The sequence below is a fragment of the Ursus arctos genome, unplaced genomic scaffold (assembly GCF_023065955.2).
Source record: "Ursus arctos isolate Adak ecotype North America unplaced genomic scaffold, UrsArc2.0 scaffold_16, whole genome shotgun sequence".
Lineage (NCBI taxonomy): Eukaryota > Metazoa > Chordata > Mammalia > Carnivora > Ursidae > Ursus > Ursus arctos.
In genome coordinates, this window is record NW_026622830.1 from 48,457,443 (window position 1) to 48,742,688 (window position 285,246).

The following is a 285,246-nucleotide window of genomic DNA, read 5'->3' on the forward strand; positions in this document are numbered from 1 at the left end:
GCTGGTCTGCCTGCTCCCAGTGTGCCCCTGAGCTGCTCACACAAAGGACAACTACCAGAACCATCTAGATGGAATCTCAGAAGTCCTTTGCACATGGGGAAACTGCCTGCTTTGCATTTCCTTTCGTCAACCCAGAAGGGCCACCGGCCTGTGAGGGTTGCACTTGAGAGCTTCTTGACCGGAGAGAGAGAACTATTAAGCAAGAAGATGCCCAGCACGTCCAGGAGCCCTTTCTACAGAGCCAAGCACCAGAGTAGCCCGTGCCATGTTTCCTCCCATGATTTCCTACAGTAACTGTATGAGGTTCATCCTCTTAACCACCCCACTTTTCAGAAGAGGAAAGGGAAGGTCAGAGAGGGGTAGGGCCATTCCCGAGATGTACACCCAGTAGATGGGAGGCTCACCCTGTGCTGTGCACGGGGTGGGCACTCACCGATTGAACTGCTGGCCCAGGACCTGTGTGGCTGAAGTGAACATCTCGTACATGCAGAAGATCGTTGAGGTGGTTGAGATGCTCCCATCTGGGAAGGATGGCACCAGGGACTGTACGAAACGCTCCATTGTGCCTTCTCGGAGCCTCAGCATCGTCTGGGCCTCATCCAGGGACAGGGATGATTCCTTTTCCCACCAGGTAGAGAAGGGGGGTGTGGGGGGCAATGGAGTCAGCTTCAACACCACGAACCACCAGGATGATCAGGGTCTGGTGCTCAGACCAGAGAGTCCCATCCCTTCGGGAACTTGTGCAAGAAAAGGGACTTGAGGGCCCACCCAGAAAAAGGCTCTAGGCTTGAAAGTACAATTGCCTTTAGGGGTGAAATGAGAAAGCATTGGTCACTTCAACACATCTTGTTAGCTGAGCCACCACAGCCTTTCTCTCTCTGAATAGGCTTTATTAAGAACTGTATGCCTTTGAGTCATCAGTCAACATCCCTACTGCAGACAGGAGAAAGCAGAGGCTTAGCATCTCCAACGCTGCTCGAGATCATAGACGTTGGGCCTGAGAACTGTCCAGAGCATGGAATGCATGGCATTTCCCTAGGCTGCTGCGGCCTGCTCTGTTCCTAAGGTGGGGAGAAAGGTTCAGGGGAAATCCACCTTCCTCGGCAGGCCCCAGGGGAGCCGGTTGTTTCTAGTGTGGGTTCTGGCCTTGCCGTGATCATCTGTGGGTCCTGAGATTGGACATCAATCTGGACCTGTTCTCACCCCAGACCAGCATTGGATGCTGTTGTGGGCCGAGGCACCTGCTGCTTGTCAAGGGAGATGGAGTAGCTGAGCCCTTGGAGCAAGCAGCTCCTCAAAGATTGCCTGGATTGAACTCTGAAAAGACAGAGTCCACTACCTGGGCCAGGAGGCATCAGAGGCCTTGCACCCAATCCGTGCTTGAAAGGCTGAATCACGGTGGCAGACAACCTCCCATACGGAGGTCCAAAAAGACATATGAGGACACAGCTTGTGACCCGGGGGACATACAATGAGTCGATGTGTTCTGAGAGGTGATACGTTACAGAGGAACATATAGAATGGCTCCATCCCACCGTTCCTTTTATGTTCAATCACCCTGTGTGGGGTGAGGATTCATAAGGCCTTGGACACGTTCTCCAAGGACAGTGGAGCTGGGTTCTACACAGGATGGCTGGGGTGAGTCAAGAAAATACTCAAAACAGTAGCAAAATGCAAAGACACTCATGGCTGTGGGAAAAGTCACACAAAACAGAATGAAACAGAATAACCCACGCCCCAAACTGCAAAAAACATGAACACTATTCTCTACCATTCCCACCTATGTGAAGAGTGTCTTCCTACCTTCTCCCACAGCTGGTGGTGGAGGTGTGGATACTGGGATGACTTTGTGGTTGGGCCTGCGGGGCACTCATATAGAAACACCATGGGAGGGCCCCAGGTTTGTCCCCATATTTGTGTGGGGGCCCTGGGTGCGTGGAACCCTCTTCCCATTCTCACCTCAGAGCGGCACTGATCCTGGGTGGCCTGGTGTACCTGCCACTTGTCTAGGGCGTTGTAGTTGAAGTCCCAGACCAGCTCTTCGATGACCTCCTGGGTGCAGCTCTGAAAATGCAGTGCCCCATACACATGGGGTCAAGAGACATTAGTGTCCTCCCGGGACATTGCCACAAGGGGCCACCCGCATTAGAAATCCTGCTCTCCAGTTGAGGCAAAGAGGGGCAGCTGAAAAGACATCGAGCAAGGACGTAGCCGGATGAAACTCTAGAGCTCGTGATTAACATCGAGGTAGTTGAGCTTGGTCCCCAGTGCTCAGCTTCTCATCCCGCCTGCTATGACCTGGGGTGTGAACATGAAAGATGGGCCAGGCTTCCAACACCTGGCAGCTTCCTTCTGCCCAGGAAGGGTGTGTCCCACATCCTCTGTCCCCTTCTCTACACATAGACAACCAGCCCCCCACCCCAACACACACACAGGGACACACATAATGAGGGGCAAGAGGTGTGGGCCTGCTGAGGTGACATCACAGTTGTTGCCTGCTCTCCAGTGGGCTGCCCTGAGCTGCCTCGTGTTACCTGTTGGTGTCTCCTGCCACATGTCCAGAGGGCTCGGAAAAGCGGGCTGAGCCGACGTCTACAATTATTTGAAAGTCTCTTTCTCTGGGCTTGCCTGGGCCCAGAGACCCTGAAGGGAGGAAGGCAGCAAGAGAACATCCTGTTCTCTCGAACGTCTCCACTCAAGTGAGCTGGAGAGCAGGTTGTCTTTTGAATCTGGGTGCCCGGTTACCAGAGTTCTAAGTTCAGTTGGGGCCTATCACAGAGGAAGTGAGGTCACTCTTTCAAGATTCTAATCCCTGGGACCATGTGTTCAGTCAGACCTATCCAGAGCCCCTTCTTGGAAGTTGACTCCTTAGCTTTCTCCCCCATGTCATCTCCTGAACTGGACACAATGAGCCAAAAAGGCCATAGCCACCACTCTCTGGAAATGGAACTAGGGTCCGAAGCTTCAGGAGGCAGAGCTGAATTCAGACCTTACGTTCTGTGTTTCTTTGCGCACTTGTGTGTCCTATGTCATTGTGTCTCTCGCGTAGTCCACACTTTCCCAGCCTGCAGTGTGGGGATCAGGCTAGAATCTACTTCCTTGGGACATCCTCTGGTGTCTGTGGATAAGAGTATTTATTACATGTGTGGGGTGGTCCCCTGTGTATCTGAGGCACAATTTTCAAGATGGAAGAATTACAAGAAGGGGTGGGACTTGGCATGGAGGGCCACTCAGAAGAGGCCTGGGTTCCAGCCATGTAATACTGCAACTGTCACTTTCCCTCTTGGCCTCATTTTAAGGTGGGCACCATGATGGTCTGGAAAAGCAAGAAGATGCAGGCATTGTCATCCTCTGTAGTAAAACCATGCAATTGTTTCCCGTTATATGAAGAACGAGACCCCGTTACCTCGTTTGGGTCTATGAGGGGAGCGGCTTTCACCATGGCTCCCAGGGATCCTGACCTGTGGTATAGGCATCAGACTGTAACCGCTAAGTGGTCAGTGACTGGCTTTTGAACCACAGGACATATTCAACGTGATGAAGTACCATGCCTAGAGCTTCTCTACATGTCATGCAAAGAGTTTCTCACTCCCTAGTTACTTTCCATCATGTTCCACTACTCACTCCTTCCCTTTCCCTTCTTCTTCTCTCTCTCTGAAGCAGAACCAAGCACCGATGTTTTGAGCTGCCATCTACAGAGGCTCACAGGATAGAGAACGGAGGCAGTGCCAAGGCCAAAAGACACACAGGAACTCAGCTTCTGAGTCCAGATGGCATCCCAAGTCACGTGAGCCAACTTATGACAAAATCCTCTTCCAGTATGGCCCTGGTCACAGCCGCAGCCACTGACACACCTTGAGCCTTGGGAACCATGCTAATTTGGGCCCGCATTCTTCACCCACAAATACTGTTAGAAATTAAAGCGATGCACCTGCACATGCAGGGTATCAGGGCAATGCAGTCCTGGGGCAACTCTAGATAAGTAACAGTCTCCCAGGCCTCAGCATCTGTCCCTGCCTTCCTCCCTCCCCTCTGCTCTCCTCCTAGTGTCCCTGCAGCCACCTTGGCTGCCTTTTTCACTCCTCTGGCCAAACTAGCTTCTGTTATTGAGTGTCTGCAGCACAAGTCACTTCTTCCTGAAACGCTGCTCCCTGACGTGTGCAGGTCTAGCTCCCTTTGGTCAATCTGTTCTCAGCAACCTCAGCCTCAGTGAGGCCTTTCATATCTTTCCATGCAATGACTCCCCAGCCTTCCTCCGTAGCACACTTCATTCCTAGTACAGAGCGCTTGCTCTTTTCTTTCACGTGCGTTCTCTTTGGAGCTTTGGTCCATGTGTAGACTGGGAGCTCCTAAAGCAAAGGAGCCCTAGGTAATTTCATCTCCACGCACGGGCCCAGCAAGATACCTGGCATAGGGCAGTGCTCAGTGTGTAGTTACTGAATGAATAATTGAGAAGATCTTGGAGCCCACCTCCCCTCTTAAGCACCTAGACTGCAGAATGCTACTAAAACTTTCAAGCTGTTTCTGGGCAGGGGCGACAACCACAATGGCCTCTGCCTGACTCTTCCTGTTCCAGTTCCTCCAGCAGAACTCACCAGGTACCATGGACAAGGAAGCGCCCTGCACCCAGTTCTCCAGCTCTGGTGGCACAGCCCCACGCAGGCACACCAGCAAAAAAAGCCATGCCTTTTCTCGGGGGTCCTCAACGCAGTGCCTTTGCAGAGTCACAGAGCAAAGGAGCAGGATCTCTATTTTTCCCTTCACTGTGGAATCTGAGACAAAGAAGAGAAAAGGAGGAAGACTAACTCAGAACAAGAGATCAGATAGAAGTAACCGGAAGCAGAGGGCAGAGGGGGTGCAGGAATTGAGTGAATGGTGAAAAGGTACAAATTCCAGTTTCAGATCAATAAGGAATAGGGATTTACAGTACACCCCAGGACTACAGTTCATTACTGCTCTATGGTGTATTTGAGAAGTGTGAAAAGAGCAAGTTCTGAGAGTTCTCATCACAAAGAAAAACCTCTCTTTCTTTTCTTTTTACTTCATTTTTGTATCTCTAGAGATGATGATGGCGGCGGACTAAATTTATTCTGGCGATCGTTTCACAGTATACGAAAGGAACATCATTACGCCAGGTATCTTAAACATACACAGTTCTGTATGTCAAATGTATCAAAACAACTGGAGCAAAAAAATATTTTAATATTCATAGAGAGCATCAGGAAATTGGACATGGTAAAAAGAACGTCACGTAAACAAAACTGAAAACAGCAGAACCGAAAGCCAGTAGGTTATCCTAGGGGTTAAAAACTTCAAGCCATTGGCATAGAAAGTCGATTCTGAAATTAAAAATCAGTGAATTAAAATTAAAGCAGATGAAATAGAATTTTAAAATTTTGTTCCATTTAACAATTTGTCAAAGAATAGAAAGTCTTAATAAGTGACCTCAGATAGTAACTTTTGAAAAAACTGTTCATGTTTTGGAAAATTCTGATTGTAAGCTTCCAAGTGGGCACAGAATGAGAACATTTTGTTTGATCAAAGTCGCCTCATGGAAAATGGCTGAAGCAAAATGTCTGAGATGGGACCTAAACAAAAGGATATAAATGGCTAGACGAAATTGTCCTGAGTTCGTTTCTCCGTATTTGCAGTTTACATTTATTTTCATGTCGTTAAGTCCATTAAGTTCATGGAGTACATTCTAAGTGTGTTCCATGCATTAATATGTTTGAACAACCTCCCTGTAACCCAGCTTCACATCTCATTGTATCTTGTAAAATTCAAACTCTATACCATGAATCAGAAACTTCCGATGACCGCCTACTTCCAGCCCTTGGCAACACCATTCTACTGTCTTTGGCAATTTACTCTAGGTAGGTCCTAAGAGTGAAGTCAAAGTGTGTATTTTCATGAATACTCATCTACTTAGCATAATATCCTCAAGGTTCACCCATGTTGTGGCAAATGTCAATGTCTTCTTCCACTTTGAAGAATGAATGCTATTCCAATATGTGTACATACAACATCTGTTCCTCCCTCGACAGATACTTGGATTGCTTTCATGGTATAGCTATTATGAATAATGATGCCATGAAAATGTGTGTTCAGATATGTCTTCAAGACCATGCTGTCAATTAATTTGGGTATACACCCCAGAAGTGGAGTTACTGGAACACATAGTAAGTCTAATTTTAATTTTTTTTGAAACTACCATACTGATTTCACAACTATGCTGTTAAACATTCCTACCACACACACTGAATAAGGCTTCCATCTTCTCCACATCTTGGCCAACACTTGCTCTTTTTTTCCCTTCTGATTGCTTTTTTTTTTTTTTTTTTTTTTTGGAAGAGTCATCTTAAAGGATGTAAAATGGTATCTCATTGCTTTTTATAATTTGCATTTCCCTTAACATTAGTGATGTATCTTTTCAAATTTCTTTTCACGTGCACATCTTTGAGGATATGCCTATTCCCAATTTGCACATTCACGCATTGCATTCATTTTGTTGTCTGTTGTTGAGTTCATGTGATCTCTATTCATTCTGGATATTGAGCCCCTGCCAGATAGACAGTTTGCAAATATGGTCTCCCATCTTGTGGATTGTGTTTTTACTTCATTGCTAATGTCTTTAACGTCACAAAGATTGTAAGTATTCTGAATGTCCTGTACGTGAATTTATTTTTCTTTTCTATCCTGTGCCTTGCAGGTCATATCCATTAAAGCATGGCCAAATCCTATTTTGTGAAGCTATGAAAATGAATATTATTGGACTGCACTTCCGAGATGAAAAAGGTTCATTAGTGGAGTAAGAGAGCAGCATGAACTGGAGAAGCACGGGCATGATGATGGGGTCATGACGCTATGTGATCGCAAGAGGATAGGAATATGTATGATGGGCCAGCATGAGCTGTGTACTGGAAATGGGACCTTGTCCATTTTGTGCAGCACCTACGTGGATGATGGGAGCAGTGAGACATATGACTGGACGGATCCCCGAGCTCAGCCCTTCTTCCAAGTTAGACTTTCATTGCACTCTGATCCATTAACGTTTGAAGAGTTTCTTAATCAGATGAGGGACATAGTCTTACATGCTAGAAGGTGATGAACGTGGTGTGTGGGCGTGTCTGCAAGGAACTCCGTATCCCTCCCGTCTTGGTGAGCCACTGTCTGGAGTCCATGGCAAAGAAGGTTAGAGTACTAAATTACACTGGGGTCAAACCAAAGGGGAACAGTATGTCCCTCCTATGCTGAGCTGAAGTCAGGCAAGACCTTTATATGTTTGCTCTGTGTTCCCAGTTCATGGTCCCTAAGTTCTGCAGGTTCCTCTCTGGGAGAGAGGAGATGGACATGTTTGAGGGGGAGCTGGAGAGCTGTATCACCACCAGGAATGAGACCGAGAGCCGACTCCCAGTCATCGTGCAAGTGAAAAAATGGGATCAATGTCATCAAAGAGAAAACCATCAGCCACCAGTATTCATGCCGCCTGTGAGGAAATCTTGTCGAGAGGCACTTGTAAGTGATGGAGGGTGCACACCTGTAGTAACTCTGTGGCAAGTACAGATGTTACCTGCTTGAGGTGACCCACCTTGAAGAAACAAAGTTTTTGCCACCCTGTCAAGGGTGCTCGGAATGGACTCGAAGGGCAAGAGGCCTGGAACTGAAAGCATGTTTGAAAGTCTCTTTAGGGCTGAAATGAAAAAGGCAGCATGCCCTGAAAACTGCCTCACCTTGAATAGGCTAGCTCCCTTCATTGCTTGTGGGAAGAAAAGAAATCATCCGGTATTTTTCGTATTGAAAACAAGAAAACACAGAACCTTGGATTTCCGTTGTTTTTTTATTGAAATTCGATTAGCCGACATACAGCCCATCCTTATTTCAGATGTAGTGTTGAATAACTCATCAGTTGCATATACCACTCAGTGCTCATCACATCACGTGCCCTCCTTTATGCTCCTCACCCAATTGCCCCATCCCCCCACCCAGCTCCCCTCCAGCCACCCTCAGTTGTTCTCTGTGCTTAAGAGCCCCTCATGGTTTTGCTCCGTCTCTGATGGCTTCCCGGTCAGTTTTCCCTCCTTTCCCCTATGATTATCATCAGTTTTCACTCATATGTGGAACGTAAGAAACAGTGTAGAGGATCATAGTGGATTTTCTTTAAAAGGATGTTATTTTCTGTCTTTCCATGTTTGACTGCATTTCACTTTTCTTTAAAAATGACACGTTCAAATGATATGTCCATTGACCCTGGAGGGTTGGGCGTTCTTCACACTTCCTCAATGAGTTAGGACCCTGAACCAGGTGTCAGGAGAACCTCCTCTGTGTTATTGTTCCCCGGGTGCCCTTGTTGGGCTTCAGCTTCCTTATCTGTAATACGATGAGAGATACGAATGCTAAATATTTTCCGAAAGTTGTTCCCGCTACAAACGTTCGATGGCTACCGATAGTCGAATATTGCTTCATCCACGAGACAAAGGTTAGGAATCGTTATTTCAATTACTTCGTGAAGACACACAACCAAGTAGAATGAGAACACCAGAGGAGCATCGCTCCAATAGGACTCGAGTGAAACTCTGCTCCAACTGCCAGTAGCATAGGACGTTACCTTTTACGTGAACACAGAGGTGGGCCCTGGCCTTTCCATAGAAACAGACTGTCCTTTTGTCTTTGGACATTTTCATTTACCTTTCATGTGGATTGACGTTCAGCCCGATGAGACCTCATGAGGAAACTCTGCGTATTCTAAGCTTAGATCTCATAGGACCGATTTTTCTTAAGTTTTGAAACTACACTATAATTGAAAGACAGTGTTATATTCCTTTCAGGTGAACAGCAGGGACTCAATAGTTCTGTACATTACACAGTGCTCAGCACCATAAGTGTACTCTTAATCCCCATGACCTATTTCACCCATCCCCCCACCTGGCCATCCCCAGTCTGTGCTCTACATTTGAGACTGGTTTTTTGTTTGTTTTCTCTTTGTTCTTTCTTTTTGTCTCTTAAGTGCCACACAGGAGTCAAACCCATGTTAACATAACACACATCGACTTTAAAGCTTACCTCCGTTTCATGGTCTGGATGAAATGTGCTGACTATACCACCACGTTGACTCCACAGTGGCTCCCAGGGATCCCCACCCGTGCTATATACCTCCCTGTCTATCCACTGCCTGGTTGCTAATAGGTTTCTGACCAAGAGAATATGACAGAACATTGTCACTTTCCTGTTACTCTCTTCTGTTCCCTTCCTTTCTTTCCTGTATCCCTGCACTGGGGAAGCAAGCACTGGTGTTTAGAACTGCCCTACATAAAGGCCCACAGAGGAAGGAACCTAGGGAGTGCCCAGGCTAATAGGCAGAAAAGAACTCAAATTCAGGATTTCGCTTAAACCCACTTTGTTGAGTCTGAGCTAAATCCTGACATTAGTCACATCAGTGACTTGGGAGCAAATCTTACCACAGTTGGGCCTCGGGTGAGGCGCAGATTGCATCACACAGAGACCTGGGGGCAGAAACACCCAGTCTCAACTGTGCAGAGATTCCAGGCCCCCCCGAATTGGGAGCTAGGAAATATCACGCTTCAGAAGTGCTAAGCTTTCTAGTAGTGTTCTCAGAGACAAACAGATAGCTAACTCAGTCGACCAGGCTTCGGCACCTGGCCCTCCCATCCACTGCCATCTCTTGTTCTCACCTCCCAGCCTCCACCAGCCACTCTGGCCACTTTCCGAATCTTCTTTCGTCAAACTAGTTTCTGTCTGAGAGATTTGGCCCCAGCGGTGCCCTCTCCCTGACACACTGTTCCCAGAGGTGTGCAGCTCTTGCTCCCTCTTGTCAATCTGCTACCAGCAGATGTCACCATGTGGAGGCCTTCCAGACCCTCCTCTCCTGTGACTCCCTAGCCCTCCCTACTACACTGTGCTGGTAACTGGAGTATAATATCTGCTCTGTTCTTTCACACGTCTTGCTTTCAAGGTGTTCTCCATCAGAACAGCAGAAACAACTTGGCCATTTGCAGACTGCACTGGGGCCCACCAACTCACCTGGCACAGGCTGAGTGCTCAGAGCATAGTTGCTGAAAGAAGAAATGGGAAGGTCTTGGGGCCCTGCCTTCCATCCTTGTCACCATGTCCATTCCTGAGCCCGTTATGCTAGCACTGGGATGGGCAATGTGAGAGGCTAGAATGGATATCAAGTGGCCAAGATGTACTCGGCTGCTTAGTGCCTTTTCCAGGTTGAATGCGCTTGGGCGGATGTCAATGTGTGATGCAAAGATCATCATACCTGGTGCCCACTCCCATGGGTCCACCTACATGTCTGTTCCCCAGGACTAATTGTCATAAATCTTCTTCCTCCCAGTCCCTGACCAACGAGCCAAATCATCTACCACTGCCACGAGCCAATGTATATTCTTTCCTCAGGCTGCTTTTCTTTCCATACCACCTGAAAGAATTGAAAGAATTTTGAAATGCTTGAAAGAATTTCCCGTCGCTGCATTCTATCAAGACTACCCTGAACGGGGCTGTAGTATATCTGCAGCCACTTTCCATCCTGCAGCCACATCCAAGCCCATTCAGCCATGAACCAACCTGTCTTTTCCCTCCTCTGTCGCATGGAGCAATATTGGGTCTTCTGCTCGTCCTCTCTGAAGCTCCTCTGGCCCGTTCATGGGGACTTGCGAGGGAGCCCGTGCACCACACACAGAGTGGCCCCTAGCACCTGCCTCTGCCCACGTGCCAGGGCTGACTCAGGAGCTCAGGCTCCCACCTTACCCCCTTTCAGCCTCGGCCATCCCTCTTGGAAGGACTTTGTGCTCTGCACACATTGCAGAGATACAGGAGGGCACAGGAAAGAAAACCCACTGACCTAAAGAAGCTCCTAAACTATTGACCTCCTTCCATCCTGCCTCCATATTCCCTGGAAGAGAAGAAGAGGAGAGGCCTGCAGGTGTGGACAAAGCCCTGCCCTGGCTGTTTATCTTCCCGGCAATAAAAAGGCCTCCTCGCTGCGGCCAAACTGTTGCTGAAAATTCTGTTTTCAGTGGTGAAACAGATAACTTTGGTCAAATGGCCTGCTGGCGCCGTTTGTCAGGGTGGTCCGTGGACAAGTGGCCTCAGCATCCGCGGAGAGCGTGTTGGAAATGCAGAGTCTCAGGTCCCTCCCAGTGTTACTGAATCAGAATCTGTATTTTCACGAGATCCCCAGGGGATCCAGGCCTAAGACGATGTCTCAAAAACCACTGTTGAATGTTCCCCAAAGAGAAAGCTAATCGGCACCTTGATATACCAAATGGGGAAGGCACGGTTGTTTCCTGGGCCTTTTTGGCAGTTTCTAGCATTCTAGAATTCCATAAAGGGTTGATTCCCCAGTGGACATGGTGGGAGTTGTTGTGCAGGAAAGGAAAGAACACCATACCTGCTGGGAAATGGAGCAAGGACGGAAGCTATGCATGGGCCCAACAGCAAGAGCTCCAACGCGCCAAGGCTGATCCCCTGCTCTAGAGCTCTCTGCTGTTCTTATGCTAGATCCCTTTGTGTCAGGTGATGGGATGGGAGATTGTTCTTGCTTTTGGAGCTGGCCTGTCTTGCTGTAACCGGTCCTCTAAGATTCACTTTTGTTGTATCCCAAAGTTTTGGGACGCTTGTCTTGTCATTGTTTTTGGATTCCATGTAATTTTTTTTCCTATTTTGAATTCCTGGTTGACCCACTCATTTCTCGGGAGCGTGTTCTTTCACCTCCTTGTGTTCATGGTCTTTCCAGGTTTTTCTCTTGTGGTTGATTTCTAGTCCATACCATTGTGGTCAGAAAAGATGTATGCCATGACTTCCATCTTTTTGAATTAGTAGAGACTTGTTCGGTAGCCTAATATGTGATCTGCTCTGGAGGACGTTCCATGTGCAATCGAAAGGAATGAGTATGTGCTGTTGGAGGATGGAATGTTCTGCATGCGTCTGTTAAAACCAGTGCATCACCCAAAGCCACTGTTTCCTTGTTGATTTTCAGTTTGGATCATGTGTCCATTAATAGAAGGGGGGTGTTAGATCCCCTACTGTATTGTATTACAGTCAATTAGTTGCCTGCTTTTTGTTATTAACTGTTTTATGTATTTGGGTCCTCCTATGATGGGTGTCTAAAAATTTAAAATTGTTCTATCTTCTTGTTGCATTGTCTCCATGATTGGGACACAGTGTCCTTCTTTGTGAGTCACTACTCTTTTTTTTTTTATATTCTGTTTTGTCTGATAGAAGTATTCATACCCCTGCTTTGTTTTGGCAACCAGTTGCATGCGAGATGCTTCTCATCTGCTCACTTTCAATGTGCAGGGGACCCAGTAGGTCTGGGGGCTCAGGCTGAGTACCTAATTTCGGACAAGTCAGTGTAAGTGTGCAAACTGAGACTGAGTGTGTAAACTGTTGAATATTAGTGACAATGGAATATTACTCAGCCATCAAAAAGAACGATTTCTCAACATTTGCTGCAATATAGACGGGACTGGAGGAGATAATGCTAAGTCAAGTCAAACAGAGAAGGAAAATTATCATATGGTTTCACTCATTTATGGAACATAAGAAGTAGGAAGATCAGTAGGAGAAGAAAGGGAAGAAGAAAGGGGGGGTAAACAGAAGGGGGAATGAACCACAAGAGACTATGGACACTGGGAAACAAACTGAGGGCTTCAGAGAGGAGGGGAGTGGGGGATTGGGATAGGCTGGTGTTGGGTATTAAGGAGGGCACCTATTGCATGGTACACTGGGTGTTAGACGCAAGTAATGAGTCATGGAACTTTACATCAAAAACTAGGGAAGTACTGTATGCTGACTAACATAATAAAAAAAAATATTATAAAAGAAATAGAGATGATGGACTTCAGAAAACATGGACCTAAAAGTCACGACGGACAGCAAGGAGAGTGTGGGGTTTCTCTGGTCAAGGATATGGCCCATTATCCTGGCAAGAAAGAGCCCATCCCTGATCCATCAGATGCCAGCCAGGGAACAGTAGCTATTGTGCATCTGACGCAGAGCCTGGGGCCTGGAGGGAACTGCTGCTTCAGAAGAACCGCATAAGGAGATGCACGAAGGCTGGAAATCCTGGCTCCTAGGTCAGCATAGATGTTCATGGAACCAGGCTCAGGTGTGCCCTTTAAGGTACCCCTCCCATCTTTTCCCAACACACAAAACAAGCAGGAAAGGGAATCCAGAGATCACTGACAAGAATCCCAGAAAGATTACAAACTTGGTAAATGGCCAACGGGGAGACTGAGGCTGGAAAGTCCTGCCTGCCCTGAGTCCATCTGCAAATTATCTTCCTCTGGCTTTGTCCCCTTCACACGCAGGATTTGATCTCCTTCCGTGTTTTTCCCCACTAGGTGCTGATGCAGTTCCAGAGATTGAACTACAATACGACAAGTTCCAAATACAGGGGCAATACAAAACCAAACACAAAACCAAAAAAGCATCTCAACGGAAGAAGCAGGACACAGTCTTCCTGGCCTTAGAGCGGAGAAAGGCAACCCCAGTCCTGGGGCAGGAAGGAGTTCTGGGGCGTACAAGTCTTAAAGACTCCCACTTTCAGTGGTTGTTGCTATTCCTGGGAAAGTCCCTGCAACCTCTAAATCTCAGGAGTTCTGAGGGGCTGTCTCTGCTGTTTGCCCAAATTCATTGACTGAAATGGACCCGTGCTCTGAGTAAGGGGGATTTGGGGGTGCCCTCCAGTGGCTAGGGAGAAGGGCTGGCACTTCTCCTTCCTCCCACATACAGTAGCTGATGACTCTGGAAGATTTCCTAGGTCAGGAACGAATATGAGAGTCTGTGCAAGTTTTCCATTACTGTAGGAAATAAAAGACCCAAACCACACACATGGGCTCTAAAACAAAAAAAGGGCTTTAATCTCCTAACATGCAAATCTATCACGGTACTATTTAAAACAACTAAATGGTGCCCCTACATAAGGAAATAGATGGGGGGAAGGGGTGTGGAGAAAATGGGCACAAGGATGCAGCTGCTGAGGAATCCCTGCAGGGCCACTGGACACTTGCTCAGCCCTGAGGTTGACTGCGGCCAGTTCTTCTCCTTCTTGAGTGCTGCTGACCAGCTAGGACCGGGGCTCCAGCTGGCAGGACAGGGTGTAGCTAAGGACAGAGGGACACCTGTGAGTTGCCCAGGAGCTTCCATTCAAGAGTCCCTGCCAGTGTTTGCCCACAGCTGGAGTCTGGCGCCCCGGCAACAAGGCCTGAGGCTGCCCAGGGAAGGAGGATCCCAGGAGTGGCCAGCAGAAAGAGTCCACCCCGAACCTCACCGACCCAGCTCCTGATGGGCCTCACCTCTCAGCCTCGCTGAGCGGCTCCATAGCCTGGAACCAGGCCCAAAAAGGATCCTCGGGCTCTAGGGTGTAATTCTCGGCAGCCACCTGGAGCAGCATGATGTCCGTAATGACTTGGTATTCCTGAACAGACAGAGAAGCACAGGATGTATAGGGAGCCTGGGGGGGGGGGGCGGGGAGCTGCAGGGTCTGGTGAGGGTTGAGCACCGGGACCGGGCACCCATCCCAGGTCCTGGCACACATGGCCATCCTCCTCCCTGCAGATTCATCCGGTCTCCACCTGTTCTCAGAGGTATCAGTAGCCCCTCCTCCGGGAAGTTCTCCTGGATGCCATGCTCTGTCCCCATCTCCTAACGGGATGGGACTTGCACTGCTTTCTTCTCAAGGGGTCCCAGGAAATGTGAGGTGGAGGGCATGGAGCCAAGCAATGTTCTTCCCAGGGACATCTCTGAGGCCCACTCCCTACCCTTCCCTGCGGGAAGCGCCACATATGCTCACCTTATTTCTTTTATGGTGGTTGATCTCATTCCCCTGGAAAGCAGACAAAGTCCATCAGAATGAGGCCCCTGGTTCTTAGGAGCACTTGATTCCCATCCCTTCTCATGCTGCACCATGGCCAGGACCCGTGAGGGGGCCGTGCATACACAGATAGCGGGCCTGGGATCTAGGCCAGGCTCTGGGGTCCAGAGAAAGGAGGACATGGGGCAGATGGACTGGCTACAGGTCGGGACCCTGTAGCACCACCCTCTCGGAAGACAGTAGGGGAGGCCGAAGCCTCAGGCAGGAAGGGGCTGCTGCGGCTACTGAGGTGCTTGCTGACGTGGAGGGTCCTGACTTCATTCTCCCCCCACGGGCAAACTCACCGGGGGAGGCTGAGGTCCACTCAGACAGACCTCACGCAGCTTTGCCTTCAGGAAGCTCTGCTGCTTCACCAGTCTTCGGCACCGGGAGCCGTGGCCTAACTGCAGCCTCACCTCGCTCATCCCTGAGATGGGCAACAGCCCCCAGGCTCACAGGGTAGCCGTGAGGCTGTCATGACGGGAGGTTTGCCGAGTCCTGAGAGCTCAGGGCTCAGTACAGGGGCGTTCTGCTCCCAAACCTCCGGATTCTGGTCCCTCCCCCACAATCCTCAGGCTCACCCACCTCCAGATAGTCCTCCATGGCGGTATCTAACATCACCAGCTCGGTGAGGAAAGTGCCAAGGAAAGGCACGACACCCTGTGTCATGAGGGGGAGGGTTGGGATGAGTCCCTGCTCGCTGGTGTCCACAGGGACCCTCCACTGAAACGCTCCAGCCTCCTGGCCCACCCCATGGGTTCACGTGGAGCAGCCTAGGACCCTTAGCAGCCTCCCCCCCACGGGTTCCCTTTCCCCTCCCCCTCCCAGAACATCAGACTCCTCCTCATCACCTTCAGGGCCTGCTTTTCAAAAATGCCAGGGAATGGAGCACTAGGTCGGTCCCTCCCCACCCGCAAAACCCATTCTCTATGGACCTTTCTAGACCCTCCTCCTGGTCCTTTCGAATTAAGAATTGTAGAAGCCGTGTCCCCAGGAGCCGCAGCTGGAGTGGGAAGGTCCCCCTCTTCCTGATCTTTCCTTTTTGGGAGGCCTCCAGCCCTCAGGGAGGAGCCCTCCTCCTCCTCTGACTTTGGAGGCCCTGGGCCTCAGGCACACTCACCTTCTTCTGCATCCTCTTCTGGGCTCCCCGGAGGGCCATCACCAGGGTGGCAAATCTATTGGACGGTCGCTCCTGCAGGACCAAGGACAAGTTCCTTGAGACCATCATACCCTCAGGCCACTTGCCCCCACCATCTTGGACGTCAGAACCTAGACATCTGACCTAACTCATACTGATCCTGAGGCCCCATTATCCAGAAGCAGGCCGTGAGTGATTCCAGAACAATCTCACTGCAACATTCACTCCATGTGTGACCTTGAGCTTGCAGCCTGGCCTCCCCAAGCCTGTTTTCTCATCGGGAAACGTGACAACTCCACCTATCTCCCATGGTCTCCTGAGGACTCAGGATCCTATTACTCTCATCATTGTTGTGGCCCTCAACCCAGCCCAACCCCATCACTGAGCACAGGTCTGTCCTCTGGGCTCTCCAGGTTTGTAGAGGCCCCCACCTGGACCAGCTGTCGACACAGAGAGAGAGGGTGTGTAGGCTAGGGAGTCTGCTTGGACACCACCTGCTTGCCCCCTCGCCACCAACGGCATCCTCACCTAGGCTGTCGCCACATTCATGCCAAAGGCTTCCCCTCCCCAAGGAATGCTTCAGACCATTCCCGACTTCATCCTCGCAGGACCCTGTTCCCTCCCACCCCTCCTCTCTTTCCAGACCTGCACCTTCCAGGCTACCTTGATGAGCAGGTTCCTGCCCTGTGCGGTGTCCTTGCTGCACAGCTTTTGAAAGATCCTCAATGGCTTCCTGAAGAGAGGCAAGGGAGGCACGATCAATGGACGAATAATGTGGCAGGGTTGAGTGCGAGTGCCTTTTCTTTGAGAACCCCAGAGTGTCAACCTGCCTGGTTGAGGGTTTCTTCTGGGATCCTCTGAGCACTAAGGTCTTTGTAGGACATGGGAGGGAGCTCTCATGTGCTCGTCCTGGGCCTCCCTTCCCATATTCATTGAGAAACGCTGTTTGGGTCAATTTGGGGTTCAAATGGGCAGAGAGCTTAGTGGCTGTCAAGGAAACACGTGAAGAGACTTAATGCAGCTCAGCCCCATGTGGGAGATTTGGCAAAACTGATTTCTAAAGCGGGAGGCATGGTGGCCTCCTCACCAGGGAGGCTGAGAGACCCACCCACCAGCCCAGGTCCTGTGGTCGGGGTTTGCCGCCTCCCAGAAGGTCCAAGCTGCCTGACGGTGAAGAGGACAAGCCTCTGGGAGCTCCCTCGTCCATCCTGGTCCCTCCATGGAGAGAGGCCTACTCACCTGGAAACCTTCCCCCACGTGTTCTCGAGGCGGTGAATGGAGACACTCTGCAGAGCCGAGAGGATGGCACGTAAGGACGAGTAGTTCCTCAGGGTTTGACAGGCCTGGGGAGGGAAGAGAATGGGCTGTCACTTGGGGAGCCGGCACCTGATTGGCTCTCAAGCTTCAGTCCCCCTCAGGGGAAAGTGCTCCTGCTGGAGGAAGCCGCTGTCCAGGGACCTGCCGAAGGGCACACGTGAGGCCCAGAGGAGGAGGAAGATTTTACTCACTCCAAGGAAGGAGCCAGGCAGAAACGGAGCATCCCAGCATGGGGCCATGCAAGGCGAGGTCAGCATGCCCCTGGACGGAAGAGCCTAGGGACTGCACAGTCCCTAGGGCAAAGACCAGGGCCTTCCACCCTGAGACCTGATCAAGGGAAGAGCAGTGCCCGAGACTCAGGAGAGCACCTCGGCTGGGCTTCCCGTTGCATACCTTGGCCACCTTGATCCAGTGCTCCACCACCATGGCCCTGTCCCGGGCTGTCATGCTTGGGTTGCCAAGGCAGGTGGTGATGACACACTTGGCCACACCGTTGAACTGGGCGACAGTGGCCCGGACTGTGGGTGCCAGGTGCTCATTGCCAGGCTTGTTGCGCTTGGACCAGACGGAGCCCAGGCACTGATGGGGCAGCAGCTTCTTGAACAGCTCCTAGAGAACAGGCGGACCTTGGTTCACCCAGCCATTTCCCATGCAAGACGCATGTCCTACGTAGGGGTCACAGGTCAGAGCTGGACCTCAGGGAGCTGAGAATCTGGCCTGAGCCTGGTTGGAGACCGTGGATTTCATTCCATTGTTTTTCCCTGAGGGAACCCAGTACACAATGACCCAGGAGCAAACAGAGCAAGGGAAGGAAGGAGGGCATTGGCACCCTGATCATGCTCAGGAACTCCCAGCTCCTGGTGGCACTGCAAGGTGGTCCAACCCAAGGGGGCTTCTTCCCCTCCCCTCCAACTGGCCATCCCCCTGGTCCTTCCCCCCTTTCAGATGCACATTCTCACACGGGAGCTGCAACCACACGTTCTTCCGTCTGCCCTGTCCTCATGGACACATCAGATGCCTAATCAATGCTGAGGGTACTCATCCTCCAAGGCACATGAGTGGGTGACCCATGGACTTGACTGAACACAGGGAGCTGCCCTCCTCCACCCACGGGACCAGGGCCTGCCCATTGGTCTCTCCATTCTGGCTCATTTCTTCTCCCTAGTACCTCCGTATCAGTGCTTATCAGGGTCTCTCGCTACAGTCCGCAGCTGGACAGTGAAAGCTTGGGGCTAAGCGCCTTGATGGGTTGACAGGGTTGGGAAGTGGTGGAGCTGAGATTTGGTCCCAGACCATAGGAGTCCACATCAGGGAAAGGCAGGTGTGGGGCAGGTGAGAGCAGAAGGAAGGCCTGCCCCTGGCCCACCCTGAGAGCCCAGCTGCTCACCGCATCCATATACGTGAGCTGCTCTGCCACCAGCCTGGGAGGGAAGTCCAGGAGGTCGGGCTTCTCCTCACCCAGCTGGTTCTTTGGGGTGACACAGCGGTGGCAGGAAGCCTCTGGGGCCGCGGTGGGCTCTGTGGCTGTTGCCTGAGTGAAACTTTCTAGCAAAAAGGGTGGTCCAGCTGACTGCTGCTCAGCACCCGGCACACATGCAGAAGATGGGAGCACGGGTTGCAGTTCTGGAACAGCTGACGGAGGGGAGGCTGGCTCTGACACCGCAGGTGACAGTTGACACAGAGCCGGGGTCGCCTCTAGCTCTATAGGAGGCCCTGTTCCTGGCTCTGCCGCTGGAAGGAGCCCTGGAGCTGGCACTGGGGCAGGAGACAGAGAAAGGTTCATCCACATCACTGACTTTCCGTATGCCTTTGCAAAACCAGGACAGACCCCATGGCCTTGAAAGGAATACCCAGCCCATGAACCGCATCCCAGTTAGCCTTCCCAGCTTGCCATCCCCCTTACCCTCCACCTCTGCCTCAGTGAGCGCCAGAAGTTCCCGCTGCATCAGGAGAAGGGGGACATGGTTTGTCAGGTCCCAGGCATGCCACTTCAGAACCATGGCCCCATGCACATAGGCCACCTTGATCTCGACACGGTCACAGCCCAGGGACTGATAGATAGCCTGCAAATTCTGGTCAGGCCAGGTACCCAAGAAGGGAGACAGGGTGCTGGGAAGAGTCATATGTGGAGCAGAGTCAGAGGCCTGGCCTTGCATTGCACATGCTACTCCCACAGCACCGTTCTTTCTGTATGGGTCCCAGAGGATGGCCCCAGCCCCCTTCCAACCCCTCTCTAGCTGCCCTCGTAGTGGGAGGCCTGGTCCTCCAGAAAACCTGAATGAGTCTGGTTTTTCCACTTCTCCTCTCCTCTACCTGGCCATGGGCCTGGTCTACTCTATCCTCCATGCACACCAGTATCAAGGCTCAGGTTGGAGGCAGATTTGTGAGTGGTTGGCTCAGCACACCCTCGGTTCTTGGCCCCGGTTGGGGTGGTCAGCAGGGAGGGGCAGGCAGAGCAAGTTGGGACCGTCAAAGGGATGGGTGTTTCAGGCACCCACTGAGCCCAGACTGTGCTCTGCCGCCCAGAGGGCCCGGGACCCCCTCCACAGACTTCTTTGACTCATCTGCTTCTTCACATGAAGCCCCCCAGATGAAGCCCACCCACTGGAAATCAAGAGATCGGTGAGATCCCTGGTTTGGCAAATCCCTCCCCAGCCACCACCCCTGTAGTCCCCCACCCTGCTCTGTGGAGGCAGCCAGCCCTGCTTCTGGACCCAAACCCCTGTCCCAGTTTTACTTGATCATTTCATCTGTCCTATGATCCAGCTCTCGGTGGATCCTTTCAAAGCTAGAGGAGGCTACGAAGATATCACATCTAACAACCATTGGACATGCGTGCTTAGGGTGTGCAGAGTGCCTATCTGACCCTCTGACTAGAACTGAGACCCAGACACTGTATCTCCTCTCTCCATTCACATTCCTAGGTGCTTAATATACATTCTTGAATGACTACTTCCCAGCCCGCACTTTCCAAATCCTGAGTGGCCCGTGGGCTGGTCTGCCTGCTCCCAGTGTGCCCCTGAGCTGCTCACACAAAGGACAACTACCAGAACCATCTAGATGGAATCTCAGAAGTCCTTTGCACATGGGGAAACTGCCTGCTTTGCATTTCCTTTCGTCAACCCAGAAGGGCCACCGGCCTGTGAGGGTTGCACTTGAGAGCTTCTTGACCGGAGAGAGAGAACTATTAAGCAAGAAGATGCCCAGCACGTCCAGGAGCCCTTTCTACAGAGCCAAGCACCAGAGTAGCCCGTGCCATGTTTCCTCCCATGATTTCCTACAGTAACTGTATGAGGTTCATCCTCTTAACCACCCCACTTTTCAGAAGAGGAAAGGGAAGGTCAGAGAGGGGTAGGGCCATTCCCGAGATGTACACCCAGTAGATGGGAGGCTCACCCTGTGCTGTGCATGGGGTGGGCACTCACCTATTGAACTGCTGGCCCGGGACCTGTGTGGCTGAAGTGAACATCTCGTACATGCAGAAGATCGTTGAGGTGGTTGAGATGCTCCCATCTGGGAAGGATGGCACCAGGGACTGTACGAAATGCTCCATTGTGCCTTCTCGGAGCCTCAGCATCGTCTGGGCCTCATCCAGGGACAGGGATGATTCCTTTTCCCACCAGGTAGAGAAGGGGGGTGTGGGGGGCAATGGAGTCAGCTTCAACACCACGAACCACCAGGATGATCAGGGTCTGGTGCTCAGACCAGAGAGTCCCATCCCTTCGGGAACTTGTGCAAGAAAAGGGACTTGAGGGCCCACCCAGAAAAAGGCTCTAGGCTTGAAAGTACAATTGCCTTTAGGGGTGAAATGAGAAAGCATTGGTCACTTCAACACATCTTGTTAGCTGAGCCACCACAGCCTTTCTCTCTCTGAATAGGCTTTATTAAGAACTGTATGCCTTTGAGTCATCAGTCAACATCCCTACTGCAGACAGGAGAAAGCAGAGGCTTAGCATCTCCAACACTGCTCGAGATCATAGACGTTGGGCCTGAGAACTGTCCAGAGCATGGAATGCATGGCATTTCCCTAGGCTGCTGCGGCCTGCTCTGTTCCTAAGGTGGGGAGAAAGGTTCAGGGGAAATCCACCTTCCTCGGCAGGCCCCAGGGGAGCCGGTTGTTTCTAGTGTGGGTTCTGGCCTTGCCGTGATCATCTGTGGGTCCTGAGATTGGACATCAATCTGGACCTGTTCTCACCCCAGACCAGCATTGGATGCTGTTGTGGGCCGAGGCACCTGCTGCTTGTCAAGGGAGATGGAGTAGCTGAGCCCTTGGAGCAAGCAGCTCCTCAAAGATGGCCTGGATTGAACTCTGAAAAGACAGAGTCCACTACCTGGGCCAGGAGGCATCAGAGGCCTTGCACCCAATCCGTGCTTGAAAGGCTGAATCACGGTGGCAGACAACCTCCCATACGGAGGTCCAAAAAGACATATGAGGACACAGCTTGTGACCCGGGGGACATACAATGAGTTGATGTGTTCTGAGAGGTGATACGTTACAGAGGAACATATAGAATGGCTCCATCCCACCGTTCCTTTTATGTTCAATCACCCTGTGTGGGGTGAGGATTCATAAGGCCTTGGACACGTTCTCCAAGGACAGTGGAGCTGGGTTCTACACAGGATGGCTGGGGTGAGTCAAGAAAATACTCAAAACAGTAGCAAAATGCAAAGACACTCATGGCTGTGGGAAAAGTCACACAAAACAGAATGAAACAGAATAACCCACGCCCCAAACTGCAAAAAACATGACCACTATTCTCTACCATTCCCACCTATGGGAAGAGTGACTTCCTACCTTCTCCCATAGCTGGTGGTGGAGGTGTGGATACTGGGATGACTTTGTGGTTGGGCCTGCGGGGCACTCATATAGAAACACCATGGGAGGGCCCCAGGTTTGTCCCCATATTTGTGTGGGGGCCCTGGGTGTGTGGAACCCTCTTCCCATTCTCACCTCAGAGCGGCACTGATCCTGGGTGGCCTGGTGCACCTGCCACTTGTCTAGGGCGTTGTAGTTGAAGTCCCAGACCAGCTCTTCGATGACCTCCTGGGTGCAGCTCTGAAAATGTAGTGCCCCATAGACATGGGGTCAAGAGACATTAGTGTCCTCCCGGGACATTGCCACAAGGGGCCACCCGCATTAGAAATCCTGCTCTCCAGTTGAGGCAAAGAGGGACAGCTGAAAAGACATCGAGCAAGGACGTAGCCGGATGAAACTCTAGAGCTCGTGATTAACATCGAGGTAGTTGAGCTTGGTCCCCAGTGCTCAGCTTCTCATCCCGCCTGCTATGACCTGGGGTGTGAACATGAAAGATGGGCCAGGCTTCCAACACCTGGCAGCTTCCTTCTGCCCAGGAAGGGTGTGTCCCACATCCTCTGTCCCCTTCTCTACACATAGACAACCAGCCCCCCACCCCAACACACACACAGGGACACACATAATGAGGGGCAAGAGGTGTGGGCCTGCTGAGGTGACATCACAGTTGTTGCCTGCTCTCCAGTGGGCTGCCCTGAGCTGCCTCGTGTTACCTGTTGGTGTCTCCTGCCACATGTCCAGAGGGCTCGGAAAAGCGGGCTGAGCCGACGTCTACAATTATTTGAAAGTCTCTCTCTCTGGGCTTGCCTGGGCCCAGAGACCCTGAAGGGAGGAAGGCAGCAAGAGAACATCCTGTTCTCTCGAACGTCTCCACTCAAGTGAGCTGGAGAGCAGGTTGTCTTTTGAATCTGGGTGCCCGGTTACCAGAGTTCTAAGTTCAGTTGGGGCCTATCACAGAGGAAGTGAGGTCACTCTTTCAAGATTCTAATCCCTGGGACCATGTGTTCAGTCAGACCTATCCAGAGCCCCTTCTTGGAAGTTGACTCCTTAGCTTTCTCCCCCATGTCATCTCCTGAACTGGACACAATGAGCCAAAAAGGCCATAGCCACCACTCTCTGGAAATGGAACTAGGGTCCGAAGCTTCAGGAGGCAGAGCTGAATTCAGACCTTACGTTCTGTGTTTCTTTGCGCACTTGTGTGTCCTATGTCATTGCGTCTCTCACGTAGTCCCCACTTTCCCAGCCTGCAGTGTGGGGATCAGGCTAGAATCTACTTCCTTGGGACATCCTCTGGTGTCTGTGGATAAGAGTATTTATTACATGTGTGGGGTGGTCCCCTGTGTATCTGAGGCACAATTTTCAAGATGGAAGAATTACAAGAAGGGGTGGGACTTGGCATGGAGGGCCGCTCAGAAGAGGCCTGGGTTCCAGCCATGTAATACTGCAACTGTCACTTTCCCTCTTGGCCTCATTTTAAGGTGGGCACCATGATGGTCTGGAAAAGCAAGAAGATGCAGGCATTGTCAACCTCTGTAGTAAAACCATGCAATTGTTTCCCGTTATATGAAGAACGAGACCCCGTTACCTCGTTTGGGTCTATGAGGGGAGCGGCTTTCACCATGGCTCCCAGGGATCCTGACCTGTGGTATAGGCATCAGACTGTAACCGCTAAGTGGTCAGTGACTGGCTTTTGACCCACAGGACATATTCAACGTGATGAAGTACCATGCCTAGAGCTTCTCTACATGCCATGCAAAGAGTTTCTCACTCCCTAGTTACTTTCCATCATGTTCCACTACTCACTCCTTCCCTTTCCCTTCTTCTTCTCTCTCTCTGAAGCAGAACCAAGCACCGATGTTTTGAGCTGCCATCTACAGAGGCTCACAGGATAGAGAACGGAGGCAGTGCCAAGGCCAAAAGACACACAGGAACTCAGCTTCTGAGTCCAGATGGCATCCCGAGTCACGTGAGCCAAGTTATGACAAAATCCTCTTCCAGTATGGCCCTGGTCACAGCCGCAGCCACTGACACACCTTGAGCCTTGGGAACCATGCTAATTTGGGCCCACATTCTTCACCCACAAATACTGTTAGAAATTAAAGCGATGCACCTGCACATGCAGGGTATCAGGGCAATGCAGTCCCGGGGCAACTCTAGATAAGTAACAGTCTCCCAGGCCTCAGCATCTGTCCCTGCCTTCCTCCCTCCCCTCTGCTCTCCTCCTAGTGTCCCTGCAGCCACCTTGGCTGCCTTTTTCACTCCTCTGGCCAAACTGGCTTCTGTTATTGAGTGTCTGCAGCACAAGTCACTTCTTCCTGAAACGCTGCTCCCTGACGTGTGCAGGCCTAGCTCCCTTTGGTCAATCTGTTCTCAGCAACCTCAGCCTCAGTGAGGCCTTTCATATCTTTCCATGCAATGACTCCCCAGCCTTCCTCCGTAGCACACTTCATTCCTACTACAGAGCGCTTGCTCTTTTCTTTCACGTGCGTTCTCTTTGGAGCTTTGGTCCATGTGTAGACTGGGAGCTCCTAAAGCAAAGGAGCCCTAGGTAATTTCAGCTCCGCGCACGGGCCCAGCAAGATACCTGGCATAGGGCAGTGCTCAGTGTGTAGTTACTGAATGAATAATTGAGAAGATCTTGGAGCCCACCTCCCCTCTTAAGCACCTAGACTGCAGAATGCTACTAAAACTTTCAAGCTGTTTCTGGGCAGGGGCGACAACCACAATGGCCTCTGCCTGACTCTTCCTGCTCCAGTTCCTCCAGCAGAACTCACCAGGTACCATGGACAAGGAAGCGCCCTGCACCCAGTTCTCCAGCTCAGGTGGCACAGCCCCACGCAGGCACACCAGCAAAAAAAGCCATGCCTTTTCTCGGGGGTCCTCAACGCAGTGCCTTTGCAGAGTCACAGAGCAAAGGAGCAGGGTCTCTATTTTTCCCTTCTCTGTGGAATCTGAGACAAAGAAGAGAAAAGGAGGAAGACTAACTCAGAACAAGAGATCAGATAAAAGTAACCGGAAGCAGAGGGCGGAGGGGGTGCAGGAATTGAGTGAATGGTGAAAAGGTACAAATTCCAGTTTCAGATCAATAAGGAATAGGGATTTACAGTACACCCCAGGACTACAGTTCATTACTGCTCTATGGTGTATTTGAGAGGTGTGAAAAGAGCAAGTTCTGAGAGTTCTCATCACAAAGAAAAACCTCTCTTTCTTTTCTTTTTACTTCATTTTTGTATCTCTAGAGATGATGATGGCGGCGGACTAAATTTATTCTGGCGATCGTTTCACAGTATACGAAAGGAACATCATTACGCCAGGTATCTTAAACATACACAGTTCTGTATGTCAAATGTATCAAAACAACTGGAGCAAAAAAATATTTTAATATTCATAGAGAGCATCAGGAAATTGGACATGGTAAAAAGAACGTCACGTAAACAAAACTGAAAACAGCAGAACCGAAAGCCAGTAGGTTATCCTAGGGGTTAAAAACTTCAAGCCATTGGCATAGAAAGTCGATTCTGAAATTAAAAATCAGTGAATTAAAATTAAAGCAGATGAAATAGAATTTTAAAATTTTGTTCCATTTAACAATTTGTCAAAGAATAGAAAGTCTTAATAAGTGACCTCAGATAGTAACTTTTGAAAAAACTGTTCATGTTTTGGAAAATTCTGATTGTAAGCTTCCAAGTGGGCACAGAATGAGAACATTTTGTTTGATCAAAGTCGCCTCATGGAAAATGGCTGAAGCAAAATGTCTGAGATGGGACCTAAACGAAAGGATATAAATGGCTAGACGAAATTGTCCCGAGTTCGTTTCTCCGTATTTGCAGTTTACATTTATTTTCATGTCGTTAAGTCCATTAAGTTCATGGAGTACATTCTAAGTGTATTCCATGCATTAATATGTTTGAACAACCTCCCTGTAACCCAGCTTCACATCTCATTGTATCTTGTAAAACTCAAACTCTATACCGTGAATCAGAAACTTCCGATGACCGCCTACTTCCAGCCCTTGGCAACACCATTCTACTGTCTTTGGCAATTTACTCTAGGTAGGTCCTAAGAGTGAAGTCAAAGTGTGTATTTTCATGAATACTCATCTACTTAGCATAATATCCTCAAGGTTCACCCATGTTGTGGCAAATGTCAATGTCTTCTTCCACTTTGAAGAATCAATGCTATTCCAATATGTGTACATACAACATCTGTTCCTCCCTCGACAGATACTTGGATTGCTTTCATGGGTTAGCTATTATGAATAATGATGCCATGAAAATGTGTGTTCAGATATGTCTTCAAGACCATGCTGTCAATTAATTTGGGTATACACCCCAGAAGTGGAGTTACTGGAACACATAGTAAGTCTAATTTTAATTTTTTTTGAAACTACCATACTGATTTCACAACTGTGCTGTTAAACATTCCTACCACACACACTGAATAAGGCTTCCATCTTCTCCACATCTTGGCCAACACTTGCTCTTTTTTTCCCTTCTGATTGCTTTTTTTTTTTTTTTTTGGAAGAGTCATCTTAAAGGATGTAAAATGGTATCTCATTGCTTTTTATAATTTGCATTTCCCTTAACATTAGTGATGTATCTTTTCAAATTTCTTTTCACGTGCACATCTTTGAGGATATGCCTATTCCCAATTTGCACATTCACGCATTGCATTCATTTTGTTGTCTGTTGTTGAGTTCATGTGATCTCTATTCATTCTGGATATTGAGCCCCTGCCAGATAGACAGTTTGCAAATATGGTCTCCCATCTTGTGGATTGTGTTTTTACTTCATTGCTAATGTCTTTAACGTCACAAAGATTGTAAGTATTCTGAATGTCCTGTACGTGAATTTATTTTTCTTTTCTATCCTGTGCCTTGCAGGTCATATCCATTAAAGCATGGCCAAATCCTATTTTGTGAAGCTATGAAAATGAATATTATTGGACTGCACTTCCGAGATGAAAAAGGTTCATTAGTGGAGTAAGAGAGCAGCATGAACTGGAGAAGCACGGGCATGATGATGGGGTCATGACGCTATGTGATCGCAAGAGGATAGGAATATGTATGATGGGCCAGCATGAGCTGTGTACTGGAAATGGGACCTTGTCCATTTTGTGCAGCACCTACGTGGATGATGGGAGCAGTGAGACATATGACTGGACGGAATCCCGAGCTCAGCCCTTCTTCCAAGTTAGACTTTCATTGCACTCTGATCCATTAACGTTTGAAGAGTTTCTTAATCAGATGAGGGACATAGTCTTACATGCTAGAAGGTGATGAACGTGGTGTGTGGGCGTGTCTGCAAGGAACTCCGTATCCCTCCCATCTTGGTGAGCCACTGTCTGGAGTCCATGGCAAAGAAGGTTAGAGTACTAAATTACACTGGGGTCAAACCAAAGGGGAACAGTATGTCCCTCCTATGCTGAGCTGAAGTCAGGCAAGACCTTTATATGTTTGCTCTGTGTTCCCAGTTCATGGTCCCTAAGTTCTGCAGGTTCCTCTCTGGGAGAGAGGAGATGGACATGTTTGAGGGGGAGCTGGAGAGCTGTATCACCACCAGGAATGAGACCGAGAGCCGACTCCCAGTCATCGTGCAAGTGAAAAAATGGGATCAATGTCATCAAAGAGAAAACCATCAGCCACCAGTATTCATGCCGCCTGTGAGGAAATCTTGTCGAGAGGCACTTGTAAGTGATGGAGGGTGCACACCTGTAGTAACTCTGTGGCAAGTACAGATGTTACCTGCTTGAGGTGACCCACCTTGAAGAGACAAAGTTTTTGCCACCCTGTCAAGGGTGCTCGGAATGTACTCGAAGGGCAAGAGGCCTGGAACTGAAAGCATGTTTGAAAGTCTCTTTAGGGCTGAAATGAAAAAGGCAGCATGCCCTGAAAACTGCCTCACCTTGAATAGGCTAGCTCCCTTCATTGCTTGTGGGAAGAAAAGAAATCATCCGGTATTTTTCGTATTGAAAACAAGAAAACACAGAACCTTGGATTTCCGTTGTTTTTTTATTGAAATTCGATTAGCCGACATACAGCCCATCCTTATTTCAGATGTAGTGTTGAATAACTCATCAGTTGCATATACCACTCAGTGCTCATCACATCACGTGCCCTCCTTTATGCTCCTCACCCAATTGCCCCATCCCCCCACCCAGCTCCCCTCCAGCCACCCTCAGTTGTTCTCTGTGCTTAAGAGCCCCTCATGGTTTTGCTCCGTCTCTGATGGCTTCCCGGTCAGTTTTCCCTCCTTTCCCCTATGATTATCATCAGTTTTCACTCATATGTGGAACGTAAGAAACAGTGTAGAGGATCATAGTGGATTTTCTTTAAAAGGATGTTATTTTCTGTCTTTCCATGTTTGACTGCATTTCACTTTTCTTTAAAAATGACACGTTCAAATGATATGTCCATTGACCCTGGAGGGTTGGGCGTTCTTCACACTTCCTCAATGAGTTAGGACCCTGAACCAGGTGTCAGGAGAACCTCCTCTGTGTTATTGTTCCCCGGGTGCCCTTGTTGGGCTTCAGCTTCCTTATCTGTAATACGATGAGAGATACGAATGCTAAATATTTTCCGAAAGTTGTTCCCGCTACAAACGTTCGATGGCTACCGATAGTCGAATATTGCTTCATCCACGAGACAAAGGTTAGGAATCGTTATTTCAATTACTTCGTGAAGACACACAACCAAGTAGAATGAGAACACCAGAGGAGCATCGCTCCAATAGGACTCGAGTGAAACTCTGCTCCAACTGCCAGTAGCATAGGACGTTACCTTTTACGTGAACACAGAGGTGGGCCCTGGCCTTTCCATAGAAACAGACTGTCCTTTTGTCTTTGGACATTTTCATTTACCTTTCATGTGGATTGACGTTCAGCCCGATGAGACCTCATGAGGAAACTCTGCGTATTCTAAGCTTAGATCTCATAGGACCGATTTTTCTTAAGTTTTGAAACTACACTATAATTGAAAGACAGTGTTATATTCCTTTCAGGTGAACAGCAGGGACTCAATAGTTCTGTACATTACACAGTGCTCAGCACCATAAGTGTACTCTTAATCCCCATGACCTATTTCACCCATCCCCCCACCTGGCCATCCCCAGTCTGTGCTCTACATTTGAGACTGGTTTTTTGTTTGTTTTCTCTTTGTTCTTTCTTTTTGTCTCTTAAGTGCCACACAGGAGTCAAACCCATGTTAACATAACACACATCGACTTTAAAGCTTACCTCCGTTTCATGGTCTGGATGAAATGTGCTGACTATACCACCACGTTGACTCCACAGTGGCTCCCAGGGATCCCCACCCGTGCTATATACCTCCCTGTCTATCCACTGCCTGGTTGCTAATAGGTTTCTGACCAAGAGAATATGACAGAACATTGTCACTTTCCTGTTACTCTCTTCTGTTCCCTTCCTTTCTTTCCTGTATCCCTGCACTGGGGAAGCAAGCACTGGTGTTTAGAACTGCCCTACATAAAGGCCCACAGAGGAAGGAACCTAGGGAGTGCCCAGGCTAATAGGCAGAAAAGAACTCAAATTCAGGATTTCGCTTAAACCCACTTTGTTGAGTCTGAGCTAAATCCTGACATTAGTCACATCAGTGACTTGGGAGCAAATCTTACCACAGTTGGGCCTCGGGTGAGGCGCAGATTGCATCACACAGAGACCTGGGGGCAGAAACACCCAGTCTCAACTGTGCAGAGATTCCAGGCCCCCCCGAATTGGGAGCTAGGAAATATCACGCTTCAGAAGTGCTAAGCTTTCTAGTAGTGTTCTCAGAGACAAACAGATAGCTAACTCAGTCGACCAGGCTTCGGCACCTGGCCCTCCCATCCACTGCCATCTCTTGTTCTCACCTCCCAGCCTCCACCAGCCACTCTGGCCACTTTCCGAATCTTCTTTCGTCAAACTAGTTTCTGTCTGAGAGATTTGGCCCCAGCGGTGCCCTCTCCCTGACACACTGTTCCCAGAGGTGTGCAGCTCTTGCTCCCTCTTGTCAATCTGCTACCAGCAGATGTCACCATGTGGAGGCCTTCCAGACCCTCCTCTCCTGTGACTCCCTAGCCCTCCCTACTACACTGTGCTGGTAACTGGAGTATAATATCTGCTCTGTTCTTTCACACGTCTTGCTTTCAAGGTGTTCTCCATCAGAACAGCAGAAACAACTTGGCCATTTGCAGACTGCACTGGGGCCCACCAACTCACCTGGCACAGGCTGAGTGCTCAGAGCATAGTTGCTGAAAGAAGAAATGGGAAGGTCTTGGGGCCCTGCCTTCCATCCTTGTCACCATGTCCATTCCTGAGCCCGTTATGCTAGCACTGGGATGGGCAATGTGAGAGGCTAGAATGGATATCAAGTGGCCAAGATGTACTCGGCTGCTTAGTGCCTTTTCCAGGTTGAATGCGCTTGGGCGGATGTCAATGTGTGATGCAAAGATCATCATACCTGGTGCCCACTCCCATGGGTCCACCTACATGTCTGTTCCCCAGGACTAATTGTCATAAATCTTCTTCCTCCCAGTCCCTGACCAACGAGCCAAATCATCTACCACTGCCACGAGCCAATGTATATTCTTTCCTCAGGCTGCTTTTCTTTCCATACCACCTGAAAGAATTGAAAGAATTTTGAAATGCTTGAAAGAATTTCCCGTCGCTGCATTCTATCAAGACTACCCTGAACGGGGCTGTAGTATATCTGCAGCCACTTTCCATCCTGCAGCCACATCCAAGCCCATTCAGCCATGAACCAACCTGTCTTTTCCCTCCTCTGTCGCATGGAGCAATATTGGGTCTTCTGCTCGTCCTCTCTGAAGCTCCTCTGGCCCGTTCATGGGGACTTGCGAGGGAGCCCGTGCACCACACACAGAGTGGCCCCTAGCACCTGCCTCTGCCCACGTGCCAGGGCTGACTCAGGAGCTCAGGCTCCCACCTTACCCCCTTTCAGCCTCGGCCATCCCTCTTGGAAGGACTTTGTGCTCTGCACACATTGCAGAGATACAGGAGGGCACAGGAAAGAAAACCCACTGACCTAAAGAAGCTCCTAAACTATTGACCTCCTTCCATCCTGCCTCCATATTCCCTGGAAGAGAAGAAGAGGAGAGGCCTGCAGGTGTGGACAAAGCCCTGCCCTGGCTGTTTATCTTCCCGGCAATAAAAAGGCCTCCTCGCTGCGGCCAAACTGTTGCTGAAAATTCTGTTTTCAGTGGTGAAACAGATAACTTTGGTCAAATGGCCTGCTGGCGCCGTTTGTCAGGGTGGTCCGTGGACAAGTGGCCTCAGCATCCGCGGAGAGCGTGTTGGAAATGCAGAGTCTCAGGTCCCTCCCAGTGTTACTGAATCAGAATCTGTATTTTCACGAGATCCCCAGGGGATCCAGGCCTAAGACGATGTCTCAAAAACCACTGTTGAATGTTCCCCAAAGAGAAAGCTAATCGGCACCTTGATATACCAAATGGGGAAGGCACGGTTGTTTCCTGGGCCTTTTTGGCAGTTTCTAGCATTCTAGAATTCCATAAAGGGTTGATTCCCCAGTGGACATGGTGGGAGTTGTTGTGCAGGAAAGGAAAGAACACCATACCTGCTGGGAAATGGAGCAAGGACGGAAGCTATGCATGGGCCCAACAGCAAGAGCTCCAACGCGCCAAGGCTGATCCCCTGCTCTAGAGCTCTCTGCTGTTCTTATGCTAGATCCCTTTGTGTCAGGTGATGGGATGGGAGATTGTTCTTGCTTTTGGAGCTGGCCTGTCTTGCTGTAACCGGTCCTCTAAGATTCACTTTTGTTGTATCCCAAAGTTTTGGGACGCTTGTCTTGTCATTGTTTTTGGATTCCATGTAATTTTTTTTCCTATTTTGAATTCCTGGTTGACCCACTCATTTCTCGGGAGCGTGTTCTTTCACCTCCTTGTGTTCATGGTCTTTCCAGGTTTTTCTCTTGTGGTTGATTTCTAGTCCATACCATTGTGGTCAGAAAAGATGTATGCCATGACTTCCATCTTTTTGAATTAGTAGAGACTTGTTCGGTAGCCTAATATGTGATCTGCTCTGGAGGACGTTCCATGTGCAATCGAAAGGAATGAGTATGTGCTGTTGGAGGATGGAATGTTCTGCATGCGTCTGTTAAAACCAGTGCATCACCCAAAGCCACTGTTTCCTTGTTGATTTTCAGTTTGGATCATGTGTCCATTAATAGAAGGGGGGTGTTAGATCCCCTACTGTATTGTATTACAGTCAATTAGTTGCCTGCTTTTTGTTATTAACTGTTTTATGTATTTGGGTCCTCCTATGATGGGTGTCTAAAAATTTAAAATTGTTCTATCTTCTTGTTGCATTGTCTCCATGATTGGGACACAGTGTCCTTCTTTGTGAGTCACTACTCTTTTTTTTTTTATATTCTGTTTTGTCTGATAGAAGTATTCATACCCCTGCTTTGTTTTGGCAACCAGTTGCATGCGAGATGCTTCTCATCTGCTCACTTTCAATGTGCAGGGGACCCAGTAGGTCTGGGGGCTCAGGCTGAGTACCTAATTTCGGACAAGTCAGTGTAAGTGTGCAAACTGAGACTGAGTGTGTAAACTGTTGAATATTAGTGACAATGGAATATTACTCAGCCATCAAAAAGAACGATTTCTCAACATTTGCTGCAACATAGACGGGACTGGAGGAGATAATGCTAAGTCAAGTCAAACAGAGAAGGAAAATTATCATATGGTTTCACTCATTTATGGAACATAAGAAGTAGGAAGATCAGTAGGAGAAGAAAGGGAAGAAGAAAGGGGGGGTAAACAGAAGGGGGAATGAACCACAAGAGACTATGGACACTGGGAAACAAACTGAGGGCTTCAGAGAGGAGGGGAGTGGGGGATTGGGATAGGCTGGTGTTGGGTATTAAGGAGGGCACCTATTGCATGGTACACTGGGTGTTAGACGCAAGTAATGAGTCATGGAACTTTACATCAAAAACTAGGGAAGTACTGTATGCTGACTAACATAATAAAAAAAAATATTATAAAAGAAATAGAGATGATGGACTTCAGAAAACATGGACCTAAAAGTCACGACGGACAGCAAGGAGAGTGTGGGGTTTCTCTGGTCAAGGATATGGCCCATTATCCTGGCAAGAAAGAGCCCATCCCTGATCCATCAGATGCCAGCCAGGGAACAGTAGCTATTGTGCATCTGACGCAGAGCCTGGGGCCTGGAGGGAACTGCTGCTTCAGAAGAACCGCATAAGGAGATGCACGAAGGCTGGAAATCCTGGCTCCTAGGTCAGCATAGATGTTCATGGAACCAGGCTCAGGTGTGCCCTTTAAGGTACCCCTCCCATCTTTTCCCAACACACAAAACAAGCAGGAAAGGGAATCCAGAGATCACTGACAAGAATCCCAGAAAGATTACAAACTTGGTAAATGGCCAACGGGGAGACTGAGGCTGGAAAGTCCTGCCTGCCCTGAGTCCATCTGCAAATTATCTTCCTCTGGCTTTGTCCCCTTCACACGCAGGATTTGATCTCCTTCCGTGTTTTTCCCCACTAGGTGCTGATGCAGTTCCAGAGATTGAACTACAATACGACAAGTTCCAAATACAGGGGCAATACAAAACCAAACACAAAACCAAAAAAGCATCTCAACGGAAGAAGCAGGACACAGTCTTCCTGGCCTTAGAGCGGAGAAAGGCAACCCCAGTCCTGGGGCAGGAAGGAGTTCTGGGGCGTACAAGTCTTAAAGACTCCCACTTTCAGTGGTTGTTGCTATTCCTGGGAAAGTCCCTGCAACCTCTAAATCTCAGGAGTTCTGAGGGGCTGTCTCTGCTGTTTGCCCAAATTCATTGACTGAAATGGACCCGTGCTCTGAGTAAGGGGGATTTGGGGGTGCCCTCCAGTGGCTAGGGAGAAGGGCTGGCACTTCTCCTTCCTCCCACATACAGTAGCTGATGACTCTGGAAGATTTCCTAGGTCAGGAACGAATATGAGAGTCTGTGCAAGTTTTCCATTACTGTAGGAAATAAAAGACCCAAACCACACACATGGGCTCTAAAACAAAAAAAGGGCTTTAATCTCCTAACATGCAAATCTATCACGGTACTATTTAAAACAACTAAATGGTGCCCCCTACATAAGGAAATAGATGGGGGGAAGGGGTGTGGAGAAAATGGGCACAAGGATGCAGCTGCTGAGGAATCCCTGCAGGGCCACTGGACACTTGCTCAGCCCTGAGGTTGACTGCGGCCAGTTCTTCTCCTTCTTGAGTGCTGCTGACCAGCTAGGACCGGGGCTCCAGCTGGCAGGACAGGGTGTAGCTAAGGACAGAGGGACACCTGTGAGTTGCCCAGGAGCTTCCATTCAAGAGTCCCTGCCAGTGTTTGCCCACAGCTGGAGTCTGGCGCCCCGGCAACAAGGCCTGAGGCTGCCCAGGGAAGGAGGATCCCAGGAGTGGCCAGCAGAAAGAGTCCACCCCGAACCTCACCGACCCAGCTCCTGATGGGCCTCACCTCTCAGCCTCGCTGAGCGGCTCCATAGCCTGGAACCAGGCCCAAAAAGGATCCTCGGGCTCTAGGGTGTAATTCTCGGCAGCCACCTGGAGCAGCATGATGTCCGTAATGACTTGGTATTCCTGAACAGACAGAGAAGCACAGGATGTATAGGGAGCCTGGGGGGGGGGGGGCGGGGAGCTGCAGGGTCTGGTGAGGGTTGAGCACCGGGACCGGGCACCCATCCCAGGTCCTGGCACACATGGCCATCCTCCTCCCTGCAGATTCATCCGGTCTCCACCTGTTCTCAGAGGTATCAGTAGCCCCTCCTCCGGGAAGTTCTCCTGGATGCCATGCTCTGTCCCCATCTCCTAACGGGATGGGACTTGCACTGCTTTCTTCTCAAGGGGTCCCAGGAAATGTGAGGTGGAGGGCATGGAGCCAAGCAATGTTCTTCCCAGGGACATCTCTGAGGCCCACTCCCTACCCTTCCCTGCGGGAAGCGCCACATATGCTCACCTTATTTCTTTTATGGTGGTTGATCTCATTCCCCTGGAAAGCAGACAAAGTCCATCAGAATGAGGCCCCTGGTTCTTAGGAGCACTTGATTCCCATCCCTTCTCATGCTGCACCATGGCCAGGACCCGTGAGGGGGCCGTGCATACACAGATAGCGGGCCTGGGATCTAGGCCAGGCTCTGGGGTCCAGAGAAAGGAGGACATGGGGCAGATGGACTGGCTACAGGTCGGGACCCTGTAGCACCACCCTCTCGGAAGACAGTAGGGGAGGCCGAAGCCTCAGGCAGGAAGGGGCTGCTGCGGCTACTGAGGTGCTTGCTGACGTGGAGGGTCCTGACTTCATTCTCCCCCCACGGGCAAACTCACCGGGGGAGGCTGAGGTCCACTCAGACAGACCTCACGCAGCTTTGCCTTCAGGAAGCTCTGCTGCTTCACCAGTCTTCGGCACCGGGAGCCGTGGCCTAACTGCAGCCTCACCTCGCTCATCCCTGAGATGGGCAACAGCCCCCAGGCTCACAGGGTAGCCGTGAGGCTGTCATGACGGGAGGTTTGCCGAGTCCTGAGAGCTCAGGGCTCAGTACAGGGGCGTTCTGCTCCCAAACCTCCGGATTCTGGTCCCTCCCCCACAATCCTCAGGCTCACCCACCTCCAGATAGTCCTCCATGGCGGTATCTAACATCACCAGCTCGGTGAGGAAAGTGCCAAGGAAAGGCACGACACCCTGTGTCATGAGGGGGAGGGTTGGGATGAGTCCCTGCTCGCTGGTGTCCACAGGGACCCTCCACTGAAACGCTCCAGCCTCCTGGCCCACCCCATGGGTTCACGTGGAGCAGCCTAGGACCCTTAGCAGCCTCCCCCCCACGGGTTCCCTTTCCCCTCCCCCTCCCAGAACATCATACTCCTCCTCATCACCTTCAGGGCCTGCTTTTCAAAAATGCCAGGGAATGGAGCACTAGGTCGGTCCCTCCCCACCCGCAAAACCCATTCTCTATGGACCTTTCTAGACCCTCCTCCTGGTCCTTTCGAATTAAGAATTGTAGAAGCCGTGTCCCCAGGAGCCGCAGCTGGAGTGGGAAGGTCCCCCTCTTCCTGATCTTTCCTTTTTGGGAGGCCTCCAGCCCTCAGGGAGGAGCCCTCCTCCTCCTCTGACTTTGGAGGCCCTGGGCCTCAGGCACACTCACCTTCTTCTGCATCCTCTTCTGGGCTCCCCGGAGGGCCATCACCAGGGTGGCAAATCTATTGGACGGTCGCTCCTGCAGGACCAAGGACAAGTTCCTTGAGACCATCATACCCTCAGGCCACTTGCCCCCACCATCTTGGACGTCAGAACCTAGACATCTGACCTAACTCATACTGATCCTGAGGCCCCATTATCCAGAAGCAGGCCGTGAGTGATTCCAGAACAATCTCACTGCAACATTCACTCCATGTGTGACCTTGAGCTTGCAGCCTGGCCTCCCCAAGCCTGTTTTCTCATCGGGAAACGTGACAACTCCACCTATCTCCCATGGTCTCCTGAGGACTCAGGATCCTATTACTCTCATCATTGTTGTGGCCCTCAACCCAGCCCAACCCCATCACTGAGCACAGGTCTGTCCTCTGGGCTCTCCAGGTTTGTAGAGGCCCCCACCTGGACCAGCTGTCGACACAGAGAGAGAGGGTGTGTAGGCTAGGGAGTCTGCTTGGACACCACCTGCTTGCCCCCTCGCCACCAACGGCATCCTCACCTAGGCTGTCGCCACATTCATGCCAAAGGCTTCCCCTCCCCAAGGAATGCTTCAGACCATTCCCGACTTCATCCTCGCAGGACCCTGTTCCCTCCCACCCCTCCTCTCTTTCCAGACCTGCACCTTCCAGGCTACCTTGATGAGCAGGTTCCTGCCCTGTGCGGTGTCCTTGCTGCACAGCTTTTGAAAGATCCTCAATGGCTTCCTGAAGAGAGGCAAGGGAGGCACGATCAATGGACGAATAATGTGGCAGGGTTGAGTGCGAGTGCCTTTTCTTTGAGAACCCCAGAGTGTCAACCTGCCTGGTTGAGGGTTTCTTCTGGGATCCTCTGAGCACTAAGGTCTTTGTAGGACATGGGAGGGAGCTCTCATGTGCTCGTCCTGGGCCTCCCTTCCCATATTCATTGAGAAACGCTGTTTGGGTCAATTTGGGGTTCAAATGGGCAGAGAGCTTAGTGGCTGTCAAGGAAACACGTGAAGAGACTTAATGCAGCTCAGCCCCATGTGGGAGATTTGGCAAAACTGATTTCTAAAGCGGGAGGCATGGTGGCCTCCTCACCAGGGAGGCTGAGAGACCCACCCACCAGCCCAGGTCCTGTGGTCGGGGTTTGCCGCCTCCCAGAAGGTCCAAGCTGCCTGACGGTGAAGAGGACAAGCCTCTGGGAGCTCCCTCGTCCATCCTGGTCCCTCCATGGAGAGAGGCCTACTCACCTGGAAACCTTCCCCCACGTGTTCTCGAGGCGGTGAATGGAGACACTCTGCAGAGCCGAGAGGATGGCACGTAAGGACGAGTAGTTCCTCAGGGTTTGACAGGCCTGGGGAGGGAAGAGAATGGGCTGTCACTTGGGGAGCCGGCACCTGATTGGCTCTCAAGCTTCAGTCCCCCTCAGGGGAAAGTGCTCCTGCTGGAGGAAGCCGCTGTCCAGGGACCTGCCGAAGGGCACACGTGAGGCCCAGAGGAGGAGGAAGATTTTACTCACTCCAAGGAAGGAGCCAGGCAGAAACGGAGCATCCCAGCATGGGGCCATGCAAGGCGAGGTCAGCATGCCCCTGGACGGAAGAGCCTAGGGACTGCACAGTCCCTAGGGCAAAGACCAGGGCCTTCCACCCTGAGACCTGATCAAGGGAAGAGCAGTGCCCGAGACTCAGGAGAGCACCTCGGCTGGGCTTCCCGTTGCATACCTTGGCCACCTTGATCCAGTGCTCCACCACCATGGCCCTGTCCCGGGCTGTCATGCTTGGGTTGCCAAGGCAGGTGGTGATGACACACTTGGCCACACCGTTGAACTGGGCGACAGTGGCCCGGACTGTGGGTGCCAGGTGCTCATTGCCAGGCTTGTTGCGCTTGGACCAGACGGAGCCCAGGCACTGATGGGGCAGCAGCTTCTTGAACAGCTCCTAGAGAACAGGCGGACCTTGGTTCACCCAGCCATTTCCCATGCAAGACGCATGTCCTACGTAGGGGTCACAGGTCAGAGCTGGACCTCAGGGAGCTGAGAATCTGGCCTGAGCCTGGTTGGAGACCGTGGATTTCATTCCATTGTTTTTCCCTGAGGGAACCCAGTACACAATGACCCAGGAGCAAACAGAGCAAGGGAAGGAAGGAGGGCATTGGCACCCTGATCATGCTCAGGAACTCCCAGCTCCTGGTGGCACTGCAAGGTGGTCCAACCCAAGGGGGCTTCTTCCCCTCCCCTCCAACTGGCCATCCCCCTGGTCCTTCCCCCCTTTCAGATGCACATTCTCACACGGGAGCTGCAACCACACGTTCTTCCGTCTGCCCTGTCCTCATGGACACATCAGATGCCTAATCAATGCTGAGGGTACTCATCCTCCAAGGCACATGAGTGGGTGACCCATGGACTTGACTGAACACAGGGAGCTGCCCTCCTCCACCCACGGGACCAGGGCCTGCCCATTGGTCTCTCCATTCTGGCTCATTTCTTCTCCCTAGTACCTCCGTATCAGTGCTTATCAGGGTCTCTCGCTACAGTCCGCAGCTGGACAGTGAAAGCTTGGGGCTAAGCGCCTTGATGGGTTGACAGGGTTGGGAAGTGGTGGAGCTGAGATTTGGTCCCAGACCATAGGAGTCCACATCAGGGAAAGGCAGGTGTGGGGCAGGTGAGAGCAGAAGGAAGGCCTGCCCCTGGCCCACCCTGAGAGCCCAGCTGCTCACCGCATCCATATACGTGAGCTGCTCTGCCACCAGCCTGGGAGGGAAGTCCAGGAGGTCGGGCTTCTCCTCACCCAGCTGGTTCTTTGGGGTGACACAGCGGTGGCAGGAAGCCTCTGGGGCCGCGGTGGGCTCTGTGGCTGTTGCCTGAGTGAAACTTTCTAGCAAAAAGGGTGGTCCAGCTGACTGCTGCTCAGCACCCGGCACACATGCAGAAGATGGGAGCACGGGTTGCAGTTCTGGAACAGCTGACGGAGGGGAGGCTGGCTCTGACACCGCAGGTGACAGTTGACACAGAGCCGGGGTCGCCTCTAGCTCTATAGGAGGCCCTGTTCCTGGCTCTGCCGCTGGAAGGAGCCCTGGAGCTGGCACTGGGGCAGGAGACAGAGAAAGGTTCATCCACATCACTGACTTTCCGTATGCCTTTGCAAAACCAGGACAGACCCCATGGCCTTGAAAGGAATACCCAGCCCATGAACCGCATCCCAGTTAGCCTTCCCAGCTTGCCATCCCCCTTACCCTCCACCTCTGCCTCAGTGAGCGCCAGAAGTTCCCGCTGCATCAGGAGAAGGGGGACATGGTTTGTCAGGTCCCAGGCATGCCACTTCAGAACCATGGCCCCATGCACATAGTCCACCTTGATCTCGACACGGTCACAGCCCAGGGACTGATAGATAGCCTGCAAATTCTGGTCAGGCCAGGTACCCAAGAAGGGAGACAGGGTGCTGGGAAGAGTCATATGTGGAGCAGAGTCAGAGGCCTGGCCTTGCATTGCACATGCTACTCCCACAGCACCGTTCTTTCTGTATGGGTCCCAGAGGATGGCCCCAGCCCCCTTCCAACCCCTCTCTAGCTGCCCTCGTAGTGGGAGGCCTGGTCCTCCAGAAAACCTGAATGAGTCTGGTTTTTCCACTTCTCCTCTCCTCTACCTGGCCATGGGCCTGGTCTACTCTATCCTCCATGCACACCAGTATCAAGGCTCAGGTTGGAGGCAGATTTGTGAGTGGTTGGCTCAGCACACCCTCGGTTCTTGGCCCCGGTTGGGGTGGTCAGCAGGGAGGGGCAGGCAGAGCAAGTTGGGACCGTCAAAGGGATGGGTGTTTCAGGCACCCACTGAGCCCAGACTGTGCTCTGCCGCCCAGAGGGCCCGGGACCCCCTCCACAGACTTCTTTGACTCATCTGCTTCTTCACATGAAGCCCCCCAGATGAAGCCCACCCACTGGAAATCAAGAGATCGGTGAGATCCCTGGTTTGGCAAATCCCTCCCCAGCCACCACCCCTGTAGTCCCCCACCCTGCTCTGTGGAGGCAGCCAGCCCTGCTTCTGGACCCAAACCCCTGTCCCAGTTTTACTTGATCATTTCATCTGTCCTATGATCCAGCTCTCGGTGGATCCTTTCAAAGCTAGAGGAGGCTACGAAGATATCACATCTAACAACCATTGGACATGCGTGCTTAGGGTGTGCAGAGTGCCTATCTGACCCTCTGACTAGAACTGAGACCCAGACACTGTATCTCCTCTCTCCATTCACATTCCTAGGTGCTTAATATACATTCTTGAATGACTACTTCCCAGCCCGCACTTTCCAAATCCTGAGTGGCCCGTGGGCTGGTCTGCCTGCTCCCAGTGTGCCCCTGAGCTGCTCACACAAAGGACAACTACCAGAACCATCTAGATGGAATCTCAGAAGTCCTTTGCACATGGGGAAACTGCCTGCTTTGCATTTCCTTTCGTCAACCCAGAAGGGCCACCGGCCTGTGAGGGTTGCACTTGAGAGCTTCTTGACCGGAGAGAGAGAACTATTAAGCAAGAAGATGCCCAGCACGTCCAGGAGCCCTTTCTACAGAGCCAAGCACCAGAGTAGCCCGTGCCATGTTTCCTCCCATGATTTCCTACAGTAACTGTATGAGGTTCATCCTCTTAACCACCCCACTTTTCAGAAGAGGAAAGGGAAGGTCAGAGAGGGGTAGGGCCATTCCCGAGATGTACACCCAGTAGATGGGAGGCTCACCCTGTGCTGTGCATGGGGTGGGCACTCACCTATTGAACTGCTGGCCCGGGACCTGTGTGGCTGAAGTGAACATCTCGTACATGCAGAAGATCGTTGAGGTGGTTGAGATGCTCCCATCTGGGAAGGATGGCACCAGGGACTGTACGAAATGCTCCATTGTGCCTTCTCGGAGCCTCAGCATCGTCTGGGCCTCATCCAGGGACAGGGATGATTCCTTTTCCCACCAGGTAGAGAAGGGGGGTGTGGGGGGCAATGGAGTCAGCTTCAACACCACGAACCACCAGGATGATCAGGGTCTGGTGCTCAGACCAGAGAGTCCCATCCCTTCGGGAACTTGTGCAAGAAAAGGGACTTGAGGGCCCACCCAGAAAAAGGCTCTAGGCTTGAAAGTACAATTGCCTTTAGGGGTGAAATGAGAAAGCATTGGTCACTTCAACACATCTTGTTAGCTGAGCCACCACAGCCTTTCTCTCTCTGAATAGGCTTTATTAAGAACTGTATGCCTTTGAGTCATCAGTCAACATCCCTACTGCAGACAGGAGAAAGCAGAGGCTTAGCATCTCCAACACTGCTCGAGATCATAGACGTTGGGCCTGAGAACTGTCCAGAGCATGGAATGCATGGCATTTCCCTAGGCTGCTGCGGCCTGCTCTGTTCCTAAGGTGGGGAGAAAGGTTCAGGGGAAATCCACCTTCCTCGGCAGGCCCCAGGGGAGCCGGTTGTTTCTAGTGTGGGTTCTGGCCTTGCCGTGATCATCTGTGGGTCCTGAGATTGGACATCAATCTGGACCTGTTCTCACCCCAGACCAGCATTGGATGCTGTTGTGGGCCGAGGCACCTGCTGCTTGTCAAGGGAGATGGAGTAGCTGAGCCCTTGGAGCAAGCAGCTCCTCAAAGATGGCCTGGATTGAACTCTGAAAAGACAGAGTCCACTACCTGGGCCAGGAGGCATCAGAGGCCTTGCACCCAATCCGTGCTTGAAAGGCTGAATCACGGTGGCAGACAACCTCCCATACGGAGGTCCAAAAAGACATATGAGGACACAGCTTGTGACCCGGGGGACATACAATGAGTTGATGTGTTCTGAGAGGTGATACGTTACAGAGGAACATATAGAATGGCTCCATCCCACCGTTCCTTTTATGTTCAATCACCCTGTGTGGGGTGAGGATTCATAAGGCCTTGGACACGTTCTCCAAGGACAGTGGAGCTGGGTTCTACACAGGATGGCTGGGGTGAGTCAAGAAAATACTCAAAACAGTAGCAAAATGCAAAGACACTCATGGCTGTGGGAAAAGTCACACAAAACAGAATGAAACAGAATAACCCACGCCCCAAACTGCAAAAAACATGACCACTATTCTCTACCATTCCCACCTATGGGAAGAGTGACTTCCTACCTTCTCCCATAGCTGGTGGTGGAGGTGTGGATACTGGGATGACTTTGTGGTTGGGCCTGCGGGGCACTCATATAGAAACACCATGGGAGGGCCCCAGGTTTGTCCCCATATTTGTGTGGGGGCCCTGGGTGTGTGGAACCCTCTTCCCATTCTCACCTCAGAGCGGCACTGATCCTGGGTGGCCTGGTGCACCTGCCACTTGTCTAGGGCGTTGTAGTTGAAGTCCCAGACCAGCTCTTCGATGACCTCCTGGGTGCAGCTCTGAAAATGTAGTGCCCCATAGACATGGGGTCAAGAGACATTAGTGTCCTCCCGGGACATTGCCACAAGGGGCCACCCGCATTAGAAATCCTGCTCTCCAGTTGAGGCAAAGAGGGACAGCTGAAAAGACATCGAGCAAGGACGTAGCCGGATGAAACTCTAGAGCTCGTGATTAACATCGAGGTAGTTGAGCTTGGTCCCCAGTGCTCAGCTTCTCATCCCGCCTGCTATGACCTGGGGTGTGAACATGAAAGATGGGCCAGGCTTCCAACACCTGGCAGCTTCCTTCTGCCCAGGAAGGGTGTGTCCCACATCCTCTGTCCCCTTCTCTACACATAGACAACCAGCCCCCCACCCCAACACACACACAGGGACACACATAATGAGGGGCAAGAGGTGTGGGCCTGCTGAGGTGACATCACAGTTGTTGCCTGCTCTCCAGTGGGCTGCCCTGAGCTGCCTCGTGTTACCTGTTGGTGTCTCCTGCCACATGTCCAGAGGGCTCGGAAAAGCGGGCTGAGCCGACGTCTACAATTATTTGAAAGTCTCTCTCTCTGGGCTTGCCTGGGCCCAGAGACCCTGAAGGGAGGAAGGCAGCAAGAGAACATCCTGTTCTCTCGAACGTCTCCACTCAAGTGAGCTGGAGAGCAGGTTGTCTTTTGAATCTGGGTGCCCGGTTACCAGAGTTCTAAGTTCAGTTGGGGCCTATCACAGAGGAAGTGAGGTCACTCTTTCAAGATTCTAATCCCTGGGACCATGTGTTCAGTCAGACCTATCCAGAGCCCCTTCTTGGAAGTTGACTCCTTAGCTTTCTCCCCCATGTCATCTCCTGAACTGGACACAATGAGCCAAAAAGGCCATAGCCACCACTCTCTGGAAATGGAACTAGGGTCCGAAGCTTCAGGAGGCAGAGCTGAATTCAGACCTTACGTTCTGTGTTTCTTTGCGCACTTGTGTGTCCTATGTCATTGCGTCTCTCACGTAGTCCCCACTTTCCCAGCCTGCAGTGTGGGGATCAGGCTAGAATCTACTTCCTTGGGACATCCTCTGGTGTCTGTGGATAAGAGTATTTATTACATGTGTGGGGTGGTCCCCTGTGTATCTGAGGCACAATTTTCAAGATGGAAGAATTACAAGAAGGGGTGGGACTTGGCATGGAGGGCCGCTCAGAAGAGGCCTGGGTTCCAGCCATGTAATACTGCAACTGTCACTTTCCCTCTTGGCCTCATTTTAAGGTGGGCACCATGATGGTCTGGAAAAGCAAGAAGATGCAGGCATTGTCAACCTCTGTAGTAAAACCATGCAATTGTTTCCCGTTATATGAAGAACGAGACCCCGTTACCTCGTTTGGGTCTATGAGGGGAGCGGCTTTCACCATGGCTCCCAGGGATCCTGACCTGTGGTATAGGCATCAGACTGTAACCGCTAAGTGGTCAGTGACTGGCTTTTGACCCACAGGACATATTCAACGTGATGAAGTACCATGCCTAGAGCTTCTCTACATGCCATGCAAAGAGTTTCTCACTCCCTAGTTACTTTCCATCATGTTCCACTACTCACTCCTTCCCTTTCCCTTCTTCTTCTCTCTCTCTGAAGCAGAACCAAGCACCGATGTTTTGAGCTGCCATCTACAGAGGCTCACAGGATAGAGAACGGAGGCAGTGCCAAGGCCAAAAGACACACAGGAACTCAGCTTCTGAGTCCAGATGGCATCCCGAGTCACGTGAGCCAAGTTATGACAAAATCCTCTTCCAGTATGGCCCTGGTCACAGCCGCAGCCACTGACACACCTTGAGCCTTGGGAACCATGCTAATTTGGGCCCACATTCTTCACCCACAAATACTGTTAGAAATTAAAGCGATGCACCTGCACATGCAGGGTATCAGGGCAATGCAGTCCCGGGGCAACTCTAGATAAGTAACAGTCTCCCAGGCCTCAGCATCTGTCCCTGCCTTCCTCCCTCCCCTCTGCTCTCCTCCTAGTGTCCCTGCAGCCACCTTGGCTGCCTTTTTCACTCCTCTGGCCAAACTGGCTTCTGTTATTGAGTGTCTGCAGCACAAGTCACTTCTTCCTGAAACGCTGCTCCCTGACGTGTGCAGGCCTAGCTCCCTTTGGTCAATCTGTTCTCAGCAACCTCAGCCTCAGTGAGGCCTTTCATATCTTTCCATGCAATGACTCCCCAGCCTTCCTCCGTAGCACACTTCATTCCTACTACAGAGCGCTTGCTCTTTTCTTTCACGTGCGTTCTCTTTGGAGCTTTGGTCCATGTGTAGACTGGGAGCTCCTAAAGCAAAGGAGCCCTAGGTAATTTCAGCTCCGCGCACGGGCCCAGCAAGATACCTGGCATAGGGCAGTGCTCAGTGTGTAGTTACTGAATGAATAATTGAGAAGATCTTGGAGCCCACCTCCCCTCTTAAGCACCTAGACTGCAGAATGCTACTAAAACTTTCAAGCTGTTTCTGGGCAGGGGCGACAACCACAATGGCCTCTGCCTGACTCTTCCTGCTCCAGTTCCTCCAGCAGAACTCACCAGGTACCATGGACAAGGAAGCGCCCTGCACCCAGTTCTCCAGCTCAGGTGGCACAGCCCCACGCAGGCACACCAGCAAAAAAAGCCATGCCTTTTCTCGGGGGTCCTCAACGCAGTGCCTTTGCAGAGTCACAGAGCAAAGGAGCAGGGTCTCTATTTTTCCCTTCTCTGTGGAATCTGAGACAAAGAAGAGAAAAGGAGGAAGACTAACTCAGAACAAGAGATCAGATAAAAGTAACCGGAAGCAGAGGGCGGAGGGGGTGCAGGAATTGAGTGAATGGTGAAAAGGTACAAATTCCAGTTTCAGATCAATAAGGAATAGGGATTTACAGTACACCCCAGGACTACAGTTCATTACTGCTCTATGGTGTATTTGAGAGGTGTGAAAAGAGCAAGTTCTGAGAGTTCTCATCACAAAGAAAAACCTCTCTTTCTTTTCTTTTTACTTCATTTTTGTATCTCTAGAGATGATGATGGCGGCGGACTAAATTTATTCTGGCGATCGTTTCACAGTATACGAAAGGAACATCATTACGCCAGGTATCTTAAACATACACAGTTCTGTATGTCAAATGTATCAAAACAACTGGAGCAAAAAAATATTTTAATATTCATAGAGAGCATCAGGAAATTGGACATGGTAAAAAGAACGTCACGTAAACAAAACTGAAAACAGCAGAACCGAAAGCCAGTAGGTTATCCTAGGGGTTAAAAACTTCAAGCCATTGGCATAGAAAGTCGATTCTGAAATTAAAAATCAGTGAATTAAAATTAAAGCAGATGAAATAGAATTTTAAAATTTTGTTCCATTTAACAATTTGTCAAAGAATAGAAAGTCTTAATAAGTGACCTCAGATAGTAACTTTTGAAAAAACTGTTCATGTTTTGGAAAATTCTGATTGTAAGCTTCCAAGTGGGCACAGAATGAGAACATTTTGTTTGATCAAAGTCGCCTCATGGAAAATGGCTGAAGCAAAATGTCTGAGATGGGACCTAAACGAAAGGATATAAATGGCTAGACGAAATTGTCCCGAGTTCGTTTCTCCGTATTTGCAGTTTACATTTATTTTCATGTCGTTAAGTCCATTAAGTTCATGGAGTACATTCTAAGTGTATTCCATGCATTAATATGTTTGAACAACCTCCCTGTAACCCAGCTTCACATCTCATTGTATCTTGTAAAACTCAAACTCTATACCGTGAATCAGAAACTTCCGATGACCGCCTACTTCCAGCCCTTGGCAACACCATTCTACTGTCTTTGGCAATTTACTCTAGGTAGGTCCTAAGAGTGAAGTCAAAGTGTGTATTTTCATGAATACTCATCTACTTAGCATAATATCCTCAAGGTTCACCCATGTTGTGGCAAATGTCAATGTCTTCTTCCACTTTGAAGAATCAATGCTATTCCAATATGTGTACATACAACATCTGTTCCTCCCTCGACAGATACTTGGATTGCTTTCATGGGTTAGCTATTATGAATAATGATGCCATGAAAATGTGTGTTCAGATATGTCTTCAAGACCATGCTGTCAATTAATTTGGGTATACACCCCAGAAGTGGAGTTACTGGAACACATAGTAAGTCTAATTTTAATTTTTTTTGAAACTACCATACTGATTTCACAACTGTGCTGTTAAACATTCCTACCACACACACTGAATAAGGCTTCCATCTTCTCCACATCTTGGCCAACACTTGCTCTTTTTTTCCCTTCTGATTGCTTTTTTTTTTTTTTTTTGGAAGAGTCATCTTAAAGGATGTAAAATGGTATCTCATTGCTTTTTATAATTTGCATTTCCCTTAACATTAGTGATGTATCTTTTCAAATTTCTTTTCACGTGCACATCTTTGAGGATATGCCTATTCCCAATTTGCACATTCACGCATTGCATTCATTTTGTTGTCTGTTGTTGAGTTCATGTGATCTCTATTCATTCTGGATATTGAGCCCCTGCCAGATAGACAGTTTGCAAATATGGTCTCCCATCTTGTGGATTGTGTTTTTACTTCATTGCTAATGTCTTTAACGTCACAAAGATTGTAAGTATTCTGAATGTCCTGTACGTGAATTTATTTTTCTTTTCTATCCTGTGCCTTGCAGGTCATATCCATTAAAGCATGGCCAAATCCTATTTTGTGAAGCTATGAAAATGAATATTATTGGACTGCACTTCCGAGATGAAAAAGGTTCATTAGTGGAGTAAGAGAGCAGCATGAACTGGAGAAGCACGGGCATGATGATGGGGTCATGACGCTATGTGATCGCAAGAGGATAGGAATATGTATGATGGGCCAGCATGAGCTGTGTACTGGAAATGGGACCTTGTCCATTTTGTGCAGCACCTACGTGGATGATGGGAGCAGTGAGACATATGACTGGACGGAATCCCGAGCTCAGCCCTTCTTCCAAGTTAGACTTTCATTGCACTCTGATCCATTAACGTTTGAAGAGTTTCTTAATCAGATGAGGGACATAGTCTTACATGCTAGAAGGTGATGAACGTGGTGTGTGGGCGTGTCTGCAAGGAACTCCGTATCCCTCCCATCTTGGTGAGCCACTGTCTGGAGTCCATGGCAAAGAAGGTTAGAGTACTAAATTACACTGGGGTCAAACCAAAGGGGAACAGTATGTCCCTCCTATGCTGAGCTGAAGTCAGGCAAGACCTTTATATGTTTGCTCTGTGTTCCCAGTTCATGGTCCCTAAGTTCTGCAGGTTCCTCTCTGGGAGAGAGGAGATGGACATGTTTGAGGGGGAGCTGGAGAGCTGTATCACCACCAGGAATGAGACCGAGAGCCGACTCCCAGTCATCGTGCAAGTGAAAAAATGGGATCAATGTCATCAAAGAGAAAACCATCAGCCACCAGTATTCATGCCGCCTGTGAGGAAATCTTGTCGAGAGGCACTTGTAAGTGATGGAGGGTGCACACCTGTAGTAACTCTGTGGCAAGTACAGATGTTACCTGCTTGAGGTGACCCACCTTGAAGAGACAAAGTTTTTGCCACCCTGTCAAGGGTGCTCGGAATGTACTCGAAGGGCAAGAGGCCTGGAACTGAAAGCATGTTTGAAAGTCTCTTTAGGGCTGAAATGAAAAAGGCAGCATGCCCTGAAAACTGCCTCACCTTGAATAGGCTAGCTCCCTTCATTGCTTGTGGGAAGAAAAGAAATCATCCGGTATTTTTCGTATTGAAAACAAGAAAACACAGAACCTTGGATTTCCGTTGTTTTTTTATTGAAATTCGATTAGCCGACATACAGCCCATCCTTATTTCAGATGTAGTGTTGAATAACTCATCAGTTGCATATACCACTCAGTGCTCATCACATCACGTGCCCTCCTTTATGCTCCTCACCCAATTGCCCCATCCCCCCACCCAGCTCCCCTCCAGCCACCCTCAGTTGTTCTCTGTGCTTAAGAGCCCCTCATGGTTTTGCTCCGTCTCTGATGGCTTCCCGGTCAGTTTTCCCTCCTTTCCCCTATGATTATCATCAGTTTTCACTCATATGTGGAACGTAAGAAACAGTGTAGAGGATCATAGTGGATTTTCTTTAAAAGGATGTTATTTTCTGTCTTTCCATGTTTGACTGCATTTCACTTTTCTTTAAAAATGACACGTTCAAATGATATGTCCATTGACCCTGGAGGGTTGGGCGTTCTTCACACTTCCTCAATGAGTTAGGACCCTGAACCAGGTGTCAGGAGAACCTCCTCTGTGTTATTGTTCCCCGGGTGCCCTTGTTGGGCTTCAGCTTCCTTATCTGTAATACGATGAGAGATACGAATGCTAAATATTTTCCGAAAGTTGTTCCCGCTACAAACGTTCGATGGCTACCGATAGTCGAATATTGCTTCATCCACGAGACAAAGGTTAGGAATCGTTATTTCAATTACTTCGTGAAGACACACAACCAAGTAGAATGAGAACACCAGAGGAGCATCGCTCCAATAGGACTCGAGTGAAACTCTGCTCCAACTGCCAGTAGCATAGGACGTTACCTTTTACGTGAACACAGAGGTGGGCCCTGGCCTTTCCATAGAAACAGACTGTCCTTTTGTCTTTGGACATTTTCATTTACCTTTCATGTGGATTGACGTTCAGCCCGATGAGACCTCATGAGGAAACTCTGCGTATTCTAAGCTTAGATCTCATAGGACCGATTTTTCTTAAGTTTTGAAACTACACTATAATTGAAAGACAGTGTTATATTCCTTTCAGGTGAACAGCAGGGACTCAATAGTTCTGTACATTACACAGTGCTCAGCACCATAAGTGTACTCTTAATCCCCATGACCTATTTCACCCATCCCCCCACCTGGCCATCCCCAGTCTGTGCTCTACATTTGAGACTGGTTTTTTGTTTGTTTTCTCTTTGTTCTTTCTTTTTGTCTCTTAAGTGCCACACAGGAGTCAAACCCATGTTAACATAACACACATCGACTTTAAAGCTTACCTCCGTTTCATGGTCTGGATGAAATGTGCTGACTATACCACCACGTTGACTCCACAGTGGCTCCCAGGGATCCCCACCCGTGCTATATACCTCCCTGTCTATCCACTGCCTGGTTGCTAATAGGTTTCTGACCAAGAGAATATGACAGAACATTGTCACTTTCCTGTTACTCTCTTCTGTTCCCTTCCTTTCTTTCCTGTATCCCTGCACTGGGGAAGCAAGCACTGGTGTTTAGAACTGCCCTACATAAAGGCCCACAGAGGAAGGAACCTAGGGAGTGCCCAGGCTAATAGGCAGAAAAGAACTCAAATTCAGGATTTCGCTTAAACCCACTTTGTTGAGTCTGAGCTAAATCCTGACATTAGTCACATCAGTGACTTGGGAGCAAATCTTACCACAGTTGGGCCTCGGGTGAGGCGCAGATTGCATCACACAGAGACCTGGGGGCAGAAACACCCAGTCTCAACTGTGCAGAGATTCCAGGCCCCCCCGAATTGGGAGCTAGGAAATATCACGCTTCAGAAGTGCTAAGCTTTCTAGTAGTGTTCTCAGAGACAAACAGATAGCTAACTCAGTCGACCAGGCTTCGGCACCTGGCCCTCCCATCCACTGCCATCTCTTGTTCTCACCTCCCAGCCTCCACCAGCCACTCTGGCCACTTTCCGAATCTTCTTTCGTCAAACTAGTTTCTGTCTGAGAGATTTGGCCCCAGCGGTGCCCTCTCCCTGACACACTGTTCCCAGAGGTGTGCAGCTCTTGCTCCCTCTTGTCAATCTGCTACCAGCAGATGTCACCATGTGGAGGCCTTCCAGACCCTCCTCTCCTGTGACTCCCTAGCCCTCCCTACTACACTGTGCTGGTAACTGGAGTATAATATCTGCTCTGTTCTTTCACACGTCTTGCTTTCAAGGTGTTCTCCATCAGAACAGCAGAAACAACTTGGCCATTTGCAGACTGCACTGGGGCCCACCAACTCACCTGGCACAGGCTGAGTGCTCAGAGCATAGTTGCTGAAAGAAGAAATGGGAAGGTCTTGGGGCCCTGCCTTCCATCCTTGTCACCATGTCCATTCCTGAGCCCGTTATGCTAGCACTGGGATGGGCAATGTGAGAGGCTAGAATGGATATCAAGTGGCCAAGATGTACTCGGCTGCTTAGTGCCTTTTCCAGGTTGAATGCGCTTGGGCGGATGTCAATGTGTGATGCAAAGATCATCATACCTGGTGCCCACTCCCATGGGTCCACCTACATGTCTGTTCCCCAGGACTAATTGTCATAAATCTTCTTCCTCCCAGTCCCTGACCAACGAGCCAAATCATCTACCACTGCCACGAGCCAATGTATATTCTTTCCTCAGGCTGCTTTTCTTTCCATACCACCTGAAAGAATTGAAAGAATTTTGAAATGCTTGAAAGAATTTCCCGTCGCTGCATTCTATCAAGACTACCCTGAACGGGGCTGTAGTATATCTGCAGCCACTTTCCATCCTGCAGCCACATCCAAGCCCATTCAGCCATGAACCAACCTGTCTTTTCCCTCCTCTGTCGCATGGAGCAATATTGGGTCTTCTGCTCGTCCTCTCTGAAGCTCCTCTGGCCCGTTCATGGGGACTTGCGAGGGAGCCCGTGCACCACACACAGAGTGGCCCCTAGCACCTGCCTCTGCCCACGTGCCAGGGCTGACTCAGGAGCTCAGGCTCCCACCTTACCCCCTTTCAGCCTCGGCCATCCCTCTTGGAAGGACTTTGTGCTCTGCACACATTGCAGAGATACAGGAGGGCACAGGAAAGAAAACCCACTGACCTAAAGAAGCTCCTAAACTATTGACCTCCTTCCATCCTGCCTCCATATTCCCTGGAAGAGAAGAAGAGGAGAGGCCTGCAGGTGTGGACAAAGCCCTGCCCTGGCTGTTTATCTTCCCGGCAATAAAAAGGCCTCCTCGCTGCGGCCAAACTGTTGCTGAAAATTCTGTTTTCAGTGGTGAAACAGATAACTTTGGTCAAATGGCCTGCTGGCGCCGTTTGTCAGGGTGGTCCGTGGACAAGTGGCCTCAGCATCCGCGGAGAGCGTGTTGGAAATGCAGAGTCTCAGGTCCCTCCCAGTGTTACTGAATCAGAATCTGTATTTTCACGAGATCCCCAGGGGATCCAGGCCTAAGACGATGTCTCAAAAACCACTGTTGAATGTTCCCCAAAGAGAAAGCTAATCGGCACCTTGATATACCAAATGGGGAAGGCACGGTTGTTTCCTGGGCCTTTTTGGCAATTTCTAGCATTCTAGAATTCCATAAAGGGTTGATTCCCCAGTGGACATGGTGGGAGTTGTTGTGCAGGAAAGGAAAGAACACCATACCTGCTGGGAAATGGAGCAAGGACGGAAGCTATGCATGGGCCCAACAGCAAGAGCTCCAACGCGCCAAGGCTGATCCCCTGCTCTAGAGCTCTCTGCTGTTCTTATGCTAGATCCCTTTGTGTCAGGTGATGGGATGGGAGATTGTTCTTGCTTTTGGAGCTGGCCTGTCTTGCTGTAACCGGTCCTCTAAGATTCACTTTTGTTGTATCCCAAAGTTTTGGGACGCTTGTCTTGTCATTGTTTTTGGATTCCATGTAATTTTTTTTCCTATTTTGAATTCCTGGTTGACCCACTCATTTCTCGGGAGCGTGTTCTTTCACCTCCTTGTGTTCATGGTCTTTCCAGGTTTTTCTCTTGTGGTTGATTTCTAGTCCATACCATTGTGGTCAGAAAAGATGTATGCCATGACTTCCATCTTTTTGAATTAGTAGAGACTTGTTCGGTAGCCTAATATGTGATCTGCTCTGGAGGACGTTCCATGTGCAATCGAAAGGAATGAGTATGTGCTGTTGGAGGATGGAATGTTCTGCATGCGTCTGTTAAAACCAGTGCATCACCCAAAGCCACTGTTTCCTTGTTGATTTTCAGTTTGGATCATGTGTCCATTAATAGAAGGGGGGTGTTAGATCCCCTACTGTATTGTATTACAGTCAATTAGTTGCCTGCTTTTTGTTATTAACTGTTTTATGTATTTGGGTCCTCCTATGATGGGTGTCTAAAAATTTAAAATTGTTCTATCTTCTTGTTGCATTGTCTCCATGATTGGGACACAGTGTCCTTCTTTGTGAGTCACTACTCTTTTTTTTTTTATATTCTGTTTTGTCTGATAGAAGTATTCATACCCCTGCTTTGTTTTGGCAACCAGTTGCATGCGAGATGCTTCTCATCTGCTCACTTTCAATGTGCAGGGGACCCAGTAGGTCTGGGGGCTCAGGCTGAGTACCTAATTTCGGACAAGTCAGTGTAAGTGTGCAAACTGAGACTGAGTGTGTAAACTGTTGAATATTAGTGACAATGGAATATTACTCAGCCATCAAAAAGAACGATTTCTCAACATTTGCTGCAACATAGACGGGACTGGAGGAGATAATGCTAAGTCAAGTCAAACAGAGAAGGAAAATTATCATATGGTTTCACTCATTTATGGAACATAAGAAGTAGGAAGATCAGTAGGAGAAGAAAGGGAAGAAGAAAGGGGGGGTAAACAGAAGGGGGAATGAACCACAAGAGACTATGGACACTGGGAAACAAACTGAGGGCTTCAGAGAGGAGGGGAGTGGGGGATTGGGATAGGCTGGTGTTGGGTATTAAGGAGGGCACCTATTGCATGGTACACTGGGTGTTAGACGCAAGTAATGAGTCATGGAACTTTACATCAAAAACTAGGGAAGTACTGTATGCTGACTAACATAATAAAAAAAAATATTATAAAAGAAATAGAGATGATGGACTTCAGAAAACATGGACCTAAAAGTCACGACGGACAGCAAGGAGAGTGTGGGGTTTCTCTGGTCAAGGATATGGCCCATTATCCTGGCAAGAAAGAGCCCATCCCTGATCCATCAGATGCCAGCCAGGGAACAGTAGCTATTGTGCATCTGACGCAGAGCCTGGGGCCTGGAGGGAACTGCTGCTTCAGAAGAACCGCATAAGGAGATGCACGAAGGCTGGAAATCCTGGCTCCTAGGTCAGCATAGATGTTCATGGAACCAGGCTCAGGTGTGCCCTTTAAGGTACCCCTCCCATCTTTTCCCAACACACAAAACAAGCAGGAAAGGGAATCCAGAGATCACTGACAAGAATCCCAGAAAGATTACAAACTTGGTAAATGGCCAACGGGGAGACTGAGGCTGGAAAGTCCTGCCTGCCCTGAGTCCATCTGCAAATTATCTTCCTCTGGCTTTGTCCCCTTCACACGCAGGATTTGATCTCCTTCCGTGTTTTTCCCCACTAGGTGCTGATGCAGTTCCAGAGATTGAACTACAATACGACAAGTTCCAAATACAGGGGCAATACAAAACCAAACACAAAACCAAAAAAGCATCTCAACGGAAGAAGCAGGACACAGTCTTCCTGGCCTTAGAGCGGAGAAAGGCAACCCCAGTCCTGGGGCAGGAAGGAGTTCTGGGGCGTACAAGTCTTAAAGACTCCCACTTTCAGTGGTTGTTGCTATTCCTGGGAAAGTCCCTGCAACCTCTAAATCTCAGGAGTTCTGAGGGGCTGTCTCTGCTGTTTGCCCAAATTCATTGACTGAAATGGACCCGTGCTCTGAGTAAGGGGGATTTGGGGGTGCCCTCCAGTGGCTAGGGAGAAGGGCTGGCACTTCTCCTTCCTCCCACATACAGTAGCTGATGACTCTGGAAGATTTCCTAGGTCAGGAACGAATATGAGAGTCTGTGCAAGTTTTCCATTACTGTAGGAAATAAAAGACCCAAACCACACACATGGGCTCTAAAACAAAACAAGGGCTTTACTCTCCTAACATGCAAATCTATCACGGTACTATTTAAAACAACTAAATGGTGCCCCCTACATAAGGAAATAGATGGGGGGAAGGGGTGTGGAGAAAATGGGCACAAGGATGCAGCTGCTGAGGAATCCCTGCAGGGCCACTGGACACTTGCTCAGCCCTGAGGTTGACTGCGGCCAGTTCTTCTCCTTCTTGAGTGCTGCTGACCAGCTAGGACCGGGGCTCCAGCTGGCAGGACAGGGTGTAGCTAAGGACAGAGGGACACCTGTGAGTTGCCCAGGAGCTTCCATTCAAGAGTCCCTGCCAGTGTTTGCCCACAGCTGGAGTCTGGCGCCCCGGCAACAAGGCCTGAGGCTGCCCAGGGAAGGAGGATCCCAGGAGTGGCCAGCAGAAAGAGTCCACCCCGAACCTCACCGACCCAGCTCCTGATGGGCCTCACCTCTCAGCCTCGCTGAGCGGCTCCATAGCCTGGAACCAGGCCCAAAAAGGATCCTCGGGCTCTAGGGTGTAATTCTCGGCAGCCACCTGGAGCAGCATGATGTCCGTAATGACTTGGTATTCCTGAACAGACAGAGAAGCACAGGATGTATAGGGAGCCTGGGGGGGGGGGGGGGGCGGGGAGCTGCAGGGTCTGGTGAGGGTTGAGCACCGGGACCGGGCACCCATCCCAGGTCCTGGCACACATGGCCATCCTCCTCCCTGCAGATTCATCCGGTCTCCACCTGTTCTCAGAGGTATCAGTAGCCCCTCCTCCGGGAAGTTCTCCTGGATGCCATGCTCTGTCCCCATCTCCTAACGGGATGGGACTTGCACTGCTTTCTTCTCAAGGGGTCCCAGGAAATGTGAGGTGGAGGGCATGGAGCCAAGCAATGTTCTTCCCAGGGACATCTCTGAGGCCCACTCCCTACCCTTCCCTGCGGGAAGCGCCACATATGCTCACCTTATTTCTTTTATGGTGGTTGATCTCATTCCCCTGGAAAGCAGACAAAGTCCATCAGAATGAGGCCCCTGGTTCTTAGGAGCACTTGATTCCCATCCCTTCTCATGCTGCACCATGGCCAGGACCCGTGAGGGGGCCGTGCATACACAGATAGCGGGCCTGGGATCTAGGCCAGGCTCTGGGGTCCAGAGAAAGGAGGACATGGGGCAGATGGACTGGCTACAGGTCGGGACCCTGTAGCACCACCCTCTCGGAAGACAGTAGGGGAGGCCGAAGCCTCAGGCAGGAAGGGGCTGCTGCGGCTACTGAGGTGCTTGCTGACGTGGAGGGTCCTGACTTCATTCTCCCCCCACGGGCAAACTCACCGGGGGAGGCTGAGGTCCACTCAGACAGACCTCACGCAGCTTTGCCTTCAGGAAGCTCTGCTGCTTCACCAGTCTTCGGCACCGGGAGCCGTGGCCTAACTGCAGCCTCACCTCGCTCATCCCTGAGATGGGCAACAGCCCCCAGGCTTACAGGGTAGCCGTGAGGCTGTCATGACGGGAGGTTTGCCGAGTCCTGAGAGCTCAGGGCTCAGTACAGGGGCGTTCTGCTCCCAAACCTCCGGATTCTGGTCCCTCCCCCACAATCCTCAGGCTCACCCACCTCCAGATAGTCCTCCATGGCGGTATCTAACATCACCAGCTCGGTGAGGAAAGTGCCAAGGAAAGGCACGACACCCTGTGTCATGAGGGGGAGGGTTGGGATGAGTCCCTGCTCGCTGGTGTCCACAGGGACCCTCCACTGAAACGCTCCAGCCTCCTGGCCCACCCCATGGGTTCACGTGGAGCAGCCTAGGACCCTTAGCAGCCTCCCCCCCACGGGTTCCCTTTCCCCTCCCCCTCCCAGAACATCATACTCCTCCTCATCACCTTCAGGGCCTGCTTTTCAAAAATGCCAGGGAATGGAGCACTAGGTCGGTCCCTCCCCACCCGCAAAACCCATTCTCTATGGACCTTTCTAGACCCTCCTCCTGGTCCTTTCGAATTAAGAATTGTAGAAGCCGTGTCCCCAGGAGCCGCAGCTGGAGTGGGAAGGTCCCCCTCTTCCTGATCTTTCCTTTTTGGGAGGCCTCCAGCCCTCAGGGAGGAGCCCTCCTCCTCCTCTGACTTTGGAGGCCCTGGGCCTCAGGCACACTCACCTTCTTCTGCATCCTCTTCTGGGCTCCCCGGAGGGCCATCACCAGGGTGGCAAATCTATTGGACGGTCGCTCCTGCAGGACCAAGGACAAGTTCCTTGAGACCATCATACCCTCAGGCCACTTGCCCCCACCATCTTGGACGTCAGAACCTAGACATCTGACCTAACTCATACTGATCCTGAGGCCCCATTATCCAGAAGCAGGCCGTGAGTGATTCCAGAACAATCTCACTGCAACATTCACTCCATGTGTGACCTTGAGCTTGCAGCCTGGCCTCCCCAAGCCTGTTTTCTCATCGGGAAACGTGACAACTCCACCTATCTCCCATGGTCTCCTGAGGACTCAGGATCCTATTACTCTCATCATTGTTGTGGCCCTCAACCCAGCCCAACCCCATCACTGAGCACAGGTCTGTCCTCTGGGCTCTCCAGGTTTGTAGAGGCCCCCACCTGGACCAGCTGTCGACACAGAGAGAGAGGGTGTGTAGGCTAGGGAGTCTGCTTGGACACCACCTGCTTGCCCCCTCGCCACCAACGGCATCCTCACCTAGGCTGTCGCCACATTCATGCCAAAGGCTTCCCCTCCCCAAGGAATGCTTCAGACCATTCCCGACTTCATCCTCGCAGGACCCTGTTCCCTCCCACCCCTCCTCTCTTTCCAGACCTGCACCTTCCAGGCTACCTTGATGAGCAGGTTCCTGCCCTGTGCGGTGTCCTTGCTGCACAGCTTTTGAAAGATCCTCAATGGCTTCCTGAAGAGAGGCAAGGGAGGCACGATCAATGGACGAATAATGTGGCAGGGTTGAGTGCGAGTGCCTTTTCTTTGAGAACCCCAGAGTGTCAACCTGCCTGGTTGAGGGTTTCTTCTGGGATCCTCTGAGCACTAAGGTCTTTGTAGGACATGGGAGGGAGCTCTCATGTGCTCGTCCTGGGCCTCCCTTCCCATATTCATTGAGAAACGCTGTTTGGGTCAATTTGGGGTTCAAATGGGCAGAGAGCTTAGTGGCTGTCAAGGAAACACGTGAAGAGACTTAATGCAGCTCAGCCCCATGTGGGAGATTTGGCAAAACTGATTTCTAAAGCGGGAGGCATGGTGGCCTCCTCACCAGGGAGGCTGAGAGACCCACCCACCAGCCCAGGTCCTGTGGTCGGGGTTTGCCGCCTCCCAGAAGGTCCAAGCTGCCTGACGGTGAAGAGGACAAGCCTCTGGGAGCTCCCTCGTCCATCCTGGTCCCTCCATGGAGAGAGGCCTACTCACCTGGAAACCTTCCCCCACGTGTTCTCGAGGCGGTGAATGGAGACACTCTGCAGAGCCGAGAGGATGGCACGTAAGGACGAGTAGTTCCTCAGGGTTTGACAGGCCTGGGGAGGGAAGAGAATGGGCTGTCACTTGGGGAGCCGGCACCTGATTGGCTCTCAAGCTTCAGTCCCCCTCAGGGGAAAGTGCTCCTGCTGGAGGAAGCCGCTGTCCAGGGACCTGCCGAAGGGCACACGTGAGGCCCAGAGGAGGAGGAAGATTTTACTCACTCCAAGGAAGGAGCCAGGCAGAAACGGAGCATCCCAGCATGGGGCCATGCAAGGCGAGGTCAGCATGCCCCTGGACGGAAGAGCCTAGGGACTGCACAGTCCCTAGGGCAAAGACCAGGGCCTTCCACCCTGAGACCTGATCAAGGGAAGAGCAGTGCCCGAGACTCAGGAGAGCACCTCGGCTGGGCTTCCCGTTGCATACCTTGGCCACCTTGATCCAGTGCTCCACCACCATGGCCCTGTCCCGGGCTGTCATGCTTGGGTTGCCAAGGCAGGTGGTGATGACACACTTGGCCACACCGTTGAACTGGGCGACAGTGGCCCGGACTGTGGGTGCCAGGTGCTCATTGCCAGGCTTGTTGCGCTTGGACCAGACGGAGCCCAGGCACTGATGGGGCAGCAGCTTCTTGAACAGCTCCTAGAGAACAGGCGGACCTTGGTTCACCCAGCCATTTCCCATGCAAGACGCATGTCCTACGTAGGGGTCACAGGTCAGAGCTGGACCTCAGGGAGCTGAGAATCTGGCCTGAGCCTGGTTGGAGACCGTGGATTTCATTCCATTGTTTTTCCCTGAGGGAACCCAGTACACAATGACCCAGGAGCAAACAGAGCAAGGGAAGGAAGGAGGGCATTGGCACCCTGATCATGCTCAGGAACTCCCAGCTCCTGGTGGCACTGCAAGGTGGTCCAACCCAAGGGGGCTTCTTCCCCTCCCCTCCAACTGGCCATCCCCCTGGTCCTTCCCCCCTTTCAGATGCACATTCTCACACGGGAGCTGCAACCACACGTTCTTCCGTCTGCCCTGTCCTCATGGACACATCAGATGCCTAATCAATGCTGAGGGTACTCATCCTCCAAGGCACATGAGTGGGTGACCCATGGACTTGACTGAACACAGGGAGCTGCCCTCCTCCACCCACGGGACCAGGGCCTGCCCATTGGTCTCTCCATTCTGGCTCATTTCTTCTCCCTAGTACCTCCGTATCAGTGCTTATCAGGGTCTCTCGCTACAGTCCGCAGCTGGACAGTGAAAGCTTGGGGCTAAGCGCCTTGATGGGTTGACAGGGTTGGGAAGTGGTGGAGCTGAGATTTGGTCCCAGACCATAGGAGTCCACATCAGGGAAAGGCAGGTGTGGGGCAGGTGAGAGCAGAAGGAAGGCCTGCCCCTGGCCCACCCTGAGAGCCCAGCTGCTCACCGCATCCATATACGTGAGCTGCTCTGCCACCAGCCTGGGAGGGAAGTCCAGGAGGTCGGGCTTCTCCTCACCCAGCTGGTTCTTTGGGGTGACACAGCGGTGGCAGGAAGCCTCTGGGGCCGCGGTGGGCTCTGTGGCTGTTGCCTGAGTGAAACTTTCTAGCAAAAAGGGTGGTCCAGCTGACTGCTGCTCAGCACCCGGCACACATGCAGAAGATGGGAGCACGGGTTGCAGTTCTGGAACAGCTGACGGAGGGGAGGCTGGCTCTGACACCGCAGGTGACAGTTGACACAGAGCCGGGGTCGCCTCTAGCTCTATAGGAGGCCCTGTTCCTGGCTCTGCCGCTGGAAGGAGCCCTGGAGCTGGCACTGGGGCAGGAGACAGAGAAAGGTTCATCCACATCACTGACTTTCCGTATGCCTTTGCAAAACCAGGACAGACCCCATGGCCTTGAAAGGAATACCCAGCCCATGAACCGCATCCCAGTTAGCCTTCCCAGCTTGCCATCCCCCTTACCCTCCACCTCTGCCTCAGTGAGCGCCAGAAGTTCCCGCTGCATCAGGAGAAGGGGGACATGGTTTGTCACGTCCCAGGCATGCCACTTCAGAACCATGGCCCCATGCACATAGGCCACCTTGATCTCGACACGGTCACAGCCCAGGGACTGATAGATAGCCTGCAAATTCTGGTCAGGCCAGGTACCCAAGAAGGGAGACAGGGTGCTGGGAAGAGTCATATGTGGAGCAGAGTCAGAGGCCTGGCCTTGCATTGCACATGCTACTCCCACAGCACCGTTCTTTCTGTATGGGTCCCAGAGGATGGCCCCAGCCCCCTTCCAACCCCTCTCTAGCTGCCCTCGTAGTGGGAGGCCTGGTCCTCCAGAAAACCTGAATGAGTCTGGTTTTTCCACTTCTCCTCTCCTCTACCTGGCCATGGGCCTGGTCTACTCTATCCTCCATGCACACCAGTATCAAGGCTCAGGTTGGAGGCAGATTTGTGAGTGGTTGGCTCAGCACACCCTCGGTTCTTGGCCCCGGTTGGGGTGGTCAGCAGGGAGGGGCAGGCAGAGCAAGTTGGGACCGTCAAAGGGATGGGTGTTTCAGGCACCCACTGAGCCCAGACTGTGCTCTGCCGCCCAGAGGGCCCGGGACCCCCTCCACAGACTTCTTTGACTCATCTGCTTCTTCACATGAAGCCCCCCAGATGAAGCCCACCCACTGGAAATCAAGAGATCGGTGAGATCCCTGGTTTGGCAAATCCCTCCCCAGCCACCACCCCTGTAGTCCCCCACCCTGCTCTGTGGAGGCAGCCAGCCCTGCTTCTGGACCCAAACCCCTGTCCCAGTTTTACTTGATCATTTCATCTGTCCTATGATCCAGCTCTCGGTGGATCCTTTCAAAGCTAGAGGAGGCTACGAAGATATCACATCTAACAACCATTGGACATGCGTGCTTAGGGTGTGCAGAGTGCCTATCTGACCCTCTGACTAGAACTGAGACCCAGACACTGTATCTCCTCTCTCCATTCACATTCCTAGGTGCTTAATATACATTCTTGAATGACTACTTCCCAGCCCGCACTTTCCAAATCCTGAGTGGCCCGTGGGCTGGTCTGCCTGCTCCCAGTGTGCCCCTGAGCTGCTCACACAAAGGACAACTACCAGAACCATCTAGATGGAATCTCAGAAGTCCTTTGCACATGGGGAAACTGCCTGCTTTGCATTTCCTTTCGTCAACCCAGAAGGGCCACCGGCCTGTGAGGGTTGCACTTGAGAGCTTCTTGACCGGAGAGAGAGAACTATTAAGCAAGAAGATGCCCAGCACGTCCAGGAGCCCTTTCTACAGAGCCAAGCACCAGAGTAGCCCGTGCCATGTTTCCTCCCATGATTTCCTACAGTAACTGTATGAGGTTCATCCTCTTAACCACCCCACTTTTCAGAAGAGGAAAGGGAAGGTCAGAGAGGGGTAGGGCCATTCCCGAGATGTACACCCAGTAGATGGGAGGCTCACCCTGTGCTGTGCATGGGGTGGGCACTCACCTATTGAACTGCTGGCCCGGGACCTGTGTGGCTGAAGTGAACATCTCGTACATGCAGAAGATCGTTGAGGTGGTTGAGATGCTCCCATCTGGGAAGGATGGCACCAGGGACTGTACGAAATGCTCCATTGTGCCTTCTCGGAGCCTCAGCATCGTCTGGGCCTCATCCAGGGACAGGGATGATTCCTTTTCCCACCAGGTAGAGAAGGGGGGTGTGGGGGGCAATGGAGTCAGCTTCAACACCACGAACCACCAGGATGATCAGGGTCTGGTGCTCAGACCAGAGAGTCCCATCCCTTCGGGAACTTGTGCAAGAAAAGGGACTTGAGGGCCCACCCAGAAAAAGGCTCTAGGCTTGAAAGTACAATTGCCTTTAGGGGTGAAATGAGAAAGCATTGGTCACTTCAACACATCTTGTTAGCTGAGCCACCACAGCCTTTCTCTCTCTGAATAGGCTTTATTAAGAACTGTATGCCTTTGAGTCATCAGTCAACATCCCTACTGCAGACAGGAGAAAGCAGAGGCTTAGCATCTCCAACACTGCTCGAGATCATAGACGTTGGGCCTGAGAACTGTCCAGAGCATGGAATGCATGGCATTTCCCTAGGCTGCTGCGGCCTGCTCTGTTCCTAAGGTGGGGAGAAAGGTTCAGGGGAAATCCACCTTCCTCGGCAGGCCCCAGGGGAGCCGGTTGTTTCTAGTGTGGGTTCTGGCCTTGCCGTGATCATCTGTGGGTCCTGAGATTGGACATCAATCTGGACCTGTTCTCACCCCAGACCAGCATTGGATGCTGTTGTGGGCCGAGGCACCTGCTGCTTGTCAAGGGAGATGGAGTAGCTGAGCCCTTGGAGCAAGCAGCTCCTCAAAGATGGCCTGGATTGAACTCTGAAAAGACAGAGTCCACTACCTGGGCCAGGAGGCATCAGAGGCCTTGCACCCAATCCGTGCTTGAAAGGCTGAATCACGGTGGCAGACAACCTCCCATACGGAGGTCCAAAAAGACATATGAGGACACAGCTTGTGACCCGGGGGACATACAATGAGTTGATGTGTTCTGAGAGGTGATACGTTACAGAGGAACATATAGAATGGCTCCATCCCACCGTTCCTTTTATGTTCAATCACCCTGTGTGGGGTGAGGATTCATAAGGCCTTGGACACGTTCTCCAAGGACAGTGGAGCTGGGTTCTACACAGGATGGCTGGGGTGAGTCAAGAAAATACTCAAAACAGTAGCAAAATGCAAAGACACTCATGGCTGTGGGAAAAGTCACACAAAACAGAATGAAACAGAATAACCCACGCCCCAAACTGCAAAAAACATGACCACTATTCTCTACCATTCCCACCTATGGGAAGAGTGACTTCCTACCTTCTCCCATAGCTGGTGGTGGAGGTGTGGATACTGGGATGACTTTGTGGTTGGGCCTGCGGGGCACTCATATAGAAACACCATGGGAGGGCCCCAGGTTTGTCCCCATATTTGTGTGGGGGCCCTGGGTGTGTGGAACCCTCTTCCCATTCTCACCTCAGAGCGGCACTGATCCTGGGTGGCCTGGTGCACCTGCCACTTGTCTAGGGCGTTGTAGTTGAAGTCCCAGACCAGCTCTTCGATGACCTCCTGGGTGCAGCTCTGAAAATGTAGTGCCCCATAGACATGGGGTCAAGAGACATTAGTGTCCTCCCGGGACATTGCCACAAGGGGCCACCCGCATTAGAAATCCTGCTCTCCAGTTGAGGCAAAGAGGGACAGCTGAAAAGACATCGAGCAAGGACGTAGCCGGATGAAACTCTAGAGCTCGTGATTAACATCGAGGTAGTTGAGCTTGGTCCCCAGTGCTCAGCTTCTCATCCCGCCTGCTATGACCTGGGGTGTGAACATGAAAGATGGGCCAGGCTTCCAACACCTGGCAGCTTCCTTCTGCCCAGGAAGGGTGTGTCCCACATCCTCTGTCCCCTTCTCTACACATAGACAACCAGCCCCCCACCCCAACACACACACAGGGACACACATAATGAGGGGCAAGAGGTGTGGGCCTGCTGAGGTGACATCACAGTTGTTGCCTGCTCTCCAGTGGGCTGCCCTGAGCTGCCTCGTGTTACCTGTTGGTGTCTCCTGCCACATGTCCAGAGGGCTCGGAAAAGCGGGCTGAGCCGACGTCTACAATTATTTGAAAGTCTCTCTCTCTGGGCTTGCCTGGGCCCAGAGACCCTGAAGGGAGGAAGGCAGCAAGAGAACATCCTGTTCTCTCGAACGTCTCCACTCAAGTGAGCTGGAGAGCAGGTTGTCTTTTGAATCTGGGTGCCCGGTTACCAGAGTTCTAAGTTCAGTTGGGGCCTATCACAGAGGAAGTGAGGTCACTCTTTCAAGATTCTAATCCCTGGGACCATGTGTTCAGTCAGACCTATCCAGAGCCCCTTCTTGGAAGTTGACTCCTTAGCTTTCTCCCCCATGTCATCTCCTGAACTGGACACAATGAGCCAAAAAGGCCATAGCCACCACTCTCTGGAAATGGAACTAGGGTCCGAAGCTTCAGGAGGCAGAGCTGAATTCAGACCTTACGTTCTGTGTTTCTTTGCGCACTTGTGTGTCCTATGTCATTGCGTCTCTCACGTAGTCCCCACTTTCCCAGCCTGCAGTGTGGGGATCAGGCTAGAATCTACTTCCTTGGGACATCCTCTGGTGTCTGTGGATAAGAGTATTTATTACATGTGTGGGGTGGTCCCCTGTGTATCTGAGGCACAATTTTCAAGATGGAAGAATTACAAGAAGGGGTGGGACTTGGCATGGAGGGCCGCTCAGAAGAGGCCTGGGTTCCAGCCATGTAATACTGCAACTGTCACTTTCCCTCTTGGCCTCATTTTAAGGTGGGCACCATGATGGTCTGGAAAAGCAAGAAGATGCAGGCATTGTCAACCTCTGTAGTAAAACCATGCAATTGTTTCCCGTTATATGAAGAACGAGACCCCGTTACCTCGTTTGGGTCTATGAGGGGAGCGGCTTTCACCATGGCTCCCAGGGATCCTGACCTGTGGTATAGGCATCAGACTGTAACCGCTAAGTGGTCAGTGACTGGCTTTTGACCCACAGGACATATTCAACGTGATGAAGTACCATGCCTAGAGCTTCTCTACATGCCATGCAAAGAGTTTCTCACTCCCTAGTTACTTTCCATCATGTTCCACTACTCACTCCTTCCCTTTCCCTTCTTCTTCTCTCTCTCTGAAGCAGAACCAAGCACCGATGTTTTGAGCTGCCATCTACAGAGGCTCACAGGATAGAGAACGGAGGCAGTGCCAAGGCCAAAAGACACACAGGAACTCAGCTTCTGAGTCCAGATGGCATCCCGAGTCACGTGAGCCAAGTTATGACAAAATCCTCTTCCAGTATGGCCCTGGTCACAGCCGCAGCCACTGACACACCTTGAGCCTTGGGAACCATGCTAATTTGGGCCCACATTCTTCACCCACAAATACTGTTAGAAATTAAAGCGATGCACCTGCACATGCAGGGTATCAGGGCAATGCAGTCCCGGGGCAACTCTAGATAAGTAACAGTCTCCCAGGCCTCAGCATCTGTCCCTGCCTTCCTCCCTCCCCTCTGCTCTCCTCCTAGTGTCCCTGCAGCCACCTTGGCTGCCTTTTTCACTCCTCTGGCCAAACTGGCTTCTGTTATTGAGTGTCTGCAGCACAAGTCACTTCTTCCTGAAACGCTGCTCCCTGACGTGTGCAGGCCTAGCTCCCTTTGGTCAATCTGTTCTCAGCAACCTCAGCCTCAGTGAGGCCTTTCATATCTTTCCATGCAATGACTCCCCAGCCTTCCTCCGTAGCACACTTCATTCCTACTACAGAGCGCTTGCTCTTTTCTTTCACGTGCGTTCTCTTTGGAGCTTTGGTCCATGTGTAGACTGGGAGCTCCTAAAGCAAAGGAGCCCTAGGTAATTTCAGCTCCGCGCACGGGCCCAGCAAGATACCTGGCATAGGGCAGTGCTCAGTGTGTAGTTACTGAATGAATAATTGAGAAGATCTTGGAGCCCACCTCCCCTCTTAAGCACCTAGACTGCAGAATGCTACTAAAACTTTCAAGCTGTTTCTGGGCAGGGGCGACAACCACAATGGCCTCTGCCTGACTCTTCCTGCTCCAGTTCCTCCAGCAGAACTCACCAGGTACCATGGACAAGGAAGCGCCCTGCACCCAGTTCTCCAGCTCAGGTGGCACAGCCCCACGCAGGCACACCAGCAAAAAAAGCCATGCCTTTTCTCGGGGGTCCTCAACGCAGTGCCTTTGCAGAGTCACAGAGCAAAGGAGCAGGGTCTCTATTTTTCCCTTCTCTGTGGAATCTGAGACAAAGAAGAGAAAAGGAGGAAGACTAACTCAGAACAAGAGATCAGATAAAAGTAACCGGAAGCAGAGGGCGGAGGGGGTGCAGGAATTGAGTGAATGGTGAAAAGGTACAAATTCCAGTTTCAGATCAATAAGGAATAGGGATTTACAGTACACCCCAGGACTACAGTTCATTACTGCTCTATGGTGTATTTGAGAGGTGTGAAAAGAGCAAGTTCTGAGAGTTCTCATCACAAAGAAAAACCTCTCTTTCTTTTCTTTTTACTTCATTTTTGTATCTCTAGAGATGATGATGGCGGCGGACTAAATTTATTCTGGCGATCGTTTCACAGTATACGAAAGGAACATCATTACGCCAGGTATCTTAAACATACACAGTTCTGTATGTCAAATGTATCAAAACAACTGGAGCAAAAAAATATTTTAATATTCATAGAGAGCATCAGGAAATTGGACATGGTAAAAAGAACGTCACGTAAACAAAACTGAAAACAGCAGAACCGAAAGCCAGTAGGTTATCCTAGGGGTTAAAAACTTCAAGCCATTGGCATAGAAAGTCGATTCTGAAATTAAAAATCAGTGAATTAAAATTAAAGCAGATGAAATAGAATTTTAAAATTTTGTTCCATTTAACAATTTGTCAAAGAATAGAAAGTCTTAATAAGTGACCTCAGATAGTAACTTTTGAAAAAACTGTTCATGTTTTGGAAAATTCTGATTGTAAGCTTCCAAGTGGGCACAGAATGAGAACATTTTGTTTGATCAAAGTCGCCTCATGGAAAATGGCTGAAGCAAAATGTCTGAGATGGGACCTAAACGAAAGGATATAAATGGCTAGACGAAATTGTCCCGAGTTCGTTTCTCCGTATTTGCAGTTTACATTTATTTTCATGTCGTTAAGTCCATTAAGTTCATGGAGTACATTCTAAGTGTATTCCATGCATTAATATGTTTGAACAACCTCCCTGTAACCCAGCTTCACATCTCATTGTATCTTGTAAAACTCAAACTCTATACCGTGAATCAGAAACTTCCGATGACCGCCTACTTCCAGCCCTTGGCAACACCATTCTACTGTCTTTGGCAATTTACTCTAGGTAGGTCCTAAGAGTGAAGTCAAAGTGTGTATTTTCATGAATACTCATCTACTTAGCATAATATCCTCAAGGTTCACCCATGTTGTGGCAAATGTCAATGTCTTCTTCCACTTTGAAGAATCAATGCTATTCCAATATGTGTACATACAACATCTGTTCCTCCCTCGACAGATACTTGGATTGCTTTCATGGGTTAGCTATTATGAATAATGATGCCATGAAAATGTGTGTTCAGATATGTCTTCAAGACCATGCTGTCAATTAATTTGGGTATACACCCCAGAAGTGGAGTTACTGGAACACATAGTAAGTCTAATTTTAATTTTTTTTGAAACTACCATACTGATTTCACAACTGTGCTGTTAAACATTCCTACCACACACACTGAATAAGGCTTCCATCTTCTCCACATCTTGGCCAACACTTGCTCTTTTTTTCCCTTCTGATTGCTTTTTTTTTTTTTTTTTTGGAAGAGTCATCTTAAAGGATGTAAAATGGTATCTCATTGCTTTTTATAATTTGCATTTCCCTTAACATTAGTGATGTATCTTTTCAAATTTCTTTTCACGTGCACATCTTTGAGGATATGCCTATTCCCAATTTGCACATTCACGCATTGCATTCATTTTGTTGTCTGTTGTTGAGTTCATGTGATCTCTATTCATTCTGGATATTGAGCCCCTGCCAGATAGACAGTTTGCAAATATGGTCTCCCATCTTGTGGATTGTGTTTTTACTTCATTGCTAATGTCTTTAACGTCACAAAGATTGTAAGTATTCTGAATGTCCTGTACGTGAATTTATTTTTCTTTTCTATCCTGTGCCTTGCAGGTCATATCCATTAAAGCATGGCCAAATCCTATTTTGTGAAGCTATGAAAATGAATATTATTGGACTGCACTTCCGAGATGAAAAAGGTTCATTAGTGGAGTAAGAGAGCAGCATGAACTGGAGAAGCACGGGCATGATGATGGGGTCATGACGCTATGTGATCGCAAGAGGATAGGAATATGTATGATGGGCCAGCATGAGCTGTGTACTGGAAATGGGACCTTGTCCATTTTGTGCAGCACCTACGTGGATGATGGGAGCAGTGAGACATATGACTGGACGGAATCCCGAGCTCAGCCCTTCTTCCAAGTTAGACTTTCATTGCACTCTGATCCATTAACGTTTGAAGAGTTTCTTAATCAGATGAGGGACATAGTCTTACATGCTAGAAGGTGATGAACGTGGTGTGTGGGCGTGTCTGCAAGGAACTCCGTATCCCTCCCATCTTGGTGAGCCACTGTCTGGAGTCCATGGCAAAGAAGGTTAGAGTACTAAATTACACTGGGGTCAAACCAAAGGGGAACAGTATGTCCCTCCTATGCTGAGCTGAAGTCAGGCAAGACCTTTATATGTTTGCTCTGTGTTCCCAGTTCATGGTCCCTAAGTTCTGCAGGTTCCTCTCTGGGAGAGAGGAGATGGACATGTTTGAGGGGGAGCTGGAGAGCTGTATCACCACCAGGAATGAGACCGAGAGCCGACTCCCAGTCATCGTGCAAGTGAAAAAATGGGATCAATGTCATCAAAGAGAAAACCATCAGCCACCAGTATTCATGCCGCCTGTGAGGAAATCTTGTCGAGAGGCACTTGTAAGTGATGGAGGGTGCACACCTGTAGTAACTCTGTGGCAAGTACAGATGTTACCTGCTTGAGGTGACCCACCTTGAAGAGACAAAGTTTTTGCCACCCTGTCAAGGGTGCTCGGAATGTACTCGAAGGGCAAGAGGCCTGGAACTGAAAGCATGTTTGAAAGTCTCTTTAGGGCTGAAATGAAAAAGGCAGCATGCCCTGAAAACTGCCTCACCTTGAATAGGCTAGCTCCCTTCATTGCTTGTGGGAAGAAAAGAAATCATCCGGTATTTTTCGTATTGAAAACAAGAAAACACAGAACCTTGGATTTCCGTTGTTTTTTTATTGAAATTCGATTAGCCGACATACAGCCCATCCTTATTTCAGATGTAGTGTTGAATAACTCATCAGTTGCATATACCACTCAGTGCTCATCACATCACGTGCCCTCCTTTATGCTCCTCACCCAATTGCCCCATCCCCCCACCCAGCTCCCCTCCAGCCACCCTCAGTTGTTCTCTGTGCTTAAGAGCCCCTCATGGTTTTGCTCCGTCTCTGATGGCTTCCCGGTCAGTTTTCCCTCCTTTCCCCTATGATTATCATCAGTTTTCACTCATATGTGGAACGTAAGAAACAGTGTAGAGGATCATAGTGGATTTTCTTTAAAAGGATGTTATTTTCTGTCTTTCCATGTTTGACTGCATTTCACTTTTCTTTAAAAATGACACGTTCAAATGATATGTCCATTGACCCTGGAGGGTTGGGCGTTCTTCACACTTCCTCAATGAGTTAGGACCCTGAACCAGGTGTCAGGAGAACCTCCTCTGTGTTATTGTTCCCCGGGTGCCCTTGTTGGGCTTCAGCTTCCTTATCTGTAATACGATGAGAGATACGAATGCTAAATATTTTCCGAAAGTTGTTCCCGCTACAAACGTTCGATGGCTACCGATAGTCGAATATTGCTTCATCCACGAGACAAAGGTTAGGAATCGTTATTTCAATTACTTCGTGAAGACACACAACCAAGTAGAATGAGAACACCAGAGGAGCATCGCTCCAATAGGACTCGAGTGAAACTCTGCTCCAACTGCCAGTAGCATAGGACGTTACCTTTTACGTGAACACAGAGGTGGGCCCTGGCCTTTCCATAGAAACAGACTGTCCTTTTGTCTTTGGACATTTTCATTTACCTTTCATGTGGATTGACGTTCAGCCCGATGAGACCTCATGAGGAAACTCTGCGTATTCTAAGCTTAGATCTCATAGGACCGATTTTTCTTAAGTTTTGAAACTACACTATAATTGAAAGACAGTGTTATATTCCTTTCAGGTGAACAGCAGGGACTCAATAGTTCTGTACATTACACAGTGCTCAGCACCATAAGTGTACTCTTAATCCCCATGACCTATTTCACCCATCCCCCCACCTGGCCATCCCCAGTCTGTGCTCTACATTTGAGACTGGTTTTTTGTTTGTTTTCTCTTTGTTCTTTCTTTTTGTCTCTTAAGTGCCACACAGGAGTCAAACCCATGTTAACATAACACACATCGACTTTAAAGCTTACCTCCGTTTCATGGTCTGGATGAAATGTGCTGACTATACCACCACGTTGACTCCACAGTGGCTCCCAGGGATCCCCACCCGTGCTATATACCTCCCTGTCTATCCACTGCCTGGTTGCTAATAGGTTTCTGACCAAGAGAATATGACAGAACATTGTCACTTTCCTGTTACTCTCTTCTGTTCCCTTCCTTTCTTTCCTGTATCCCTGCACTGGGGAAGCAAGCACTGGTGTTTAGAACTGCCCTACATAAAGGCCCACAGAGGAAGGAACCTAGGGAGTGCCCAGGCTAATAGGCAGAAAAGAACTCAAATTCAGGATTTCGCTTAAACCCACTTTGTTGAGTCTGAGCTAAATCCTGACATTAGTCACATCAGTGACTTGGGAGCAAATCTTACCACAGTTGGGCCTCGGGTGAGGCGCAGATTGCATCACACAGAGACCTGGGGGCAGAAACACCCAGTCTCAACTGTGCAGAGATTCCAGGCCCCCCCGAATTGGGAGCTAGGAAATATCACGCTTCAGAAGTGCTAAGCTTTCTAGTAGTGTTCTCAGAGACAAACAGATAGCTAACTCAGTCGACCAGGCTTCGGCACCTGGCCCTCCCATCCACTGCCATCTCTTGTTCTCACCTCCCAGCCTCCACCAGCCACTCTGGCCACTTTCCGAATCTTCTTTCGTCAAACTAGTTTCTGTCTGAGAGATTTGGCCCCAGCGGTGCCCTCTCCCTGACACACTGTTCCCAGAGGTGTGCAGCTCTTGCTCCCTCTTGTCAATCTGCTACCAGCAGATGTCACCATGTGGAGGCCTTCCAGACCCTCCTCTCCTGTGACTCCCTAGCCCTCCCTACTACACTGTGCTGGTAACTGGAGTATAATATCTGCTCTGTTCTTTCACACGTCTTGCTTTCAAGGTGTTCTCCATCAGAACAGCAGAAACAACTTGGCCATTTGCAGACTGCACTGGGGCCCACCAACTCACCTGGCACAGGCTGAGTGCTCAGAGCATAGTTGCTGAAAGAAGAAATGGGAAGGTCTTGGGGCCCTGCCTTCCATCCTTGTCACCATGTCCATTCCTGAGCCCGTTATGCTAGCACTGGGATGGGCAATGTGAGAGGCTAGAATGGATATCAAGTGGCCAAGATGTACTCGGCTGCTTAGTGCCTTTTCCAGGTTGAATGCGCTTGGGCGGATGTCAATGTGTGATGCAAAGATCATCATACCTGGTGCCCACTCCCATGGGTCCACCTACATGTCTGTTCCCCAGGACTAATTGTCATAAATCTTCTTCCTCCCAGTCCCTGACCAACGAGCCAAATCATCTACCACTGCCACGAGCCAATGTATATTCTTTCCTCAGGCTGCTTTTCTTTCCATACCACCTGAAAGAATTGAAAGAATTTTGAAATGCTTGAAAGAATTTCCCGTCGCTGCATTCTATCAAGACTACCCTGAACGGGGCTGTAGTATATCTGCAGCCACTTTCCATCCTGCAGCCACATCCAAGCCCATTCAGCCATGAACCAACCTGTCTTTTCCCTCCTCTGTCGCATGGAGCAATATTGGGTCTTCTGCTCGTCCTCTCTGAAGCTCCTCTGGCCCGTTCATGGGGACTTGCGAGGGAGCCCGTGCACCACACACAGAGTGGCCCCTAGCACCTGCCTCTGCCCACGTGCCAGGGCTGACTCAGGAGCTCAGGCTCCCACCTTACCCCCTTTCAGCCTCGGCCATCCCTCTTGGAAGGACTTTGTGCTCTGCACACATTGCAGAGATACAGGAGGGCACAGGAAAGAAAACCCACTGACCTAAAGAAGCTCCTAAACTATTGACCTCCTTCCATCCTGCCTCCATATTCCCTGGAAGAGAAGAAGAGGAGAGGCCTGCAGGTGTGGACAAAGCCCTGCCCTGGCTGTTTATCTTCCCGGCAATAAAAAGGCCTCCTCGCTGCGGCCAAACTGTTGCTGAAAATTCTGTTTTCAGTGGTGAAACAGATAACTTTGGTCAAATGGCCTGCTGGCGCCGTTTGTCAGGGTGGTCCGTGGACAAGTGGCCTCAGCATCCGCGGAGAGCGTGTTGGAAATGCAGAGTCTCAGGTCCCTCCCAGTGTTACTGAATCAGAATCTGTATTTTCACGAGATCCCCAGGGGATCCAGGCCTAAGACGATGTCTCAAAAACCACTGTTGAATGTTCCCCAAAGAGAAAGCTAATCGGCACCTTGATATACCAAATGGGGAAGGCACGGTTGTTTCCTGGGCCTTTTTGGCAGTTTCTAGCATTCTAGAATTCCATAAAGGGTTGATTCCCCAGTGGACATGGTGGGAGTTGTTGTGCAGGAAAGGAAAGAACACCATACCTGCTGGGAAATGGAGCAAGGACGGAAGCTATGCATGGGCCCAACAGCAAGAGCTCCAACGCGCCAAGGCTGATCCCCTGCTCTAGAGCTCTCTGCTGTTCTTATGCTAGATCCCTTTGTGTCAGGTGATGGGATGGGAGATTGTTCTTGCTTTTGGAGCTGGCCTGTCTTGCTGTAACCGGTCCTCTAAGATTCACTTTTGTTGTATCCCAAAGTTTTGGGACGCTTGTCTTGTCATTGTTTTTGGATTCCATGTAATTTTTTTTCCTATTTTGAATTCCTGGTTGACCCACTCATTTCTCGGGAGCGTGTTCTTTCACCTCCTTGTGTTCATGGTCTTTCCAGGTTTTTCTCTTGTGGTTGATTTCTAGTCCATACCATTGTGGTCAGAAAAGATGTATGCCATGACTTCCATCTTTTTGAATTAGTAGAGACTTGTTCGGTAGCCTAATATGTGATCTGCTCTGGAGGACGTTCCATGTGCAATCGAAAGGAATGAGTATGTGCTGTTGGAGGATGGAATGTTCTGCATGCGTCTGTTAAAACCAGTGCATCACCCAAAGCCACTGTTTCCTTGTTGATTTTCAGTTTGGATCATGTGTCCATTAATAGAAGGGGGGTGTTAGATCCCCTACTGTATTGTATTACAGTCAATTAGTTGCCTGCTTTTTGTTATTAACTGTTTTATGTATTTGGGTCCTCCTATGATGGGTGTCTAAAAATTTAAAATTGTTCTATCTTCTTGTTGCATTGTCTCCATGATTGGGACACAGTGTCCTTCTTTGTGAGTCACTACTCTTTTTTTTTTTATATTCTGTTTTGTCTGATAGAAGTATTCATACCCCTGCTTTGTTTTGGCAACCAGTTGCATGCGAGATGCTTCTCATCTGCTCACTTTCAATGTGCAGGGGACCCAGTAGGTCTGGGGGCTCAGGCTGAGTACCTAATTTCGGACAAGTCAGTGTAAGTGTGCAAACTGAGACTGAGTGTGTAAACTGTTGAATATTAGTGACAATGGAATATTACTCAGCCATCAAAAAGAACGATTTCTCAACATTTGCTGCAACATAGACGGGACTGGAGGAGATAATGCTAAGTCAAGTCAAACAGAGAAGGAAAATTATCATATGGTTTCACTCATTTATGGAACATAAGAAGTAGGAAGATCAGTAGGAGAAGAAAGGGAAGAAGAAAGGGGGGGTAAACAGAAGGGGGAATGAACCACGAGAGACTATGGACACTGGGAAACAAACTGAGGGCTTCAGAGAGGAGGGGAGTGGGGGATTGGGATAGGCTGGTGTTGGGTATTAAGGAGGGCACCTATTGCATGGTGCACTGGGTGTTAGACGCACGTAATGAGTCATGGAACTTTACATCAAAAACTAGAGAAGTACTGTATGCTGACTAACATAATAAAAAAAAATATTATAAAAGAAATAGAGATGATGGACTTCAGAAAACATGTACCTAAAAGTCATGACGGACAGCAAGGAGAGTGTGGGGTTTCTCTGGTCAAGGATATGGCCCATTATCCTGGCAAGAAAGAGCCCATCCCTGATCCATCAGATGCCAGCCAGGGAACAGTAGCTATTGTGCATCTGACCCAGAGCCTGGGGCCTGGAGGGAACTGCTGCTTCAGAAGAACTGCATAAGGAGATGCACGAAGGCTGGATATCCTGGCTCCTAGGTCAGCATAGATGTTCATGGAACCAGGCTCAGGTGTGCCCTTTAAAGTACCCCTCCCCATCTTTTCCCAACACACAAAACAAGCAGGAAAGGGAATCCAGAGATCATTGACAAGAATCCCAAAAGATTCCAAACTTGGTAAACGGCCAACGGGGAGACTGAGGCTGGAAAGTCCTGCCTGCCCTGAGTCCATCTGCAAATTATCTTCCTCTGGCTTTGTCCCCTTCACACGCAGGATTTGATCTCCTTCCGTGTTTTTCCCCACTAGGTGCTGATGCAGTTCCAGAGATTGAACTACAATACGACAAGTTCCAAATACGGGGGCAATACAAAACCAAACACTAAACCAAAAAAGCATCTCAACGGAAGAAGCAGGACACAGTCTTCCTGGCCTTAGAGCGGAGAAAGGCAACCCCAGTCCTGGGGCAGGAAGGAGTTCTGGGGCGTACAAGTCTTAAAGACTCCCACTTTCAGTGGTTGTTGCTATTCCTGGGAAAGTCCCTGCAACCTCTAAATCTCAGGAGTTCTGAGGGGCTATCTCTGCTGTTTGCCCAAATTCATTGACTGAAATGGACCCGTGCTCAGAATAAGGGGGATTTCGGGGTGCCCTCCAGTGGCTAGGGAGAAAGGCTGGCACTTCTCCTTCCTCCCACATACAGTAGCTGATGACTCTGGGAGATTTCCTAGGTCAGGAACGAATATGAGAGTCTGTGCAAGTTTTCCATTACTGCAGGAAGTAAAAGACCCAAACCACACACCTGGGCTCTAAAACAAAACAAGGGCTTTACTCTCCTAACATGCAAATCTATCAGGGTACTATTTAAAACAACTAAATGGTGCCCCCTACATAAGGAAATAGATGGGCGGAAGGGGTGTGGAGAAAATAGGGCGCAAGGACCGCCCATAGGCAGCTGCTGAGGAATCCCTGCAGGGCCACTGGACACTTGCTCAGCCCTGAGGTTGACTGCGGCCAGTTCTTCTCCTTCTTGAGTGCTGCTGACCAGCTAGGACCGGGGCTCCAGCTGGCAGGACAGGGTGTAGCTAAGGACAGAGGGACACCTGTGAGTTGCCCAGGAGCTTCCATTCAAGAGTCCCTGCCAGTGTTTGCCCACAGCTGGAGTCTGGCGCCCCGGCAACAAGGCCTGAGGCTGCCCAGGGAAGGAGGATCCCAGGAGTGGAGAGCAGAAAGAGTCCACCCCGAACCTCACCGACCCAGCTCCTGATGGGCCTCACCTCTCAGCCTCGCTGAGCGGCTCCATAGCCTGGAACCAGGCCCAAAAAGGATCCTCGGGCTCTAGGGTGTAATTCTCGGCAGCCACCTGGAGCAGCATGATGTCCGTCATGACTTGATATTCCTGAGCAGAGAGAGAAGCACAGGATGCATAGGGAGCCTGGGGGGGGGGGGGCGGGGAGCTGCAGGGTCTGGTGAGGGTTGAGCAGCGGGACCAGGCACCCATCCCAGGTCCTGGCACACATGGCCATCCTCCTCCCTGCAGATTCATCCGGTCTCCACCTGTTCTCAGAGATGAGTATCAGTAGCCCCTCCTCCGGGAAGTCCTCCTGGATGCCATGCTCTGTCCCCATCTCCTAACGGGATGGGACTTGCACTGCTTTCTTCTCAAGGGATCCCAGGAAATGTGAGGTGGAGGGGATGGAGCCAAGCAATGTTCTTCCCAGGGACATCTCTGAAGCCCACTCCCTACCCTTCCCTGCGGGAAGCGCCACATATGCTCACCTTATTTCTTTTGTGGTGGTTGATCTCATTCCCCTGGAATGCAGACAAAGTCCATCAGAATGCAGCCCCTGGTTCTTAGGAGCACTTGATTCCCATCCCTTCTCATGCTGCACTATGGCCAGGACCCGTGAGGGGCCGTGCATACACAGATAGCGGGCCTGGGATCTAGGCCAGGCTCTGGGGTCCAGAGAAAGGAGGACATGGGGCAGATGGACTGGCTACAGGTCGGGACCCTGCAGCACCACCCTCTCGGAAGACAGTAGGGGAGGCCGAAGCCTCAGGCAGGAAGGGGCTGCTGCGGCTACTGAGGTGCTTGCTGACGTGGAGGGTCCTGACTTCATTCTCCCCCCACGGGCAAACTCACCGGGGGAGGCTGAGGTCCACTCAGACAGACCTCATGCAGCTTTGCCTTCAGGAAGCTCTGCTGCTTCACCAGTCTTGGGCACCGGGAGCCATGTCCTAACTGCAGTCTCGCCTCACTCATCGCTGAGATGGGCAAGAGACCCCGGCCTCACAGACGCAGCTCTGAGGCTGTCATGAGGGTAGTTTAGCCGAGTCCTGAGAGCTCAGGGCTCATTACAGGGGTGCTCTATTCCCAAAGGTCCAGATTCTGGTCCATCCCCCACAATCTTCAGGCTCACCCACCTCCAGATAGACCTCCAGTGCGGTTTCCAACATCAGCAACTTGGTGAGGAAAGTGCCAAGGAAGGGCACGACACCCTGTGTCCTAAGGGGGAGAGTGGGATGAGTCACTGTTCTCTGTTGCCTACAAGGACCCTCCCCTGAAAAAGCTCCAGCCTCCTGGCCCACCCCAGGTGACCACGTGGAGCAGCTGTCGACACTAAGAGAGAGGGTGTCAAGGCTAGGGAGTCTGCTTGGACACCACCTGCTTGCCCCCTCACCGCCAAAGGCATCCTCACCTAGGCTGTCGCCACATTCATGACAAAGGCTTCCCCTCCCCAAGGAATGCTTCAGACCATTCCCGACTTCATCCTCGCAGGACCCTGTTCCCTCCCACCCCTCCTCTCTTTCCAGACCTGCACCTTCCAGGCTACCTTGATGAGCAGGTTCCTGCCCTGTGCGGTGTCCTTGCTGCACAGCTTTTGAAAGATCCTCAATGGCTTCCTGAAGAGAGGCAAGGGAGGCAGGATCAATGGACGAATAATGTGGCAGGGTTGAGTGCGAGTGCCTTTTCTTTGAGAACCCCAAAGTGTCAACCTGCCTGGTTGAGGGTTTCTTCTGGGATCCTCTGAGCACTAAGGTCTTTGTAGGACATGGGAGGGAGCTCTCATGTGGCTCGTCCTGGGCCTCCCTTCCCATATTCATTGAGAAACGCTGTTTGGGTCAATTTGGGGTTCAAATGGGCAGAGAGCTTAGTGGCTGTCAAGGAAACACGTGAAGAGATTTAATGCAGCTCAGCCCCGTGTGGGACATTTGGCAAAACTGATTTCTAAAGTGGGAGGCATGGTGGCCTCTTCACCAGGGAGGCTGAGAGACGCACCCACCAGCCCAGGTCTTGTGGTCGGGGTTTGCCGCCTCCCAGAAGGTCCAAGCTGCCTGAGGGGGAAGAGGACAAGCCTCTGGGAGCTCCCTCCTCCATCCTGGTCCCTCCATGGAGAGAGGCCTACTCACCTGGAAACCTTCCCCCACGTGTTCTCGAGGCGGTGAATGGAGACACTCTGCAGAGCCGAGAGGATGGCACGTAAGGACGAGTAGTTCCTCAGGGTTTGACAGGCCTGGGGAGGGAAGAGAATGGGCTGTCATGTGGGGAGCCGGCACCTTATTGGCTCTCAAGCTTCAGTCCCCCTCAGGGGAAAGCGCTCCTGCTGGAGGAAGCCGCTGTCCAGGGACCTGCCGAAGGGCACACGTGAGGCCAAGAGGAGGAGGAAGATTTTACCTCACTCCAAGGAAGGAGCCAGGCAGAAACGGAGCATCCCAGCATAGGGCCACGCAAGGCGAGGTCAGCATATCCCTGGACGGAAGAGCCTAGGGACTGCACAGTCCCTAGGGCAAAGACCAGGGCCTTCCTCCCTGAGACCTGATCAAGGGAAGAGCAGTGCCCGAGACTCAGGAGAGCACCTCGGCTGGGCTTCCCGTTGCATACCTTGGCCACCTTGATCCAGTGCTCCACCACTATGGCCCTGTCCCGGGCTGTCATGCTTGGGTTGCCAAGGCAGGTGGTGATGACACACTTGGCCACACAGTTGAACTGGGTGACAGTGGCCCGGACCGTGGGTGCCAGGTGCTCACTGCCAGGCTTGTTGCGCTTGGACCAGACGGAGCCCAGGCACTAATGGGGCAGCAGCTTCTTGAACAGCTCCTAGAGAACAGGGGGACCTTGGTTCACCCAGCCATTTCCCATGCAAGACGCATGTCCTACGTAGGGGTCACAGGTCAGAGCTGGACCTCAGGGAGCTGAGAATCTGGCCTGAGCCTGGGTGGAGACCGTGGATTTCATTCCATTGTTTTTCACTGAGGGAACAGGGTAGAAGGACAACAGCCCCAGGCATGTAAAGCTCCACTTCCCAACAGAAGCAAGGCACTTCAATATCCCCCTCCAGTCCTGCAAACTATGTGCATTATTCTCTTTTTCTGTGTTGGAACAGTGCCACACTAAGATTCACGCTGCTCAACAACATGATGCAGCTGTGCGATTACTGAGAATCTATTTGTTTTAGGCTTCTAACAAAATATCTATTTTCTCTCTTTTGCACATATATCTCACTCAGTAGTGACAGCTCAAGTTCTTTTTCACAATGAATGATTCAGAAATAAGTATCAAAAACAGATTTGAAGAGAACAGAAGAGACAATTAAAAGATACGGAAACATCCTACTTAATAAAAGGCCATGTATTTATGTTCTGAGTCGAATTTTAAAGCTTTTAAAACATTTTATTTCTATAAATCCATCTTAGATAGCAACTGGACCTCACAGAAGCACTTAAATAAACGTTTACCAGTTGTATCCTGGCGAACAATATTTCTTGCTTTCTCAGCTCCTGGTGCCCCAGATGTGGTGGCGCTCCTCGATCGCACTGGCTCGGCCACATCCGGGTGGCTCCGCCAGCTGAGAGAACAGGATCTCCCCACGGTGGCTCCTTTCGGAGAATAGAACACAGCCTGATAAAGGATAAGACAAGAAAAATAATCTAAAGGCTGACTTCCTTATCATTCATTGCACAGCCTGTGTTACTCAGCAGATTTCATAAATCCAACTGTATATAATCGGCAGCTTCTCTTGTTGCAAAATTAGGTATCACTTCTCTGCTTTCCTCTCCTAGAGCTCTGGTCAAGTATTTCAAATGAGTGGTCAAGGATCCAAGAGAAATACAGGAGATAAGAGACCGAGACAGAGATTTCTGCACAGGTAATGTGCTGGTGGCTGCCACCTATGGGTCGTTTTCACACCCAGGTTCCTGAGAGTATATTTTGTTTCCACAAATCCAGTGCTTAGAAGGCAAGTATTTTTATAATGAACATTTGAATTCATTTTTATTTTTAATTAAAAAAATTTTTTTAAAAATATGTTAGTCACCATACAGCACATCCCTGGTTTTTGATGCAAAGTTCGATGATTCATTAGTTGCGCATAACACCCAGTGCACCATGCAATACGTGCCCTCCTTACTACCCATCACCAGCCCATCCCATTCCCCCACCCCCCTCCCCTCTGTAGCCCTCAGTTTGTTTCTCAGAGTTCATAGTCTCTCATGCTTCATTCCCCCTTCTGATCACCCCCCTTTCTTTATCCCTTTCTTCCCCTACCGATTTTCCTAGTTCTTATGTTCCATAGATGAGAGAAACCATATGACAATTGTCTTTCTCTGCTTGACTTATTTCACTTAGCATTATCTCCTCATAAGCAAGATGATAGATCAATCGGAAATATTTGCCAAAGGCATTAATTACATAATTGAATTCATTCTGTATCATTCCATAAACAGTGTTTTTCAGATTGTTTACCTTCCTATAAATAAATACAGCCACTCACAGACTGCAGCGAAGATATTATAAGAATCAGTCCCATTAATGACATGTTTATATGGTTAAGTAATCACCATAATTGGTTCACACCTCCCCACATCCACATCCTCTGTGGGCCTCTCCCACAATGACCCTGGGCTTCATCACATGACTTGCTTTGCTAGCAAAATGAGCAAGCAGAGATTTGAAATGCGTTGGAAAATCTGGGCTTGCCCTGTTGCTGCTCCTGGAAACCTAAAACCTCACCAAAAAAGCCTGAGCTGGCCTGCTGGGCAATAAAAGGTATGTGGCCAAGTCCCCCCATCACTGCCCCAGCTGACAGCTGGCCAACCCTAGAGCTGCCTGGCTGATTATTTGACAGCCTAGCTGACTACAAACACAGGAGGGAATCCAGCAGAACTGCCCAACTGTGTCCAACCCAAACTGCCAACTCATAAAATCATGATTTAAACAACTGGCTGTTCCTTTAAGTCACTATGTTTTGGGGTGATCTGTCACACAGGAAAAGCTGATACAGTCTATAATAAGGCTATTGTTGAGGCTATAGTCTACCCAAAGCAAGCAATGTATACTTTATGCATCTTGGGAGAAGAAACTCCTCCCAAGTTTTAGGACCAAGAAAAGCTATGTATCACCTAAGCTGTCGATGTTCCCCATTTGGAATCTGTGATCCTCTGCTGTAACCCTGTGAAGATCAGAGTCACATCTAAGCTTGCTCCCCTTCTCCCTCCCTAGCAAGCATACAGGGCTCTCTGGCATGCATTCTGGCATCTTAACCACTCCGGCAACTCCGCTCCCTTTAAATTTGCCCCAGTGTCCTTACCCATTTTATCTATTGTATTATAGGTACTTCTATGAACTGCCTCAAAATCTTTACACAATAAATTGGAGTACAAGGGAATTAATCCCAAGACTGTGTCACAGCCTTAAAACAGTAATGAAGACAAATTGTTGTCCCCAGTAGAAACCACCATGGATGTTTTCCACCTTGATCTGACTCGAGGTCTCAAAACAACTTTTATCTAGAAACAAAAAAAGCCAAAATGACTCCCATCTGAAACACTCAGAATTTTTCTACCTTGCCTAAGCAGGCACTGGAATACGTCTTTCTAGTGTGGTGCCCGGAGCTGGACTTGCCCAGCTTCGATTTCTGGCTTTCCCACTTCTCAGCTAGGTACCTTGAGTGAGCCCATCACCATGGACTCTCTGTACTTCAGTTTCTGTCTGTGATACCTGGATAGTAACTCAGAAGTTACCAAGAGGGCGAAGAGAGAGAATACATACAAGCACGAGCCATTATTATTATTCCTGTTGCTACTACTGCTACTCCCCTTCATCTTCTTTCTTCCTCCACAGCCCCTTCATAAATTCATCATCCTTACTACGAGGACAGAGTGCTATGAAACACCATCCGACACCACCATTAAAAAGACACGGCCTGTATGGTTTATTCCAAAATTCCATGCATTAATTGCCTATATGTATAGACACACTCCGCCTCCATCTCAGACATCTGGTATTTCTCTGTAAGAGTAGAAGTACCTTTGTCTCGCTGCTTCTTTTCCTTTTGTTCACTTAGTTTGTCTAGAGGTAGGTTTGTCATCTCAACTCCGTAAGCAGTTCTCGCCAGCACTGCTGTCTAGGAGTCCATGACGTTGGCCCACTCGTTTATGAGTTCTTCCCATTCCGTGAGGGAGGACAGCACACCAAGGAAGTCATCCCAGAGCTCTTGAGAAATGTACACACACAGGTTTGCTCGGATCCACGCCACCATGAGTGTCTAAAACCAACAAGCCAACAAGAGAACTGAATCACCCTCATTTGGAAGAAGAATGAGTTTTAACAAAATATTTTAAATTACTAGGAATAAAATGAACTTTAAAATAAAAAGCACTTGATCTTGATTTTCTTTTAGCGTCTCAAAATTTATTTGATCAACTGTAATCAGGATCTGAGCTACGGAGAAATCAGCTATTATCATGAACAAAACTACTGGTTCAAAATCCTCTGGTGTCTGCAGCTAGTCCTGGCTGTAACTTGGGAGAAGACAAAACTCTCGGTATAACAACTATTCTACTTCTTTTTTTTTTTTTTTTTAAAGATTTTATTTATTTATTTGACAGAGAGAGAGACAGCCAGCGAGAGAGGGAACACAAGCAGGGGGAGTGGAAGAGGAAGAAGCAGGCTCCCATCAGAGGAGCCTGATGCGGGGCTTGATCCCTGAACACCGGGATCACGCCCTGAGCCGAAGGCAGATGCCCAACGATTGATCCGCCCAGGCGCCCCTGGAATTTACATCCTAAAATAATCATTTTGATTCCTGTGGTTTCTGTACCAGTGAACTTGCTACCTGATGGGATTCCTTTGGGCCCACCCTCCCTTCATGGGAGAAAGGAAAAGGCTGGACTCCACAGCCCTAGGGGCCCCTGCCAGGTCAGTCCTGCCTCATTTCTATGCTTTCCACCAGGTGCACACAGAGCTTTCCCTTTAGTGCTGACTCAAGGACATCCAGAAAAAGCATCCAGGGGACACCTGGGTGGCACAGCGGTTAGGCGTCTGCCTTCAGCTCAGGGCGTGATCCCAGCATTATGGGATCGAGCCCCGCATCGGGCTCCTCCACTGTGAGCCTGCTTCTTCCTCTCCCACTCCCCCTGCTTGTGTTCCCTCTCTCGCTGGCTGTCTCTATCTGTGTTAAATAAATATATAAAACTAAAACTAAAAAAAAAAAAAGAAAAAGCATCCAGAACACAGGTGTGGTAACGGGGCCCCACTGAGGACTTCCAGGAGGGAAGTGGCCACCAGAGCTGGTTTGCAGCAGCCCTGAGCACTGAGCACAGAGGCCAAAGCCCACTGACAGCAGGGCTGACCCAGCCAGGCCGCCCCAGGGCAGCGATGGGTGGGAGGAACACGTAAAGGACGGGCTGGAGAGGCATTTTACAACTAGAACTGAGGGGCATGAAGAAAGAGGGTTACAGAGTGGCTCTGAGGTCTCTGTTGCTGACAACGTCTGAAAGCACCTCCTAAGCTGGAGTGATGCGCTCATCATGGGACGGGGGCGTGGGAAAAACCCACAGCACTGTGTACTTTCGGGGTATTATAAATACAGAGACACCAAACAAAAACAAAGGAGAAAAACGAAAACATTTCGCATAAGCACATTTTCATGACGCCACTATATGTTTGACGGTACTATTATTCGGTCATTCTGACAGTCTGTCATTTCAGATAATTGGTTTACCAAAGTGAATTCAAAGCTTCAAATTGGAAGCAATAAAAATCAGTTAACAGCATTTCAGAGCAATTAACAACCGCTCCTGGGCTTATGAAGAAGGATAGAAAACACCAGTTGCATTGCTTTTCCACAAAGCAGTCTGATGACAATTTAAAATGGAAAAATCTACTATTAAGTAATATGACTACTTTTCATTCAGTAACATTTTTAAAGCCAATAATAAAAATAAACTATCAAAGTGCTGGATACTTACCTTCTTCATAATTCACAGAAACTGTTACAGAAGATTGATTATCATCTTACTGTTCACTTTGTAAAGCCATCAGTAGGTGGAGGCTTTGACGTTCTAATTATTATGTTGAAAAACAGAAACATGTTTTACAGAATTAATGAATTTGAAATAAACTTACCATGTCTTTTTATTCATTGTAAGCTCCATTATCATGCGCCTACGAATAATCAAAACAGCTTTACAGGCATCAGCTTGTTCTCTTAAGAGCATGGGAACTTCAGGACATGGTTCCAACAAAAAGACGTTTGCTGCATTGGTCAAAAATACCTTGAAATCAACAAATTTTACAGTAAACATATAAATGGAACTAAACACATAAATCTGAACAAATTTTTCTTAAAGATAATGATATTAATTTCCCTCTACTAAACAATCACCTTGGAGTCATTTCAACTAAGGCAAGTGGTACCAACACATACTCAAGATTGTTTAAAATGCTTCTCTTAGAATCACCTGACACACTTGAAAGACCTTTCCTAGAAAAAAATTATTAATACAAATTAATAGTGCAACTATAGAAAATTTATGAATCAGAAAACTTTCTGAAGACTTCTTTTTACATTACCTCAAAAGAAAAGGGGAAAACAGTAAGATAGGATCACTGCTTCTGGGTGAGAAATTTTGGGGTCGGGGACGGGGAGAGGAAGAGGAGCAGTGGTCAGACAGTGGCTGGGAAAAACCATCTGATTGCTGTGGAATCTCCCAGCACATGAACTTTGCAGGTAGGAAGCACGGCCAGCACCACCCAACATGGGCGCAGATCTCTAGTAGCTGTAGGGAGGCAGGAAACCGGCAAGGCCACATGGTCAACAGTACATAGCTTCCAGGTGCATATACCTTGACTAGGAGAACGATATTAGGCAGTAGGATATAAAACCTATGTGAATTCTTGAGATAAAAACAGATTTAAAAAAACTTAGATGACCAGCCAACAGCTCTACACTCTACCTCAGACCTTTGGGGTACAAGTTCACTGTCCATTCCTGTCAGGGGTGTTTCAGTAGAAAATGGTGAGATGCACAGATGTGGCCTGTTACGTAGTCGTAAGTGACTGCTTAGGGGCACTACAGTAAAGTTACCACTGTGTTACTACTGACACAGACGACTCCAGTGACCCTTCAGTTTAGGAGACTGAGTTGTCAGTCTGGTGATGAAGGTGGATGGGTACCATCTACCTAGATCCTATGCCTTCTTAAGTCTCCCTTGTGTTCAGCAGTACAAATTCAAAGGATCTGGGAACAAACAGAATTCTCTGGCTCACCTGGGAATGAAATCTATCAACACAACATCTTAAAATAGATGCACAAACGGACTGAAGAAATTAAAATAAACATGCTCAAAAGTCAAGTGGGTGAATTTAAATATTGACAGCCTCTAAGATTATCTTGTGCAAGATTAAAAAGGTGTCAGGGCCTACTTTTCTAGAAAGAATTACTAAATAAGCACTGTAATAATTGGTAACAGATGATAACAGCAATTGTGAAGACTTTCCTAGCTTTCAAGTGGGAAAAAGGAAAACAAAGAACTTTTTGACTAACCAACTCTAGCAGTGGTAGTATAATTTTAGTGGCCATTTTATTTTTTTACTACCCTGACTGAGATCAAGACCTGAGCTGAGAGATCAAGAGTCGGAGGCTTAACCGACTGAGCCACCCAGCTGCCCCTCGGGGCCATGTTTTTGGAAGACGTATGGCATAGACGATCTGCTGCAAGACAGATCTTTCACTCAAGGTATTTGGTTTCTTGATGTGAATTGGAAACTTTGCATACTCCCAAGTAAAAGTGAGGAGTCTTCATATATTATATTCTCCGCTCATTTTCTTTTTTAAAAAAGATCAAAATGCCAACTCCATGAATCTTTCTTACTACCATGTCAGTACTGGTTAAGGTAAAAATTAAAAAAAAAAATTAATACGTCCAAATTGTACCTCTCAACAGCAACTGGAGAAGAGTACTAGCTTATTCAACCTGTACTTGGCCACTTTTTCCTAATGAACCAAGGAAAGGACCAAAGATACTGGATACAAAGAGAACAAACACAGCTATTAGAATCCAAACTAAACATTTTTGAACACTGTTGTGCTACAATCAAGTGGAAAGTATTTTTTCTTGGTTTGGCCAAGTCGATGTAACTCATCCTTTCAGAAAACAAATTAACACTCTCCTGAACCTAGGGAGATACTGGCAGTGGGATGGCTGAGGATGGCATATGGCAATCCACTTGGAGGACAAGGAATACCAAGGGACACAGGCTAGGGACTCCGGCATGCACTTCTCTGGTGAGGGCACAGATTTTCCTAACAACTGGCACCAGAGTTCTTTGAAGCTACTCAAGTAAAATCATCTTCATTTTGTTTCAAGTTGATTTCCAATTATTTGCTGATTTTCACTGAAAAATGAGAAGATTCAATAGTTACAGAGTATTAAACTGCTAATGAACCTGAAAGCAAAAAGGATACCATGACAAGGAATCCTACTGAGAGATGGATGACAAAAGCATGTCACTGAAAATTGGGCAACAGGCAAGCTATGCCTATGCTACCTCAGGTGGATATGGGGTAGAGGGTGGGCGCCAGGGAGCAGGGGAAAAAGAGGCATTCTGTGTTTTCACTTAGAGACCTAACAACCTTCCACGTAGATGGGGGCCAAGAGGTAATCAATCTCCCAATCCCCATTTTTGAGGTAAAATCCTGAGGTCTGGGAAGATTAAGTGATCAGCCAAAGTTGTTCTTTCCAATGTTCCCAAATGGCACTGGTTCTATTTAAATATTCATACAGATAAAGATTTAAAAAGTAGAGCATTTATCATCAAACAGGCAATTTTTAAGAAGAATATTCTTTATGGGATTATAGAATCACCATGCTTGTCTTGCAAATTAGAGTCCAGATGATGGACTAACTCCCCATATGTGTTCAGGACATGCTTTTTAAGATTTGGATCTCAGTCATTTCACATTCACTGCGTAATAATCCCTCTCAAAAACCTGCAACCGGCTCATAGGTCTCCTTCGACTAGAAAAGAATCTTTACAAACTGAAGATGAGCGGTCAGGAAGAAAACTCAGAATGAGAACTTAAGGGCTGTTTACTGACAGGTAGATACAAATATCCCCGTACTTTAATGATGCTATCACAATAAACAAAATGTTCAAATGGACTCCAAGCGGAGGTCTTTATGTTTCCGGCCAGCCACGTACCTGCACCATAGCCTGGGCCCCGGCTTTCCCGTTCTTATTTTCTTCTTGCGTCACACATCCTCTGCTCACTGCACTCGTGAAGGAGTATGTTCGTCCCCAACTGGAAGATCGCTTATGACGAGAACCGTCAGATGAGGTCTTTAGAAGATAAAAACCAGTTCACGGAGAGGGAAGAAGTACATGTTCACATATTTAATTCCTTACACTCACCAAAGTTCATGAGAATAGAGGTTTTAGAAGGGCGAGTCTTTTTTCCATTTTGTTCACCACCTCCAGCACCTCAAACAGTGCCTAGTGTTTAGTATGTGCTGAAGAAATAAACGCAGGTCCAGTAACTGAATGAGTCTCTAAAACAGACCTTTAAAATGTGTGATAAATTCCATTTGCTTATCTATTCATTTTGACCTCATGACCAGTTATTAAAATGATTTCACCAATATTAAAAAATCAAAAATTATGGAATTAATACAGATATTTAAAAGTGATATGCCTTTGATTACAAATAGTCTTAAATGTTTGTTGTTAATTGCTGCAACACCCACTTTTAGAAATAATTTCTCAGGGGCGCCTGGGTAGCACAGTGCTTAAGCGTCTGCCTTTGGTTCAGGGCGTGATCCCGGTGTTCCGGGATCGAGTCCCACATCGGGCTCCTCCGCTGGGAGCCTGCTTCTTCCTCTCCCACTCCCCTGCTATGTTCCCTCTCTCGCTGGCTGTCTCTCTGTCACATAAATAAATAAAAATCTTAAAAAAAATAATTTCTCAGACTAGTTTCAAAACAGCATGCCAGAAATAGAAATATGACAGATATTTTGTTTCAGGAAGAGATCCCACTGTGTCGTTTTAGTTTTATCCAGCCTCTAGCTTTACCTAACCAGGACGAAAAGTTCCATTCCAGCAGCACTCACTCTGAGGACAGCACCCAGCCCTGAAGTGAGGCTTCTTAAGAGAGGAGATAGCACTCATTATTGGGTTAGTCCTTTCGGCTGCTCTGGGCAGGCCACTGCACAAGACAAGACTGCCAAAACATTCTAAATTTAGTTTCTCAAATGCTATTTGTTTAAACATGTCAATACCAATACGGCAGTGACATTTTTAGTCTCATACGCAGACGTGTGAACATACGATGGTTCATAAAACAAGTCTGCCGCCACAGTGAATGAAAGCTGCCATGCACAGCCGGACCTAGCCTGAGGGGAAGGAGGTGACCAATGATCCTGAAGACAGCCCAGAAGCAGCCTCACTGAAGCAGGTCCTCACGGAACTCAGCAACTGGAGAGCAGCAACTACGATAAAAGAGCCCCGCTGGCCTGTGCCCCACTGACTGGCACCCTCGCCCGATCGGGTAGACTTTGCTAAAATACGTGTACTCCCAACTGAAACAAGCGACAACGTATTACCTCTTCGCTGTCAGTCTCTGAAAATCCTAATTTTTCAGCATCTTCTAGGGCAGCTTCTTTTTTATCTGGTTCTTCCATGAACACAGGTTTGTCCTGGAGGATCCACTTTCTGTACACTGGAACTACCTTCCTTGTTACAGCGATGTCACAGGAAGGCAACAAAAACGCCTAAAATAAAAAGAGAAGACTTCCTTTAACTCCACACCTGCTCAGATCACTGTAACAGACGCATAACAGACATTTCTAATCACCACCACCAAGTTCAGACTTTCCTCTGAAACAGACGGAGCCAGATATTTTTGTGCACACCCAACTTGCTGAAGAAAAAAGGCATTTTCAATTGGGCCAGAAAATGTCATGCAATTTACAAATAACTTCTGTATTCTGAATATTTTTTTCACAAAAATAGCCAACATGCACGCCTACACAGATACTTTAAGTGGCTATATAAACCATAACAGTTATACAACCCAATGAATTAGAAATTGAGTATAAGACAACAGACAGACTACTGCAGCCAGCTGCAGCCAACTATCACTCCTCCGCCTAACTCCATGTGCAGGGATGTCGTGCTGGTGACGGAAGGATTATTTACACCACAGAAGTTGGCAAATGCTAATAATTGGAGCCTTTCTTTTTTCTTCCCCTTTGTCTTTCTCTTCCTTCCTTCTTTTTTGCCCCTCCCTTCCACCTTACCATCCCTTTCTGGGAGCCCACATTCACCAGCATACCAATGAGTCAAGACTGTACTCAGGTGTTCTGTACTCGCTGGTATGCTAGTGAATGCGGCTCGCAGAAAACACATGAAAGAGAGCCTCTGGCCAGCTGTAGCACTGTGCACATTGATGTGAACTTTCTTTTTTCCGATTTCTCACATTTATTTGAGAGAGAGAGAGAGAGAGAGAGAGAGAGAGCATGTGCCCAGCAGGGGAAGGGCAGAGGATGAGGGAGAGAGCAAGCAGACTCCAGCACTGAGCACAAAGCCTGACACGGGGCTCAATACCATGATGCTGAGATCACTGCCTGAGCCAAAACCAAGAGTCAGACTTTAGCCGACTGAGCCACACAGCACCCCATGAACTTTTGAACATTACAGACTCTCTTTACACATATGCATGTAAGACTTCTGATTTAATGTAAGAGTCCAAACATATAAACAAAACGGTAAAGGAGAAATGTATTTGCCTTTTGAGTATTAGCTCTAAGGAATATTTCTGACTGAGGGGTAAACACAAAGGAGAGGAACTCAATACTACAGAAGTGTTTTCATTCCATAGATGAAAAATTAAGCTGAGGCTCAGAACACATGAGATATTTTCCCAAGGTTACAAAGTAAGTTAGCGATGATTCTAGGTCTTGAAATCTCAAGATTCAGAGATTTCATACTGTCCTTAATGTTCACGCTACAGGATCCAATGACAGGGAGACTTTAGTGTAACAAGGATTCATGCAATATATATATTTCCATTGATGTCACATCAAATTCCAGAATAGAGGAGTCTGTGTTATAACAAGAAGGTAACATATCAATGTGACAAATATTCTGACTTGTATCTCAAGAACAATCAACAAAGACAAAGAAGAATATGACAAAGTACAATGTTGTCCCAGTCTAATGTTGTTCCAAATTGTATTACAAATATTTTCACACATACAATAAAGTAGAAATACTTTAAAGTGAATACCATGTACTGCCGCCTAGATTCTACCATTAGCATTTGCTAGATTTGCTTACCACATACCTATCAACCCACCCCTATTTATCCTTCTTTCAACCCATTTTATTTTTGATGCATTGCAAAGAAATCTGCAAACATCAGTACATTTCACCCCTAAACATTTCAACATGCATATCACTTCCTTACAGTTCAAAATTTCTTTATGGTACTTTACATAAAATTTCTAAATCAGGAAATGCACAAATGTTAAGTGAACCATGTGATGAGTTTGGACAAATGTAGACAATGAGGTAATCCAAATCCAAAATCAAAGGTATATCATGTTATCCTCCTCCTAAGAAGCAAAGAGAAATGTTCTCTAAGGTCACAGTAAAACCCAAATGATTTGTACAAACTGTCTGGTTAATATGATATGTAGCATATTCATTAAAAATCAGAAATATGAGAAAAGAAGTCAACATTAACAACACCACAATAAAAACCAGACAATACTTTAAAGACATAGGAGATCAGGATAAAGAAAGTTTCAAAAAGAAATGGAAATGGAATTGAAAAATAAAATAACCAAAATGAAAAACTCAGTGGGTATGGATTGACAACAGAATGGACATGGCTGAAAACAGGATGAAAAAAACAAAGGAAACACCCAGAGTGAAGCACGGTGAGACGAAAGGACGGCCTACTCAGAAAGGAAGGCAAGAGAGAGAACACAATGAAAAGCTGCTCCTATACTTGGCTGCAGAGGCACAAGGAAAGAAGATTAGCAAAAGAGGGCAGAAATGATATTTGAGGAGAGAATGCCCGAGAATTTTGCCAAAATTGGTAAAAGATGTCAATCCACAGACTCAAGAATCACAAACAAGCAGGGTAAATACAGAGTACCTTACAGTAAAAGTGCTGAAAACCAAGAACAATCAGAAAATCTTACAAGCTTCCAGAGGAAAAAAGAGACATTTCCTCCAAAGGAGCAACCACGTGACCTCACATGACTTCTCAAAGACAATGCAACAAATACTCAATGTGCAAAGAGAGAACAGATGCCCGGGTAGAATTCAATATCCAGAAAAACTGCACTTCCAAACCAAAAGCAAAATAGAGAAATTTTCAGATACAGAAATGAGAAAAACTTTTACCAGGAGATCTGACCTAAGGGAAATACTAAAAGTTATTCTTTAGGCAGAAGGAAAATAATTCTGGATCAGAGATTTAGGAAGAGATGAAAGTGCAATAAACAGGTAATTATTTGGATAACTCTAATTGGATAAAATATATATATATGAATATATATATATAAAAGAATAAAACCGGGTAAAATAATAAATATGAAAGAGATAATATATGTGTATACATATAAATAATATATTCATAATATGGAATTCCAATACAGATGGTCCTCAACTTAGGACAGTTCAACTCAGAAGTTTTCAACGTTATGACAGTGCGAAAGTCACGCATATTCAGTAGAAACTGTACTTTGAATTTTGATCTTTTCCTGGGCTAGGGATATGTAGTATGACACTCTCTTGTGGCGCTGGGCGGTGGCAGTGGCTACAGCTCTCAGTCAGCCCTGGGATCGCAAGGATAAACACCTGATACACTTACTACCGTTTTGTACCCATATAACCATTCTCTTTTTCACTTCTAGTATGGTATCCAATAAATTCCATGAGATATTTAACACTTTATTATAAGCTAGGCTTTGTGTTAGATGAGATCGCCCAACTTGTAGGCTAAAGTAAATGTTCTGAGCATGCTCAGGGTCGGTGAGGCTTAGCTATGATGTTCGGTAGGGTAGGTGTATTAAATGCATTTCTGACTTACTCTATTTTCAACTTCTGATGGCTTTATCGGGACAGAACTGCATTGTGAGTTGAGGCAAATCTGTACATAGCAGGGGCATATGAACTGAGAAGGAATAAATGGAACTGGAGTGCATACTTACAGGGTAAAAGTTGAAATTAATGCTAGATTTTAAGTTAGGGATGCAAACAATAAAATATTACAAATGAGTGTAAAAACACTAAGCTTGAAGAGAAAAACGGGATGCTAAAAACAACCAGCCTGAGAGAATTCAATACAATCAGCAATACAATTAGAGAGCAGAAAGTAAGATAGTGAACTTATACACCATTACAGTAGTTGTTATGTCAACTGTAAAGGGAATAATGCTCCAATCAAAAGATAGAAATTATAAGGTTCGATTTTAATAACTATTAAAAGACCATATGCCATTTATAAGGGGACGCCAAAAACATCCGGATGTAGAGAGGTTGAAAGTAAAAAGAGAGAGATACACCATGCAAACACTAACCAAAAGAAAACTGGTAGAGCTATATTAAGAATAGGCAAGACTGACTTTGAGGCCAAAAAGGAAAAAAAAAGTATTAATAAAGAGAAAAAATTCTTCCTGATGAAAGAATCAGTTCAAAGGAACATATGACATTTGTGAATCCATACTGAAACTAATAATTTTGCCTCAAATATATATATGTGTGTGTGTGTGTGTGTGTATAGCAAATACTGATAGACTTTGAAAAAAAATAGACCAATCCACAGTTATAGTAGGATATTCTCAGTAACTTGCAGAACAGCAGATCAAAAAAATAAGGATAGAGAAGAATGGAACACACGCTTCCTACCTTCTCACCGTATTCTCCATGTCTCGACCTCTCGTATTTTTCATCTTTGTCTCTCTGGGGGACAGTTGGGATAATTTCTTCAGGTCTGTCATTCTGTTTATTCAGTCCTCAGCTGTACCTAACCTGCTATTAAACTCACCCACTAAGGTTTTCCTTTACTATTTCAATTATTACTTTTTTTTTTTTCATCTCTAGGAGTTCTGTTTCCTTATTATTCAAATCTGCTTAGTCGTTTGTTATAATTTCTTGTTTCCTGGAAACATTTCCAAGTTGTCTTTTATTACTTTAAACATGTTGAAGGTATTCATACTGAAAATTCTAGAAAAGTTTTGACTTGAAAATTCCTAATTGGAAGAAAGGGTGATCTGAAATTATTATACCCAGTTAAACTGTTTTTCATGTGGAAAAGCAAAAGGGAAACATTCCTCATCACAAAAGAACTCAGGGACTAGAGCCTCAAGACACCTTCTTGAAAACACCCACTCAATGACAAAAAAGGCCATCCAAGAAGTGCATCAAAGCAAGCATGTTAGGACTCAGGACACCAGGAGGAGAGTGTAGCTAAATTCAGAACCAAGACTGAACAACTCTGCACATCAGAATTCCAAAACTGACTGCAAATAATAGTAAATTCAGGCTCACAATTGATAATATAATGAAATAAGTGGATGGGAACAGGAGGCTGAAGAAAATACCAGGCTGATAATTTCTTCAGATTTCTTAAGAAATCAATAAGTGCTATCTAAAATTACACCATGGGGATAAAAACTGATGCCACCACCTTAATGTGATTTTAATCTTCTCATTATAGATAAATATTTTGGTAATTAATATTTCTTGTGTTAAAGGAAATGTTTATTTGAATTTCTACAATTCTGTTTCTCTTTATTTTTTCTGCTGTCAAATTCAAATAAAATAAAATTCAGAGCTCTTCATTAAAAACGCACAAAAGCATCATTAAGAATTAAGATTCCATTGTCATAAAGTTACCTGTCAATCCTTCACCCCCACCCCGGTGCCTCCACATACCCTCCCATTGTCTCTGCCTTTACCTCAGTCAGCCTCTGTCTGGTTTTACCTTCACCCATCCATGGCTGGCTGCCTGCGTGTCCATCTTTTTTTTTTTTTTTAAGATTTTATTTATTTATTTGACAGAGAGAGACAGCCAGTGAGAGAGGGAACACAAGCAGGGGGAGTGGGAGAGGAAGAAGCAGGCTCATAGCAGAGGAGCCTGATGTGGGGCTCGATCCCATAATGTCGGGATCACGCCCTGAGCTGAAGGCAGACGCTTAACCGCTGTGCCACCCAGGCGCCCCTGTCCATCTTTAACTGCCTGCCAAATTCTCTGTCTGCCTGTCTGTCTGCACCTACGCACCTGTCCATCTACACCTCCCTGCTCACTTCCACCTCTGCCAGCTGGCCTGTCTACACCTACCTGTCTCATCTTCTATGCCTGCCTGCCAGTTTGTTTACGTCCATCAGCTCCTCTGTAAGCCTTCCTGTCTGTCTGCCAGGCTGCTCTCTGTTTATATCCTGCCTTACCCATCTCCTCTCTGCCAGGCTCTTATTTGCTTCTCTAGCTAGCCAGGCCAGCAGTCAAATAGACACACGTAGGAATACCTGGAATGATACTCTACAAACATCAACAGGGGTTGCTTAATGGCAGTATTTTGAGTGATTGGCTTGGGACTCTATTTGTCTAATGAATATTCACTTTTTTAAAAATAAAGTTATTTTTTAAAACAAAACCAACACCAACAAAACAACATAATCGACAAATAACCTTTAGAGCAGTGCTTTGAACTTTTCAGACCCATAACCTAAGTAAGACATTTTACAGAAGCATATATGCATTTGGATAATAAATGTTGTTTTAGAAGGTTTACAAAGAAATACTAATCCTTAGAATATGCAGGGTACTCTGAAATGTTTCAGTCCATCCTATTTATTCTCTTCTATTCCATTATTTTAAAACAATACTGGCCTTTTTTTTAAAGATTGTATTTATTCATCTGGGAGAGAGAGACAGAGCACAAGCAGGGGGAGAGAGAGAGGGAGAAGCAGACTCCTCGCTGAGCTGGGAGCCCAGTGTGGGGCTTGATCCCAGGACCTGGAGATCATGACCTGAGCCGAAGGCAGACGCTTACCCATCTGAGCCACCCAAGCACCCCAAAAGACTGGCTTTTGATAAGTTGACTTCATGACCTACAAATGGTCACAACAGGTAAGAAAAACACTGGTAAGAAGACAAGTTTCCAGCGGAGTGACCCCGAGACCAGAACTGCCCCACCTGAAGCTTCTACCACTCACTGTTAGCCTGCCTGCTGGGGGCAGCAGTAAACTGAGGCTGCCCTGAGCACCACTGAACCTCGTCTCCCCTCATTTACCATCTATTTCCACTGCCTGCAACCTACCGAACCATCCAGGCCAAGGAGACTTGCACAGTTAGCCCCTGCCACGAGCCTCTCTGCGCTCGGGGCCCCTTGTCAGCATTTATTTCGACACCACACCCATGGACATCTGACCTTCCTCCATCATGCACTGTTCTCTGGTGCATACACACACATCTTACCTCCTTCACTGAGAACACGAGCTTCCTGAATGTACATTTTAAACTTTAATGGCCTTTAGGCCTAAATATTAAATAGTCAATGAACACTTTAAAATTGAAAACGAAATCACTAGGAAACAAGTCACATTTTGCCATCCTGAAAAGAACAATACAGAGAAAGACAATTATCATATGGTTTCACTCATTTATGGAACATAAGAAGCAGGAAGATCGGTAGGAGAAGAAAGGGAAGAAGAAAGGGGGCGTAAACAGAAGGCGGAATGAACCACAAGAGACTATGGACTCTGGGAAACAAATGGAGGGCTTCAGAGGGGAGGGGGGGTGGGGGAATGGGATAGACTGGTGATGGGTATTAAGGAGGGCACGTATTGCATGGTGCACTGGGTGTTATACGCAAGTAATGAATCATGGAACTTTACATAAAAAACTAGGGATGTACTGTATGGTGACTAACATAATAGAATAAAAAAATATTATTAATTAAAAAAAAAAGAACAGACAAAAAAATCCCGCCCCCCCAAAAAGAACAATACATCGTTGACCACAAGAGGGCAATAGAATGCAAATGTTAAAACCCATGCCCCTTCAAGAATCTCTACTTCGTATTTTCACATGCACAAGCCTTACAGTTTAAATTTCACATATATGCTTTCAAATTAGATTTGATGAAGAATAATGAGAAGGTGTAAATAAAATGTTTTTTGGCTTCACGGCACAAAGATGTCTCAGAAGTTCGGTCATAAGTAGTCTGCAGTTACCTACTTGGCCCAAGCTACTTCTGAACTGAATTTAGATTGGAGTGAGGACTAAATGGAATGCAGAATTTAGAGCACCCTCTGCCAGCGGTGCAATGTCAATAATGGATGCAGACAAAACTTTCCATATAGTAAATTAACAGTTTACACAATAAAGGTAAAACCACATCAGTTTAGCATTATCTCGTGTGCAAAACTTACAAGCTTTGTCAATCATATCTAGTCTTACAGTAAGCACTGGCGTCCAAGAGCTTAAAACATTGCTACAGATCAGGGCCTGCAAAGTATGGCCTGTCATCCAAATCCAGCTTGCCAAGTGACTTTCCTAAATAAAGTTCCCCGGGAACGCAGCCACGCTTCTTCGTTATGTGCTGTCCATGTCTCCTTTCTCACTACAAAGACAGAGCTAAATAGCTGTAACAGAGTCCGTGTGATCAACAAAGCCTGAAATACTATGATCTAGTCCTTTACTCTATAAAGAATATGACCTCTATCCTCAATTATATGACCGTGATCACTTGAACTCAAATTAAATGGTTAGAAGTACCTTCCGTGGGTACAACAGAATGCAACAGGGCAACGTTAATGGACAGACTAGGGTAGATTTTTAAGTCCTGGACTATTATGATAAAACAATGTTTTGGCAGCATGACATATACAGTATAGGCTAGAAAGGGATGACACAGCAGGTGTGGGGCTCCAGGGAGCATGCTGCTAACCACGGCCAAAGGAAAAGGAAGGAGCAGGAGTGCGAAAGCCCCCTGCATGGCTTGTCCAGGGATGGCTCAGTGGAGGAGCTGGAGACGAGCAGCATGGGAGGGCTGAAATTAATACGCACACAAGGACACGAGCCCCGTTAAAGAAGTGGTCAAGTCATGAGGAGAAGCTGATGTTAGGGAAGAAAATAAGCTCAGCTCTGGCCTCATCATCATTAAGACAGCACTAGAATGTCAGTCAACGTCACCAGGGGGCATTTTAAAAGGCAAGTGTGCAAACAAGAAGCAAGGTCCAGACAAAAAGCTTGAGTGAGAGTCTCATGCCACATGGCTGCTGGCTCCGAGCCCGAAGGAGGCAAGTGTGGACTTACAGCAGAAGAGGCTCAAGCCCAGAACTTGGTCAATTCTTGGAATCTGGGGTCAAAGAAAACAGAGGCCAGGAAATGAGACAGAGAAGACACAGTCAGGGAGTGAGAATATTACGAACCTTTGTATTCACTAAAATACAAAATACGTGAAAACCTCCAGATTGCTGTGGATTACACTGGGACTTTCATTGTTGGTTGATTTTTCCTTAATGACAGTCTCAGAAGTGAAAGGGTTCATCGCTATCTAGAAGTCTTGCCCCTCCTCGGAAAGCTCTGCATACTGCACATGCACCGGTCACGTGTGTGCACAGGGCTCCTCCCCTTCTCCCCACGGACCACAGGTCTCTGCCATTCAGGGGCCTCACCTTCAATGCGTGTGCCCAGACTCAACAGCTAGTCACCATCACATGCACACACCCACAAAAGAGCCAGGCTGTGTCTCCCAGGGCACCGGTACCAAGATGCAGGTGGCCAGTGGCTCCAGCCCACACCACAGGTCTGCTGTCTTCTCCGCTGCACCGCGGGTTCTGTTTCCTCTGTCAGAGCTTCTCCACAGCAGCACGACTAACATTTGAGGCCTGATGTTCCCTGTCGTGGGCGAGTGCAGGCCCTGTCCTATGCCTGTAGAATAATCACTGGCTACTACCCACTAGAGGCCAGCAGCATTGCCCTCCCTCCAGTTGTGATGACCAAAAATGTCTCTGGACAATGCCCCTGGGGGGGCAGAGCCAGCCCCGGTTGTAGCTCAGGGCTGCTAATCGTTGCCCGGCCTCTGGTCTCTCTCTGCCATCTTCTTCCGCACTTGCACCTGCTTTCTTGTTTGTACTTCCCCTCCCTTTTCACTCACCACAGTGGCCACCACCAGGGTGCTGTACCAGCGTCATCCCTTGCTTTCCCCTTATTCCCCTCCCCAGCCAACTTTTTCCTCTTACGTCATAAAAACCTCAATCACACGTTCATGCCATGCGTGTTTGCAGGGAAAGTACAACCATCTGCAGAGCCTCCACAGAGCTCCCTCTGGCCCTTGGGACAACACCGGCCTGGGGCTCCTCTTTGCCATGTTCATTGGTTGATGAGTATTCAGCAAGAGCTTTCTTCCCACCTACCTCTGGGTTTCAAGTTCCTTTCCGACACGTGAGGGTATTTTTGGAATGATTTGCTCAGATATAGAATTTCCCCTCCACATGTAGGAATTTTACAAAAACAAAATCTTAAAGAATCATACACAAAATCACAACACTCCGCATGAGAAATTAAAAGCAGGATTAGAGGGATCATTATTCAGTCCAGTAATGTAGCCCAACTCATCAGTAGTATTTCTTGCAGGACTATGCGCAAAAGAACAAGAACAAGTCTCCTCAATTTCATGAACTTATCTCACACACACACACACACACACACACACACACACACACACACACACACCTGCGTTAGCAGATGTCACCTATCCGGGAGCTGAAGAAGCCACACCAATTCAAAGTCCCATCAGCCTGGGGTGTTCTGGATCCTCTCCACCCCCACCTCCACCCAGCATTTCTCTTTCACCGTGGTCACTGATATTTACGGCAGTAAGTGTAGAGAGGACTGGGAACACCCTCATTTGATGACTGGCCATTTTGGAAATCTCCTTTTGTGAAACACCTGTTTTTTCTAAAGAGTTGTCATTCCCCCTCCCCAACCCCCATCTGACCTGTAGGCATGCCTTACATATTCAGGGCACGAGGCCATTGCTAGACTCCTATCTTCTGCCACTCCAAGACCTGTCTTTCACTCTCTTGGTGGTATCTTGCAAAACTTATTTTAAAAATCTTTTTATTTTAATGTTATCTTTTGAGGAAGAAAGTTCATAATTTTTATGCAGCCCTATTTATTCGTTTCCTTTTTAGGAAATTCTTTTAATGTTTTGTTTATAAAATATTTGCCTACCCAAACGTTATAAGAAGATCTATTTTTTCTAAAGTTTTATTACTGACGTTTAAAAAAATGTAATAGTCTCACAAGGAAAACATGCAAACAAAGTAGTAAATACAATTCTTTTGGTTCAGTTAAGGGTGGAAAAAATGCAAGGTACACACAAGTTCTGCTAAGAGTCTTAAGTGTCCATCTTCATTAAAATACACAACTGCTGAACAACGAGTTTCCCTTCTACATCTACTCAGAGCGAGGTCAACAATTTACTGCAGATATTCTGCGTGGGGCGGTCATTTGTGGAAGCACACCAGAGTTCGTTTTGAACCGAGGACTTACCAGGCACTTCACATGCACTCTCTCCTAAGCCATGCAGCTGTCAGAGAACAGAGTGCAGTGAGCCACGCTTGGCAGGCCAGGAATCGGTGCTCTGCAAGCAGCAGCGGTCGGTCCCGAGCCACGCCTGGCAGGCCAGGAGACGGTGCTCTGCAAGCAGCAGCGGTCGGTCCTGAGGCTGCACGCTCAGGGTCAGACAGGACACAGGAGGCTTTCACTAGGAATGTCATCTCATTTAATGATAAGGAAACAGACTCTGGATCAAACACTGGGCAGCCTGGCTGCACATCCCTGCTGTGACCAGCCAGCACCCTGACGATGCTGACGATGGCCTCAACGGACACATCATGACTACTCAGGGCCTGACAGTGATGGTTATGAGGACGTGACCCACAGCCTCCTTGTAGTCAGCCATGGCCCTGACAGAAGCAGGAAGGACGTGGGCTCTGCACCGGGACCGCCTGGGCTGGGACTCTGGCTCCGTGGCCCATCCACGGTCTGCCATCGCCTCTCTGCACCTTGGTGTCTTCACAAGGTTGTCGGGAGCGCAGAACACCGAGCACACGCACCGGCACACAATAATCTCGGGCTCCACGGATTACTTATCACCCTAGTAGTCACTCCACAAATACTGACTCCAGCACCAACCCCATCCTAGGTACAGCTCCCGGGGTTGGGAAGACCCAGTGAACAGAACAGGCAAAGTGCCGGCTCTCTAAAAGTTTATATACAATTTGTGGTGAAAGTCAGACAGCAAATACACAAACAGCCGTGGGGTGGCAGTAAGCGTGACAAAGACAAATAAGCGAGTTAAGGGTGAATAACAAGTGATGAAGCATTATTCCACACAGGGTAGCTGGCAGAGGACACTCTGATTCAGTGACATCTGAATGAAGATCTGAGGGGAGGAAAGGAGTCGTTCAGTCATGTGCAGGGACAAGAGTTCTGACCTGTTGGAAGAGAATGGGTGACAGCCCTGAGGCTAGAGGATGTGTGGGAAGGCAAAGGCAGCTCGAGCCCAGAGCGCAAGCACTGACTAGGAGGGCTGCAGGGAGAGGTAGGATCGGGAAGTGGCAGATCACAGAGGGCCCTGCACGTCCTGACTACGGAGCTCGGAGCACTGGGAGCACAGCAGGGTCGTCACAGGATGTACGTTTCTCAGACCAGGCAGGTGACAGTGTGTAGGACAGACAACAGGGCCCAGAGGAAGAAGCAGGAGGCCCGGAGGCGAGCACAGTACCCTGGCTGAGAAGTAATGAACCAGGTTAGTATCTCACCCTGTTTTCACTGATGGGAAAGACGCTTCAGGGCTTTAGGTAAGTGGCCCAAGGTCCCACAGGTAGGAAGAGGCAGACAGGGATTCCTCTGCAGCAAGTACATGCACAAATGCCGCGGAGCAGAATGAAACTAAGAGAAGGCCCCTGTGGCTCAAAAACAGAGGAAGAGAACTGACCTTACGCTTGTGCTGGCAGGCCAGCTCTTCAGATCGTGGGAAGGATTCTGGTCCCTGCTTCAATCGGTACAGTCTGGCTTGTCTGTCCCCCCACAGCCCTGCTGAACTGCCCAAGGTTGCCTGATCTAATCGCATTCCATCACCCTGGTTCAGTCCTTAAACCACAGCACCCAACCCCCACAGCCTACTCGTCCACGAGTGCTGACATCCCCACTCCCCTCTCGTCCATGAAACTTACCATTCTCCTTACCCTTCCGTTACTATTCTAAGAGCCTGGCTGCATCCTGAGACACATTTCCACTATTCTGCTGTCTGCCATTCCATGGATTTCTGCATAGCAGCTAAATATAACAGGCCCCAAATACATCGTCCTTTTGCTTCTTCTAAGAAATAACTTCCTATTAAGGCCACTGACACTAACCTCCTCAGTCTTACCACCAACAATGAGCACCAAGATATCCATAAGCTAATCAACTAATGGCGAGGTGGAGTAGGAAGTGTTTGGACAAAGAATCTGTTAACCTTGATACTGAGAAGGGTCAGCTAGCCAGTCTGTGTGTAGTGAAATAAACAAACCACCATTTCCAGAAACAACACAGATATTGTTGTTTCTTGATGGGTCCTGCAAATAATGTGGTATTGGACAACTCTTTCTTACAACAGACTTCCATTTAAAAATCCTCAAAGAAGGATAGAGATAGAAATTCATCATTAGGCAAAAATTACAGCAGTAATAGCTGTAAGAATCATCAATAGTACTGAGATTAATGGGTGAAAATCAATGAGAAACAGAATACCTGCATAGTCTCAATATATCCCCCAGCACGTACTTCTAATTACAAAAGAGAAAACAGTAACTTCACGGTGGAGAAACCTGGCCAGCACCTTAAACCAAGTGATCCAAGTGCAAATCACCTGTAAAAAGGAGTCGCCTCATCATCACAGACTTCCCGATAAGCTGTGCTGTGACGGCTTCAACAGCCTGGCTGTCGTACTCTTGCCAACAACACGCAACGTCAATATAACCATGAAAAAAACCCCAGACCAACCCCAATTGGCAGACACGGTACAAATAACCAGTCACGATTCTTCAGAAGTGTCAAGTTCATGAAGGACATAGACAGACTGAGAAACTGTCCCAGATTAGAGAAGACTTAAGGAGACCGTGAACAGCCACACGGTATCCTAGACCAGGAAAGGGATGGTAAGTGGGACACCTGTGGAAATCTGAGTAACATCTGTAGATCAGTTAATAGCACTGTATCCATGTTAAGTTCCTGGTTTCAATTACGTACTATGTTTATGAAAGTTTCAACATTTTAGGGGAGCGAGGTGAAGAGTATGCAAGGCTTCTGTCAACTATTCTTCCAACTTTTGATACATATTGAGAATCAAAAGAAATTCGCAGACTGATTGTTCCATAACCGTGGTAACAACACCCATAACACCCACCAGAACCGCTCTCCAACCAGCCTCTCTGGAGCCAATCTGTGGCCGCAGACCCACCGGACACGGACGGACACTGACCTATCTCCCTGGTGCTCGTATCTGGTGCAGAAGCATCCAGTACATGTTTAACACCAGCAAACTGAAAGTCCATCCTCGTTTTAAAGGTATCACTTCCAAACCCGTCAGAGCGCTCCTCTCTTTGTTGTCTTTCTGCTTTAAATCTCAGCAATGCAGGATTACAATGAAAGACTTACTTTTAAATGAAGGCATGAGCAGAGGCAGTGTCATTTCAAGGTAACACAGGAAACCATGAAGCATAAATGAAAGCTTCCTAAACTATCATTATTCATTTTCACTTGTCATCTTTGAAAAATGGCACCTTTCCTCTATAAAAGACTTTTTCTCCTGCCGAGGTCTGAAACCAGTGGTGTCCTTGCAGAGCGAGGGGCTGCTACACGGCAGGGACAGAGCAGCGCTAAGCAGGACCGTGTCTTGGTAACAATGAGGAGGGTACTCTGCACTTGCTCGGCAAAGCCCCACAACACTTTCTCAAAGGCCACACGAGCCATGTCTCAGACCTGGCCCTCGAAGCCCTGGATTCGACATCAAAAGGACTGGACCATTTCCCCCAAAGCTCAGACAGTCTATTTATACCTGACTAAGCCAAACAGACCACTCTACACAGGTGACTCCAGATACCCAAATTTAATTACCAAAATTTGGTTCATTAGAAAGATCTAAGTGCTAAACTTCGAAGTTGAAATCTGTCTGGTGGAAATCTCTCAAAACTGCAGGACACTGTTTGCTGCAGTATCGATTAGGACGGTATTGTGACGTCCTGGGGTGTCTCCCTTATGGAGACTTGGGGGGCAAGCTGCTCCTCCCAGAGAGGCTCTGGATGACTTCCCTCTGGTCCTTTACTTACATGAGCCACATTGTCTTACTTAACTGATGTGTTCCCAACAATATTCTTTTAGGGTTTTTTTTCTTCACTTTATAAAAGCTTATCATGCTGTATGTCATCTTCTGGGACTTACTTTTTTTTAAATTAAGGTAAAATTCACATAACAAAAAATTAGCCTTTTCATAAAGTGTACAGTTCAGTGGTACTTAGTGTACTCACAACACTTTCCTGGAAGACTCAATTCTGCCATGAAGTTACGTAGCTAAGATTCGTCCATACTGCTGCACATCCCTACTGTTCGTCCATTTTCACTTGCATGACGTTCTTGCAACTCTAGCCCGGAACAGACACCTAAGAGTCTCTCAAGGACAAAATCTGCAGTGGAAGTGCATAGAGTGGGCAACGCCCGATTTTCAAGCTGTTCACCAGATGGCTGTACCCATTTACCTTCTCACCAGCAGTGCAGGCAAGAGCCTGCTGGAGCCACCGCCTCTCCACTGTCAACAACTTACTTTTGGCCACGCGGAGAGTGGCAGACGGATCGTGCGGCCCAGATGCCCATCTCCCTAATGGGCGAATGAAGCCGACAGTGGCTGCCTATGATTACTGGCCAGACTTGTGTTCTCTTTATGACGATACCGTCGTGTTTCTGGCCCATTTAGTGAATTGTCTGCAATTTTCATATCAACCGGAAGAACTCTTGACACCGTCTTTTGTTCATTACATATGTTACAAATATCACCTCTCACTTGCAACTTGCTTTTTGCACTTTTAAAAATATACCTTTTGATATACAGAAGTTCTTTATCTTAATAAAGTCAAATCTGCTTTCTTTCCATTGATAGTGAACACTTTGGGGGTATTAAATCTTCCTACTGCAGGACCAGAGACACAGTCAACTCTACTTTCCATTAACCTTTTTTCTCACTTGATCCATCTCACATGGGTGTCTGTGTATTATTTGAGGTAGGATCTAACTTTGTTGTTCTTCCCACAAGGAGAGCCGTTCATCAAATCAGCCCTTTCGTTTCCCCAGTGGCGAGTCATGATGCCTCTGTGAGGTCACACTGCCTGCCTCAGTTACAACCCACTGTGTTCTGCAAGCTAGCTCACAGAGGTGTTTGAAGAGCTGAGGACTCAGGAGAGCACGCTTCTATCTCAGGATTACTGGACCATATCAACAGAGCCTATAGCAGAGAGTCCAAAAAAAAAAAAAAAAAAAAAAAATCTATGTTCAAAAACCTCCCGAGAATGGAGATTGACATCCAATTATTCTGGTGAGTCCTTTGACTAAGACCTTACTTCTCAAAACTAAAGCCAGGCGTGCGGCTGCCCTCACAAAGCCACCCATGAACTGAGAAGACGCCTGCTAGCGAGGAGAAAACACTATCAATCGTTCATTTCTTGTCCGTACCTGTTTTACACAGGAGTAGACAAGAAACAGCTGAGTACATGGACTCCACTCTCTACCCTCCACCAGTGGAAGCTGTAGGATGTCAAAGAAGCTGTTAATAAACCTCTCAGAACAGCAGGTTTCTCACAAGTAAAGTGGAAAAAGGTGAGTACCCACCCACTTGATAAAACTATCATAATAAGAATTAATTTTGGTAAAGTAAGCCAAGTGCTTCGCACAACGCCCTCCACATAGTAAGCAACATGTATTAGTGTGAAAACACTGCAACGGACACACACTAGTAAAGAATACACGTTACTATTCCACCATACTGTGTTTCCTCTTACTTGACACTCTCATCACCACTAATTCACTTCTCACTTAAAAAGTTTTTACTGGGTGCCTACTACTTACCAGGCACAACTAGCTAGAAATGAGGCACAGATCAGACAGTAAGACCAAGGCCCTGTGGGAGAAAAGTCATCCAGTGGATCGGCAGTGGGCCCTACAGACAGAACGGTTGGAGAAGACCACAGGAAGAGGGGAGAGCAGAGCACTCGCCCTAAATGATGGGAGGTCCAAGCCATGCTGGAAACAGCAGGGGAGCACATTCACCAGAGTCCCAGCAGGTACAAAGACTCCAAGGAGCAATACACACTTGGCTTGTTCAAGAACCAGGAAGAGAGCCATGTGGCTAGGGTGGAGCAGGTGGAAAGTTCTCCAAGATAAAAGTCTGTCCCATTCACCAGGCAAGAAAGCTGGCGGCAGAGAAGATCCTGACCCAGTACTTTTGAAAAGGGAACACTGAAATGTCAGAGTGCAAGCCGCCGGAGTGCAGGAAGGGGAGTGAGAGCAAAAGGAGATGGGGCTGAGAGATGATCAAGACTCTCGAGTTGGCTCCACGGATGATGAGGAACTACTGGAAGCCTCTGCAGAAATGATTTACATATTTCCCTGGATGTGTATACTTTTAAAGACTTTTCAGCAAGTCCTATGAGCTCTACCTTAAAAAATCCTTGTATAACTGCTTTTCACTCCTTCTATTACTGCTTCCGCAAGCTACCAGCTTTTAGGATTTTTGTCTGGTTAGGCAAAAACTGGTTTATTGGTTTCCTGTAGGTCTATTGAATGAAAGTGTGATTTCGATGCCAAACGCAGGTCTACAGAGAAAAGAACGAGGAAAAAAGGTCACTGGAGCAGCCCCCAAATTTAAATGCTAAGCAGAAGACAGTGAATGGTCAGTAAAGTAGGAGGGTTGGGCACACAAGAGGTGAAGCACAGAACACTGTTAGGTAAGAAATGACTGACAGCATCAGCTCCTACAGGAAGGTGGACTGGAGGGCGAAGGGGAGGAGCCCATGGGAGGAATAGAACAAGGCAGCAAGCCAGACCCTCAGCAAACTGGGAGTTTTACTTGGAACCATGAACTATTTAGGAATGTGTTTTCAAACTGATTAACACATTGCCATGTGCAGGCCTCTGTATTTCCATGTTAAAAAGGATAGTGAAAATCATAATTTAAAAATTGTTTACTATTGTTTGTTTTCTTTTTAATTATTAGGAGAGCTAAGTTTTAATCTTTTATTACTATTTTTGCTTTATGTATTTTGAGAAATGTCTTTAGAAACTTACAAGTTTAATAGTTCCATCTATTTCTACTCTTCATAAATTCTTGTGAAATGAGCCTTTTATTACTATGTGGTTGTTCTCCATATCCCTAAGAATGTTTTTCTGTCTTGAAACTTTTAAAACAGGATATTAATAAAGCAATACCAATCCCCTCATCCCCCTGGTGAGTAGGTAGGAAAATTCTTCTATTCATCCATCCATCCTTCTCCTATCTATCCATCCACCCATCTCTCCATCCATCCATCCATCCATCCATCCATCCATCCATCCATCCTTCTCTGTATCTATCCATCCACCCAACTTTCTATCCATCCATCTACCCAACACCCATCCATCCATCTCTCCAAACACCCATCCATCTATCTTTCTATCCATCCATCCTTCTATCCATCTATCTATCCATCCATCCCCTTCTCTAACTACCCATCCACCCACTACCCATCCATCTTTCTATCCATCTACCCATCCACCCACCATCCACCCACCCATCCATCCATCTTTCCATCCATCCATCCATCCATCCATCCATCCATCCATCCATCCATCCTTCTATCCATGCATCCACCCACCCACCCATCCATCCATCCACCTGCCCACCATCCATCTATCTAAATAAAATTAAACAGAATAGAATGCCTCTGGATGAAAACCTTAGAATTCAGTGTTCTAGTGAGGCTGGGTATGGTTTTGTGAAGTACATATGTAGACCTATATGTACATAGTTCTGAGACACGCACATGTGTATGTGTACCGCATCTTAAGGTAAAATATTTCTTCCTGTAAGTCACATAAAAATGTCTTCAACATCACTGTTTTAGATACCTGTCATAAAGAGCAGATAGCTGGACTCTATTTTTTAATCACACACTAACAATCTCTGACCAGTTACTGTTAGTCTGCTTGAGCTTATTTCCAAAGTCTAGTCTGTGACTCCTCTTTGTCCTGCTTTCCAGTCCCTTCCTTCTCTCCTTGCTGTGGGTCCCTAACACCTACTCACCCACATATTATTTAGCTTCTAAAATCTACTTCTAATGTTTCATGGCTGTCTTAATATACAATCTTTTTATTTTTTATTTTTTTAATACATAATTTTAAAACGTGGTTGAGAGCTACAATTCTGACAGCCTCTCTTCTGACATGCATCCACTATTTGGGTTCTACTTTTTTAATATAAAAAAATCAGTTCTTATCATTATTTGTTTTTAGAGCCAATGCTTACTTTGAACCACCCAAATTTTTCCCTAGTACTCCTTCCTGTATCTGAAAACCTCCTTCGGAAATCACTTTTCTTTCTCCTGAAATATGTTTGTAGGGTGGCAAACTCTCTGAGGAAAGTACCTCTGTCACCCTGCTCTTGAATGGCAACTGAATCTGACGAACAAATACAGGTCGCCAGTTACTTTTTCTCACCACTTGGAGAGAAATGTGGAGAACTGTGAATTTTTCCCTGGTTGCTTTTAGCATCATCTCTTTTTCTTTTGTACACTATTTGACTAAAATCCACCAAAGTGTAGATTTATTTCATTAACCCTGTTTGGGATCTTACGTTAGTCCTATACCTGAGGACTTCTGGTATTTGCCACTTCTAGAAAATTCTCAGCTATTGCCATTATCTCTTTGGGGTATTTCTTTTTCCTCTTTCTTTCTATTCTCTTTGAGAGCCCTGCCCAGAAATGGGTTGACCTTCTCATTCTTCATGCTACATAACGTGCTTTCATACCTACCACATGTTTATCTCTGTGGGCTATCTTTTGGGAAAATTTTCTCAGATCCACACTTCTGTTTACTAATTTTTCAGCTATATCTAATTTGCTGTTTTATCCATCCAGTGGTTTCTAGAACTTGTGTTTGGTCTTTTTTCAAATCTACTTGGTTCTTTTTAGAATAGTCTCCTGTTTCTTACTGACACTTTAAGTTCCGCCTCCTTTGGCATGCATGGACAGGCAGTATAAAGCCTAACCCTCCCAGAAGCACCTACAGGGCCCACCTGTGCCTCCAGCCTCTTGTCCACACACCTTCACTGGTGCAGACAGTGCACTGTCAGACCACTTCTTGGAGCTAAAACTGCAGCAGTCCTCCTGAGATGGGCACGTTCATTGAAAAAGCCTGCACCGTGAAGTCAGCTACATTCAAGTCAAGCTGTGTCCCGAGCTCTGTCCGTAATTGGAACTTAAATCAAGTTTGTTGCTTGTTTCCTCCGTCTTCACCTTATAAGACTGGGGAGAGCTATGTGACATACATATTTTACAGGCTGCAAATGTACAAAGAGTGCACAGCTGGCCTGGCGCCTGGCTCCAGCCACGACTCGGTGACGATACAGCAGTGGCGGCATCTTCACACCTCTGTCAGCGTCAGGTTCAGCACTGCGTGTGGCAAAGTTCTACCTCGCCCAGTCTATGCTTGCCTTTCTTTTGAGGGTTCAGGCTCCATGAAAAAGAGTAGTGCCCACTCACCTTTACTTGATATCAAGCAAAATAAATTGGCTTAAAAGAACAGAAACAGAGCTTGTATATGCAGAGGTCTACACTCCGCATCTTACTGAGCACTAGGGCTACCGTCATAATGCACTGTGCCTCTGACTTGTCCATATAAATTAAGAAGGAAATAGAATTGTATGGAATAAAAAAACCTACAGGTATTTTTAACTAACTTCTAGGTATTCCTGGCTTTTAAACACTTATTTGATTGACTGGCAAAAGAGCTGGAGGTCAAATCTCTGCTAGCCATTGATGTAACCCAACCAAACTATATTATCACGGAATATCCTGTTAGCTTGTCAGTTCCAGCTGTTTGATAAAGCTGAAAATACAAGCATATTTCTCTGGTAAACTGTAACTAGGACAAGATCGCATTTGACTAGAGATTTATTAACCTTCACATGTTTGTTTTTCTTTTCGAATGTGTCTTCTAATCGATTTGGGTGCTGAACTGAAAGTGACCAACACTGAGTACCGTCCCCAATCCACAACCACCTTTGTCTCTGTGACTGTGTCTACAAAAACGAGGGTGCCTGCGCACGGGGCTCACCTCCTCTCACACTCTAGTGTTTTACACATATGGTTTCCGGCTAACGTGTTGCTCTGCTTAACAGTGGAAAAAATTATTATTTTTTGGAGAGAACCAGAGAAAGGACAATTGTAGAGAATCCTTTTAATTCACTTTCAGTCACAGCAGTCTCACTAAGGTCAGGACGAGTCACTACCTCATTTAATTGTAGCACGTGAATGTCAAGTACACACCCAGTCCTCTCAGGCGAGCCGGAGCGTACCGGGCTCGCGAGCCGTGCTGCCCGTTCATGAGATAATTAGATGTGGTCTCCTCAGGGCTCAGGAAGTCCTGCTGCACAAAAGAATGCTAACAGGACAGAAAGGAAAAGAATGAGGAATTGAGCTCTTCGAGCGGAGGCTGAAACAAAGGAGTCCTGACAAGAGAAGTGTGACTAGCCAAAGGCCATCACCACAGAACCCCTGAGAAGCTCAGGCAGTCCAGAGTCGGTGGTGCCACAAAGACAGACGGAACAGAAGTCTAGAAGAGATCACTGGTTAATCATTACCAGCCAATTTTATTTACACAGGAGTCGTAATTACAATCAGTAAGAAAATTAAGCAAAGATGTTCATCCTCTTGTGTGTGATTTAATATGCAAACAAATCAAGTGTGAGTCACGCCAAAGTAGGTATGTAATCTTACTTCCACTCCTCTGGTGGGTGTGCAAGTTCATACTTCTCCCTCACATTGGAGACACCCATATCCAAATGGAGCCAGTGAACCTCCTCTGACCGCAGGTGACTGAGGCGAAATCCATAGCAGGCCACGTGCTTTACTTTGTGACTGTCCACTATCTTCTGAATGATCCCCTAAAACATACCCCCCACAAAAATGACTGTTATAAACAAACAGAAAAAAAACAACTGTATGCTAAAAATTAATGCAATGTGCATTTCTTTTAGTTAGTTAGCAGAAATCTTTGGTAAAAAGAGTATCAAGTTAAATAAATTACTTCATTTTTCTCAGGAATCTTTTTTCTCAAATAGTATTTTTATGAACAAGGAAGAGTTCTGAATAAAACACAAGAGGCTCTTCCCTTTTCATTAGTGATAACCGAGGCACGGAAACGTAACATGCATTTCTGCAGCTCTACCTCTGCGGCACCCCCAAAACCTGACCAAGCATTCCGGCCGCCCCCTGGAGGTCACGTGCTGAGAACTAGACCTAAGGAGGGGGTCCCACTTTCTGAACCCAGGACAGCATACTGGTTTAGACCAGGCTACAACTTCATGTCATTTCTTAAGAAACACAGTTAGAAACATACAATGAAGGCCACGCTTCTGATAGTATCCATGATGTAGGAGAAGTTACTGGAAGCTAGGCCTACCCAATCTACTATGAGCTCTCTGTCGCTTACAATGCAGCAATCTAAAATAGTCCCCAAACCTAATGCTCCTGACACACGTGCCCATGAGTTCAGAGTTGAAGGCGGCAGGGAAGGCTTCCTCGCAAAGATGAAGCTTATCCTGGGACGAGGGCAAGGAAGCCGTAACCCCGAGTCTTGACCTGTGCTCTCACGGTTGTGGAGGTCTCGTGCGTACAGGGATGTAAATGGGCAGCACATATGGAAGACTCACAGGGGAATACAGCAGAGACCATCCGCTCCCTTACGTGAAGGTGTGCTCATGATAACCACTGCACTCTTCTCAACACTTCAGGCCATTCATAATTTTTAATGAGGCTGCTATTAACATGCAAATGACTGCTAAAGAAAATCACTGTTTTTTTAAATTAGCAATTAACTGAAAGCATCATATTACTTGTAATATAAGGCACATCTTAAAAAGTTCCTACGTATACTAAATATGTCTATATTAGGGCATGATGCTGTTGATAATAAGAATGTTCCTATCCCTACTCATGAGAAAAGATAAGTAACGTGTCCTATATATGCAAAACCTGTCAAGGACCCAGTGTGTCCACACTAAAGGCATCATCACCTGCCCGTGGTCAGCCTCCCCTTCAGACTACTGGATCCCAGGAGAAGGTTGTGTATCAAGCACGGGAGAGTGACATCATCGGGGAGAAAGCACGGACAAAGGACAGGCTGGAGGAGTCAAAGGCAGATGAGCTCTCTGTGGGACAGGAAGGATGTGTGCAGCCTACAGATGTCTGGGTAAAACTGAAGTAAGCATAAATGTCCTTCCTGGCTTTTGATTCAAGGCCCAGAATTTCTGTCAGGCCACCACGAAAGACGCTGCAGGTTGTGTCTACCCAAGGGCACCCAGCCACGGGGCAGCGGGAGCCGAAACCCAGCCCGCCCCCTAGTCTTCACCTCTTGTGCTCTGGGGCAGGGGATCTGCCTAGGGGGAAGAGACAGCCATTTCGAGTAATTCTTTCAGCGGCAACTTCTGCAGCTTCTCCTTGCCAACAACACAAATCCCTGAGCTGCACAGGACAGGCACTGGCACCGCTTTCAAATTCCCATGAAAGCGCTTTGTCTTCCTGTCCCAGCTCTGCCAATTCACTACCGAGAGCACACCGACACCGGTGGCCCTCACTAAAGCTCGGGTTTTAGCACATCTCTTTACTCCACAGCAGCTCCCTGCTAGCACAGACTCCAGAGCTGCCTCTCTGCTGTTAGGGCCGAAGTCTATGTTCACATCTGTCCCCAACCCTCTGTCTCAGCAGGTCTATCCTTCGGGGACAAACAGTTTCTTACTGTTGATGTACCATCCACAGTCTGAGGGAAATCCCATCCTTTCTGGATGCCCTCCCTGATGACCCCTAGCAAAGGTTATCTTCATGACCTCTCAAGGAATGGGCACACAGATGCCTACCTGCAGAGAGGCAAGTGTACGGACGCTTAGTCCAGAGCTGTGGAGCCCAGGGGAAAGGCAGGCTCCCAATCTGGAGTTTTATGGGATAGATACAGTTTTAGTCCATTCACTTGATCACGCCACCTGAAGACACCCAGTGTGACCTCAGGTTGGGTTCTGTTGAACAAAGAGTTCCCATCCTGCAGGACCTCCTCATTAAACAAGGTAGCAACTTTCACTTTCCACTAAAAAATTAAAAGCAATAAACACACAGACATTTCCCTTTATTTCACGTTTTGCTTTTTCTTTATGCTTCCATACTGTGTTCTGTCCTGTTTCTCTAGAACTCCTGAATATCTCACTGCTGACTCAGTTTGAATGGTGGCCAAGATTATGAATACACAAGGACTTCTATATTTGAAGCTCAGTACATACACTCAGTAACTTAAATAATTTTGAGAACCAAATAGTTGGTTCTGCATAACTGAAAAATAACTTTGAGGACTAGGTATTTAGTAAGGAATGCATACTCAAAAAAAAAAAAAAAAAAAAACCCAAACCCAACAGTACTACCATATGGAAAAGTATGCATGTATTATTTCTGGAAGACGTACATTCAGAAAAAGATCTCTAGGGAGATAACAGGACAAGGCTTTATAATTTGCCACTAATGGCAGCTGAATTACATTTAAATTTCTCATCCTGGTTTGATGTCCCAGGACAATCCTACCCTACAGTATATAAACCTACACTTTGCTACTCTGAACTATCCCTTTACTCATCTGTATCATATCCCAGAATTTGGAAATATATAATTTTCCTGATTAATTTTCACATGAGATATTCGCAGGAAAAGAATTCTTCTTGAGGATGAAAAGACACTAGCCAGTGTGTACACGAGGCTCCCATCTCATCAGGAACAGAGCACGTGGCCTCAGAGCCATTCTACTACGGGGGGACAGTTATTGTCTTGTCAGCTTCCTTGCTCCGGGGGAGAAAGGGAAGTGGAGGTGCACGCAATTCTGCTATGAACGAGCTTCTAGCTGGCATCGTACACATGCAGCAGCACTGCTTAGAAACAGACGCACTGGGTCAAAAGCTACTTTAAAATGTGACGTTTTGGAAGTATGGCCACCAGGGAAACTATACCAATTATACTTGGCACACAATGTTAGAGACTGTCCTTCACCTCATGCCAATGCTGGGTAAAATTAATCTTAAAGTGTTTATCGATGTGACGGACCATAGAAGGGGGGGCATTTCATTATTATAATTTACATTTCCCTCATTATATACTAGTGAGATGACACTGTACTTTCATTTCTAAAAGTTCTTTTTATGATTCTGCTTGGTTCCACTTGGTCACTTATCTTTCAGACTATGCTCTAGAAAGAAATAATGACCTTTCCACTGGTAGAAAGAAATCCTGCAAACCATTCCTTCATGTTCATCCACTCTTGAATGTTCACTCACTCTTTTGGTCATTTGCATCTAGCCTACATCTGGTGGTAAGACAGCACCCTTAGCCTCCAAAGCCTTAATCTAGAAGGAGAGAGGTGAGCATGAACAGTCTGTGGGGAAGGTGGCAACAAGATAACAAGAGATACTTGCTGTGTCTAGCTGTCTTCTCACAGTGATTTGCAAGATGTCTTTATTCTGAGAGAGATCTAAAACCACACACTGTGTTGTGAACAGTGCTCGTGTCTCTACTTCCCCCCAGGAGTTACAAGTGCACTCATCACTACTGATCTGTTTGTTACAACATCCAGCCGTTATTTTTCTGCGTCTCTCTTTCAGATGCTCCTCACAGTAAGGAAACCGACAGCTGTTACTGTCCTCGGCTCCTCCTGTGCAGGTCTTTCTGTACCACAAAGAAGGCGTGGAGATCCACACCCTGCTCTCCAACATGAGCGCAGCCCTTCTGTCGGCTCAGCACTCACGCAGAAGTCGGCCCCAACTCGGCCAAGACAAAGCACGCCTGTGTCTATCTGCTCCCTACTGCTGCTGTAACCAATAACCACACACGGAGGGGCTTAAAAGAACACAAACGTATACTTCTCCGTTCTGGAAGATCCCAAATCTGAAATGGGTCTCACTGGGCTAAAATCCAGGTGTTGGAAGGGATGTGCTGCTTTCTGGAAGCTCTCGGCCGGCCTTCTCCAGCTGCTAGAGGCCCCTCTGTGCGTCTGCACTGCAGCCAACCCTTCATCCGCAGTCCCCTCCCTCGGACCACAGCCAGTAAAGGTCTGCGGCTCCTCATCTCCCCCATCTCAAGGTCATCTTCATCTCGGTAACATCTTCAAAGTCCCTTCTGCCATGGAAGGTCACATATACACAGGTTCTAGATTAGGATGTGGACCTCTTTAAGGGCCATTCTTCTCTCTACCACAATCGCCATCTCTAAGCATCTAGTGATAAGAGAATTCTTTCTCATGCTCTTACTGTCTCATATTCTTCTTAACACTGCTTTTGAGTCTGTTTTTTTCCTTAAGGATTTTCTTTCTAGTTTCTTCCTGGATGATACTCTCCCTCCATTAAAGGAATAATTTAACTAAAATCTCTGTAGTCCTTTCCTGCACCAAAGTTATCTGAAAAACCATAATCAGTGTTCGAGCTTTTAAATGCACATTCACCCGATCCTCTATCAGACAGAAAAAGTTTACGTTTGAGACACACATAAGGCATCTGTGACACCACCTAGCAGTGAACACTGGAGACCACGGGACTACCACACACTGAGTTCCCCAGGCAGCCCTCTGGGCTGAACTCAGGGAAAACTGCCTGCTGGCTGCCTTCCCCTACGGCCACTAGCCATTCTTAGCACAGCACTGTTCACAGAGCTCCTAACTCCCACAAACTCAGAGAATCCCACACTGTTCACGTGTCTGCCCACTCTGGTCAGCAAGCCGATTTTAAATTGATCAGAATGCTTCTCTCTACTGTTATTCTTCCTACTACCAGCTTGGTTACAATAGTTAGTCCTAATCCAACCAACTCCATTCACCTTTTAGCAAACTACAGGACTGAATTTCTTGTGTTCACTTCCTCTTACAGGTTCAGGTAATTACATCACCTTCCTCTAGAGGCTCACGACGAGCACTGAAACCTCGCAGTGTACTACGTAGTCAGGAAAGGGCACTGGGCCTGTTAATAAACTTGAAGATAACTTTGAAGGTGACAAGAATATTGTCCAACAACTCAACTGCAACTTAATCTTTAGCAGCATTATATGGTACTTGCCCAGATTTGGTGTCTGGGTATAAAATGGATTATTCTAGACCCTGTGATTTAAGGAAAATAGTAACAAGGTAGGAATGAAGGTCTGACAGAAGTTATCAGTAAGGACAGGTATGGTTTTCAATAGGTGTAATCTCTGATTATCAATTCAATTTCTTTTACGGTCATCAGTCTACTACTTTCTACTTCTGCAACCAATGTTCCTAATTTACATTTCTATCAGAAGTACTCCATTTCATCTAGGATTCGTGTAGTTACTAAAATGGGGCTCTGTCAAGCACCAGTCTGTGTGCCTGCTAGGCCCTGCTGAAGATGCCGGGGACAATACCAGGAGGCAGAAAGGCCCCTGCTGTCACAGAGCTTACGGTCTACGGGAAGAAAGCAGAGAATAAAAGAGCAAACAAATCAAGAAACAAGACAATCTCAGCAAGGACAAATCATCATCAAAATGGGGTGATGGGCAATAGAAAAGGTGGCAGAGAGGGAGCTCTCTGGGGCTGAGAGGCCGAGGGAACGAGGGCAGTCACTGGAAATAAGAACAGGCCACAAAGAGCCAGATCCTGTAGGTCCTCGTAGGCTGCTGAAGGAATCTGGCTTTCCTCTGAGAGAAATGGGGAGTTGCTGGAGGTTTTGAGCAAATGACTGATTACAAGACTGGCATGTTAGAGAAACGGCGCAGGAAGCTGAAAGTCAAAGGGAGCGAGCTGGAGGAGAGAAGGTCATGGGGCGCGACAGGGAGAGGAGAGTCAGGGGCTTCTGAAGGACCTGAACGTTCACCCTACATGAGACAGGAAGCCACAGGAAGGTTCTGAGTTGAGGAGTGACACGCTCTGGCTTTCATTTTCATAGGGTCACCTGGCTGCTGGGCTGTGAACAGACTCAGGGGTTCCAGGGGGACAGCGGGATGTCAGGAGACCATGTGGCTCGAAGAAGGTGTCGCAGTAGGGGTCAGATGAAGTGGGTGGATTCTAGGTGCATCTGGGGACCGTGTGGCAGGACCGGCTAACGTACTGGGTGTAGGGCGTAAGCAAAGGAGGAGCAACAGATGATTCTAAGTGTCTGAAAGAAGGGAAGCCCTCAGACTGACACACAGTCCTTTCAGAGTCAGAAGCGTAGAGACGGAGGAGAGGGGCAGATGCAGCTGGGCGGCACACAGGTCCCAAGTTCAGAGGGAGACCAGTCAGAATGAGGGCAGGTGTGGAAAAGGCAGAGCTGGATTAAATGGTGGTCACAGCTTGAAGAGACCAAGAAGATGGAGGAGAGGTGCACGGGGGCTGCACGGAGACCACAGCACGGTGGTGACCTGTGGCCGCCTGCATCCCTACAGCACTTCTTTCTGGGTTCACGGATCTGTTCTATTATGTCTCCTGTTTTCTTAAAGACAGCCTGTGGGATTAACGTTCTACACCCTTATTTCTCTAAAGACACCTTCATTCCCAGTCTTCATGATTGGTAGTCTGTCTGGAAGACTTCTGCGGTACAACTCACTTTCCTGAGCCCTGAGAAGATGCTGTTCCAGTGTTGTCCTGCATCCAGCATTGCTGATGAAAAGTTTGATGTAAATGTCATTCTGTTTCCCAAGTAGGGGATTCCTCTGGTAGAATCTGGAATTTTCTATACACCCTTATTATTCTGAAGTACCACTACAATGTTTCTAGATGACCATTCTTATTCAATATAGTCCGGCATGAGTTAACCCCAATCTGAGCTCTGGAGCTGCCTGGGCCTTGCTACTGACCCGGGGCCAACGCTATGGCCGAGGTAGGTGATGTCTGCCCCCATGGGCTGCTGCTTATTTAGGGGCAGGATGCGCCAGTCTGCCAGCACTTGGCAGGAATCATGACCGGCGTTATGACTCGCACCTGATTTTGGTCGCATCTGGGCAGCCACACCAGCCAGGTTGAGGCAGATGACGTAGACAGAACGTGCTTACGTGCCCATCTCACAGAAACCCCCCCCCCCCGAAGAAGGTGCTGGGCCTCCTCCTACACAGGTGGCCACGTGGGCCAGGGATGGCCTCCGAGTGTCCGAGGCCATGAGGCCTGCACCTGAGACACTGCTTTGTACGCTTTGCCTATAAATGGTGGAGTCCTAGGAATCCTTTCAACAACCATTTAAATTAATTAAAATAAAGTAGCACATATCTGTAAAAGGAGTAAAATTACTAACTGCAGCATGAGAAATAAAACCTCTATAATGAATTACAACAAGAATCCAGATATTTTCTCAACGCCTCCAAAGGTGCTGGTTCTTGAGTCAAGCAAATTACTTTCTACTGAGCACAACTGTCTAGCAGAAATGAAAATGCAAGCTGTACATGTTCCTTTAAAATTTCTAAAAATAAATAAATAGAAATGGGTGAATTCCATTTTAATAACATATTCCATTTAACCTACTATATGTCAAGAACATGATCTTTTCAACAGGCAATCAAAACAGGTTATTAATAAGATATTTTACCTTCTTTTTTCACACTAAGTCTTCAAAACCTTGTATTTTTACACTTACAAGACATCGGCTAAGACTGGCTACGCCCGGGTGTCCACCTGCTGCACACAGTGCCCAGAGCAGGCAGTGCAGCAGGGTGGGGTCTGAATCGAATTATTCAGCTCCTTTGGGTTGTTTTCTAATATTCGGTTACTTTGGATAACAGTAAGCTATCTCTTTTCAGAAACTGGGTGGCCTGGCTTCCTCTTTGCTACCATTATTAAATGGTCTGTTGCTTTCTACCAAGTGCCTATGCTTCCAATCTGAACTCAGCCCCGCACCCATTTCTGCCGGAGGTCACTGGGCCTCAAACGCAGCCACGTTCCTTCCACTGTACCCCTAATGATATATGCCGGTTCCTTTATCTGTAGTGTTCCTTGTGTGGTGCTTCTTGGGGAGAAAGACTGCATGGACATGTGCTTCAGTACTATTCTGTTCAGTTGTGCAAATCCATTACTTTAGAATTAAACTACTGCATTTTCAAATGTTATAGCATTAAATGAACATGAGTGATGAATAACGCCCACCTTCCATCACAGGAAAAGCTGTGGTGAACCAATGCCAACTCAGAGTTCTTTGCCTCAAGGTGAAATCATCAACTGATGGGACCTATTTAATTTCAAACATTTATCAATTACTATGAAGTAAAACCACCTGGTTCTCAGTCACATGGATTTGCTCATATTGATCTTCATAAAGGTCCGACGAATATGTTCTCATAACTTAGGAATGTGAATCTGGTTTAAGTTCTTCTTCACAATATAAACGTTTTCATCTGGTAAGTTTGTAACATTGGCTAAAGGCTTGACATGTGCCCAGGGATCATTGGTTTTCTCCTTGATATGGATCCTCTTGTGTATAGTAAATTTGATACCAAAACACCTTTGTCGTGGAGCCTTTCCACGGTGCATTTTCAGTTATAATCAATCTTGAATGTTTGCTAAATGTCTTGTCAAATTCACATCTCTGAAAGGGCTCCCCTCCTGTACAAATACTCGGAAGTTTATTAAGGCTGATGCAGTGCTTTAAGAGACTTCCTCATTCACTGTAACTGAAATTCACAAAGACTAGAACATATACTAAGAGCCTTCCCATAAGCTCTACATTTGCAAGGTTTCTCTCCAATATGAATCTTCCAATTAACATTAAGGTAGAACACTGGCTGCTGGCCTTTCTACCAAGTGACTCTGTTTATAAAATTAAATATAAAATAAAACTATGGGAAAGCTAGAAAAAGCTATCGAGCTTCATAAAAAGTTGAAGCTTTTTAAAACAAGAGACTACTATATTTCAATTATACCACAAGTAGATGTTAGTACATATTTAAACCCTGAATGAATTATTCACCTTTGAATAATTAATCCACCTGAACAGTGAGTACTGCAATATTATAGAGGTAATGGAAATTACATAGAACTTCAATGTAATACTGTGCCCTTCAATCTAAATTCTGTCAATCCCTTTAATTTGCTTAAAAGTACTTAAGGCATATAAGTTTAAGAGCAGCAGATTAAATAGCTTCATTAGTATAAAAAGAAAGGGGGGAAAAAAGATGTATCTGTTCATCCTGGCATTGGACACTGTCCTCCTTAGAGAAGAACACGGAGTAGGCAGAGGGAAGGAAGGAGCAGTTTCTCTGTAACACCTGGCCAAAGTAAACACCTGCTGAAAACTGGCGTCCTGAACTCAGTTGTCTGAAACCACACTGCTACCCTCTCACTCCCCACTCTCAGCAATCTTGGCCCACGAAGCGCCTCTCACCTCTCTTGGCCACGATGCTCACTGGCCGCCCACAGGCTACCACCCACACTCAACATTACTCACACAGGCAACCTCGCCACCAGGATTGCCTTGGGAAGCACACTCTGCACTGCAACTAAGGCCATGGGTGTCTCCTCCCCACCACAGTAGACAGTAAGCTGTATAAGCAGGGACCCTTTATATCCCCAGAACCTTGACAAATGTCTGGTGTGTGGAACCAATCAGTTTTTGAAGAACCTATCCTATCTGGAGTCATGCAGATACCTTCAAAATTCACTTTATAGAAAATAATTTATTTCCTAAGTATTAGAGGTTGTTTTAATTGCTTTGTTCTCTTATGTCCTAAAATGTTAAAAAAAAAAAAAAAAGAGAGAAAAACATCAATAGCATTATATGAATAACATGATTCAGTTATTATTTTCCTAAGATATGTTACAATTAAAATTCTGTCAGTCACATATTAAGTGAATAAATAATATAAAGAAAAAGTTAACATCACTGTAATATGGGAATAAAAATTTTTATCTTTTTTGGTGTGTGCCATTAACCTAGGCCCATGTAACTTTAATGTCCATGAAGGGTCTCTCCCAGGAAAATGCACTTACCCTGACATCGGTAGCATCTCCATGCCTGATCATACTGGCCCAAGCAGCTGGCTCACTGCTGTTTTCAAAATAATGAAAGACCTTCAACACTCGCTCCATTGCCCCAGGGGAACATTCCACTCCGGTACCCAGGTGAGTTGTGGTACTCGAATTTGGTGTGTGATTCAAGTTTGGGTCAAGGTAAGCAGCTGCCATTATTTTGCTAGATGCTATGTATCTGTCATACTCTAGAAGGGGGAAAAAAAAGCTGTCAGTGTACCATATTTGAAATCTATTAAAATGTGGTTAAAATCTATTAAAACATGATATACTGATCCTTATATTAACAACACTGCTCTATGTTCTTCCCCTATGGTCATGTCATATGCAGAAGGTGAGCATCGGGAGAGCAGAGACCTGACTGACCAAGATAATCGCTGTACTCTCCTGCACCCAGAGCACTACCGAATTCACAATAGCATAACAAATATTTGTTAAATTTTCTTAACAAATTAAAAGACCAGGAGTCCTATTTTAGCTCTGTCAAACATTCACCATGTTATCTATGAACAATGTCACCTCACCGTCCACCCTTTTAAAATCACAGCCTTTAAATCTGTGGGAAAACCTCCCAGGAAAGCCAAATATGTTAATTTTGCTGACTACTTCTGAAAACCTATACATGAGATGCAAGTTCTTTCTTCATACAATAAAAATGCAATGAGTGGTCATGACACATACGAGGCACTGGTGACAAAAACCCCAGAGTTAAAACCAAGTCCTCCCACTTATCCAGTCCCTCAGCAGGAGAGTCAGACAAGTCACAACTGAAAATAAAACGAAACCAGAAAGCACAAACCAACCACTGTCTGGTCTGTCGGTGTGATAGGAAGACTTCCATTTGAATGTGGGGCAATAGCTTGGCCAACATGAACACTCCCACTGAGAAAAGTCAGGTTAAAAACCAGACCAACGGGGCGCCTGGGTGGCACAGCGGCTAAGCGTCTGCCTTCGGCTCAGGGCGTGATCCCGGCGTTGTGGGATCGAGCCTGACATCAGGCTCTTCTGCTATGAGCCTGCTTCTTCCTCTCCCACTCCCCCTGCTTGTGTTCCCTCTCTCGCTGGCTGTCTCTGTCTCTGTCGAATAAATATATAATATCTTTAAAAAAAAGAGAAAAAAAAAAAACCAGACCAACGTTTGGAGTCCAAGATATTGTGAGGCAACCAGGACAGCAGGGGACATAGGTGGAGACATGAAGAGACACTGAACAACAGCTGCCTCTTCCCAAAGGGCATTTGCCAATTCTGGGCCTTCAAGAGCCTGAAGATCCAAGAAAAAGCCACCAATGAGAGAGAAACCAGCTGAGCTTTTGGCAGTGAGAGACCAAGTTATGAGCATGGGGACCCTAGGACTCTGGTGAGCAGGACAGGCTGGAGAACTGAGCCACACACTCCGCTAGTTGTCCCTTTAAGATAGTTACCAATCCTGAAACCAAGCCCAACGGGAGCCATTAGAAGCTCAGTGAAGCTGAAGACAGGCAGAAGAGACTAGGAGTCCACCTGGGCCCAGCAGACAAAACGGGAACAGCATGACAGACAAACTCAACCTAACCAACAGAAAGCACTACACCCAAGCGCAATTCACCTCCGCAAGAGAAGTACCCACTAACTACGCACAGGAGGCAGTCACTAAAACTGACCACGTGGCGGGTGAAAGAGCAAGATTCAATAAATATCAAAGGACTAAAATTATTAAAAGTATATTCTGTCTCTAGCATTAAAGCTGGACAACAACAAAATAATTAAAAAATCACCAACTGTCTGGAAAAAAATCACCGTTTGGAAATTAAGCAACATATTTCAAGTAACCCATTAGCCAAAAAGAAACTCAAAGTATTCTCAATTCAACAATACAATTAAAAAGAAAGATCAATACTACATGCAGACAGAGCTGTCATTAGAATAAAATCTACGCTTTTATTATTTTTTTTAAAGACTTCATTTTTAAGTCATCTCTACACCCAGCCTGGGGCTTGAACTTACAACCCTGAGATCAAGTGTTGCACGTTCCACCTACTGAGTCAGCCTGGCGTCCCTAAGATCAATACTCTTAAATGCATGTATTAGAAATGAAGATTGGAAATTAATCATCTAAATATCCATATTTCACAGTACAATTTGGAAGTTGAACAAAATCAAGGTTTGTTTTTGTTTTTTTTTTTTAACAAGAATAATGCAACTGATAAACCTCTAGCAAGACTAATCAAGGAAAAAAAAGATAAGGCGAAAACTAATGACAGCAAGAATGAAGCAGAACAGATAACAGAATGTTAATAATAGGAAGTAATGATAGAATATCAGATATTATTAAGAATATCATGAACTATGTCAATGAACATAAAAGTTGAGATGCATACACAATTCTTTTTTAAAAGATTTTATTTATTTATTTAACAGAGAAAGAGCACAAAAGCTGGCAGAGGGGCAGAGGGAGAGGGAGAAGGAGGAGGAGGCACCCCAGTGAGCAGGAAGCCTAGCTTGGGGCTTGATCTCAGGACCCTGGGATCATGACCAAAGCCGAAGGCGGACACCTAACCGACGGAGCCACCCAGGTACCCTGAGATGGGGCATACACAATTCTTTACAAAGTACAACTTAAGCCCAAGCCATTAGAAACTGCTGCTGTACGAAACCAAAACCATAAATATAAAGCCCATTTAAATAGACCTATTCCGTTAAAAATGGTCAATCTGCAATTAAAATTCTTCCCACAAAGGAATATCTGAATTCTTTCAATAATTTAAGGAAGGATAATATTAATCTTACAGAAATTCTTCCACTGAACAAAAAGGGAACATTTCCCAACTTATCTTATGAAACCAGCAAAACACTGACACAAAACCAGTCAAGGACAATATGAGAAAGGGTACGAATCAATCTTTCTTACAAACACAGGTGCAATAATCTTTAAAAAAAAAAAAAAGATCAGCAAATGTCATCACGCAATATTTCATAATGTATCATGACCAAGAGGGACCCGTCAGAGGAAGGCAAGGGTGGATAAACACTCAGACAGAGGTCTCTGTTTGCAGCAGTCTTCGTCACACTGTCAGAGCACGGGAGCCACCAAGACACCCTACAGCAGGTGAAAGGAAAAAAAACACTGTGGTCTATCCAGGCAATGGAATATTTAGTGCTAAAAAGCAATGAGCTACCAAACCATGAAAAGACTTGGAGGAAACTTCAATGCGTATTACTAAGTGAGAGAAGCCGATCACATTATATGATTCCAAATATATGACATTCTAGGAATGGCAAACCCACAGAGACAGTAAAAATTTCAGTGGATGCAGAGTTTGGGGGGGGGCAAGGATGAAAAAGTGGAGCAAAAAGGACTTTTCAGGCAGCAAAAAGATTATGTAGGACAGTATAATGAGGATACATGTCATTATATATCTGTGCAAACCCGCAGAACGTACACCACAAGAGTGACCCTACAGTAAACCGTGGACTTCGGCGATAACTGATGGGTCCATGTAGGTTCACCAGTTATAACAGATGTACCACTCTGCTGGGGGATGCTGATAATGGGGAAGTGTAGCAAAAAGCCTCGCTTGGGACTTCTCATTCCATAGTTGAGACCTGCTCAGGCATCAGAGCTCTGACACTCAGCACACTGCCCCAGGCAGCACTGCGGGGAGGGTGGGGGAGGGGGGTGCAGGGCAGGGCTTCCTAAAACGGAATGCTAATCTCGCTGCTGACTATCGGAGCCTCCGCTCTCCCTTGAACACAGAAGATAGACACCTTTTCTGCTCTTGAAAGAAGTAGGGCAGTCCCAAGTCAGGGTGTGAGGAAACAAGGTGCTGACAAAACTTGGAGTTCAAGCTGGGCCTCACCCCACAGTCTGATATAAATACTCCATAAAATAGCACAGATGCAAGAGAGGAAGCAAAAAACTCCCAGAGTTCCCTAGCTGATATTCACTATAACACCCCAAGATCCCACCAAGACAGCAAACTGATTCTCCTTGAAATATGCCAGCCCTTTAATAAAACTTGAGATGTCTGCCAGAACATGAGAGAAGGAGCAAAGAATGCAAACTGTTACAGCTCAATTTTAAAAACTTCAGACATAAACAAGTTTGGAGAGTTTTTAAGAAGTTGGTGATGACCCTAGTTACAGGAAATCCTTAAACAAACTAGACTGCTGTAAAAACCTTCCTCTCCCAAATGTTGTTCTTTCACACAAGATTCGGGTTTCTCTTCTCATCAAGAGTCTAATCTGAATACACTAAATTTCCTATATTGATTTTACTTAACAAAGAGCTAACGTTACTTAAATATTTAATGTTATATCAATACGTGACCGCCTGTATTTTCCAAAAGTCGCTGTGAAAGTGCCTCCTGCTCCAGTGTGACTCTGCCTCTCTCTTCCACAGGTGGAGGCCACGTTCCTTCCCCTCACATCTGGGGGGGCTCCTGACGCACCTAAGAAACATCCCGCGCCAGGTATTAAGAGGCAAACTAGGTTCCCTTGGTTCTCTTGGGCTGCTCGCTCATGAAACCCAACCACATGCTACCCAGAAGCGCAAGAAGCCCGAGAACTGAGCTCCAAGAACCAAAGCCTGAGCTGAGCTGCCCGCTGACAGGCAGCATCGAGTTCCGAGGCCCGTGGCAGAGCCAGCCTCCGAGTGGGCCCTCTGGCTGCCCGCTGTGCCTCCTGAGCTCCCGCCACATGGAAACAGCTGTCCCTGCGGAGCCCTGTCCAGACAACAGATTGGAACAAAATAATTCTTGTCATTTTAAGCCACTAAGTGTTGGGATGACTTGTTATCAGCAAAGATAACTAATATCGCATGGATCCCAACTAAAGGAAGCACGGGTGGTTCTCGCTTTGCACAGGAGTGTGGGGCCTACGATGACTTGACAAAAGTGGTTTGAACAGCACTTGCCTTCTTCTTCCCCTCGCTCTATGACTAAAGACACGGAGTAAGTATCTTTCCAATGCCTTGGCAAACTGTCATGCTCCTTTCTAAGTTTTGGGTCAGCCTCCATCATTATAGCCTCGTACATTCAGTGTCGTAAGCCACCTCCGAAAGCGCCTCTGCTGCGAACTTTCTTGCCACGTCTCCTCCTCCGGAACATCCTCTTTTTTGTCACAACTCTCTTCCTCACTTGTCAATAAGTTCACCTTTATTTGCAAAGCTCCTCTGACCACACAACTAGAAAGTCTGGCTCCACAGCAAAGTCAACATTCCTACAGTCAGCTATCTGCTTCTGTGACCGTCTCAGTCAGAACGCTGCACGGTGACCCGCACGGCGCAGGAAGCTTCTGCCGCACCGCACACCACACACTTACACTCTCCGTTACTTCCCGCCGCACTGCTGGGATTTCTGCGTCCGCATCACCTCCAGCTGTAGCACGCAGAGCCTGCCCAAACTCCACACACCGGCTTTAAGAGCTGAAATAACTGCTGGGTCCACTGGCCAGAGTAACGCAACTAAGTCCGCTGGTTCCTGGGGCGGCTTCATGCAAGCCGAGGGCTCGGCTGCTCCCGCTCCACGGTCACCAGCTTCACAGGACCTCGGCCCGGTCAATTTCACTTCCAGTGTTACCATTTCCTGCTTCAACGCTGCAACTCATCTTTGTTGTCCAATTCCCTCCTGTGATGATCCATTTTTGTAAAATGTCACAGGGGTTTATCCCTGGCAAACAAGAAGGCACCACGACTACACATTTGCTGTCTGTGTATAAACTGAGTAACAGACGCAGGGTGGCCAGTCAGCAGCAGACTGGGAAAGAGCTACCGTGACCGGCTGCTGGTCACACTTCACATCTGTTGCTTCTGTAGTGATCTGCAGACCGAGTCTGTACTTGATGCAATTGCCCACAGGTGATACATGTGTTAACTAAAACGGAACCATTCTGTTGAGGACGGGCATTATTTAAGCCACAGAAATTGATATTCGTACATACTGGAACCATGCAAAGCATGGACTGCCGGCATAACAATTCAACGAATATCTTCATTACACAGACTGTTTTTTGGATTTCGGATAATATGGCAAACTATGTAAATCATTTACTTTACTTGAGATATCACTATAAAAATTTTAATGCTATATATCTCATGAAAATATTCAACATTAGTCTTTAATATCAACTATAAATTAATTTCTAAGACTGCTAACACCGAGACCTTGAAAGTAATTGGTGAATAATTTCTGGAGACTTAAAAAAATTCCTAAGGAAATGAGGAATGGCAAAATATAAAGAATACAACTGTGCTGAGTTACATACAGTCTTACTTAATTCAGCCAATTTAAACATGTTATTTGTAAAACCCACATTAACAAAGTGTTGTTAAGATGAACATGTTTTAAATCTAAAGTTAATGTGACAAGTGTAGTTAAGTCATAGCAGTTAAGTCATCATAACCTACTTGTGTTTGTTTATGTATTTATGTTTTAAAGATTTTATTTATTTACGAATGTACGTTATGGGAGATTACTGACTCAATGAAATGATCCAATGTCAGAATCATCAGCATCCCCGAGGGGGTGGAGAAAAACAGAGGTCTAGAAGAGATATTTGAACAAACTGTAGCTGAAAACTCCCCTAATCTAGCAAGGGAAACAAACATTCGTGTCCAAGAGGCAGAGAGGACCCCTCTCAAGCTCAACCACGACAAACCTACGCCACGTCACGTCATAGTGCATTTCGCAAATATTAGATCCAAGGATACAGTATTGAAAGCGGCCAGGGCAAAGAAATTTCTCACGTACCAAGGCAAAGGCATCAGAATTACGTCAGACCTGTCTACACAGACCTGGAATGAGAAAAAGGGTTGGGGGGGCATTTTTAAAGCTCTTTCAGAGAAAAACATGCAGCCAAGAATCCTTTATCCAGCAAGGCTGTCATTCAGAATTGATGGAGAAATAAAGACATTTCAGAATCGCCAGTCATTAACCAATTTCATAACCACGAAACCAGCCCTACAGGAGATATTAAGGGGGGTTCTATAAAGGTAAAAAGGCCCCAAGAGTGATACAGAACAGAAAGTCACAGCCAATACAAACAAAGACTTTACTGGCAACATGGCATCATTAAAATCATATCTCTCAGTTCTTAGAGCCAATCAAATGGTTTAAACACTCCCATAAAACACCACAGGGTTGCAGATTGGATAAAAAGAAATGACCCATCCATTTGCTGTCTACAAGAGACTCATTTGAAACCCAAAGATGCATTCAGACTGAGAGTAAGGGGATGGAGTACCATCTTTCACGCAAATGGACCTCAAAAGAAAGCTGGGGTAGCAATTCTCATATCAGATAGACTGGATTTTAAACGAGAGACTATAGTTAGAGATGCAGAAGGGCACTATATTATTCTTAAAGGAAGTATTCAACAAGTGGATATGACAATTATAAATATATATGCCCCCAACAGGGGAGCAGCAAGATACACAAGCCAACTCTTAACCAGAATAAAGAGACATACAGATAAAAATACATTAATAGTAGGGGACCTCAACACTCCACTATCAGAAATAGAACACCCCGGCAAAAACTAAGCAAAGAATCAAAGGCTTTGAATGCCATACTCGACGAGTTGGACCTCATAGATATACATAGAACACTACACCCCAGAACCAAAGAATACTCATTCTATTCTAATGCCCATGGAACATTCTCAAGAATACACCATGTTCTGGGACACAAAACAGGTCTCAACCGATACCAAAAGATTGAAATTATCCCCTGCATATTCTCAGACCACAACGCTCTGATTGGAACTCAACCAGAGGAAAAATTTGGAAGAAACTCAAACACTTGGAGACTAAGAACCGTCCTGCTCAGGAATGACTCGATAAACCAGGAAATCAAAAATCAACTTAAACAATTTATGGAGACGAACGAGAATGAAAACACAATGGTCCAAAACCTATGGGATACTGCAAAGGCAGTCCTAAGGGGAAAATACATAGCCATCCAAGCCTCACTCAAAAGAATAGAAAAATCTAAAATGCAGCTTTTATATTCTCACCTCAAGAAGCTGGAACAGCAACAGAGGGACAGGCCTAATCCACTCACGAGGAAGCAGTTGACCAAAATTAGAGCAGAAATCAATCAATCAGAAACCAGAAGTACAGGAGAGCAGATCAACAGGACTAGAAGCTGGTTCTTTGAGAGAATCAATAAAATTGACAGACCACTGGCAAGACTTATCCAAAAGAAAAGAGAAAGAACCCAAATTATTAAAATTATGAATGAAAAAAGGAGAGGTCACGACCAACACCATTGAAATTGGAAGGATTATTAGAAATTTTTATCAACAGCTATATGCCAATAAACTAAGTAATCTGGAAGAGATGGAATCCTTCCTGGAAACCTATTAACTACCAAGATTGAAACAGGAAGAAATTGATTTCTTAAACAGGCCAATTAATTATGAAGAAATTGAGTCAGTGATAAACAACCTTCCAAAGAACAAAACTCCAGGCCCAGATGGTTTTCCTGGGGAATTCTACCAAACCATTCAAAGAAGAAATAATACCTATTCTCCTAAAGCTATTTCAAAAAATAGAAACAGAAGGAAAGCTACCAAACTCATTCTATGAGGCCAATATTACCTTGATCCCCAAACCAGGCAAAGACCCCCTCAAAACGGAGAATGACAGACCGATTTCCCTAATGAATATGGACGCCAAAATCCTCAACAAGATACTTACTAATAGAATCCAACAGTACATTAAAAGGATTCTCCATCATGATCAAGTGGGATTCATACCTGGGATGCAAGCGTGGTTCAATATTCGCAAATCAATCAGCGTGATACATCATATCAACAAGAAAAGACTCAGGAACCATATGATCCTCTCAATTGATGCCGAAAAAGCATTTGACAAAATACAGCATCCTTTCCTGATTAAAACCCTTCAGAGTGTAGGAATAGAGGGTACACTTCTCAATCTCATAAAAGCCATCTATGAAAAGCCTACAGCAAATATCATTCTCAATGGGGAAAAGCTGGAAGCCTTTCCCTTAAGATCAGGAACACGACAAAGATGCCCACTCTCGCCACTATTATTCAACATAGTACTAGAAGTCCTTGCAACAGCAATCAGACGACAAAAAGGGATCAAAGGTATCCAAATCGGCAAAGAAGAAGTCAAAATGTCTCTCTTCGCAGATGACATGATACTCTAAATGGAAAACCCAAAAGAAGCCACTCCCAAACTATTAGAAGTTATAGAGCAATTCAGTAACGTGGCGGGATACAAAATCAATGCTCAGAAATCAGTTGCATTTCTATACACGAATAACGAGACCGAAGAAAGAGAAATGAGGGAATCCATCCCATTTACAATAGCACCAAAAACCATACGTTACCTTCAAATTAACTTAACCAGAGACGTAAAGGGCCTATATTCTAGAAACTATAAATTACTCTTGAAAGACATTGAGGAAGACAGAAAAAGATGGAAAAATATTCCATGCTCATGGATCGGAAGAATTAACATAGTTAAAATGTCCATGCTACCCAGAACAATCTACACTTTCACTGCTATCCCGATCAAAATACCGAGGACATTTTTCAAAGAACTGGAACAAATAGTCCTTAAATTTGTATAGAAACAGAAAAGGCCCCAAATCTCCAAGGAACTGTTGAAAAGGAAAAACAAAGCTGGGGGCATCACAATGCCGGATTTCGAGCTGTACTACAAAGCTGTGATCACAAAGACAGCATGGTACTGGCACAAAAACAGACACATAGACCAATGGAACAGAACAGAGAACCCAGAAATGGACCCTCGGCTCTTTGGGCAACTAATCTTTGATAAAGCAAGAAAAAACATCCGGTGGGAAAAAGACAGTCTCTTCAATAAATGGTGCTGGGAAAATTGGACAGCTACATGCAAAAGAATGAAACTTGACCACTCTCTCACACCATACACAAAAATAAACTCCAAATGGATGAAAGACCTCGATGTGAGACAGGAATCCATCAAAATTCTAGAGGGGAGCACAGGCAGCAACCTCTACGACATCGGCCAAAGCAACCTTTTTCATGACACATCCCCAAAGGCAAGAGAAACAAAAGATAAAATGAACTTATGGGACTTCATCAAGATAAAAAGCTTCTGCACAGCCAAGGAAACAGTCAAAAAAACTAAGAGGCAGCCCACAGAATGGGAGAATATATTTACAAGTGACACTACAGATAAAGGACTGGTATCCAAGATCTACAAAGAACTTCTCAAACTCAATACACGAGAAACAAATAAACAAATCAAAAAATGGGCAGAAGATATGAATAGACACTTTTCCAATGAAGACATACAAATGGCTAACAGACACATGAAAAAATGTTCAAAATCATTAGCCATCAGGGAAATTCAAATCAAAACCACACTGAGATACCACCTTACGCCAGTTAGAATGGCAAAAATAGACAAGGCAAGAGACAACAATTGCTGGAGAGGATGTGGAGAAAGGGGATCCCTCCTACATTGTTGGTGGGAATGCAAGTTGGTACAGCCACTCTGGAAAACAGTGTGGAGGTCCCTTAAAAAGTTAAAAATTGAGCTACCCTATGATCCAGCCATTGCACTACTGGGTGTTTACCCCAAAGATACAGACGTAGTGAAGAGAAGGGCCATATGCACCCCAATGTTCATAGCAGCAATGTCCACAATAGCTAAATCGTGGAAGGAGCCGAGATGCCCTTCAACAGATGACTGGATTAAGAAGTTGTGGTCCATATATACAATGGAATATTACTCAGCTATCAGAAAGAACGAATTCTCAACATTTGCTGCAACATGGACGGCACTGGAGGAGATAATGCTAACTGAAATAAGTCAAGCAGCGAAAGACAACTATCATATGATTTCTCTCATCTATGGAACATAAGAACTAGGATGATCAGTAGGGGAAGAAAGGGATAAAGAAAGGGGGGGTAATCAGAAGGGGGAATGAAACATGAGAGACTATGGACTATGAGAAACAAACTGAGGGCCTCAGAGGGGAGGGGGGTGGGGGAATGGGATAGACCGGTGATGGGTAGTAAGGAGGGCACGTATTGCATGGTGCACTGGGTGTTATACGCAACTAATGAATCATCGAGCCTTACATCGGAAACCGGGGATGTACTGTATGGTGACTAACATAATATAATAAAAAATCATTAAAAAAAAATAAAGATTTTATTGATTTGACAGAAAGAAAGAGAGAGCACAGCAGGGGGAGGAGGAGGGGGTAGGGGCACAGGGGACAGACAGAAGCAGACCCTGATGTGAGGCTCTATCCCAAAACCCGGAGACCATGACCTGAGCTGAAGGCAGACCAACTGAGCCACCCAGGTGCCCCCACTTGCATATATTTAAACTCAGAAACAGAGAGGTGGCCACTGGCCAACACTGTCATCTATAAAAGGAGGAAAACTTAGAAACAATCAGAAATAACCTTTTCCATGGATCCAATTAGCTAAACACCTAAAACAAATATGAAAGAGATTCTATCTTGGGATCCAGATGGAAAACTGATCTTTTCCTTTCGGAATATTATAGTAACTTTCTACATTGGACATTTCTAACATTGCTAAGCCCTTCTCATTTTTTGTACTTGACAAAAACCAAAACTATACAACTGCTTTGTCAATTTAGAATATTAAAAATAATTAAGGCATACCCTGTGCTGGATTTCCTAATTTTTTTTAAAGATGTATTCATTTATTTGAGAGAGGGAGGGAAGGGGAGGGAGGGAAACATGTGAGCAGGGTGGGGAGAGGGCAGAGGGAGAGAGAGGATCTCACACAGACTCCCTGCTGAGCGCAGAGCCCAACATGAGGAGGGATGCAGGACTCATTGCCGGGCTCAATCCCATGACCCGTGAGACCATGAACTTAGCGGAAACCAAGGGCTGGACATGCAACCATCTGAGCCACCCAGGTGCCCCTGGATTTCTAAACTTCTGATTGCTATGTTACGGAAGCCACCTCTGTGTGCTCGGGTGGCTGCACTGATGGCTCTAACAGGCGTATGTCCTCCCATTTAAAGCCTGAAGCCTGTACTAACACCTGTGAAGGTAAAAGGAGAATCCTGGAGGCCCTACACACAACAAGCAGATCTTATGTTTCTACTATTTCCGGTATCATGAAACAGTTGTCCAGTTCGATTTAATGAAGCCAGAAGGACTTCAATCAGATAACCCAACTGACCCTACCAAAACTCACAGATACTAGACATCTTTATCTTATGTTGGTTCAGTCTACTAACCTGTTCAGTGACCGTTCCAGTCCTCTCTGCCCTCCTACTATCTTTCCCTTTCCCTGTCTTTCCAAAACAAGCACATTAGCGGACAATCTGTCCAACTGTCTATTTGATTCTCTATCCCTACAACTTTCTAACAAGGACCTTAGAACTGAAGCTAGGAACACAAATGGTACTGTACTTCACCCAAATCTAAGAATCACATTTCCTTTCACCTCCGATACCAGAATATTATTAACCCCAAGACACCTAAACTAGGCTCCAGGCGCCACTAACTAACCAACAATACTGGTTATTTCCCTGAGCCCCAACGGAGCTCAGGGACTCTGAGGAATCGGGAGAACACGTGACCCCGAGGATCAACAGTCTGGGCCAGCAGCCTTCCTCAGAGAACTACACCGACACTAGTATGGCTCTATTTAAATTCTCTCAGGGTATCTGTATGCCCCACCGAGACCAATTTAATTACAGACTGACTGTTAAAAGCCAGGTATCACATGCAATAGATGTATATCCTCTCAAAACATAACCACCCAACTATTCTTTGTGGAATCAGGTGATCGCCCCCAGCGTACCTGATCAAATGAACTCTGCAGTTCCTTGTATTTAGTAACGGTCGGAGGGTCTGAAAACCTGTAGTTCCCCGGTCTGTAGGAGGGTCTCTACGCCGGCTAGGAGCTCCCAGCCGAGAGCACGGGACCATGTTACCAGTAGCTACGGCCCACGGAACACGACACCAGCCCAAGCTCTAAGGGCTCACCTCACCAGCAAAAGTTCATCGGCTCACAGGCTTAGATGTTATAGTCATTCTCGACCATTCACTGGATAGCCAAGGCGGAACTGTACAACAGGTATACTGGGTCAATAATTTAGAAAAGGGGAAATAACTGACGGATTCGAGGGGAAAAAAAAGTCCACTTTGTTATCCAAGACGGACCAACCTGATCCAAGAGACTTTTTCTCTCAGGCCTTAAGCGAACTAGAAAACCAGCCATAATGAAGGTTCCCCCAGTTTCTCGTGACTGTTGTGTTAGCATCTTCTTCTGTGTTAGGTAGCTAGATATTTAAATATTGTAACAAAGCCACTGTGCTGAGCTAAGATCCAATTAACGCTACAGTAACAAAAGGAACCGAAATGGATAAAAAGGTGGTCTGGAGAAACCATGATGAGGAAAATGGCCCAGAAGTGGCCTAAAGAAGAAGGGCCTCCAAGAGGCCACTAGCCGAAGAAGTCACCCAATAGAGGAACGTGTCACGCACACTGCACTGTTTCTAGGAGCACCCGCAGGGAACTGAGGCTGCCTCCCAGACGCCATCCATGTGCTCCAAGCAAACTTCGATAAACTGCAGCCAATCAGCCAGAGGTCAGATCAAGACACAAATGTAAAGGTGCTGCTTAATAATTTCCATCTTCTCTATTCTAACAGAACAATAACATTTAGTGATATGAATGCTGAAACAAACTGGCCTACCCATACAACAGAGCAAAGAAGAGCATTCAGCCATAACAAGGACAAAGTCCTGGTACCACTACACCATGGATAAACCTTGACGTCATTGGGGTAAGTCAAAGAAGCCAGACAAAAAGCCGTATGTTGCAGGATCCATGTATATGACAATCCCAGAAGAGGCAAATCCAAGGGGACAGAAAGCAGGTACGTGCTTGCCAGAGGCTGGAGGGAGGGAGATGGGGAGTGCCTGGCTATCGGTATTGGGTCTCTTTTTGGGGTGACGGAGCCGGACAGCGGCGATGGTCGCACAACCCTGTGTGTACACTTAAAACCACATGGAGAATTTCATGTCACATGTGAAATTCTGTTATGTGAAATTTATCTCCATTTTTAAAATTTATTTTTTAAGTATAGTTTTTCTATGGCTCCAAAATCTTAAACACCAACAATGCTAATAAGCGTGGCAAAGATGTGGAGCAAATAGAGCTTTTCTATGCTGGTAGCTGGGCTATAATCTGATACAGGCCTGTCGGAAACGATCTCTGCTACAGCTGGAGAGCACCGGGACACACACTACAAGCAGCCACTTCACTCTTAGGTACATGCCGAAGAGACACCCAGGCGCAGGGCCACCAGAAGACGCATGCAGGGGGCGCCTGGGTAGCGCAGCGTTTAAGCATCTGCCTTCGGCTCAGGGCATGATCCCAGCGTTCTGGGTTCGAGCCCCACATCGGGCTCCTTAGCTAAGAGCCTGCTTCTTCCTCTCCCACTCCCCCTGCTTGTGTTCCCTCTCTCGCTGTCTCTGTCAAAAATTAAAAAAATCTTTAAAAAAAAAAAAAAAGAAGACGCATGCAGTATTCATAGCGGCGCCATTCACATAGCTCAAAACTGGAAACAACCCAACCATCCATCAATAATAAAACAAACTGTGGTATATTCTTAAATGGAATACTATATAGCAATGAAAAATGAGGAAGTGCTACATGCAACAACTTGGATGAATTTCGCGGACATTATGATAAATAGGCAAAACAGAGTCATGGTGACAGAAATCAAAATGTTGGTCACCTTCCCAGGGATATTGATTGAAAGGAAACATGAGGGAGGCTGCTGGGGCTGGTGACGTTGTAAACACTGATATGGAAGGTAGTAGTTAAACCTACACCAGGATACACAAGACGTATGCATTTTACAGTACACACACACACACACACGCACACATTTATTTACAAAATGAGAACAAAAATTTTTCCCAGAAGACAAATGACCAAAAGCAACATGCCATGCCAAATGCACTGGCTAAAATCAACTGCCTGAGCCACAGTTATCAACCTAGCAAAGAAACGATTCACGTGGGCACATTTCATAAACGGCAACTGTTCTTGATTTTTACGTTTCTGCCTAGGCCTCTCTTCTAATTGTACATGAACATGTTATTGTGCAAAACAGGTAAAATGAATGATGCTTGCAAATACCAAATTACCATTCATTTACCATCTTCTATGAAAGTTCTTTACACACGTACTGACATACATATGACAGAGATCTTTGAGAATCTGTTGAAAAATATGAACATTTTCAAGAGAAAATGCATATACATTAAAACACAAAATTTTGTATATGATTGAAAAGTTCATGGATCCCCTAAAACTCAAACTTGGACCCCAGCTCTAAGACCAACAGTCCAATCAACGGAGGCAAATGTCTGCCACTGCCAACACTCATTACAAACAAAATTACTACTTCCTGGGTGACTCTACATGCAAGGAGGACATAGGTCATCTCGGTTAATTTCATTTCCACCTCAACTGCTAGAGGTGGGTGGTGCTTGCCTGGTTACAGCGACATAAAAGTCTAAGATGAAAGACACTGCATGTTCCAAGGACATAAGTCTCCTCCATGGCCAGGTGGTGACAGTGTGACACTGGGGCTCTGAAGTCCTTTCAGTTAAGGTACACCATACATCTAAACACTAGGGAGCCCTTTCACCCCCACCTAACAATGTTCTCTGCCCCTGAAACCCTCGACCTGGGGGAAGCAGCCCACTTTCATCACTATGCACACATGCACGTGCACACACACAACTACTGTAGGCCCCACACTAGGAGTAAAAGAGTGTACCCTGATGGGTGCGGCACATCTTGTCACACCTATGGCAGGAAAGGCCAGAGAAATCTGGCACATCCTGGAACGGGGCTTCCTACTGCAGCTTCCCCGCGACTGACTGGCAATGGGAAGAAGAAGGCAGGAAGACATCTTTTTCCTTATCACTCAATCAATGGTAGCTAACGTGATGAAAACAAATAGAGAAAGTATGGCCAGATAGAATGGGTGGACGGCCGGTGGGAGGCTGGATTGGTGTGTCTGTGTCACACGACAGGACCCCCAGGTTTCCTGGAAATCACAGCAGTAAGGGCTGTGCCCTTAAAGCCAGGCTGAGGAGGTCCATGCCTGGTTCCTAATTACTTCTACTGAGCACATCAATCAATGATACACATTCTCGAGCACATCTTTGTTACTAATTGCAAATCTCCCAGAGGAAAGAAACACAGCTAAAGTATTTTTCTATAATATTACTTGATAATTGAATTATATGTTTAAAAATGTAAAATAAAACAGAGTTAATGCAGGCGTTCAAAATCCATGCAGAAAACGTACATAACTAATTCCTCCAGCACTGCAACATTTCTGAGCTTGTATCTATCATTGTGCACACTGCATCCAAACACTTTCCTTACAAAGAAACTATCTCAATACGAGGCCTTCGAAGAGCAGAAAAATCACGCTTGTAGCCGGGGGCAGGGTGCTCCTCCGGAACCTCTTCTCTACAGGCGTGAGCACTTGGCCTACACCGGCTTCAAGCACCCACGTTCTCCTCGCCATGTTCCACAGCCGTACTCCAGAGCAGTCTTCCCTAACAGGGCTCTCATGCTTCCCCCATTTCCTTGCTACCTCCTGTTCTTAGTTATGCTTCAAGCTTGGCTCCTGGATCCCCTGTGATGAGCCCTGCTAGGCAATGCGCCCTGTACTGGATCCCTGAGCCCTGGGAGGGTTACAGATGCTGAAGCGTCATGTCTGTTCCCCTGAAAGCACTTTCCAACTTGAAAGAGGTGTGACAACAGCGCCTAGCCCTCTGTGATGTCTAGAGACAGACAGGGAAAGCTCCTTGTTACCAGAGGAAACGAAGAAGCTGCACCCAGTGGGCTAGGAGGTAAACCGAGAGGCTGAGAGACCAAGTCAAGGAAGGAGGCGCCAAACGCACGACCTGGTCAAAGGAAGAACCTCTCTCTGCACCCCAGTGCAGTGATGGGGGGAGGAAATGCCTGCTGAGAGGGAGTTCCACAGAGCTTATAAAGAAAGGAGGTGCAGGCAGGACACGCAAGGAACTCATGGCATTTTGCTGAAAAGGGAGAATGCAGACATGGGGACCCACCTGCAGAGAAGGCAGGGACTTCTGCTGGCCCTGTGCGTGGCACATGAAAGCCACACAACAGATATACCAACTGGAAACAGGTCAGGTCAGGTTTTGCAGATGTTCACTGAATACATGACTAAAATCTCACCGTACTCGAACACAGTATATACTCAGCCTCTACTAAATAAGAAAAAACTTGGGGCGCCTGGCTGGCTCAATCTGTAGAGCATGAGACTCGATCTCAGGGTTGTGAGTTCAAGGCCCACATCAGGGGTAGCGTTTACTTAAAAAAAAAAAAGGCAAAATTGAGTCTAGTATTATAAGGTAAAAAACAAAAAGCCTTTTACTGAATATTGCCAATGTGCTAGCCACCTAAGCAGTTTTTTATATACATTACTCACTTAATGTAATCCCGATACAAATCCTAACAAGTACACATTAACCCTCCCAACACAGGAGAGAAAAATGAAGACATAAAAATGAGGGAGGAGCAGGGTCTGGATGGACCACCCTCCTCAATAAGCAGCTAGAAAACTGCACAGAACATGGGAAGCAGCTGCTTTTACCCCGACACACGCAGCACCTCACCATGACCTCTGAAGGAGGGGACAGATGGAGTGAGACCTGGCTCTCTGCCAGGGGGCAGTTTCTGGACAGCAGCGCAGGGAGGGTAACCCAAACAGAGCCTGATGAGCTCAAGAAGAACAGAGAGGCAGGACAACTAGAATTTGCCAGAACTCGTGCGGAGAAAAAGTTCCAAATTCTCCATGGAACTCCCCTTGAACATTTGGGTATTTGAATTCATTCGTTCATTAAAATAGTCCTGTCCAGTGGTTCACAAAGAAAAAATTAATGTTTTTAATGGGCTTGGATCATCATCTTAACATTTCAGTCTCTTAAAACTAACTCCAGAACTTAGTGTGAAAAATTAAGTTAGGAGGGGCTACGGTATCACGGTGCTGAGACAGAGGTCTGGGCTGGCTTCAAATCCAGCTCCACGAACATGCGGTTAACATGCCAACAGGACATTTAACCTAGTTGTGAACACCAGTGTGCTGACAGCAGGACAGCAGTGACTTCACAGGACTATCACACGGATTGAATATAAAAACATATACAAAGACAATGTGATCTAGAATGTGCTACATACACAACGAGGAAGCCAATGCCAATGATTCATTTGGTCATGAACACTTGTCCACCAGGCAGCAGGAACTGATGTGCTCAGTCTGAGGGTCTGATCCGCAACCCCACCCCACACGGCAGCTCCCAGGAGTAGCCTCATCTGGGGGCGCAGACAGTGAGCGGCTGCACGACTTGCCCCAGACCCTGCGACTCCCTGTGCTGGCTCACAGTCTACACCCGCCAATCCGAGGACGGTCCGCGGACTAGCAGCACAGGCATCCTATCATCAAGAGGCTGTAAGAGCCCTACCACAAACCTACTTAAGAAGAGTCTGTGCTTTAGAGACGCCTGGGGGGGGGCTCAGTTGGTGAAACATCTGCCTTTGGCTCAGGTCATGGTCCCGGGGTCCTGGGATCGAGCCTGGAGTCAGGTGCCCTGCTCGGCGGGCTGCTTCTGCCTCTCCCCTCTACTCGTGCTCTCGCTTGTGCGCTTACTCTCTCCAATAAATAAAATCTTAAAAAAAAAAAAAAAAAAAAGAATCTGTACTTCAACAAAACTACCATGAGATCCCTATGCAAGTTTTGTCTGGGAGCCACAACATTAGGTACCTGTATCAAAACAAAGAAACGTTCTAATTTTCTTTACTGTATTTATTTACTTCCCACCTACTCATTCATCCCCTCGCCCCAACCAAAACGTATTATAGTAGACTATAAGGTGCTTTCCTGGGCATCAGGGTATCAGGACAGACTGATACTAGGAAAGAGACAGACTGGTCATCAGGACAGAGCAGGACACAGGAAATAGCCCCTGCCCCTATGGCCCTTATAAGAAAGACCAGCACAGACAAGTACATGAAGAACATGGTGTTAGGGGTGATGCCGGGAAAACAGGTACCGCCCAGACATGGGGCATGGTCGAGTTCCTAGAATATGAGTTCCAAGCCGGGATCTTGAGAATGGGTACGTCTAAAGTTACACCCAACAAAAGACATGGCTACAGGTGTACGTTAGTGATCCAGGGAGTCAATGCAAAGGTCAACACGGCTTTAATTCAAACAGCAGAGAAGCTAGACAGGCCCAGCTCCAGAGGCAGGTGGGGAGCCTGAACGGTCTTAGGATATGCACCTGGGCAGCAATTAAGCCCATACAGACCAATCTGAAAGCTTCTGTTATAATCCTGACAGCACTAACTATGGCCCAAGAAGTGGAAAGATTTGAGAGCTATAAAAAAATCAAGAGGACAGGGAGTGACTAGATTGCCCACATACAATTAAAGGAAAGTCAGCAACCATTTTTCTTGCTCAGGTAACTGAGTGGGAAAGTGATACCATTCCATGGAGATATAGAACACAAGAGGGGCAGAAACTGTCAGAGGAATGAGGATGAGCAAGAAACAGAAGAGTTACTTCGGTTTGGTATTTGTTACTGGGAACAATACAGCCCCACATGCCTGAACTCATGCGAATAGAGATGCTTCCTGCTTGGAGTCAAGGAGTGGGGAGCAGGGAGCTGGACTTCTGGAAGCTTACTCTGGGAAAGGGAATAAGGCTTGGTGGACCCCATCTGCTCTCAGGCTGGGGGGTGAAGGGGGAGGCATCTGATATTCTGACTGGGGCTCTTTGAAGTCTTCCAAAAAAACCCTATAATTTCACAGCTATAACAGAGTCTTTGTACTCCTAAGAAAGAGACGTAAATTTACCTTTGGGAAAATATTTCCATAGGTTCTTTCTTTGGCGAGCATTTTGCAAAAGCAAAACAGCATAATGACAAAGACTCCCAATGTGGAGTTAAACTGCTGTGCCTAATAAAAGAGCAATTTCCCTACTATACAAACACTGACCTGGACCTCATCATGGTAAAAGCTGCTCCTGAGACAGGAAGGTTTGCACCTAGACTCAGGGCTTCCAGAGGTTTCTGTAGGTAATTGTTGATGCAACATTACCATGCCAGGACTGTTCTAAGAACTTAAAAATGAAATAATTTAATCCTCATAATAACCTTATTTTGGGGGGCGCCTGGGTGGCTCAGTAAGTTAAGTGTCCGCCTTCGGCTCAGGTCATGATCCAGGGTTCTGGGATCAAGTCCCACATCGGCAAGGAGCCTGCTTCTCCCTCTGCCTGTCCCTCCCCCTGCTTGGGTTCTCTCTCTCTCTGACAAAATAAATAAATAAAATCTTAAAAACAAAACAAAGCAAAAGACCTTCTTTTTCCCCCACTTTCCACATGTGGGAACAGAGAGAAGTGACCCGCCCAAGGCCACATGCCTCCTACATGAGCCTCACAGCCAGGCAGTCTACCTCAAGACTGGGCTCTTGCTTGCCAAGCCCTGCTGCTGCTGGATTCCCATCCTCTCTTGAAAACACTGTCACTGGCGGGTCTCACTCCTGCGTGGCAACATACAGTAGAGTGGCAACAGGTATTCGCCCATCATGTTGTTACCACACACCCCTGTCCTGGGCCAAGGGTCAGCTGGATATGGTATTGCTACTGCCCGCTTTTCCATGGCCACAATGCTTCATGTTGTCATCCAGCCATGCCTGTCTCCCAGGGGCAAATGAATGTGCCACACCACCCTTAGATTAGTTAAGTTGAAAATACTTACTTTACCAAATACTAGGCTAGGCACTGGAACAGATGTGTGGATATATATATATATGACCCTACCCTGCAGAGCTCTCAGCCTAGTCAAGGGAGATACACACATGTGGCTAATTACAACTGTAATAAATACTACTAAAAAATGGCAAGAGTAGGAAGAGTTGTAAAGGAAGAGACCTCACCCCTTCCACAGTTAGAGCGTCACAGCTGCACAGGTGCCGCAAGGCCGCAAGGAGGCTGTCTTGCCACGGGAAGGGCGGAGGAGGAGAGGCCCAAGGGGTAGCCACGGGGCTTCAGTATCCAGGAACCTGCAATCTGGAAACCCTTACCCTTTGCTTCCAGAAAATGTCCTTGTATCAGATCTTTGATGATTTAATCCTTTTGTCTCTTTCTACAACTCTTATTATTTGGATGTTGGACCTTCTCAACTCATCATCCTACTTGCTTTCTTTTCTCCCTCATTTTTCTTTCCTACACATGTTCTGAGAGATATCTTCCACATTATTTCCCACTGCTCTTACTGAGTTTATGTCTACTTTGATGCTTTCAATTTTCCTCTTCTTTGAATGCACTTTTTGAAAGAATTCTAGGGGTGCCTGGGTGACGCAGCTGGTTAAAGCATCTGACTCTTGGTTTTGGCTCAGGTCGTGATCTCAGGGCTGTCGGAGCGAGCCCTGCGTCAGGCTCTGTGCCCAGCAGCAGAGTCTGCTTGGGACTCTCTCCACCTCTCCCTTTGCCAACCCCCCAAAAATAAATAAATAAATCTTAAAAAGAAAAAAAAGGATTCTGTTGGTCTTTCATGGATGCAGTTCTACTGACATTTAAATTTTTTATCTTCTTTTAGCTTCTTTCTGCTTGTGGTTTCCTCTTTGTTACTCAAAACTGTTTTCTCTCTCTGTTTTGGCTTCACATTTTGAAAGCAAAGGCTGTCTTTATTTTTTTTATCGAAATATAATTGGCATACAACATATTAGTATTAGGTGTACATGTAATGATTCGACATTTGTATACAATATGAAATGATCACCATAACAAGTCTAGTTACCACTTGTCACCATAAAAAGTCACCCAAAAAAAGAACTTTTTTCTTGTGATGAGAGTTTTTAGCACTTACTCTCTCGGCATCTTTCAGGTATACACTACAATATTATCAACTACAGGGAGCATGCTGTACGTTATAGCCCCACAACTTATTGATAACTGGAATTCTGTACCTCTTGACCCCCTCACCCATTTCGCCCACCCCTCCAAGCCCCCCTTGAGCAACCACCGTTCTTTTCTCTGTATCTAGTTTTATTTGTTCGTTTGTTTTGGTTTTTTTGGTTCCACTCGTTACTGAGATCACAAGGTATTTGTCTTTCTCTGAAAGATTAGTCTTATTTCATGTAGCATAATGTCCTCACAATCCATCCCATGTTCTTGCAAATGGCAAGATTTCATTTTAATGGTGGAATAATACTCCACGGTATGTATTTATATGTGTGTGTACGAACGCACACACAATCTTCTCCACCTATTCACTCATTAATGGACACTTGGGTTGCTTCCATGTCTTGGCTATTGGAAATAATCCTGTAGTACACATATATCTGTTCAAATTAGTATTTTCACTTTCTTTGGATAAATACCTCATAGTGAAACAGCTGGATCATATGGTTAATTCTACTTTTAATTTCTTGAGGAACTTCCATACTGTCTCCACAGTGGCTGCACCAGTTTGTATTCCCACCAGCAGTGCATGAGGGCTCCTTCCTCTCCACATCCTCAGCAACACTTGTTATTCTCGTCTTCGTGATCACAGCCATTCTGACAGGTGTGAGGTGATACCTCACGGTCGTTTTGATTCGCATTTCCCTTACGATGAATGATGCTGGGCATATTTTCACGTATCTGTTGGCCATCCGGATGTCCTCTTTGGAGAAATGTCTACTCAGATCCTCTGCCCATTTTTTTCAACACTTTTTTTTTTTGGTATCGAGTTGTATGAGTTGCTTATATATTTTAAATATTAGTCCTTTATTAGATATATGATTTACAAGTATTTTCTCCCATTCTTCAGGCTGCCCTTGTCTTGCCCTTTGGTTGATGGTTTCCTTTGCTGCACAGAAAATTTTAGTTTGGTGTTGTCCCACTTGTTTCTTCTTGCTGTGCTGCAGAGGCTGTCTTTAAACACCTGGTTGTCGAGGAGCCCTGTACATGCGGGCGACCTGATGATCTCTGCACTGAGCAGAGAATCAGCTGCTTGGCTAGAGACCCCAGAACGTTAGTCTGCCTTTTCTCTTGGACCAGTCTCCTTATAAAAGAACGTTTCCATCTCCTGCTAGGATCAGGTAAAAGACTCCTCACAGGATTCTGGGAGCCAAGGAGAAAGAAAGCGTGGCTAACTTCACTTAATCCCCAATTCTGAGTGCAAGAATTCAATTTCCAGGGGCGCCTGCGTGGCACAGAGTTAAGTTAAGCGTCTGCCTTCGGCTCAGGGCGTGATCCCGGCGTTATGGGATCGAGCCCCACATCAGGCTCCTCTGCTATGAGCCTGCTTCTTCCTCTCCCGCTCCCCCTGCTTGTGTTCCCTCTCTCGCTGGCTGTCTCTATCTCTGTCGAATAAATAAATAAAATCTTAAAAAAAAAAAAAAAGAATGCAATTTCCATAGTAAAACTGTTAACAACCTACAATGGGGAAAATAATGTACTACAATAGCATTTCAACTATTATGGCTTTGACGACTTTCAGTGGTTAGGTAGGCACATCCCTTAGATTATCAAGACTATTAAAGCATCTCTGCCTTGAGCCACCCATTTACTTTCTATGGGCAAGACACCCTAGAGATTATAGGACACCTAAAACTTCACCTAAATCACACAAATAAACCTTTAAAAGAATGAGCCCAATCTAGTCCCTGAGCCTATAACTGAAGAAGGCTGTGAATTCTACCGAAGAGACAAGTCTCAGTGACGGTTCCACAGGCCGTGACTTCCGAGCAAGATCCCGACTGAGAAGCAGTGCGTGTTACTAATGTTAAAGACTATACCTGCCTCCCCCGCTCCCAACAAGTGACTCTTAAATTATTAGAGGCTCCTTGTCTGCAGAGCACAAGCAGTAACACCCACCATCCTAGAGGAGATAATGAAGGTAGAGTGCTTATTACCAAGATATATTAGAGACAATGTCAGCATCCAATCCGTGGCAGCAGTGCTTAGGAGGGATAACCTGAATTCTCTAGGCCGATGAAAGGGAAATGCTAAGATTGTTTTCAAAATGGAAAGCCTAAAAGGCCCCCCCCATTTAATTAATACTTCAAAAGTCCCATCATAGCCCTAAAAAGCATCTTTCCTGCCACACTTCAAAGCTTTATGAATCCTTGTCAAAAAAAGAAAACAACAGACTATCATTCCCACTATAATACTATCTGGTATGTTTGAAATCTGTAATTAAACCCAATGAACAAATGAAGCACAAGTGTTCCAAGAATTTTCCGCTAAACCTTGCCCTATAAAAAGACAATATGCATTTTTCTAAACTGAAAATATACCAGCAGTACACCATTCCATCATGATCTTACATAAAAGTTAAAACAAACAGAATACCCGACAGTCTGATATTATCTTCTCAATGATTCTGTCAACTTTACAACAGGTAAGATTTTCACAGTAGAAAAGTAAAGTTAGTATATGATATTCTGGAAGTATTTTGTTTCTCTTAAAAAAATTTAAAACGGTTAACAAAACAGACCTTGGGGGAAATACAACATACGGCCTCATCCTGCTTAACAAGGTCCTAAGTTTTTTCCTTGGTTTTTGTTTGTTTGCTTTTAATATAAGACAGACTATGTATATCTTTCAATACAACATTTTTCTGGCCAACATAAATATAAGGAAACTTTATATTCACATCCCCTAAACTCATTACATAACATTAAACAAGACTGTGTGAAAAAGTCTCAAGCTGCAATCCAAATAAAATCTGCAGGTCACTGAAACCACCTACAGTCTGAAAAGCAAGGTGTCCGAAAATCAGGCGAACCCTCCCTGTGGAAGTGACTGCTGCAGAGCTCTTTCTTCCGTCAACATCCTGACACCTCTCACAGCACCGCACAGAGACATTACAGTATAAGCGATGGGGGTGTAAACACAGCTCCGGTCTGAAATGTTTCCACCTGCGGCATCAGCCACTGACGGAAGCTCATCAGATGTTCCCAGCAGCACAGCCACACAGAAGGAAGCACTGGGCCTCTCTGGCACCCGCTCCAGTCCGACTCTGCAGGAGCCGCCCTTCATCCCCTGAATCCCTGCCCAGCGGCTCTCGGCCCCCTTCCCCAACATTCAAGCCTCAATTCTTCTCCTTGCTCCCTGGTTCTAGGAAACGGTTTCCTTTTCTGTTATAAGTTTTGGTTTGCATTTTTTTCTAACAAATTCCTTTAACGCTGTACCACTTTATTACACGTGTAATATTAGGGTATTTTTAAGCATTTAAAATCTCGTATCTCAGATTTTATATATACTCTTTTCCCCGGGCTTTAGGAACCTGGCTTAAGATACCGTGTTGATGCGTCTGATCTTCCCTTTCCAAACTGAGCACAATGCCAGACCTCCAGAGCTGCATCGCTGCGTGGGGGCTGCACACACGGTCCAATTCTGCTAGTCCGGACTGGAGCCTAACGTGTGAGATGCACAAATCCCGAGCGCAGAGCTCCACGGCTTTCTACATGAGCACACACATACATGCGTGTGTGCATCCCCATCCCTGGAATACAACTACACAAGACATAACACATTCCTGTTGCTGCTTTACAGCCCTTTGTGACTAGTACCTCGCCACCAAATGGGACTAAGACTCCCAGTACTGCCACGAGAGATTAGTGTCCCTAACTTTACATACACTGGTCATGCAAACGGAAACGTAAGGGGACACGTCCCAGCTTGTTCTATGAGAATGGCGGTACTTGAAATGAGAGCACCACAAAAAGGTCACAAGAAAAAAAATGACAGATTGATACCCCCACGCAAATAGATACAGATTTCCTAAACAAAATATTGCCTATCGATCTAACAATATATAAAACGATAATACAACATGATCAAGTGGGATTTACCTCAGAAATGCAAGGCTGATTCAACAATCGAAACGTAATTCACCCATTATTTTATAAAACAGAAAATTTCTACAAGCAATTCAATACACACCGAAAAAGCACTTGACAAAATGCAACACCCTCTCACGATTTAAAAACAAAAACAAAAACACAACACCTCTCAGAAAACCAGGAGTTAAAAGGAAAATTTTTACATTCAACGGAGGACCTCTACCAAAACAAAGACAAAACGAGGACTAAACCCTACTCGACACTGAGAACTTGCTCCCTGAGGCCAGCACATGACAAGAACACTGTAATGAAGGTGCTGGTCAAGGCGAGAGGGCAAGACAGAGAAATAAAAGACATAAAGATTGGACAGAAAAGGTTATTTTCAGATTACACGAGCATAGATTTCTTTGGATTTTCTACTTGCTCCAGTAAACCACCAGAACCAATAAGTGAATTTATATTAAGGCCACGAGATAAACGAACAAGGTGAACCACTGCCACACATAAGCCAAGCGCTGCCCCTTACAACAGCGTTGGAACAGCACGAAGCCCTCCAAACTGAGACGTACCGCACACAACTGAGGGAGCTCACAGACCTCGCTACCTGGACAGGTTGACCAGAAGTCACACTATTGTTCACAGGCCAGTTCGCCCAAATCGATGCACAGATGTGACAGGGCCCCAGGTGAAACAGAAGGGAACCCGAAGCCTGTCAGCTCCGGAAGCTGCTGTCACTGGCAAGGCACCGGCCCCTGACCAAAGACTCCGCCGCAGACTGTGTGCAGAGGGCGACACGGACACACACACCGGAGCATCAGAGCACAGGAAAGAAGCCAACGGCACGCTGGTCTTCAGGCTCAAAGGAAAAACTTACCACCACTGCTTGGTTTTCAACATCAAACTCCTATAAAACATTTAGAATAGGACTCATTTTCTACAACTTTTCAGGAAGAAAGGTATAGAAATGCCGACGTGTATCATCTGAAGAAGGTAAAGAAGATAATGTAGACGGGCATATAAACCTCCGCTCTGGGAGCTACAGTCAATCACACTATCATTTATACAAATATTACTCAAAGGCAAAACAAAACCACTCAGTGATAATTGTTTCAAAATGGATTTTTCTCTTTAACTGAAAACAGATAAAGTTATGAAATACAGAAAACTGTTAAATTTACAATAAATTCCTAATAGTTTGAACAATTACAGATGAATTTGAAAGGAAAGATTTGTGAAAACTGCTTTAAAAACTCAGTGTCACTAACCATTCAGGCACTACAAAGAAGTTTTTTAATTTTCACAAAAACCTCCATGACCCTTCTCATCTGCCTCTAGTGATGTGAACCTCTGTCTCTGCAAGCAGACAAGGTGACTAAATCCATCAATCTACTCATCGGCTCACTACAGGAGTCTAGTAGTGTGAGGCCCTGGGGGTGCAGCATTAATCTGGAATGAGCAGTTCCTTGCCTGGTGGGGGGCGGTGCATTTCACTGCAGGACAGCAAACAGTGCAAACAAGTAGACCCCAGAGTGTGCCGGCTGGTGAGAAGGGCGAGCAGGAGCGGGCGCCGGGACAGATGGGGACAGTGGTGCCGGGAGGAGGGTGATCGGGGGGACGACACACTCTACGGGTTCATATAATTACTGCTCAACCAGGAGACTGGGGGCGGGGGCCATGACAGACGGACGGAAGCCTGCGATAAAGCATCAGCTGGTGCACACATTTCCTGGCGCGCGCTACGTGAAACGAAAGGTCCTACGTGAAACGAAAAGCTCTAAAACTGCACATGAAAAGAACACGGGGAAACCAGCAGCTTCTTCTCCAAACACAATGAGGAAAGTGAAACAATCTGAGAGACAAATTATAATACCCACCATATTATTTCTGTGCATGAGGAAGTTGATGTTAATAATATCCAAACTAGGGCTGAAAGGGGGCTCACTGTACTCTCTCGGTTAAGACCTCAGAAGCAAAGGTGAGCCCTTCACGGAGAACACGCTGGCCAGGCTGTGCTCCCGTCTCTGTCCAAGCACTGCCCTACTGCGGTGCTCCACCCTGCACCATGTGTTCAGTCCCCTAGCCCAGCCCGCCTCTTTGCAGCACCAGAAAGGCCTACTTAACATGAACTCCCCTCTTCTGCACACCTACCACATGCTGGGGGCGCAAGCACATTTCACTGACGCTTACCAACAATTCGGACTGACAAGGAAAGGAGCACACACTAGGAATCTAAGCTAGAATGGCTTGGTGGTTTCCAGGGTGTCCCCAGGTACAGGGGAAAGGCACTGGTGACCAGGCAGCGGGGGACAGAGGTAGATAAGGTGTGCAAAGCCAAATGGTGGGTGAGCCTCCCAGGAAAAGAGAGGACAGTGTCAAGTGGGTGGACAGGGATAAGACAAAAAGGCTGGAACCACACCTGGGGAGCACAGATCTTTAGGGGCAGGGTAAAGGCTTACAAGAGCCCCGCCCTCACCCCTTAGAGACAGTAGGCAGAGGAGCAAGTCTTTCCTACTCACCTCTCTCCACGAACCTTAACGCAGCCTCCAACTATAATCAGCAGGAAAGCCCATGTCTGCCTAAACACTCCACACACAAGTTCATTTCCCAGTGCCTTTGCCCCCAGAATTCCTACATAAGTATGGAAGTCTCTCCCCACCGTCTCTACCGGCACGAAACAGCACCTCCTTTAGAAAAATGCCCCAGATTTCAACTATTCGGGATTTTTTTCACTCAACAAGCACTGAGTGCTGATAACATGTCAGACCACATGGATTCAAAAAGCAGTAACGTTAGAACCTGGCCCACGAGAACTGACAACCAAGGAAGTGAGACAAGCAAATAAAGAAAGTTGAATGAGTTACCAGCTAAGCCTGTGTGTGCACAGCTGATGCACAAAGATGCCAAAGCCCAGCCCTGTGGTCCAAATGAGAGAGAGGGAGACAGGCAGACACACACACACACACACACACACACAGCCATGCCCTAGGGCAGAACCCTCAAAGTTTCCCCTTTAAAAAGAATGAATGTTCCAAGCAGAAAAGCAGGAGAAACAAAAGCATAACGGGACGGGGGGGGGCGGTGTGGCATGAAGAGGCACCAGCCGGCAGTGCTGAGGCTGGAGCCCATCAGAGCCGAGCTGAGGGCGAGGCCCGTGCAGAGGAGGCAGTGTCTCACAACATCGCTGGCATCAGGGCAAGCGGGGGACAGACTGGAGCTCAGCATTCATTCTCACTGAGGGGCTACTGTGTGCCAGGCACCACGAGCTGTTTCCTCATAAAACTTCATCACTCTTCTGGAAAGCATTTAACACCTTTTACTGTAAACGTATAGATGTCCAGATTATTTACATAAATACAATTATAAAATAAATTCACACGCAAACATATAAATGTATTTTTAATCTGTCTTCCCCACAAGTCAATTAGCAACTTAAGCTGTCAGACCGGATGGCCACAATCCCAGAGGAGTGGCAGAGGCCCACGGAGATTAATTCCCAGGGAAGCGAACAGGCCCTGGGAGCCCAACCGAGGCCCATCTGTTGAGAGAGCTAGAATGCGGTGTGTGCTGCTATAGGAAGAGACTCAACCACCAATCTACAAAGGCACTCCTGCACGATGACTGGCTGGGCCGCCTCAGTGACGGGATATCCATAAAGATTTTTCCATGAACAAATACATGGAATCAACAGTTTAAGATGATCTCTTGGATTTAAGTGTCATGATATATTCTATGCTCAGGTTTTAAGAAAATATTAAAATTTATGACGGGGGACCCTGGCTGGCTCAGTCAGTAGAGTGTACGACTCTTGACCTCGGGGTTGTAAGTTTGAGCCCCACACTGGGTGTACAGATTACTTAAAAAATAAAATCTTTCAAAAAATAAAAAATTTAGGACAAATGTTTAACGATCTGAATGTCACATTTTCCATGGAAATCTATTTAAAGGTCTTAAAGGAAGAGTCAGTAACTAAGTTAACATGTACCACCTAGCGAGACGCCACAATACAGGCTTTGTAGGTTAACAAAAAGTAACCGATCTCGTCCCGCTCTGCTTTTTCTCACCATCTCCACCTGGAATGCCTTTCCCCAACTACCGCGAGCCCCACTCACCATGCCCGGACCTGCTCCCTCAGGAGGACACCATCCTCCTCCCTCTGAGCTCCCCATCACTGTCTTCCCCATCAGGATTCTCTACCTGGTCTCGCCTGCTCCTGCAGAATCTGCCCTACGCACCTCAACCCTACTACCATGGGAGAGTAACCTGTCCAGCATGCAAGAAAACAGATGTCCCTGGGGGTGAAGACAGAAGGAATACACATGAGCAGATGGCAAATTTTATTAAGAGGCCTTACTGTCAGGGAGAGTGAGAACTCTTAAGAATATCAAGCAAACAGGAAAAAAAAAAAAAAGTGGCAACTGTTAAGCTCAAGAAAACAGGAAAACAAAAAGTTGAACTAAAAGGGAATATAATCATGCTACATTCACCAGCTCAATAGTGAGCAACATTAACAAAGTCAAAACAATTCGCCAAATTATGGCTCTAAACAAAAATTGTGCTACAACTATGTGGGGGAAGATGGGAGTTCAAAATGTAACTTTGTCTAAAAGTGACGCATCGATGGCCCTGCCTCTACATAGATATTGCTGGGAACCGTGGACAGAAATGCTAAAAGAAACAGATAAGCAGGATTCCAGGCAGCTCTGGGAGGCGGATGGTGGAGGCAGGACAGGAGCCCGCTGGGTTCTGCATGAATCATTCAACACTGTTTTACTTTTGAACACATGCACGTACCACCCTCTGATAGAAGTGAAATTTCTAAGTAAGAAAAAGAAAGAATCCTTAACAGAAGCACTTCCAGCAGGACATAAGTGTTTTCCTACAACTTTTCAACCACGCTACCCCTTGCCCCTTCAACAGTGTCTCTCCACCCTCAGGACGCAGGGCAGCTGAGGACAGCGTGCATGGCCTGAGACCTGGCGTCAGCCTGCCGGCTCCGTACTCTTGAGAAAGCTACTGTAAGCTCTGAACCTGACCTTTCCCCGCCCGGGACATGAAAACACCACCACGGACCTCAGGGACCCGGCTGCGTTACTCAGCACCCAGACGGTGAGTAAGTGTGAGGATGACCGTACACCCTGGACCTAAGTCACCCAGATGCAATCTGTCTCGCTACCCTCTCCCCCTTCACACCACCGTCCAGGCGGGCTTTCATTCTGACCACGCCCCCACACTGCGCCGAGCACTTGCCAGAGTGTCCTCCAAGTCGCCAAACCCGAAGGCCAAACCTCAGTCCTCATCATGACCTTTCCTGACACTTCAGAGAGTTGATCACATCCTCCTCCTGGACACTTCTTCCCTTCTTCCCATGGTGCCAGTGCTTGTGGTCTTCTTCACACCTGCTCTGTGCCAAACACTGCTCATGTTCGTCCTTGAGCACTCGATGGCAGAGTGACCTGAGGCTCAGGCTTGCTTGTCTTCTCTGTGCTCACTCCCTCGGTGACCACAGACCGTCACTGCGTTTTCATGGCCACTTCCAGCTCAGACTTCTCTTCCAAGCTCCAAATGCCTATTTACAACTGCCTACATGACATCTCTACTTGGATCCCTAACAGAATCACAAACGTAAAATGCCTACAGTGAGCTCCCCATCTGCCCCTCTAAACCAAGTTCCACCCACAGCCGTCCCCCCATCTAGTTGCCCAGGCCAAGAGCCTTCTAGTCAACTCAACTCCTCCCTTTGTCCTCACACCCCTTATCCAATCTGTCAGCAAATCCTACTGGTTCTACCTTTGAAATACATCCAAGGCCCAACTGCTTCTCACCACCTCCAGTTTTCCTGCTCCAATCCCAGCCTCCGCTGCCGCTCACCTGGTTCCCTGAACAGCGTGCCGACAATCTCCTGGTTGTCCTCTACTCTCCCCCACCCTCCAACCCCCACCACCAGTGTCTATTCCCAACACACTAGCCTTGCAAACCTCAGCCGAATCTCAGGGCTCAACACTGAGGGAGGGACAGCTGCCCTCCGGAGCCGACAGTCAGCACCGCCTTACCCTAGCGACTCTTTGTTTGGACAAACAGCCCCAGAACCTCACAGTTCAATCTATGTCGATTGTTCTCAGCTGCCCTGACGCTAAATAACCTATCTTTATTCACCAAATGGGGGGTTTCAGATGGGTCTCCGGGCAACCTTCCTTTCTGTCTACTGCCTCCCCACACCCCATTAACCCTGAAAATAATCTCCATACATATTTCAGCAATTCAACTCCTCCAAAACTTTGCTTTGCTTTCCTAGAATTCTGATTGTAAAACACCTCCATCCCAAGTTCTGCCTTAAGAATGCAACACCCCAAAACAAATCAAGAACCAAGAACCTGATCCATCCTGCAGGGGCTCAAGTGGACCAGGGCACTCAGGTACATCAAGGGACCCGGATCTCAGAGGAACACCATTAAGTCGATGCTGTACAAAGCCAGGCTTACTCGTGTGACCTCACCAGTTGTCCAGAATTGGGGGAAACAATTATAGAAACACTGGTTATAAGGTATTTTTCCTGGGTTTACATATTTTCAAACGGGGGGGAGGGGAGGGGAGGGCCAAACTAGAAGCAGCAGATTATATCTCGGTGCTCAAAGTTCCAGTGAGCCAAGAACGGGCTCTCAGTTCCCTGTCAGGCATTCGTTCCGCTGCACATCACATTAAGAAGAAAAATTTTGTGTAACTTCTGCTAAATATGAAACTGTCTTGGGCTCTACCATGACGAATGATTTTTAATAGCTAATGCTGATGAAAAGTTATACTTGATATTCTCCCTCTTGTTTGGATCCACTAAGAAAAGAGAACTTATTTTGTGGCAAGCATTAAACACTACTTCATCCAGCATTTAGTGAAAACTACCCATGGGTCAAGCAGAAAACATGCAGAAACGAAATAACAAAATCTTTGCCCTTAAAGATGCAGAAACAGACTTGTACCCAATAAATATAGCCCACTGGTACAGGAAGAAACATCGAAATGTGCAGGGAGGGTGGGGAGGAGACAAGGGATGTAAACAGCTGGGCATGGCCTTCTCCAAAAGACAGCAGAGTCACACCTGGCACAGCACACAGAACAGGTGCCTCTCGTAGCCAAGAAAGGGTAGAAGGAATCAGAAAAAAGGAGCAAGACTTCCAGGCCTTACTTGGAAACTGAAACTTCGTGACACAATTTTCCTTCCCTTCCCTAATACCTAATCCTGGCAGAAACAAAAGTGGGTTTGGGGGAGAAAGGAGAACAAAGGAGGAAGGTGAACTGACCCCCAGAAGGAAATGGAAAAACAATCCAGGGTCCTGCCCCTTGGACATCTAAGACAAACACACTTGCCAAAGTCAAATTCAACGTAATTATAATGATTTTGAATTCTGAATCCATGAAGTCTAAGTTTATGGGGCTTTTACACCAAAGCAATGTATTGCTAAAATCTTACCAATGCTAATACCACAAGACAGATTGATGAATCTTCTATCAACGATCTGTCCTCGATTTACCACTAGGCCTACCAGAAAGAGCAGTCTTTGGAAATAAGACAAACTGGAATAGAATCTCAATTCTATAACCTCCCAACTGTGGAGTGCAGCACAAGTGCCAAGGTTACAAATTAACAAATCACAAATAACCCAATCTCTGGAGCTTAGTTTTCCTCTCATTAAAGTGGGGGAACTGCCACCGAATAGCAATTGCTAACATTTGTGAATGCTGAGCACATTTCACATTTCTTATGGCATCTTCACCACAACCCTAGGAGAGCGGTCCCATCACCAGCACCCTTTGTCAGAGGAAAGAGCTAGGTTTAAGTAGTCAGTGAAGAGGGGCGCCTGGGTGGCACAGCGGTTAAGCGTCTGCCTTCGGCTCAGGGCGTGATCCCGGCGTTATGGGATCGAGCCCCACGTCAGGCTCCTCCGCTATGAGCCTGCTTCTTCCTCTCCCAGTCCCCCTGCTTGTGTTCCCTCTCTCCCTGGCTGTCTCTATCTCTGTCAAATAAATAAATAAGATCTTAAAAAAAAAAAAAAAAGTAGTCAGTGAAGAGTTCGCATGGAGAGAAAGCTAGGTTTCAGTAGAGAAGAGTTAGTAAGTAAGCAGCCAAGCCAACATCTGAATCCAGAGCCCAGAAGAATAAAACACGAGTAAAAAGCACACGCTCCGAAGCCAGACTGAGTCTGAATCCCAGCTTTGCTTTTTACTAACTTAGTAACCTTTAACCTCTGTTTCAGTTATGCAAATGTGAAACAGGGGCAAAGGGTAGCCTCATTCAGGGGATTACTGCCAGAGACTCACCTAGGAGCTGGATGGCCCAGTGCTGACCCTGTTGGGCCACTCTTCTAGGGCACATGCTGCTACTGTCACAACTATCAGGGACAGGACTGTCATCCTGCCTGCCTCTCTCCACACATAAAAGGCACTAAACAACTAATATTTCTTCCCTCACCTACTCTGCAAAATCAACTACCTTTTATTTGTTTCTAGTATACGTCAAAGAAACCTTAAGACAGATGAAAGAAAAATCAAAACAAAAGGAAAAACCAAAACACAAATGTAGCAAGAGAATTATACTCACAGTTCTGAAGGCCACGGTAACTCTGTGAAGAAATCAAACGTGGGTTTAAAGGAAATGCTCCCGGTTTCTCTTTCCTCTTTCCATAGTCCTCAGAGAACCTGAGAAGGAGAGACAACATGCGCATTAAAACCCCCTTCCTTTCACTTCTTGAAGCTCTACTGAACTCACCCCTCAGCCAGTTCCATCACCTCCCACGCAAGCCTACTGGGCAACGCCTGGGATGAGGGGTGAGAAGAGGGCACCACGTCCCTGTCTTCAAACCTATTTCTACTTAAGAAACACACAGGAAGGAGCGCCTGGGCGGCTCAGTCGTTAAGCGTGTGCCTTCGGCTCAGGGCGTGATCCCAGAGTCCTGGGATCGAGCCCCACCTCAGGCTCCTATGCTGGGAGCCTGCTTTTTCCTCTCCCACTCCCCCTGCCTGTGTCTCCTCTCTCACTGGTATCTCTCTCTGTCAAATAAATAAATAAAATCTTAAAAAAAAAAAAAAAAGAAAAGAAATACATGTGAAGCAACTGGAAACTATTCAAACATATCAAAAATCATAAATTAACAGGGTGTGGTTGGCTAATAAGTGCACGATACAATGACAGAGTATAGACATCTGTTCCACTGCCTTCCATCAAAACTATACTAAAGAGATATTTTTTTAAAATGTTCTAAACAGGGGCGCCTGGGTGGCTCAGTCTGTTAAGCATCTGCCTTCAGCTCAGGTCATGATCCCAGGGTCCAGGGATGGAGCCCCAGGTCAGGCTCCCTGCTCAACAGGGAGTCTGCTTCTCCCTCTCCCTCTGCCCCTCCCCGTTTGTGCTCTCTGCTCTCTCTCCTGTGCATACACTCGCTCCCTCAAATAAGTAAATAAATAAAATCTTTTTTAAAAATGTTTGAAACAGCACAGGGAGAACTGAAAGGAGAAAAAAGCCAAGATTTTTGAAGTACTGAGGAAATCTTCTAACATGGAAGATTGAGACCCAAACAAAAAAGTAAAAAGAAGAAACCTGGAGGAGACAGAAACTATAACAGACTGAAGTAGAGTAAATGAGGCAGCAGGCCCAAGAAAGCCAGGTCCTAATTCAGCAGTGGAACACACGGGAACCACTTCCACTTGCACAGCAGTGTCCTAGAAGAACAGAAGTGGCAGCAGCAGCGTAGACAGAACGGGGGTAAAGAAGGCATAGCCCCAAATACAGAGGAGCCGGGGAAGGCCATGGAAGCTGAAACCAGAACCTCAACCTCAAGCCAGGCACAACGTGATGCCCCCTCACTCTGAAAGAAGATGGGAGGGGGCATTCCCCGGAAAAGTAGAGGCGTCTATGGACTGAAGTCACCCTGCCCAGCTGCACTGAACAGACCTGGACTTAATGACCGTATATACAGTGAACAGTGAATTCTCCAGCTCTCCTACAACAGACCACACACGCACACCGCTGGCTTCCAGATTCTGAAGTCAGAATTGTGCCGGAAAGAGACTGGAGAATATTTCTGGGGAATCTGATCAGCTCCAAAAGACAGATCTAAAGATACTAACCCTGGGGACCCCCAACATATGGCCCACCCAGAATACCCTGATGTAAAAGTCAAAGGGCCCCACCACGTCAGACAGGAGAAGGAAGGAAACAACCTAAAAGAAACAGAGACTATACAAACTATCAATAATATAGAGGTAAGACAACACTGTAATCAATAAAGAAAAACAGGATGTTCTTCTAGAAAAATAGAAAAAGAGCTCTTGGAAATCTAAAGAACCTTTCTGAAATCAGAAATAATAAACTAAAGAAAAGGTTAAGTCAAACTGAAGTCATCTCCCTGAATAGAGAATAAAAAGACACCCCCCCCCCAAAAAAAAAGGCAGAAAAGGAGGAGCAAAGGAAGGAAGAAGAAGAAGAAGAAAAAGGTATTAAGATAATTACAACCTTTGCCCAGGACAGCCAAGTTCCGGATAATAAGACTTCCAGAAAAACAAAATAAGGAAAAGCAAGAGAGAAAACCTCAGCACAGTAATGCCAAAGAGTATTCCCAGAACTGAAAACTCCCAGTTGCCAGAATGAACGGACCTGCTGAATATGCAGCACAGTGGATGAAAACCGACCACACAAGGTACACCATCACGACATTTCAAAAGACTTGGACAAATTGTAAAACTCCTACAAGCTTCTAAAGATGGGAGGGGGGAAAAGTTACATACGAAGGAAAAATGAGAATAGCTTCTGAATTCTAAAACAGTAACATGAAAACAAGAAGGCAATGGAGCAATCTTTGAATTTATGAACAAAAATGAATTCCAATACAGAACTCTATACCCAGCGAAACCATCAATCAAGTTTCAATCATGCATGGTCCCAAAAGGTTTGCCTCCTAAGCATCCTATGTCAGAAAGCCCCTGGAGAAAGTCTTCCACCAAAACACGAGCATCAACAAAAAATGAGCAAGGCATGAGCTTCCATTAGAAGGGATAAGGGAATCCCCAGGACGACGATGAAGGGAGATTCCAGAATGGTGGCTGTGCACCAGGAGAGAGGGAAACAAGTCCAAGCCGGAGCAGTGTTGCTCAAGAGGAGGGCATGCTGAAGGCTGTCTTCAACTTGTCCAAAAACACTGTACTATCTTTTTAAAGTAATTAACGCCACCAAAAGGAAGAAGTCAGTGAAGAAAGACAAAGACAAGAGTTGCCACAAACATAAAATCCAACTGTGGACAAAAGCCAAACGATGAGAACAAAGGAACATCCAGGGACAACACAATAAAAGACCGAAGGAGCAAGCAGCTCAGAAAAGAACAGAACAGAGATCTCCAGGAAAATGTCTGCCAGAAATCAAATGTGAAGAAGAGATGAGTCTGTATGACCATGAAGAAAAATTACTAAGAGGCTACTGGAAGGTATGGGGAAAATAGGTCTGGGGTAGGGGGTAAATTACAATAGGTATAAAAAGGGTTAAGAATGTGGGGGACTGATGGGGCACCTGGGTGGCACAGTGGTTAAGTGTCTGCCTTCAGCTCAGGGCGTGATCCCGGCATTATGGGATCGAGCCCCACATCAGGCTCCTCCGCTGCCTGCTTCTTCCTCTCCCACTTCCCCTGCTTGTGTTCCCTCTCTCGCTGGCTGTCTCTATCTCTGTCGAATAAATAAATAAAATCTTTAAAAAAAAAAAAAAAGTGGGGGACTGAAGAAAGATAAGTACCCATCATAATGGTCTGGGCGTACCTCTATCTCAGGACTCACCCACTGTACCATCATCACTGACTGACTTCTCTGTCTCCCTCCCTCGGCTGCAAAGACCTTTTGGAGAGGATCATTTCTCATCCAGTTATCACCCTGCAGAGTCCAGTACAACGCCTGCTACAAGAGTATACACAAAAGCAAAGGGTTTTTGTATTTTTTTGCATTTATTCGGGTACTGAGTATCTACTACACATACCTGCTATCCTTCCGGAGAACTAGAATTCAAAGACATATGGACCTTGCTTGCCTTTAAATTTAAAGAGTTTCAACTTTTTTTCACACCTGAGAAAACAAATATTTCTCCTATATCCTCACTCTCCCCAAAAGATGAAAAGTTCACCAGGGGCTTACAGAACTTTAATAGTCCGGCTATCACTAATGGATATGGAACCCAAGACCTGATGACACTTGCTTGACATTGTATGCATTGTGTAATATGAAAAGAGTGCCGGCTTGGGTATCAGGACACCTGGTTTCTAGTACTTTAGAATTACTCCTTTTGAAGAAGAGGAAATCCCAACTCCTTGATATGACCTGTCGGTCCCTGAATGATCAAGCCCAGTCTGACTGTCATGCTATCTCCCGTGAATCCTACAAAGCAGCAACATTAAGCCATTTTCGGTGTACAGAACAACCTGTGCCCTCCTCGACACCTCCTCCACCTGGACCTTCTTCCCCGGGCTAACCTGGACGCATGTGCGGTGGGAGCCTTGCCCTTCCCCCAGGTGAGACACCTCTCTCCTGTCCCCCTCAGCACGCCTTCACATGACACCAGTATCTGTGGAGTGGGTGACAAATGCCATGCACGGCCCCAGGCCCCAGGACACAAGGCAATAGACGAGAGAGACGCAGGACTCTGCGGTGGTGGAGCTTCCTGTGCAACAAACTAGAGCGGATGTTAAATCTGGCCTGTCAGTGTCTTCCTCCACCCAAACAGCAAGATTCTGGGGACAACGACAGCCTAAGTTCCACAGCCTCAGCACCGCCATCCCAAATATTTAAAGCACTATTAAATAAAACCAAAGTGAAGGTCAAAAAGCCCCAGTGCCTGCAGCAGGTGAGTACCATTTGCTCTTTAAAAGCCCTCTTTTTCTACTGTCGTTGTTTGTTTGTTTGTTTATTGCCTCTTGTCTGTTAGGAGTATAAACCTGAAAATGTCATTCAGGGAAATCTTGCGAGTCCGCTGGAACTGGCTTTATTCTCCTTACTAACCGCAAACACAAGACAGCCCAGTTACTCCCCACGTCTGGTTTCTGTTCGCCACTCTATAACCAACAGCGCGCACTGGACCGAACACCTAAAACACACGATCAGAACACATGCACTTGATGCGTGAATGACCTAATGATGAATACATGAGCGTATACACTGGCTTTGAGGGCCTTATAATTGCTCCTCACTCTAGTTTCTATTTTAAGGAGAATTCAAGCAGATAGCAACACCGCATTTATCAACACTGGACCTGCTGGATGTCTACCATTTGAACTGCGGGCAGCTTAGGGCCACGTCCAGCATGGAACTACTAAAATACAAGCATAACAATTTGAACTAGTTCAACTAGGGCAGAAAACTAGGTATTTCCCCAATCCTATAATTAAAATGCTTAAATTCTTTTGCTCCAGACAAAGAAAAATTAAACTTGGCTCATTATACAATGAAATAAATTGCCAGCTCCTTGAAGGTATTTGTAAGATGGACAATCTCTACGTTTCTGGCATAAGTGGGGACATTTATACGTACACGGGGTCCTCAGGCTACTCTGAACTCTCTTCCCCCTAACATGCAAATGAGAATTTCCCACCAGTCACAACACACTCTGAATCTATGCTTCCTGAACAGGTAACATACTCCACACGATCACTTTGCTTCTAATCGTCTCGTTTCAGTGCACAGTCCAACCTGGACAGTCCCTGATACCCACCTCTCACTCACCCGGACAACAGTGACAACCTGCCATCTGCGGAGGGTGTGGTGTCATAGCAGTCTCTCCCAAGTGCTTTACAAGCACCAGCTCTGGAATCCTCACAGCCCTAACTGATTACTACTCTTGTTCCATTTTGCATGTGAGAAAACAAAGTCCAAAAAAACTTAAGACATTTTCCAAGGTCACACAGCAGACAAGGGAGAGAGAGATCAGGCACTCAAACACCAGCTTACCTTAGAATCACGATGCTATTCTGGCTTCCCAAGTTACCCAGATATTATTACTGTGAAAACAATGGACATGATTTGGGCTTTCCAAAGCAAACATGACAGAAGGATTCTTTCTGAAGCTGAGTAACAGTCAACACGACACACTGCCATATTAGAAGATCTCTGGCTTGAATTAACCATGCAGGCTGAGCCCCTGGCAGGAAATGGTCCGCTTGATGCTAACTGCCAAATAAAGCCCCAAACCACTGTTTCTCAATGCACAACATTCTAACCATTTAAATTATCTGTGAAGGTCTCTAATGTCCAAAATATATAACCACTTCACACAGGTGTCCCTTCCTCTAAGCTCAGTGTACCAAAGGTTTCTGCACTCAGGCAAGCCGTAGTAACCTGTACTCTGAAGAACACAGGTCAGAAGAAACTTTCTGAAAAACCAAAAATATATAAAGAATGTAAACATGATTATGAAAGTTATCTGGGCAAACAAAAGCTTCTTTACGCTTCAAAATCATTTTCTAGTCAAACACATTCTAATACTAGACAGTGGAGCAGCTCATAGGTCATAGGTCACCGCATCCCATTCATCTGTGTGCCAGCGCATGGAACAGGGTCTGCGGTCCAACCGGTAGTAAGCTACTGATGATGTGAATACATTAGGGAAATGAAGAGGCAATATTACTAATGGCTGAAAAACCGGTATTAGGAACAACAACAACAACAACAATAAATCGCCTGTTCTACATGCAGAGTACACGGTGAATACCAGCTGCTTGCACATCTTAGATACGCTGGTCAAACTCATCAGGGAATAAGATTAGCTTTTAAATCCCCACAACAGAAATAACTACATCACTGGGAACTGTATTTGCTGAACCTCAGGCTGATTCTTCCCTAACTAGCCATGTACTAAGAACTATGTTCTGTCACATTTGTCAAAGAGTTATGATAATCTCCACTTAACAGATAAGAAAACAGATTTAGAGCTTAAGGAACCTGGTCAACATGCAGGGAATAAGAATCGAATCTGAGGTTCAAAGCAAGACCTATCCAACACCCATCCTCTTAACCACCATTCTGTTCTACACTGTAAATAATATCCATAGAAAATTCCACTGCGCAAAGGCTCATTAAAAATACGAAAGAAACACTATTCTACTCAAATTAATTAATAGGCACAGTCTTGTCAAGACAAGACAACACTTCAATTGTACACATATGAACGAATGGGCTACTAAGGTATACCTAAGGGTCATTCTGTCTACCTGAGAGAGGCACCAAAGTAAGGACCCATGAACCAAATGCATGCAGTACTTAGCAGGAAATCTCCTGCAAGGCCTGGGAGTGGTAAGTGATCAAGAGACACAGTCGTGCGGGCATCACTGGCCTCGGTGGAACTGGAGATCACTACCTGGGCAAATGGAAGCAGTTTGCAAAGCGAACGGTCCCAGATCTAGGTAAGGAAGACGAAGCACATTCCCTCCTGCCTCTCCTAGAAAGAGCAACTAGGAAGGCTGGAAAGAGTAACTGCAGAAGCTCTCTGACCACTCTGAAAAGTAAAGTGGAGCAGGGGGATTAGGAAGCAAGACTGGATTTAAACCACGACCAAAATCAGCAGATTTCAATACAATGGAAAGTCTCCTTGCACGATATCCTAAATGGGGAGGGCACACCCCAAACTTATTCAGCATAGGAAGAACCAGAAAAGCGTCAATTCCCGTGGGAGGAGAAAATCAACACAAGCCAATATCAAGAAGGAAACAAATATGACAATCAGCCCAGAGGGACTTTAAAACAACTACTGTACAAATAATTCCACAAACAAGCATACACACAACATACTCGATATCGCAAATTCTTCTTTTCCTTTTCTCTCTTAAACCCACTGGCTCTGGCCCCCACCACTCCACGAACTTCTCCCTCTAAGACTACCAACGACCTCTGCACTGCTCAATCCAATCATTAGAGCCCAGGGCTCGTCCTTTCGACAACTGACAAGAGCTGATCTCCCACTCATGTTCTCGTGATTTTCTTCTTACCCCACCGATGGCTCCCTCCTTCCAGAGTCGCCCAGGGCTCTGTCCTTTCTCCTCTCAGCTATGCTTACCTCCCAGGCAAGCTCATTCAAATGCTGCTTCTATGCTAACAAAGCTAAAACTTGTCCCTCCAGCTCAGCCCGACTGCCTGGCCTTGCGCTGGACTGACCGCTGTTCACTCTGCACCGCAGCCCCACCGCGGCCTGCTCCTGCGCATCACCGAGACGGCAGAGCTACTTCTCCCAAAACCCCTTCCCGCTACAGCTCAGGGCGGCGGGCAGGGAACGCTAATAAGAGGCAACGTGGGCAAAATGAAGAGAAACATCATTCTCTTCAACTCTGCCAGCCCTCCCAGCGGTAGGGATGGATTCTAATTCCCCGTACGACTAATTGTCGAGAATGGCCCGGGTTTTCCTGACCAAACCCTGGCAGGTGTACTCTCTGCCGGGCCTGCTTGTAGGCCCCTTGGGGAAGTGGAGCATCACCGAAGAGAACTCAGTGAAACGTCCCACACCTCCAAGCCCAGGTGCTGACTGGCCCGCCCCCTCCACAAACCTTCCTACACACAGCCTTCTCCGTTCACGACAACGTCCGCCTTCCAGCTGCTGAGGCGAGAAACAACGGACGTCATCCCTGCCGCCTGTCTTCCTCCCACATTCCCCATCCAGTCTTGTCAGCAAGTAATGTTGGTTCTTCCCACAAAAGAGGCCCAGACGCTGTCCCCTCGCCATCATGCTCACCAACACCATCGTGACCGGAGCCACCATCCCTCACCGAAATGACTACAGCACTCCGGAACAGGCCTCCCCGCTCCCAGCCCTGCCACCCTAGCATACACGCTCACCACGGCAGACCGATTCCAAGCCTAGATCAGACGGCATCGCTTCTCTGCTCCAAACCCTAAATGGTCCCTCATCTTACATGGATGACAACAGAGAGTCAGTGAAGGAACGAGGCGAAGGACTGAGCCAACAGGTGTTCCCCACACTGCTAGGCTGTTTGTTCAAGGGGTCAATGGGACTGAAGAAGGGGCCTCTGAGGGCAGTCAGTGTGGAACTGCTGGTGAGAACACTTTTAAAGATATTAAGAAAACCCTGATTTAATACAACCTGGAGTAGAATCTGCTAAGACACATTATAACTGATGACAGTAAAAATATCTGCAGAGCAGAAAAAGGGTTAGCTGGAAAATTTACAATGATGAAAATATAAGTTGCTTAAAGCATTTAAACTATGGTTATTCAGTCTATCATTCATGAGCAGGAGCTTTCTGGAAAGTATTCGAACCCATCATGTGTTACTGAGCCAGTAGTACCAACGGCAACCTCATGAAATAGCCTGACTTGTCCTACCACACTGCAGTTCAATGGTTTGTGCAAGGCTCTGTTGTGACTTTTCAACCGCAGAGCCAAGACTGAAATCTACTTGAAAAAGACCCCCCCCTTTACTCATCACTATTACCAAACACTCAATTGCTTCGGAAATTAGCTTTTGCTCCTACATGTTAACATTTCTTCATGAGCTCAGCCTAAATTGACAAGGCACAGCAGCGCTCATATGAGGGACTTCGGGCAGTGAAGGCATTTCAGTGGCTGCAAGCATCTTACTCACAAGCAACGTCCGACGCGGCCACACGGCTCCCCCGCCGCCACAAGTTAGAGCAGCGCCTGCTGACTCACTCGGAGGAGCGTGCAACTCCTGACCTCAGGGTGGAGTTCACGCCCCACGCTGGGCATAGCGGCTAATTAAAAATGAAAAAAATTAAAAGTTAAAGAGAGAAGTGGATTTATGTCCCCACACAAACGTGTAGCAGATGTGTTTTGAGCTCAAACTACAGTTCCAGCGGCATTTCTCAAACCTCAATGCAAGTACAATGAAAATTCACGTATCTCAAACCCACTTCACCGAGCAACTGAGGCACTTCCATCAGACCATCCATCGGAGAGAGGAATCTGCGCTGTAATGACGTGCGGAAAGGCAAACATCAAAAAGAATCTAGTGGAATTCTATCGATGTCTGCCAAACGATGAATACACTAAACTGAAATGATATGCTCCCGAACTGGTATCAGTGTGCAAGAGCACCTACGAGTATGCAGACACTGTCAGAGATGACATCTGTAACCTTCCGTGACGATCAGCCCCGAGACTGAACATTTGTCATTGGTTGTGATGATACGGAACACTACCTGTGAGCTCCAATTACAAAACATGTTATCCAACCCTCCCCCGAAAAAAAATTCCATTCTTATTAGACCTGTATTAAAATATATATACATACTCAACTATTATTTGAAATTCTGTCAATAAAAATTTTATAGATATTAGTGTTCTTTCCTGTTATGTAAGTACTTACATAATATCCTTCATTTTGCCTCTTAGTCTGCAAAACCTAAAATATCTACCATCTGCCCCTTCACAAAGAAGCCTGCCGATCCGTTTCAGTCATCTTCCCCAGATCTTCTGACCACAGGTACAGCTAAGGCACATACCACATATCTTTAACTTCTCAGCTAAAGTTTTTTTCTTTTTAACTTAAGTCTGTCATTTTACCTTTATTCCTTATAAATTTTACCTTGTTGATTTTAGCACTTCATTACAACCTGTCGAAGTATTTTCAAATCCTGATTCTAAAAATGAACGGTCTCCCAGCATTAACTCCTGTTCTTTACTCAAATTCTTGATGAAAACATTACGACAGGTGTCAAGTATGACACACTTCTGGAGACATCTTCACTTGGGTGCAGAAATTCTGGTATTTTAGTTTTGTGGCAAATTACACTACATGTGGTTGCAATGTATCTTCTACCTACAAGCAGTAATTTCTTTTCTTTTTTTTTGGAAGATTTTATTTATTTATGTGACAGAGAGAACACAGCAGGCGAGTGGGAGAGGAAGAAGCAGGCTCCCAGCGGAGGAGCCCGATGTGGGACTCGATCCCGGAACGCCGGGATCACACCCTGAGCCGGAGGCAGACGCTTAAGGACTGCGCTACCCAGGCGCCCCAAAAGCAGTAATTTCTTGAACTCCCTAGTAATGACAGGAATAACAATTTACTTTCTAGGCTGTATGCAGGAAAGGATTAAGCTTGCCCCAGGGAAGATTTGGCCATTGCCCAGCTCCTGGGAAGTCACCTCTGAGCCTTTGGAATCCCCTGCCTGATAAGGCGGTCTTTGTTTAGCTGGGGGCCTTCGGCCACACCAGACAGTCCATGCTAACAATTTGATTTCTGGTGGAGCCTTGCGCCACACACGACACCAGTTTGATCTCCAGAGGGACTGGAGACTAAACTCAGCCATGTAGGCAGTGCCTATGGGACAACCCCCAATACATATCCTGGACACCAAGGCTCAGGTGAGCTTCCCTGGTTGGCAGCATCGGTGCTGGGAGAAGTCAGCACACCTGCACTGCGAGAGGACAACTAGAAGCTCATGCTTGGTCTTCCCTGGACTTCGCCCGGTGTGCCTTTCCTTCACTGACTTCTGTCCGCATCCTTGCCCTGTAATAAACCATAACCATGAGGATAATGGCTTCTCGCAGTTCTCTAAGTCCTTCTAGTGAACCACGGAACCTGCAGGTAGTCTTGGGGGCCTCCCAAACTCTAGGTCCTGATGATTTACAACGTCCTTACAGCAACACTTGTTCTTTCAGCACGAGGAGATGCTAGTTTAAAATGCAGGTGACAGGGGCGCCTGGGTGGCACAGCGGTTAAGCGTCTGCCTTCTGCTCAGGGCGTGATCCCGGCATTATGGGATCAAGCCCCACATCAGGCTCCTCCGCTGGGAGTCTGCTACTTCCTCTCCCACTCCCCCTGCTTGTGTTCCCTCTCTCACTGGCTGTCTCTGTCTCTGTCGAATAAATAAATAAAAACTTTAAAAAACAAATAAAATAAAATAAAATAAAAAATAAATAAAATGCAGGTGACAGGCTTCCACATCAGCAATGATCATCCAACATCTCTGTGGGATAATACCAGGCATTTGCATTAAAAAAAATTTTTTTTTTGAGAAAGAAAAAGCCAGATCACGAGGCGGTGGGGCAGGAAAGGAGACTCCACACTGAGCACAGAGCCTGACACAGGGCTGGATCTTATGACCCTGAGATCATGACCTAAGCCCAAAACAAGAGTAGGACGCTTAACTGACTAAGGCACCAGGCCCCCCCTGCCTGCATCTCTCATATACTCTCCTTGGTGATTCTTACATACACTACTTTCAGGACCACTGACGTACCCAAAAACTTCCTGAGGCAGTGACCGTCTTTTTTTTTTTTTTAATTTACTTACTTAGTCACTTATATAATCTCTACACACAACGTGGGGCTCAAACTCACAACCCCAAGATTAAGAACCACATGCTCCACCCACTGGGCCAGCTAGGCACCCCAGGACTGTCTTCTTTTTAATGAATCCCCATCAGGACAAGATGCTCAAGAGTCAAGAGTGACTCAGGACAATGCTCTAAATCTGGTAGAGAAGTGAGAACAACTGGCATTATTAGTCTTCTAAAACTTAGACTATATACACGTGTGAGATTTGTTTTGTCATTCCTCAAATATCCAAGACAATGTAGAAATAAATGACTGAATGCAAACCACAAGTTACTTGGATACAGTGTGAACAACGGATTCAACGGTGTCCATTTCTCACCCATTTTTCAATTACATCCATTTTTTTCAATCTCCTGACAGTTAACAGGAAACCTGAGTTTTAGAAGCTGTCTTCATACCCTTCTCATCTACTAAAAAGATCACCCATGAGCTAAAGGTCAAGACAGCTGAGAGAATCTTGAGAGTTCTCCTCTGTCAGTATCAAGGAGCCATTTACCCAAGGAGCCTTACCCTGTTATTTCTTCATCTCTAAAGTGGGAGCCCCGGACCAGTTGATCCCTAAATTTAGATCAACCTCTAAAATCCTAGACTACCTAAAACAATAAAAATAAAGGAGGCAAACACCCAGTGGAAAAGTTTAGAATTTCCAATGAAATAGTTGAAAGGGCAGACTCAAAGACGAAAATCAAACATCAACTCTTCACCAACCAAATCATCAACCGTCACCCGACAAAAATTAATTCATATGTAGACAACTTGCATTTAAACTAAGTTACTCCTGCTACCTCTTTTATCAAGTCAATTCCTTAGGACACAACTAATGTATTTTTCCCAAAGCAAAAAGCAAAGCTTTTTTTTGCCATGACACAGCCAAGGAGACGCCAAACTTTTTACCTACACTGGAATCACAATTATCCCCAGCCTGAAATCTTAAGGGTGATATTTTAAACAGCCTAGGGGTTTTCACTTCTAACGTCTACACCATCACTGAATTCCATCATTTCTTAGATCTTTGCCATTCATGACACTTGGCCCTTAATGGAGGTCACAGTCCTGTCAACAGGAAAAGGGAAACTTTCTCAGACATAAACCCATTTCCAAACGCTCCCCTCTAAGCCTCAACTTCTATAGGGCAGCCATATATCACCAAAAACAGCAAATCTCTGCACGGACTGCTATAATCTAGAGTCTGTAATTCCTAAATTACATATAACGCTAATGTCAAACACGAACCAATCCAGTTTAGACTCCAGGACACCACATTCATCTGCCTGGTGCGAACATAAACCACCAGCTGCCCAGTTCCTCCTGCATCTGTTCACGGAAGAGCTAACTGTAACAGGACGAGTTAGGTACTGTCTTACAACTATTAACTATCAACGCACTTCTGAGCGGACAGAAAAACTACACTCCTTTTTGGAACTAACACAGCCAACTAAAAGTGACACTGGTCCATCTCTCAGAGCCATGGGACTGTTAAGATATTCCTAATAGTTTATAAACTTTAGCTTCATCTCATGTACAACAGCATGTTGAAACATCCATGCCAACGAGAGTCCCAAACTCTCCTGGCTGGCCTTCTATGTACAAAAACCGGGCCTTGTTTTGTCTCTCGGAGGCCAGGGGAGACATCTGCACTGCTGGCTGGTAGACCTCGGTTGGTACAGTTGGGCTCAGGTGACAGCTTCATGGGCCTGTGTTTTATGTAGCGGTCTGGGATGTATGACACTTACAGTAACAGTCCTGTGATTTGGATGCTTAGCTTTCCCTTACAGCCTCACACCCGGGCAGAGTGTCAGACATCCACAGTCCAATAACAAGGAGTGCCCCCGCCTTGGGCTGGGCTCACTTTTGATAATGGGACGAAAGCCCAAGCATCCTACCCCAGGAAAACAGCTCATGTGCATACACACAATTCTGCGTACCGCTTCTGGGGTTCATGGACCTAGGAGACAGCATTTCCTCCTTAAGCAACAAACAGTCTGATCAGTAAGCACTTAAAAACAAAAAGATCTTCATGGACTTTTCACCAAGGGAGAAATCTGGGAGCCATCCTGGAATTGCTCTGGACACCCCCTCTCTCAGCCCTGGCTCTTCATTTCCCAGGTCAGAGCCTGGAGACTGGCTGAGAAACAGGCTTCAAATCACCCTCTCTCCAGTTCCTCAGTCACGCCCTTAATTAAGGCCTTCTTCACTTGTGTGTACAACGTAATTGTAGAATTAAAAGGACACAGGCTGTTAGATTGGACCATCTGAACTTTGCCCATCACTTTACTAGCTGGGCGACAGACACCGGGCAGCCATTCCCTTAATGACAAAGGCTTGGCTCCTCTCCCTTCTGAAGCGCATGACTGCAACAGCTCCTTGACCGACCCTTGTACTAGTTAACCACCCGCTTGCCATAGGAATCTGCTCCCGTCAGAATCAACCACACGCTGCTCTGATCTTGTCAATAGTATCAACCCTACCTCCTTCTCGACCCAACCCTTTCTGTACTCCTAAACACTAGTAAAAACATCCAGTCTCACAGACCCCAGCCTCTCCCGCCTCTGCACCGTTAGAGCGGGCATGTCCTCCACGAGGCCCTGCCTGCTTCCCACCTTCCACTCTCTTTCTACAGATCCCTGCAGACAGCCAGACCTGCAGAGGTCACGGCATCTGGTCCACAGCCAGTTTCTGTATGGTTCTGGGCTAATCAAGGTTTTTACCCTTTCAAGGTTGTTTAAAAAAAAAAAAGGCAGCTATGTGACAGGCCCTATGTGGCCTACAAAGCCTGAAATGTTTACTATCTAACCTTTAACAGAGAAAGTTTGCTGACCTCTGAGCGTGACCGTGACTGGGGACATGCCCTCCAGGTCCTCAGAGCACTCTGCTCTGGCACTATCACTGCAGGCATCACACTGCACGCTGACTGCCTCACTCCCCTCCTGTCTGTGCCCCCGGGGGCTGACACTACACCAGGCACAAGACAGGTATTTAATACTGTTCACTCCTGAACAACTGGGTCCACGTATACACAGATTTTTTTTGATACATGCCACATAGTAAATGTAGTTTCTCATAATTTTCTCAACATCCTCTTTTCTCTAACTTACCTTTTTATAATACAGTATATGATACACATACAAAATATGTGCTAACTGCCGATTCTCAACTATGGGGAAGGGTCCGGCGGCCCGCAATGTTCAGGGGTCAACTGTCCTGGCACTTTACATGTGTACACCATCCCACATAGTAACTGCACGCAGAGCTTCAAAGATCACAGATACTAGAGTTTATATAGACAGTATCAGAAGTCACGTGACTAAAGGCAACGCACCAGTATTTGTACCTCAACCTTCTGTTTCCTAGTTAAGATGGTCTTTCTACTAAAAAGACCTGCCTCTCTACACAAACTACGATACCTAGACATCTTTGATTACTAATACCTGAGACTTTAGCTAAGGGTAAAATTTAATTTTTGACTCGCTATTTAATTTTGATAATTTTCAAATTACTGCTACTTTTTGTAAATTAAAGAAAAAAGAAAGAAACAGACACCCTAACGAAACACTAGGCAGGTATTTGTAAATTAAATATCAGTACTTAGTGGTTTTCTACTCAGTGCACCACAGCCTCCCATGATCCCACCTATACCGGTCTGAGAACCCACACCACCTTAGAGACAGGCTCCATGATACGCCTGTCAAAGAGGCTCAATCCTCTGTCTAGCTGTGCCTGCTCTAGGCAGACTTCGGAAAAAGTCAAGAGTCCGGCCAGCACTGTGTAAGAGAACGCTCCATGACGATGAAAATGTCCCATCTCTGCACTGTCCGAGGTGGTAGCCACTAGCCACACCTGCATACTGAGCACCCAAACTGGGGCTAGTGTCACTGTCAAACAGAACTTTTCATTTTATTTAATTTTAATTTAAATAGCCACACACGGCTAGCAACGACTACAGGAGACACAGATCCAAGTCTAGACTCCAAACACTGAAGTGAAATAAAACACAATTTTCCCTGTATCCTTAACTACAGGCTATGTTATCTGGCCCAATCATTCCCCTGAAAAAGACTAAAAAAGATGGACAGAATACTTTAAAGTCTTAAAATCAACCAGAAACTGACAAGACAATAAGGAAAGAACAGACCAAAATTAAAGTGAAATCAGGAACCCAAAGAGATGAACAAGCACAGAAACCACCTCTGCCCTGCAGTCATTTGCCAATTCTGAAAATTTTCAACTTTCATTTTTACAACCATGCAGGGAAAGAGGAGTAAGAATCAAAAGCTGGGTCCCTTAGGGTGTTTAACCAAAAACACTCCCTCCAGAAGCAGGGCCCTAAAGGCTACAGAGCTCAAGATAAAAGAAACCAGAGGTGAATCACTTCTCCAGTAAAATCACAGCACTGGGCGGTCCAAAATACCTCAAGCCTTAAACCTGCTTTAAACTGGTTGAAGCAAAAAAGAAAAAAAAAAAAAAAAAAAGCTCTCAGAAGGAGCTATATCTTCATTCTATGCCTCAATAGACTCCTACAAATAATCAGAACTAAGTTAAGAATCCTACAAATAATATTCTACACCATAAATAAAAATGAATCACAGACCTAAATGTAAACCTGAAACTTTTCTAGAGGGGGATGGAGGGAAATAAAGGAGAAAACCTTTGTGACCTAGGATTAGGCAACAACTTCTTAACTACGACACTGAAAAAGCACAGTCCAGGGGTACCTGGGAGACTCAGTCAGTTAAGTGTCTCCCTTGGGCTCAGGTCATGATCTCAGGGTGCTGGGATTGAGTCCAGCAGGCAGCAGGCTCCCTGCTCAGCGGGGAGTCCGCTGCTCCCTCTCCCTCGGCCCCTCCCCCCATCCCGCTCTCTCTCCCTACCTCGAATAAATAAATAAAATCTTTAAAAGAGAGAGAGAGAATGCAAAAACAAACCATAGCATGAGAAAAAAGCACAGCACACATCTGACAAAACTTGTATCCAGAATATATAAAGAACCCACCAATAAGAAAAAAAATTTAATAGGCAAAAGATTTGAACACCAAAAGATACACAGGTGGCAAAACCACAAAGAAAAACCATTACACACCTATCGGAATGGCTGAAAAGCTAAAAGACTAACCATACCAAATGTTGCCCCAACGATCCAGCGTGACTGGAACTCTCACACAAAGCTGGGAGGAATGTGAAATGGTTCAGCCATTCCAGGACAGAGTTTGACACTTTCTCAAAAAGCCAACATAGGCCTACCACAGGATCCAGCCATTACAGTGCTAGACCCAACCATTTCCAGGAAAAACAAAAGCCGATGGTCACATGAAGACTTGAGCAAAATTATTCAAAGGCTTTATTTGTAATAACTCAAACCAAGAAACGACTCTCCACACACTGATCACGTTCGACGTCATCCCAAGCAACAGCAGGAAGAAATTCCTTGCAAGTCAGCAAGGGATTCTAAAACAGATACAGATCTGCAAAGGGTCAAGGAGGGCCAAGGTATGCTTAAAAAGGAACCAAGTGGGAAGAGTTCCACAATAAGACCTGTTATAAAACTAAAATAATTGAAGCAACTTAAACTGGGCAGTACCAGTGGAATTCAAGAAAGTCCAAAACAGATGCACATACACACGGACCTTTCATTTCCAAGAAAAGGGGCACTGCAGAGCGCTGGGGGAAAGATGCTCTTTTCAATGAACGGTGTTCGGACAACTAGCCTGTCCACAGGTTAATGAAGCTGGATTCCTTCTTCAGATTATGCACCAAAACCAATTCTGAGAGAATTACAAAGTTAAAGGTTAAAAGCAAAAGTATAAAAGCATTTAGAGAATAAATGAGGAACTAGTTCATGACCTCAGGGCAGGGAAAGACACAAAAAGCTTACAAAGGAAAAGACTGACAAATGGCACTAATTAAACTTAAGAACTTCTATTCATAAAAAAAAAAAAACCACACAAAAACCACTGAGTCAGTGAAACTGCATATGACAAAGTGGGAAGAGACAGCAGCAAAATACATAACCAACAAAGAATGTGTGTTCTGAATATATATAGTCTACAAATCAATTTAAAAATAACCTAATAGAAAAATATGGGCACTTCGAAAAACAGTGCATCCGAATGGCCAGTAAATGTATAAAAAGATGTGCAACCTCATTGTAACCAGGAAAAGGCTATTTAAAACCACAAGGCAGCAACACAGCAGAAACCACCAGAAGGGGCGGGGCGGGGCGACTGACACAAGACCAGAGCAGGGCTGAAGCAGTCATTAGAGAGAAGACTGGGGGGCGGCTGGAGCCTCCCAGCACAGCGGGGAGCAACAGGAGACTCCCTCACTGAGAGGTGCTCCAGGCCAGGCGCTCTGATGTACATTTAGTGGGGTCACAGTCTATAACTGACTATAAACTAGAACTTTAACTTCACTTGACCAATGTAAGGAGAAAGAAACTGTTTCAGATCACTTTTTCCCACCAGCTCATTCCTTTTATTTTCTCCATCACAGGGCTACACCACTGACTCAGTCTGATGGGGGCCAGAAGAGGTACGTGGAAACATCCTTTGTACTTCGCGTCAACATTATGGTAACCTAAGTCCAACCGTCTGTCCCTAATTCTCTTCTCTACCTTAGTAACAACTTCATGTACTTCAAGGTCACAAGGCCCCCTCAGCAGGAGCACAGACTCTTCTTCAATCATTAAACCAATGACTGAGGGCCAACCCACTATAGGAGGAGGAGGAAGCTGTGAAGGACCCACAGATACGTACAGGATAATACAGAGTCCCTGTCCCTGAGCTCACAATATTCTATTTGCCTTCAGGTGTGTCCAACTCTGCATAAGACATAGCAGAAAGTAAGCATATCACCAATTCCAACTTTGAACACTAACTTTTATCTAGCTCTGATCCTAGGGAAAAAATAAAGGACAAAGGCAAAACAATACATATTAAATTTAGATATGACTTTAATGCTAGGCATAGAATCAATTCACACAATACCGTTTTAGTAGTCACCCCAAGACTTGGAAATCATCCTGACTCTAGTATAAGCAAGCCAATCTCTCAACACCAAAACAAAACCACCAGGGAACACGTGCCTTGAGCACCCACATATACACACTTTCCTGCTATCTGCCAAAAACCACAAGTCCAGGGGCCATACAAATTGCTATTTCAATGCAAAACCATTTATTTAAAATCCAAACCAAGATTCAAAAGAATTTAATGACCTCAGCATAAAACATTCAAAATCCCTAAACAAAATTAGTTGTGAGGTCTTCCCAAGACTCTAGAAAACCTGAAAAACATACTGAAAAAGAGTCCTGAAGTGAAGGCAATCTCACTAGCAAATCTAAGTGGTCAGAAGCCAAACACATGCCTCTGCCATTTACGACTGATTTTTTGCCTGCTACGACTTGCATTTCTCTTAAAACACTCTCAAGTAGTGGTTGACAGACATTAGCATGCAACAGAAGCTCCTGGACAGCATGTTCAAACAGACTGCGGGCCCCACCCCCCGAGTCTGATTCAGGAGGTCAGAGGTGGGGCACGAGCACAGGCATTTCTAACCCGGCCAAGTGATGGTGATGCAGTTGTACTTTGAGAACCACTGCAAACAACCAGTTTACTGGTTTACTGTGGTGTGCGCACGCACGTGTTTCCCTTCGCAATAAGCAAGACCAAGGGGAACTTGCTGAGGAAGAACAAACTCTTTTTTTTACCCAAATACTGACTTTTCTTGCCTGAGTGAAGGTAAGTGACCTGTTGCTCAAAACGTTTACTCTGAACAACAACGTAAAAGACTCTCTAAGCAGATCATCGGAAGGCCGGTGTGTCATGGAACTGGCATTACAGTGTTAGGAAGATGGATTTTTTTTTAAAGATTTTATTTATTTATTTGACAGAGAGAGACAGCCAGCGAGAGAGGTAACACAAGCAGGGGAAGTGGGAGAGGAAGAAGCAGGCTGCCAGCAGAGCAGGGAGCCCGATGTGGGGCTCGATCCCAGGACCTTGGGATCATGCCCTGAGCCGAAGGCAGATGCTTCACAACTGAGCCACCCAGGCGCCCCTGGGAAGATGCATTTTTAAAAATGGTTTCAGGGCATAATGTAAAACCCTTGTAAAGTACATGATGAATCCAACTGATTAGTAAAAGATACATTAGAGCTTCTAGACCAGTCATCAAGGATCTTTTATAAGTCCCAACTTCCTAGGTCTTCAGAATATAGAATGAGTCCTAACGAACACATGACCAATTCCTACAAAATTAATTTCTAGAAAAAAACATTTGAAAACTATAAAGGGACAGAGAAATGCCTTTTTCCCGCAGCTCAAGTTTCATGATATTTGTAATCTAAAATAAAGCAGACAAAGATAGAAACAGATAATCCAAGTTCTCCCTGGTATCAAGTCCTACCTGGTTTGTAAGTAAGGTTCTTTACCAAGGCAAACAAAAAACAGTGGACTGCTGACTGACGCAGGAACAGTTCTCCAACAACGAATGAGCCTGGGTTCTTTCATTCAATAAATATTGTGTCAGACACTGGGGATGCCATAGTGTGTAAAACAAAGTTTCTGCCCTCGTGTTGCTTAAATTCTATAAAAAGACACACAATGCACTACAAATATGGAATGTATAAAACCACGTCAGCTCTTTCTTCAGTCCATCAAAGACAAACACATGGTGCTTTGGTCACAAGTAGACCCAACAAACACCTACCATTCACAGCACAATCCAAAGCACCAGATGGCAGGACTTTTAAGATAGAAAATGGAGGCAGAAAGGAGATCCTAGGCACAGACAGCCCATAGATACAACTTTTTAGGTTCTTCTGAGCCTTGGTTTTGGTCCACTGGCCCTAAATAAAGGAGGACAGAGTACGTCAAGTCTTAAAAGCACTATGGAAAATTCTAAATCGGCGAGAATGAGCACATTCACTTCAGAAACATTTATACAGCAGCAATGTGTTAGAGATTATAAATTCTAGGATTTACTACAAGGGGATGAAACCTGCATGAGAAATTTACAATTTACTTTTCCCTCACATTACACCTTGCTTCCCACAAAACTATATTCATAAACACTGACACCCCCCCCCAAAAAAAAGTCACCAATGAAAAAACTCTGTAACAATGTAGAGGTTGTGTAAAGCACAACCTTGAACAAATAAGAAGCGTCAATCACTGCACTATGCATTATATATTTGTATTTAACTGATTTTAAATTAACTTAAAATAATTAAACAATTTTGGTATGTTCATTAAAATGTTTACCTACACCATGTTGGCCAGATCACAGCTTCATGATATGAAAGCGTCAGATTCAAACAGAAAATATAATTATTTCAACTCTCCCAGACACGGTACTTACACCTGCATGCTACTCACTCCCCCTTCGGAAGGCTGGGTTCAGATCTGTGAGACTACTGCTGCTCTAGTCCTGTCTGGTCCTAGAAGCTGCACAGAGAGTTCAGCAGGCCCAGCCAACAAGGACCTACCCCTTGTGGGCCAAGAAGCCCACGGCAAGCTCCTCGAACTCCAAACTTCCAGTGTCTCCTCTGCAAAAATGAGGATAGCAATAGCACAATCAATGGTTCTCAGGAGGAATAAAGCAGAAAAAGCATGAAAGCAATCACTTCAGGTCTGGCACGTGTCATCTCCCAGATTTAATTCATCGGTAAAAAGGTAGTGACACCTACCAACAACACACAATACCCCACACGTAGCAGTAACATTACATCTCCTCCCCTATCAGTGGATAACATTCACATGTATGACTTTGGTCATTTTTCTTGTTCTGAAAAATGAGTTTACAGTAAATGCCAACGTATATCAATAAGATCTAGGCAGAATTCGTTTCATTCAATACAAAGCTTGCAAGAAAAGACCTTCATGTCCTGACAAATAAGTAAACTCTGTGATGATGCTACTTGTTCCCTTCTCGGAGGCTTTCATCTGCTAAAAAGTGGCAATAGTGCCACCCAGCCAAAAACATCTATTTCATACTTTCCTCTAAAAACCATTTCATTAGTGTTTATGCAAATCAGACCATAATTAACAGCATTTGCTAAAAATCTCACCTATCCTGAAAGTTGAATTACATATGCCTATCTGAATTTTATTTCCATGATAGAGCCTAGCAAAAAAAAAAAAAAAACAATACAATTGTTATAGACAGGAAGAGAGGAGGTTCGTCTGGTACTTTATAATCAGAAACACATTTATGTAGTTCTGAATGGAAAGATTTGGCACCATTCCTAGAAATTAATGCCACAAAGTGGTAGACAGCAATTTCATTTCTCCTACACTAGGTTGCCTTTTGGTAGTCATGAAATGGAAGAGAGAAAAAAAAAACCTTGCACAAATGTTAGCAGAGAGAAAAAGCCATCAACGGTCAAATAATCCACTACGAAACATGGTTGTCAGAAGAGACATAAAAAAACAACTACTTAAGGCAGCTGGCTGAGGCACTGAAACACAGGTACACCCAAACAGGAGCTGGAACCGCGCTCATCCTCTTCCACCGAGGATCCTTCTAAGGACAGAGATGCGACTTCAGATTTGAATGCTTACTGCACTCACAAACTTCCTGGAATTTACTACTATTCACTCAAATAAGGTCATTTACTTTGCCCAAGTTTTCAGAATTTGCATTTTAAATAATTTCTATAGGCATCAGTAAAAATTCCCAAAGACCCCCACAGCAATATTTTGCTAATTATTTAAGGGATTTTAGAAGGAGATACAGTAATGAAATAAGTTCTTAAGCTCGAGCTTTAAGACAAAATAAACTACTACAGAAACTAAACTTTACTGGTTTACAAGCCAAAAAAAACCCCCTCATTTCACAAATGATAGAACTTTTAATTATATTGAAATTTAAAACAAGATTTTAGCTGAAAACTGTCTAAACTGAAAATGTTTACTTTCAAAAGTTAAAGACTTACATATTAAGACTTTGACTCTCATCTTTCCTGTGTTACCCTTGAGACAAGTATTTTCTCAAAATTAAGACACTTAAAAATACAGGAAAAAAGGTTTCCATAAAATCTTTAGAGATAGAGAAGTAGCAACTCAAAACTAACATCCAAAAAAGAAGAGTCATGTTCAAAATGACTCTTTACTACACGATAGAACATATACAGTACACAGAAGACACTATAATTTTTCCTGCGGGAACTAATCAGCATTTTTTTAAGGGGATATCTTTAACAATACAATTGTTATTTAGACAATTTCTCAAACTTCCCAGCGAGAAAAGTTATGTGACTTGCTGAAGAACCCAATTTTAAGAATTGGGATGTCAAGTTCTCTAATTTCCAACAATGGGCATGGAGTGCTAGAGAAACGATGTTACTGAGAAATGTTCTAATGATCCTCACTGCGGCTCCTAACTTCTGGTTTCACCGGACACTTCCACCCCATCGCACTCATGGAGCTTCACTCCTAATCACGACTCACCTTCAGCGGACCGCCGGCCTGAAAAGAGGCTGAAGTCCTCTCTCCTGTAGGGCTCTGCCCCAGGACTCTTGGCCCCAAACCTTAAACACTAAGTTCTGGATTCAATGTCTTTATTTATCCAAGGACTTGCTTCTTGATGCATCATAACCTCTGAACAATGCGTAGGTCCTTTTATTCGGTGTATATACTCAAGTCTTAGGTTGATTGTGGGACCCTTTAAAAGACAGCAATGGGTTTTAAACCATCTTTCCCCAGTTTTCATTATTAAATCGGAGTATATGATAATCACCGGAAAGATATTACTTAAAGAATGTGTAACATGGGATCTTGCTGCTTCGACAACATTTAGCACACAAATGTATTCAAGACACAAGTGGTAGGCTCATTCAGTGTTTCACCTCCAAGGACAGCCACAAAGAGAAAACAATGTACTCATAAAGACACCGGAACGCAAACTTTCTTCAGAAGTTTCATGTGTTTAAATATTGCAGGATGTTAAAAATTATCTCCAAAGCACAATGGCATGAAAAAATTACCTACATTGGATCTCAACAAAAATAAGGTGAATGCTAATTTGCAATGTATCTTTCCATCACTTCAACCTTTCAGGTTTTCAGAGATGAGACAACTGACCAGAGTTCACACATTTCCAAGAGAAGACTGCTTCCATTATGAGTTTTACAAATAAAATATTAAGGGTGAGGATCTGGTATTTCATTTCAAATAGTAATGGCCTATTTTTCCAACCTGGAAAATGTTGACATTCTATCTAAGAATCCCAGCGTTGGTCGTCTTATGTACAGATCCCCAAATCCTTACACCGCCTTCAGCCTGAACGTATTTCAACCAGTTCCCACAATTACTACATTACTATTATCTTAGTCTCACTGCCAAAAACCCAGCTGCAGGCTAACTATGCAAGAATGAGACACTGTTGAAATGACTAAAAAAAAATTTCTTTTTACCCTTAGTGCATTAAGCTAAATCCTGCAATTAAATAAAACCAAGTAACACACACACACACACACACACACACACACCCCTCCTCCTCCTCCTGAGAAAAGAAAGGAAACGAGAGAGAAAGAAACAGCAAGTCCTTCTTCCACCTAAGTCAGAAGCAGAGCTGGGGGCTGGGCTGGGAAGAGGGGTAAACTTGGAGGCACAATGAATAAAGGAGGTCTCCGGGGCTTTCGCCCCGAAAACCACAGGGCCACAGCAAGTTGAGCGCCAGCTGCGGGGAAGGAGCCGCCCGGATCCGGGTTCGAGGCCCACCCTTCCCTGCCTGAGGGCCAGTGAGTCCCCATATCGGGTCCGGGCTATTCCTCCGCCCCACCTCCAGGTCCCCAAGGATTTCCTTCTTCCTCCTCCTTCCTCTCTCCCCCCTTTTGTCTTTGAGGCAATCGGCCGGCTCCCAAGGAGGCCGGCTGGCCTCCCCAAGCCCCCGGCCTCCCTGTGCGCTCCGGCCTCAAGCCCCTCCGTCTCTGCGAGACCCCCGAATCCACCAACCTCCCCATCTTTCACGAACACCCCCAGGCCTTCTCACGTCCCCCAAACCTCCCCGTTTACCCGAGCCCCCGGGCTCCCCTCGTCCCCTGGCCTGCCGGAGCACGCCGACCTCCCCACAAGTCCGTCCTCCACCCATCGCCGTTCTCCCAGAACCCGTCCCCTCGTCCCCCTTCCCTGGCCTCTCCTGTCCCCCCGCCGACCTCCCCACATCTCCGTCCTCCCGGAGACCCCCAGTCCGCCCCACATCTCCCGACACGCCCGCGCCCCGATCCTCCCCACAGCGCCGTCCTCCCCGGGCCCCTCCCTCGTCCTCCCCACTTCTCCGGCCTCCCCACATGGTAGGCCTCCCCAGCGGCGCGCGGCAGGGGTCCGTCTCCGCCGCATCCGCCGCGCGGACCGGCTGGTTGGCCCCGCTCGGCCCTCCGCCCGCGGGCCGCGGCCCTGCCAACCCGCAGCTCCAGGAGCCGGCCCACCCGCCCGCATCCCGGCCCCCGCCCCGTTCCCGCACTCACTCGGACCGCGCGGGACACCAGGAGGCGAGGGCAGACCACTGCGAGGCGGCGCCGCGAATCGACGGGCGGCGCTCCCTCCAACGCCTCACGCCGCAGGCGCACAGCGGTCCCGGCCCGGCGGCGGCGGCGGCAGCGGCGGGGTTGCGCTCTCGGGTCGTGCTGCGTCGCCGCGGGCCGCGCATGCGCGGCGACCGGCTGAGGAGCGCTTCCCCGCCACGGCGCGCGCCCGGCCGCGTCCCCGCGCCGAGCTTCCGCCCCCCCCCCCCCCCCCCCCCGCCGGGAGGACCCGGCATGCGCTTGGCGGCCCGCGCTTGCCTTGCAAGCCCTGGGGCTCCGCTCCGGAGACCGCGCCGGACAGTCGCGCCTCTCATTCAGGACGGCAAGGGACTGAGCGCGCATGTGGTGGCCGGGTCTGGGGGAGCCTCGGCGGAGGCCGGGAGGGGCGGACCGCCGAACTGAGGTCCCTGGGGTCCCACTGGTGGCACTCTGCGCTGGCGGGGCTGGACCGACCTCGGGGAAGCCCTCCCACCCGCTGCCCTTCCCCCACAGCCCGGACGTGGCCCTTTTGCAGGGCCTCCCTAGCCCTCCGCCCTGCAGGGCAGCCCCAGCCCCGGAACCCGCAGGGTCGCGCCCCGCAGTGGGCTGGGGCCTGGCCCGAGTCCTCGCGCGTGTCTTCGCCAGGCTTCCTGCCCACCCCGAGGAGTTAGGTGTCCTGGGCCCCTCTGCACACAGGAGAGTGAGGCTCAGGGATGTGTTCCGTGGCATCACAGCTAATGCTGGGCTGTACTTAGATTGGATCCTGGAAAACGGCCTGAAAGAGGCTGTGGGAGGTGGCTGGAGGTAGACAGATGTGGGGCCTGCGTGCTGGTCCCTGGGCTGCAGAAAGAAGAGGAGGACCCCGGGGATCTGGGAGTCACCAGGCCAAGGGCAGCTGAGCAGACCCAGGACACCAAGTGGAAGGGGCAAAAATGCACTTGTCCAGGGGCTTCTTCAGGCATCCTTAGGAGCCTGGCCTTTGTTGTTTAGGCCGCAGGCAGCCTGGGGAGGGTTTCAAGCAGGAAGTAATATCTGATTTGTGTTCTTTAAAAAAAAAAAATGACAACCTTGCGGTAGGAAATGAAACCAGAGGCAGGGCTACTTTCATCTTTATGGTGTCACTTTGATCCTCACCACAAGCCAGGAGGGTCCTGGGATGGATCCCTGCATTGGTCTCCCTACTCAGAGGGGAGTCAGCTTCTCCCTCTCCCTCTGCCCCTCCCCCTGCTCTCTCTCTCTCTCAAATGAATAAATAAAATCTTTAAAAGAACAAAGGTAATAAATATCCCAAACTCATCATTTCCTGATGGCTTTACTACATACTGCCATCATCTATGCTCTCGTCTGTTGTATCTTTACAGCAGAAATCCACGGAAATGACATGACGAGCCGCCGACGTCTCTTCCTGTGTTCAGTGAGGGCAGGCTGGCAGCTTGAAATCAGCCACGGTGGGAATATGCACCCCATGGAGACTGGCACACGCCACAAATCAGCCCCCCCCCCCCCCCGCGGGAGCCTGTTATATTTACCAGCATTGCACGGTCTATGTGCTGCATGGTGAGATGACATACAGTCTGGAAACAATGAGACAGGGACATTTAAAACAAAGCTTCATTTTAGTCCAACGAAATGAAATGCGTTCTGAGCACCTGCGAATTCCATGCCCACCTCTCGCTTCCTCCACCGTTGGCTCTCCGTGATGACAGCTGTGATTTGTGAGCACCTGGTAGATGCCAGGCGTATGAAGTTGTATTCTCTTATTATCACTTTCCGGTTCAGTGTGAATATTGTCCCATTTCATGAATGAGAAAACGGAGGCACAGAAGGGTTAAGACACTGCCCAGGATCAAACCTTTTGCTCCCTGCCTCAGGGCCTCTTGTCTGGCTCCGTGTGTACCGTCCCCCTTTCTTGCCCGAAGCAACCCAGAATCCGCGACTATGTCATTGGTCGTGTCGTCACTTTAAGTTCCAATTAGTCTTCATATCCACTTGTTCTGCGTTTTCTGAAATGTCATTTATTCTTTGGCTTGAGCGATTTTCCTTTCCATCTTCTCCACTCTCTGCGATTGCATTTAATGGCGACGTTGATAAAGCTCTTTTCTTTAAAGTGATCTAGCCAAAGCGAGGGGTACTTTATAACCTTCAACAGATAATTAATGCGTGTGACAACCCACAGACATTGCACACACTTCAGCAGGAGGATTGGGAGGAGTTCACAAGCACCGGAGCTGGAAATAAATTACAGGGGAAAGGCCTGCACCCCCTCCCTCGGGAACCCACACTCCGAGGTTGGCATCTCCTCCTTCCCGCAGCATCCTTGTTAACAGTGTCGGCAGCCAGCGTGGTCACCGTAAGGGGGAAACCGAGGCAAGGAAGTGCCTCACCCAGGGCATCAGCAAATCAGCACCAGAGGTGTGTGGGACACAGGAGTTCTGGGCAGAACCCAGCCAAGAACGGGGATTACCTCATGCTAAATCCAGTGTTTGTTGAACGACTGAATGAAGGTTTCCCTATGTACTCCTTTCTCCCCGTGATTATGTACAGCGTGTTGCCTTTGACCCTCTGGCTGTGGTTTTGTATTTCTTGACTTGCCTGCATGGTAAACTCCTTAGGGTAAGGAACAGAGTGGCCTAAGCTCCCTAAAATTGAGTTCCTTCGTGTTTACAACGGGGATCATGCGGCCGTTACAAGGAATAAGCAGCATCTGCCTAGGAAAGAGCGGGCGTCTTGTTCACAGCGCATCTCCTGCACGGATGCTCATCTGATAGGGGCCCTGGGTCTGATGCAGGAGGGCACGAGTGCCGCGGTCACCGCCCCCAATACGGACCTGTAGTTTGTAGCTCATCTCGTGTGTCGGGGAGAGTGACCAGGACTCTCTGCTCGTTCCACAAACGGGCTTTGAGGACACATATCTACACAGAGAGCCTTGGGCCTAAATTGGCAGCCCAGAGCCGCCTCCACGGGCAACAAAGGAGCTCTGGGCTCTGCTTGGTTGGTAATTACCATCTCCACCTGGAAAAAACCCTGGTGACTCAGCCGGGTGGAAATGCCACCTATGCCTCAGGGACAGGAAAAGAGCTGGGACCTCGGCCAGCCCCAAAGGGAGGCAGCGGTCTGGCTCCCGGTGAAAGTCAACGTGGCTTCTCACTCGCCTCTCAGGAAAGACCACACAGCTGGGGACCCAGAGCTGCCTCTTCTGTCACGTCGCCCTGCTCAGCCTGGCGCCCCTGCTCTGTGGAAGGACAGAGGACTTAGGTGAGCTCCCGGGTGGCCCCTTGAGCTCTGAAGTCCTGCGAATTCACAAGAGGCTGACATTTAGCCTGTGGCAGGCTATCGGCGGTCCCCACCGGAGCTCTCCGGGGCCAGGACGAAGCCTGGCTCTCACACGAATTGCAAAGCCAGCAGCGAGGCTCAACAAACACATCGCTGTGCCGGCTTTAAAACAACGCTTTAGGAAACCCCCACCTCCAGCAGACGGCCGTGCGGCAGCAGGCAGATCTCGAGGACACACAACCAACCCGCCAGCTCCTCGGTGTCGCGAACCAACTGAGGTTGGTGCAGATCAGAGCAGGGCCCCAGGCGCACCTGCGAGGGGCAGGCCTGCAGACACAGACCTGACAGGGCATCAAACAAAGGGCGCTGAGCTAGGATGGTGGCGGACCAACGTGTCCGAGAGTGACAGGTTTCGGGGAAAGACTTCCATGTCAACCCGGCCAGGACCGCGTGTACTTGTCACCCTGGGATCCACCCCCTTCCAGGCAAGTGGGCGGCCTGCATTTAAATATGTGGATATGTTTGTATCTCTGGGCAGAACATAGCATTTGGGAGCGGGCGGGATGTGTCATCCTGTGTTTCTTTTCTATCCACGGGGATGCCAAGTCGGGGACTCTGGTTCAGATGAACACACTTGTTTGCCTTAAAGGGTCAGGAGGCAGAAAGTGTGACTTAGAACGGCCCCATGCAGCTCTGTGGGTGATGTGTTCTGGGTCGTCCTTGAGGCCTGACACATGGGAGCAGCTTCTGCATCCAGCTGTCTCCTTCCAATTGATACATCAAGCTGCAGGTGTTCATTGAGTACCTACCATGTGCTCGATGCTAGGCCACGTACCGTGGAAGGGCAGAGAAGGTACCAGCTGTGCCACAGGCCCATGTAGACCACAGGGTCACCTGCTGGGGAGAGGAAGGGCCCATGCCCATCTCCTCTCCCCTCTAGGCAATGTCCCTGCTGTCCCTTCACACCTTCATTTTTCCACAGTCACCCTGTGCTGATGACCCCCAAACCTGGACCTTGGGCCGGGCCTCTGCCCAGACTCCAGACTGGGGTCCAACAGGCACATTGAGCTCACAGTTCCCCCAGATGGAAGCCCCCCATTCCTAGCAGGCTGTCCTTGCTCCTGGAGCCTGGGCCTCCTCATAGCCCCCTCCCCAAGTCCTCCTTCTGCCTGTCCCCTCTACCCACCCCGTTACCAGTTCCTGTTGCTTTCCCAGGCCAAATGTTCTCTAATCCATCCTGTTATTTCCATCCCCACCTGGACCCCCAGGGCCGCCCCAGTTCCTGGCCTGCGCAGGCCTGGGTCATTGTGTCTTCCCTGGACTGTGGAGGCTAATCTATATCCATCCAGTACATTCGTTTTGTGCTAAAGTCAGCCAGAGTCCATTTGGATTGCTTGTGCCCAATGAGCCAGAACTGCTCCCCCCCTCCCCTGCCCTCGTGCAGAGCCAGCCCTGCTATGTGGAGTGCTCTCTCTAAGCTGGGCAAGGCACCGTGTCACCTGTCAGTTTTGGGGGTCCTACTCTTGGCCCCTGCTCTTCCTCTGACACCCTCAAAATAGTGACAGTCACACTGTGTCCAGATCTCAGAGGCAGAAGGCTGCTGGGACTCTGGGCCTGGTGGGCTCAGTGGTGGGGACTGTCTCTCTCAGCTCCTGGCTGCTTCTCGCAGGGGCACAGTGGCAGGGCCTCGTGAGGACACCCCTGCCCAGCCTGGACTCCCCCATCCCTGGGCCCCGCACCTAAGACAGAAACCGGCCAATAAACACCATCATCTGAACCCGTTATGCCTGCCTCCTTGACCAAGCGTCAACACCGAAGCGTGTTCCCTTCCGCAGGAAAGGGACAGCTAACAAATTGTGCCAACTCTCCCGAGAGCCATAGCTGACCAGCATGTCCCAGTGGCTCCCGTGGAACCACAGCTGCCATGGTGAAGGGGAGAGAGCCCATGCCTCCGAGTGCGAAATAGCTGGGCTTACATCTTGGCTTGGTGGCTTCCTAGCCATGGGACCTCTGGACAAGTCACCTAATGTGTTGAGATTTTCTTTTTTCATTTACGTTTTACTTATTTAAGTCATCTCTACCCTCAAGGTGGGGCTTGAACTCACGACCCCGAGATCAAGAGTGCACACTCTTGACTGAGCCAGCCAGGCGCCCCACCTAAAGTTTTTGAGTCCCAGTTGTTCTGTCTGAAAAAGTAGGGATGGTGATACTTCGTTGTCAGACTGTTGTGAGCAGGGAAGAACCGAACACGTGCCAGATGTGCATGCGGTAACAGATGCTCTCTCATCGACCCCCTGCCCTCTCCCCCAGTGTTTGAAGGAAGGGGCAGGACAGCCCCGGCCTCTCTGCACCTCTCCTGTCTGCTTGGGGTGTGGGGAACGGGGGCCTGACCAGCAGGGGCCTGACCAGGCTTGGTTCCACTGGTCCTTCCCTCACTGCCCTGCCCTCCGGTCACAGCCTCACGACACAGGGAGCCTATAGGACAGGGCTGGCCAGCCTGCAGCGGAGAAGTTCCGTTCCAATTGGGGCGCACAGTTGTGGCTGTGAGTCAGGCCTCAAGTTCAGTCTCCCCCTTAATAAAGCCACTATTTGCATCTCCAGCGTCTCTCTCATTGGCCTAGAACTCAGGAGGGAAGAGGGAATTTATTTCCTTAGCAAATATTTGAATAGCGCTCTCGTGCCAGGCCTGATTCTAAGAACTTCGCCGATCTCAACCCATTTAAACCTCAGAGCAGCCTTGGAGGTCGCGAGTCCCGTGACCCCCTTTTGACAGATGACCCTGAACTCCAGAGAGGTAGCGGCCCAATCGGCCTGCAGCTGACTGAGAGCCGGGGGAAGGTTTGAGCTCAGGCGGCCCAGCGCCCAGAGCCCCGCTCTACATGTTGGCCATGTCCGGAGCCTCTGCCAGCGCGTCGCGTCCTGTAATGCTCCTTCAATCCGCAGAGCACCGCAGCCTGTAAAATGTATTAGGCTGAGAGTCCTATGTTAAGACAGAGCATTGGCTGGGAGGAAATAGATAAGGAATTTGGGCTTCCCGGAGCTCTGGATCCCGCAGACCCTCCCCTCCCGCGGACCAGGGCCACTGAGCCCTAGCTGGGTGAGGCCTAGGAGGGATCAGAGGAGCATGCAGGGGTGGCTTCCTTCTGGTCTGCGCGCCTGCAAGCAGAAGTTACTAACTGGATACCAAAACACACCAGCCACGGCGCACATATCTACTAAACGTGGAAAACATCCCGAAAGAGGAGAGGGGGAGAAGGTCGCTTCAGACCAAGGATAGGCAGGCAGTGCAAGCCAGTGGGCCCAGGACCGCGGCGGCCTTGAAGGAAGCCTCGTGCAGAGGTCCTAATGCCCAGGAAGCAGATGAGAGTGCAGAAGCTCAGGCTCCTTCTCTTTTGAATGATTAATGTAAATTTAGTGAGGGTGCATATGGCAGGGGGAAATAGCAGCAGGAAGGCTGTGCACCCAGCGGGGGCGGGAGGGGGAGTGGGTGCCGGTGGGGGCTCAGCACTGCTGGTCTGCAGCTTCGGGGGCAGCCCAGCTCCACCGCTCCCCAGCCGGTGGCCCGGACCTCCAATCCCCAATGTCTCCCTCTGGGGTGAAGGGCCTGCTGGCATGGGAAGGAGCTCCCGTCAGGAGTGGCGGTCGTGGCAGTCACAAGCTGTTCCTCGGGGGGGCACTGGGTGCAGCCCAGAGGAGCTGGCCTGTGGGGGGCAAGGAGTCTGGTCAGCCTGGGGCAGGACAGGAGAAATATTTCCCGTCAGGGCCACAGACTCCCTGGAGTTCTCCTGCGACCAGCGTGGGCACCCAGAATGTGCTGGACAACCCCCACAGAGACTGCCGTGTGCACCTCTGGAGCCTGGACCCTGGCCTGCGGCGGCCAGCCTGGTGGGCGGATGGATGGGAAGGGCCATGGTCACAGGAGGCAAGCAGTGAAGGCCCGGCCCACCCTGTCTGGGCAGGGGACTGGCTGGAGGGCTGGCTTCCTGGGTGTGTGACCAGTCCAGTCACACAGCGCCCTGTGCTCAGAAGGGGACTTATGATTGGGGTTCGACACCCTGCTGTCACCATCTGGAAATTCTTTTTTCTTTTTCTTTTTTTCTTTTTTTTTTTTTTTTTGAGATGGAGAGACAGAGAGAGAGAGAGCATGCACTCAGAGGGAGAGGGAAAGAAATCTCAAGCAGACTCCGCACCCAGGGCAGGGCCTGACTTGGCTTGATCCCATGACCCTAAGATCACGACCTGAGCCGAAATCAAGAGTCTGATGCTTTATCAACTGAGTCACCCAGACACCACTTGAAATTATTCTCTCTCTTTTTTTTAAGATTTTATTTTATTTATTCATTTGACACAGTGCGAGAGAGCACGAGCAGGCAGAGCGGCAGGCAGAAGGAGAGGGAGAAGCAGGTTCCCCACTGAGTAGAGAGCCCGATGGGGGGCTCGAGCCCAGGACCCTGGGATCATGGCCTGAGCTGAAGACGCTTAACCGACTGAGCCACTCAGGTGCCCCAACCCCTTGAAATTCTTCTTAATTGTATCTTTGAGTTTTGTAAGTGAGGTCCAGGGACAATGCAGCAGACTGGGTGGGGGGCTTGGAGCCTTGGCCCCACCCCTGGTCACCTCCCGGCCTCCTTGCCTCCTAGGGTCCTGAGTCCTGTCCAGCCTCACCCCTCCTGCACCCACCCCAGGGCTGCCGCCTTCCACCCCTGGCAAGCGGGGCATAGTCGTGGCTGCCCCCACCCTTGGCTGGTAGTCCCACAGCACCCTCTCTGATCCAAGCACCAAACATGTCCCCGAGCTGTCTAATCCTTTGGAGGTTGTTCTCCACGATGGTTGGGGTGATGGCCCGCAGGAAAGGGAGGTAGACTTCCTGCCTCTGGCTGGAGCGCCACGTTTTCATTTTGTACTGGGCTCACAAATTATATAGCGGCCTGCGTGGCTGGGGCAACAGAGAGAAGCCATGAGCTTAGAAGTTCCAGCAAGAGGGGCACCTACTGGCTCAGTTGGCAGTGCATGTGACTCTTGATCTCAGGGTCGTGAGTTCAAGCCCCACGTTGGGTGTGGAGATTACTTATAAAACAAAACAAAACAAAACAAAAAAACAAAAATGTTCCAGCAAGAGGGGATGTCTCCCTAGGGCCCCCTTGCTTCCCGTCAGGGCAACAGCCTGGCTTGGAGACCACAGGCTCACCCCACAAGACTCTCAGCCTCTGCTTGGAACCCACATCCCCTGATCTCCACGTGCAGAAGGACATTTTCTACAGGACGTGGTGACAGTCGAATCGTCCAGCAAGAGCAGGGCTGGGTCAGACTGGGCAAGTCGCTCCAGGCTAGAGAGGCAGCAGTTGCTAAGATTCCTAAACTTGGAACCGTCTGGATGTTAGGGAATCCAGGCGGTGTGCAGGCCCAGAATCGAGGCTTGGCAACAGGGAAAAACCACCGAGCGTCAGGAGGAAGACAGGCCAGACTGCGTGGCCGTGCATAAGAGCCACAGAAGCGTGAATTTTATCTTTCTGGCCAGTTCTCAAACTGTGTCGGACGGCCAGTGGTAGAGGCCAAAGTGGTTTTATTGGAGCAGACATTTCCTGGAAGTGTCCTCTCTGCTCCTTACAATGGATGTGAACGGTGCTGCATAAGAGAATCACTTTATAAAAATATCGCGGAAGGCATCCATGGACGGGGGCAGTGGTGCTGCCACGCCAGGGGAAAATCTTCCTTTCCTCCAGGAAATCGTCCTCCCAGGGCCGGTCCGGGGGGAGGAGCCCGGGGGAGGTTGAGGGAGGGTGGCCCAGGATGGATCGCTCGGTTAAGAACTGAGAGACCCGTGCAGTCATGAACACATGTTTTAAAAAATGTAGGTAGATGTGCAAAGACGTGCAAGATACAGTCCCCTCTGGTGAGTCTCCTGCCCCAGCAAAGGAATGATCCCACATCGGCTACCGGGATGGGTTTTCTATGGCTGCGGGAACAAACCACAGCCTGTAGGGCTTCAATACAACACAAACTTCTTTTCTTACAGGCCTGGCCGCCGGCAGTCCGATGTGGATCCCATGAGCTCAAGTCAGGCTGTCGGCAGAGCTGGTTCCTTCTGGAGGCTCAGGGAACACTGCTTCTTTGGCTTTTCAGCTTCTAGACATGCCTTCTTGGCCTCTGGCCCCACTTCAGAGGGACCCTGTAATTACACTGAGACGACTAGACAATCGAGGAGATCGGCCCCTCTCTGGGTCCTTAACTAAGTCACACCTACAAAATCCCTTTTGCCACATTAGGTCACGCATTCACAGGGCCCAGGGATTAGGATGTGGACATATCTGGGGGAGGGGGAGCCATTATTCTTCCACCACACTCACAGTTACAAAAAGTCGAAGCATCACAGTGGGACAAGGGGATTTAGAGGTCCCAATACGGAGAAGTGACATTCGACTCGGCGATCTGGGAGGACCCCATTGAGGAGGTGGCGTTTGAGCTGAGACAGCAGGTAGGGAGCACAGCAGGCCGAAAACAAGACCACAAGCAAAGGTGCTGGGGTGGGGGGGTAAGGGGTGTTGGCTGGAGCGTCAGGCAAGTAGAGGGGGTGGACAGGCACATGGTCATGGTGCCTAAAAACCCTTCCCTTCCAGGGAAACTGTCACAGGTGACCCTCAAAGCCTCATGGCCTTGACCTTGCCAGAGCCCCAGCCAGGGAGAGCTGGGCAGGGTGGGCAGCTCATTCCGGAGGAAGCCCGCGGACCTGCCATGCAGATGACCCGGCTGCACTGGAAAGCTGCCCAAGCCAGGGCGTTTGGCCAGCTGACCTGTGTCAGGAATTTGGACAGGGAGACATGGAGAGAGTCCTGGAGTTGCTGGTGGTGGCAGGAGTTCAAGGACACTCAGGAAGAAGCCCTGCGGCCAGAGGGGCTGCCAGGGCCCGAGGGAGCTCGAATCCTGAGGAAGTAGGAGGGAGCCATGAGTAGGCAGAAGGTATAGAAAATCTAGTTGTGAGTGAGCCAGAGCTCCGAGCTGGCCGGTGGCGGCAGGAGCCCTGCGAGGAGGCAGGAGACACAGTGCCCAAGAGGCGGCGGGTGGATGAAGGCCGGCATCCCGTGAGGGGAGGCCACTCCGGACCAGCCAGGCCCCAAGGCTCTCCATGGTTCCTGGCCTCCCCCGACTCTCCCGGCTTCCCTGCGTCCCATCCTGGCTGCAGTCCCTGGGGCGGTCAGAGTAAGACCCTGGTCCTGGGGCTGGAGGACACTGTGAACAGAGCTGCGGAGGGAGAGCAGGCCAGGAGGGAGGGCAGCGGAAGTCCCAGCCCCGCTCTCTCAGACAAGTCCCTCCCCTCCTGTGTCCCGAAGCCCGTGCAGTCTCTTTGCCCAGCCCTGTGGCCCCAGAGCCTCCCCCATCCCTGGGAACTGCGAGTGGTGACCCCAGAGTCCAGCCACGCGGGAGCCCAGCTGTCCACCATTCCTGCTTCACGGGAGGCCAGTGAGTTCTGTCCGGGGACCTCTGGGGAAGCTTCGGGGCTGTCTTCAGTGGGTACTTACCACCATCCCCCGTTCACAGCGTGGGACGTCGGGCCAGGTGACTTTCCCACGGTCACACGGCAGGGAATACATCTCTCTCCACCAGATGTGCTCTGAAACCCCACCATGATTTCAGAATACACCAGCTCACCAGTTCATTTATCCAGTGGTACTGGTGCCTGCGATGACCTACTCAGGGAGACACGCACACGCTACACGCGCACGGCTGGAGCTTAAGACAGATCCTTCCAGACACTACAGAACAGGGCCCTGTGCTGGCGAGGGGCTCTTCCGGGGAAAGGTAGGGGCCAGGAAAGGCCTCTCTGAAAAGACAGCTTTTGCAAAATAAGTCAATCGGAGAAAGACAGTGATCATCTGATCTCACTCATATGTGGAATTTAAGAAACGAAACAGAGGATCATAAGAGAAGGGAGGGAAAAATAAAATCGGATGAAGCGGGGAGGAAGACAAATTGTAAGAGGCTCTTAATCACAGGAAACAAACTGAGGGTTGCTGGGGGCGTGGATGGGGTCACTGGGTGATGGGCATGAAGGAGGGCACGTGATGGAATGAGCACTGGGCCTTATATAAGACTGATGAATCACCGACCTCTACCTCTGAAACTAATAATCCATTATGTTAATTAATCGGATTTAAATACAAATGAAAAAATTAAGAAGAAAAGAAAAGGTAGTTTTGGGGCAAAAACCCGAATGATGAGAATGAGCCAGCCGTGTGAAACTCTGTGAATACAGCGATGCCAGCAGGTCATGAACTCTGTATTTGTTTATTTATTAAAGGCACAGCGTTAAATCAGCAGCATTTAAAGTGCATTTACGGTGACTTTGGGGCAGTTGTAGGAAGTCACCTGAGCAGGTGCGCAGGGGTGGCTCACAGTCTAATGCAGTCTAATGCACAGGACCGAAGTTACTGCCGTGCGTGGGCTGCTGGCCGGCTGCCGCCCTGGCCCGTGTGCTCTGCTCTTCTTCCCCGCCCTTCGAGGCCGACCTCCTCTGACCAGATGGAATCTTTAGGTTTCCCAGAGCAGGTGAAGGCAGAGGGGAAGCGGAGAAGCAGGGATGTGTGGGGGAGGCTGAGCACAGGTGGTGTGGCAGCTCCCGAGGAGGAGGACACATCGATGAACTGTGTCAACTTTCTGGTATGTGACAAATAGAGTGAAAGGACTTGAAGAGATGGACATTGCCCTCGAATGCTGGACCGTGCTTTTCTGGCTATGACACAACACTGGGAAGGGATGGCGTGGGTCCCAGCTTCGTGGATGTTGCATTTATAGGTCTAACCTACTGTCTGTGGCCTTGGGAGGGAGTTTGGATTCTATTTGAACGGTGACTGGAGGCCACTGAAGAGGTCCTTGAGTGGGGGTGTGATGCAATGTCATTTATGTTTTTAAAATCTCACCTGGACTGCTGTCTGGGGAGCGGGCTGCCGGGCAGGCGCAGGCTTGAGCCCGCAGAAGGCCGGGTGCCAGGACCTCCATCTGACTCCCCGGTCCTCTGGCCTGTGCTGCTGAGGTCCCAGCATGCCTTGCAGCCACCCCTGCCCAAGGGCGCACTGTGCCTCCGTCCACGTGTCCCGGTTTGGAGACAGCGAGGCCTCTTCCCTCTCCCCCAGCCTCCATCAGCACAAGGTGCCAGAGCCAGATTGAGTCCCTCCCATGCCCCACAGCCTCCCTGATTCTCTGCACACAGTCTTCCCCCCACCCCACTCCGAGGCTCTGGAGGAGTGTTCAGAAGCTGACGAGATGTAAGCCTCTTGCGTGCACACACGAACGCCATGGCAACGGCAACGGCAGGACAGCAGCAGAGGAAGGCAGCCTGGAATTCGCCAACCCAGAGAGCCAACCATCTGCGAGGCCAATGCCTCCAAATGTCACCTTTTCTAAGTGCTCATCTCAGCCCCGCTTTGCACAGAGCAGAGGCGACAGTGAAGCGGCATGAGAATCAACAGCGAGTGCACGTGAAACCCTGTCATGTGTGTATGTTCCTGCTCCAGTGTGACCGCGGAAAGGAAGCCAGAGGGACCGGTCTGAGCTAGCGGGCAAGGTAGACGTGGGGCTGGGAAATTTAGGTCATTCGTGAGCGGAGGGATTCTCCATCCACCTCCATGCCCATCAGGCTTCTAGAAGTCCCCTGTCCGCAGAGGTAAAAGTCTCTACGTTTGGATCAAAGGCCCCAATCAATCTGACCTCTGGAGCTTGGGTTTTCACAGACTTGCCTGTCATCCTAATGGCAGTGACAGTGATGGCTTTCCCACGGAGTATGTGACATCTGCTAGGACTGTGCTGAGCCCTTCGTGCATGTTGGCTCACCCACTCGGCAACAAGCTTCACAGGAGGCACTCTGCTCACCTTCTGTATGAGGGTGAGGGAAGATGCTGAGAGGCGGTGAAGTGCCCATGGTCGCCCGGCTGCTGGGATAAGGAAGAGGAACTGAAACGCAGAGGTCCCGCTCCAGAGCATGACCTCTCAACCTCCACGGAGGGGTCAAGGCAGCCTGACTGATGCACTAGTCCAAGCGCTGGCTCTCTCATGTGGCTTCTGAGGAGCTCTCGCACCAGGTGCTATGGACAGTGTCCAGCTGTCTTGGAGGGTTGAAGTCCGGGCTAGCGGACCACAGGGCTGAAACACACAGTGTTACAGGCTACAGCAAGCAGACTGTGCGTGCGAGCCCGCAGGGACACGGTGATGGCATAATTCACAGCAGCAGCGTGCTGCTCCAACGCTGGTCACCAGCTCCTTGTGCCCACCTGCCCTTTCACACACGGCTCTGTCAGAGCCCTTGGTCCAGGCCCGGATGTAGGACCCCCTCCCCACCCCCACCTTGCCCCATGCAGGAGCCTCACCCTTTGCCTTTCTTCAAGCCTGAGTCTTGCCACCAGCTGCCAGAGTGAGAGGAGACGAGGGTGGGAGGAAGGTGCAGGCTCTGGGGACCAGTCTGCATGGTCTGTGAAATGGGCGAGAGATGGTCAGAGAGGCAGCCACTTTCCCGCGCGTGGCCTCTGAAGCACTGTGACTCCATCCACTGGGAATGTGACCCCAGAGTAAGAAAGACCCAAATGTGCGAAGCATTTCAGAGGACCAATCCACAGTAACTGGAAACCGATTGAACATGGAGTTTTGGAGCAGGGGATTGAGAATGACCCTGAGGTTGGAGCCCAAAGGCCTGGAAGCATCCAGATATCCCACCTGGGCCACCCCACCCTCCCTGGAAGGTGGCCGGGAGAGAGTGGAGCCAGAAGAGAGTCCAGTGGGGACCACATGTGGGAAACAAGACTGGATCAGGCAGCCAGCCAGAGCCCCTAATTGGGGCCCGGTGGCCAAAAGCCCGAGGCAGGCTGCCTATTCCACCTGCTGCCTGCACCGACCTGGGCTTTGAGAGGACGCTGGGAGCAAGGGAAAGCTCTTCTCAGGACAGTGGGGGGAGGGGCTGCCCTAAAAGGGGCAGGGGCAGGGGCAGGATGGAGGTTGTTAGAAGAAGCAGTGACAGGGAGAGGAAGAGCCGTTTGGGGAACAAGTGAAACTGGCTGAGAACGTATAGTTAGTGGTGGTGGAGGGGACTGAGCCAGGGGCCCTATGTGGGGGCCAGGAGCTCAGGGGAGACGTCAGGCTGGGCGGCGCAGCTGGGTCAGGGATGATAACAGGTGCTCTTGCTCCCTTGTAAGGACACAGCTTGGCGTCCTGCCCTGCCCCTTCAGGCAGCTTCCTTGTCCCGGCACCATGTCCCCAAGACATGCTCAGGGCTACCTGGCAGGTCTGGGGCCCCTTCCTGCCTCCCCACCTGACCCCAAGCTCCCAGAGGCCTTAGGCTATGCCCAGTTCATCTCCGGAAGCTCAGTTTCCCGCCAGGCCATCCAGCCGCAGCACGTGTGGGTCAGAACGTCCTCCAGACCCAGGGGCTTGTCAACTCCTCTCTGCTTCCTGTCACCCAGCCCCACACCGTTGTCTCAAACAACAGAAACTTATTTTTCACAGTTCTGGAGGCTAGAAAATCCAAAATCAGGGTTGGCTCTTCCTGGCTCACAGACAGCCACCTTCCCACGGTGTCCTCGTATGGGAGGGGAGAGATCTCTGGTGTCTCTTCCTCTCCTTGGAAGGACATCTGTTTCTACAGGGTCAGAGCTTGACCCTGACGACCTCCTTAAGGGCTCTGTCTCCAATGTAGTCACACGGAAGTTTAGGGCTTCAACATATGAATTTGGAGGGGGACACAATGTCGTCCATGTCATCCATCTAATGGTGGCAAGTCCCGTTGTTTGAATGGGGCCCCCCAGAAGGATTTGTTGAAGCCCTGACCCCAGAGACCTTATTTGGAAAGAGTGTCTGTAGACGTAGTCAGGTTACTTCATGTGGGTGACGCTCACCTAAGAGGGCTGGTGTGCCCGTAAGAAGGGGAAGGGGACACAGACACGGGGGAGAGCTCCAGGGGACATCGGGGCAGAGGCTGGAGGGACGCCGAGGGGCACCGAGTAGCCCCGCCACAGCCCGAAGCCAGAAGAGGCAAAGAAGGGCCCGGCCCAGCCACACCTCACCTCACACCTGCGGCCTCCCAGACTGTGAGACGACATGTTTCCGCAGTTTGAAGCCACCAAGCTCGTGGCACATTGTGATGGCAGCTGTGGGAAGCAGACACATCCCTGCCCTCCGCCCCCCCCCCCGCCCGGGACAGCCCCTCCGTCTTTCTTTTCATCTAGAAGCCCTGCAGGCCAGGCAGACTGCCACCTGTGGGTGCCCACGTGACCTGGGCTGGCGCACCCCTTTGCCCGTGCTGTTCCTCTGCCTAAGCTGCCTTCCCCTTGTCCGTCGGCAAACTCCTACTCATCCTTACGGTCCAGATCAGAGGTCTGGGGCTGTGATGGTTTCCGAGTATAGATCTCCCTCAGGTTGACTCTCACACGTCATTCCTTGAACACTGTGCTGAAAGCGACAGAAGGGCTGTGTGCGTGCGGAATGGTTGCCGGAGCATCGGACCCTCGGGATTGCGGACTGGGAGCCAGGACCACGGCCACCACCCAGCCTCACCAGGGAGGATCGGGGGGAGTATCATACCACCTATCCCCAGCCCCAGAAAAGATTAAAATACAAAATTCCAAGTATGGTTTCTGCCAAATGTATACAGCATTCACACCATCATACACTTGAACCATCGTAAGTTGAGCCATTGTAAGTCAGGACTGTCTGCAGGGTCAGCCGTTGCCTCCACAGCTTCTTCCAGCCCGTCCCTTTCCTCACGGTCCTCATGCTGCCGCCGGGTTCCTGGCTTCCCATTTCCCATGTATCCTGTTCCCCCTCCTCTAAGCATGAGCACTGAGAGCCAAGAGTACAGCGCCTGGCCGAGACCCGGTGATGCCGGTTGGATGAAGGTATGGAGAGCTGGCTGGCCGGCTGGCTGGCCAGTGGGCAGAAAACCAGGGCCGCTTCAACGCGACCGGCTCTGTGGGAGCCGTGTGCCAAGTGCTCTGCCCTGGCCTTAGCGTGCAGCCAGCCAGGCTTCGTGGGACCCTGATTTTTTTTTTTTTACAATTTGGGGAGGGGCCCCCTTTAAGAAAAAGAATTCAAAAACAGGTGCAGGGCGTTGAAAGTGGCCTGTGTGAGGGAGGGCACCCTGAAGCTTCACTGACCTCAGGGCTGCTCACTTGGCTGGAAAAAGCGAAGCTGTGGCTTGAGTGCAAAGGGGCAGGGACGCCCGGGTCGCAGGCACTTCTGCGCATTTCCCCACTTCCTCCCTGCTCTGACCGCAGACCGCAGACCGCACTTTCCCACTTTCGCAGAGATTGCTTCTCCTTGAGACAGCAGGTCGAAGGAGGCGGCCCAGGAAAGCCTGGGTCCCCTCGGCCCCCCGCTGGCCGGGGCTAGTGGGGACTTCAGCGTCTGTGCTTTCCAAACCCAGTCCCCCGGCCGCCCGGGGTTCCCTGGGATCTCCCCAGAGGCAGCGACACACGCAGGGAGGGAAGCTGCGCGTGGAGTCAAGGAGCAGCTCGGTCCCACCCTGCTGGTCTCGACAGAGGAGAGGGCCTCGCTCTCCCATGCAGAATCCCTTTCCAAAGCTGCCTGAGGGACACATGACCCCCGCTGGGCGGCCTGAGACCGCAGGAGTGTCCTCTCCTGCAGCCCCGGAAGCCAGACGTCCAAAGCCAAGGTGTGGGCAGGGTTTCCTCCCGAGGCTCTGGGGGAGGATCTTTGCAGCAGCTTCCAGCTTCTGGGAGCTCCTGGCGGTCCTTGGCATTGTGCAACCGTCACCTCTGTCCACCTCCAGAACTCTCCTCTCCCCAAACGACACTCTGTCCCTGTTACACACGGACCCCCTGTCCCAGCCCCTGGCTCCTCCGTCCACTCCGTGTCTCTGCGAACTCAGTGACACCAGGGCCCTCACAGGACTTTTGAGATGGGCTGATCTCACTGACAAGTGTCCCTGAGGCACATCCATGTTTTAACAGGTGTCAGGCTGTCCTTCCTTTTCAGGGCTGAGTAATATTCTACTGTGTGCGTGTGCCACACTGTCACCTTCCTCTGTGCCCAGACACTGGGGTCACTTCTGCCTTCTGGCCACTGTGAATAGTGCTGCTGTGAACACGGGCAGAAAATATCCCTTGCAGACTCTGCTTTCCGTTCTTTTCAGGAAATACCCAGAAGTGGAATTGTTGGATGAGAGGGAGACGCCGAGACAGAGACGAGGATGGAGAGAAATGTCTATATAGAGAGGGAAGCCGACATAGCGAGTCACAGAGAGAGACACAGAGACAGGCAGACAGACACACACACACACACACAAAGAGCCCAGTCTGTACACACGGCAGCCACTCCGGTGGTGTCGGCTCAAGGACCGGCAGTCTACATATGGACCGTTGCCGCCAGTGTGGACAGGGGCTGGCACCCCGGTTGCCCACTTGGAGCCAGCCTGAGCCAGGCCTGGTTTTCAAGCTCCTGCTGGGCCCCAGGCACAGAGATAGACACACAGATACTGAGACAGAGACTGATGGGGAGACAGGGAGAGAGAAACAGGGAGAGACAGGCAGACTGCCCCTCAGCTGAGACAGGCTGAGAGGGATGGAAGGGTCCCTCTGCTTGCTCTAGGCTGCAGGCAGTGGGCCAGCACGTCCTTCTCCAGAGCCCGTGTAGCCAGCCTGGCCTGGAAGGTTCTTTGATTTCCAGCTCCCCCATTTGTTAAGCTATAGAAAGGCCTCCCCTGTGCCTCAGGGGAGGGAAGCAGGGTTCCAAAGGCTAATATAGAATGTGATGACACCATGTTTGGCCCAAAGAAAACAACCCAGAGAAGCCGGGCTGGTTCTCAAATCAGCACCATGTCATCAAGCATGAACTATCTTGTGGTTAAGGTTGGTTTGGGTGGCTTCCAAGGGAAGTTCAAGTTGCTTTGGCTTAGGAGACACACTCATGCCTCTGTGTGTGTGGGTGCCTATGGGTGTATGTGTGTGGTGTGCGGTGTGTGTACTGTGTGTGTATGTATGGTGTGTGTGCGAGGTATATGGTGTGTGAGATGGTGTGAAGTGTGTGGTGTGTATGCTGTGTGTATGAGATGTGTGGTCTGTGAGGTGTATGCTGTGTGTGGTGTGTGTGGTGTGTGTGTTCTGTGAAGCATGTGTGGAGTGTGAGGTGTGTCGTGTTTGTGAAGTGTCTGTGTGGCATGTGTGGTGTGTGCTGTACGTGTAAAGTGTGTGTGTGAGGTGTGTGTGGTATGAGGCAGACGTGTGTGGTGTGTGTGAGGTGTGTGTGAGGCATGTGTGAGGTGTGTGTGAGGTATACATGTGTAGAGCATGTGGTGTGTCTGACGTGTGTGTGAGAGGCATGCATGTGTGAAGTGTGTGTAGTATGTGGGAGGTGTGTGTGGTATGTGTGTGACATGTCTGTGAGGCTTATGTGAAGTGTGTGAGGCATGTTTAAGGTGTACATGTGTGGAGCGTGTGGTGTGTGTGTGAGGTGCATGGAGTGTGTGGTGTGTGTGAGGTGCATGGAGTGTGTGAGGTGCATGGAGTATGTGAGCTGTGTGTGAGGCATATGTGCTGTGAGGTGTACGTGTGTGGAGTGTGTGGCATGTGTCTGAGGTGTGTTAGGTGTGTGGAGCGTGTGGGCTGTGTGTGAGGTGTGTGGCATGTGTGAGGTGTGTGGTATGTGTGAGGTGCATGGAGTGTGTGAGGTGTGTGTGAGGTGTGTGGTATGTGTGAGGTGTGTGGTATGTGTGAGGTGCATGGAGTGTGTGAGGTGTGTGTGAGGTGTGTGGTATGTGTGAGGTGTGTGGTATGTGTGAGGTGCATGGAGTGTGTGAGGTGTGTGTGAGGCGTGTGTAAGTTGTGTGGTGTGAGTTGTACATGTGTGGAGTGTGTGGTCTGTGTGTGGAGCATGTGGTGTTGTGAGGTGTGTGGCATGTGTGAGGTGCATGTGTGAGGTGCATGGAGTGTGTGAGGTGTGTGTGAGCTGTGTGTGAGGTGTGTGTGGTGTGAGTTGTACGTGTGTGGAGTGTGTGGTGTGTGTGTGAGGTGTGTGGTATGTGTGAGGTGTGTGGTATGTGTGAGGTGCATGGAGTGTGTGGTGTGTGTGAGGCATGTGTGGTGTGAGGTGTACGCGTGTGGAGTGTGTGGTGTGTGTGAGGTGCATGGAGTGTGTGAGGTGTATGGAGTGTGTGAGGTGTGTGTGAGGTGTGTGTGGTGAGGCATACATGTGTGGAGCATGTGGGGTGTGTGTGAGGTGTGTGGTATGTGTGAGGTGCATGGAGTGTGTGAGGCGTGTGTGGTGTGAGGCATACGTGTGTGGAGCGTGTGGGGTGTGTGTGAGGTGTGTGGTATGTGTGAGGTGTATGGAGTGTGTGAGGTGTGTGTGAGGTGTGTGTGGTGAGGCATACATGTGTGGAGCATGTGGGGTGTGTGTGAGGTGTGTGGTATGTGTGAGGTGCATGGAGTGTGTGATGCCTGTGTGGTGTGAGGCATACGTGTGTGGAGGGTGTGGGGTGTGTGTCAGGTGTGTGGTATGTGTGAGGTGCATGGAGTGTGTGGGGTGTGTGAGGTGCATGGAGTGTGTGGGGTGTGTGTGATGCCTGTGTGGTGTGAGGCGTACATGTGTGGTACGTGTGGGGTGTGTGTGAGGTGTGTGGTATGTGTGAGGTGTTTGGAGTGTGTGGGGTGCGTGTGAGGCGCGTGTGAGGCATACGTGTGTGAAGTGTGTGGCATGTGTGCGCTGCCGTGGGTCCGCAGGAACAACAAGCCTCCAATGGCACAGGCCTCACCAGACACGGATGTGCAGACATGGACAGTCCCGTGTGGCCAGCAGTGCTTTTCTGCATCCACATCTTTTCCAGACCGAAGACCTCGCATGCATGTCGCCCCCCAGATGGGCCTTCTTGTGGTTTTGTAGCTGGAGGACCAGCAGCTGAAAGAGGGGAGCTGACGGCGCAGCGCTAGGACACAGTCCTGGGGACCTGGAGGCAAGCTCCGGTCCGAGTGCTCTGCTCTTTCTTGCGCGTGGGGCAGAAGCATCACGCCCGGCACTCGGCTCAGAAAGAAGTAGGCGTCCTTGCGAGTGTAAGCCAGGCCCGAACCCCAGGAGGTGTGTATTCCGCTGTGTGCCTGATTCTCTGGGAGGCCAGCGTTAACTGGGATGAGGAAAGAGCCAATCCTGTGTGAGAACACAACGCCCTGGACTGCATCTGCCAGGGGAATCCAGGAGGGCGTGCTGGAGGAGGTGTCCCACGGACTGCTCTTTGTGCCAATTAGGATTTCTGTCACTAGGTGTACCAGGTCACTATGTGAACCACAGTGGCTTAACCAGAAGGGGGTTTCTAATGGCCTGAGAAGCCTGGAGGAGCTAGCCCTGGGCTGGAGCAGCCACCTGGAAGGTGGTCACAACAGAGGCTCCTTCTAGCTCCCTGCTTTAGCATCCTTAGAGGGCGGCTCCATCACTAGGCTTTGGGTTTGCAGGCCAGGAAAGAAGAAAGGGAGCGTGAAAGTCAGAAAGCAAAAGGTTAGCAGAGTCAGCACTTCCCACTGGGAACCTGGCAGGGTCCTGGGGCACCAGGGCTGTCTGAGTAGGGCAGAGCAGAAGGAGGGTGTGGGGGGGCCCTGAGTGGGCTGTATTCCCCAGTCAGCAGGGGGATGAGGGGTGGGAGGTGGAGCGGGCAGCCGGATGGAGGGAGCAGGTGGGGGCGCAGGGTGGCCCACTGGAAACAGGAGGTGGTTCACTGTGGTGAGAGGGATGAGCGTTCCTGCCTGTGTGCGTGCATGGATGCGTGTGCACCCATGTGACTGCGTTCGTGCGCCAACATACAAGTGAGAGCGTGTGCACACGCTGCCGTGAAGGACTGGGGATGATAACCGGTGGTGAGGACCCAGCTGGGCTGGAGAAGCTGTAAGTGCAGATTGATTGCATTTTGAGTGCCACTGACCACGGCAGGGGAATGACTCCGTGGGCCACAGGGGCAGCGCGGCAGAGACTGGATGAGAGGAACGGGAGCCTAGCAGCCAAGACACTGGTGGGGGGGCACCTTGGAAGGGGCAGTTCAGAACCACACACGAAATGCCCATACTGTTCTCATAAATGAGGCGCCAGTGGGAGGACCTAGAAGCCTCTCCTGCAGGTGCGCTGGGGGCCAAGTAAGCTGGAGGCCAGGCAGGCTCGCGGTGAAGCTGCCTGCTTCCACTTCCAGCTCTACCACTCTGTACGCATCCAGGAGGGACTCCTCTGTGTCTTGCTCTCCTTATGTGAAAAGCATGGTCAATGATGGTCTGAGCAGATGCGGGCAGCCGAATGGGTGCGAGGGTGTGGGTGGTGATGGGGCCACTGACCCCAGCCTGGAGCTCAGGGGAGACCTCCTGATAAGGTGATGTCTGCACAGAGGGAAGGACACACAGTTTCTGCCTCTGGTGTCTCACAGTCTGTCCCGTCAGGGACACAGGCATGTGTCACCTTGTGTTGCCCACTTCTGCTTTCAACTTCGAAGGAGCAGCTTGTATCAAAACAACTCTTCTGCAGAAATCAGTGACGAGGGCCAGAAACAATACAAAATAAAACCAATCTGAGAGCTTTGTGGAGGATTGAAGGTCACGTAGAATTGGGGTGCCCCAGTCCTAGCTAGGGAGGAACACACGGAAGCAAGTGGGACCTTCCACGTTCCCCTCTGGCATAGGGGTGATAGTCATGCTGTGACACACAGAGGCTGGACATGAAGCACCTGCAGCTTTTGCAGCCTCGCAGTGACTGGGGCGTGAGGCTACCAAAGCAGCGGAGGCTGGAAGAATGCTAAGAAAAGCAAACCAGAGGCAGGGGCACCTGGCATTCTGGGCAGCAGCTATGGCTCTCAAAATCTTTGCTGAATCTGGAGTGGCTCAGAGGTGAGAGGTCGGGAAGCCAACAAAAAGTGGCTGCTAAGAGGCCAAGGTGATAAGCTGTACTGTTAGCAGTCTCAAGAGGCTGGGGGAGAAGAAAATTGGAGTTCAGAGCCATTCAAGAATGATGGACTTCGTAAACACCCCCAGTTTTCAGCTAAGACCCCTGTAGGGTATGCTCTAGATGAAGCGAAATCAGAGAAACCAGTCCTCTCAAAGCCTGAATCCAGTCTTACTTTCTCTCAAGTTCTGAGTGGTACCAAGGGACCTTGCTCTATTCTTACTGCCAGTGGGAGAAAATCAAACCCTCTCTGGAGGAAAGTAAAATCCTCCAGAGCCTCTGTGCTTTTTCAAACACAGAGTCCGGCATTTAATGCAAAAATGACTAGACATATCATCAGACATGATTATTCAAATGTCATTAGAAGAGCCAATGAAAGAAAACCAAAACCAAAGCCAAACCAAACCCAAATGACATACTCAGGCAATAGAAACAAACCCACGGTTGATGCAAATATTAGATTTGAAAATGTAATGAAAATGTTGACATATAGATATCAAGATGGAGAATTTCAAAAAATGTGAGCTTATACAAAAGTAGAAGCTATAGGACCAAAACATATAATAACTAAAACTAACAATCCCATAGATGGGTTAATAGCAGGCTAGTTACAGCAAAGAGAATTAGTGAGCTAGAATTTAGGTTTGTAGGAAATGTTCAGACAGAAGCATGGGAAAAGAGATAGAATAGGAAAACACAGAAAAGAACATTGGAGAGATATGAGGCATGGTGGAAAAATTTAATAGTCCTTGAAGGAAAGCAGAGGATAAGCCAGGAGCACAGCCTGAGATATAATTGTTGAGCATTTTCAACTTGACAAAAGACATCAAGCCACAGAGTCGAAAAATTCTAAGAATCCCAATCAAGAGGAATAAAAAGAAGATCACACCTGGGCACATCATTGCCAAGCCAGCAAAAAACAAAGTCAAAGAGAGAGTCTTAAAAGTGGCCAGTGAAAAAGACACAATTACTTTAAATGGAGTGAGGGCAGAACAAAGATGGCCTGTCAAAGGACATGATGGAAGTCAGAGACAATATTCAAAGAGTGGAAGGAAAATGATGGAGAGCCTCTAATTTTGTGGTAAGCTAAATATACTTCAAAAATGAACTTGAAATAAAGATGTTTTCTGTCAGTAGTCACCAGATGACCCACGCTAAAAGAAACACTGGAGGTAGTTCATCAGATAGGAGAAAAATTATTCTAGATGAAGGTAGTAATGTAGGAATAAAGAGTGCTAGAATAAGCAAACAAGTAAATACAACTAAATAAATATTAACAGTTTAAAATAATAGTAATTTTTATGGGGTTTAAAACACATGTAGAATAAAAAGTAGTACAAAAGTCAGGATGGGGTTTATGGAGTTAAAATATAAGGTCCTTCTATTGCTTAGGAAGTGACAAGTGAAAAAAATTACAGTAAACTCTAAATAGTCAAGGATACATGTTGTAATTCCTAGAGTAACTATTTAAAGATAAATGATTGAACGCATAATTAACACCCTATAAGAAGAAAAAGGAAATAGGCTATTTGAATAATCAAGTCAAAAGGCAAGACAGGAGAGAGAACAAAGAACAGATGGGGCAAATAGAAAATAAACAGTAATATGGTAAATTTAAACTCAAAGAGATTAGTAATTGCACTAAATGTAAATGGACTAAATACTCCAATGAAGAGACAATGATTGCCAGATTGGATTGAAAACAACATAACAACAACAATCCAACTATATGCTACTTTTTAAGAGATGCATTGTAAATTTAAAAACACAAGAAGATTGAAAGTCAAAGGATGGGGAAAAATTTGGCTTTCAAATGAACACAAAAGAAAGGAAAAAAGGAAGGAAAGAAGGTGGTGCAGTTAAACTAATATCAGATAGAAATCTGAGCAGCCATCATTATGTTATCAATGTCAGCCTTCAGAGTTAAAAAGGGACATTTCAAAATAATAAAAAGGTCATTCCAAAAGTAAGATATGAAATCCTAAGTTTGCACTCACCTGATAACGTAGCCTCAAAAGACATAAAGCAAAATTTGACAATCTAATGGATTAAGGACTATGGTATAGGACAAAGGAGTCAGCAACTAATGGCTGCTAGAAAGTTAGCAGGGGCTTCACTGAGGAGGAGACCTTTGAGCTGGGTCTTCAGGTATGAGTAGGAGTTTTCTAGGTGGAAATGACTGCAGGAATACTAACAGCTAGATCCTCATTTCTTTCCCTACCCCATTTCACTTAACTCTCAGAACAACCCCGTGATTCAGACTCCATTAGATCCCCAGCACTTAAACAAGGACACTGAGGCCAAAGGAGCTCAAGTAATTTGACTAAGGTGATGAAGCAAATGATGGATGAATCCAGGATTTGGACTCCTATCTGTTGGCTTCCAAAGCTGGGGTGCTTGGCCTCTAGGCCACCCTGTCTCGTGTGCAGAAGTATCGTGTTTGTTTGCTTTAGTCTCTTGTTTGACTTGTGTCTGGAGTGTTGATTTGAGGAAGACAAGTAGTCGAGCACCCTTAATTGTAATGTTCCCAATCCTAAAATATATCTGTATTTGTATATAGATACTGCAGATTTTAGATATAGATATAGACACAGATGTAGCTATATAGGTATATATCGATATATGCATATAGATATATATGACATAATTCTGCCAATGAGAACTTACAAAGCAGTAATAGGTGTCTTGAACTGAAATCTTACCTGAGGAGCAGCTCAGCACAGCGCCACCCAGAATACGGGTGTGCATACTGCCACCTAGTGGCAGCCTATAAGAATTACAGGGACCGTGTGATAGAAAAGGTTTTACAGAATGCGGGGACTGAAAACCTGAAGTTATAAGAGAACGGGAAACATGGGACCCTGGCATTAAGTTGTTCAATAAATATTTGTCGATGAATAGATCATTGCCAAGCTGTTCTGTCAGCCGCTTTTGATTCACGATCTCCACAATGTCCTTTCCCCCTCATTTTAAAAGTAAAATAGTTTTCCCTTGATTTTAGAAATTAAAGAGAAAAATAGCAGTCATCGCTGGCTTTAGTACTCAGTACTCAGTTTCCAGAATGAATTCTGGTTAATGATCTTAATGCTTTCTTTCCATCTTACTTTTTAAGAAAAAAACCATTAAAACAAAATAAAAGTGCTACCTGCTCATAACAAAGAATTCACAACATGCCCAAAATCCCCAAGATGGAATTGAGAACCCAGCCCCGGTCCCACCTGCCAGAAATAACCACTGGCATTAGGTGAACATCATTTCGGGGGACTTACATGCAAATACACAAACAGAAGGATGGGTGAGGAACAGATAGGTAGAAAGACTTACAAAACCAGAAGAATCATATATTGGTACTATTTTTATGTAATTGTACTTGAATTTAACAAAGGAAAAAGAAAGGGAAGCTAATGGAATTGCTGGATTCATATGAATAGTTCTTCTAGACAAGAGAGGTTTTCAATAAAACATCCCTTCAAGTTTAAGAGAAGAGACCGTGGGGACATTAAAAGGTTGACATCATTATGATTTTTCACAAAGACATATGATCATTGTTGTTGTAGAGACTGACTTCTTGCTGTGAAACATGAGCTCCCTGGCCCAGCCACACTGGCACCAGCATGCGGTTTTGAGGATACAGAAGTCCTTTCATACCAGCTGGTAAATATCGGCTGCTGGACTCTGTCCACAGTGCTCTGCTCCCCAGCTACCTCGATCCACCACCAGGAGCAGCTCCAACCCCATCTCCCCAGGATCCAGGGCTACAGGGAAAATGGGACCCTAGACCTTTCCCCAGGACCGCCTTCCACACCCCCTCTTCAAGCAGAGCGGCCCAGTTTTTATCCGTTGTATAGACTGGGCACCCACACAAGGCGTTGCTGGCAAAACGTATTCAGCACCCAAGGGGACTGAACACCACTGCTCAGGGTCAGTCCTCGGAGTCTTGCAGCTTTACAGTCCCCGGCCTCAGAGAATAGAGACCTTTCTGCCCAAGCATGCCTCGCTCATGAAGTCATCAGAGAACACGTCTGCAACCTGCGTGTAATTCCCTTGCACCCTAACTGGCAGCAGACACAGCCCTTCCGCGTGGAAACTCCCCCATGATCCTGCTCCAAATAGGGTGAGGCAGGTGTGGAGCCCGGGCGCACCTGCAGGCAGCGGGAAGGGAGTGAGCTTTGCTCAGGCTCGGCCCGCGCCCAGGTCCTTGTGCTGAAGCTCTTCCCCCATCCCCTGAGGGATGCTTTCTCTCCCCACCCTCCACCCCTGCTTACAGGTGAGGACGCTAAGCTTGGAGGAGCACGTGCTTGCCTGAGACCCTCCTGTCCCCTCCAGGTACAGCCTGGACGTGAACTGTGAACTCGGGTCTGTCTCATGCCAAAGTCTGCTCTTTCGGGATAGCCTCCGAGGACACCCCATGCTGTGTGGAGAGGGAAGGGAAGTCAGGAGCTGCCCCCGGAAGGGGCTGGGAGTGGGAGCTCGGAGGACAGCTTCATGCTCCCTTCTGGAGACAAAGCGCCTGAAACATGACTTGGTACCTTTGTGTCCTTGAGCACAGCAGGGCCAGACCCTGGAAGCCCCTGAGCACATGAGCAAAGGGAGCACGAGGCCCCAGCCCACGCTGACAGACAGCAGGGGTGGTCTTGGGGTCAGAGTGACCTGGGCTGGAGGCCGGCTCTGCCCCTTATCCCTGTGGCCTCAGGCAGATCACTGTCCTCCCAAGCCTTTAGCCGGATCCTGTCACTCTCACATTTGCAATGACCCCAGCTACAGCAGTGGACACCAACCCCGGGAGTTGGTCAGAACCAGCTGGGAACTTCCCACCGTGGCCTGTGGGTCAGAATCCAGAGCCCAGGGGTGCCTGGGTGGCCCAGCCGGCTAAACGTCTGCCTTCTGCTCAGGTCACGATCCCAAAGTCCTGGGATCGAGTCCCACATCAGGCTCCTTGCTCCACAGGGAGCCTGCCTCTCCCTCTCCCTCTGCCTGCTGCTCCCCCTGCTTGTGCTCTCTTTCTCTCCGACAAATAAATAAAATCTTAAAAAAAAAAAATAACCCAAAACCCAAAGCTGTGTCCTTGGTGAGCAAGTTCAAAGTCATTGGCCCAAAGGAAAATCTGCAAGCCCCTTGCCCGGCATCTAGGCATTTTGTGATTTTGGTTTCCACACCCATCCAGCCTGATCTCTTGCTAACCACCCTGCCCCACACTCGTGTCCCTTTTGCCCCAGACTCCTCCTGGCACCTCGCTCACATCCACATTGGAGCTCACACTCTCCTTGCTGCCTGGAACGTCCTCCCCCTACCCGCTTTCCTTCTGACAAACTCTTACTCGCTCTTCAAGGCCCCATTCGAAGGTCACCTCCTCTGTGAAGCCCTCCTTGACTACTCCCACAGCTATACTTCTACACCACATTCTTCGGTGGTATGGTGGGTATGTGGTCCTCGTACCTGTCTCCCTGTTAGACTGGCAGCTTTCAGGGGACATGGGCCTGACACAGAGTAGTGAAGGAATGAAGAAGCAAATTGATAAAAAATGCATGGCCACCTTTGGGTGAGGGGTCTAGCCCATAGGACATGTTCCCAAGGTGGGTTGAGGGCCAGGGAAGACAGATCTTCTGGGGCTTTGTCACAACTGCCCAGCAGTGTAGAAGTTTCCAGGGAAGGCAGAGGCCTTGGGGTCATCAGATATTTATTTTCTTTTCTTCAACAAATATGTATATAATCTATGCTCTTGGTAAAAATTCAGATAATCATGGAAGTGTGCAAAGCAAGCCATTCACACAGCCAGCCCTCCTCCCTACCCACAGAGGCCTGCTGGGGTATTTATTTTCAGTGGAAAGTTGGACTGGTTTCTCCCCACCTTGGGCCTGGAGCCCAGCGTGCAGGACTCGCCCTCAAGGGGACCGCTCGGGGCCCTCCGCCGCGTGCCCGCCTGCTGTCAGCCAGCCCCCCAGGTGAGGGCTTCTGAGCATAACCTGCTCCTGGTGGCTGGTGCCGGTCAGTCTGCCTGCGGCCGGCAGCCGTGCCCCCTGACCCTGTGCCCTCATCTCTAGCCCCTCAACCTAGCTGCCCGCGTCGTTGTGGGGGCTGCCGAGACCTGGACGAATGTTCATCCTTCCTGCCACCTCCTGCTTACCCTGAGGCTGGCTCAGAGTCAGGGCTGCCGGAGCTCCTGGTGCTGGACGGGTTGGGTGAGACTCCTGAACCCGACCAGAACCTGGGGTCCCTTCCTCCCGCCCGCCTGCCTCCCTTCCTTCCTCCTTCTCCTTCCAGCCCTCCCTTCCTCCCTCTCTTCCTTCCTCCCTCCCTCCCTTCCTTCCTTCCTTCCTCCCTCCTACCCTCCCTCCCTTCCTCCCTCTCTTCCTTCCTCCCTCCCTCCTTTCCTTCCTTCCTTCCTTCCTTCCTTCCTTCCTTCCTCCCTCCCTCCCTCCTACCCTCCTCCCTTCCTCCCTCTCTTCCTTCTTTCCCTCCCTTCCTCCCTCCCTCCTTCCCTCCCTTCCTTCCTCCCTCCCTCCTACCCTCCCTCCCTCCCTCCCTCTCTTCCTTCCTCCCTCCCTTCCTTCCTTCCTTCCTTCCTTCCTTCCTTCCTTCCTTCCTTCCCTCCTTCTCTCCTTCCTCCCTCCTTCTCTCCCTCTCTCCCTCCCTCTCTCTCTCCCTCCCTCCTTCCCTCCTTCCTTCCTTCCCACACATTCTCTGAGCACCCACCCTTCTGTGGTGTGGAGAGAGCACCCACTCCCCCAGGAAGGAGACTCTCATAGGCCAGGAAGCTGACAGACCACAAAGGGCGGAGATCTGTGCTGGGAAGCACGTGGACAGCCGGACCCACGAGCTGGGTCCAGTGCGAATGGGGGAGGATAACCAGGGGGACTGACATCTCATCAGCTCCCTCCTTCCTTCCCTTCCTTCATCTGGAAGGGGACATTGCAACAATGAAACAACATCTACTCATTTACTGAGCAGCAGCCTATCCCGGCCCTGGGGACACCGGGTAGAAAGGAGACCTCAGAGCCCCACGAAGACGCAGGGGGTGGAGGCAGGTGCAGAATGCAGGGGGAGGTTTCCCAGTGGGGCCGGATGTGAAGGGTGAGGAAGGGCTGCCCACGTGGAGGGAACTGCATAGCCGAAGGCCCAGAGGCAAGAGAGCAGCGGCTGGTAGGGGAGCTGCTGGCGGCCCTTCGCTGTGGGAAGGAGGGTCTGGAGCCCTCACTCTAGGAAGTCTTGGCCAGGCTGGGGTCCCCTGACTCATTTCCTGGCCCCTTGGGCTCTCTGACCTCCTTTGCTCCCGGCCATGGCCAGAGGGGAGGAAGTGGCACGGGCCTCTGGCTGCGCAAAGGGCCACTTTGACATCAGAGAAAGGGAGTGAGGAAGGAGGGGCGGGGGCGAGCCTGTCTTTCTGGATGCAGCTCAGGAATCCTCTCCTCTTTCTTCTCCTCTGAAGCCATGGCAACCAGGCCCACAGCTGGGGGAAACTGCCTGCCCCAGAGCTGCTTAGCAGAGGGAGTAGGCTGGGGTGCAGGCCAGGAGAGGCCGCTCTGCTCTAGCCTCGGTTTAGGTGTCTGCAGTGTGGGGAGAGCGATGCAGCGTTGGCAGCACAGACAGGGCCCCCCAGGGAGCAGATGCCCAGGCAGGATTGTGGGGCAAGTCTGTGCGGTAAGGGAGGGAGCCCGTAAGCATTCCGTGGTCCCTTTCCGTTATGCAAGGCCATCGGGGAGTCCTGCAGCCCAGTGGCCCATCAGAGGTGGCCTGCACCTCTCCCGGAGCTCGTGGCCCTTCCCAGCCTCAGTCTCTGCCCTGGAGCACCCAGGGGACACCGGGGCTGCGCCACGAGTGGGGAGCCGGGGTGGTGGCGGCCACCCGTAGCTGGGGGTCTGAGTGGGGGGCTGGGGCCGCCCCACTGCACAAACCCTCCTCTGCCGAGGTACTGGGGCTTTGCTCTTTCCAGAACTCGGTGGAAGTGAGGAGGCGACAGGGAAGGAGGGGGCAGCCCTGTGTCTGGGTCCGGGGGCTGCACCACAAATGACCACCAAGTGGCTTAGAAAACAGGAAATACCCTCCCAGGGTCTGGAGGCTCTGAAGTCAAGGTGTCCCCGAGGCGGGTCCCTGTGAGGCTCTGGGGGAGCATGCTTCTTGCTTCGTCCAGCTTTGGGGCCCCCAGGCCTCCCTGGCTTGTGGCCGCACCCCTCCGTCTCTGCCTCAGTCTCCATGTGTCCTCCTCCCGTGTCTCTGTGAGTCCCCCTTCCTCCTACAAGGACACCAGTCCCTAGAAATAGGGACCACCCTGCTCCCACATGACCTCGTGTTAACTAATGCCATCTGCAAACACGCTTTTCCCGAATAAGGCCACATTCCGAGGTTCTGGGGGATCATGAATTTTGGGGGGACACTTCAACCCCCTCCAACCTGTTGGGCAGCTGGGGTGGGGGAGCTGGCAGGGGTGAAGCCAAGGTCCTGGGGAGGAGCACTCCCACGGGGATCCCAGAGGGTGGGGTGGGGCGGGGTTTCAGGGGATGGTGGGTCAGTGCTGGGGGAGAACCAGCAAAAGGAAGATGGGACTGAGCCAGGAGATGAGGGTCCCTGTTCCCCACTCTCCCCCCCAGCCACACTTACACACACACACGTGCATGCATGCAGGACAAGGTCATGTCCCTGTGTTTGCCTGCCATGGCTGAGGGTCCTGCTATCCCTCCAGGCTCCTCCTAGGACCCAGTGCCTGCAGAAAGTCTTGCCCAGCGACCCTGGGCCTTCCTGGGCTGCCGTGGGCCCGTGGCTCCCTCAATGCCACCGGGCAGGAGGTGGGCGATGGGGTGAACCTCCTCTCAGCCGCACCCTGCCAGGGCCTCAGTCGCCCTCGTCAGTGAAACGGGGTGATGCTCTGCAGGGGGCTGCAGGGGGTGACTTCAGCATTGGGCCCGTGGGGGTGTCCCCTCCAAGGTGGGACAGGCCCTCTCTGTCCCAGGGGAATGGGGATGACGCAGGAGTGGGGGGCCCAGCTCCTGGGCTGAGGGCAGAGCCTTGGGAAAGTCCTGCACAGGGTGGGGGGGGCCTTCCTGGTCCCTGGGCCTCCTGGGCTCTGTTGGCTGTCACCACAGCACCCCTCACACCTGCACACACACTCACACAGACCCTCGCTTGCTCTCACTCACAAGCACACACTTATTCTTACACACTCCTGCTCACACGCTCTGCTCCACACACCCACACTGACCCCTCCTGGCCGCCATTCACGCCAGACACTCCCCCTAGCGAGTGTGCAAACAGCATCTTCCAGGATGCCAGGTCTCCCTTCCCCCTCTCTGGGCTCCTCTCCTCTCCCTTCCACCCCTCTTTCTCCTCCCTCTCCTCCCCTTCTCCTGGCCTTCTCTCCCCTCTCCCCCCTCCCTCTCCCTCCCTTTTGCTCCCCCTCTCCTCTCCTCTCCCCTCCCACTCTCCCCTCCCTTCCTCCTCTCCTCCCCTGCTTTCCCTCCCCTCCCTTCCCCTCCCCTCTTTTTCCTTTCTGTCTGGGCCTCCCTGCCCCAGTTTCTGGGTTGTCCCAGTGGAACTCAGAGAACAGGCAGTTCCAGGCCCATCCCACCACTTCCCTCCTCCTGCCCTTTCCTGGAAGCTTTGGAAACCAGAAGGAGGCCAGGACAGAAGCAGGATGGAAGCCCAATGGAGCTGAGCATGGAGCTGAGCATGGAGCTGGGCAGAGACACAGCCCAGCACACAGTGGGACCTCAAGGGTCCAGCTTCTGTCCTCCAGACCCTTTCTGGGCCTAGTTCATTTAGGGAGGAGGGGAGCACCCCAGCTTCTAAGCAGGTGTCCCCACCCTCCCCACACACAGCTCCTCCTGCACAGATGGCCCTCCCCTGGTCCAGGCTTACCTTTCAGGGATGATGTGACAACAGCTCCCCCCACCGTCTGTGTCTGCTGTTCAGCCTCTAGGCCCACAGCTGTCCTGTGGTTGGTGGGACAGCTTCCGGATCCCTGAGACACTCTCTTTTGCTCCTGTGCAGGGACGGGGTGGCCTGGGTGAGGATGGCCTGTGGAAGCCCAGACCCAGGGCCCACTCCCGCACCCACCTCTGAGCCCCACTTTCCTGGCACACGGGGGCTGTGTCTGGATCGCACAAAATAGATGCTTGGCCCCCGGGGGCATTGTTCCTGAGCATACAACTTCATCTGACCGTGGAACCCGGCCCCAAGTCACAGGCAGGGAAGGGTCAGCTGCAAGACCCCATCTCGGCCCCTCCTTCCAGGACCGCGCTGCCCCTGCCACCCCACTGCCTGTCTACACTGTTTTGTTTTGTTTAAGATTTTATTTATTTATTTGTCAGAGGGAGAGAAGGAGAGAGCACAAACAGGGAGAGCAGCAGGCAGAGGGAGAAGCAGGCTCCCCGCTGAGCAGAGAGCCCCATGTGGGGCTGGATCCCAGGACGATGAGATCATGACTTGAGCCAAAGGCAGGCGCTTAACTGACTGAGCCTCCCAGGTGCCCCCGCACTGTTGTTAACACTAGCGCTAGTCACCGAGCACACAGACGTTCCACCCTCGTCATCCTCAGTTCCCAGGACTAGGTTTATTATCTCTCTTTTCCTACACAGGCTGGGGTCAGAGAGGCGAGGTCGGGGTGGGGGTGCCAACCTGGTTGGCCTCTCCCAGTCCCTCCACTGTGCCAAGTGTTCCAACCTCAGGGCCTTTGCACTGCTGTCTCCTCGCTAGAGCTCTGTTCCCCTTGCTATGTGCCTCAGCGACTCCTTGGTGTTCTTCCTATCTCAGCCTGAATGTCACCTCCTTGGAAAGCCCCTCCCCCACCCCCGCCCCCGCAGCCCCCTTACAGAATCCAGTGACCAGCCAGGAGGCACTTATAACAAGGAGCCCAATGTATCCAGGCATTCGCTGGTTTTCTGCCTGTCCCTTCTGCTGCCCGTAACTTCCCTGAGAGCAGGCACGAGGCGTCGCTTGTCACAGGGCCCAGCGCAGCATCTGACACACAGTAGGTGCACACGGAATAGATAGGACCTGCTGGGAACAGTGCTGAGGGCTTCCAGACCGTGGGTCTCTGGCCCTAGTGGGGCCAAAGGCTGTCTCCAGACTCCATCCCCTGGAGGGGACTGACTGGGTCAGGCCAAATGGCCTGGGCTGGGCTGGAGTGTCTGGGAAGGACAAAGCAGGTCACAGCATGTGGGGCAGAGCCAAGCTGCAAGGCACAGGAGCTCATGAGCCAGTGGCTGGCGGGGGGGGGGGGGGGCGGGAAGGGCCCCAAAAGGGCTTGGTGGTCGGAGGCTGGGGCATGGGGCCCTAGGGCACACGAACACTTGGGGTGGGACCCAGGGTCAACCCTATTTGCAGATTGTCCCCTCCCCTGGGCAGCTTATGGCTGGGCTCTGGCCAGCCTAGTCCAAATCCCCACCCCACCCCTTACTGACCATGTGCCTGAACGTCACGCCTCTTTGCTCAGCCTCCCCCAGCCCAGGGCCTGGAGACCGGGGGCTTTGGGGGGACCGAGGGACCCTCTCATGGGCCCAGCGAACACCAGGCCAGTCCTAGATGCTCTCCGTCCTTGCCCAGACGTGTCAACCGAGAAGCAGCAGACCAGGGGGCGAAGGAAGGACCTCGCGGGGACTTAGTTCTGGTGTTTATACGGGGAAATGTAACATTGTGTCCAAATCAGCTGGTTCGGTTCAGACACCCGGGTCACAGAGCTTTTACTCTTATGCAGGGGCAGCCAGCCTCCACGCTGACCTCCAGTGAGCCCGCTCCCTGGGACTCACATCGTGAAGTGGCCTCCCGTCGGGGGCGGGCTGACCCACGTGACCCACGGGGGCGGCGGAAGCCAGCGGCGTGGCCTCCGTCTTGGCCCCGGACCGCTGCTGCAGGGGAGGCGCGCCGGGCGTGGGGACGCTCGGGCGCGTGTGGAGAGGCCCGCGTGGGGAGGACAGCCACGTGAGTGCGACAGCGTGGCCGAGGGCATGTCAGCCCGGTCCAGGCTCCAGGTGAGAGACCTGGGGCAGAAGCAGCCGGCGGCTCAGTCCCGGATCCCAGGCCCTCGGAGGGAGGACGGGTGTTCACTGTGGGGACTCTGCTCCCCAGCAGAGCCGGCTGGCACACACGTTTGGTGGCCTTTTCCTTCCAGGGCCCCCCGTTCTGAGAAAGCCGACCCTGAGCCGCTGTCCGGCAGGAGGCCCCCCTCGTGCCCCTGCTCTGAACAGGAGACTGCTGTCCTCCTTCCTTCTGATTGCAAGTGGATCAGAAGGGTGGCTCTGAACCCAGGAGCCAGGAGTAACCGGTTCAGGGGTGGCCGCTCTGCAGAGCCCGCAGTCTGACCTCAGGGAACAGGGTCAGAGGAGGAACTGAGGCGCAGGTGTCATGTTGGGCACGGCCGGGGCACCCGGGTTCCATCCTGCATCAGCTCCCGGGGAGCCTGTGGAAGGATCTCAGAACTGCCTTCAGGGCAGCATTTACCCACTGGCTTCTCCCCTGGCTGAGTGGTCAGGGGTGGCTGCACGGGCATGACTGCTTGAGCGTGGAGCTGCCCCCAAGGGCCTCCCACCTGGGGAGAAGCCTTGGGGAGGATGCAGATGGGGTGTATCCCGGGCCCAGGCGAGGGGCCGGCGGGTGACACCCTGAGTGGGCGCCTGCCCAGAGCTGGTCACCCACCCCAGTGTGGCTGGCGTGGGGTGGGGCAGAGGAGATGTGGGTTGGCATCAGGACTGGTTCGATCCAGGGACCTGCAGGCCCCGCCCCCACACTGCTGTGGAACACATCCTGGCAAATGACCCTAGGACTCAGGTTTGCTCATTCTCCTTGCAGAAGCTCTCCTTTTACACAACTCTGCTGAAAGAATGTGTTAAAATAGTTTGTACGGTAAAGTTAACACCGGGGGAACATTGCCTGGTGACTCCTCTCATGGTTTAGGTTAATTAAGTGATTTCAAATGCCTACTGTGGAGAAAGCACCTAAGTTTCCGCTTGTGAACCAACTCTGACCTCTTGGTAAATGGCGGCCTGAGTGTTGGGTTAAGAAGGCTCCTGCGGCTGTGCACAGGCTGTGTGGGAGAAGGGCTTCAGTCCTCATAAATGACAGGCACGGACAAGAGTGCAGCAGCCCCCCAGCCGTTTCCACACTGCGGTAGGCTGGATCAGGGTCCCCCAGGATAGCCAGGTCCTGATCCCCTAAACCCATGAATATTACCTGCTCTGCGAAAGAGACTTTGCCGGTGTGATTCAGTTAAGGATCTTGAGATGGGAGGATTGCCCCGCGTTGTCTGGATGGGCCCTGAATGCAATCGCGAGTGTCGGAGAGGGAAGCGGGGTGGGAGTTGACACGGACAGAAGGCAGTGCTCACCCCGCTGGCGCTGAAGATGCAGGACAGGCCCCGGGGAGGCAGGGAGGCAGCTCCCGACGCTGGAGAAGGCAGGGAACGGACTCCCCCCAGAGCCGCTGGAGCGCACATCCTACCAACACCTTGATTTTGGTCACTGGATCCGCGTGCAGACTTGTGGCCTCCGGAACAGCGAGAAAATGACCACAGTTGTTTTGGGCCACAGAGTCTGCAGGAGTTTGTTACAACGGCCCGGGGCAGGACCTGCTCCCCAACTCCATGTGCATTTCCAGATGGTTCCCTGGACCCAGCCGCCCAGCCCTGTCGGCTCCCGCTGCCGGACTTGCGCACACACCTGGTAGGGGAGCCGGCAGGCACAGGGGTGCAGGTGCCAGGTGGGCTCTCGGCCGCCCAGAAAGGCCTTCGGCGCATCGGGTGTGTGCTGATGTTGTGGGGTGACATTAGGGCGGTGAGGGAGCCGCTGGAGCAGCAGCATGCGGCCCGCGGCACGTATGATGTGTCAGGTGGGAAGCGTCCCTCTGTCTGTAGCAGGAGGCGGGGTCGCCCGGGGACCTCAGTGGTGTCTGTTTCTGGGGTGCCGCCTCCCTTGGAGACTCTCTCAGCTCTGCTCCCACGCCTGGCCATGGTCTCCTGCAAGAAGCCCTTCCAGAAAAACGTCTCCTGCGGGGGAGGTGGTGGTGCCATCTGGAGAGGAGACAGGGACAGCAGTGGCCCCTTCCAGAGGACCGTGGGGGCAGTCCAGAGGGGAGCCCTCGGCAGTCCCCGCAGGGCTCACAGGGAGGACGGTGAGGCGGTGGGGAGGCCAGGGAGAGGAAGCCTCGGGGTGGGTGGGGCGCACGCACGGTCACCCCACACTCCTGTGCGGAACAGCCAGGGCCCATTTTACAGGCCAGGCCACTCAGCACAGAGAGGGTGAGGGACTTCCTCCAGGGCACACAGCAGAAAATGAGCAGAGCTGGAAATGCCCTGCCCGTGGCCGTGTCTCCTTTCCCAGTGACCTCTGGGTAAGTGCCCCGTCGCCCTGCGGCTGCCTGCCTTGGCCCCCAGCCAGCTGTGTGTGACCGTGCCTCAGCCACAGGGAAGAGCACTGTCCCGTTACAGTGCACTGTGTCGCGTCCTAACCACGCACGGTTCAGAAACCACATGGCCGCAGGTCACAGCAGGCCTCGGCCTGGGCCTGGCAAGGGGAACTCCTCGCTGCAGCTTCTGGGCAACTGCTCTCTTTGTCCCCTCCCCTCCCTCCAGGCTGGCGACCTCCCTGGGGATCACACTGTATTGGGGCGGGGGCCCTGTCTCCCCAGCTATGGCTTAGAATACACAACACCATTATTTATTCTTTGCTTCTACCTGCCTGCCTTCTTTGCCGAGTTGTTCCTTGTTTTTTTTTTTTTTTTGTTTGTTTGTTTGTTTTTACCTTGAAAAGAAAATTGATTCAGCGTTCTGCCAACCACCCATGGGACCTCCCGCATGAACGTGGTGAGAAATGGACCTGCGGACGGGTGCTGACCGATCCCAGCTCCCAGTACTGCCCCACCTCTCCACACCTTCACTTGCCCCCTGGAGGCCCCTGCCCAGGGCACAGCACTCCTGGGGCTCCCCTGCAGCCCCAGGTACCCTGCTGAACCCTGAACCTCATGTTGTCACCAGCCTCCCAAGTCCTGCCTGGGGCTGGTCCTCCAGCCGCTCTGGGAGGGAAAGGAAAGGGGGAGGTGCGGTCGACACAGGGGTGCAGATGCCAGGTGGGCACTCAGACCCCCGGAAGTTCTTGAGCCTTGAGTCAGAGCTGCCATCCGCTGCTCGGGGTCACTGCCGGCAGCAATGTGACCATCGGGGAGGGCTGCTCCCAGGCCAGCAGGTCTCAGGGCCAGGGCAGTGTCACCACGGAGGACGTGCCATCGGTCAGGAAAGTTGGGCCCAGGGGGTCTGCCCATCTGCCCTTCAACTTGAGGCTGGGAGCATTGCTGCAGCCGTTCTTGGGGAGCTGGGATTTCTCTGGAAAGGGAAGACGGTGGTTTCTGGGAAAAGAAGCAAAGTCAGTGGGACCCGAAGGCTGTCTTAGGGGTGTGTGCTTTGCAGAGGCAGGGCTGTGTCTGGAAAATTCTGGGACTGCACTGTAGCCCCATCCTGGGTTTGGATCCTCGCGCGGCTGCTCGCTGGTGTGTGACCTGGGCAAGCGTCCTCAGCAGCCTTGCCTGTGACGTGGGGATTCGCTGATTCGACGCTGTTTCGGGAGTTGGATGACAGCGCTGAGCAGTGTTCTGGATGCTCAAATTTTTTTTTTTTAAGATTTTTTTTTTTTTATGTGACAGAGAGACAGCCAGTGAGAGAGAGGGAACACAGCAGGGGAGTGGGAGAGGAAGAAGCAGGCTCCCAGCGGAGGAGCCCGATGTGGGACTCGATCCCGGAACTCCGGGATCACGCCCTGAGCCGAAGGCAGACGCTTAACGACTGCGCTACCCAGGCGCCCCTGGATGCTCAATTTTGACCAAACCCCGCGACGTACAGACTCTCTCTGCTCGCCGATGAGAAAACAGGGTCCAGAAACCACGCGTCCTCCTCCCAGGGCCACACAGGTGATAAGTTACTTCAAGTGAGCTCTTGCTGCATAACAAGACACCCCCAAACTCAGTGGCTGAAAACCTTTCATATCATGTTGTTTTGTTCCCAAGCCTGCATGTTGGCAGGACTCAGTGGGGAAGGCTGCTCTGTGCTCCACGACGTCAGCCAGGGCCGCTGGATTGGGACCCGCCTCCTGGACGGTCCGCTCCCCACCACCAAGCGGGCCCTGGCTCTGCCGGAAGCCTCTCGCGTGGGCTTCCTCACAGTAGGGGAGCCTGGCTCCTAGAGCAGGTGCTCCAGGAGCCGAGAACCCAGCTCTCTCTAAAAGCCCAGGCCCAGAAATAAGGACGCCGTCACTTCCACCATATTCTATTGGTCAAGCAGTTATGGGACCTGACTCTCAAAGAAAGGACATCAAAGAATTTATGGTCACCTTTAAACTACTGTAGTGACCAAACCAGGATTTGAACCTAGAGCTCTCTGATGCCTTCAAGCCCCCTGGTGCAGAGACACTGGAGAGACAAGTAAGCTCACGCTGGTGGAACTGTGCCCAGGACTGACCTGTCCAGCTGGCTGGGCCACCTCACATTTACCTGAGCTCAGAGAAGCTGGATTTTAAGGCCAGGTGTCTGCAAGTTCGGGCCAGGGCAGAGGTCTGCTGGCTCCAGAGGTCTGGAGTGGCCCTACTCTTTCCTTCTGGGAGCCACTACTCCCAGGTCCAGCCACATGGTTCCCGGGGACCTGCCACACGTTTGCACAATCTGTCCCGCCCATAGCAGAGCCCGTCTGGGGTGGGCATCTGCCCCACGTGAGGCCAGTGGCTTCCTTTTGTGGGACTTTATGCCTGCACTGGGAGTTGAAGGGGCCACATATACTGCCACGTGGAGAACAGGTGCAGGAGAGAGGGAGGGAGGAAGCCAGGGGCCGAGAGGAGCTGGTCAGACAGACAGACAGACAGACAGGATCCTGATGGCTTTCCACGCCCTGATTTCAGTTTCAGGGGCCAGCTGCATGGCCACCCATGGAGGGGATGCTCCTGGAGCCTCAAAACTGCCGTTTGCAGATTTCTGTCTCTGGTCACCAAGGGAGGCCTGACCGAGGCTCCAGAACCTGCTGCAGCTTCCTCCCGGAGACAGCGCTGGCCTCTTCCCTGGCTTTCCCACTTGGCCCCCCTAGTCCTTGCCCACCCCACAGCCGCCGGGAAGGTTCCACCCACAGAGCTGACCTCGTGAGTCCCCTGCGTTCAGCTCTACAGCAGTTCCCTTCTGCACCCTCCTTCCCGTGAAGCTCCTCTGCACGACTGGCCTCTCTGCCTGTATTCTCATGCCTCTGAGCCTCCACTCATGCAGTTCCCTCCACAGGAACTCCCTTCCTCTCCTTTTCCTCTGTTAAGTTGTCCTTGGCTGTCACCCCCGCCTAATCAGGAAGCCAGGGCTGCTTCTACCAGGCATGAGGCACGGTGGTCAGAGTGTGGGTATTACCACATCATCTGGGTTGTCATCCCAGCTCTGCCACCGACCTGCTGTGTGACCTCAGGCAAGCTCCTAACCTCTCTGTGTCTGGTTCTTCATGTGTAACACGGGCTGCAGGAAGGCTCACATGAGTTAAGTGTGCCTGGGCCTGGGCAGCTGCGCAAAGCACGAGGTCTTTACCATCAGAGCCCTGTGGCCTCCCCCCACCCCACGGCCCTGGCTGGCATCGTCTGTGGCCCTGTGAGACACCCGTGGGCGGTGACCCCGCTGGAAGCAGAAACGTGTGTCACCTTGCGCTGTCCCCAGGGCCGGTCCATAGGCCGGCTCAGTGCACAGTGTCCCAGCCTGACCCGCCCGCCGTGTCCTGGAGCTCTGCGGGGGGACCTGTCGGCTGAGTGCAAGGTGGACAGACCTTGCCACACAGCCTCCCTCCAGCTTCCCGCCCACCCTGCGCCAAAGCCAGAGCCAGAGCATTCAAGTCGCTCTGGAGACCCCTGCTGGCCAGTGCCGTTACTGCGGGAGGCAGAGTCATCCTCTGGCCCCCAGTGCCCACCTGACCCCGGGCACTGTTACCCCCTCTTAACAGGTACAGACCAGAACCTTAGCGCCGCCAGATCTCTCAGCTGGGAAGTAGCAGGGTCGGGATTTGGAACCAAGAGCGTCTCCCTAGCCTCTGTGCTTCCAACACAGAGCAGTCCTATTTTCGCTAACCTGGGAGGCTCTGTGGCCTTCTGCCCTCCCTCCTGCCAGACGCTCCCATGCCCAAGGCTTCATCCGCCCTTGGAAAATGCCCTCAAGTCACAAACTTCGCTGGGCATAAAGTCAAGCTGAGCCTGGGCCAGGGCTGCTAGGAGATCCTGGGAGCAGGGGGCCCCAGCCAGAGGTAAATGAGGTGCGGCCCTGCCCCTGGGGGCCACATTCTGGTGAACAAGTCTGGGCAAAGTCACTTAATAAATGATTGTTGAGTGAAGACATGACTAAACAAATGTACTCAGTGACTGTCACAAAGCTGCCAAATCCTAGGCCAATTGGCAAACTCTTACTCATCCTGCAGAACCCTGTTCAGGGACACCTCTTTCAGGAAGGAAGCATCTTCCCTTCCAGGAGGTCTTCTCACACAGTTTACTTTAGGGCAGAACGCGGTACATGTTAAGTTGGGTACAAAGCACTATGAGATGTTGGGGGCGGGGGCACACACTTGCAGAAGCAGCCGTGGGAGGGGAGGAGGGGGAGTGATGTTCAGGGAAGGCTTCCTGGAGGAAAAGGAGGCTCTTGAGGCTAGCCTGGAAGGGTGAGATAGTATTGGGACGGGGGAGATGTTGAGGGGAAGGGATCCTGGGGAGGGGACTGTGTAAGTGTGTTAGTCACCTTGGGCCATCTAACAAAGTGCCACAAGGAGGCTTGGAACACTAGGAATGTATTGTCCCGCAGCTCTGGAGGCTGGAAGTCTGGAATCGGGGTGTTGGAGGAGCCGTGCTCTCTCAGAAGCCTCTAGGAGAGGATCCTTCGTTGCCTCTTCCCGGCCTCGGGTGGTTGGCAGCTGTCGCTGGCGCTCCTTGGCTCATAGACACCCCTCCAAACTCTGTCCAAATGTCCCTCTTATAAGGACAGCAGTCACTAGATTAGGACCCACCCCATTCCAGTCTGACTTCATCTGAACTTGCTTCCATCCGCAAAGATTCTATATCCAGATAAGATGGTGTTCACAGGTACCAGGGATTAGGACTTGAACATATCTTTTTGGGGGACACGATTTGACCCACAACAGGAGGTGAAGTTGACTCATTCACATTTGGCAGGGGGGGTGGCTTCAGTTTGGGGAGAGCTGAAGGAGAGGGAGCAGGCGAGAGAAGATGTTGGAGATGTAAATGGGGTGATGCTGAGGGGCGTGGACGCCCTGGGAATCAGGGGCACGGGAGAAGAGGGTCAGCTGGGAGGCTGGAGAGGTGGCGTGGGATCATAGCAGCCCCACGGTGGGGCTCTGACTCAGGCACAGGCTGCTTGCCCAGCAGCTGCTTACGTCATCTCATTTGATCCCCCCCCCACACTCTCTCTCTTTCTCCCTCTCTCAAATAAATAAATAAAATCTTAAAAAAAAAAAGAAAGGGGGGAGAGAAATTCTGGCACACGTAACCACGATAACCTTGGAAGACAACAGGCTGAGAGAAGCCAGACACAAAAGGACAAACAGAGCCCGATCCGCTTACTTGAGAGAGAACTGGAGTGGTCAGGTGCAGAGAGACAGAGGACTGTGTGGAGCCAGGGGCTGGCACCTGGGGGGGGGGGTTAGTGTTGGGGGAGACGATTGTCAGTTTGGGGAGACGGAAAAGTTCTGGAGATAGATGGTGGTGATGGCTGCAAGGGAATTTGAATTTACGTAATGCCATATACTTAAAAATGGCTAAAATAGTAAATTTCATGTAACGTGTATTTTATCACAATAATAATAAAAAAAGAATCTTTGGTGTTCAAAAACTCATCTTTTGCTGACTGTTCCCAAGGCATACAGCTGTGGAACCTGGCACTCCCACCAGCAGAACATAAGGGTTCCAATCCCTCCATGCTTTCTACAACACTCGGTATCATCTGTCTCTTTGACTAAGCCAGTCCCAGGGGCGTGCGTGGTGTTATGCACTGAATTGTGTTCCCCCAAATTCATATGTTGAAGCCCTAAACCCTCAGTGAAGTTGTGTTTGAGGGTAGGGAGGTCATTTAGTTTAGATGAGGTCATAAGGGTGGGTCTTAACCCCGTAGGAGTGGTGTCCTTATAAGATGAGAGATAGCAGACTCGTGCGTGTGTGTGTGTGTGTGTGTGTGTGTGTGTGTGAGCACGCACTGAGGGAAGGCCACGTGAGGACGCAGCAAGAAGGTCGCTGTCCACACACTAGGACGAGAGGCCTTGCCGGAAACCAGCCCCGATAATGTCTTTTTTTTTTTTTTTTAAGATTTTATTTATTTGGCAGAGAGAGACAGCCAGCGAGAGAGGGAACACAAGCAGGGGGAGTGGGAGAGGAAGAAGCAGGCTCATAGCGGAAGAGCCTGACGTGGGGCTCGATCCCAGAACGCCGGGATCACGCCCTGAGCTGAAGGCAGACGCTTAATGACTGCGCCACCCAGGCGCCCCTGGCCCTGATAATGTCTTGATGTCAAACTTCTAACTTCCAGGACTTCTCGAAGTAAGTTACTGTTGTTTCGACCTCTGGCCTGTGGTGTTTGTTACAGCAACTGAGCTGGATGATACAAGTTGCATCTCATTTTGGTTTTGATTCACTCTTCTCTGTCGGCTAACGATGCTGCGATCTTTCAGGTGCTAGGTGCCATTGGTATGTCTTCTTTGAAGTGCTTGTGTATTCAGATCCTTTGCCCATTGTTAAACTGGATTAAATTAAATTTGCGTTTTTATTTTTGCATTTAAGGTTCTTCATATGTTCTGGATATAAGTCTTTTATCAGCTGTATATTACAAAGATTCTTTCCCATTCTGTGATTGTCTTTTTACTTTCCTGATGGTGCCCCTTGAAAAACAAAAGGTTTTATTTTTAATGAAATCCAATTTGCCTCTTATTTTTTTCTGTTGTCTGTGCTTTTGGGGTCATATCTAAAACCATTGCCTCATCCAAAATCATGAAGATTAACCCTTATGTTTTCTTCTAAGAGTTTTATAGTTTAGCCCTTAGATTTAGATCTTCGATCCATTGTGAGCTAATTCTTGCGCATGGTGTGAGGTAGGGGTTCGACTTCATTCTGTTTGCAAATGAACATCCAGTTGTCCCAGTATCATTTGCTGAAAAAATTATTCTTTCTACGCTTATCAAAAATCAGTTGACCGAAAATGTGAGGGCTTATTTCTGGACCCTCAACTCTTTCACCTGCCTATACCTGCATTCTTATGGCAGTACCACACAGCCTCGAATGACCATAATTCCTAGTAACTTTTGAAACGGTGGAGTCTGAGCTCTCCAACTTTGTTCTTTTTTCAAGATTGTTTCAGCCTTTCTGGGTCCCTTCAATTTCCATGTGAAATTTTGGGTCAGCTTGTCCATCTCTGCATGGAAGGTAACTCTAGGGAGATGTGAATTCCCAGCCACTTCTGACTCTCTGCATGTGTGGACAAAGCAGGGTCTGGTAGCCCAAGGTCTCCTCTGGTCTGGAATTTTGATAGAGATTGCATAGTGTCTGTACATGAACTTGGAGAAGCGTTGCCATCTTAAGAATGTTAAGTGTTTTGACCCATTAACATGGCAAGATTGGTTTTCAATATAATTTTATTTTTTGAGTAGGTGAAAGTTATAATGGCGAAAAACTTAAAAAGAAAGTACAGAAGGATGACAAGGAAAAGTTCTGAGTAGTGAAACATTAAACGTTAAATTTTCACATCATTGGTTTGTTGAATAAGTACTGATCAAATTAATAATGCTAATAAAATAAAATGCTGAATTTTGTCGTCTGTGTTTATATTGTGGGATGCCAGTTTTAAATACAAGCGTTCAGCTCGTGTGCAGACTCACCCAGACCATACAGATTGTATTCCGTGGGTTGTACATGCCAACGCATTCTCTTCTCACCAGCAGAGCGAAAACCTGCACAAACCACACAGTTTCCGTGGCACTGGGCAGGTGCACATTCCCTGATTCTCCACGGACGCGGGCCATGGCTCCGTGGGCTTCCCCAGTGCTGCCTGCGGTCCCACCGAAGTCCCACACACAGTGGGCCCACCAGCGCTCACGCGGAGCCACGAGCAGCGGGACCGGCACAGGGTCGTTGAGCAGAGAGATGGGCCCCAAGGCTCCGACGTTGCGTCTCACATGTTCCTTTCCTCCCAAACCACAAGGAAGCAGACCAGTCAGTACCGTGAGTCAAGCTCCTTGAGTTTGGGCTTTGAGGGAGAAGAGCAAAGGCCCAGCTGTGCTCCAGGCCAGCCCCGGGCCTGCTGGAGAGTGGATGCAGGAGAAGGGCAGGCAGCAGAAACAGGCTGGCGGCTGAGCCAGGGTTGCACAGGAGGGTGGGGACAGAGGGTCTTCTGGGCACGGGGGGGGGGGTACCCACCGGAAGAGCGAGCCATCTCAAGAGCCCTGACAGGTGGGCCCCACCGTGCCCCCTTCACAGAGGGGTGCTGTGCCCACTGCTGAGTGGCCAAGCTGAGACCCAGCCCTGGGCTGTGGGCTCAGCCCTGCTCCTTGTCCAGGACCCTCCTGTCCTCCTTCTCCCCGGGCCAGCCTCAGTGATGCGGGAACGGGCCCTTCTCCTGCGCCTCTGCCACCGGCAGTAACGTGTATGAGCAACATCTTGCTTAACCCTGGGAACAGCAGGGCAGGAAAAGGGAAGGAAATGAAGCACGCCTGATGACACGGCGGGGGCCAAGCCCTGGGACGGCAGCAGTCACTTCTCACACTGGCCGAGGGCTCTGTCATCAGCCCATTTCACGGGTGGGAAAACCGAGGCCCCTGGAGTGAAGTGAGAGGCTCTGGAGCCGTGTCCCTCGTGCCCCGCAGTCCTGTGTCCCTTCCTGGAATAGACCCATTACCCCAGCAGTGTGATAAGCAGGGGGCATGAGCGAGGGAAGAAAAGCCCCCCAGCTCCCATGGCTTGGTTCCTTCCAGACCCTCTGTGCGTCTCAGCCACATGCAGATGTCACATTGGCCGTTGTGACCCTTGGGGCCTCACAGAGCTGCTGTTGCCCCAAAGCCCCTTCACTTCCTTGTGGCCACACCAGATGTGCAGTGATGAGGTTTTGAAATCTCTGCGGTTCTTTTTTTCTCACATTAAAAATTCTATGTAATTATTGCCAAAAAAATGTAAAAATAGGCAAAAAGAAAGAAAAACCACCTGTCATCCCACGACCATTCAGCAGCGCCCGTCCTTTGTTGATCTGTTCATTGAGCAGAGATTTACTGAGCACCTACTATGTGCCCAGGGTACAAAAATGAACCAAACAGGGGCGCCTGGGTGGCACAGCGGTTAAGCGTCTGCCTTCGGCTCAGGGAGTGATCCCGGCGTACCGGGATCGAGTCCCACATCAGGCTCCTCCGCTGTGAGCCTGCTTCTTCCTCTCCCACTCCCCCTGCTGTGTTCCCTCTCTCTCTGGCTGTCTCTCTGTCACATAAATAAATAAAATCTTTAAAAAAAAAAAAATGAACCAAACAGAGACGTGCATTTACAGAGAGGGCCGCCTCAGTACCTCAGTACCTCTCATCTGTGCCCCGCCCCCAGCATGTCACGGCTGGGGTGCCGGGCAGCTCAGTCTGCGGAGCAACTGACTCTTGGTTTCCTCTCAGGTCTCATGACCTCAGGGTCGTGGGATGGAGCATCGCCTCGGGCCCCTCGCTGAGCAGGGAGTCTGCTCGAGATTCTCTCCCTCCCTCTGCCCCTCCCCTTGACGGGTGCTCTCACATTCTCTCTCTCTCAAATAGATAAATCAAAATCTTTTTTAAAGTAGAAGAATATCTTCTCTTTTTTAAATTATTTATTTATTTATTTTAAAAGATTTTATTTATTTTATGGGGGAGGGGCCGTGGAAGAGGGAGAGAGGGAGAATCCCAAGCAGACTCCCTGCTGAGCCTAACACAGGGCTCCCTCTCATGACCCTGGGATCAGAGCCTGAGCCAAAATCAGGAGTTGAATGTTTAACTGACTGAGCCACCCAGGAGCCCTAATAAATCAGTCTTTAAGGAAAACAAAGCGTGTCATGGCGTGGCTGTCTACACCGCGGTATCTCAAACAGCGTGCCTCCAGGCCGCTCCCACCCATGCCATTTAGACGGGTATGGAGGGCATTCCACATCACAGATTTCCCTGCCAAGCCCTTCCAGGTGCAACCCTGTGTCGCCGGAGTGATGGCCCAGCTGCTGGGGTGAGTCTGTGGCGTGGAGGTGACAGGGCCCTGGCTCCCCACCCTGGGGTCTTCCCCGCCGTGCCCTCCTGTGGGGCACACTCTCGCAACTGGGCTCGCTCTGGAGGAGCCCCTCGTCCTCCCACAGGGCAGACTGCTGGCCCCTCAGACCAGAGCTCCCCTGCGACACTGAGGGCAGGAGGGGAGGGGCATCTCAGGAGGCAGCCTGTGCACTTGGCAGGACACCGGCCCTGATCATCTCACCACGAGGGAGGTGTTAGGACCCTCACTTCTCGGACGCAGAAGCAGAGCTGGAGCGGAGCGTGTCTCCTGCCTCTGGGTTAGCCAGTCCTCGGGGCTCACGGTGCACCGCTGGCCACCTTGTCATGGAGAATGAATGATGGATGAATGAATGAATGCTCCATCTCTGGGCCCATCTGCCTGGGCTGCAGCAGAAAGGAGACTGGCTTCCAGGCCCGTATGCCCTTGGGCGAGCCACCTCCAGGTCTGGTGGCAGGTGACTCCGGTGTGGGGAGCCTGTTCTCTGGGACCCTGGGCATGAAATGCTACTTCTGCTGGCCTTGGAATCCTCAGCCCTCACGTGGGCATGATGAGGTTTCCCGGTTCAGGAGGGTTCAGGGCGATGCCGCTAAGGCCCTGGCATGGTGCCCAGCGGGCAGCAGGTGCTCCACGGAGGCTCAGTGCTGCTGGCCTCGTCCTCACCACTTCCCTCGCTGCCGGGGCCGAGCTGCCCCCCCTCCAGCCCCAGGCTGATGGAGAGCGGGCGAGGTCTGTGTGGGTCAGCCCCCAGCCAGGCCCGGGTGCAGAGAGGGAGTAAAGACAGGAGACAGAGCTGCCCCACGTGCCTGGGACAGACCCCAGGAACAAGCAAGGTCAAGTGGGAGCTTCCACCGCAGGGCAGGTTCCAGCCATGAGAAGACCGGCCCACCTCCCCCAGCATGCCCAGGTACGCACACGCACACACTCATGCAGACGCGTGTGTGCACATATGCACAGTGACACACGTGCCTGCACACCTAGATACAGACGTGCACACACATGCATGCACACAGACACACTCATGCAGACGCGTGCGTGCACATATGCACAGTGACACACGTGCTGCACACTCAGGTACAGATGTGCACACACACAGGCAGACACGTGTGTGTACATGCACACACGCAGCGATACGCACATCCATACACGGAGACGGGAACAAGCACGCACACACACACACACTCCACCCCTGCTGCTTTACTTTGCTGCCTGCATGTATCCTCACCTAACATACTATTTATTTCACGTGTTTGTCATGAACTTGGGGTTCAGGTTTCCTGGACTCACAGCCGGGCTCGGCCCCCGCTCGGTCAGCTCGGGCTACTGTAACGGGCACCACAGACACTTATCCTCAGTCTGGAGGCAGGGGCCTGAGAGCAGGGAGCCGGCTGGGGGGAGCTCCTGGGGGGCTCCTCCTGGTTCAGTCTTCTCACTGTGCCCCCACATGGTGGAGCGAGGCCGGCTCCGCCCTCACGACCTAACCATCTCCTAACGCCCCACCTCCTAATACTGCCCCAGTGCGGGTTAGGGTGTCACCACGAATTTGGGGTGACACAAGCACGTAGTCCAGGGCAGCGGTGTGCTGGCTGGGGGGCCCTGGGAAGATACCGTCCTGTCCGGCACCTGAGACTCTCCTCCGCAGACAATAACGCGTCTCCGCGCGGAGCCCCGTGGCCTCTGACTCCCAGGCGGCCCCTCAGCTTTGCTCTGGCTGCACCCACCCCACCCAGACTGGCACCCGCCACGCAGCGCGCATGCAGTCCACGCTCGAGGATGCGGGCGCAGCCCCGGGCAGCCTGCCAGGGCTCGGATGTAGAGGGCGCGGGGCCCAGGTAGCCCCCGGCCCGGCTCCTGTCCATCAGGAAGTCAGAGCTGACTCAGGAGGGTGGACAGCTGGGGCCCAGGGCCAGGCCAGACCCTGGGGAACTGGTTTGAGACGCTCTTCCTCTTCCCAGCACACTCGGCATGTGGAGGGGCTGGGCAGGAGGGAAGGCCTGTAGTGCTGCAGGGGGCAGGCGGTGTCCTTCCCTCCCGAAAACTCTGGGTTGCCGAGCCAGGCCGCGCTCACCCAGGCCTCAATTCCACCGCAGCAAGGGCCTGGGACTCCCCGGCCGGACAGGTGCCCTCCCTGGCATCACCTGGCACTTTCTCTTGGCCTCAGGGCCCCTGTGGCCTGTCCAGACCATGTTGCCACAGGTGGACCAGCTGGGAGCCAGGGCTCCAGGCTCAGAGAACCCCAGGTCAGACCCTAGCTTTGCCACAGTCTTGCTGGGTCACCTGTGCAAGTCCCTCAGCTTCTTGATCTGTGAGACAGAGTACCCTTCTGTTTGTGTTCGTGGGATTTCCAGCTTTGCAAACACTGATCAGCTCCTACCATGCGCCAAATGTGGCACGTGGCTCTGAGGCGGGCTCAGTGCCACATGGGTTTGTGGCCAGCTGGCTCCCAGCTGTGGGTATATTCTTGGTCCCCTAGCGCTGCCCCTCTGTCCTGGGCTCCCGGGGGCGGGGGCCTGGATGTGGGGTCTCTGACCCTCTGAGTCCTCACCTACCTGCCCTGACGTGGCTGAAGTGGCCCCATTTCTGTCACCTTTGGGTGTTGGTCTACGCAGAGAATGGCCGCGTGCTCTGTGCTCAACAGCAAGGCCTCTGTGGGGTGCCCACTGCCGTGCCCATGGGGACCCACACTCTGTCACACTCTGAGGTGCAGAGATGTCCGTGAGGCTGCCTCAGCCCAGTGTGAAGGTGCAGGCCAGGGCTCCAGTCCCCTCTGTCCTCAGTTTCCCCGCATTCTCCGGGGTTTCCTCATCCCCACCTCACTGTCACAGGGGACTCAGCCGGGGACGGAAGCTGGCTGGCCTCCACTGTGGGAGGCAGGCCGGGCCGGGGGCAGGCAGGTGCCTCTCACCCATGTGTTTCTGCGGAGCGCGGAGCGCGGAGGTGCGCGGCGGCCTGCAGCCGGCTCTCTCGTTCTCTGTGAACTGCTCCGTCAGCCCTTCCCCGGGCCGGGAGCTTGGAACTCTCCTCCAGGCCGCGGCCAGATCCGGGAAGTGCTGCAGGTGGCAGGAAGTCTAGGGGAAACCCAGAGCGGTTAGCAGCTCATGAGTATCAGCCCGCACACAGCACTGCTCGGATGTGGCCAGAGAGACAGACATGAGGAAGGCCAAGATGGTCCAGAACGCCCCACCAGGGGGCTGGTCCGGGTCCTTCGGGAGCAGGGAGCCCCAGAGGGCTCTGGCTGTATGGACACTGAATGAGTATGGGGTGAAGGTAGAGACCACACAATATTCTGTCGTCCAGGGAGCAGCGGTGAGGTCCCGCTAGGGGCAGTGGCTGGTCGGCGAGGTGTCTGGGTGGAGAATCAGCAGGTGGTGGGGGCCACAGTCTGGGCTGCCCAGAGGTGAGTTGCCCTCCCCACCCCCATCCTCACGTGGGGTGTGGCACATGGTAGGTTCTCAGCAAGTGAGGGATGCCGGGTGGCTCGCTAGCTGTCAGGTGCGGTGCCAGGTGCTGTCACGGCCCACGATGTCATCTCCCGAGACAAATCCCAGCTGGCCACAGGTCAGGTGAGGGCCCTTGGCCAGGTTGCTTCCCCCTCGGGGCCGGTCACATGGCATGCTGCTCCAGGTTACCGGGAGGAGCAAATGGAACAGGCATAGGAATGGAAGGGCTTGTGAAGGCTCCAGGTGATGGCAGTTTGGAGGGCAGCCTAGCTGTAAATACCCCCGCATCCCCATGTTAAAAAAAAAAAAAAAAAAAAAGAACAATTGGAGAGCAAAATCAAAGAACAGCATTTATGACAAGACTCAGATAAAGATGTCCCCATGACCCCCAAAATAGAAGTAGGTGGAGATAAGCTGACAGTGTTCAGGTTCTCCCCAGAAAAGGGAGCTCAGGTCCCTCTGATCTCAGTTTTCCTAAACCCATCTGGAGTTCCGTCACTCCACCCGTCAGAGGATGGGCCTCAGAGTAGGGGCTTGGCCCCCAAAGGACCCTACATCCATATGGGTGGAAAAGAAGGACGCAGCTGGGCGGCCTGACAACAGGACAGCCCTCAAGCGGCCCCAGGACCCCGCCAGCAGCGTGCACAGCCTCAGAGGACAGCCGCTGGCTGCAGGAGTCTCACTGTCCCAAAGCAGGTGAGCACAAGGGCTGCAGGAGGTGTGGGGACCGAGCCTCGTGAACCCTCAGAATGACCAGGGAGCCCCGAATGTGAGACACCGAGCCATGTGTCTTGCCCGATGCAGGCAGATGCAGGCTCAGAGAGTTAGAGAAGCAGTCCCAGACCATAGCACCTAAAAGCTCAGAAACTAACTAATCTCACCCAAATGTGAGCAACAGAAAAGCACTGAGATTAAAATTCCATAATGATGTTCTTATGTAAAAAGAGAGAATAAAAGGCAGAATAATACCCCAGGTAGACAAGGAAAGCAGTCCAGAAAGACACACCACAAACCAGACCAAAGTTGTGACCTACCGTTTTCAGGACCAAAAATGATCCACGTGAAATGAAAAAGGAGAAAAGTAACCTGCTCTTCATTCCAAGGTGAGCTGACAGATGTTAAGGACACAGTAAAAGCCAGGAAAAGAGCAGTGTAGACCGGAGATAGAAAACCCAGGATAGGAGGCACCAAAATTCAGGAAAGATTCAAAACAAAGGAATAAACAACTGTGGAAATAAAGACTAAAATAGAAAGAGCACGGTAGATAAAGCCTTGCGAGAAACAAAACAGTGACTAGGAGGAACGCTCTTAAAATCCAAAAAGAAACAAAGGCGCAGGTAAAAAGCATTCCAGAGAAAGCTGACCCTCGCCTACGAGAGGTCCGTTGGCAAAGAAGACCCAACATAGAGGTAGCAGGAGCCCCTGCACGAGGCGGTCACGGACGAGGAATGGACAAACGCTAGCACTGCAATTCCAGACAACTTCCCTGAAATCGGAGCTGGAACTACATATCAAGAGCACACCGTGTATTTGAGAATATAAACACATTCTAGTAAAATCCTTTAAAGAAAAAGGAGGAAAATCCCTCAGGAATTTAGGTAAAAAGAGTGAGGGACTTACAGGGATGAAAATTCGATTGTTTTCAGACTTTCCAATGGCAATGCTTCCTGCCAGAGGAAAGTGGAGAAGCATGTGTAAGATACCCAGCAAAGTAAATGTGAGCCCAGTACCGAGCCTCCAGCAAACCAGACCTTCCGGCAGGAGAGGTGTGCGGGCACGGGCTGCGGGGAGTAAGGGACTGCTCCCGCCAGGGTCTGAGGGTCCCAAAAAACCATCTGGAGAATGAGCAACCAGGGAAAGTCTGGAAGGAAGATTGGCTCTAGGACCAAAGCTAAGAGACGTCTGTGAGGATCTAGGATTGCACAGGATCGCACAGGATCGCACAGGATCGCGGATCCTACCAACGGCATAGGCACAGGAGAGACATAGAAACCAGAGTGAGACTGGGGAGAGCCTGCGAGACGGTGGGTTGTCTCAGGAATCATCCCTGTGGTAGTAACACTGGTATTGTTACTCCAAGCCGGTGGAGTGTGGGATGAGGGAGAGAGCAAATGAGTAATTATGAGATACTGTGATGTGATTATCAGGTTCTTTGAGCCTGAATTCTAAACGTGCAAGGAAAGGGGTAGCAGGTGTGCGACAGACTTTAAGTCAAAATGCTGGAGGCCTGGAGTTTGAGTTGGAAGTATCAGTTTGAACTCATGAAGCACTTTATAGTTAAAAGAAATATTGGTATATTTCCTAGCTCTGTCCACCAAAAAAGCTTCTAATTTTTAAAATTTTCATTATTATTATTTTTAAGATTTTATTTATTTATTTGACAGAGAGAGACAGCCAGCGAGAGAGGGAATACAAGCAGGGGGAGTGGGAGAAGAAGAAGCAGGCTCCTAGTGGAGAAGCCCAATGTGGGGCTCGATCCCAGAACGCCAGGATCACGCCCTCAGCCGAAGGCAGACGCTTAACGACTGCGCCACCCAGGTGTCCCCAAAAAAGCCTTTTTTAAAAAAAAGGACTAACTCAGTATAAATGAGCGTCCCTGGGTCCACACTGTGCTCTTGAAATGCAGTTTCTTACAGAAATAAACCAAGGCTTTTTGGAGAAATGGCTGATTCGGGGTTTGCAGCAGGAAATAGACAAGATGAGCCTGGAGCATCTGGACACACCAGAGAGCAAGAAAGCCGCCACAGACCAGGGTCATATTGAAAGATCTCTGGGTCCAAACTTGCAGACGTGTCCACTGGCCAAAGATGGTCAAGTTCAGCTGGAAAAAGCATCGTACTTGCAACTGATTGAGACTTTCAACTACGTCCACATCCATGTGTCCAGGCTGAGTAAACAAAGACCCTGACTGGTCACCTGCATGGGGTGAAAGCAGGTCAGTTCATTACTTCCACACTGGCAACGAAAAGGAAAGACTCTAGTATTTCCAAAGGGCGCAGTTGAACCACCTTGTCTAGCGATGGCAATGGGAGATGACAAGGGGAGACAGAGCCTGCAGGAAAGCCATTTCTGTACGGGGCGGCGTTTGCTTCAGGGCAGGTAAGGCTATGACGTCACGTGGCCCGTCGAGCAGCTGAGGCGGGGCGACAGTTTCCTTTCCTGGCCTGGACGGCAGTTAAAAGGGATCCCGTTGATGACACTTCACTAAGTTGTACATAGGTTATGTGTGTTTCTCTGTAGATGTTTTATCTTACGATACAAACGTGAACAAAGAAAGGTGATTTTTAAGGTGGTAGACGCTGTTCCCCTCGTGGGGGAGGCTGGTTACTATTGCTGGAAAACCTGATTAAAGGCCAGTAGGAATAATCAGGGACAGCAGACCAAGGATGGCTTCCTGGAGGAGGTGAAGCTTGGAGAGTGGATGGGATTTGGTTTAGACCAGGGCTTCTCAACCTTGACACTGTTGAAATTTGGGGTGGAGAATTCTTTGTTGTCGGGCTGCCCTATGCATTGCAGGATTTCAGCAGCACCCCGGTCTCTATCCACGAGACACCAGCAACCCCTCCTCCCCCAGTTGGGACATTAAATGTTTCCAGGTATTACCAAATGCCCCCTGGGGACAGAATTCCCCAGTTGAGAATCACTGGTTTAGAGAAGCATAAGCAAAGAAGAAATGAACAAGAAACCCAGAACTTTTGGGTGTGTCTGCTTGTAGGTCCTCCTCTCCTTTCTTTGGATTTTGGGCCTGTGAGAGACCAGAGTGGCTGCTGGTCCAGGCCCCATGGGAGTCTGTTTCCCACCCGAACTCCTGCAGGCCTGCCGGGAGTCATGGCTGGGGGCCCCATGACTCCAGCTGTGGCCAGAGTCAGGAGGCAGGATGGTCACAGACACCCCCTGGTGCTAGAACACGTGCTTCCACCCTCGCCAGCCTAAGAAGAACCCGGAGCCGGAGAGAGAAGTGCCAGGCTGTGGCGGAGCATGGGCCCGCAGGGACAGCGTCCCTGACCCCAACAAGTCCAGTCTGTGCGGCCCGGAGCCATAGCCTGGTGCCATATGGGCTCTTCGGGCACTGAGCTCAGGCCCCTCATTTCACTGGTGGGGAAACTGAGGCACACCAGGGGGATGGAGCCGCCAGAGCAGCACTCAGGTGTTCTGATTCCCGAGGAAGCTGAGACCCCTGAATCATTGTGAAGCACCTATGATGTCGTACGAACGTCCCCTGGTCGGTCATTTCTGAGCAGCTCCCGCACGCTTCGCCCTGGGCTGACTTCTCTCTATACCCCTTCATGGAATTCCGTAAAGCCCCCTGAGGCCAATTCCTTGCAGGGGCAGAGGACTGGAGGGGCGGGTGACATGGCCACTCTGTGTCCTGGGGCGTCGAGGACAGACTGCAAACCAGAGGCTGGGTGTGACGTGTGCAGCGAGCCGTCGGCCAGCAAGGCGGCTGCCGCTGCGGTAACACCCCCTGTTGCTGATCACGTTCTAGTTCCGGACAGACAGAGAGACCCTCCTGTCCACACCAGGGAGGACTGCGCTCCCGGGGCCCCGAGTGCCCAGACCGCCCAGGGGCCGCCGTGCCAGGGGGTGGGGGGCGGCGGCGGGGGAGGGTCACTCAGGCCTCACCACCCCAGTTCCACTTGGATTTGCCTGAGATTTCATTTGAAGCCAAGAATCCTGCCATTTTAAAAACAAGTTCTTGGGGCGCCTGGGTGGCTCAGTCGGTTAAGCGTCTAACTCGTGGTTTCGGCTCAGGTCGTGATCTCAGGGTCGTGGGATCGAGGCCCGAGTCGGGCTCCCTGCTCAGTGGAGAGTCTGCTTGTCCCTCTCCCTCCGCCCCGCCCCCGATCCGTGCTCTCTTGCGAGCTCTCTCTCTCTCTCAAACAAATTAATTAATTAATTAAATCTTTAAAAAACAAGTTCTCAAACCACAAGTTTAGATTATCTATGGTTAGAGACCACAGTGAGGGCTAGAGAAGACAAGACAGGCAGATGTCCTGAGGAGTGAGGACAACGTGGGCCAGGCGGGCGTGGCTGATGTCACATCAGGGGCAGACTCTCCCCATCCTCTGTGGCTGTGTCCCAGCCCTCAGAACTCGTCACTGTGCTGCTGGGCTCACGGATTCTGGGGGCATGAGTTTGGACGGGGCTCAGGGGAACAGCTTGTCTCTGCTCCATGACACCCAGGGCCCCAGCTGTGACGGAGCTCATTCAGCAGCTGGAGGCTGCAGCCACCTGCAGGCTTCTTCACTCCCATGCCAGGGTGACGGGGCTCAGCTGGGACAGGCCGCGGGAGCCCGCCGTGCGGCCTCACCGTGGGGCCTTGCTTCCTCACCACGTGGCGGCCACGTCTGAGCATCCCAAGGGGAAACATCTGGAGACGAGTTGTCCGAGGAAACCAGACAGACGGTCCAAGGGCTTTCGTGACCCAGCCTCGGGAGGCCGTGCTGCGTGACCTCGGCTGCACAGTGCTAGAGCGCTCACCAAACCGGAGACTCGAGGGGACAGGACACACAGCCCTGCTCTCAGCGGGATGAGTGCCCAAGATTTTGCAGTCATTGTTTTAAAAACCACCACACTGACAGTTACTGAGCACGTCCTCCGTGCTAGGTACCGTGTAAAGGCACGAATAGCCAAAACCATCTGAAGTTGTTGGCAGTGTGGGTGCCATTCTACAGAAGGGGAAACTGAGGCACAGACAGGGTAAGGAGAGCCTGGTGCAGAGCTAGTAAGTGGCAGAGGCCATGTCAGACCGACGTCCCTCCCCTGGTTGAAAACCACCTATTTCTGCCAAGTGCACTTAGAATAAACTCAGCCTCCCCACCCTGACTAGGAAGACCTTGGCTCATCTGGCCCTGCCTCGTCACTGCCTCCTCTCCTGTCCCATTCTTCCCGCTCAGCACACTCTCCAGCCACACCGGACATGACATGTGGGCCCGTTGGGGGCTCTGCCCCAGTCTGCCTCTCTCATCATTAGATTCCAGCTCCCTCGGTCTCTTCTCCCGCATCCTGGCTTCTGATACAGACTGAAAGGCTTTCATTGTTGTATTTGTTTTATGTCCCCCGCCTGCTGGAGTGTAAGATCCAAGAGAGGACACTATGCCCTTCTCGTGGGTGGTGGCACCTTCAGCCCCTGCCACGGCCTGGCACATAGTAGGCACTCAGCGGACACAGAGGGGGGTGGTCGGTGAGTGTGTGCGTGTCTGACCCGGCGCCTGCTTCTCCACCACTGTGTAATCGCACACAGTTGTCCGGCACGCTCATTCACTGGTGCCTGCTGCGTGCACAGAGTGGAGGCGTATGTGATCATGGTGGGCTCAGCGAGAGCCTGCTCCGTTGTGGGGGGCCTTTCAAGTCCGTGCTGCCCAGTTTTCTTTCTGGCCTGAACTGCTTCGAGCTGCATTTGACAGATGAAGAGATCAAGGTCTTGACCTGCCCAGGGCTGCGTAGCTGGCCGGCGGTGCCGGGATCCACACGGGGCCCTTGGGGTCATCCGGTTTCCACCTTCCTGGGGAGAAGCGCTGTTACTAGATGCAAGCAACTTGCCCGGGGTCACCTGGCTCCTACATGCAAAGCTGGGGCTGGAACCTGTCCCGTCTGTGGTTCCTGGGCCCTCCGAGGCCTGCCAGACTCACCTGCAGGACCCTCCAGCTGGCCTCCTCCCCTGCACTGAGGGCCACCCCCGTGGGATGTGCTGGTGAACAGGACCTGACTGACCTCAAGGAGCCGTCCTCCCCTAAGGAGACCAGAAAACCCTCTGAACGGATCTCCAGCCCCACACCAGCATTTCCTGTTTCCAGGAGAGCCGGCCCAGGGCTGTGTATGTGCCCTTCCGGAACAGCAACTGAGTGAGGTGCTCCCAGGGGACGGGCGGGCCGCAGACCCGTAGGTTCTGCACAAAGCAAGGAAGCATGATGTCACCAGAGGGAGGTAGACACAAGGACACTTCCTCTTTCGCTTCCACAGGGCTCCTGCCTGATTCAGAAGGTTCTCGAACCACAGAAAAGTTTCCCTCCCAGCCTGGGCAGGGGCTCAGTGAGCTTCTCTGGGGCTGCCCCCTTTGTGGGACAGGGAGGGTTAGAAACAGACAAAGCAGGCAGAAGTCTTCGAGCGCACAGCACCAGAATCCCAGAGCCGGGAGGGGTTTCCATGGCTGACAGCAGCCCCACCCATCCCGCCCCCTTCAAGGGTGGGGAGACTCAGTCCCCAAGGGTTCAAGCCACCACTGCACAGATGACTTGTTGCCACCATGAACAGACAAGGCCTCAATCCTGTGGTTTGGGGCTCAGGATACTCGACTTACCCAAGTCGCTTTCTCGCTGTGTGTCCAGAAGCCCACATCTCCGGCATCACGTGTTTACTCCCTGGGGTGTCTCGGCTGGAGCAGGAGGGACACCCCGATTAGGGGGACTTCAGTTCTGCCGTGGCAAGTCCTCTGTTCTCTCTGGTCTCAGTCTCCTCCCCGATATCAGGGGCCCTGGCAGCTGCCTCACAGAGCCACAGTGAGGACTACTGAGGCAGAGTGTGTGCAGATCTCAGCTTGGGGACCAGCCCAGAGTGGGTGCATGATGCTGCTTTCTGTACAACGGAGATCAGGATTATACCTTCTGTAGCCATTAAGACTAGGCAACAAGTGACAGAAAACCTCTAATAGTGGCAGTTTATGCAAGATAGAAGTTTGTTTTTTCTCATGTTAGAAAAATCTGGAACTACAGTCACCAGAGACCCAGGTGCCTCCGATCTTTCTGCACTGCCATCCTATCATCTTGTGGTACAAAATGGCTGCTAGAGATCCAGCCATCACATCCTACCTCTGGGGAACAGGAAGGAGGAATGAGGAAGAGGGTCATGCATTTAAACGTTCCTAGAAGCCTCACATAATGGCTCCTCACTCCTATTTTGAAGAAAGGATGGGAAATGTCATTTTTCAGTTGGGCACATTGCCATCTCCAGCAATATAAAAGTTCTGTTAGAAAGGGAGAAGGGGATAATGGATATTGGGAGACCAACAGTCTCCTACACACCCTCCTCAACCTCATGGTTAAGGAGCTCTATTAACTGTAATCGTTAACCAAATATAAGGAACTGAATGTCAGAAAAAAAAGAACTAAAATAGATTTTTTTAAAATGACCCTCTTTTCACAAGGATGGCACCAAAAGCAAAGAAGGAAGGCCCTGGGGCCCCTGGGTGGCTCAGTTGGTTCAGTGACTGCCTTCAGCTCAGGTCATGATCCTGGAGTCCCGGGATCAAGTCCTACATCAGGCTTGCTCAGCAGGGAGTCTGCTTCTCCCTCTGACCCTGCCCCCGTTCATGCTCTCTCTCTCTCATTCTCTCTCTCAAATAATAAATAAAATCTTTAAAAAAAAATGAAAGAAAGAAAGAAAGAGAGAGAGAGAGAGAGAAAGAAAGAAAGAAAGCAAGCAAGCAAGCCCCTGCTCACACTGGACCCTAAGCCAAAGCGAACATGGAGGAGGCCAGAAGGCAGTGCAGAGGGGACATGGGGGAGAGGAGGGGCTGCATGTCACCACCTTCGGCAGCCCAGATGCCCTGAGAGGGAGCCCCCAGGAGCAGCGAGCTAGAGCCCTACTCCCAGGCCACGGAGTGGGCCATGAAGAGAGAAGAGTACCCCATGTCCTTTCTGGGTGCCCGGGCTGGGAAGGTGCTCCGTGGCATCGTGTGGCCAAGGCCAGCTCCCTGTGGTCAGCTGGCTCCAGGCTATGACGCTTTGGAGATTCTGAGCCCAGAACGGCTCTCATCCCATGTCCTCCGTGACCTCCGCCCTGGCTGCTCGCCCCTGGCTGCTCGCCCCTCGCTCCCCTGCATCAGCCACCCTGGCTTTGCCACAATTTATCCCAGGCCACCCGCCACACTTCCGGTAGGGCCTTTCTTCTTCATGGTGAAAAATAGATACGTGTAGAATTAACCAGCTGGATGCGGTTTCGATGACACCAATGTTGGGAACACTGGGAGTTCTGGGCCAGAGCGCTGCCTTAGGCTTCCCAGAGCGGCTCTGGCTGCTGTCCCGAGAGGGGAGGCAGGGCAAGGACAGGGTCCGATTAAGGGCTGCTTCTGTCAGGGGAGGGGCGGGGGCGAGGCAGGAGCGACCTGGGCTCAGTCCTTGATTTGCAAAGCAGCTTTAAAGAGAAGGGGAGGCCACATACTCACTCGTTCATGTAAGACCACCACCCAGGCCCAAACCTGCTGTCTCACGTGACTCACACCGAAGCCCACCCAGTGGGGCTCTCACTGTCCGATGGGGCCCACGTGTACAGGGTCTGGGAGGGTGTGTAGAATTGTGTGGGGAGCACCCAGCTCTGAGCTCACTGGGAGTTTTCAGTGACCTGGTCAATAACAAGGGCCCATGGTAAGGTCCCCAGCCTGTTCGCCTGATGGTCCTGCCTCTGAGCCACGAAGGGGCCTCCACGAGGACCTTTTGGATGGAGGGGATCCTGGGGAGTGGGGCTCTCAGTGCAGGAACAGTCCTGGGTAAGCCAGGCGGCAGGCAGCCCAGCTTCTGCTCATATGCCCCCCCCACCCCGCCCACTCCAGGGGGCCCCTCCCTGCCTGGCAACACGCTGGCGACCTCACTTAGCATCTTGTTTTGGGTGAACTGCTTCTGCGTCCGTTTGCTGGGCCAGCAGTTGTCTCCCCTTGGTGCCTCCGTGATCTGGCTCCGTCCGTGTCTGAGTGCCTGCCATCCCTAGACCCCGACTTAGCACCCTGTTCTCAGAGTCACTCCTTCTAATTACAAAGTGAGATAGGACACGGGCCGGGGTGCACCTGCTGGGTAAGCCAGGGTACTTCCAAGGAGGAGGCTTGCTGCCTGGGGACGTGGGGAAGGCAAAATGGCATGGACGGGTCTGGAAGGGCCTGGAGAATTAGACGCTGCCGAGCCTCTTCTAGTTGGGAGGCAGTTGGGTGTGTGGGGAGCAGGAGTTGAGACCGCACAGGCCAGCCTTGCATGGGCCACGCCGAGGGCTGCAGGTCATCTTGAGGGCACCAGGGAGCCATGGAGCACCCTAGGCGGGGAGGTATAGGACAATCCGATCGTGGGCAGAGCAGCTGGACAGCCTTGCCAGACTCTGGGTGCCACCCCCCAGCCTTCTGCTCAGCTCGGCCTGCACCAAGGGCCACGTCCCATGGCAGGCAGCAGTGAGGACTGGACCCCTCTGCCAGCAAGCAGCTGTCCAGCAGGGCAACTGCTATTAGGGGGCCTGGCGGGCTCCCTATGGCCATAGCGTCCGCTGAGGAGGGCAGTCAAGGTCAAGCCAAGGCCCCAGCTGGGGGCAAAGGGGGCTCCACCAGGCCAGGCTGGGGACCTGAGTGCCAGGCTGGACAAGGAGGGCAGCCCTGTGGCCACCAGTAGCCCTGGCTAGGACGCAGGTGGGGGACGTGCCGGAAGTCCAGGATAACAAAGATGTCCTGAGTTAAGGTGCTGGTGCGTGATGGGGATCAGATTTGGTGGCAAAGGATCGATGCTCCACTCCGCTGTGCCCCGAGGGCTCACCGGGCCTCTGGGGATGGACAGACACGTGGCCCTGGCTCCCATCTCCAGAGCTGCCTCGGGACGCCTCCACGCCTGACTTTTCTGAAGTAGGTCCAACGGGAGTCCTGGCCCAGAGCGTGCTGTGGGGTGGGGGTCAGTGGGAGACGCTTGACCAGAGACCCTCGAAGAGAGCAGGCATCCAGGAACCCTCGGCTCCAATAATCACCAGCTGCAAGACGCTGGGCAGCTCTAGCCCCCAACGTTCTGTGGTGTGAAATGGGATACTCGTTCTTATCTCAAGAAATGTGGTGAAGATCCGATAATAAAGTCCGTAGATAACGCTACGATTTGACAGATGGCACTATCGTCACCCTGCGGGTCTCTCTGCAAATGCTGAGATTTTAGGAAGAGCTCTGCTAAGGTTTGCAAGCGTAAAGGATCTGAGAGCGTCGCCGCACGTGTCTTTCATGTGTTTCTCTGGGTGGATTTTTTCCCACAGAATCATCAGCTGAGCATTCGTCCAACACGTCAAACACAGATAAACCAGGAAGTTAAGCCAGGGCGCCGATGCGGTGAGGGCAGGTGCTTAGCCTTCGTGCTACGCTGGCAAAACTCAGGGTGAGAACAAACTGCTTTCGGGAAGACTGGACCCCGGAGCCGGCTGCCGCCAGCACGGGGAAGTGGTGAGGCGGCCTCCTGACCCGTCTGGGGGTTGGGAAGACGGATGCAGAGATCAGGGCAGCACTTGGTCTGTTGGAGGAGAGGTTATTTTACATCGATGCACTTTTGACTAAAGAAAGGTTTCACAGTAAGGGAAAGAGCAGAATTACGGGTCGACTCGGCACTTCCATTTATGATTCTTTAAAAAGCATTTCATTAGAACCGGTTCCAAATGGTTGTAGGAAAACCCCCACAGTACCCACGAATCCAGAGTCCTCTTTCTGTTTGGGGCAGGGTGCCATGGCGTTGGGGAGGGTCGCCCCGTTTGACTTAGATCCCTGCAGTGGCACGAGACGGTCACTCGGTCACTCAGCTGGGGAGCAGTGCAGGGGGGGCCACGCCCTGCTGCTTCCAAGCTCTGTGCTTCTCTGTGCCTGGCACGGGCTGAATGGCTGTCTCTGAGAAGGAAGGACTGACACCAGGCTTAGCAAGCCTCCTAGCACCCCTGGGGGCAAGCATGCAGAGCAGGGGCCCTAGACCCGGGCCTGAGGCCTGCCTCCCCACCGCCTTGGAGCGTGGCCTGGAGCAGGGCCCTGGCACTGTGGGGAGGTCTGGGGGTGCGGGCACCTGCTGACTTGTCTCTGCATCCCTGACACACACAGTGGACGCTCAGTGAACACCATTGTAGGTGCATTGGGGAATCTGTCTCTAGATCCCCTTTCAGAGACTCATTAAATACGGGCCAACACTGTGCACGAAAAACAGAAGGGCAGCTGTCCTCAGGTCGGGTTTAGGGCCTGCCCTAATCCAGGATGACCTCGTCCGACCGTGGCTTCACATCTGCAAAGATGCTATTTCCGAGTAAGGTCACGTTCCGAGGCTCAGGGGATGTGGATTCCGAGGGACCCTTTTCCCTCCGGCCGAGGGTCTGATGGGCGCTCCTGCTTCTTCCCTGTATTATCTCACAGTTGTCCCCTGATACAGTCCCATGTGAGGTCTGCTTCTCAGGGGCACAGGGCTGACGCACAGAGCTGTGGGGTGAGAGGCTGGGGCTTGTCCAGGGGTGGGGCGGGTGAGTGGCATCCAGAGTGGCTCCCACAGGCCCAAGACTGGCTGCCAGCTGGACAGGCGTCGGGGGGGGGGGCTCTGTGGGGGCAGGTTTGGAGGAAGGAGAGACACCGGGTGGTACTGAGAATGCTCAAGGACAAGTCCTGGGGCCCAGAGGTCATTGCAGGAGGCTGGCCTGGCCCCTGACCTCCTCAGTCCCCAATCTGGTTGCTAGGGTGAGGGACACAGAGGGGCCCTGAGGGTGTGCCACGCCCCCACATGCAGGGGCTGCCTCGGAGGGCAGACCTGGTTCCGTTGTCCAGGGAACCCAGGTCATGGTGCTGACCTGAGGCTGGGCATTGAGGCCCAGGTCAGAACCAAGAATGGCCAGTCCAGGAGGGGATGCGGCTAGAGAGGAGTAGAGGAGGGGTGGGGGTCAGTGTGGGATGCTGCAGGTGAAGGCTGCGGGCAAGTTCTGGGTGGGGGGACGAGGTGCAAGATGCCCCTAGGTTCCTGTGCCCCCTCTCCTGGGTTTCCAGTCCCTGATTGAAAGGGGAGCAGGTGGACACCATCCTGCCTGCAGCCCCCTGTCTGGCGGGGGAGGAGCTGTCTCCTTCTCCAGGGTCTGATCCCCAGTAGGAGCGGGAACGAGCTCTTAAACCCACTCGCAGGTCAAGGGCTGTGTTTCAGGTAATGAAAATGCCTGGGACCCAAAGCCTGTGTTGCTTTTAACAAAATGCACCTTGGCTGACTCTCCCGGCCAGGCCCTTCCAGACCATTTGATGTCAGCGTCCCCAGTCCTCCCATGCAGGGTGGGGTGTCTCTCCCATGGAGCCCCTGCTCAGTGCCTGCGGCCTCCACCCTCTTAGCAGGAATGTTCCTAGATGCGTGGGGGGAAGTGGAAGGGGCACCTTCCTTCTGTAAAGCCCCGAGCTGAGCTGAGCGTAGGCCTTGGAAGGGCTCCAGTGCTTGATAAGGACTAAGGACGTCTCTGGGTCGGGGTGAACGGAGGAGGGGGTGACCCGGGTCCCAGGGATAGCTGTCCACCAGCTAGCTCTCGGTCTCCCTCCTCCCAGGTGTGCACGTGCAGAGGCAAACACACAGGTGTAAGTGCACACCTGGAAAGGAGGGTTGGGGCTAGGCAGCAGGGGGGCCTCCAGGCCTCTGCCCCTCCCTGACCCTGGGGTCAGCCTGGCTTTGGCTTTGGAGGTGAAGAGGGACAGAGATGGGACAAGAGAGCCCCACTGCCACTCTGACCTGAGCTGGCCCAAGGGACCCAGCTCCTGGCCGGGGCCCAGGCAAGCCCAGCACTTCCGAGCCTTCTCTGTGGGTAGGAGAAGGACCACCCTCCTGGGCTGGTGAGAGAGAGTGTGACCTGCATGGACTGGCCTCCACAGGCTCCCTCAAGAGCCCTGAGAGAATGAATCCCCTCTCTTTTGGGAAGGTGGTATTTCCAGTCTGGCCTTGGAGGCCCTGCTCTGGGTTCCTGAGGCCCTGTTCTGTCCTCTCTGAGCTTCGTTCAGGACCCAGCTGAAAACACTGCCCTGGGTCGTGGGGAGACAGGGAAGCCACCAGGCCACCCCAGTGTCTATGCCAACATGCACTGTGTGTGCGGAGACAGGTCCCAGTGGATTTACGGAGCACTGTGAGGTGATGGCCTTGAACTCTCACGGTCCTGGAGCTATAGATTTGATCGACTTTGGCCAAATGGTCTGAAAATCCCTACTAATACAGTATTCCAGTGAGGGAGCTATTGTTAACTGCCAAGCGAATGCTAGAACCCCCTGAAGAGGAGCCGAATGGCCCACGGGGTGAGCCTGTCCAGCCGGGGAAGGCTCCAACCACGCACAGAGAAGCAGGTCGGCCTCGGGCAGGGGCCTGGGCTTTGGGGGCAGACTGACCCAGGTGCGTATCCTCACACTGCCCACCGTTCGCTCCTGGGTCAACAGCTGACAAGATGAGCCTCGGTCCTGATCTACCAGATGGGGTGGCACATTGTCGTCGCGTTGCAGGGACAATCGATAAGAGAAGGCCTGTGTATGCATCAGGCACTGAGCAGCGATTGGGCGAGCAGTCCGCAGACTTTGCCGTCATTACCACAGCCTGCCCCTCACCTCCGTCGAACCCGGACAGGCTGGGTAGCACTGCAGACGGTCCCAAGGAGGGGTGAGTCCAGGGCAGGGTGGAGCAGGAGCGTCTGACTTTTCCTGAGGGTCCACCTATCACTCATGCCAGCCTCGTGGGGTCTGCCTGGCTCTCCCCCCTTGCAGCTGGTGAAGGGTTGAGGGTGGGCTTGTAGGGGTCATTCTGCCTCTAATGCCCATGCTCTTTGCACCGGACGGGATGTAGGGCAGCACCCTGTCTTCTGAAAAGTGCCGTGTGAGAGGGGCTGAACCGAGGCTCCGGAGCCAGGAGCCAGTGAGGGGGAGGCTGGCCAGTAGGTCGGAAGCCCAGGGACAGGCACAGAGGACATGAGCCTCATGGTCAGAGGGACGTGACGAGGGACTGAGGGGTGTGTTGGGGTGCAGAGGGTCACCCTAACTTGGGAATCAGGGAGGCAGGTTCAGGGGGCTTCCTGGAGGAGGTGGTATCTGAACGAATGAAAGGTAGGTCAGAGTTATCAGGGAGGGAAGGGGAAAGAGCGTTCTAGGGCAACAGGAACAGCAGGTGCAGAGGAAAATTACCTTGAGTCACCTTGGGCCTCTCTCAAGTGCAGGTTAGCGCCTGACTTCCTCTTTTCTCCCCATTTACTGTTAGCTGTCTATTTTTACTTGTCTTAATTCCTGGTCTGGATGGGTTAAGATAGTTCTCGCATCTGTCCTCTCCTCCCGCCTGAGCACCCGGCAGCAGCCGACCACAGTGGCAGCCAACGACCCGTTGGGCAGGGCTGGCTTCCCTGTTTCCTGTGGAAGTCACCTTTTGTCCCCATTCTCTCAGCCTGCCCGCTGTCTCGGGGCGTCTGGGACAGGTGCACGGTGTCTGAAGTGGGGAAGTACCCTCCATGCAACTGCATCGTTTCAAACACAATGGTGCTCCAGAAATAGACGAGACCGTTGGCTTTCTCTTTCTTCATATATACAAAGTATTTTTTATTTACAAAGAATATGTCTAATTGTCACTTTTCCAATGAAAACATACAAATGGCTAACAGACACATGAAAAAATGTTCAAAATCATTAGCCATCAAAGAAATTCAAATCAAAACCACACTGAGATACCACCTTACGCCAGTTAGAATGGCAAAAATTGACAAGGCAAGAGACAACAATTGTTGGAGAGGATGTGGAGAAAGGGGATCCCTCCTACATTATTGGTGGGAATGCAAGTTGGTACAGCCACTCTGGAAAACAGTGTGGAGGTCCCTTAAAAAGTTAAAAATTGAGCTACCCTATGATCCAGCCATTGCACTACTGGGTGTTTACCCCAAAGATACAGACGTAGTGAAGAGAAGGGCCATATGCACCCCAATGTTCATAGCAGCATTGTCCACAATAGCTAAATCATGGAAGGAGCCGAGATGCCCTTCAACAGAGGACTGGATTAAGAAGTTGTGGTCCATAAATACAATGGAATATTACTCAGCTATCAGAAAGAACGAATTCTCAACATTTGCTGCAACATGGATGGCACTGGAGGAGATAATGCTAAGTGAAATAAGTCAAGCAGCGAAAGACAACTATCATATGATTTCTCTCATCTATGGAACATAAGAACTAGGATGATCAGTAGGGGAAGAAAGGGATAAAGAAAGGGGGGTAATCAGAAGGGGGAATGAAATATGAGAGACTATGGACTATGAGAAACAAACTGAGGGCCTCAGAGGGGAGGGGGTGGGGGAATGGGATAGACCGGTGATGGGTAGTAAGGAGGGCACGTATTGCATGGTGCACTGGGTGTTATACGCAACTAATGAATCATCGAGCCTTACATCGGAAACCGGGGATGTACTGTATGGTGACTAACATAATAAAATAAAAAATCATTAAAAAAAAAAAAAAAGAATATGTCTAATTGTAACACGGGCACCGCTGGCCCACCCGCTGAACCCTCAGACGGCCACTGCGCCCGGCCCGCACTCAGCGTCAGCACCCCGCTCTGCCTCATACTCTTACCAAGGTGTGTCCTGTCCACGCTTGGACTTTGTTAAATGATGCCATAGCGGGGGTTCTCCTGTGACTTTATCCTTTTACTCAGTATTAGGCCGGGGAAAATCCCTGCTGAATGGCAGGCACCCTGCAGCCCAGCTGGACCCTAACCAGTGGACAGGGCGACTTTGATCTTCTTTTCATCAAATACTCCTTGAACCCCTATTACTCTGTGCCCGACGCAGAGCCGGGACCCGGGAAGTAACGTGCCCAGAGCACAGAGAGCCTGCCTGGGGGCCCCTAGCCTGCTGGAGCCGGGCTGGGTCCATGTCGGGACAGGTCCGATTTCAACCCCACTACGCCCCAGAACAGCCAGGCACAACGGCGGCCCGCACACAGTAGACACTCAATAAATGTTTGTTGTGCAGACCGAATGTTGCTCTTAGGGGAGGGAAGTACTCTCACTTCATTTCACCACTGACGACATAGAGCATTGACCCTGTGCTCGTGAGGCCTGGCTGGACCCAGGCATGGCCTCGATCCCTGCAGGACCACAGGGCCCGGCCCGACACATGGCCCTCCACCGCTCGCGGGGGTGCCTGGCGGAGGGCTTGTTGGACCTGAGGCCAGGGTGAAGGGCCGCCCTTTGGACCCGTGCAAACCCTGTGAGATGCTGAGCTCAGAGATTACGCAGTCTCCGAGTGAACCGGCGGTAAGCATTTACCAACACATGGCTTCCTCTCATTTACGAATATTTGAAAGAGAAAACTACTTTCGACAGCGGGGCTCTAGCTGCTTAGGGTGGGCTGTCTGGGCAGGTCGGAGGCATTTGGCAAGGCGGCCCCCCTGAGGCGTGGCGGCCCCGTGGCTTTGCTGCGACCCCATCTCTCCGGAGGGCGCTCGGGCTTCATCGGCTGTGCAGCCGTTCCGCGTCCCCTCTGCTGGAGCTGCGCCCTGGCTCTCTCACAATCCCTGTCCTTCTGCACCATGGGAGCGGACGAAAGAGGCCCAGCCCGAGGCACAGGAGTACACGAGTTGCTCACCACGCGTGCACACACATGCACACACACACCCAGCCCCCAGGATGCCCCATTTAGATGCTCACAAGTCCGTCAAGGTCATCGGTCCCTCTGAGGCTCCTCTGCCCCGCTCACCCGCCTGGTCCCGACAAGAGAGATCTTCCTGTGCGATCACTGTGCTGGGCTCCAAGGGAGTGGGCATCTCAGCCACAGTCCCTGCCCTGGGAGCGGACGGACCAGCACGAGGGCAGAACATCAGGCCTCTAGAGGACGGTGTTGTCCACGCTGGGGAGGTGGCACGGGGGCCCGTCATCTGTGGGGCCACAGAGGAGAAGCCTGGACTCACACCTCCCCCCCCCAGCCCCGTCCCTGTCCTGCCATCCTGCCTCCCAAGGGTTCCTCACTCTGGGCCCTCCCCACTCTGCACCCACTGCTCACTCGGACCCCTCGCTCACCAGCCTGATTACTGTAGAGCTCAGATCCCACTTCCGGCCTCTGCCCTGCAGCCTGGGTCAGTCTCCTCAAATACCTCACTGGCCCCATGTCTTTCCTGGGCCAAGTCCTCAGCCTCTTGCCACCATCCCCAGGACAGATGCCAGCCTCCCGAGCATGGCGCCTGAGCCTTCCCAACCTGGCCCCCGCCCCCTCTCCCGCTGTCTTCATCCCTCCCCAATGTGCGCTGGAGCCCATGCACTGGACGCTGTTCCGGGGCCAGGGCAGAGCCAACGGCAGGACAGACCTGCCCACCAGCTCCTCAGCTGCGGGACCCAAGGACTTGCTTGTGGGGCTCTGCACACGCCACACCGTCCCCACTGCCTTGCCTGCCGTGCTCTCCAGGCCTTTTCTCCCTGGAAAATGCCTCTTCACCTTCCTGGCTGGTCTCAGGGCTTTCTCCTCTTGCCCGAGCCCCCCGCCGGAGCCCTGCTCTGATTCCTAGCGCCTCTGCCCCCCTCTCTTCCCTGGGTATGCACTTGCTGCCCAGGGAGCTCCGGGGGGAGGGCCGGGGAGGGCTTGTATTTTATTCTTTGCGGGCCCAGCTATTATCACAGAACCAGACGTATAGTAGGTGCTCAGTAAACATCCCAATAGAACCGAGCACGCGAAGGCTCAGGAGGGGAAGCGGCTTCCCAGCGAGCGCCTTCGGACAGCTTGGGTCTGGGAGCGGTCACGTCTGACTTCTTCATAGCCAACATTTTCTCCTGATGTGCTGGTCCTCTCGTTCCCTGGAGAAAACTCTTTATTCAGACTCATGTTTTTCTTTGTTTATGGATATGTAAACTTTACCAAGAAAAGTCAAAGCCTGGCTTATATTTTCACGTGGAAAACCAGCTAGCCCTCAGCTCAGGACTTTTGTGAGGAATAAATAATTTAACTGTTTTAGCTGTAGTGCAGTTCCGTGTTGCTGGAGAAGGAAAGAAGTGCCCCGGATCCTTCCAGAACGCTTGTTCTCCTGGGCCCTGGGGGAGGAAAATGCTCTGGATCCCTGCAGGATTAATTTATTCCAAAGAAATAGAAGAATGCTCGGTAGGCGAACATCGGATGAAGTGCCAAAGGCCAAGACAGCCTGTCCTCCGGAAGCTATGCCCTGGGAGCAGAAGGAGGTCACACAGGAAACCTCCGGGGAGGGCGGACCCAGCCTGGCCACGGGTGGAAAGAGGACACGCCCCTGGGGCATTTGGACCCTGGAGAAAGGACAAGAGGAGTAGCTGAGCCCAAAAGGCTTAGGGAAGAGAGAAGAGTCAGAAACAAGTTTGTGTTGGTGCCTCGTAGGCCAAGACACTCCCTCAGCTGTCCTCACCGTGTGTGCTCTAGGCCTTGAGTTCCTGCTTTGCCTCATGTGAAAATCTGGCCCCTGATTTCTTTCTGTTAGCGTTTCTGGGGTACCCCTGACCTTTGTTTTACTTTTAATCATCTGGTGGAATTTCGTGTTAGGTCCTTTCCTTGTTACCAGCATCACACTGGATTTTGTATTTTGACCTGTTCTCCAGGTCTGTTTTTCAACTGGAAGATTTCACACATCTGCGCGAAAGTATATTCATTCTAGACTGTAAAGCAAAACACAACAGATTACACAGCAGTCTGTTTAGTATCAGCTCACAAATGTAGGACTAAATCCCAAACTGTGTGGGCGGAGCATGTGTGTGTATGGACGTACATCAAAAACTTAACTGCTTATCCTGGGTGGTGTGAGCTTTTTCTTTTTGCTTAAATGTATTTTCTCATGAACACGTGTCACACACACACAAAGGATTAAAGTTTCATAGGTTAAGAGTCAAATAATTTGCAACCAGGTTTAAGGGCAATGGGGCACCTCAACTCTTGATGGAAGAAACTCACATTACCTCTGGAGCTCTCGGCCAGAGGAGTAAAAAGGGCAATGATTTGAGGGCAATAAACACCGGCTGGAACATGGTGACGAGCACCCGAACGCTGCAGTGGGCATTTCGGCTCTGTCGTGTGTGGACGCTTACGGTTATACATGTCAACATGACCCAGTGTCCACTTACCATTAAGTCAGAGGACTGGCCCTGTAGATGATTCCTATAAACCATGAGAGCAGAAGGTCATGCCGATCGCACCTGACCATCGACCGTGGTGTATGTGACGCTGGACCCTCAGAACAACCCTGCAAAGTAGGTAGTACTATTCCATCTTACAGACAAGAAACCGAGGCCCAGAGAGAGAAAGTCACTTGCCCAAGGTCAAAGACAGCACATATTGGAATCAGGATTTGCAGCAGGGGTATGAGAATGAGGAGGCCGGAACCCTGAGTTCAGGGTTGTAGCTTGGAGGGAAATAGCCCCTCCCACTGGGGGAGGAGGTAGGAGAACACAGGTGCAGCCCTCGGCTGAGGTGTGCTCTGGGCAGCCCTGCAGGGAGGCGGAAAGCACCATGCATTTGGTGGGGGGGCCCTGACCAAGTCTGGGTAGTGCAGGACAGGCTCAGGGAGGGGTGGGGCTGGCAACATGGGGGCCCAGACTTCGAAAGGCCCATATGCCTCCCGGGTCGGGCTTGTAAATATTCAAATGTCCCCGCTCTCTGCACGAGGCTCTTCCACAGTCACCGGTAGGTTCAATTTTTCCAACAGCCGGTGAGGTGGGGGTCATCCCTGTTTTACAGATAAGGGAACAGGCAAATATTTGTCCCCTTCGGTGGATTGCCTTTTCATGCTCTTAATAGAATCCTTTGATGCACAAAAAGGTTTTAATTTTGATGAAGTCAGTTTCTCTCTCTTTCATTGGCTGTGTTTTTCTGTCATATGCAAGAAATCATTGCCAAATCCAACGTCATGAAGCTTCCCTCTATTCCCTATATTTAAAAGAATTTTAACACCTAAACCACCGCTAAAACGCACAAGGCGTGCTGCTATATAGCACAGTTTGAGACCGGGTCCTCCTAAACTCCGTTAGAGGGATGCCTGGGTGGTGCAGTCGGTCGGGCGTCAGACTCTTGGTTTTGGCTCAGGTGGGGGTCTTGGGGTTGTGCGATCCAGCCCTACCGGAAATCTGCTGGAGATTCTCTCCTTCTTTTTGCCCCTCCCCCACACTGCACACGCTAAATAATAAACCTTTTAAAAAAATAAACTCCATTAAAAAAAATTTATTGAGATGAAACTCCATAGCGTAAAAGTAACCTTTTCGAAGTCGACAGTTCGGTGTTGTTCAGCATTACTCACAACGGTGTGCCCATCCCCCTATTTTTGCCTCTGTCCTTTACGGTTTACAAACAATTTTCATATCTATTTTCTCCTTTGCTCTTCACAGTAATCCTGAGAGTGAGACAGAGCAGCAAGGCTGCTCCTAGGGATGGGGGTGCCCGCAGCAAGAGCCCCTGTAACAGCGAGCTCTGCAGCCAGTCCGACCTGTCCCTTCCCTGGCTCCAGCGTGGGGCGGTGTTACGCCCTTGCAGGTGGCCCCGTTAGCCAGGCTCTGCGTGCTCCCGCTTCTCCCTTGCCTGCATCATCTGCCTCTAGATGGCCGTTATGTGGCTTTTCCACCTGTGCCTTTGGTGGCTGGTTATCTGCACTTCTGTGTCCAATCCCATCAGCACTCAAGGACAGGGCAGGCGTCTGCAGCACGAGCACTGGGGACTCACCGAAAAGCACAGGGTAAAGAAGGAGCCCTGTGGAGGACCTGTGGCCTTCTCGGGTGTTAAGGGTGAAGCCCAGAGAAGCAGAACCTCGCAGGCCCCGTGCACGGCGGGAGCCAGGCCCGGACCCGTTGCTACCCGGAGCTCCCTTCCTCAAACCCACCCTTGCAGCTCTTGAAGGAAAAGGGACACTGCTCTCGCCCGAGCCTCACTTAGGTCTTCTTGACAGCCGCCAAGTGTTTACCTCCCCGAGTCCTGACCACACCCAGCAGCATTTGAACAAACAGGAAGCCGCCGAGGCTTAGGGCCAGTGAAGAGCTTGGCTGTCCCACAGCTCGCACAAGAGCCAGGCTCCAGCCCAGGTCCCTAGAGCCCAGGGCTTTGCTGCCTTCCTGGAGTGGCTCATGCCTCCAAGCCGCATCAGTGAGCCTTTCCTGGGCACTGGGGGTTCATGGGTATCTCCACTCTGCCCTGTGCTGAGGCCACCAACAACGAAAACACCACGGAGAGAGCCAGACAAGTATGAGCAAAATCTGTCCTGCTTTGGAAGTCAGCGACTGTAACTACTTGTCTCATTGGTAACTACCAATGAGATCGCGGATGCCAGACCTAAGTGAGAACCAGCAGTGACCCACAGCCAATAAATAGGTGACTTAGTGAGTGAAACTCGGAACCCACGAGTCAGGCTGCGGGCAGTGAGGGCCTCACCAGGCTGGGAAGGTTGGAGGAATACTGCACTCCCAGGTCCAGGCCCACCCATCCCCGTTGTGATTCTGACATTGCTTTGTTCCTTTTCATCTTAGGCTGATGACAGATGTTTGACATTATTATTAAACATTTGTGGTTTTTAAAAAATGAATCATGGATTATTAGAACTAGAAAAGTTCCTTTCATATCATTTCCCGCTTTTTTTTTTTAATATTTTATTTATTTATGTATTTGAGAGAGCTAGAGTGAGAGAGCACAAGCAGGGGGAGCAGTAGAGGGAGAAGCAGGCTCACCTATGAGCAGAGCTCTCAATGTGGGGCTCAATCCCAGGACCCCAGGATCATGACCTGAGCCCAAGGCACACACTTAACCCACTGAGCCACCGAAGTGCCCTACCCGCTCGGTTTTATAGATGCTTATGCTGGCCTGCAGAGAGGGATAGGGATGTGCCAAGGTTGGCGGGCAGGCAGAGCTGGGACTGGGATCAGCCACGAAAGCCAGCCTCCTGGGCCCAGTCTGTGGCTGGGGGAGGCCCACGGTCCCCCGGGATCAGGCCAGTCTGGAGCTGGCCAGGTACGGGCCCTGTCTCCTCTCAGACCCTCCTCATCTCTGTGCTCCCAGGCTCCATCCATTCCAGCCGTGCCCACCCCGCGGGGTTTCCTGCCGAATGTTGCTCAACCTCTCACTAGACAGAGCCAGCAAGGTTAACCGGGTTAACCAGGAATGGATCTTTCTACCCCTTCCCCACCAGCCTTTTCTGCCGTCCACGCCCGACCAACTCCGCAGTCCAGGGCACAGGAGGGCTTCCAGGAGGCAGCGAGAGCCGGGGTCGCGCCAGGCCTAGGTCTCTCCTCGCCCTGTAGAGCCGGCCCGGGGCTCCCCAGAGCAGGTGACTTTCACGCCCTGGGCCCCGGGGGCTGGGCGCCCTCGCCTGCCACTTGGGGACGCCGCCCACTTCCCTCCGTTCCCCGGGAAGGGGGCTGCCGGTGGGGCGGGGCCAATGGGGCGAATGCGCGCGAACAGACACGGCGCACGCGCCAGGATCCGCGAGCCGGTAAGGAAATGACGACCTGGCGCGGGGCCCCGCGGCCGCCCCCACCGGACCCCGCGTGCCGCAGCCGGCCACGCCCCCATGGAGGCCCCGCCCCCACCGGACCCCGCGCGCCGCAGCCGGCCACGCCCCCATGGAGGCCCCGACCCCAGGAGGCCCCTCCCCCGGGGAGGTTCCGCTCCACCGACCGCTCATTGCGGGGACCCGGCGGCTGGCTGTGGGGCGCCTGGGTGCTGTGCAGGCGGCGCTGCGCGGGGCGCGGGGCTGGGGTCGGGGTCGGCGGCCCCAGGCGCCCGAGTGGGGTGCGCCCAGCGGGCCGCAGCAGCCAAGCAGCTATGGCGGAGGCCGCACCGCAGCACCTGGCGCTGTCCTCAGGGCTGTTGGAGTTGTGCCCGCTGCTGGGGCCCTCCCGGGACAGCCTCCGCGGCCCCGAGCAGGTAGGGGCCGGTGGGGAAACGGAGGCGGGGCGCGGCCGGGCGGCGGCTACGATCGGAGCGCGGGTCTGGCCCCGGCATCCCGGGCGTCTGCGGGGTGGGGGCGGTGCTCGGGGCTCCGGCCAGACCCCCCCTCCACCGCAGCCCGCCCGGTGCGGGGACCTTGGCTGTCCTGGCCGCGGAGGAGTCGCGGGGGTCTGCGGACTGGGGAGCCCTCGCCGGAGAAGAGCGGGGGCTCGGAGGACGCGCCTCCAGGTGCTCCGCCTTCGGCCGCTCCGGCTTCGGGAAGCACACCTGGGCAGGGTGAAGGCGGCTGATGGGGGGAGGCGGGGGTGCGCCGGGGCGCCTGGGGTTACGTCGTCGCGGAAGAAAGGATTTCATTCATTATCCCGGACTTACTGTCTCCTCGGTGGTGGGTGCTGTGCCAGGCACAGCATCGTGAGGTTTGGGGTTTTAGATGTAAGGGGCACTTTCAAATGTTCTGCATTTAGTCATTTTGCGATGAAACCTAACTGTTTTTCTCGCTTGCAGAAAAGGCTGCCTACTCCCCCCCCCACCCCCCCCCCCCCCCCCCCCCGCCCGGGGCCCTTTTCTCTTTCTCTGTGTGCTAGCAGCCAGAGTGACAAACCCTTTTCCCGGAAAGCAGCAGTTTTGGACACTCATTCTCTGTGTTTCTTTACTGTGCCCCTGCTTTTTCTTGGTTGTGTAACCCAGGCTTTCTTTTGAATTGGTTTGTGGCCCTCTTTTTCTCTTGGTCCAGGATGTCCATATGACTCTATCTGTGGATTTTTCTCTGGTTAGTGGTGATGCCCAGAGTACTCCGAGATTCCGGCTCTACCGCCCAGTTACCTGGGCAAGTCCTCATCTCATTCTGGACAACAGCAGTGAGAGGCACAGGAAGGCACCCGAGTATTTAGGGGTGCAGCGGAAAGGGTTGAGGTCATCAGGAGAAGCTAGATATTGCTCAAATTAACTGGATAAATGTCTCTTAATGTCTTGGTAGTCTCCTTAGCTTTTTTTTTTTTTTTTTAAGATTTATTGAGTGAGGGAGAGAGAGATAGAGCAGGAGAGGGGCTGGGGCAGAGGGAGAAGGAGAAGCAGACTCCCCGCTGAGCAGGGACCCAGGACCCCGGGATCATGACCTGAGCAGAAGGCAGATGCTTAACTGACTGAGCCACCCAGGCGACCTGTCTCCCTTAACTTCATACAGAGCCAACTTCGATGGTTTCTGCATTTCCCTCCTCCTTTCTTACTCCCCAAATCCCGGTGATGTCTGCATCCCCTTTGACCTCTGTCTCCTCTGACCCTCATCGACTGAGTTATCTCCCTGCCTCTAATTTGCCAATGGCATTGCCTCCTTTTTCTTCTGATAGGAAATGACCTGGTTTCAGTTGCTTCTTGGGTGATTTCGGCATGCATGTTGGTTGCCCCAGGGTGAGACGTGTCTCGAGAGCAGGGTGAATGGCACAGTGGTGCTTTCCTGCCCCAAACAGGCCACGGCTTTCCCAGGCAAGTGGCAGTTTGCTACTCTGCATTTTAGCTATTACCCTTTTTATCCTACACGCTGATTCTGTTAGGGGTTCAGCAAGAGGTGGAGCGCAAATATTTGGAGTAGGAAAAAGGCAGCCTTTCGGGACGGATCCAACTTCCTGGGCTGAGCCTCCTTTAAGGCCGATGTTGACGTTACAGTTACCTAAACATGTGACTTCACTTGGCCACTCTGCTGTTATAGCAGTTCTATTTCTAACGTCTGAGGCTTTTTTTATAACTCTGAAAATCACCATTTCTCTGTCGTTGACGCATTCCTGCTCGGTGACAGATGAAAACAAGCCTGGAGGTATGAGAAACATTCCACTTACTGGTAGGGTAGTAAGGAGTCCTAACTTTCCATTTCATTTCTTAGATGGGTGGTGTTTTGTGAGGGTAGTGACAAAGACTTGGAGAATACGTCCACCCCATGGGAGGTTCTGGCTTGTACATCTCTCTCTACTCCGTGGTTGCCGTGGAGACGAGGCGTGGGGTGTGGAAGGATCTACGACTAACCCTCCGAGTGGGCCGAGAGCTCCGTGCCTCGAGTAGGTCACTGGCGTAATTCTTGGTGTGAAGGCAACATTGTAGCGGTTCTTGGTGGAGAGCGTCCAGGCTTTCGGCTTCTAGAGCAGCACTGTCCACCAGAACTTTCTGAGTGATGACGCCAGTGTTCTTCATCTGTGCCATCCGTGTGTCGGCCACTAGCCACACATGGCTACCAGGTGCTTGAGGCATGGCTAGTGCCACTGAGGAACTGGATTTTACACTTCATTGAATTTTAATTTCAATTTCAATAGCCACGTGGCTATTAACGGTGGTGGACAGCAAGTTCTAGAGCGCTAAACAAATCTGTTTTCTGTTTTATTTCACAGATTATGGCCCATCCTGTGTGAAGATCAGTGCCGCTCTATAATCTAACAGAAATAAATCTGTGGGGGCGCCTGGGTGGCTCAGTCATTAAGCGTGTGCCTTCGGCTCAGGGCGTGATCCCGGCGTTCTGGGATCGAGCCCCACATCAGGCTCCTCCGCTGGGAGCCTGCTTCTTCCTCTCCCACTCCCCCTGCCTGTGTTCCCTCTCTCACGGGCTGTCTCTCTCTCTTTCAAATGAATAAATGAAATCTTAAAAAAAAAGAATAAGAAATAAATCTGTGATGCTATCAGTTAGGGTGTGTGTGTCTCACTTTTTAATTAGCTCTGGTTTTTTGGACTGAAATGGTTGTTCCCGGGGAGGGGTTAGTAAATCAGTGTGGGCGAGAGAAGAGCAGGAGTGACTGTCCCCAGGCTGTGAGAACAGACCTTGTCTCGCCCGTAGGGGAGGGGCCGTTGCAATGCTCTGGGATCCAGGACTGTGCGTTCAGGAACTTACTCTGATGACCCAGTCGGACACGTGCACGTATGTATGGCAGACACTGTTCACCGCTGCCTTTGCTCAGGTTGTGCGTGTGACGAAGAAGAGAGCACGCCAGCTGTCCCTCGGTAGGGCTGTTACTGCGTCGTCCCCGTGTGGCACCATACAGCTGTGACAGGGAATCAGCCACCCCATATGCTGAAGTGGAGAAAAAAGCTAGTGGAACCAGTAAAAGGAGATGATTGTATGTAGGGGGACAAATCATATTGATATATACGCACATAAGAAACGGGAAGGCTGTAATCTCCGCTGTGCATAGTATTACCCACCCTTTCGTGGAATTAGGGGGAAGGCCTTTCCTTTCTATTCTTATGTATTTTATTCTTCCTGTATTGTCGTTAGCTTTTAACATGAGACTGCATTGCTTATCCAACCAGAAAAGACGCAAGGACATACGTTCGGTGGAAAAACAGATGTGTGATGTATGGCCAAATGCCAAGTTGGCTGAATTTAGGCCATCTTACTTTAAGGGACTAGATAAATGGCGGGGCGAGAGGTAGTCTCCTGCCGTTAGCATGATGACCGCATTCCCTTCAGCATCCGGACTGCTGCGCTCTAAGAGGTCGCGGAGCGCGAGGATGTGAATGGATGAGCAACCTCCGCTGAGAGCCGTCGGCTGGCTGAATGTGGGGACACAGAGAGACCACACAGTCCCCGGCCCAGCCCACCAACAGCTCTGAAGGTGATAGAGTACAACGTGGAAGGCATCAGTGCTCTAGGTGCTGAGCCAGGGCAGGGGGAGGCGGAAGGAGGTGCTCTAGGAGGTGAGGAGGGAGGAGGTGCAGGGGAGGTGGAAGGAGGTGCTGTAGGAGGTGAGGAGGGGAGGTGGAGGTGATGGAAGGAGGTGCTGTAGGAGGTGAGGAGGGGAGGTGGAGGTGATGGAAGGAGGTGCTGTAGGAGGTGAGGAGGGGAGGTGGAGGTGATGGAAGGAGGTGCTGTAGGAGGTGAGGAGGGAGGAGGTGAAGGGGAGGTGGAAGGAGGTGCTGAAGGAGGTGAGGAGGGGAGGTGGAGGTGGTGGAACGAGGTCCTGTAGGAGGTGAGGAGGGAGGAGGTTCAGGGGAGGTGGAAGGAGGTGCTGTAGGTGGTGAGGAGGGCAGGTGGAGGTGATGGAAGGAGGTGCTGTAGGAGGTGAGGAGGTGAGGTGGAGGTGATGGAAGGAGGTGCTGTAGGAGGTGAGGACGAGAGGTGAAGGTGATGGAAGGAGGTGCTGTAGGAGGTGAGGAGGGGAGGTGGAGGTGGTGGAAGAAGGTGAGGAGCCAGGGGCTTGATGGTCTAGAAGAGGCGCCTTGTCCTGGCTGCAGGTGAGGAAAGTCTCCCTCCAGTGGGGATGGAGGGGGCATCCCTGGTGAAGAGGAGGAGCGGGGAGGGGGTGAGCACGAGTCCAGCGGAGTGGAGAGCAGGGAAAAAGCACAGCGTTGGACCATGGGCGCTTGTGTCTGGAGACCGAGAGGTTCAGCGGGGCACGGCTTTGGGGGCACCCTGGCTTTGGAAGCAGGCTGGCCTGCTGCTCAGGCGTACGATGCAGGTCGTCGTCCTGCCCTGTGACGTAGCACACGTGTGCCACATACATGGAATACGTGGTAATAACGGTAATGTATGGAAACAGATTCCATTTTCATGCTGGTGGAGGGACAGGGATGGTGTGTGAGGCTGGTTTGGATCCATCGAAGGGTCTGCAGGGGTAAAAAGCTGGTGCCAGTGGCAGGAGCCACCGCCCGTTGGGGCAGGTGATGAGGTCACATGTGTTCTGTTTTTTAAGATTTTTATTTATTTATTTATTTATTTATTTATTTATTTATTTGAGAGAGAGTGAACACAGCGGGGAGGGGAGAGGCACAGAGGGAGAGGGAGAAGCAGGCTCCCCGCTGAGCAGGGAGCCGGACCTGGGGCTCCATCCCAGGACCCTGAGATCATGACCTGAGCCGAAGGCAGACACTTCACCGACTGAGCCACCCAGGTGCCCCCCCTTTGTGAGAGTGGACAGTGCGGGTCGGGCGCCCTGGGCCGGGCGGGAGGAGGCGATGCCATTCTCATGGCAGAACCCTTGAAGGATTAGTTTGTGGAGTCTGTAGCTGCTCTAAGTCCCGGGGTGGGTGGCTGCTTGGTCTGCAGGTGCGCAGCTGGGCTGGCACTGGGGCTGCTTTCAGAGACTTTTCTGCGGTTGGTGGCTCCGAAGACCCGAGGGTCACTGTCTTTATCACAGGCAAGCATATGGGCGGAAGCTTGGGTTTTAGGGAAATCAGCAGGAGCTTAATTTTTGAAGCTGTGAGTTTAAGGGACCCGCCTTATGTCTGGAGGCAGCTGGGTGCGGTCTGGGACTGGCAAGAGGTCTGAGCTGGCAGTGGGACTCTGGGCGCCGTCCCTAGGTGAGGACACCATGTGAGTGTGGAGACTGCCAGCCAGGCGGGGCACTTGAGGAGGGGCAAGGAGTCAGCCCTGGGGGGGTCACAGCCTGGAAGGAGGGGTCTGCCGGGGCCCTACCCAGGAGCGTCAGGGCAGAGGGGAAGAGCAGAGGGGGGTTTGCAGGCAAGGGGCCGGCTCCACGCTGTGACCACCTGTGCCCAGTGCTCACCGATGTGATGTTTGACGTGAGGAAGGAGCGGACGTGCATACTTTCATAGTTAAGTAGGTCCGAACTGCTGGATGGTGATAAGGAAAGTTTTAGAAAGGTTTTATAGAACTCAAGACGTGGTTTCCTTTCATGCCTGATACACAAAGATGTAAACATTATCCAGTACTATGGATTTCCCATGTTTGGTCTTTGTTCCCACTGGTACTAAACTTTTTTCCAAATATAAAGAAATTATTGCCTGAATTTAAATTATACAGAATAAAAATAAGCTTTTTGAGTTTAGAGAGTGTATTTACTGATGGGAGTTCCTTGTATGAATCCTCTCAAGGGTAAGAGTTCCCCTTTGGCTCCACGATTCTTACTGAAACGGTGATGCTGGCTGTCCCTTCCCTGCCGGTGACAATTCCATTTCTCCTGGTGACAACGATGTCCTTCCTCATGCCCTCTCTGAGTCCCTCAGAGATCTTTGATTCCGCGCAGCCCACCCCACCCCGGCATCCTCCCACCTTCCCACATGCTTGCCACCCAGCGAATCCTGCCCCTGACTTCTGTTTCTCCACTAGCTTGGAGCTGACCTGCCCGTTTCTCTGTCACGGCCTGTTGACCTCTTCTGGGAGCTCGGGGAGCAGCCCGGCAACTGCCTCTGCGGAGTGGCCCGTCTCAGGCATCGTAGCTAGACAGAACGGAGGTCGGAGGCAGAGCCCGTGCTCTTCATATTATCTGGGGGAAGACTGAAAAGACAAAAGGTTTTGTAAAAATCGGGTACCAAGTTAAAGTTCGAAAGTGTTCAGGCTGAATGACCCTGTTGTGTAGACCTGGGGTGACCGTTTGGTTGCTGGAGGAAGGGTGTGTCTCTTCTCTCTGAGGCCGGCAGTCCTTCTTCTCACCCCTCGGTCCGTGTCCCCAGGTCAGTGGCAACAGGACCACTGGCATGGGGCATGACGCCGGCACCCCCATCTGTACTGGGCTGGACAGTATGCGGCCCCCCCAACCTGGGAGGGCACTGGGGCCTCTGGTGTGGGGGCTGGGGTTGAGCCTTTGACCTGCGACCTTGCCCCCTTGAGAGGGAAGCTCAGGGATGCGGCGTTCGCTGCTGCAGTCCAAGCAGAGCTGGATGTGAACTGAGGTCTGCCTGTCAGTCCTGGGCTGGCAACTGCCGGGCTGTGTGCCCAGGGGCAGCCGGAGAGCCAGACCCTGTGCTGTGGGTGACTTGCCTGAACGCGTGGCCTGATGGGTCCCTAAAAGCAGCTTCTTTGCCGTCCTTCCTGTCCTGGGCCACTGGTGGGTGAGGCCACACACACACGTGGGTGCGGAACCGGCACTCTGGCGGGTCGAAGGGGAACAGAGCGACAGTGGGTGCTTGGACAGAAGGCGCACAGCGGAGCAAGGGTAAGCGCTGTTGGCTTACTCGTATTACTCCCTTTAGGTGTCCCTGAAGCAGGGGGTCAGCAGCCCCTCTTCTCTCGATCTGGAGGTCCTGTCGGTTTTTGTGCCTCCTTTCGTCAGTAAGGATGACAGTCAGATGGCTGGCGCCCCCTCCGCGACTCTGAGCAAGACCTGAAGGCGCTCCTTCAGAAAGAAGAGGGACAAGCCCAAAACGGAGCCCTGGAAGGGCCTCTCTCCTGAAGACATTAGTGTCCCCAACGGTGTGGACCTGCTTGGCCTGCCTCAGCTCTGCTTCCCAGGTATCCCCCGCCCTGCTTTCCCAACTCCCCCATGGTGCTTTCTAGAAACCAAGTCAAGAAAGGGTGACAGACGGGGGGCTGGTTACCCCTGGCAGCCCCGAGGCCAAACTGCAGGTCTCAGTTCTCTTAATCTTGGGGGTTTGGGAGCTGAAGGACGTGCAGCCCAATAGTGCAGCCCCCATGTTTTGGAGAGCGAATCCCAGACGAAGGGCTGTCGGGATCGCCAGCACGGTTGGTAGAGGTGCTTTCCAAGGATTTTCACTTCTGATTGACAGGCCCGTCTTCCAGAGGTCCGGCCGGTGGGTCAGGATGAGTCCAGTTAGCCTGCAGCATCTCCCCCCAGAGTGCACTTCCGCCGGGCTCTCTGGCCCCTGTTTTCTGGGGACCCCGGGGCCTGTAGCCCGGGCTCACATGCTTTCCCCACCTGGCCTGTTCCCGGCAGTGGGTGGCCCTCATGTTTTCCACTGGTCTTTGAGAAACGCTGAGTGGCTGGTGTAGAAGACTCAGACTAGGGACTTCCCGTCCGTCATTCCCTGTCTGGGAGGTTCCATCGGGAATGGCTGCTGTCTCCCGGTCTCAGGGATTACAACCCGGGGACAGCTGGGACAACCCCTGCACCTGCCATGCTCAGAAACGGTCGCCTCCCCCAGGCACACCCCAGAGGGTTTGTCTGCGGTTGTTCTTATGTTCCTTCGCTAAATTCTGCAGAGCACAGAGGGTGGCTGAGAAATGGGCACCCACGGAGGGACGGAGGGGGCCACGGCTGGCTGGCGGCCCGACCCCCCAAGTGCCACAGCTGGCAGGGCGAGGACAGGTTCTGTAGGCCACAAAGTGGGCTCACGGAGAGCCCAGCCTCGGAGGTGGATGCCACGGGGCCGTGCCGAGATTTCCTCTCCTTTCTCTACCCGCAGGGGGCGTGTACGTGGCCTCCGAACCGAAGGAGGACTGTGTCCACTTCCTGGTGCTGACCGATGTCTGTGGGAACAGAAGTATGCCGTGGTTGCCCAGTACTCCCGACCCCCGCACGTACGTGACCGCCGTGAATTCCCTCTGAAATCTGCTGGTGTTTATTTTTGCTGAAACACGCTTCCCGCAATCACCACGATTGTAATCATGTTAGCGTGTGGGGGTCAGTGGCACTAAGTACACTCCCGCTGGCGGGCAGCCCCTGCCGCGTCTGGTTGCAAAAGACGTTCATCACCCCGGAAGTCCCGCCCCCGGCCCCCGGCCCCCGTTCTGCCCACATGGGTTTGCCTGCTTCGGACACCTGGTGTCAGTGGACTCAGGCTGCATGTGGCTTCTGTGTCTGGCTTCGTGCACTCAGTGGATGGGGTCAGAGTTCATCCACGTTGGGGCAGCAGCGCCTCTGTCTTACGGCCGAGTCCTACCGCCCAGTGTATGTGAGCCACAGCTTGTTTCCCACATGTCCGTGGAGGGACATTTGTGTTCCTGTATGCGGGGTGACGGCTTTGGGCCTCCAGAGCATGACTTGGCCCTCCCCCGCCCGGCAGGGCCACGAGTGCGAGCCAGCCGGCCCCTGGAGGTCGCAGGGGCCGCCGTGCACCTGAAGAGGCGGGGTGACCCACGGCCTGTGTCCAGAGGGTTTCCAGAAGCAGCAGTGCTTTACCCCGGGGAAGTCCAGGAATCCCACACCGAGGGGGCGGTGGCTGCCCGGTTGTTCCTCCCCACTCTGCCGTCAGAGGCTGGGCCAGGTGTGCTGGGAGAATTATTCCTAAGTGTCACGGCATAAGGCTCAACTCGATGGGCTCTGTCCCTTCACGCCTGTGGATGTGCCTCGGAAACCTGTGGGAGTCCAGCATTCTGCTGATGTCTGAGTGCGCGACCTCCGTGTCTGGACTAGGCGTCCCCTGGACCCCTGGACTAGGGTGGGCAGTGGGCAGCGCGGGGAGGCCACCCCTCATGGCCGTGTGTGCGGGCTGCTGGGCCTGCGGCGTTGGCGGCCTGCCTGCTTGCCTGGGTTAGGTAGGGGTGGGAGACGAGCCGGGGGCCGAGTTCCTGCCCCTCCCTGGCCAGCGCTTCCGGCAGAGACAGGATGGGAGGCTGGATTATTCAGGAAGGTGCTTGGGAGCCTGTCTGTGAAGTGATCGCTATGAGAAGTACATGTTATTTCTCTTATCCTTAAATACATTTTAAAAAGGTCACAGCCTCTGCTTTGCCTGTGACTCCCCCACTACACCTGGCTGCTGGGGTGTGCGTGACCCCTCGCCCATCCTCTCAGTGCCTGCGTGGTTTCGGGGTGACTCTGGGCCCTACATGCTGGCCTCCCCACCTCCCCTCGTGCCCAGTGACCAGCCACGCCCTGTCCTGCGCTCCTGTCTTTCCGTGGACTGCACGCGCAGCCCCGCCCGGAGTGCAGACGGCACTGTGGTCCTCATATGCCAGCTGCCCGTGTGCTCAGCCCGGTGCCGACGACCCTCCTGCACAGTCGTTCATTTAATCCACAGCGAAGGGGGCTGGGAACTCTCAGCATCATCCCCATTTTACCGCTGAGGGAGCAGGCAGTCGCACAGGGAGGTGAGGGGACTTGCCTGGGGGCCCAGCACACTGACTTGAGGGCCTTGGTTCAAGGTTGGTGGGTAGACGAATGGCGTGCCCACTGCTTGCCGGGCTCTCCCCCTGTCTTGCAAGACCCTCGCGTTCACACCATCCCCAGGTGGAGCTGTTATCACGGTCCGCCGTCCCTACTGAAAAACCCCAAACAACCCTCCACGGGGGCCAGACTGTGGCCCTCAGTGATGCGCCACTCGTAAGCTCTGCAGTGGTCTGTGCCTTCTGGAATCTCGGTGCCGGTACTTTTCTCCAGCTGAGAACCCCCCCTCTCCCCCACCGACACACACACATATGGCCCAGTGCTGGAGGTTTTTTCCTGTGTAAGCAGAGCCCATGGCCCCTTCTGTGTCTTACTGTGTTCTCACTGTGTTCCCATCTGGGGTCGGGACGTGTCATTGTCTCTGCCACCTCAGCACATCACACACTGGGGGAGGGGGGCATCTGCGAGGACTGGGACTCCCAGTGACACAGGGGGGGCATCCACGCTGACTGGGACTTGCGGTGACACCGGAGGGGGCGCCAGCCGGGTGGCGGGGGAGCAGGATGCTGTCTGGGCCCCTGCCCTCTCGCTTCTGTCTGCAGAGGCCCACACTGCTGAGGATAGAAGCTGGGACCAGCTGGATCGGAGGGTGACACGGGCCTGTTGCTTTCTCTCCAGGACGAGTCGTGTTTCTACAACGGCAAGGCGCACTGGGAGCCATCCTGGCCGACCGCGGGCGTGGCTGGCTGCTTCGGACCGTTCGCGGTGTGCGTGGTCTCCAAGCTCCCCTACTACAACGCCCTCAAGGACTGCCTGTCCTGGTGAGCCCGTGCGGTGCCCGCGTGTCTGCGAGGCCACGCCTGGCGCTGGCGGTGGTGGGCGGGCTCTGGTTTGGTGACGGGAGCTCCCGTGAAGGCCCAGAGGCTTCCCGAGGCGGTAGCCTGTGGGGAAGGTCTGCCAGACAAGGGAAGATGAAACCAAACTGTGGGAAGTAAAATTAGTATGGAGGATTTTATGTTGTTTGGTTTTTTAAAAAAGACGTCCATCAGAAATAGCTCTTCTCCTGTTATCTGAGAAAATCAGGCTGCCGCTGCTGTCAGTCCTGTTAAGTTCATGACAGTTAACGAGTTATCTTTTCTTGGGGTGGAATCTTGAAGTGCCTTAATGCTGATGATATTGAGTAGAAAGCCTGAGGACGTAGAGAAGTTTTGAAAACTCTAGAGAGAATCGCGTCGGGCGCACTTGCCGCCTGTCGTCGGGGGATGATTGTGGCGTGTGGACACGGTCCATCCCCCGGCCACACGCGCCCTGGCCGCCTGGTTTTCGTTCTCACCAAGTTCTAGTCTTGGAATTCTCAGTGGTTTGGTTAACGACAGAGGCGGCCAACGGAGGTTTGCCTTAATGTCGTAATACCCACCCTCCACCCCTGGCAAGTCGCAGACTTCTGGAAAGACCATCATTTTGGTTCTCACACTGTGGTCAGAGGGATGAGCAGGAATCCTTCCTGACCAAACTCACCACCTTCGGAGCTCAAGTTCCAGCGCCTTAATGTTTTAGTTTTCAAAATGTGGCTGGTGTTTGCCCATAGTTTGGGTCTAGCCCGCGTTTTATTGCCCCCGACACAGAACAGAGCGCTCGCCGGGTCTCCCTCCGGGACTGCGTGCTCAGTAGGGCATGTCTGCCCGGGCGTGGGCAGTGATAGGATGATAAATTAGGACAGGGTCCCTTTTCGTTAATTAACTGGTAATCTTCAGCACCTGAGGGTAGGTGGCTTGTGCACCCATCTCGTTTCCTCTTCTGTGAATTGGGGGTGGTGTTGCCACCCTTTCTCGAACGGAACGGGTTCGGGCCTGCGGGGAGGACAGCACCTGCTTCACTTTCTCGGCCTTTGTACGCGTGATCATTCACGTGTGACTGGCAACAAATACCATCCTGCTAGACGTTAATGCAAAGGAACATTTAACTCGAAAAACGTGTTCAGTTTCCCTGCTCCTCGAGTTTTCTGTCTCCTGATGGTCGTTGCTAAATGACCCGAACTAGAAAACAGAAAAACAGATGACAGAAATGCAAAAGGCAGTTTATAAATACAGATTTATAGATTTTTAAAATCTGTTTTTCTGCTATAATGGTGGCGTGTAAACTAGGCCTCTGTGTGGACAGAAATTGGGAGAGAATGCTTAGTTGTATTTGGGGAATTAGATTATGGAGAGTCTGGTTTTTTTTTTTTTAACTCGATACTATTCTTTGACAATAATTAAAATATGGAAGAATATTGAATTATCTCCATTTCCTGACACTAACTTCAGGAAGAGCTATTATTATTTTTAAAGATTTATTCATTTATTATTTTTAGAGAGAGAGCAGGGAGGAGGGACAGAGGGAGAGAGAGAGAGAATCCCAAGCAGGATCCATGCTGAGTGCAGAGCCTGACACGGGCTTGATCTCATGACCCTAAGATCGCGACCTGAGCTCCAATCAAGAGTCAGATGCTTAACCGACTGCGCCACCTAGGCGCCCTGACTGACCCCAGGCGGACTTATGATTTGTTACTTAAAGTAACAGCGTAAGCGCTTGGCTTGCGGGACACGCGTGGGCCCTGCTGTGGCCCTGCTGTGGCGAGTGAGGCCGGGGACCGCCCCAGGGCACAGAGGTGGGGTTTCCAGGGCAGTTGGCTGAATTTTGCCTAATGTAGACACCATGTCACCACCACTGCCATTAAGACAGAGAACATTTTCACCACGCCCCAAAGTTCCCTTACACCCTGTGGTCACTTCCCAGCCGCCTGCCCCCAGGCACCTGCTGGTCCGTCATGCGTTTCAGTCACTTGCCGCTGTGCCTTGAACAACGCGGTTTGAACTGTGCGCGTCCACGTACACCTGGATTTTTTTCAACAAATACAGTACAGTCCTATATATGTATTTTCTCTTCCTCAGGATTTTCTTAAAAACATTTCCTCTTTTCTAGCTTACTTTATTCTAAGAATACAGGATATAATGCATATTACATGCAGAATACCTGTTAATCGATCGTTCGTGTCGTCGGTAAGGCTTTAGGTCAGCAGCGGGCTATCAGCAATTAAGTTTTTTGGGGGTTGAGAAGTTCTATGCAGGTTTTCAACTGCGTGGGGGAGAGCACCTTTAACCCCTCACATTGTTCAAGGGCCAACCGTACTTCAAAAGTCAGAATGCATTTGGGAAACAAACGTGGCCAAGCACTTTCCTTTGAGATGTTTACTCGCTGCTGAAGTATGACCCAGACAGAAAATTGCATGAATTCCAGCTGTGTAACCAGCACTCACAGCAAGAAACAGAACATGACCAGCCCCCATCCCCCCACGCTCCACCTCTCCTGTGCCCCCCTGCAGGCAGGTCCTGACCCTGGGCAGCCTCACCTTGCTGTCTGAGGCCTAGGGTTGTCGTCAGTGTCCTCCCGCCACCTCCCCCGCCCCCAGCCTGGAAGGCCCTGGGGCTGCCGGCACTGGCAGACAGGTCAGCGCTGATTAGAAATGCTAAGATGTCCTCCAGTCCCCTTCATGTCACTGCAATGTTGTGTAATCGTTCTTTCTGATGGCTGAGTAATATTCCATTGTGACGGGTAGTAAGGAGGGCACGTATTGCATGGAGCACTGGGTGTTACACGCAAGTAATGAATCATGGAACTTTACATCAAAAACTAAGGATATACTGTATGGTGACTAACATAATAAAAAATTATTATAAAAAAAGAAATGCTAAGATGACAATTGGATACTCATACTTATTTTGTGATTTGATTTTTTTTATTTTAGTTTATTGACTCATCTGAAGCTCTGTAAAGATTTTGAAGTTGACAATCACATAAAAGATTTTGCTGCAAAACTGTCTTTGACACCTAGCCCGCCGCCTGGACCGCTTCATTTGGTCATTAAATCTGGAATTTTGTCTTTTCTTTATGAATAGTAAAAGTCCTATGTCGACGATGGGTTTAATGTTTTAAACTGTTTCTTACGTTCCAGGGTGTTTAAATTACGCTTCTCAGGTTCCTTACAGAATCATCTAATTACGCTGTTTCTAGAGATGCGTTTGCCGGGCGGCCCGTGATACGTGGTGTGGAGCTGGTGATGGGCCCCCTTAGTGCTTAACACACCGGCTCATTTGGTTTATTTGTCTGGAATATTGGGTATTGTATTAAACTGATTCATGTTTTCTCCTGTCCGGGGTGATTAATGAAAAGTACCTGGCTTCCTATTTTTTGGTTTTTCCCAGTGCCACCGTGTTGTTGAATAAGTGGCCAAGCGTTTCCGTGGGTCTGGGTTCCCTGGCACGCTCGTCCTGAGATGTTGTTGGCTCTTTCACCACTTGAGGGTTTCGGGCTAAGGACAGTTGCAGAAAGGCAGCCCACGTTCCCCCTTTGCCGAGTAATGGGCCAAGACGGCTGAGCTGTGATGACACCTGTCTGGCCTGGCATCTTCCAGACTGACGCAACCACCGGGCATTTCCTCGTTCTCAAACAAGCACCTGCCAGATTAGTGTCTGGAAGAAGGTCATAGATGTCGACTCTGCTTCACTCAGTCCTTTCTGGAAGCTTAGACATAGAGATCTCGGTTCTCTACGTATTGATTATTATTCACAGTTGAAAAATTAATTTTATTTCGCAGGAGACATGTGATCATGAACTTAAAATGTATATTTTTAATATCACACTACAGTGTGTGGGCTGGGGGAGGGAACCCTGCCAGATGCATTCCAGGCCCAGAGACAGAGCAAGTTGCCCCAGGACCTTGGTTCCGCTCCCAGAAACCTTTGTAGGGACGTTTATTGGGTTCTTGTTTTGTGCAAGGCTCTCATCTTTATTATGTGGATAATTGGTATTTTTTTATGGTTCAGTGAAGTCATCAAAGTTTCTGTTCTTGCTCTAATCACTCAACAAGTGTTCCCTGAGGACCGGCTAAGCAGTGAACAAAGCTGAGTTCAGGGCAGTTTGAGGGTTAACCGTATGTACTATGTTCCGCCTTTGAGCATGAGTAATGCACGAACCGCGCCCATACCCATCTTCTGTACCTCGGAGTCTTGGATGAGCTCACATTTGGTTCTCCGACTTTTACCACCCCCGTGAGAAAGTTTCCTGGGGGTCGTTCTTGATGCCTCTTCTCTTCACCCCTGCATTCCATCCATGGCTCATCCCTGACCGGCCAGCTCCCGGCGTTTGCCTCTAGTTGGCCACGGCCACCACCCCACGCAGGGCCACTGGGTCCCACCTGCGTGACTTGGGGAGCCATTGGTCTGGCCACGTCCATTCTTGACCCTTCATTCAGTTCATCCTTTGCATAGTGGCTGCAGGGACTGTTAACATCTATTCATTGGACTCTCCTCTTGTGCGTAAAAGCCCACAATGGCTTCTCGCTGCGTAGCTGCCGCAGTCCTGCATCCCTAGCCCCTGTATCAGTGTCCTGCTCTGTCTCATGTCCTCACTCCCTTGCTGACTGTTGTCCAGCCACACTGGATTTCCCTCAGTCCCTCGCAGGTGCTGCCCCCAGGCCCTTGCATATGCTGTTCCTGGAAGTCAGGTTCTTCGGGATGGCCTCTGTGTGACCTCCCACCCGTCTCTCTGTGCCCTGCTCCCTTCCTGCAGAGCCCAGCATGGTCTGCAGTTAGGGCCCGCACACGTGTGTGTTTTGTTCAATGTCCATCTTCTCCATCGGCCTCCAAGCTGCGTTTGCGACGCTGTTACCATGCCTGCTGCTCCCACAGCTGTCGAGTGAATGAATGAACGGATGGGTCGTGTTTCGGCGTTAGCCTGTCCTGTTCACAGAGCAGGGCCTGCGTCTTGGTTCTTGCGCATTTGTCCGAATGAGCCGAGTCTGGCTCAGACTAGCCGCTGTGATCCCCCTCGTGCGGCCTCACCAGCTCTGGGGTCCTCATTGATACGTGGCCCTGACCCATCTTTGGGAGTGTTGAACCACTGTGGCTGTTCCTTGTTTTGGAAAAACCCAAGGCCAAGGTTCTTCTCTAACCCCGGAGCCGATTCAGCATGGAATTCCAGAACCCACTACAAGCAAACATTGATGGAGATGCTGTGTAGCTAGTGGTCAGGAGCTGTGGTTCCTGTGAATCAAGCGTGTGGGCGCCGGGTGGGGCATCTCCTGTCTGCGTCAGGGGCGGTGGCGCCCAGCCTCCACCAGGCCTGGCTCGGTGCCCTTTCGCGGACGGCGCCTGGACCACCGGCCCGAGAGCAGCAGACACCCCGCGTCCCTGGGCCCGCTCTGCCGCTTCTCTGCCCACCAGCGGGTCTGATTTTACGTGCTTTCAGAGCACGGCCAAGTCGCTGGGTGTGCACGTGAAATGCGCCTTTTCCGTCTCACTCTACCGGACTCACTTCCTGTGTTGCTTTGTGCGTGGATCCTATTGTCTGCGTGGGGCTACAGTCAAAGCTGAACTTTGGAAAGTGTTTCCCCGAAATCTCTCTCCCTCCTCAGTCTCTTCACCTGAGAGGTGGGGTGGACAGCAGAGCCCAGCTCAGAGGGTGTGGGTCTCACGCACGTGAGGTCGCTGGCATCCCGGGGGCCCAACAGCGTCCCTGGTAGAATGACTGGTGTTTGTATTAGTTTCTACCTGTAGTTGGGAAGCTGGTCGATATGTTTATTTTTTGAAATATTGAGGGGAATTTTTCATATAAACTTTACAATGATTCATAGTTCATCACCGCTGGGAGCATGTAACTCTGCTCTACCGTGTTTTGTTTTAAATAAAAAGGATGTTACTGTCCACACAGCGCGTCCGCCTTGATTCTGATGTGTCTTGCTTCTGTGGGCCAGTGGGTGACAAGACGGTGCCGTCGGGGAGCCCTTGCAGAAAGAAGGCTTCTCCTGCCCTCAGGTTCTTTGCACAAGCGTTCACGCAGAGCCGTGGTGATGCAGGTGTGAGCACGTGTGGAAGGCGAACATTTGTTCTCCAGCCAGTGCTCCGCATCTCTCCGTGTGTCCTCCTTCCACACTTTTCCTGGCGGGAGCTTCTCTGTGCTCAGATTCGAATCTTCTCTGTGCTTGTGGCCCGGTGCTCCTCACACTTGGGTCACTCCGTTCTGCTGGTCCCCAGGGCTCCAGGGACGCTCCTGGGTGCCCCCCAAAAGGCTGACACCCACGGTCAGGAACGAACTTGCCAATGAGCTGGAAGGCTTCTCGGTGGAGGGGCCCCTACCGTCCCCCTCCATCTACCGCGTCCTTTTACACAGAAGGGGCATTCTGCAGATACTGAATTTGAATCAAAGTGTAATTTTGAGATACCATCATTGAGAAAAATAAAGTCTTTCTCAGCGATTTCTTAAAGTGCACGTCTTTAAAGAGCTTTGACAATTACGTTGAAAATACTAAGAGAATTTGTAATATGCAGTAAGTGTTCTGAGAGTAACCCGATCGTGTTTGACTTAGAACCTGTGCTGATCGGGACAGATGTCCAGGTGTCAGTTTATCTTTGCCGATGGGCAGTCTGCTAATGAAGTAAAGAGTTTAGGGAAGTTTGGCCGAAAAAGACATTCAGTACTTGATTCACGTCTGAGCCTTGCTCAGCAATTCTGTGTGTCTCTGGACTGTTTGGTTCTGTGACATATACGGGGATAGCGTGAGTCTTCAAACACGTATCCTAGGTCAGACACCCTCGGTGCCAGAACGGAGAGTCTCAGTGCATTTCGGCCTCTGCTGGGAGCGGCTCTCTGAACTAATTACGGAACTTGGTCGTCACAGATATTTAACATGAAGCCACTACAGATCGTGTTTCCCTCCCGCGTGGACCCTGAGAGCCCGGTCATCGACTTGGACCTTCACCTGCCCTTGCTGTGCTTCAGGCCCGAGAAAGTGCGGCAGGTAAGCGTCCCTCCGGACCTGGGGCGTCCGTGCTGGTTGGCTTGGTGGGGCATCTAAGCTGTCATCGTCTGGAGGGTGATTCCAGGGCACGTGTGTTCCAGAACATTCCAGAATGTTCCGAATGTTCCACAACACACTGGGAATAGTTGCTTTTTGGCTTCAAGCAGACATTCAGGACTGTGCACACCATTTACAAGCAGTGCTTTTGGGGGTTAAAGGGGCTTTCGTTTTGGCAAACAGCAGGGAAACTGGGTGAGACCTAGGCTCCACGTGGTTTTGGTGGCGCATTCACACGCATGTTCAGTGCATGGCGCGTGGTCAGAGGTGTGTACACGGTGTCGTTGATCTCCCCCAGATCCTAACGTGCCTCCTCATGGAGCAGCGGATGGTGTTCTTCTCCTCCAGCTGGGCGCTGCTACCGCTGGTCGCTGAGTGCTTCCTGGCCTACCTGTACCCCCTGCAGTGGCAGCACACGTTCGTGCCCGTCTTGTCGCGCCAGATGCTAGACTTCATCATGGCACCGACGTCCTTCCTCATGGGCTGCCACCTCGACTACTTTGAAGAAGTCAGCAAGGTTAGGCCTTGGCCATTTGCTGTAGAATGTTAGATCCTTGTGACCCCTGTGGGGACTGGCGGAGAGGGGCTTCCAAAGGGCCCTGCAGGGAGGGCCACGTGCCCTGGCCACAGGGAGAGGGTGGGCACTCCTGTCCCTGGGGCTCGTGCTCTGGGCTCCACGCACGCGGGGTGCTGTTGCGCGTCTGCACCATCCTGCTGCAGTCCTCCGGGTGTTTTCGAGGCTGGGGGGTTCTGGGCGCCGGGACCCCGTGTCACGTGCCAGTCCCCTTAAATTCCCGGGGCTCCAGCGAGGAGAGTGTGGGTGTCGGCACTGATGGAGCCTGCTAACCGGCCTGGCCGTGGCTGCTTTCTAGTTTTGTGGCCTTGAGTGAGGTGCCAGCCCTTACTGAGCCTCAGCCTCCTTGGCTCTAAAGTGGGCATGTCCTCCTGGGCCGGGCTCTGTGTGGGGACCACCCCGCACCCGCCAGCACAGGGGAAGGGCTTGGCAGACCCCAGCAGCCAGTGTCCCGGTCCAGATCTTGTGTTTCTCTGGTTAAGCTTCTGTTGTTCAGTAATGCTGTGGACCATCCTACTGGAAGACGCCCCGTCTATGGATTTCCCTCCTCCTCCTCCTTCCTCTCTCCCCGCTTTTGTTTTTGAGGCAATCCGCTGGCTCCCAAGAAAGCCAGCTGGCCTCCCCAAGCTCCCAACCTCCCTGTACGCTCCGGCCTCCAGCCCCTCCGTCTCTCCGAGACCCCCGAATCCACCAACCTCCCCATCTTTCACGAAGCCCCCCAGGCCTTCTCATGTCCCCCAAACCTCCCCGTTTACCCGAGCCCTCAGCCTCCCCTCGTCCCCTGGCCTGCCGGAGCCCGCCGACCTCCCCACAAGTCCGTCCTCCACCCATCCCCGTTCTCCCAGAACCCGCCCCCTCGTCCCCCTTCCCTGGCCTCTCGTGTCCCCACGCCGGCCTCCCCACATCCCCGTCCTCCCGGAGACCGCCAGTCCGCCCCACATCTCCCGACCGGCCCGCGCCCCGGTCCTCCCCACAGCGCCGTCCTCCCCGGGCCCCTCCCTCGTCCTCCCCACTTCTCCGGCCTCCCCACATCCTCGGCCTCCCGAGCCCCGCGCGGGAGGGGCCCGTCTCCGCCACATCCGCCCTGCGGACCGGCTCGTTGGCCCCGCTAGGCCCCGCCAACCCCCAGCTCCAGGAGCCGGCCCGCCCGCCCGCGTCCCGGCCCCCTCCCCAGCCCCGCACTCACTCGGACCGCGCGGGGCGCCGGGAGGCGAGGGCAGACCACTGCGAGGCGGCGCCGCGAACCGACGGGCGGTGCTCCCTCCCACGCCTCACGCCGCGGGCGCACAGCCGTCCCGGCCCGGCGGCGGCAGCGGTGGCAGCGGGCTTGCACCCTCGGGGCCGTGCTGCGTCCGTCGGCGCGGGCCGCGCGTGCATGGCGACCGGCTGAGCCGGGCTTCACCGCCAAGGCGCGCGCCGGGCCGAGTCCCCGCACCGATCTTTGCCCCCCCGCTGGGAGGACCGGGCATGCGCCCCGCGGCCCGCGCATGCCCTGCACGCCACGGGGCTCCGCTCCCGAGACCGCGCCGGACAGTCGCGCCGGGAATTCAGGACGGCAAGGGACTGAGCGCGCATGTGGTGGCCGGGTCTGGGGAAGCCTCGGCGGAGGCCGGGAAGCGCGGCCCGCCGAGCTGAGGTCCCGGAGGTCCCACTGGCGGCACTCTGGGCCGGCGGGGCTGGACCGACCTCGGGGAAGCCCTCCCACCCGCTGCCCTGCCCCCCACAGCCCGGACGCGGCCCCTTTGCAGGGCCTCCCTAGCCCGCCGCCCTGCAGCCCAGCCCCAGGGCCGGAACCCGCGCAGTCGAGCCCCGCAGTGGGCCGGGGCCTGGCCCGAGTCCTCGCGCGTGTCTTCGCCAGGCTTCCTGCCCACCCCGAGGAGTTAGGTGTCCCGGGCCCCTCTGCACACACGAGAGTGAGGCTCAGGGGTGTGTTCCGTGGCATCACAGCTAATGCTGGGCTGTACTTAGATTGAACCCTGGAAGAGGGCCTGAAAGAGGCTGTGGGAGGTGGCTGGAGGTAGACAGATGTGGGGCCTGCGTGCTGGTCTCAGGGCTGGAGACAGAAGAGGAGGACCCCGGGGATCTGGGAGTCACCAGGCCTAGGGCAGCTGAGCAGACCCAGGACGCCGAGTGGAAGGGGCAAAAATGCACTCGTCCAGGGGCTTCTTCAGGCATCCTTAGGAGCCTGGCCTTTGTTCTTTAGGCCGCAGGGAGCCTGGGGAGGGTTTCAAGCAGGAAGGAATATCTGATTTGTGTTCTTTAAAAAAAAAAAAGACAACCTTGCGGTAGGAAATGAAACCAGAGGCAGGGCAACTTTCATCTTTATGGTGTCACTTTGATCCTCACCACAAGCCAGGAGGCAGGTTAGGGCCACACTCCTTTTCAAAGGTGAACTCCTGAAGCCCAAGAAGGTAACCCAACGTTCTGTCCTCAGAAGGTATCATTTGACTCTAGTTGTAACAGAAGCAGGTAAAATAAAACAATTTTGCTTAGCAAGAGTTTTACTATATATGTTTTTGTTGTTCTTTAATGAAATGTGTTACGGTTATTTGTAGAATTTTTTTGACTCCATCCAAGTTTGCAAGGAAGTGTGTCTCTGAATGTGAGCCCCAGGGCCTTGGTCCCCAGAGTTTGCTCCACCTGGAACTCTCCTTCCTCTGGAGCGTGTCACTCCCTCATGTCTTTGAGGCTTATGTGTCACCTCATCAGATGCCAACTGACCACTCTGTGTCTAATAGGAACCCCCACCCCCCACCCCCTGACTCTGCTCTGTTGTTCTGCAAAGCAGCTGTTGTCCTCCACAGCCCTACACTGTGTGCTTGTTTATTTCTTGGTTGTGTGTCCCTCTCCCAGAACGTTAGATTCATTCAAGCAGGGACTTTGTTCACTTCTGGGTCCCTGGCACATAATGAGATATTGTGGAGTAACTGAGTACAGCTTTGGGTGATGGGAAGTAAGAAACTGTTATTTAAAGTGTAAGAAGGGAGTGGGAGTCAGGGAAGGGAGTGGAGGGACAAAGGGGATTATAGTGAGGGGATCTTTGCAGGGCGGTGGGGGCGCTTTGGTAGACTAAAAATGGCCACCAACTTGTTGACGCTGCTCCCCACAGGAGATTGAATCCAGTCATTCACCCCTTGAATGCGGATGGCTCTTGTAACTTGCTTTGACCAGGAAAATGTGTCACAGGGGATGTGGTGTGACTTTTGAGCCGAAGCTGCAGGAGATGGTCTGGCTTTCTTGTCACCTGATTCTAAACAAGTCCAAGCAGGTCTGGTGAGGAGGCTGCGTAGAAGAGTGCAGATCCTCCCTGGCTGACAAGCTGCCACCTGCCAGACACGTGGGTGAGGCTGTGCTTGACCACCCAGCCCTAGCCAAGTAGTCAGCCAGCTGCGGCCACCAGAGACCCAGGCAGACCAGCACAACTGTGGAGATGCACTCAGCCCCAACCAGCCAACCAGAGAATCACGAGCAAATCAAATACTTGTGGTTTTAAGCCCTAGATGTTAGCGTGGTGACACAGCCATGGATAACTGACACATTTGATGACCTCAACCTTATCATGATGCATTCAAAACTGATGTTCTGGAGGCCGGCTTTGATTATTCCTCTGCCTAATAAAAGCAGAAAATCAGGAAAGGGCAAGACAAAAAGTGATGCAAACAGATACAAAGAGGACGAAAGGTAGACGGAGGAGATGAGCAGCAGGTTGTGCAGCCGAGACCCTCCTCATCCCCTGAGCATACTTTGTGGTGCCCAAGAGCTCAGGTTCAGGAGTCCATGGACAGTGAAGCTGACCCAGGCTCCAGTTCAACTGTTCCCCAGGGTCAGACACTAAGCAGGTGGCATAACGTCCTTGCTCATCTGTTAATAGAGGTTACAGAGAAGCTCCATAACCTTAGGTTGTTGTGGGGAGAAAATGAACTGTTCCTGTCAAACACTCGGCAGAGTGCTTGGCACAATATACCCTCCATAAGTATCATGGGGTAGCAATAGCATTCCTGTACAGGTTACTGTTCATCTTGATCATGGAGGGGCGATCATTCAAAGGACCGCCCAGAGTGCAGTGTTAATAAAAGCTGATTTTCCTCAGCTCTGTGGGTCAGATGCTGTGTCCACAGTCTCCAAACCTCATAGCAGCCCTGCAGCACGGGCATGTTAACATCATCTTCATTCTATTGTTGTGAAAACCGTGACAAAGGAAAAATGCAAGCGATGGAACAGGTGGCAGGGCTGGAGCTCAAAGCTGCAGTCTGTCCCACTGCAAAGCATGCACTCCTCCCTCTCCCTGTGCAGCCTCTGCTATGCTCAGACCCCACATAAAAAAACAAAACACACAAGACCATGCGGCTTCTCCCCTTCCTGCACTGCGCCACACAGGCTGAGCGCTGACCTTTTGTGGGAAGCATTCAGGAAGGGCTTCCTGTGTATTGGCAAAGCAGCTGCATCCTGGGAGCATTTCCTCCTTGAAAAGCACCCTCCCACCTCCCTAGTCTGATGAGGGCTTGTCCCTAGGAGGGACTTGCTCATAGTGGAAACAGAAGCACACTTTAAGACTGGGGGTGGGTGCACAGTAAAGAGGGTGGGCGGTAAGAAGCTGGTGTCACCAAGGACACACCGAAGCCCACATTATTGCCCACATCAAGGCGCTGACCAGCCTGCAGATCCACACAGAGACACTGGAATGAGAAAAAGTGGGATCCAGGAAACTGGTGCCCGGGGCACTCGAAGATCCAGTAAGATGGGCCACTGGGAGGTATGGGTGTGCCACCTGCCCTCCGGGGATGCTGGCCCTCAGGTGGTCAGAACCAGGAGACTGTCAGGGAAGAGGGACACCCTGCAGAAGAACAGAGAGAGGAGTCCGACCAATCTGGTTCAAACCCCAGCTCCCCCATGTGACAGCCCAGTGGCCCTAAGGGGACTGCTCTACCTCTCTGAGTCTAAACTTCCTCATCAGTGAAATGGGGAGGGGGGAGGCTGCAAGAGCAGAAGGGAAGGGGCCAGGGGGCACCCCTAGGGAAGATGCTCAAAGGGGAAGCATAACAAAGGAGGGACAATTTGAGGGACCAGAAGCCAGATTCCCTCCTTCAACTCTGGCCAGCGTAAAAGCAAGATGGGCCACAACCACCATGTGCTCCTTGCCCAGGAGGGAACATTCTGGACTTTCAGAACTAGGCTGCTGATGGACGTTTTACAATATGTTTGAAATTTCACTTCCCACAGGAATTTAATGTAGGGATGTTGGAATGTGGGACTATTAACTCCTCTGGGTGGGGGGAAGGGTCATGCCCCCCAGTAGTGCCTGCAGTGGATGCAGCTCTTTTGAGGGGACATGTGAACGATTTGCCCCAGGTGTGGTTTCATCCTCAGCTGGAGCTAGGGGTGCCCCAGCCACTCCTGCTCACCTGCTCACACAGATCTCCCCACTCCTTGCCCCGCCATGGCGTTCCAGGTGTCTGGGATACAGGGCACACTAGCTGGACCTCTTCCAGGCCCTGTCCAGAGGCTCAGCCCTAGGGGCTAAGCCGCCTATAGCAGTGACCCCAGGACCTCACCCGTGGGGCTCTCCAGGGATACTGCTCTCAGGTCTGGGCCACACACCCACTTCCCATTACTCACAACCCGCCCCCCCCCCCCCAACACACAGAGGGGAAACCCTTTCCCTGTACAGCACTCAGCAGGTCCCGGACGGGGACAAACTCCCATCTTCCTAACCGGAAATGCCCGTTTGGCCTGGAAAACTTGCAGCTAGGGCTCAAGTTAGCCTCCATCCAGAGCACCCACATACCTGCACCAGCCTCTAGAGAAGAAAAGATGTACATTTTCTGGGAAATTCTGCCCCAAACCATTGGTTCTCTCATTTCATTGTCACAACTCATCAGATAAGTGCTATTAAATGCATTTTCCAGATGGGTAAACTGAGGCCAGAAGGTGATGACTACCCAGCTCAAGTCTACCCAGCAAGTAAATGGCAGAGAAAGGATTCATACCCAGCTCGTGTGGTTCCAAAGTTGTGCTCTCAGTTACTGAGCTCCTCAGCCTCCCAAGGCAGGGCGGGGGAGGGGAGGACCAGTTCTGAGTCCAGAGGAGGCTCCCTCACCTTCTCTCCAGGGTGAACAGGCAGTGCATCCTGGTTTAGCAAAGACAATGCAGTTGCAGGGGCTCCCCTGGACCTGTTTCTATCGTGGGCTGGACAAAAGTCATTATCAGTATTAAATCCCCACGAAAGCAGTGTTCTCTCTGCAGATTTTGTGTCGTGCTCAGCACAGAAGGCTGCCCGCTTTCCGGTGTCTGCAAGGTGAGCAGACTGCCCTTGGAGATTTCCCACTTCTCCCATCTTCTCAGCTTTGTTTTTTCTCTCCCAGCTTCCACTTTCCTCTCCCCATTCTATCTCTTTCTCTCTCAAATAAACAAATAAAAGCTTAAAAAAAAAAAAAAAGGACTAGACTCACTCACTCATCGAACTTCGGGTCAGGCTGGCTAAGGCCCATCTCTCGAGGCTGCTTCCCCACCTGAAGCTCTAGGGTCCAGTCTCACAGTTTCCCGCTTGTGATGGCAAAGTGGCCCCATCCCGTGCCCTGTCTGCTGATAGAAGTGTAAAACCACTTGGGAAAATAATTTGGCAGTTTTTTAAAAAGTTATGTGTTTCCCATTCGATCTAGGTATTCCATTCCCAGAGAAATGAAAGCGTATGTCCATACAAAGATGTGAACATGAATGCTCATAGCAGCTTAATGTAGAAAAGCAAACTGGACAAAACTGAAATTTTCATCAACCGGTGAATGGATAAACAAATTTTAGTATATCCATATAATGGAATATTCCTCAACAATGGAAAGTAACAAACTATTGGTGCACACAACAAAGGTGAATCTGAAAAGTATTAGGGTGAGTAAAACAAACCATACTGGACATACTGTCCATCCTGTTTCCGTGTATATAAAATTCCAGGGGATGCAACATTAACCTAAAGTGACAGAAAGCAAGGGAAACAAGGGCAAAAATGAACTATTGGGACTTCATCAAGATGAAAAGCTTTTGCACAGCAAAGGAAACAGTCGACAAAACCAAGAGACAACCGACGGAGTGGGAGAAGAGATTTGCAAATGTCTTAATCAGATAAAGGGCTAATATCCAAAATCTATAAAGAACTTATCAAATTCAACACCCAAAGAATAAATAATCCAAGCAAGAAACGGGCAGAAGACGCGGATAGACATTCTCCAAAGAAAACATACAAATGGACAACAGACACATGAAAAAATGTTCCATATCACTTGGGAAATACAAATCAAAATCATAATGAGATACCACCTCATTAACAAGTCAGGAAATGACAGATGTTGGCAAGGATGAGGAGAAAGGGGAACCCTCTTGCCCTGTTGGCGGGAATGGAAACTGGTACCTAATTCTGGAGAAGAATTTGGAGGTTCCTCAAAAAGTTAAACAGAACTTCCCTATGACCCAGCAATTGCACTACTAGGTATTTATCCCAAAGATACAAATATAGTGACCCGAAGGGGCACCTGCATCCCAATGTTTATAGCAGCAATGTCCACACCAGCAAACTATGGAAAGAGCCCAGATGTCCATGACAGATGAATGGATAAAGATGTGGTATATATGGAATGGAATATATATACGTGGTATGAATAATGGCATACTACTCAGCCATCAAAACAATAAAATCTTGCCATTTGCAATGATGTAGATGGAACTGGAGGGATTACGCTAAGCAAAATAAATTAATCAGAGAAAGACAATTATATGATCTCATGCATACGTGGAATTAAAGAAACAAAACAGAGGATCATGGGGGAAGAGAGGAAAAATACAACAAGATGAGAGAGAGGGAGACAGGCCATAAGAGGCTCTTAATCATAGGAAACAAACTGAGGGTTGCTGGAGGGGAGGTGGTGGGGGATGGGGTAACCGGGTGCTGGGCATTAAGGAGGGCACGTGATGTAATGAGCACTGTGTATTATATGAGACTGATGAATCACTGGCCTCTACCTCTGAAACAAATAATACATTATATGTTAATTAATTGGATTTAAATAAAAAAATAAAGAGCACCCTTGCATAAAAATAAACCAACAAACACAGACAGACAGAAAGTAGACCAGTGATTACCTGGTGACGGGATGGTTGGGGGAGGGAAGGATTGTAAGGGCATCAGGGAATTTTTTGAGAATGATGACTATGTTCATTATCATGGGTATATACACGTGTCAAAACTCATCAAATTGGGTTTGTTTAAAAAAGTCTTCCCCTATGGACTCTGGGAAACAAACTGAGGGTTTCAGAGGGGAGGGGGTGGGGGATTGGGCTAGGCCGGTGCTGGGTATTAAGGAGGGCACGTATTGCATGGAGCACTGGGTGTTATAGGCAAACAATGAATCATGGAACACTACATCAAAAACTAATGATGTACTGTATGGGGAATAACAAAACATAATAAAAAAATTTAAAAAAAAATTCCCATTATCCTGGCAAGAGAGAACCCATCCCTGATCCAGCAGATGCCAGCCAGGGAACAGTGGCTACCATGGATCGGACGCAGAGCCTGGGGCCTGGAGGGAACTGCTGCTTCAGAAGAACTGCATAAGGAGATGCACGAAGACTGGAAATCCTGGCTCCTAGGTCAGCATAGATGCTCATGGAACCAGGCTCAGGTGTGCCCTTTAAGGTACCCCTCCCATCTTCTCCCAACACACAAAACAAGCAGGAAAGGGAATCCAGAGATCATTGACAAGAATCCCAGAAAGATTCCAAACTTGGTAAACGGCCAACGGGGAGACTGAGGCTGGAAAGTCCTGCCTGCCCTGAGTCCATCTGCAAATTATCTTCCTCTGCCTTTGTCCCCTTCACATGCAGGATTTGATCTCCTTCCGTGTTTTTCCCCACTAGGTGCTGATGCAGTTCCAGAGATTGAACTACAATACGACAAGTTCCAAAACCAAACACAAAACTAAAAAAGCATCTCAATGGAAGAAGCAGGACACAGTCTTCCTGGCCTTAGAGTGGAGAAAGGCAACCCCAGTCCTGGGGCAGGAAGGAGTTCTGGGGCGTACAAGTCTTAAAGACTCCCACTTTCAGTGGTTGTTGCTATTCCTGGGAAAGTCCCTGCAACCTCTAAATCTCAGGAGTTCTGAGGGGCTGTCTCTGCTGTTTGCCCAAATTCATTGACTGAAATGGACCCGTGCTCTGAGTAAGGGGGATTTTGGGGTGCCCTCCAGTGGCTAGGGAGAAGGGTTGCCACTTCTCCTTCCTCCCACATACAGTAGCTGATGACTCTGGAAGATTTCCTAGGTCAGGAACAAATACGAGAGTCTGTGCAAGTTTTCCATTACTGCAGGAAGTAAAAGACCCAAACCACACACATGGGCTCTAAAACAAAACAAGGGCTTTAATCTCCTAACATGCAAATCTATCACGGTACTATTTAAAACAACTAAATGGTGCCCCCTACATAAGGAAATAGATGGGGGGAAGGGGTGTGGAGAAAATGGGCGCAAGGATGCAGCTGCTGAGGAATCCCTGCAGGGCCACTGGACACTTGCACAGCCCTGAGGTTGACTGCGGCCAGTTCTTCTCCTTCTTGAGTGCTGCTGACCAGCTAGGACCGGGGCTCCAGCTGGCAGGACAGGGTGTAGCTAAGGACAGAGGGACACCTGTGAGTTGCCCAGGAGCTTCCATTCAAGAGTCCCTGCCAGTGTTTGCCCACAGCTGGAGTCTGGCGCCCCGGCAACAAGGCCTGAGGCTGCCCAGGGAAGGAGGATCCCAGGAGTGGCCAGCAGAAAGAGTCCACCCCGAACCTCACCGACCCAGCTCCTGATGGGCCTCACCTCTCAGCCTCGCTGAGCGGCTCCATAGCCTGGAACCAGGCCCAAAAAGGATCCTCGGGCTCTAGGGTGTAATTCTCGGCAGCCACCTGGAGCAGCATGATGTCCGTCATGACTTGGTATTCCTGAGCAGACAGAGAAGCACAGGATGCATAGGGAGCCTGGGGTGGGGGGGGAGCTGCAGGACCTGGTGACGGTTGAGGAGCGGGACCGGGGACCTATCCCAGGTCCTGGCACACATGGCCACCCTCCTGCCTAGAGATTCATCTGGTCTCCACCTGTTCTCAGAGGTGAATATCAGTAGCCCCTCCTCCGGGAAGTTCTCCTGGATGCCATGCTCTGTCCCCATCTCCTAACGGGATGGGACTTGCACTGCTTTCTTCTCAAGGGATCCCAGGAAATGTGAGGTGGAGGGCATGGAGCCAAGCAATGTTCTTCCCAGGGACATCTCTGAGGCCCACTCCCTACCCTTCCCTGCGGGAAGCGCCACATATGCTCACCTTATTTCTTTTCTGGTGGTTGATCTCATTCCCCTGGAAAGCAGACAAAGTCCATCAGAATGAGGCCCCTGGTTCTTAGGAGCACTTGATTCCCATCCCTTCTCATGCTGCACCATGGCCAGGACCCATGAGGGGGCCGTGCATACACAGATAGTGGGCCTGGGATCTAGGCCAGGCTCTGGGGTCCAGAGAAAGGAGGACATGGGGCAGATGGACTGGCTACAGGTCGGGACCCTGCAGCACCACCCTCTCGGAAGACAGTAGGGGAGGCCGAAGCCTCAGGCAGGAAGGGGCTGTTGCGGCTACTGAGGTGCTTGCTGACGTGGAGGGTCCTGACTTCATTCTCCCCCCACGGGCAAACTCACCGGGGGAGGCTGAGGTCCACTCAGACAGACCTCATGCAGCTTTGCCTTCAGGAAGCTCTGCTGCTTCACCAGTCTTCGGCACCGGGAGCCGTGGCCTAACTGCAGCCTCACCTCGCTCATCCCTGAGATGGGCAACAGCCCCCAGGCTCACAGGGTAGCCGTGAGGCTGTCATGAGGGGAGGTTTGCCGAGTCCTGAGAGCTCAGGGCTCAGTACAGGGGCGTTCTGCTCCCAAACCTCCGGATTCTGGTCCCTCCCCCACAATCCTCAGGCTCACCCACCTCCAGATAGTCCTCCATGGCGGTATCTAACATCACCAGCTCGGTGAGGAAAGTGCCAAGGAAAGGCACGACACCCTGTGTCATGAGGGGGAGGGTTGGGATGAGTCCCTGCTCGCTGGTGTCCACAGGGACCCTCCACTGAAAACGCTCCAGCCTCCTAGCCCACCCCATGGGCTCACGTGGAGCAGCCTAGGACCCTTAGCAGCCTCCCCCCACGGGTTCCCTTACCCTTCCCCCCCAGAACATCAGACTCCTCATCACCTTCAGGGCCTACTTTTCAAAAATGCCAGGGAATGGAGCACTAGGCCAGTCCCTCTCCACCCGCAAAACCCATTCTCTATGGACCTTTCTGGACCCTCCTCCTGGTTCTTTTGAAATAAGAATTGTAGAAGCTGTGGCCCCAGGAGCCGCAGCTGGAGTGGGAAGGATGCCCCCCCCTTCCTGATCTTTCCTTTTTGGGAGGCTTCCAGCCCTCAGGGAGGAGCCCTCCTCCTCCTCTGACTTTGGAGGCCCTGGGCCTCAGGCACATTCACCTTCTTCTGCATCCTCTTCTGGGCTCCCCGGAGGGCCATCACCAGGGTGGCAAATCTATTGGACGGTCGTTCCTGCAGGACCAAGGACAAGTTCCTTGAGACCATCATACCCTCAGGCCACTTGCCCCCACCATCTTGGACGTCAGAACCTAGACATCTGACCTAACTCATACTGATCCTGAGGCCCCATTATCCAGAAGCAGGCCGTGAGTGATTCCAGAACAATCTCATTCCAACATTCACTCCATGTGTGAACTTGACATTGCAGCCTGGCCTCCCCGAGCCTGTTTTCTCATCGGGAAACGTGACAACTCCACCTATCTCCCATGGTCTCCTGAGGACTCAGGGTCCTATTACTCTCATCATTGTTGTGGCCCTCAACCCAGCCCAACCCCATCACTGAGCACAGGTCTGTCCTCTGGGCTCTCCAGGTTTGTAGAGGCCCCCACCTGGACCAGCTGTCGACAGAGAGTGAGAGGGTGTGTAGGCTAGGGAGTCTGCTTGGACACCACCTGCTTGCCCCCTCGCCACCAACGGCATCCTCACCTAGGCTGTCGCCACATTCATGACAAAGGCTTCCCCTCCCCAAGGAATGCTTCAGACCATTCCCGACTACATCCACTCAGGACCCTGTTCCCTCCCACCCCTCCTCTCTTTCCAGACCTACACCTTCCAGGCTACCTTGATGAGCAGGTTCCTGCCCTGTGCGGTGTCCTTGCTGCACAGCTTTTGAAAGATCCTCAATGGCTTCCTGAAGAGAGGCAAGGGAGGCAGGATCAATGGACGAATAATGTGGCAGGGTTGAGTGCGAGTGCCTTTTCTTTGAGAACCCCAGAGTGTCAACCTGCCTGGTTGAGGGTTTCTTCTGGGATCCTCTGAGCACTAAGGTCTTTGTAGGACATGGGAGGGAGCTCTCATGTGGCTCGTCCTGGGCCTCCCTTCCCATATTCATTGAGAAACGCTGTTTGGGTCAATTTGGGGTTCAAATGGGCAGAGAGCTTAGTGGCTGTCAAGGAAACACGTGAAGAGATTTAATGCAGCTCAGCCACGTGTGGGACATTTGGCAAAACTGATTTCTAAAGTGGGAGGCATGGTGGCCTCCTCACCAGGGAGGCTGAGAGACCCACCCACCAGCCCAGGTCCTGTGGTCGGGGTTTGCCGCCTCCCAGAAGGTCCAAGCTGCCTGACGGTGAAGAGGACAAGCCTCTGGGAGCTCCCTCGTCCATCCTGGTCCCTCCATGGAGAGAGGCCTACTCACCTGGAAACCTTCCCCCACGTGTTCTCGAGGCGGTGAATGGAGACACTCTGCAGAGCCGAGAGGATGGCATGTAAGGACGAGTAGTTCCTCAGGGTTTGACAGGCCTGGGGAGAGAAGAGAATGGGCTGTCACTTGGGGAGCCAGCACCTTATTGGCTCTCAAGCTTCAGTCCCCCTCAGGGGAAAGTGCTCCTGCTGGAGGAAGCCGCTGTCCAGGGACCTGCCGAAGGGCACACGTGAGGCCCAGAGGAGGAGGAAGATTTTACCTCACTCCAAGGAAGGAGCCAGGCAGAAACGGAGCATCCCAGCATGGGGCCATGCAAGGCGAGGTCAGCATGCCCCTGGACCAAAGAGCCTAGGGACTGCACAGTCCCTAGGGCAAAGACCAGGGCCTTCCACCCTGAGACCTGATCAAGGGAAGAGCAGTGCCCGAGACTCAGGAGAGCACCTCGGCTGGGCTTCCCGTTGCATACCTTGGCCACCTTGATCCAGTGCTCCACCACCATGGCCCTGTCCCGGGCTGTCATGCTTGGGTTGCCAAGGCAGGTGGTGATGACACACTTGGCCACACCGTTGAACTGGGCGACAGTGGCCCGGACTGTGGGTGCCAGGTGCTCATTGCCAGGCTTGTTGCGCTTGGACCAGACGGAGCCCAGGCACTGATGGGGCAGCAGCTTCTTGAACAGCTCCTAGAGAACAGGCGGACCTTGGTTCACCCAGCCATTTCCCATGCAAGACTCATGTCCTACGTGGGGGTCACAGGTCAGAGCTGGACCTCAGGGAGCTGAGAATCTGGCCTGAGCCTGGTTCGAGACCGTGGATTTCATTCCATTGTTTTCCCTGAGGGAACCCAGTACACAATGACCCAGGAGCAAACAGAGCAAGGGAAGGAAGGAGGGCATTGGCACCCTGATCATGCTCAGGAACTCCCAGCTCCAGGTGGCACTGCAAGGTGGTCCAACCCAAGGGGGCTTCTTCCCCTCCCCTCCAACTGGTCATCCCCCTGGTCCTTCCCCCCCTTTCAGATGCACATTCTCACACGGGAGCTGCAACCACACATTCTTCCGTCTGCCCTGTCCTCATGGACACATCAGATGCCTAATCAATGCTGAGGGTACTCATCCTCCAAGGCACATGAGTGGGTGACCCATGGACTTGACTGAACACAGGGAGCTGCCCTCCTCCACCCACGGGACCAGGGCCTGCCCATTGGTCTCTCCATTCTGGCTCATTTCTTCTCCCTAGTACCTCCGTATCAGTGCTTATCATGGTCTCTCGCTACAGTCCGCAGCTGGATAGGGAAAGCTTGGGGCTAAGAGCCTTGATGGGTTGACAGGGTTGGGAAGTGGTGGAGCTGAGATTTGGTCCCAGACCATAGGAGTCCACATCAGGGAAAGGCAGGTGTGGGGCAGGTGAGAGCAGAAGGAAGGCGTGCCCCTGGCCCACCCTGAGAGCCCAGCTGCTCACCGCATCCATATACGTGAGCTGCTCTGCCACCAGCCTGG

General features: G+C 50.2%; 6 protein-coding genes, 3 long non-coding RNA genes and 1 pseudogene across 12 annotated transcripts in view; 5 read left to right on the plus strand and 5 right to left on the minus strand.

Moving 5' to 3' along the window:
• The window catches only part of LOC130543812 (ral guanine nucleotide dissociation stimulator-like), a 6,621-nt gene extending 4,583 nt beyond the window's left edge, over positions 1-2,038 (minus strand). The window contains exons 1-2 of the mRNA XM_057312736.1: positions 1,960-2,038; positions 434-618 (exon numbers count right to left, since the gene is read on the minus strand). Of these exons, the coding sequence (XP_057168719.1) occupies positions 434-585 (152 nt within the window). The 5' untranslated portion in view covers positions 586-618; positions 1,960-2,038. The remainder of the gene's footprint in view (positions 1-433; positions 619-1,959) is intronic.
• Positions 2,039-13,860: 11,822 nt separating this feature from the next.
• Positions 13,861-22,325, minus strand: LOC130543813 (ral guanine nucleotide dissociation stimulator-like). The gene is made up of 10 exons (XM_057312737.1): positions 20,756-22,325; positions 18,718-19,439; positions 17,724-17,939; positions 17,253-17,356; positions 16,677-16,746; positions 15,996-16,067; positions 15,461-15,535; positions 14,816-14,848; positions 14,319-14,440; positions 13,861-14,126 (listed from the first exon to the last, which is right to left on the minus strand). Exons 2-10 carry the CDS (start codon positions 19,117-19,119, stop codon positions 14,090-14,092), a joined length of 1,131 nt encoding a protein of 376 aa, XP_057168720.1. The 5' UTR covers positions 19,120-19,439; positions 20,756-22,325; the 3' UTR covers positions 13,861-14,089.
• Positions 22,326-25,028: 2,703 nt separating this feature from the next.
• Positions 25,029-32,466, plus strand: LOC130543816 (uncharacterized). Its single transcript, XR_008959431.1, has 2 exons — positions 25,029-26,501; positions 27,026-32,466. It is a non-coding gene; the product is annotated as an uncharacterized LOC130543816 (long non-coding RNA).
• Positions 32,467-34,180: 1,714 nt separating this feature from the next.
• Positions 34,181-42,643, minus strand: LOC130543814 (ral guanine nucleotide dissociation stimulator-like). 2 transcript variants are annotated; one of them, XM_057312739.1, is made up of 9 exons: positions 41,074-42,643; positions 38,042-38,257; positions 37,571-37,674; positions 36,995-37,064; positions 36,314-36,385; positions 35,779-35,853; positions 35,134-35,166; positions 34,636-34,757; positions 34,181-34,443 (listed from the first exon to the last, which is right to left on the minus strand). In XM_057312739.1, the coding sequence occupies exons 2-9, from the start codon at positions 38,093-38,095 to the stop codon at positions 34,407-34,409; spliced, it is 567 nt and encodes a 188-aa protein (XP_057168722.1). In that variant the 5' UTR covers positions 38,096-38,257; positions 41,074-42,643; the 3' UTR covers positions 34,181-34,406. The 2 variants fall into 2 exon arrangements, with proteins under 2 accessions (XP_057168722.1, XP_057168721.1); XM_057312738.1 differs by lacking the exons at positions 34,181-34,443; positions 34,636-34,757; positions 35,134-35,166; ... (3 more) ...; positions 37,571-37,674; positions 38,042-38,257 and adding exons at positions 38,270-39,403; positions 39,552-39,757.
• A 2,703-nt stretch (positions 42,644-45,346) lies between these two features.
• LOC130543818 (uncharacterized) lies at positions 45,347-48,813 on the plus strand. Its single transcript, XR_008959433.1, has 2 exons — positions 45,347-46,819; positions 47,344-48,813. It is a non-coding gene; the product is annotated as an uncharacterized LOC130543818 (long non-coding RNA).
• A 5,681-nt stretch (positions 48,814-54,494) lies between these two features.
• LOC125281404 (ral guanine nucleotide dissociation stimulator-like) lies at positions 54,495-78,834 on the minus strand. The gene is made up of 19 exons (XM_057312735.1): positions 78,746-78,834; positions 77,892-78,107; positions 77,420-77,523; positions 76,843-76,912; positions 76,152-76,514; positions 75,788-75,820; positions 75,286-75,407; positions 62,921-63,025; positions 61,395-61,579; positions 59,873-60,078; positions 59,357-59,724; positions 58,363-58,578; positions 57,892-57,995; positions 57,316-57,385; positions 56,635-56,706; positions 56,100-56,174; positions 55,455-55,487; positions 54,954-55,075; positions 54,495-54,761 (listed from the first exon to the last, which is right to left on the minus strand). Exons 9-19 carry the CDS (start codon positions 61,544-61,546, stop codon positions 54,725-54,727), a joined length of 1,455 nt encoding a protein of 484 aa, XP_057168718.1. The 5' UTR covers positions 61,547-61,579; positions 62,921-63,025; positions 75,286-75,407; positions 75,788-75,820; positions 76,152-76,514; positions 76,843-76,912; positions 77,420-77,523; positions 77,892-78,107; positions 78,746-78,834; the 3' UTR covers positions 54,495-54,724.
• LOC130543817 (uncharacterized) lies at positions 65,668-73,106 on the plus strand. Its single transcript, XR_008959432.1, has 2 exons — positions 65,668-67,140; positions 67,666-73,106. It is a non-coding gene; the product is annotated as an uncharacterized LOC130543817 (long non-coding RNA).
• Positions 78,835-81,351: 2,517 nt separating the features above from the next.
• On the minus strand, positions 81,352-179,436 carry LOC125281393 (focal adhesion kinase 1-like). Of its 2 annotated transcripts, XM_057312740.1 has the most exons (8): positions 179,295-179,436; positions 163,119-163,248; positions 154,104-154,201; positions 119,587-119,813; positions 87,890-88,057; positions 86,493-86,630; positions 83,415-83,563; positions 81,352-81,552 (listed from the first exon to the last, which is right to left on the minus strand). In XM_057312740.1, coding segments are annotated over exons 4-8 (651 nt in total). In that variant the 5' UTR covers positions 119,782-119,813; positions 154,104-154,201; positions 163,119-163,248; positions 179,295-179,436; the 3' UTR covers positions 81,352-81,551. The 2 variants fall into 2 exon arrangements, with proteins under 2 accessions (XP_057168723.1, XP_057168724.1); XM_057312741.1 differs by lacking the exons at positions 81,352-81,552; positions 83,415-83,563; positions 86,493-86,630; positions 87,890-88,057 and adding an exon at positions 109,219-109,546 and having other exon boundaries at positions 179,295-179,421.
• Positions 179,437-252,170: 72,734 nt separating this feature from the next.
• On the plus strand, positions 252,171-255,411 carry LOC125281411 (programmed cell death protein 7-like). Of its 2 annotated transcripts, none has more exons than XM_057312744.1 (2): positions 252,171-252,753; positions 254,124-255,222. In XM_057312744.1, the coding sequence occupies exons 1-2, from the start codon at positions 252,328-252,330 to the stop codon at positions 254,154-254,156; spliced, it is 459 nt and encodes a 152-aa protein (XP_057168727.1). In that variant the 5' UTR covers positions 252,171-252,327; the 3' UTR covers positions 254,157-255,222. The 2 variants fall into 2 exon arrangements, with proteins under 2 accessions (XP_057168727.1, XP_057168728.1); XM_057312745.1 differs by having other exon boundaries at positions 252,282-252,753; positions 255,153-255,411.
• A 3,825-nt stretch (positions 255,412-259,236) lies between these two features.
• Positions 259,237-261,513, plus strand: LOC125281395 (DENN domain-containing protein 3-like; annotated as a pseudogene).
• Positions 261,514-285,246: the final 23,733 nt, after the last annotated feature.

Bases quoted from the DNA above. Each gene is read 5' to 3' on its own strand.
- LOC125281393 (XM_057312740.1), bottom strand. From the start codon at position 119,781: ATGGCAGCTGCTTACCTTGACCCAAACTTGAATCACACACCAAATTCG. The intron at 88,058-119,586 runs GTAAGTGCATTT...TTTTTATTTTAG, and splicing joins GAGATGCTACCGATGTCAGG to GCGTTTTTGTTGCCTTCCTG. The intron at 86,631-87,889 runs GTAATACGTTGT...TATCTTCTAAAG, and splicing joins CAGAGACTGACAGCGAAGAG to ACCTCATCTGACGGTTCTCG.
- LOC125281411 (XM_057312744.1), top strand. From the start codon at position 252,328: ATGACGACCTGGCGCGGGGCCCCGCGGCCGCCCCCACCGGACCCCGCG. The intron at 252,754-254,123 runs GTAGGGGCCGGT...TTCTTCTGATAG, and splicing joins GCCTCCGCGGCCCCGAGCAG to GAAATGACCTGGTTTCAGTT.
- LOC130543813 (XM_057312737.1), bottom strand. From the start codon at position 19,119: ATGTGGATGAACCTTTCTCTGTCTCCTGCCCCAGTGCCAGCTCCAGGG. The intron at 16,747-17,252 runs GTGAGTAGGCCT...GCCTCTCTTCAG, and splicing joins ACGTGGGGGAAGGTTTCCAG to GAAGCCATTGAGGATCTTTC. The intron at 15,536-15,995 runs GTGAGTGTGCCT...CTCATGACACAG, and splicing joins AGAAGAGGATGCAGAAGAAG to GGTGTCGTGCCTTTCCTTGG.
- LOC130543814 (XM_057312738.1), bottom strand. From the start codon at position 41,225: ATGCTGAGGCTCCGAGAAGGCACAATGGAGCATTTCGTACAGTCCCTG. The intron at 39,758-41,073 runs GTGAGTGCCCAC...GACTCTTCCCAG, and splicing joins CCGGGCCAGCAGTTCAATAG to CACCCTGTCTCCCTTCTTGG. The intron at 39,404-39,551 runs GTAAGGGGGATG...CTCCTGCCCCAG, and splicing joins CACTGAGGCAGAGGTGGAGG to TGCCAGCTCCAGGGCTCCTT.
- LOC125281404 (XM_057312735.1), bottom strand. From the start codon at position 61,546: ATGCTGAGGCTCCGAGAAGGCACAATGGAGCATTTCGTACAGTCCCTG. The intron at 60,079-61,394 runs GTGAGTGCCCAC...GACTCTTCCCAG, and splicing joins CCGGGCCAGCAGTTCAATAG to CACCCTGTCTCCCTTCTTGG. The intron at 57,996-58,362 runs GTATGCAACGGG...TTCCCTCCCCAG, and splicing joins ACTGGATCAAGGTGGCCAAG to GCCTGTCAAACCCTGAGGAA.